This window comes from Macaca fascicularis, chromosome X (assembly GCF_037993035.2).
Source record: "Macaca fascicularis isolate 582-1 chromosome X, T2T-MFA8v1.1".
Classification (NCBI taxonomy): Eukaryota; Metazoa; Chordata; class Mammalia; order Primates; family Cercopithecidae; genus Macaca; species Macaca fascicularis.
In genome coordinates, this window is record NC_088395.1 from 38,765,993 (window position 1) to 39,054,350 (window position 288,358).

The window sequence follows — 288,358 nt, forward strand, 5'->3', positions numbered from 1 at the left end:
GCTAACACGGTGAAACCCCGTCTCTACTAAAAAATACAAAAAACTAGCCGGGCGAGGTGGCGGGCGCCTGTAGTCCCAGCTACTCGGGAGGCTGAGGCAGGAGAATAGCGTAAACCCGGGAGGCGGAGCTTGCAGTGAGCTGAGATCCGGCCACTGCACTCCAGCCTGGGCGACAGAGCCAGACTCCGTCTCAAAAAAAAAAAAAAAAAAAAAAAAGAAAACTAGCCTTCTGTTGACATTTTTTTTTATTTTTAAATGAAGTTTATTGGCATTTGCATATGCCTCGTCATTTCCCCCTTATTTTTAGTTGCTGAGCAAAAATCATTTGAAAAATAGTGTCTCCCCTGTCTCCCTCTTTCTCCCTCTTTGTCTCTCTCCCTCCCCCAGTCCCTTCCTCCCTCTGTTCTGCATTGCCAATGGTTCTCAGATGTTTGCAAATTGGACACAGTTCTGGTGGATTCAGAGCTCAAATCTCATGCAATGTACCTTTTTTCCCAAAGTTATTTATCTTTTGACGGTACATCTAGTACATTTTTACCAATCATTGCATCTTTCTTTTATTTATTTTGAAGAGTTTTGGATACAATAATGACAGAAGGAATGTTTTCTTTTAAAGTTTTGGAGATAATGCTTTGCTCCCAACTAATAAAAAAAACTTGATTGCAAGTTTTTGAAAACTCTAAAGATGTAGCATATTGGATTTGTTTCTTAACATTAATTACTAGTCTTTTTAAGGTTGAAAAGTTTATGTGGCTTCTAATCAAGGCTAAATTGCTTTAATTATTAAGATAATTTAAACTTAAAATTATTTATTTTTTCTTTTAAGTCAGGCATAGTCTTTTTTTTTTTTTTTAAATAACTCAAGGAAATGTAAAGATTGTTCTTGAGTCTCTTCGAACACTTTCACTAGGCCTCTAGCTAGTTTACTTGGAGCTGTGTAGAACTTTCTGATAGGTGGTGGACATGATGATAATGTATTACCAACAACTATTTTCGTCTCTGAAAACTAGTATTATCTTTTGACTCATGCAAATCTCATGCCCAGGACTCTCCACTATACAAGACCCCAACTCTGACTGTCATAAGGCCTTGCCACTCTCCATGGGGCAAAGAATCCTCAGAGCCAAAGGAATGCCCAGAACTGTGTCCCTACTTCTAGACCACACTCTGGGCACTTGGATACCCAGAGTTCCCTGTCCAAATGGCTCTGAGCCCATTCCAGGGATTTCATAGGTATCTGTTCTGGGTGTATTCTCCAGTGGCAGATGAGCTGCTGACCGTGCACCCCTAGGCCTGGGGCTTGGTGGGGAGCTGTGGATGGAGCTTGGACATGCAGACTGGGCAGTCCATATTTGTGCACACAAGGCCTTTTGTGGTGCAGAATGGAGTTTGGGTAAGAAAATAAGGAGATGGAGCAGAGGCTGGAGATTCCTGTTTGTTCTCTTGCCCTTTCTCCCTGAGTTTCAGGATGAACAAAGGGGTTGAAGACTGCAGAAAGGAAACAAGAGGTGAAAGCAGCTCAAGCTTTAAGGTCTTTTTTGGTTTCAACAAAAGAGGATTCTGTGCTTTTTCTCCCTAATACCCACATACCTCAGGAGTCACCTTGCTCCATTGAAGAAACATATTTAATTAATGAAATGTTGACTGAGGAAAAGAAAACCCATATCTGTACACAGAACTCTTCCAGCTGCTATTCAGTACTTGAATAGTGGTGATTGCAGCAAAGGTAGCTATTCCAGACTCAGATACATATTCCCTACAACCACAAGGATTTCAGCTCCCCAAATAGTCTTTCATCTTTTTTTCTTTTTTTCTTGGTTGAGTTAGCTGTTTTGTTTTTCGTGTTAAAAGTCTTGGTCAAGTTAAGGCAGAAAATGGAGAGTTGTGAATCTGTCTAAAGAAGTCCCCTAAAACCACGAGTATCTTATCAATCCTTCCTGTTTTGGCATTCTGTACTTTAAAGAGAAACTTTTTTTTTTTTTTTGTAACTTTCAATGCTTTTTGTTATATTTTATTACTTCTTTGTCTATTCTTTCAGAATGCTTTGCCCAGCAGCTTTCAAAACATATCTGCCAAGGTGCCCAATTTGAATAATCCCAAACTGGTAAGAATTTGGGTTGTAGAATATCCTCACCACCTAGTTAAGAACAGGGCTGCACATGAGAACTTTCTGACCTTGGACTGTCTAGAGAACACTTTCTCCACTGTGGTTACACACACGGTAGATAATAAAGACTAGGAAATTACTAGCAAAGCATAGAAACCAGTTCTTTATTTTACCTAGCTCAATAAACAATGTTGGAGGTGGGGCATTTTCTAAAATCTATTTTACTTTTCAATATCAATATTACTAGTGTGGATATGTGCACTTTTATCAATGAGCATTCAGTTGAAACTGGACATGATTCATTTGATGTTGTCAAAGATAGAAACTAACTTTGTAGGGTTATTTTTTTCCCCCTTTTGAATACCACACTGCTGAGGTAGCTTGTGGGCGAGCTCAATAGGGCCAATTAAAACCTGACTACTCTTCCACCATGTTGAAATACCAGACAGAACTTGCTGTGCCCTTGGATAATGGCCTTGTTTCTCCCGTCTTAGATATCTAATTGAGGAGATTTCCTGTTTGGTAGTCAAGGAAAGATGAAAATGAAAGTACCGCATTGCTAGTTCTGACCAAGGTATTTAAAATTGTCCAGTTGTTCACAATGCAATATTAATTTTAAGGCCTGATTTTAAAAATGAAATGTAGACATTGTGAAAGAACGCATACATGTTCTATAATAGCCAAAATATGTGCAGAATGCAGGGAGTGTGGTTAGTGCAGTTTAGTTATTCAAAAGAAGGTGTAGTATTTTATAACATCTAATTGATATTGCAGCTTATAACTCACAGATGCTTTGAGGATATAATTTTGTTTCTGTTGTGATAAGTACTTGTTGATAATTTCTTCATAGCTTAAATGTTTTGGGGGAAGTGCCAATTTAAGTGGTTAACTCTTGGGTTGGGGTCTGGGAGGAATCTCAGGAACCCGCAGCCCTTTTCTTCTAGTGGATATGGGAGCAGAAGAAAATGCCTGCTCCCTGCAGCCATATTGGCTCCATGTGGAAAAACGGAGGCACCAAGCCAAGCCTGTTTAATATAGTCTTTCCAGATTTTCCAGATGTTATTCCCCACTCCCCGATCCTGGGTCAGTGTGAGTAACAGGAGTGATGGAGAAAGGCAAAATATGTTTCAGGACATTCCTGGCCATTGGAAACCTGAGGAGTGGGAAGAAATTGTTCTCTTCTGATAGCCAGCTTTGACACCTTTTTCTCTGACTCGAACGGCAACAAATATTAAGTAGAAGCATATGAAATTGCCATTTTTGTTCATCAACCAACATGGTCATTTTGTTGGTCAACCAAAATGGTTGAATGCTCCCTGATTTCAGCAGTTACATACCTCTCTTGTGGGTGTGCTATAGTATTTTCCCATCACTTTATGAAACTATTTTTCACCAACTCAGAGTTGGCCTGATATTGAGGTAGAAGGGGTAGGGGGCAAAAGGAGATGGGGGTGGGGTGGGGAGGATATTATATAGAGGAGACAAATAGAATGGAAGAAACAGGAGGATATATAGATAAAACGAGGGAATGAAAAAGTGGCAGAGAGTCTGTGGCAAATTGTATTTTCTAAAACTGGATGCAGAGTTATTTCCAACCCTGCATGTACTTCTACAACCTTGCCACTTTCCTTCAAGAGGTAGAATCTCTGTCTCCTCCAATCGAATTTAGGTGGGGCTTTGTGAGCTGCCTTGACAAAATGAATGTGGCTGTCACTTCCAAGGCCAGGCCATAAAAGGTGGTAATATGTGACTCAATATTGAGATGCTGGCTCTTGGAACCCAGCTGCCATGCTGGGAGGAAGCCCAAGCCACACAGAGAGGCCACCTGTAGGTGCTCCAGCTGACGGCACCACTGAAGTCCCAGCCAACAGGCACCATCAACTGCAAAACATGTGAAGATGCCTTCAAATGATTCTAGCCCCCAGCTTTCAAGCCACCCCAGTTGATGCCAAGTAGAGCAGAGACAAGCTGTCTCCGTTGAACCCTGCCCAGATTTCAGACTTATGTGCAAAATATTTTTATTCTTTAAACCACTAGTGGTTTGCTATACAGCAATGGATAACTGGAACAGAGATTTTTTTTCCAAATTTCAGGATAGTGTAGAACTAAGTGGAAACAATTGAAAGTAGAATGTAATCTGTGGAGCAGGATCTGTTCTATCTCATTTACCTGAGTAGCTGCTTATAATAAACCTGGAACCTTTGGAAACATTCATCTGATGGCTGGCATAGAGAACAGAAGGATTTGAAGTGATGGTTGATGAGAGAGGTGCTCAAAGTTACATTTTACAATGCTGTGAAAACTCAGCATGGTAGGCAGAATAATGGCCCCCCACAGATGTCCACATTCCATTCACTGGAACCTGTAAGTATGTTACCTTGCATGGCAAGGGATAATTGAGGCTGCAGATGTGATTAAGGTTGTTAATCACCTGACCTTCAGATGGGGCGATCATCCTGGATTATGGCCTTGTATGGGTCCTTGATGGATCCAGTGTAATCACAAAGTCCTTTAAAAGATGGAAGTTGGAGGTAGAAAAGTCAAAATCAGAGGGATGTTGCACGAGAAAGACTCTATTTGCCACTTCTGGCTGTGAAGATGGAAGAAGGGGCCATGAGCCAAGAAATGCAGGCAGCCTCTAGAAGCTGGAGAAGGCAAGAAAACATTCTCCTCAAAGCCTTGAGAAGGTGTGCAGCCCTGCCAACACCTTGATTTTAGCCCAGTGAGACGCATTCTAGACTTCTGACCTCCAGAACTGTTAGATAATAATCTTGTGTTGTTTTAAGCCACCGTGTAAGTGAGCATTTCCTGCAGAAGCAATAAGAAACTTATTTTAGTTTTCTATTGGTATCTAGCATATGGCCAGGAAACAAAAAGGTTATATATTCTTGGCACCTAATCCATTTGTTGCCTTTTGGATGGTTAAAATAGAATTTCTAGCACAACAACCTGTTGAAACAGTACTAAAAGGTCCTTTTCATCTTGTTTTGTGAAGGAAACTTGATTTTTCTTTTAAGCTCTAATCTTGGTGACAGTGGCTCTGCATAAAAAGATACTACTTATGGTGCTGTCATTGTATTACTAAAACGCCTTGCTTCAAATATAGCAGCACTATTTATTATGTATTTGTGATTAAGATCTTAGACCCAACTTCTCTTTCTTCGTGCACCATTCTTACTTCTTTCCTTTCAAAACATTTTGTGATTCTTTTGTGTAGCATTTATTATTTTTGTTTTTTATTGCCATATAATTGCATGTAATAAATGCACAGATATTACATATATAGTTTGTTAAGTTTTGATAAATGCATACAGCCATGACTAACACCTCAAAGTACAGAACATAACCTTCACTTTAAAAAACGTTACTGCTTCTTTATTTCTCTCTTTCTTTCCTTCCTTCCTTCCTTCCTCCCTCCCTCCCTCCCTCCCTCCCTGCCTCCCTCCCTCCCTCCCTCCCTCCCTCCCTCCCTCCCTCCCTCCCTCCCTCCTTTCTTTCTTTCTTTCTTTCTTTCTTTCTTTCTTTCTTTCTTTCTTTCTTTCTTTCTTTCTTTCTTTCTTTCTTTCTTTCTTTCTTTCTTTCTTTCTTTCTTCTTTCTCTCTCTCTCTCTCTTTCTTTTTACTTCTTCTTTTCTTTTTTCTTTTTTTTTTTGCGAAATAGAGTCTCCCTCTGTCACCCAGGCTGGAGTGCGGTGGCACGATCCCTGCTCACTGCAACCTCCTCCTCCCAGATTTAAACAATTCTACTGCCTCAGCCTCCCGAGTAGCTGGGATTGCAGGCATGCACCGCCACACCCAGCTAATTTTTGTATTTTTAGTAGAGATGGGTTTCACCATGTTGGCCAGGCTGGTCTTGAACTCCTGGTCACATGATCCACCTGCCTCGGCCTCCCAAAGTGCTGGGATTACAGGCGTGAGCCACTGCGCCCTGCCTTTTTTTCCTCTTTTTTTTTTTTTTTGAGACAGAGTCTTGTTCTGTCACCCAGGCTGGGATACAGTGGCATTACCTTGGCTCATTGCAACCTCTGCCTCCCAGGTTCAAGTGATTCTCCTGCCTCAGCTCCCCAAGTAGCTGGGATTGCAGTTGCCTGCCACCACACCCTGCTATTTTTTTGTATTTTTAGTAGAGACAGGGTTTCACCATGTTGGCCAGGCTGGTCTTGAACTCCTGACCTCAGTCAGGGTGATCCACCTGCCTCGGCCTCCCAAATCACTAGGATTTCAGGCATGAGCCACTGCACCCGGCCCCCGCATGTTCCTTTCTGATCAATCATCCTCCTCACCCCATCTCCCACACAACCACTGTTCTGATTTTTATCCCCATATAATTAGTTTTGGCTGTTCTTGAACTTCATATTAAGAGAGTTGTACAGTATGTTCTCTTTGATGTCTTGCTTCTTTCACTGAACATAATATTTTTGAGATTTACCTATGTTCTTGCATAAGTCAGTCGATCATTCCTTTTTATTGCTGAGTAGTTTTCCATTTTATAAGTGTCCATGACATGTTTATTCATTCTTTTGTTGATGGACATTGAAGCTGTTTTCATTTTATTTCTTTTAGCTATCATGCACAAAGCTGTAAATATTCTAGTGCAAGGCTTTCTTTTTTGTTTTTGATAAATGCATAGAAGTGAGATTGCTAGTTCAAAAGATAGGTATAGATTTAACTTTATAAGAAACTTCTATTAAATGAAAAACCTTACACAAATTAAATTTAGCAGAGTTTAATTGAGCAGAGAATGATTTGTGAATCAGGCAGCCCTGAACCAGAATAGGTTTATTCAGAGAGACCGGTGTGCTGCCGAGTGGTTGAAGATTTGTAGACAGAAAAAGGAAAGTGATGTTCAGAAAATGGAAGTGAGGTACAGAAACAGCTGGATTGTTTACAGCTCGGTGTTTGCCTTATTTGAACACAGTTTGAACAGTTGGCCACCTCTGATTGGCCAAAACTCAGTGATTGGCAGGAGAGTAGATTGCAGTCAGTTTACACATCCAGTTAGGTTACCGTTCACTATGTAAAATCTTTCGCCTGAACTTAAAATGTGTCAGGAAGCAGCTTTAGGCTAAACCTAATTTAACACTGCTAAGGAGTTTCCCACAGCTGTTATAATATTTACCCTCTCACCAGCAATATTTGAAAGATGCAGTTGTGCAGCCCCTTTGTTGATTAGTGGCTCCTCACCATTGATTCCTTACCATTGGGACCTAGTACTCCTGGCTCTCATTGAATGGTGATGAGTTAGTCTGGAATGCAGCATAAAAGCTTTTCAAAGGAGAGAAGCATATTAGATATTGTCTCGGTGAACATAAGGATCATAATAAGAGAAGTGGTGTTTGCTAGTTGTTAATTAAATATGAGGGCCCGGGAAGGGAGAAAAAAGAAACCCTTGAGGAAGGAGCTTCTTTTCTTTCACCTGATTTGTTCTTTAAGGCTTTATAAGACACTGCAACTAATTTCTGGATTGCTCTGACTGGTTATTTAATCTGTAGATTTTCCAGGCCTTTTTTTCTCCTCTTTTTTCTACCTTCATTTACTTCACTGCTTGTTAGTATATGCACTGATGAAAACTCACACTAGAAGCTTTAGATTCTTGTTGATAACATTCATAAAGACTTGTAAAGACCATAAACTCAAACTCAAAGCAATCATTCCTGAACTGGGCCCTGCAGGGATTGGGAGGGAGGCTAAAGGAACTGGACTGGCTCCCATCCCCCTCCCCTCCCCACTGTGATTCTGGGAGGCAGAGTAAACAGGAAGTGGGGTATGAGGGGAAGGAGTAGCTGAGAGAGACGCCCCAGAACAGTCTGCACATGCTCGAGGCAAACTCAGAAGGAACAGAGTTTTAAAACAAAAGCCCAATCCCTCCCTCTCTCCCTTCTCTCCTTCCTTCCCTCCTCAGTCTATTAAGGTGCAGTGGAATCAAATGCAAGAACTCAGATGTGGTTCCAGGAATTTTCCAGTTCACTGCAAAGACGGAGTGTACACAATTTAGCAATACCATGAGAGAGATAATGGAATTATGCTGGGCTCTGGGAACATGCAGGAGGAAGCTTGCAAGGTCAAGGAGTCTTCACAGCAGTGATACTTCATTCAGGAACGATTTATTTAGCACCTACTTACTATATGCCAGGCATTGGCCTATGTGCTGGCAATGATAGTGAACATTACACAGTCTGTACCTTAAAATGCTTATTGTCCAGAAGAGGTTACAAACAAGCAAAGAGGTAGTTACAATGCAGCCTAATAAGTGCTATGATGGCTGGGTGCTGGATACTCAGGAGGGGCCCCAAATGAGGGCTAGGGTTTGAGGAACCATCTCTTGGCAAGTGACCCCTATGCTGAGATCTGGGGGAACAGTGTGGATTAACTAAGTGACAATGAGGTTGGAATGGATTCTCTGGGGCTATGTCTAAGAGCCTGGGAGCAGCGATGGGCAGAGGGTGAGAGGGGAGGGCAAAACATGAGCACAGGCAACATTATGAAGACGGTTTAAAAATGTGTGAAAGACCCGCTTCCTGATAGTATGTGCTGAGAAGGACACATCACTTCTGCCAAACATGCATAACCTAAATTTAATCGCGAGGAAACATCAGGCAGATTCGAACTGAGGGGAATTCTACAAAGTATCTGACCTATTCTCTTCCAGAGTGTCAAGATCATGAAAGGTAAAGACAGAGGAACTGTTCTAGGAGAAATAGAGGCTTAAAGAGATAGGAAAATGGAATGCAGTATGTAATCCTGGATTAGATCTTGGACCAGAAACATCAACATCTATATGTATATTTGCACCTCTTTTGCTGTAAAAGACATAATTTACTTAATTGAAAAACATGAGTAAAGTCTGTATTAAATAATTATATTGTAGCAATGCTAATGTTCTGATTATGATTATTGTACTGCAATTGTAAAGGTTATTTTTGTCATTTAGAGGAAGATATACACTGAAGTATTTAGGGGTACAGGGCATTGTGTTTGCCATTTATTCTCAAATGATTCACCAAGAAAGACATGAGAGGGAGAGAAGTAAAATTAGATATTTGGGTGAGGAGTATTGGAAAGTTTTTGGCACAGTTCCTGCAACTTTTCTGTAAGCCAGAAATTATTTCAAAACCAAAAGTTTTAACAAACTGTGCTCAGTGCCTTATCCAAGGACAATAGGAAGTGGTGAGCCATTGGAGGGAGTTCGCTTAGAAAGATGTCTCATGTTGCAAGGTTCAATCCAGGGAAGACTCATCACCAATTTGGAGGCTGTTATAATAATGCAAGTGAGAAATGATGCTGACCTCAAACAAAGTGGTGGCTGTGGACAAAGAAGTGGGTAGATAAATGTGATAGTTAGGAAGTAGAAATCAAAGCACATGATGGGACTTTATGGAGATTTTAGAGAGAGAAGAGTCAAGGGTGGCCTTTGGGATTTTTCCTGGGTGACTGTGTAGGTCTATGTCGAATGTGTGAGATAGCACTAAACAAAAGAGTAGATTTTAGAGGGAAGGATGGTTTTAGTTTTAGACATTACCCCCAAGCTAGCTCTGGTTGCAGTCTTTCCTATCTAAGTTGATGACAACTCCATCCTTCCAGTTGCTCAGGCTTAAAACTTTGGAGACACCCTTGATTCCTCTCTTTCTCACAATCCACGTTCAATTTGTCAGGAAATTTTGTTGGCTCTGCCTGCAGAAAATATCAAACATCTGACACTTCTCACCAACTCCACTGATACTATGCTAGTTCAAACCACCATGATATTTCACCTGATCTCTTTGTATCTATGCTTTTCCACTACAGTGACCAGATGGATGTCACTAAAATAGAAGTGATATGTCACTCCTCTGATCCAAACCCTGCACTGATGCCTCATATCTTTCAGTGCAAAAGCCTTCCAAAGGCCTTCCAGACCCTTCGCAGAATGGCTTCAGTACTGCTCTGATCTTATCTCACACTCTTCCTCTTGTTTCCTCTGTTTCAGCCACACTGATGCCCCATGCTCCAGCCCTTGAGCCCTTGCTCTTGCTGCTCTCTTTTCTGGAACATTCTTTTCTCAGTTATCAATGTAACAGAAAACCCCCAAATAACAAATACTTAAACAAGATATAATTATTTCTCACTCTTGGATAAAGAAAATGTGAAGTTAAGTTATCTGGGAGTGCTATTGTGGCCCTGTGGTGTGCCATCCAGCCCTGGGCTCAGACATTTATGCTTCCATAGCCTCAGTACCCCTCCTTAAGGATATTTCATGGCGCAAGATAGATGCTGGAGTTTAAGATATTACATCTATGTTTCAAGCTGCCAGCAGGAAAACAGGTAGAAAGAAACAGAGGAGTACTAAGTAGTTGCTTTCAATTGAGTCAGTTCCATCATAAGCAGCAACTTACTCACAACTTACAATTTGAAGGCCTTTGGAAGGAATTTGGCTTTTACATTGAGAAACTGTATTTAGTTGCTATGAAGGCTGGAACATGCAGTTGTTTAAACAGGTGGCAACATGCCCTGATAAAAATTAAAGTTGTGTTACTAAGGAGAAAGAGGAGAATGGATATTGGCATAGGTAGCTGGTAGTGTTTGCCACAGATCTTTTGTTTTTCATGTTGATAGTCTCACCATTCCCCTATCCCCTGACAGCATGACCACAGGGTCTGGTTCCATGTGGCCCATCTTCATTGTGGAAGATGAGTGGTAGGGAGCCTGGGTTTTGAGCCACACTGGTGAGGTAGTAGGAAGAAAGGACAGGCTAGGATAGAGGATGTGGGAAGCCTGAACATGTAGGAAATGGGAGGAGAAATAAATGCAGGAATCAGGGCTCTGCTCTTTGATTAATTTAAGCTGAAGTTTGAATCTTGCTCTTGATATTTATGCTTGTTTCTTTTTCCTCTCTAACCATAAACACTCAGGGTGGTCTCTGGGTGATTTGGCATGACGAGACCTAGTTGTTCTGCTGAGCCTGGGTGTGAAATGTGTCCATGTTCAGAGTTTCTAATATTTTTCATTCTATTTTCATTTTCATTGCAGGGAAGGACACTGATAATGCTTTCTAGCCATGTGTGAAGTTTTGCTGCAAAGAGGTAAAAAGGACTTATAATTACAGTACATTTCAATAATATATTTTCTGAGGCATAAACTTTTGTGGGACAGAAATATGTACTAAATTCATTTATTTTAATAAACTAGCAGAATTAAAGGATTGCAGGAATTAAAACAAATAAAACCCAAGAGATCATTTCCTAGAATTTGACATGTCCATAAATAACTTTTAAAGACAAGGCAAAATATACATATTACAATATATCTCATAGAAAAGACTTTAGGGATATCCAACATTCTCCAACCTCTGGTCATCTCTACCTGAGTGATAGGAGGACTCTTATTTTTTGTTGTCTCCTTTTAAAATTATTGATTTGTATAATTTTTAAATGTACATAAAGTCCCACCCTTAAACCCAAGGCAGGCCAAATAGCTAAGAGATGATGAATATTACTCAATGAAGAGACAGCCAATACATGAATGCTTTTGTGGGACACCAGCCATGCAGCCTGTGGCACTGCAGTGGTGGCACATGTGTTGGAGGTAGGGGGAGCCCCTACTTATCCCAACTCTTGAGTTACCAAAAAACTCTGTTCTAACTTGGTACAAACCAAGTTTGGGGGAAGTGTGGTGTGGTCAAATAGTTTCCTATTCTATTGTAGGGTTAATGGCTAAGCGGAGGCCCCTGTGTTTTTCTAATAAGAAACCCAGGGCACAATAATCAGACTGTAGCCAACCCAAATAATTAGTTCTAACATTTCCGACTTATCTATTTTGAGAAAGATTGGAGGAAGAATAGAGATCTTTAAGGTGAGGAACACTTGGAAATGAAGATTGTTCTAAACTTCTAAGGCAACAGTAATATGGACACCTGGCAAAACATTTAAATGTATGTTAAGTATTTAGCAAAAGATGAAGGTAAAGGGTGGGGCTTAAATACTGAACCGTGGAGAAATGGAGACAGAGAAGATGAGATAGCATGATTAGTGTAGAAGACGGCTCTCATGATGGCAATGAGACTGTGAGGAGCACAGCATAACTGGGTAGGATGAGCCTGCTGTTCGGGAAAGGGAGGGAGTCTATGCACATGGTCAGAGCCATGGTCTATGAGACTAGAGGAAGGGAGACAGTCTATCTCAACATGTTTTTCTCTGGAAGATGCTACTCAGAAAGGTAGAAATAAAGGTCTTGATGTCTGTTTTATTTTTGTTTTTTTTGTTTGTTTTTGTTTTTGTGGGTTTGTTGTTGTTGTTGTTGTTTTGTAAGATCAAACACATTCCTACCTCAGCAAACTAATTCCTTTCCCAAAGACGTGTTTGTAATTCTGTGGAAATAGCCTAATTCTATGATATAATGCCTGGTAGGAATTCTAGCCTTTTCTCCATAAAGGTCAATTTCTCACTAGCAGTTCTTCTCTCATGGAAACGGAGATCTGATGATTATTCCAAGATAAAATAATTGTCTACATTTGTTGATTTAAGCATTTTGCCAAAAGAAACCATTTCTTCTCTCAATTGAGAAAATGGTCTCATCTAAAAAAAAATCATTATTTAATATGGTAGAAATTTTCATTTCAAGATGAGACTATGATTCTGTGCATTCATGGGTACCATGTCTTGATAGGTCATGACAACATGAGCATCCATGTTTAATAAGAAAGAAGCCCTTTGATTGGACATTATTTCTTAACTCAGGTAATAATGTTACCTCGGCCAGGTGCAGTGGCTTATGCCTGTAATCCCAGCACTTTGGGAGGCTGAGGTGGGTGGATCATGAGGTCAGGAGATCAAGACCATCTGGGCTAACACAGTGAAACCCCATCTCTACTAAAAATACAAAAAATTAGCCAGGCGTGGTGGCGGGCGCCTGTAGTCCCAGCTACTCAGGAGGCTGAGACAGGAGAATGGCGTCAACCCAGGAGGTGGAGCTTGCAGTGAGCCGAGATCACGCCACTGCACTCCAGTCTGGGCAACAGTGCGAGACTCCATCTCAAAAAAAAAAAAAAAAAAAATAAATAAATAAATAAAATTTAAATAAATAAATAATGTTACCTCTATGTTAATAGTAGGACTATTTATTTATTTAGGCTGTTTTAACAATATAACTATCTTTACTTATTCTGGGCATCATGGTTTTTAAAATATGGCTTATTCAGATATGTCTGCAGGTATTATATTAAGATTTTATTCAACTTGAAAAAACAGTGCCTTTTGTTTTTAAATCATGAAAGTTAAAATTTACAAAAATAATCCACTGTGTTACTTGACTCTGATATTTTAATCACCTAAGTCGAAGAAATCAAGGTTGCTCTCTCGTGGCAAATATAATTTGCAGATGATCTTATTGTTTATTTCCATCTGTTCATAGGATAGATTAGAGGTTTTACAAAATCTTCAAACCAAGAGAGTTACTGAGGTGCATACTATTAGGTTAACATGGAAAACATCCTCATTCGTAGGTTTTTCCCCAGTTGAAAAGCAGATGAGTTTATGACTTTAAAACAATCACCAGAATAAGGGATGTATCTCACAGAGGGATATTGTGTGGAAAGAAATGTGTCAAATACTGAAAACCCGGATATAAAAAGAGTAATGTGATACATGGAGAAGAGGTAAATATGTTAATCTTGACTATATGAAAAGGAATGACCTAAGAGACCTAATGACCTATTTATCCCTTAGGAAGAGGATCGATGTGCTTTGCTAGAAGGAAGCTTGCTCCAACAATAGTTTTATCCCTTCTCAGCTTCTTATGATGGTTTCACACTAAGGTGGCATATATTTCCTGGAAATATTTCCTTCTTCCCAGAACAATTATTTCCATTTAAAAATCCAAGCTCACTTTTAAAAGTCTCCTATGAGAATTAACTTGCATATGATACTTAACAACTTAGTAAACATTAAAGTGTCATAATAATGCTGAACCTTACAACAGGGGTACATAAATCCACCTGAAGATAAAGAAGTAAAAGGGAATGCTAAATACTCATCAGATTGTAACTAAAATAATAATAACAAGACATATTGGTATTATAGTTCTTATAAGTTAAATAGTAATTCTATGTAGGAAAATAAGTTAAGAAGTGCTTCTAATCTAATATTCTCCCTCTCCAGGATTACTTTGAAGTAAGTTAAAAACCCTGATGAAAAAGTTGTTTATATAAATGTATGTAGTATATTATTTATGTGTGTATTGAAAGCCAGACAATGAAATTCATAAAAGATTAGAGCTAAAATGAACCTTAGGGATCACGTAGAATATTTTCCATCAACTAATTTGTGACGAAGGCAAGACTAGAATTTAGGTCTCTCAATTTATAGATCTTTGTTTCTTTCATTACACTGAATTCTTTGTTGTCCCTATTTAAATTATTTAATTTGCTCAGAAAATTAATAATTTTACCATATTCTTTTACAATTTTATCCTTGGAGATGAATTTCTAAAATTTTGGGGATATTAGTTACTGGTTTCTATGGGAAGGGATCATTTCATAAAGTGTATAATACAAAATTTTTAAGGCTAAGAAATAGGTTTGTTTACTTCACACATGGGCTAGGAATGCTTACTAGCAAGATAAATCTCTACTTTTCACATTGAAAAGATCTTACTTTTATTTTATGAGTTTCGTCAACTTTTTCTTCCTTGATGGTCATTTTGAACCCCTATATAAATAAAAAATTAAACTCTCAAACCTATTGTAACAGCGTAAACATCCAAAGTTTTGGTACTACAACTTTAAGGAAAATCTAAAGTCCTTTCTTCGTCGTTGTCTCATTCAGATCATAATAAATATTTCATTCCCAATTTAATGGATTTGGCTTGGAGATGCCTTACATAGCCATATTGTAATGGTCGGGTTTGGTTTGTTTTAAAAATTTATAGTAGTTCCAAGCAGAAGTTAGATCTGTTCTCACAACTGCCAATACCACAGGCCATTTTCTATAAACATCTTCTCAAAAAGAAATCAAACACACACTACCCAAAGAACCACAGACACAGCTGTTTCTAGTTCTGATCTTGAGAGACATCAACTTTTGCTTGGCACAGTGCAAGTGAGAAGGGAACTGATGAAGTCTGCGATCACCTGTTCCGAGAAGTTCTGCCTGGGAATGGAAAGAATGGAAGAGGATGTCTCTGACGTCACCTTCTTATTTAATTCAAAACTGATTTCCTAGCTGAGATGAGAAAGTAGGAGTAGTGAGAGAATCCATATAGTCCAAATAAGATAAAATGCCATTTAGTTTGTCTTTCTTTCTTTAAAAAATATAACCCCTTTGAGTTAAATGTATACTTGCCATATGACCCAGCAATTCCATTTGTAGGCGTTCATCCAAAAGAACTAAAAACATATATCCACATAAAGACTTCTACACAGTTTTCATTTTATTCCTAAAATCCCTAAACTGGAACCAATCTAAATGCCCATTAGTATAGTATAGCCATACAATGGAATATTATTCAATAAAAAAGGAACAAACTACTGATACATAACACAATACAGATGACTCCCAATATTATGCTGAGCAAAAGAAGTCAGAGATAAAAGAGGAAATAAAGTAAGATTTTATTTCGATGACGTTCAAGAACAGATGAAACTACTCTCTGGAAGAACACATAAAAATAGTAGTTTTCAAGGACAGGTAGTGGGGAAATTGAAAAGAAGCACAAGAAACTTTTGGGGTACTGCTATGTCTTGATTTGGAGTAGTGGTCATGTGAGTGTATATCAGGATTTCTTAACCTTAGCACTACTGACATTTTGGTCCAGATAATTTCTTCTTGAGGAGGGCTGTCCTATGTATTATTGGATGTTAAGCAGTGTCTCTAGCCTCTACCCCTTTTCTATTGTGACAACCAAAAATTTCTTCAGAAATTGTCCCCTGGGTGGCAAAATTACTTCCAGTCGAGAACTACTGGTGTAGTTCATCAATCCCCATCAAAGTGTACACTTAGGATGGGTGTGCTCATTTTACTGTATGTAAATTATACCTCAATAAAGTAAATAAAAATAAGCCCTTTTAGGGAAGAGCTTGTTTGGGCAATAGTAACTTTATAGTGGAGAAATCTAACAAACACCTTTGCAGCCAGGTGATCAAGGTCAACATCAATAGTGATCAGTCATGTTGACAGTGTTTACTTTGATGTGATGACGAGAAGAGAATGACATTTTATCTCTGTGGTCTCTTCCTTATAAAAATACATAACTGCAGTCTAATTATGAGAAAAACATTAGACAAATCCCAATGGAGGGACATTTTCCAAAATATATGACTAATACTCCTGAAAACTGTCAAGGCCATCATAAACAAAGGAAGTCTGTAAAACTGTCACAGCCAAGAGTAGCCTAAGGAGACATGATCACTAAATGTAATGTGGTACTCTGGATGGGGTCTTAGGACAGGAAAAGGATAGTAGGCAAGGAAACTAAGGAAACCTGAACAAAGTATGGACTTAGGTTAAAAATAATATATGGGTCAGACATGGTGGCTCACTCCTAGAATCACAGCACTTTAAAAAAAATTATTATTATTACACTTTAAGTTCTAGGGTACATGTGCACAATGTGCAGGTTTGTTACATAGGTATACATGTGGCATGTTGGTTTGCTGCACCCATCAACTTGTCATTTACATTAGGTATTTCTCCTAAGGCAATCACTCCCCCAGCCCCCCACCCCTCGGCAGGTCCTGATGTGTGATGTTCCCCCCCCGTGTCCATGTGTTCTCGTTGTTCAACTCCCACCTATGAGTGAGAACATGTGGTGTTTGGTTTTCTATCCTTGTGATAGTTTGCTTAGAATGATGGTTTCCAGCTTCATCCATGTCCCCGTGAAGGACATGAACTCATCTTTTTTTATGGCTGCATAGTATTCCATGGTGTATATGTGCCACATTTTGTTAATCCAGTCTATCATTGATGGACATTTGGATTGGTTCTAAGTCTTTGCTATTGTGGATAGTGCCACAATAAACATACGTGGGCATGTGTCTTTATAGTAGCATGATTTATAATCCTTTGGGTATACACCCAGTAATGGGATTGCCAGGTCAAATGGTATTTCTAGTTCTAGATCCTTGAGGAATGGCCACACTGTCTTCCACAATGGCTGAACTAATTTGCACTCCCACTCACAGTGTAAAAGTGTTCCTATTTCTCCACATCCTCTCCAGCATCTGTTGTTTCCTGACTGTTTGATGATCGCATTTCTAACTGGTGTGAGATGGTATCTCATGTGGTTTTGATTTGCATTTCTCTGATGACCAGTGATGATGAACATTTTTTCATTTGTCTGTTGGCTGCATAAACGTCTTCTTTTGAGAAGTGTCTGTTCATATTGTTTGCCCACTTTTTGATGGGGTTGTTTGTTTGTTTGTTTTCTTGCAAATTTGTTTAAGTTCTTTGTAGATTCTGGATATTAGCCCTTTGTCAGATGGGTAGATTGTAAAGATTTTCTCCCATTCCGTAGGTTTCATGTTCACTCTGATGATAGTTTCTTTTGCTGTGCAGAAGCTCTTTAGTTTAATTAGATCCCATTTGTCTATTTTGGCTTTTGTTGCCATTGCTTTTGGTGTTTTAGTCATGAAGTGTTTGCCCATGCCTATGTCCTGAATGGTATTGCCTAGGTTTTCTTCTAAGATTTTTATAGTGTTAGGTCTTACATTTAAGTCTTTAATCCATCTTGAGTTAATTTTTGTATACAGTGTAAGGAAGGGATCCAGTTTCAGCTTTCTACATATGGCTAGCCAGTTTTCCCAGCACCATTTATTAAATAGGGAATCCTTTCCCCATTGATTGTTTTTGTCAGGTTTGTCAAAGATCAGATGGTCGTAAATGTGTGGTGTTATTTCTGAGGCCTCTGTTCTGTTCCACTGGTCTATATATCTGTTTTGGTACCAGTACCATGCTATTTTGGTTACTGTAGCCTTGTAGTATAGTTTGAAGTCAGGTAGCATGATGCCTCCAGCTTTGTTCTTTTTGCATAGGATTGTCTTGGCTATGTGGGCTCCTTTTTGGTTCCATATGAACTTTAAAGTGTTTTTTTTCCAATTCGAATCACAGCACTTTGAAAAACCGAAGTGGGAGGATCACTTGAGTCCAGGTGTTGGAGACCAGCCTGGGCAACATAGTGAGACTCCCATCTCTACAAAAAATTAAAAAGGAATAATGTATCAATATTGATCCTTAAATCCCAGCAAAGGTACCACACTAACGTAAGATGTTAATAGGAGAAACTGTGTGGAATATATGGGAACACTGTACTTTCTATGCAATTTATCTGTAAATCTAAAGTTATTCCTTTTTATTGAATCAAATTAAGTCCTATTCAGCCCTAACGTGTCCAGAGCAGGTTTTAAGATCACTTATGAGATCAAAGGACTAGGTGTAGATGACAATGACTTAATAAAATGCTGTTTTCATGTTTGTGGTTTGCAGTATTATAAACAAACAAAAACAACAAACTTACCAAAAAGCACAATCTGTAGATTTCAGAATGCTATATAAGCTTAGTGTCAATTCTAAAAGGGTTTCTTTATACAAAAAATTTCATGTTAAAAATTAAACCCCTTGATAGGTCATTGGATGGGAAGAAAGAAAAAAAATAAAAAATAAGCGCTTTTAGAATTGACATTGAGTTTATATAGCATTTAGAAATCTACAGACTTGTATGAAAAACTACATGCCAACAAATTGGAAATCTAGAAGAAATTGTTAAATTCCTTAAGACATACAACCTTCCAAGATTGAATCATGGGGAAATAGAAAACTTGAACAGTCTTCAACAAAATAAAGGCCGTATATGACAAACCCACAGCTAACATCACACTGAATGTGGAAAAACTGAAAGCTTTTCATCTGAGGTCTGGAGCTAGACAAGGATGCCCAGTCTCACCATTTATATTTAACATTGTGCTGGAAGTTCTAGCTAGAGCAATTAGGCAAGAGAAAGAAATCAAAGTCATCCAAATTGGAAAGGAAGAAGCTGAATTGTCCTTCTTTGCAGATGATATGATATTATATAGAAAAAATCCTAAAGCCTCCACCAAAACACTAATAGGACTAATATTTGAATTCAGCAAAGTTGCAGGATACAAAATTAACATATAAAAATCAGTAGTGTTTCTATAAGCCAACAGTGAACTATCTGAAAAAGAAATTTTAAAAAAATCCTGTTTGCAACATGTACAAAAAAAAACCCTTAGGAATAATTTTAACCAAGGAAGTGAAAGTTCTCTCCAATGGAAACTATAAAACATTAATGAAAGAAATTCAAGAAAACACAAATAAATGAAAAAAAATCCCATGTTTATAGATTGCAAGTATTAATATCATCAAAATGTCCTAACAACGCAAAGCAATATACAGATTCAGTGAAATTCCTATAAAATACCAATGACATTCTTTATAAAAATAAAAGAAATCCTAAAATTTGTATGGAACCACATAAGACCCTGAATAGCCAAAGTAATCGTGAGCAAAAGGAACAAAGTTGTAGGCATCTTATTACTTAACTTCAAATTATACTACAAAGCTATAATAACCAAAACACTATGGTCCTGGCACAAAAACAGACACTGACCAGTGGAATAGAATAGAGAACCCAGAAATACATTCATGCACCTACAGCTAACTGAATTTTGACAAAAACACCATAAACACCCATTGGGGAAATGACAGTCTTTTTCAATAAATGGTGCTGGGAAAACTGAATATCCACATGCTGAAGAATGAAACTAGACTCCTATCTCTTACCGTATACAAAAAAATCAACTAAAAATGCATTAAAGGCTTAAATATAAAACCCAAAGTTATGAAACTGCTAGAAGAAAACACATGGGAGGCTGGGTGAAGTGACTCACACCTGTAATCCCAGCACTTTGGGAAGTCGAGGCAGGTGGATTGCTTGAGCCCAGGAGCTCAAGACCAGCCTGGGCAACATGGAGAAACCCCGTCTCTACTAAAAATACAAAAGCTATCCAGGCATGGTGACGGGTGCCTGTAATCCCAGCTACTTGGGAGGCTGAGGCATGAGAATCACTTAAACTCGGGAGGCGGAGGTTGCAGTGAGCTGAGATTGTGCCACCGCACTCCAGCCTGGGTGACACAGCAAGACTTTGTCTCAAAAAAAAAAAAAAAAAAAAGAAAAAGAAAAAAAAAGAAAAGAAAAGAAAGAAGGAAAGAAAAGCAAAGAAAAGATAACACATGGGAAACAATTCATGACATTGATTTTTTTGGGATAGAACCTGAAATGCACGGGCAACAAAAAGCAAGAATAGACAAATGAGATTACATCAAACTAAAAAAGCTTCTACACTGGAAAGGAAACAATCAATGAATGAAGACAATCTGCAGAATAGGAGAAAATATTTGCAAACTATGCATCTTGACAAGGTGTTAATATCCAGATATATAAGGAACTCAAATAACTCAATAACAAAAAAAAACAAATAATCTGGTTTAAAAATAGGCAAAAGACCTGCTCAAAAGAAGACACAAATGGCCAACAGGTATATGAAAAAATGCTCAGTATCACTAATCAACAGGGAAATGCACATCAAAACCACAATTAGGTATTACCTCTCCAGTTAGAATGTATATTATCAAACAGACGAAATAATAACAAATGCTGGACAGGATGTGGAGAAAGGGGAGCTCTTACACACTGTTGATGGGAATGTAAATTAGTAGAGACATGATGGAAAACAGTGTGAACTTTCAAAAATAAAAATAAAAATAGAGTTACTGCTGGGTACAGTGGCTCACGCCTGTAATCCCAGCACTTTGGGAGGCTGAGGCAGACGGATCACCTGAGATCAGGAGTTCAAGGCCAGCCTGGCCAACGTGGTGAAACTTTGTCTCTACTAAAACTACAATACTTAGCCAGGTGTGGTGGTGGGCACCTGTAATCTCAGCTACTTGGGAGGCTGAGGCAGGAGAATGGCTTGAACCTGGGAGGCAGAGGTTTCAGTGAGCCGAGATCACAGCACTGCACTCCAGCCTGGGCGACAGAGTGAGACTCTGTCTCGAAAAAGAAAAAAAAAATACAATAAGATAAAAATAGAAATATAACTACCATATGATCCAGAAATCTCGCTACTGGGTACATATCCAAAATATATAAAATCAGTATGTTGAAGATATATCTGTGCTCCCTTGTTTATTGCAGAACTATTCACGATAGCCAAGATATGGAACCAACCTAAGTTTACATCAATGGATGAATGGATAAAAATATATGGTACATATACACAATGTAATAATACTCAGTCATGAAAAACAAGATCCTGCCATTTGTGACAACATGGGCAAAGCCAGAGGACATTATTTTAAGTGAAATAAGCCAAGCACAGAAGGACAACTATAGCATGATCTTACCCATATGTGGAAGCTTAAAATGTTGAAGTCATAGAAGTAGAGTAGAATAGTGGTTACCAGAGGCTGGGGAGGATAAAGGGGAAGCTGTGAAGGGGAAAGGCTGCTCAACAGGTACAAAATTACAGTTAAACAGGAGGAATAAGTTCTGGTACTCTATTGCACAGTAGGGTGACCATAGTTAACTATAATGTATTGTATATTTTCAAAAAGCTAGAAGAAAGGATTTGGGGTATTTTGTTGGCTTTTAATTGACAAATCAGAAGAATCATTCGGAAGTACATTTATTTTATTATTATTATTTTTGAGACCGAGTCTCACTCTGCCACACAGGCTGGAGTGCAGTGGTGTGATCTGGGTTCACTGCAACCTCTGCCTCCCAGGCTCATGCAATTCTTGTGCCTCAGCCTCCTAAGTAGCTGGGACTACAGGCATGTGCCACTGCACGGAGCTAATTTTTGTTTTTTGTTTTTGTTTTTTTTTTTAGTAGAGGTGGGGTTTCATCATGTTGGCCAAGCTGGTCTTGAACTCCTTGCCTCAAGTGATCTGCCCGCCTTGGCCTCCCAAAATGCTGGGATTGCAAGCATCAGCCACCCTGCCCAACTAGAGAAGAATTTTGAATGTTTTCACCATAAAGAAATGGTAGATATTTGAGGTGATGGATATGCTAACAACCCTGATTTGATCATTACATATGTATCAAAACATCACACTCTACCTCATAAATATTACAATTATTATGTGTCAATTAAAAACAAAATAAAACTAAAAAGAAAAAACAAAAAGAAAAATCTACAGACTTTTTGCTGTTTTTTGATTTTGTCTTTGTTTTTAATACTGCTAACCACAAACATGACAAAGGTTTTTATTAAGCCATCGTCATCTGCTGCTAGACCTTTGATCTTGTAAATGACCTTAAAACCTGTTTTATATATGTTAGGGTCAAATAAGATTTAAAGCAATTCAATAAAAATTTATTGAGCACTTACTATATGCTGAGCACCAAACTAGTTATTAGGAATGTGAAGGTGGATGAGATCTGATCCCTTGGCCCCTGCTTCCGGGGAACTCAGAGTATTAAAGGAGGGCATTACCTAGCGTAATGGTAAGTTATTTATTACAGGAATATCAAGGTGAAAAATATGGTTGTGTAATGAGAGAGCCTTTTTGTCTCCCCCAAAACAGATTGCAGTGATTCTGCCCTAGAGAGAGTGCAAGCTTAGATTCTGGGGGCCAAGGACTATTTTGAAAAAGAGAAATACAGGTCAACGGGAAGGAGGAATCTTTCTTCAGCCTGCTCCCATTGCTCTCGTTGCTCTTTCCATGTTGGCTTGTGGGAGCAGTTCAGGGAGTTTTGTGAACCATAACACTTGCTTCCTGTATTAACAGCCAAAGAACAATTGTATTCTGCCAGGTAGGCTTTCCTGCCCTATTGACCTCTGAGTCTCACTGTGGCCAACACTTACGCTTACATCTGCACAGAGCTGTGGAAGGTTTAACCAGATGGGCAAATCACGGAAACTCCCTGTATCTCCATTTTCTTATCTACAAAGAAAGGAAAACCCAAAACCTCATAAGACAGTTGGGGTAGACAAAAACTCCTTATAAATGGTTAAGTGTTTGGCAGACATTGGTCATTTTTACTATCCAGGCCTCTTTCTTGACCTGAGATTTACATGGAGACTTTTATCCTGTGCTTCTTTGCAGTTTTAGAAAGTTACCTACCATACGGGAATTGGTATGGCATGGTGATTAAGAACATACACTTTAAAATCAGAGAGACCCTGGGTTTAAATCTCAGCTTGACTATTTTCCAGCTGTGTGGGAAGAAACAGTGCTTCCCTTGGAGGTTCCTGTGAGGATGAGATGAAATGATGTACAGTTAAGTGCCAAGCATAGTGCCTGGTGGGCAGCAAACACTTGATAATGAAAGTTGTTCTTTTATCCCATTTCTTCATTTGTGTTCCACTACACTGTAAGCTCCAAGAAGACAGGATTTTTAAAAATTTCACTCAGATATATTTCAAGTACCTGAAATAGTGGATAGCATATGGGAGTGCTTATTAAATATTTGTCAAATGACTGAATGAACATGTGGGCTTCACTCCAGGCTCTATCTGTCACACAGCACAGAAGACACTCTGGTGGAGACAGAAAACTCAGAGGCTCAAGGATATCTGTGCCAGTTTCTGGTATTTTAATGGTTCCATGGCCTCAGGTGGGCAGGTATTCCATTTACGATCCCCAGTTCTGGTGGACGAAAGATGGCCACACTTTTTTTTACTGTCTTTTCTTAGAAACATGGGGGTCTATGACCCCTCCCCTTGAAACATAACAGTCTTTGTGACTGCTTTGACTAACAGAATATAATAAAAATTAAATCATGCCAGTTTTCAGGCCCAGGTATTAACAGAATGATAGTCTCCATTTCCTGTCTCTTGGATGCCAGCCACTATTAAAGAAGTGTGACTACCCTGGGACCACCTTGCTGTAAGAAGCTCAAGCAACATGCAGAGACCTTGACGAGTGGTGCGCTATGTGAAGAGAATAGACAACTGGAACACTGGCTATAGAGAAAGAAACTACAAACTGTGTGGAAACTGACATTGGTTTCAGAGTGGTTAGTTACTTATTTTCATCATCCCTCTTCACTTTGTTCCCAGAAATAAAATTGATGACCTGCCCACTTTGAGCAGAGGAGAGAAAGTGGGAACTGGCCCCATCAATGAATCAAAAAAATTCCTCTTTGGGGTGAGATTATAAAACAAGTGGGCCCATGAATTACCATAATTCCTTTGATGGCCACTGTGGCAACCAACCACCATGGCACCCCACTGATTCTCTCCTCCTGGTATCCACATCCTTGTGTAGTCCTTTCTCAAATAGGACATAGGAATAAGGCTGACCCGGGTCTCCAGCAGGGAGGGTGGTTTCTGAGGAGTGTGATTTCTGAGTGTAAGTCATGAAAGATTGCAGCTTTCACCTTGCTTCTCTTGAATCACTTGCTCTGAAGGAAGAGAGATGCCATATTGTGAGGACAATCAGGCAGCTCTATGGGGAGATCTACGTGGTGAGGAACTGAGTGAGGTATCCTGACAACAGCAAGCACTAATGTGCCAATTGTATGACGAAGCCACATTGGCAGTGGATCCTCCAGTCTCAATCAGGCCTTCAGATGAATGCAGCCCTGGCTCTGACATGCTGGCTGCAACTCAATGAAAAACCATGACCCAGAAACACCCAACCAAGCTGTTTCTAGATTCCTGATCCACAGAAACTGTATAAGGTAATAAATGTTAATTTAGAGTTTTAGGGTAATATGTTACATAGCAATACATAACAAATATAGTCACTATCTGCATCCATATGGTATTTGTTTTTGTTTCTTTGCTATTTTGTTGCTATGTTCACTCAAGTGTAGCTTATATTTGGAGCTCAGAGCTTTAACAACAAAATTGTTTTCTAGCTCTATGGTGTCTCAGGAAACTAGCTTCTGTTTTATGGATCATCTGTACTTCCTTTGATGGTAGGTAGACCCCGCCTTGTCACACGTCTTATAAAAGGCACACTCTTAGAGGTGGTGACACTCATAAGCCAGCCCAAAGTTGCCTAACGGACCCATGTTATCTGAAACATTGCTAGTATTTCTATTTCAACCATATGCAAGTATAATTTTTTAAAAAATTATCTGTATATGGAAATCCATGCTGAGGCCCAACTAGGCCATGACTGCAGGACATGAGTCTTCCAAGCGTGTGTATACACAGACCTAAAAGGCAAGGAATGGCAGGACAGTGAGAAAATTAAGAGACTCCTATCCTTAGTAACTAACAGCAGAAACTCTTAACATTGTGACTTGGACCCTGATTTCCCTGACTTCTTCCAAAACAAAGTTTTGGCAGTGCCATCAGGAGCTTCTTGCCTTGGTTTGCTTAGGAGAAGTTACTTCTCTAGATGAGTGATTTTCCAAGTATTCAGAATTAATCCAGAGCAGGGGCAGTTATCTATCTGTTAATGAGGAGTCTTTTAACATGGACTTCCTCACTCCCCATCTATCCATCTGGCTGTGCTTTCAAAAGTTGAGGACTGCTTTATAATATATAAAGGAGTCAGAAGAAGATAGAGAAGAGTTCTAGAAAGTTCTGCTCCATGCTTATGGAAAGACAAGAAAGAGTAGACTTTGATAAGGCAGGGGATAATTTCATCAAATATAAGGACATCTTGTCAGCTGGGGCCAAAGAACCCAAGCGTGGATTTCTGAACTAGGAGTGTGTTATCATTACAGAAGAATTTTAAGAGGAGAATCAGAATGATCTCACCGGAATGGCTTACACATCTTGTCCTATAAGTAGGACACTGGATCATATGACCTCAAAAATTCATGATCCAACCCTAAGATTCCATGAAGAGTCCACCTAGTATATTTGTTCTCTTCTCCATGTAACATACTGCTTTCCCATTTTTATGAGAACCTAGGTACTTTAATAACTGCCATCTTTATTTATGCTGTCTTTTGTGGATGCTATTATAGTAATGCAAGTTGATTCTGTTTTTCTACATCTTCTTTCTCTTCCTACAATTTCATAAAGCAGGTTTATGCCCAACTTGAATATATCATGAATAAGTATGGAAAAAAGCAGTTAACTATGTTTGTATCAAAATAAGTTCAATAAGACTGAGCAGGAGCAGCAACAGAGATTAAGAGTAACTCCAATTCATGGACTAGGAATGGGATGAGAAGCGAGATAATTTGTAACCAACTGGCAGCTGGAAGGGTGGTGAATGGATAAGGTCAGAGTCACAGATCTTTAACTGATGGCTTTACCGTCTGTATAGAAACCATGTGAAAATAAGAATGAATGGTTTGGGCACAGAGCTCAGCGTGTCTGTGCAACCAAGTCACAGAAAAAGAGATGGCAAAAAAAAAAAAAAAAAAAAAAAATTAATCCCCAGAGTTTATGTTGCTCGGTCTCCAACTAGTTGAGAATGTTTTCTCTGCCATGTCTTAATGAATGCCTTATCTGTATGACTCAAGTGGAGAAGCTTCCACAACAACATGGTAACAACAGGACCACAAACCTCTACCTAACAATTATCCTTTGCTGGCATGTTCAGGTCAACTCTCTGAAGGAAGCAAGAAAACAATCATAAAAATGATCTGTATGCATTTGTATGGACTTGGCCTCTGCCATGTGTCCACATTTCTTCAGCTCAGGCTGTAGTCAGGGTGCAGGTGCCAAAGGCCTTGTATTTTCAGGTGTTTCCCATGTGGCAGGTCTGCAGTGATTCAGATTGAGAATTATGATCTGCTTAATTTGGCCCTGTTGTTAAGATCACCACATGGATCTCTGACATGTGATGATTGGAGAAGGTTGAGCAGCTTCACAAGCACCAGAAGGTGTGTGACACCTGCTAGTTAGAAGGAATGGAGAGGAGGCATCTGGTCTCCTCTCACAATGCCTGCAGTAAAAAGCAGGATTATATTACAAAATCCACCTTGATCCATCCACATGATGCTGTGCTCATAGATGAAGACATAAAAATGAAAACCAAGAAATACACATTACTTTGAGATCCCTAGCAAAGCAAGTATGGCGGTGCTCCCAGGGCCAGACTCCATAGCAAGTGAAGGGTCTTTACTGTTGTATAGGTCTATGTTTACCTCTATGGGACCTGGATGCCTCTCAAAGGTCATATTCATTTTTTTCATTTCAGCCATGTTATCAGCAAACCTTAGTTTTTCTCAACAACATTTTTGTTTTCCTCTTTATAAAGGCCATATATTGATCATAGTAGAAAATTAGAAAAAGTACTTAAATTATAAAATAGAAAATAGCAGTTCTCCATAGAACAACTCCTCAGAAATAACCACAGTTAATATTTGATGCATTTCATGAAAACTTTTCCTCTGTGTGTGTGTGTGCACATATTACAATATTCAGATTAAATACATACAATTTTCTATCATGTCTTCCTTCAACATTAATTTTTTTCTATCACTGAAAGTTAATTTTAATGCATAGTATTTTATAGTATAGAGGTACTGTGTGAGTAAGTGCTACGGAGTCAAACAGATCCTAATTCCAGTCATGATTCCTCTAGTTTTCAGCTCTCTGAATGGGCAAATGACTTCCATTTTAGCATCTATAAAATAGGCATAATATAAATTACTTCATATGGTTTCTGTAAGGGTTAAATGAAACAATATCTTACACAGTTCCCATAGATAATAAATGTGAAATATATATTAGCCAGTGCTGAATTGTTCAGTTGTTGGACATGGATCCTGTTTCCAATATTTTTGCTGTTTATAATGTTATTATGTTTGGCTATATTTAAAGTTACTTCCTTAGGATAAATTCCTAACAGTGGGATAAAGGGCATAAAGCTTGATTCCAGTGCCTTTCTAGCCTGGTTGTAACCATTTGCACTCCCACTAATGTTGCATAAGAGTGGTCATCTGGCTCCACCCTTGAGAGCATTATGTATTATCTTTTGTAACTGTGCTAACATAATTGGCAAAAAATGATATCTCATTTAAATATAAATGTTGCTGGTTACCTAGTGACATTGAATAGTTTTTCATACATTTGTCTTCTTTTGTGAATAGTCTGCTAATCAATCAACATGTATCAATCATCAGGTGCCACTTTTGTGCCAGACACTCTACTAGATATATGATAGGAACGCTTTGGGGTCTAGGCAGACATGATCCAAGATCTGGTAACACACCATTTATTGGGGTTGCTTCTCCTGTCAGTCACTGGACCAAATGCCTAACTTGAATGTTAAACATTTTCGGTTTTCTGGCTAATAATTAGCCTCCTTTGGGTAATCTGAAGCCTGTTTTGTGAACTTCCTTATTTTGGCCACATTCTTCAGAGTTGAGGATGCTGTTTATACACTCTGGATAAGTAAACTGTTATGTATGAATTTAAATTTCATATACATACATGAAACGAAGATGGGTGGATGGACTCATTACAAAAGGTATAGAGAAGAGAAGGATAGCGATGAATTAATAGTATTGAGGGGGGGCAGAAGAAGCTGAAGAATATATAAACCAAACTAAACAATTTTAGTATGTGTGAAGCTGGGGCATTTGATCGAAATTAAGATTGTATTGTTTGAATTCTCAGGTTGAAAAGCCTGTCCTACATTTGGCAACTCAAGTGGAAGCATCTTTTCATAGCTACCCGCCCATCTATATACTCATTGTCCAGTTATGTCATAGATTAAAAGATCAACTTTGCTTTGGTAACTGGAGAGTACCAGCTTTGTCACCTGTGTAGGTGAAATAGAACAGTCCAAAGACATGTAGAGGTGAAAAAGTTTCTGTTTGCTTCCAATACTAAGTGTAAGATTCCCCAACATCTTACAAAAGTTTCAAGGAGTTGCCATTCACTCCTTGCCATTCAAGGAGTGTTCACGTGCCCTTCTGGCATATTGACACCCTCTGATTTAGCAGATATTATTTATGATCCTCTGCAAAGATGTCACATAGGAGGGAGGAGAGGCTAGCTCCTGGTTATTCTGAGAGAGGGTATTGCTCTGTTGCCCAAGCTGGAGTGCAGTGGTGCAATCATAACTCACTCAGCCTAGAACTCCTGGGCTCAACTGATCCTCCTGCCTCAGCCTCCAGAGTAGCTGAGACTATAGGCAGTACATGCCACCATGGCCGGCTAATTTTAAAACAGATTTTTCTTTTTTTTTGGTAGCGATGGGGTCTCACTGTTTTGCCCAGGCTGGTCTCAAACTCCTGTGCTCAAATCATCTTCCCATCTAAGCTTCCCAAACACTGGGATTACAGGTGTGAGCCACTGTGCCTGGCCCCCATTTCATATTTTTATTGCAATTCATGACATTCAACAATTTTTCATGCATATTATTACAGTGATTCTAAGAGGTGTCAAAAGCTGGTTCCCCAAATATCACCAATACAACCTCTTGTTAAGACAAAACTGAGATTCTTCCTTCTGCAGTGTCTTAGAGAGGGACACTACCCTCAGAGAGGGGAAGGTAAGGTCAGAGTTTCTTGAGAATTGGAAGTTTGTTTTAAGGTGGATATTTCCATGCAGGGGGATTTGATTAAGACCTCCCACATGACAGTCCAGGATTGGTTAAGATAAAAAAAGATGTTGAAATGAGAGATATTAGGGCATATGTGGTCTCCTGATGCTTTCCACTGAAGTGGTGATGAGTCCTCCAGCAATGTCCTATAATAAAAAATCAAACCATTTACCTAGTCATGACAGTCCCGAAAAAGTAGTCATACTAATAAAGCCAGTGGAATAGCAAAGTCACGTCAGTGTAGCTGGTAAGGTGTGATTTCGGCTAACTGTTGGGAAGATGGTCTTGGTTTTCAGAAGAAACATGGTCACATATCCATTTTACAGATGAGGAAAATGAAGCTCAGGAAGATTAAATGGCTTGCCAAGGTCAAATATCTAATTAGTTCTAGAGAGAGAACTAGCGCTGAGCTCCTTTCCATTTTGTTCACTAGGAACTTTCCCTCCTATACTGTTCTTGCCCTTGTCTCAAATCTCTCTGGGCATTGATGAGTTGCTAGAGCAAAAGGTATCTTCAAATTGATTTTAAAATATAAGCCGCACAGTCTTACTTGAACAGATGATAAAATGCTTTACTGAGAATGGGTTTGTCCAATGAGTCTAAGTGCCTTCCACTCTATGTTTCAAAGATAATCTGTGGATGAGGAAAAGGGAATTATGTCCTTACTAGAGGTTTGATGTGACAGATTAATCATTAACAAGGCACTGGCTGCTATATCAATGGTATGCAGGGGACAGAAATCCTTTACTGTTTTTTTCTCTAAGTTTTCTCATAGGGATGTTTTTAAGTGGAAGAAGGAGCCAGGGAGAAAGGGAGAGAAAGCTGGAAAAATGGAGAGAAAAGGTCTGTCTGTCTGTCTCTCTCTCTCTCGCTCGCTCGCTCGCTCGCTCTCTGTCTCTCTTACACACACTCTCTCATTTGTGCTGTGTACATTTGGATTTTCTTTAGTTCTTTTTCACCTCCCTCACTCTTCTGTCCTTCTAATTCCCTCTCCACCTCACTCTCACGTCTTATGTGCTACATCTGTGGGTATAATTCATGAAGGTAAAATATACCCAAAACAAAATGGCTATAAAGAAAAATATGGTGCCAAAGAACTGTGAAAAAGTTTATCAGTGCGAGCCCAAGTCTTAGTGTGTTAAGTGTGATACAGATTATGTTTTTTATAAGTCTACTACTAAGAGCACATAGCAGGTGCTCCTAAGTATTTGTTAAAAGAACAAATGAACAAACTGGTGGACACCAGTTACCATTTTGCTTTTGAGGTCAACTCAAGATGCCATTTTGTTTTCGTAACTTTGTTCCCAGATGTGCTGATCAGAGCCTGTCCTAATGTCAGCAGTGTGTGAATCAGGTGCAAGTAGGCAAATATTGACAGGAGTTGGTGGTGTCTCTACCCTGCCACTGCTGCTGAGAGTGCCAAGTCCTTCTCCAAGTTTGGGTGGAGATGGGGTGAGGGAGACAAACGCTTGGAGAAGACAAAGCCTGGATGAGCACTGGAATAAATAACAGAGGCTGGATGGATGGACAAGCATAAAGAGGTGGGGTGACATTCGTGAAGCAGAACTAGTTTGATTGAAAATTGAATAGATTTTTGGCAGGTTAAGTGGTTCTAAGCTTTTCTATGAATTTCTCTAATATTGTTCTCCAAGAAATGTCTTAAAATTAGTCACTATAATCTCGTATGAGAGACTCAGGCACCAAGACTCACTTGTAAACATAGCATGACTGAAGTTTCTTGTTTTAAAAACTCATCTAAAGATACTTGCAGAAATGTTACAGATTTTATTAAAAATTATTATCCTCTGAAGTGATCTAACAAATGTTTTAACATTCTGACAGTAGAATATTATATATTTTGATATATATGTCTCAATAGGCTTACCTCTGTGTATGCTGTACTAAAGGCAATTGCACTCGATATCAGTTGCATGGAAGAGCAATTTTCCTGTTGATTGTACTTCTATTTATTTATCTATTTAATAATTAGCTCTCAGATCTAATTATTAATTTAAGGGCACATCACTCAGTGTTAGTAAGTAAAAGTGTCTGTTGAGTCTAGTTAATTTTATAACAGTTATGGGGCACCAAATTAAATATGAAATGCAAATATATACAAAATGCAAATACATGAACAAACTGATAAAATTGCTAATTGCTCTGCCTTAAAAAAAAAAAAAAGCTTCTGTGTGGCAAATGTACATAACAAAATATTGCTACTAGTTATAAAATTTCTTTGTTCCAAGCTTGATGCAAGCAGATTAGGGATATAATCTGTCACATATACACAAGAAAAGGTGGATTCTTGGAGACAATGGCTGTGAGGAGTATTTTCATTAGCTTGTCACTGTGGCATTGTACTTGTGTATAATTGAAAAGTGAACTATTTTCATTTCCTTTTTAAAAATAGAGTCCCGAGACAGACAGGATACTGGAGTGGCCAGTGGAATAGCTTGATTTAAACCACTATTTGTTAGTCATGATGTCTTTGTGGGCAGCTTAGAAAAGTAACATCCAAATAATTCTACTGTTGTGAAGTTTCATGGCTACTTGAACATTTTTAAAAAATTAGATTCTTGTCAGCTTAGGATGAGGTTTTTGGTAGTGGGTTCCAGACCTCTAACTTTGGCCTTTTCTTTTTTTACTTTCTTCAACGCTTTGAATGAAGACCCCAAAGATTCATGAATCAAATTTAGAAATGAACTAAAGCTGAAAGAGATTGTTAGACTGGGAGTGCTGGAAAATAAGTCAGAGAGCAAAATAAATATTCGAAGATAATGTCATAGATTGGAGCTAGGAAACAAAGGCAGCAAAATTTAACCTAACAGAGATAAGTGCAAATTCCTCATTAAGGGTTCATGATTTAATCATCCTAGTGTAAGTTGGAAGGAGATCTCAGGACTTCTTATTAAAATGAGCTAGGAGATTTAATTGGTTCCAACTTTAATACAAACCACTAAGTCTACAAAGCTATCCAAAAGCTATGATTCCCTTGCCTATAAGTTACTCTAGGAAGAAGAGCCTGTTTTTCCTTCTCCCTTCAATCTATTTCCGAGGAGGAGTGTTTTTTTTGGATTCAAATCTGGGACATGATTATGCTATGTTTGCCAGTAGGCACAGTCAATGTGTGTTAACAGGTCAGCACTTGGGTGTGACTATTTTGCTGTTCTCGGAAATACTACTGAAGTGGAAGGGTCAGGGCCTACTTTCTATTACAGACTCTCTTCCTCTCTCTTCTTTCTCTGCCATCCATATGCCAGAAATGATAAGCCAATTCAGGGCCTAGTCTCCTGGAGCATATCCAGCCAACTAACTTTTCTTTTTTCTTGGCATGGGACTGGAGTATGGTTAGATCTAAAATTTGGGGGCAGGTAAAAACATTCACAGGCCTCACTCACAGCCTGCTTTGGGCTGAAGACATTTACCCTAAATACCTTAGGAAAAAGGTTATGCTACACGTGGCCCAGCCCAAATATTACAATATCTTTTTTTGGAAGCTTGGGATCTAAATTCAGAAATCAATAAGGATTTGTTTCATTTTTCCTATTTCATTTTTTTTGGTGTGTGTTTGTGTCTCTTTCAAGAACCTCTCCCTCTCAAGGGAGGATGGCAGTGTCTAGAGTGGGCTATACATATTCCTGTATTCTTGGGACATTTTACCATTCAGAAGCACAGCACCCTATCCTCTACTACTTCTAATAGCCGGACTAAGAGGACAACATAAGAGTTAACATCCCTTTATACTCCAGACATATGTTTTTGACTCTATTGTACATCCCTATTTGTGTGTCCCATATGCAACTCAAAAATTTATTTTCAAAATTTAACCTCTTTGTAACCTTTTCCCCTGACTCTCCACCCCTACTACTCACTCACAAATGCACTTCTGCAGCTGTTTGAGTATTCTCTGTTCATTAAAGACATCATCATATTCCTTGTTGCTTGGCTCCTTTGGCCCTCCGTATGTTGTTTGACACCAAATTCTGTCATCAATAATAGAAAAAAAAGGTTGTTGGAACATACCTACTCCTGTCTTCACACAGTTTGCCATCACTGTATATCAGTTGGATTATTTTCAGTCATGGCCTATGTTTCCATTCCTGCTACAATGCTTAGCACATAGTTTCTGACTGACTATGGAAAATATAGCTTTTATGTCTGCCTTCAAATGTTTAATGGAACATGATGTTTGAGAGGCAATAAATTTATTCTTTGGCTGCTTCAGATATCAAGAAGGCCAATTTTCATTAATGTAAGATAGAACTTAAGACAGATTGACTCCAACTATGGACTAAACCATTTCATAAATCTTTGAGCTCTTTATCATTGGGACTATTCAAGGAGAGACTGGATAGACCTCTGGGAGAAGTGCTGTCAAAAGGATGCTGGCTTTAGTAAAATGTCAGACCATATGACTTTTAGGGTCTCTTTCAACCACAAGATTTGATGATTTATATATTAATTTTCAAAGATTGATTGAAATTAATTAATTCAATTCTGTTCTGACTGGTAGAATTAGAGATGTGTAATTTTTTCTTATTTCTTTCCAAAATTTTTAAGTTTTCCAAATAGAAGTGTATTACTCTCATAATGAGAAAAATTTCATCTTGAGTAAACTCAAAGACTTTGCTTTTGAACATTTTAATCTCCTTTGAATATGAGCATACCTTTCATTATATGTATCAAAGAAACATTTTTGTTATTGTGTATATGCCAACTGTTAGTTTGATGTAGGTTTGGCTCCATATAATGGAAAAGAAAAAGTAACAGTTGCTTAAAGAAGCTGGAATTCTAGTTCTCTGTTTTTATGTAAAAGAAGTTTGGATGTAGGTAGCCAGAAGTGGTATGGTGACTTCACCATGTCAGGCACCAACACTTCTTTATCTTGTTCAGCTGTATGTGGCTTCAATTCTTAAGGTCACTTCATGGTCCAAAACAGCCAATGAATACTAGCATTACATATGTGTTCTGAACAGCAGGAAAGAGGAAGGAGAAAATGGACCTGCCTCCTTCATTTTAAAGTTCTTCCCAGAAATACCAGACAACACTTTTTAATAAATTTCACTGGTGAGAATTTGGCCATAAAGTCATATCTAGCCGCAAGGAATTCAGCGGGGAAAATCAGGGCTTCGTTTCTAATGAGGAAGAAGGGAATGGATATTGGGAAGCTAATAGCTGTCTCTCTTACACCTGTTGACTAAGGGTAAGCATAATACAGAATCATTAAGGAAATGTCACTGACCACAGCTTTTTTGCTAATAGTTTTAGGAACTTTCTATTGGGCTCCATTTATTTAGATCAGTCAACAATTATTTACTAAAAACCTGCTATTTGCATCATTTTTTTTTCTTTTGTAGGATGAAGCTGTACCTTCCCAATGGGGTTGTAGTGAGCATTAAATGAGATAATAATGTAGAACACTTGGACGAGCATCTGATATATATTAAGCACTCAATACATGTCAGTCATTACTCTGATTAATATTACTATTTGTGAAAGAATAAAAGTGAGATTTAAAACACAGTACATTTAAAGGCTAAAAACGTCCCTATAAGGGTGTGTGTGTGTGTGTGTGTGTGTGTGTGTGTGTGTGTGTCTGAGAGAGAGAGAGAGAGAGAGAGAGACAGAGAGAAAGAGAGAGAGAGAGGGAGAGATAGAGAAGTATCATGGAATATTTAATGAAGACCTAAGGCTTTAGGTTTTATGATGACATCTTAATTTTGTCTGGTCACATAATTTGGTTTCCTCTCCCAGAGAGGCTAACCACTGGTCTATATCATCTCAGGCTGGTAAGGATCTTTCAGTTTCTTAAAAGTTCCAAGGGAGAGGCCACAGACTCCCAAATTTTTCTCTTATGTTTATTTGTGATACTGTAAGTATTAGCTTTTTTAGGGCAAAACTCATGAATTAAAGTAAAAAATTTTTTGTAGTTTAAGAATATAACACCAACCTAAAATTGTATCAATTGAATGAACAACATCACTGGTATGGGAGAGAATGAATAACCTATTAGAACAGATATTGCCTGCTATTTTTTTTTTTTTTTTTGAGAAGTAAAGTCTTTCCTAGCATTACATTCTATTTTATGCAGTACATTTGCTAAGAGAATTCAAAAGAAGAGATCGGGCCCATTGTCCTTCATTCCAGCAGTATTGAAGGCCCAATTTCATCTTTTGAGGCCCTTAAGGAGCATACTACATAAAAAGGAATGGACTGCTTGCTATTCAACCAGAGCTGGAATAGCAATACCAATCTTTATACTGTTATCTATTTGAAAAATGTGGATTTTACTTGGAGATGGTATTTATTGAAGCCTGCAAGAAATCAGTTTTCTGTCTACCTGGCAAGAGCAATTTGAAATGGTAAATTCAAGCTCAGAAATCCAGTTGAAATTTGACCTTCTCTATATTGCCATGAATGTTGGTATGATGATATATGCAGGGGTGGGGGTTAGGGGTGTCCACTGGCTTCTAATCCTGTGCTGTGTTTGTCTCCTGCTGCACAATAGGGCAATCGAAGGGAAACCTTCTCCAGCTTTATTAAAATGGGGAGGGCGTGGGATGCTGGGGCTGATGCACTTAAAATGCGCTCTGAAGCATCATGAAAATTTTGCAAAAGACTTTTTATGTAGCAACAATTCTATTGATAGAGTCAATGAGAGTTTTGTCTGTGCAAGAACTGCAGGATGGGACCCCAAGTCACATGCTTTCAAAATTATTCTCCCTTTGTTGGATATCACAAAGGATATTTTCCCATGAAAACAAGATCTTTTGTTTCTCATGAATTCATTCTAATTTTGAAGCGGGCTGATAGGGTTACTGCATGTTCTTCTCTCGCACTGGCAGGTGGCCTGAGGGAGCTGATGAAATGGGCTCAGTTATCTATTAAGGTTTTTCTGGTCTTAGTGTCATTTACTTATCATCTAAAACCATAGTCCTTGATGTTCATCTCCAAAGGAGATAACAGTGATGTCACAGACACTGATTTGTTCCTATTTGGCTTTAAAAGACAACAGGCAAAATATTCCTGCCTTTCTGGTTTCCTTGCCTTTTTGCAAATGTGTATGACTAACAAAGAGAAACACACAGGAAATATAGACAGGTAGGGAAAGTTGAGACAAGTTACAGCATCAGTTTTCAAAAGAACTTGTTAAATACTTCATTGCATGTGCTAGGTTCTGTGCAGAAAATAAAATAGGTACAATTTCCTCTTTATGAGGACTTACAATTTACCAGCCACTGTGCTGTGATGAAAACATTTAGCAGCAATTTGGCAAGCATTTGCATAAATGCTCTGTAGAAGACCTGTGCTAAATACTGAGGATTTAAGACAGGTGAGGCCTAGGCTTGTCCCTCAAGAAACTCATGCAGAAATGCTATGTAGTGATGTGGCAGTGCTGCAGCAAATAAAAAAAATGAACTTAAAAGTGCAATAGGAACCAGATGAAAGACAATTCAGTACGTAAACATGAAAGACTACAGCCAAAAGCCCACAATGTATTAATGAAGGATAGGAAAAAATTTAAAAATTTTTAAAAAATTTCCTGTGTGAGCTATTGTGGAAAGCTTTGGCCAGATCTTTTGCACGGAAATCTTTAGCGAATCCAATGATACAGTAACAAGTGAGAGGGTGCAGGTTGTGCTGCGTTACAGGATGGAGGCTGGGGCTGTGAACCTCTCTAAATAATAATTGTAATCTGTGGACTGTGGACTGTGGACTTGTGCATGCACACACAACCACATGATCACCAGACTTCTAGAGAGCATCTGTATGGAGCAAAGGAAGGTGAGATGAAGGAGCTTCATTCACTTTTTTTGTATCTTTGATCTTGAGGGCATCTATTGTACTTTTTGTTCGCTGGTTCCCCACCCAGCATGAGTTATCATTTCATCCGTCTTAGAAACTGGACTGACCTTTGAGGTCTAGCACGGCTCATCTAGGTGGGTGGGTTTTGGGGACAAGGTAGGCAAGATGTGGTTGGAGGCAGAGATGACTAGAGAATATCAGACATGGACAAAACATGGTGTCACCTTTAGATAAAGAAAGGAGGACTTTGTGGTGAGTGGGATGTGAGTTGCTTCCTTAATTGGACAAGGGTAGTAGATTTCCCCCCTTTCTGGTTGAAGTAAGGAGGAAAACCCTGGTTAACAGGGATGAATGGGGCAAAGGAGATGTTCTTGACCCAAGCATAGGGATCAGGTGCAGCATAGGCCTAAGGGCAATGGAAACATTTGGGCATCATTGAGCCTGGTTTGAGTGCAGGTTATTCAAGGGCAGGGATGCACCATTGTGAAGGGAGGCGGAAAGTGCTGATCTGGGACCTGATACAATGGTATAATGACCATAGTCTTACATTAGAAACAAAGGACACATGATCCAATGAGAGACTGTATCTGAAGATTAATAGAAAAGAGACAGGCAACACAGGCAGGGCATGTGATATTAGTAATCACAGTGATAAAATAACCAGAGAGGGATTGTATTAAAAATGGGGCTTCTAGTGAAGTCTAGCTTGTAGGTGGAGAAAAAAATATATTGTTTTTTATCAATCAAACAACATCTACAGATGTTCAAGCTCTCCGGATTGCATTGGCTGCTTATTATACTGCTTTATCAGATTTCCAAAGGTCCTGGTTGCACATTAACCTACAAATACACAAAAGCCAAATTCGGTAGCTGGTATGGTGAAAAGAAGATTTTCTTTTTCATGTGTTGTCTTGGCGAGAGTCTTAAGGAGCTCAAATGATTCTCACATGCAGTCCTGCAATATAAAGGGACTTCCACCTGAAGTAGGATCTTTAAGTATTTTCCTCCCTTATTCCCATCCTCTCTTTTATTCTGACCCTAACTCTAAACATCTTTAAGAAAAGCACTTAGAAAAATATAAAATAAAAGCAGCTGGCGGGGTGGAGGGGGAGTATGCTTTGGATGTTCTTTGTCAAAGCTGCAGGCATTAAGTGAGCCAAGGCCTCACAGAAAGAGCTCTGTCTTGCTCAAGTGTCTGCGGATTTTGCTCTGCACCATTTCTTTGAAAATCTCCTTGACATAACCGTGATATTTCTTCTTTCTCTTGCCTGACTGCAGCTGTACCTGACTCTTATTTTGTCACTTGCCAGAGGCAGGAGCTAGCAGATACATTTTACTAATTTCAGCTGTTTGGATTAGTATCACCATAAGTGGATTAATGTGGATTTCATAAAAGAACTCTACAGACTCAATCAAGGCCAAAAACTTCAGTCGGCCAAATCTACAATTCCTTATGCAACCCCCACTGATAATAAGGCTGCACCCTCCATTGCATGACCACCACATAGACAAAGGATGGCAGACTTTTCGTAAATACATATATCTAGCAATGGCCAGCACAGTGGTCCTCAATGTTCAACTGACTGGAGTGCCAAAAGTAAGAAAATGCTTAAAAAAAAAAAAAATCTATTGATGGGAATATGTCAAAGGGACACAGGGGCTTACTGAAAAAGCTCCCAGTGGCTAAAGCTGGAAAAACGTGAGCAACAACATGAAGTAATATTGATTTAAAACCAAAAGTATGAAATAAAGAAAAAAAAGGCCGGGCGCGGTGGCTCAAGCCTGTAATCCCAGCACTTTGGGAGGCCGAGACGGGTGGATCACGAGCTCAGGAGATCGAGACCATCCTGGCTAACATGGTGCACGGTGAAACCCCGTCTCTACTAAAAAATACAAAAAACTAGCCGGGCGAGGTGGCGGGCGCCTGTAGTCCCAGCTACTCGGGAGGCTGAAGCAGGAGAATGGCGTAAACCCGGGAGGCGGAGCTTGCAGTGAGCTGAGATCTGGCCACTGCACCCCAGCCTGGGTGACAGAGCGAGACTCCGTCTCAAAAAAAAAAAAAAAAAAAAAAAAGAAATAAAGAAAAAAAAAAGAGAGAGAAAAAAGAGAAAATAAATAAATAAAACCAAAAGTATAAAATAAATATCCACGAGTCATACTGATATAAATAAGTACTTGAATAAATAAATAAATGGTAGACAAAGACACAAGTTTCCTGTGCAGATAAATTCCAAATAATTTATGTAGGTTCTCTGCCTTCAAGGAGGTGGGATATAACTTCCCACTCCTGATGTGTTGGCTACAGGGACTTTCTTTCAAGCATACAATATAGAAAAAGTTGGGGGGAGAGTAACTTTACAGTGGGGAAACCTGATAAATGCTACCTCAGCCAGCTGATCAGGAGGCAACATCAACAGCAGTCAGTCATGTTGATGGTGTGTACCCTTGAAGTGATGTGATGAAAATGGCACTTCACTTAGGTGGTTCTTTCTTCTAAAAACACACAATCGCAGTCCCATTATGAGAAAAACATCAGACAAATTCCAACTGAAGGACATTGTAAAATATATATGACAAGTACTTCTAAAACTGTCAAGGTCATGAAAGACAAGGGAAGTTTGAGAAACTGTCACAGCCAAGAGGAACCTAAGAAGTCATGACGACTAAATGTCATGTGGTGTCCTTAATGGGATTCTGGAACAGAAAAAAGAAATCTGAATAAAGTATGGTCTCTAGTTAATAATAATATATCAACGTTGATTCATTAATTGTAACTATACAAATATACCACACTAATAATGCAAGATGCTAACAATAGGGGAAGCTGAGTGTGGGATGCACGGGAACTCTCTGTACTATCTGTAACTCAATAGCTACAGTTTTTTTTTTAAAAAAATAAATCTGAAACAGTTTTAAAAAATAAAGTCTTTTCAATAAAACAAAGCCCACAGATAGAGATTGCTGACAGCCGGTCTGGGCTCACAGAGGGAAGCATGACTAAGATGTGGGCATCTGCACCACCTATTATCTGCAGATGTGAATTACTAGAGGAGTCCCAGGCACCCTTCTGGGGCATTTTGAAAGTTCCCCTCTCTCGCTGTGGTCTTCTCTTGGAGAATTTGCAATGGACACTTCAAATCTGTCAGCAGAGACTGGGCTCTGATTAGCGCCTGCACAGCGGCCTCAAGACGGGTAGGAGTCCCATCAGACCACCAAGGCTATCTGAGGCAGAGACGGGGGCACCTGCCTGTACCGGACTCTACTGACTAAGTAGGCAGAGCAGTCCACCAGTGTGTGTGGGCCTATCCTTGTTCTTGGGAAACATAACAATGCTACCCCCTTCTCTGGGCTATTTTCTTGGGGCTTCACAGGGATCCGATTTGGATGAGCCAAGAAGCTCTGCTTTGAGGGTTTCAATGAAATCTCCCCATTCTATCCAACGTAATCTGGCAGTTGTAGCTGAGAAAGTCCCCAAACTACAGAACTGAGGAAGGCATCTAGGCTCCGCAGACCCTCACCAGGCTGCGGCTGCTATTTGTAAAATTTGAATATCTAAACAAAAGCAGATGGTGGCTATGCCTTTTGTTTCTGGGCAAATCATGAACAATAGTTTGGGTCTGAATTCCATAGATGGCCAGGAGCATAGACTTCTCTGCTCATGAATGGTGTGTTTTTGTCAAGACTGACTGAACAGTTTTCTAACCATGATTCCCAGGAAAGAAGCTGATTAATTTCAACCCGGGCAGCATGCCTTAAAGCAGCCGTGTTAAGCACAAGGGATAGTTTATGTTCCGTGGTACTGGCCACATATGGTCACTAACCAGTACATTTGAGAGTGGCATATACTTCCTGATTTTTCTAATTTCCACTTTGAATTTTAAAATTAGGGGCCTGTTGTCTCATGGCCAGAAGACAAAGTGTTAGATGGCAATTAATGTAGGCCAAAGGTTCCATCCCTTTTCCACATTAATTTTGGGAAAAAATGCTTTTATGTTACATGGTGACCCTGTATCAGACTAGCATAAAACTAGAATAATTATGATGTAGGCCAGGCGCAGTAGCTCGCGCCTGTAATCCCAGCACTTTGGGAGGCCGAGGCTGGTGGATCACCTGAGGTTTGGGAGCTCGAGACTAGCCTGACTAACATTGAGAAACCCCGTCTCTACTAAATATACAAAATTAGCTGGACATGGTGGCGCATGCCTGTAATCCCAGCCACTTGGGAGGCTGAGGCGGGAGAATCGCTTGAACCTGGGAGTCGGAGGTTGCGGTGAGCTGAGATCACGCCCCTGCACTCTAGCCTGAGTAACAAGAGCAAACCCCATCTAAAAAAAAAAAAAAAAAAAAAAGTAAGATGTAAGCACAAAGCATTAACAAAGAACATTGGTACTTCCTGTCTTGCCCAACAGAGAGTCCCCTTACTAACAGAACTGAAAAAAGGAGGCCTTGAAATAAAGGTATTATCTCTTTTTGTCTAGTCCATCGTGATAAGCAGATATCATCAATGAAACTTAATTCCTAACTGACTTTGTTCTGGGCTTTCGTATATGTACAAGTTAGCAGAGAAGAAGTGTTGATAAGGGATGCCAGGCTCTGTACCTATTGATCTACGATTGGGATTTACTGCTGCCTGGAAAGTTCTACCCAATTTCAGCTTCTGCAGTGTACCCAGCAGAGAGAATGATAAATACCACTGTGCCACTGGGGCTGTCACTTTAGAGAGTGACATGAATGATGATAAAAGACAAACACAAATTTCAGAAAAACTTGGATTGGCTTTCCTGTCAACACGACTGAAATGGGAGATGGGAGACTATTGATAGAAAGCACTGAGTGTTCCTGATGCAATGTTATATAACAATGACTGTGCTGTGCAAAGGTACATTTTACTGTCTCTGGAAAACAGGAATACATTCTCCTGGGGAACCGGCTTTTAGAAAAGCTTCTTGTATTTTCCTTCTAAGGGAAATGAAAGCAGAGAGAGAATGGAATTTGAAAAGCATCAGAGACAGTTTAGAACACCATCAGCGACTACAAGATGATGTTGGAGAAATCCTCTGACTACTCTATCCTCCTCACTGCTTGAAAGAGATGACATCATTCGGGCTTTGGAAAGATGGCTTGGGCTATTTTGACCCATCTGATGGGTGACGTGATTACTTGCTTTCCCTGTTGCCTGATGCAGTCAGCAATATGAAATCGTCTTTAGAACAGCTAACGGGTTATGTAAATAACAAAGCCAAAGGCACTTTAAGACGTGTTACTAAAGCATGCTCTTTATTAAGTTAACTAATATATGTAAAGAGTTTAGAACAGTATCTGGAATATAGTAAGTGCTCAATAAATGGTGGCTATTATAGCAGGCACTATTTTTAAAATTTTAATTTTAAGTTCTGGGGTACATGTGCAGAATGTGCAGGTTTGTTGCATAGGTAAATGTGTACCATGGTGGTTTGCTGTACCTATCAACCCACCACCTAGGTATTAAGCCCAGCTTGCATTAGCTATTTTTCCTAATGCTCTCTGTCCCCCCACCCCACCCCCCGACAGATCCCAGTGTGTGTTGTTCCCCTCCCTGTGTCCATGTGTTCTCATTGTTCAGCTCCCACTTACAAGTGAGAACATGCAGTGTTTGGCTTTCTGCTCCTGTGTTAGTTTGCTGAGGATAATGGCTTTCAGCTCCATCCACGTCCCTGCAACGGACAGGATCTTATTCTTTTTTATGCCTGTATAGTATTCAGTGGTGTATATGGGCCCTATATTCTTTATCCAGTCTATCATTGATGGGCATTTGGGTTGATTTTATGTCTTTTATAGCAGACACTATTAATGTCCTGACCCATATTCCTTGGCCTTCCTCTGAGTTTGCCTGCATGTACCACCTAGTTCCTGTGCACATCAACAGTTGCCTATTTTGAGTGCTGAGCTTCCTTGGTTTCTCTGCCCAAGGGCCTCCTTGGGTAACGGTGGAGCTTGTACACTTCTTTGCAGGAGAGGCTAGAAATGCTGGGGCATTTAAGGGTCCCAGGAGCAACCGTCAACCCATGAGAAATGGGACCTGATGAATAAGTAACCCAGCTTCCATGTTCTTAGGTGGGAAAATTCTGAGGAGTGTTCTACAAGCTTCCTAAGAGGATCCTCTTCAGGATTGAACTCTAGTTGCCCACAGCAGAAGCCTACTCATTAAAGCACCCTTTTCTTGTCCTTTCACTATTTCTTATCTCACTTTATCCACTCTATCAATTATGCTTCCTGGGATCACCTCCCATATAAACTGCCCAAACCTAAGTTGTTTTTCAGGGTCTATTTTTTGGATGATCAGAACTGAGAAAGTATGATTGGCATTAACTGCTGCTAAACATGGGGGCCATAAAAGGTCATGGCAGAAAAGTTCATTACAGTATTATGTAATACGGCTACAAAGACCAATAGATGTGTGCTGATTTTTGGATTTATAGAAAATGACCAAAAATTATTCAAGTAATAAGAAATAGGCTTTTGGAATAGTAGCTATAGCTGGAATTTCCCTCCCTCAAAAAGCTCATGTTTACCAAAATGTAGAAAGAAGTAGTGGCTATGTGGTAACATTTACAGCAACTCTTGTGCTCATAGTTCATCATCTTTATTGTGTTCCAACATGGACAGCAAGACATGTGCAGTATGCATACACAGTGGCCTGCACAATTGTATTTGCTTCATGAAAAAAATAAGCAAAAAAACTGTTTAAGGCTTTTAGTTCAGTATAAATTCATTCCTCTAAAGGAAAATGCCATCCTAAACATTTTTTACTTGCAAAACAATCTTCAAGCTATAGAACAATTTATTTCACGTGACATTTACAGAAAATCAACAGAAGTTGCTTTTATAACGTGTGAATCCACAAATCACATTTCCTTGCTATGGTTATGCATTGAAATCTCTTGAGGTCTCTTCTGGTGCTGCCCCTGGGAGAAGGCCTTTACAGATGATTGTTTCTATTCACGTAAGTATCCTTTTCTCAATGGAAAATTTATATTATTCCCTACTGGGGTACCACTGCTTTCTCCACTCCCAGGCCCTCAAAGACAGTATTTGATGAAGATTGCTACCTTCTGCCTTAATACCTTCATAGTCTCCAACATTTCATATGGTGCTTTACTTGAAACAAACAAGCAAAAATTGAAAAATGAAATAACAAACAGGAAAACTGAAGTAGATTCAACATTAATGGTATGTAATTTAACTGACATAAAAATAATTTGAACATGACAAAGTGGGTGAGTTCAATGAGTATAATTATAACAGAATCTTGAGATTTCATAACAACATTAGCATCCAGCCTTAGCACACTGTTATTCCAAATGACCTTTTCCCCCTTCCCATTCACTCCCTTCAGTACTTGGAGGATGGGTTTCATAATATCAGCTGAGCTAAGGGGTACTGTGGGCTCTCACACAGTGATGCTTAATCACAGCATCACTTCTCCAGCCTGGGACATTGCTGTTTACCTTTTAATGCTGGTCAACTGAAGACAGATGGTAAGCAATCGCTTTCTAATGACATGTTCGGAAATTATTACATTTAAAATGTTAATATATTAACCTTTTTGTTTTGTTCCAACTGAGCCCAGATCTTTGATCTGAAGGATTTATAGGTTATGAACAGGGACACAATGGTTACCAAAAGGAGGATAAATTAAAATAAGTTTTCAAATGAGTAAGATGGTGTTGAAAGGGCAGAGGATGTGCTGTCAATGAAATGTAGGTAAACACAGAGTTTAGTTGTGATGAATATATTTTGTCTACAGTAAGCAAGGTGTCCAGAAAATGGTCTACAAGAAAGTAACTCCCAAAGAAAGATTTTTGAGTGTCCACTGGCCCAAAGAAGGCAAGGATCTTGCCAGATCTTCCCACATCAGCTAACCTTTCTGGTATTGTTAATAGCCTTAAACACACAAAGCCACCTTGTGCAAGTGAACCGAGACTGCAAAGATTCTTTCAAAAAAATCTTTTTTATTTTTTAATAAGTAGAGACAGGATATCACTATTGTTGCTCAGGCTGGTCTTGAACTCCTGGCCTCAAGCGATCCTCCTACCATGGCCTCCCAGAGTGGTGGGATTACAGGTAAGAGCCACAGCATCTGGCTCAGATTCCTTTTGAAGAGTATGACCACAAGAATTATGCAGAGGCCAGGCACAGTGGCTCATGCGTGTTAACGCCAGCACTTTGGGAGGCCAATGCAGGTGCATCACTTGAGCTCAGGAGCTTGAGACCAGCCTGCCAACATCATGAAACCCCATCTCTACTAAAAACACAAAAAATTAGCCGGTTGTGGTCACATGTGCCTGTAGTACCAGCTACTTGAGAGGTTCAGGTGGGAGGATCACTTGAGCCCAGGAGCTCAGGGCTGCAGTGAGCTGTGAGCTGTGATCATGCCACTGTACTTCAGCCTCGGTGACACAGTGAGACTCTGCATCAAAAAAAAAAAAAATAAAAAAAAAATAAAAAAATAAAAAAAAAAAGAGAGAGAGAGAATTATGCAGAGACTTTCAAACTTACAGGGGGAAAAACGATTCTTGGTAGCCACAATGGCCTTCTTAGGACAGTAGGTCTCATTAAATCGGGGCTTTTTATTGTGATAGAATTCATATAAAAATTTTACCACTTTAAATCAGGGCTTCGTACTCTTTTCTTATGCCATCGACCCCATTGGCAATTTGGCAAAATCTGTGGACTCCCTTCTCAGAATCATGTTTTTAAATGTATAAAATAAAATGCACAGAATTTCATAGGAAAGCAATTACTTTGAAACTTTGTTGTCAAAGAATTTTAAGAGTCAAATATGTGAAACTGATATATGTGCTTCTTAATTAATCTATTAATAGCAATATCTAGCAGGCAAGACTAATAACTAGCATAATTTTAAAGTGGTGATGAACAAAGAGGATATTCTGATTCAGCTGCAACAATTATGAGGTGAAAATATCTGTGACTTCTCCTGGTGGTAAGGGTCTCAGGTACAGATGATACTGCTGTAGGTTGTTGATTAGATTCATAATAGAAGCAAACACTAAGTTTTAGTTAGAGGTTAGTGTAATAAAGTAACATTTTTCTATCCAAGTTTATGAAACCCCTGAACTCTTAATACCAGATTAGGAACCCCTGCATGAAATGCAAGTCCCGCTGCCTCTGCCCAGGTTTTGGTTATTTAAGTTTGGAAGCAGATAATAGAGGGAGGGTAAAACAGTTGGAGCCAAGAGGGACTCAGCCAGGAATCGACAAGGTGAGGCCAGTACAACCATAGTGGCAAGGTAACCATGGGGCACTTTTAACTCAGTGATGCCTACTCTAACTCAAAAAGTCGTTTTTTTATCACGTAGTGTCAACCATTTCTATGTTTCCCTCTGAACGCTTCAGTAAAGTCAGGTATATTCCAGAATGTATTTTGGGAGTGGCCTTTCCATGGCCCTTGAGGAAGGGTCTGATTTACACACTTGAGAGGCAAAGGCCACTGATCACCCAGGCAGATGCAGGAATTCTCAAGGATCACCAAAGTTCTGTGGAGGGCTTTGGACTTCTGTTGCATATAGAGCTGGGGGCTTGGGTTGACCTAGACCTCCAAAAAACAGAGAGTCCAGATGATATCCGTTTGTACTTGGTTTATATGGAATAAGTATTAATAGAACTACAGGAGGTGTGGGACAGATCCAGTGAGACGAGCTGCCTTCCCCTGCTCTTCAGCTAATCTCTGCAGTCTGGAGTATCTATTTCCCAGTAGAGTCAAGCGGTGTAAATTAGGATTCTAGCTAAATGAAGAGCATCATTTTGCCTCCTCTGACCTTACACAGAAGTCGTTGCTTGCCTTTGCACTTGGATTGCTCCAACCATCATTTGCTTACTCTTCCCAGTCATCTTATCTCAGATGTGAAAGATGGTGACACCACAAGCAGAGCTCTGTCATGGATTCCAGGGCCTGAGTGAGGTGGTGAGGTGTAGTGGTCTACACCTCACACTTTGGATCTGATCCGAGTTTGAATCCTGGCTCTGCTACTTGCCTTGTGCAAGTTTCTTCACTTTTGCAAGCAACAATTCTCTCCTGTGTAAATTGAGGAAAACAATTACACTTGATTCATAGGACTTTTGTGAGTATTAAACCCAATAACGTGGGTAGCACCTTTAGCGTGGTTTGTGGTACATAGCAGGTGTTTAATAATATAGCTATGGCTAGGTGCGGTGGCTCACATCTGTAATCCCAGCACTTTGAGAGGCCGAGGCGGGTGGATCACCTGAGGTCAGGAGTTCAAGACCAGCCTAGCTAACATGGCGAAACCCCGTCTCTACTAAAAATACAAAAAAACAAATTAGCCGGGCGTGGTGGCGGGCGCCTATAATCCCAGCTACTCGGGAGGCTGAGGCAGGAGAATTGCTTGAACCCAGGGGGCAGAGGTTGCAGTGAGCCAAGGGCAGGCCACTTCACTCCAGCCTGGGCAAAAAAGCAAAACTCCGTCTCAAAAAAAAAAAAAAAAAAAAAAAAAGTAGCTATGTTTGTTGCTATTAGTATTATTATCATTATATCACACCTCACCATATGAGAGGTTAGCGCTATTTTTTTTTAAGGTTAGCAAAAAGCATAGAAAATCTTTCCATAAAAATCTTAAATGTTCACAAGAATACCTCCTCTCTACTCCAGTTCCTACCCATATACACCCCCACCATATACACCCCCACCATATACACCCCCACCATATACACCCCCACCATATACACCCCCAACATATACACCCCCACCATATACACCCCCACCATTTCACTTCCTCATCCCCTTTGTCCTCTTTGCCTTTCTTTGGAATGACAAATGTTAACGTTTTTTCAAAAGAAACAGGTTTTTTGAGAACCTGTTCTCATCCTCTGCCTCCTTATTAGCTGCTACTGTAAACGCATGCATGTATACACACACGGCATGCACATACATGCACATGCACACACACACACTCTCTCTCTCACACACATGCACACATATTCCTCTCTCCCTGCAGCAAAAGAATCAAATCCAGGCCTCCTGCCTGGAACTGCAGAACATTACCATCAGGCTGGTCCATTAAATATCATTTGAAAGTCAATTTTATCCCAGAGTGGTAAGTAGTATGCGTGCTTATGTCTTCATCTACCTTAATTAGGAAAAGCAATTTGCTGCACATTTCTTAAAAAAAGAAAAAAAAAACTGATCAAATTTGAGTTCCTGATAGATTGAAACACAGCGTATGTTGTGGTGGTGATACAAAGATGTGAAACCACTTCCCACATCTAAATTATGGCTTGGTCTAAAAACAGTCCAGCCTTATGACTCTCGTGTTTTCTAAGTAACTTGTGCAATTGCCCATAATTATGGAAATAGGGGCCATCTCCTGAAAGCTAGCCCCTCCTCATTTTGTTTCCCAAACCGAGAATAGAAAACTCCATTTTGAGTCTATCATTGGAGATCTTTCCATTCCATCATATTTTCTGTGATTCGATACCATTAACAATCTCAAGACCGTTTTTGCACATCTACTTATGCCAAAATGGTTAGAGCAGCTGAGAAGCTACAGCTCTGTTGAAGGCGGGTCTCTGCTTTGCTCATTTGTTTCTTTTAACTAGGCCAGGCCAATTTTAACTCACATGGATACCTCTGACTTGAGTCTTCCTGGTATATGAGGAGGGTGCCAGTGGCAACTTAGCTGGTACTCCAACGGCCTTGGAGTGTCTGGAGGGCTGCAGGGACAAGCCCATTGGAAGACTTTGTGCTTGAGGAACTAAGGAGTATCCTAAGAGGGAACAACCCCTCAGAGAAGGATGAACCAGGCATGAAGCAGCCAGGCCTAAGGAGCGTGGCCTGGTAAGACAGCTTTGGACTTTAGAAGGGAGGTGTAATTATGAGTACACGCCCTGTGGTCATTGGCATGCTAAACTGACCCCTATGCAGCGTCTGAGCTCCTGTTTGGGTCCTGGTGAGAAATGAACTGTCATTCTTGCACCACTCTCTATATTCCATTTGCCAGGAAGCAGCCAGATAACTACTTCCAAATCATAAATCAGATCACTCCTCTGCTTAAAAACCTTCTATGGCTTTCCACTCCACTTAGCAGTAAATAAAACTCCCCTTCTAAGAGCCTACAGAAAACTGACCTAAGCAGATTCTGCTGGCTTCTCCCACCTCATTTTCACCCCTTTGCCCTGAGTTTTCAACCACACGGTCTTCTTTGTCTTCCTTAGCCAGGCCCATTCTCACTCTACTGCCTACATATTTGCTATTTCTTCTGTCCTTATTACTTTGCCCTGGAGGATCTCTCCATATCCTCCAGATCTCAATTTAAATATCACCTCCTTAATGAGTCATTTTTCTGAGCCCTCTGTCTAAAGTGGCTGCTGTCTCATGCCCTCTCATGCACCAGTAACTCTCACGTACCATTCCCTTTTGTTTTACTCCTAGTCCTTATCACCGGCAAACATGATATTGCTTGCTTACTGATTTGTTTGTCTCTTACCTCTTGAGTATGGGGTCTGCCTTAGTTAGCTTCCCTCTCAGAAGCAGAGCCTGAGACAAGGGTTTGGTGCAGGTTCTCTATCTTAGAAGATAGAGCCCCTCTAAGTATAATATTACATAAATAAAGGGGTTTGATGTAGGAATCAGAGCTTACGCAAATATGGAAGGATGCAGGGGAGTGAAGATGAAAGAGACTGAAGCTGGAAGGTCAGAGAAATGGCCCCTGATGACCTCAGCCTGCAGCAAAGCACTGAAATGGTTGGCTCTCAGAAGTTCTCTGGGAAATTATGTCACATCTGTCTTCTACAACTTTCTGAAAATATTAGCCTCTTGGCCTCTCCTAACTTCTGCCTTTCCAGTCTCACTTAGGTTCCTCTCATTGGCAAAGTGTCTTGAAGTGTGTCTGGAACTGTTCACTGTAGCCATGCTGGGATCAGAAATGAGGCTGAACGGATATGAGGTGCCTGATGCAGAGATACTGCCTGTCTTTTCATTTCTCTGCCCCAGACCCTGAAATAGCGCCCGGTGCACCATAGATATTCAATAAGTGCTTGCTGAGTGACTGATTCACAAAAGGTCTGTAAGTAAAAACTCACAGAGTTGTGTCATTCAATTTGGGAACCCAGCAGCATCCAAGCCACCTTGCTATGGGACCCCTTTAATAGAGGGTACCTCAAAAATCTAAGAGGCATTTGCTATCTATTGTTCCAGACAGTTGGGCTCTGCCAGTGCCTCAAGGTTCCAGGCTTTAATGACTGTGCTCAGTGGATAGTAATAGAACAAATACGGCTAACAGCAAGGGGTGGTGTATAGACATAGAGATATCTGAGCAAACTTGTTCTTGAGCACGTGTGAAACACCCCTGGGACCTCCTAGAACTACTATTGATAGGGGGAGGGATGACTAAAATGTCTGCTATTATTTGTAATATAGGTCCATCAGGACCATTGGCTTGGCCAGGAAAAACTCAAGTAATAACAATATCTATGAGAAAATGTGTCATGAACATAGCACTCAAGGATGGGGCACATTGCTTAAAAGTTCAGAAACTCTTAGAATAGGAACTACCCATGGGATTCCATTAAGCAGTACAAAATTGTACTGGCTAGGAAGAGGGAGGAGGCTATGAGTTTAACAGTGTTGTTCCTGCATCTGTTGATAATGTGGCCATGGAAGACAGCATGAGTCCAGAGGCCTAGGGCCTGAAAGAAATCAAGTGGTGGAAAGTTGCATTAGAATTTAAATCAAACAGGGAGACCAAAGCATGAGTCATGTACAGGGCAGAGCATTAAAAAGCCCTGTACCTCTGTGTAGTAAGCATGAGCCTGCTGAGGTCTGGGGATTAGTTGATGAGATATATGAGTGCTGTTCCATGAATTCCATAATGGAAATATATGCTGTTCCAGAAGTTATTCAGATAAGATGTTTATAAACATCTATGCAGGGTACAGCTACTTTAATTCTCAGCTTTTACTTGAATCCTCCTGGGCGTGAAGATGGCTCTTCGTCATTTGGAATATGCTATTTCTATGTTCACTCATTCAACAAATATTCATTGAGACCCTACTATGTGCCAAGCAATTAGTTAAGCACTAAGGATGCACTGGTGAACAAAACAGTGCTTATATTAACATATTTATCCAAAAGAAATAAAAGCATACATTCATACAAAGACCTATAGACATACGATCAAAGCAGCTTTATTTGTAACAGATGAAAACAGACTATCAACTGGAGAATAGATCAACTAGCTGTGGTACATCCATAAGACAGAATGACTCAGCAATAAAAGGAAACAAATTATTGGTAAATGCAATCACATGGATGAATCTCAAAAGGTATGCTAAGAAAGAAGCCAGGCACAAATGACTACACACTGCAATTTCATTGATATGACACCATTCTGAAATAGGCAATATTATAAGAACAGAAAGTAGATCAGTGGTTGCCAGTGGCAATAGAGGATTGACTGCAAATGGGCAGAAAGTAACTTTTGGGGTGTTGGAAGTGTTTTATATCTTGATTGTGGTGGCAGTTTTATGACCAAATACACTTATCGAACTCATTGAACTTTACTCTTCAATGTGGACTGAATGCTCAAAAGGCTGCGTATTACTGTATATAAATTGTACCTTAATAAACATGACTTAAAAAAAACCACGATAGCCTATATTCTAGCAGGGGAGCAGACACTTATGACTTAATATATAAGGTGCAGCAGATCCACTTGTGCCCCACAACGCTTCTTGTCAGCCCACCTCTTATTTCACCTGCTTCTCCAGGGGACAGTCTCCTGCAAACTTGTGCTTGCCTCACATTCACAGCATCTCTCCTCAAGCATGCACTTTATGCATTTTTACTTTCAGTTCTGGGGCTTCTCCAACACCTTGGGAATTTTTGGCCTGCAGCCTGGATGTGGGGTGCATTAACTACCAGGGGTGAGCTCAGCACTTCAGACTGAAATTTCTAGGAGGCATTCTGTATACTTTTCAGGAGGTCTCAATGGAACTGAGCCCTCATGGCCCAAGTGGCAACCTCATGAAAGCACCCTTACATTGGCCATTGGCTTTTCCTCCTTCCCCATCTCACTTTCCCCATTTCCTCAATCCTGCTTCATGGGATAACCTCCCCTAATAAACTACCTGCACTGGAGCCCTTCTCTCAGGCTCTGTTTATTTATTTGTGATTTCAGGGACCGAAACTAAGACATATTATAATCTCAGATGATAGAAAGAAAAAGCAAATAGAGGAGGTAGAGAGATAGTAATGCTACCACAGATAAGGTGAGGAAAGATTACTATGAAGTGAGGACTTCTGAGCAGAAACCTGAACTCAGCAAAGGAATGAGCAATGTGGCTTTTTAGGGGAAGAAAATTTGGGGCTGAGGAAGCAGTAAGCCTAAATATGGAACATTCTAGAAATGTCAAAGAGTTCGCTGTAGCCGTAGCTCAATGAGAAAATGATTAGGGCCTAGAGCTAGTAGGGCAAGTCATGTAGGGTTTCATAGGCTACAGAGGGGATTCTGGACTTCATCCTGAATGATTTAGAAACCAGTGGAGGGTTTTGAGCAGAGGAATAAAATGATCTAAGTGTTCAAAAAGACAATTCTGACCGTTGTGTTATGATGAAATTGTAGGGGTTATTGGTGGAAGCAGGGAGAACAGCCAGAAGTCTGTTGCAATAGTACTGATAAAAAATGATGGTAGATGAAACCTTGGTGGTCATGGTAGTTTCTGCTGAAAAGTGATGATCCTGGATAACTTTGCAATTATAACTGATAGAATTTGCTGATGGATTGAATGTAGAATATAAGAATAGGGAGAAGATTCAGGATCCATAGCCAGATGTTTGTTTTGAGGTATTTAAAGAATGGTATCATCTGTTGCACTGGTTTGGGTAAGGGGAATAAAGATCCTGGTTCAAGCCATGTTAAGTTTGAGGAGCATAATCTAAGTACAGATTGTTGAGGAATCAATTGAACATACAAGCTAGCAGGTCAGGACAGTTGCCAAGGCTAAATAAATAAATTTGGGAACTGTCAGCAAATGGCTAATATTTAAGGCCCTGAGATTCAGGATGAGATCACCCAGACATCAAGAGTAGACAGAGAAGCGAAGAGGTCCGAGGACTGAATGCTCTGTCATTTAGAGGTCAGGAAGATGAGGAGTAACCAGCAAAGGAGACTGATATGGTTGGCTCTGTGTCCCCACCCAAACTGCATCTTGAATTGTACTCTCCAGGTGTTAAGTGAGAAACCTGGTGGGAGGTGATTGGATCATGAGGGTGGCTTCCTCCATGCTGTTCTTGTGATAGTGAGTGAGTTCTCACAAGATCTGATGGTATAAATGGTAGTTTTCCCTGCACTCTCACACACTCACACTCGCTCCTGCTGCCTTGTGAAGAAGGTGCCTGCGTCCCTTTCTGCCATGGTTGTAAGTTTCCTGAGGCCTCCCCAGCCATGCAGAACTGTGAGTCAATTAAACCTCCTTTGTTTATAAATTACCCAGTCTCCCGTGTTATCTTTATAGTAGTGTGAGAACGGACTAATACAGAGACTAAGAAGAGAAATCAATGAAAATAGGAGGAGATCCAAGAAGGGATGGTGTCTGGAAGGCCAAGAGAAGAAAACATTTCCAGAAGGAGAAATGATGCTGATGGGTCAAGTCAGGGAGAAGTCTGAAAATTAGTCTTGGACTTAATTGTAGGGACCATTGGTGATACTAAAAGTTTCAATGGGACAGTGAGGATGAAAGCCTTGTTAGAGTGAATACAAGAAAGAAAAAAGGAGGAAGTAGAGCAAGTAGAAATAACTTTTGAGTTTTGCTGTAGAGGAAGCAGAGGAACAAGGCAGTAAGTGGAGGGAGATATGGGGTCAAAGAATATTTTTATTTCTGTTTTTGTTGTGTTTTAGATTCATAATATAAGAGTGAGTTTGTGTGCTTGTGGGCGTGTTTTAGCAGGATGGGCTAACTTCATGATGCAGCAGCAGGCAGGAGGGAAGTCTCAGTAGGCTGGGAGGGTATGGGATCTGATTAACATATGGATTGCTTTGGCTTTAGAAAGGGGCATGGATAGTTCGTCTACTATGACAGAAGAGAAGATGAAGTATATGATCACAGAGGCAGAGAGACTGGGATATATGGTGGAGGATATGGAATTTCTCTTCTGATTACTTTCGTTAGTGAAATAGGCAAGATCATCAACTAAAAGTGAAAATGAGAAAGGGAGTATTGAAGATTGGAGGAGAGAAGAAAAAGGGTGATAGAGTTGTTTTAGAGACTGAAAGAATAGACTGACTAGGGAAGTGTAATAGGCAGCATTACAGACCTACTTGAAGTTTCTGGTCATGAATTTAAAGTGAGACCAGTAATCATAGAGCTGCCTCAACTCCTTGCATGCCGGTGCCAAGGAAGTGGAAAGGTGGATTTAAACAGCACAGGGATGTGAAGGTAGGAGAAGAGGTGAGGGAACTGAGGTAGTTGAAGTGGTAGGAAAGGGAGTGGGTGTTATCGTGGGATCAAAACCAGGTAAGAAGGGGAGCAAGGTTACTAAAGGGGTTAAGGGGAGTGAAAAGCTGGTAGGATCAGTGGATAAGAACTCCCAACGAGATTCAGGAATCATTGGATTTGGGAGATGAGAGAGTAATATGGAAAGCTCGAAAGTGGTAACTGGAAAGTGGGAAACTTGAAACTGAGATATGTTGGGAATACAGTCATTGGTAATGACAGGTCTAGAGTGTGACCTGCTGAGTGGCTGAGGCAGGGCAGAGACACAATTGTTGGAGGAGAAAAGGTCAAAGATCTGCGAAGCTGGAGATTTGAAAGGATCAACTCTATTGGAGTTGTGGTCATGAATTTGAGAATTTGACCACAAGAATTATGATAGCGCCAGCGGTAGAGGAGGTCATGAACCAGGTGCTTAAATATTTAAGAAACGAGGAGAAAGGGGTGACTGGGAGATGTATGATAGCAGCAAGACATTTTGCATACTCTACCTGTGATGTTCATTCTTTTCGTTTGTGGATTTTTTGTTCAACCCCTTCCCACCCTTTTCCCAACTAATTATGCTGTGAGCTCATGGAAGGAAGAAACTATGTTGTTATCTTCTTTTTGGCAGCTAAGCTAGTGCTTAGACCAGAGGTATTGGTTACTTGATTGGCAGAGGGAGCAGGACCTTCTTTCCTCAGTCCTTTTTCTAGAAATTCTAAAATACCAGACATCTGTCCAGATGCATTTCAGCCCTTGTAGCAACTGCCCTTGTAGCAACCACATTTCTAAAGATAGCACAGCCAACTTAACTCCACATTACCAGTTATTTTTAGGGCGCAGTCAATGCCAAGCCTTGAAGTTGAGGAAATAATTTCTTCAAATCTACATAATTGTGGCCAAAGGTTAGGCCTTAGTAAAGCTGTGAAGCAGTCAATGTTGTTTCAGATGCTTTTTAATCTCACTGTATGCAAACTGTAGCACCCGGTTCCCCACTCCTTTACTTCCCCTAATCAGAGCTTTTCAAGAATGACCTGTTAATTCCTGGTCTTCGCCCTGACGAATTAAACCAGCATCATCGGGACAAGGCCCAGGAATCAGCATATTCAATGCTTGTCAGGCATTTCAGTGGGCCGTTTGAGAAGCCCTGAACTAAAATAGTGAGTGGTAAGGTTGGACCTCTCCCAAGTGTTTTCATATTTTAACAGTGACCTCTTTAAGGAGACAACACTGTCAAGTCCAAAGGAGCCCATTTTGGCTGGGTGTGGTGGCTCATGCCTGTAATCTCAGCACTTTGGGAGGCCAAGGCAGACAGATCACTTGAGGCCAGGAGTCTGAGACCAGGCTGGCCAATATGGTGAAACCCCATCTCTACTAAAAATACAAAAGCTGGGCGTTGGTGGCATGCACCTGTCATCTCAGCTACTTGGGTGCTTGAAGCACAAGAATCACTTGAACCTGGTTGCAGTGAGCCAAGATCATGCCACTGCACTCCAGCCTGGGAGACAGGACTCTGTCTCAAAAAAAAAAAAAAAAAAAAAAGAGCCAATCTCTAATGGAACTTGGGGCACCTGTCAGGATACTATTAAGCAGCAGAGGACTGGTCTGAAGCTGTTACATTTTTTAAGTCAAGATTAAGGTGGAGCAAGAGATACTACCAGGTGTAGTCAGACTTTAATGATTTAATGATTCTCGGTATGTGGTCCCTGAAGCAGCAGCAGCAGCAGTTTCACCTAGGAACTAGTTAGAGATGCAGATTCTTGGGTCCCACTCCAGACCTGCTGAACCAAAAATTCTGGGGGTGGGGCCTAACCATCTGGATTTTCATGAACTGTGATTCTTTTTTTTTTTTTTTTTTTGAGATGGAGTCTCATTCCTGTTGCCCAGACTGGAGTGCAATGGTGCTATCTTGGCTCACTGCAACCTTTGTCTCCTGGATTCAAGTGATTCTCCTGCCTCAGCCTCTCAAGTAGCTGGGATTACAGATGTCTGCCACCGTGACCGGCTAATTTTTGTATTTTTTAGTAGAGACAGGGTTTCACCATGTTGGCCAGGCTGGTCTCGAACTCCTGACTCAGGTGATCCACCCACCTCTGCCTCCCAAAGTGCTGGGATTACAGGCATGAGCCACCATGCCTGGCCCTCATGAACTGTGATTCTGATGCTCACTCAAGTTTGAGAACCACTGCTCTTCCAACTTGTGAGTCTGAGCCATGGGGGGCCCCTTCCCATGTGACTGAGCTTAATGTAGGTTGATCTCACTCACTGTGTGGATGTACAGTGCTCCCTATGCATGGTAATCTGGGATATGGGAGTGGTTCCTTGCTCTGATTACTGTGCCAGGCTGCGTGGCTGCAATGGTGTCTATCTTTTCTGACACCACTCTGATAGGTAATGGGACAAAGATTTTTGCATAGACAATAGCTCTTCCTCTCACTCCAACATCCGAAAGTCTCCTCTATGAGTGGTCACCCCACGTTTACTCTCAAAGCAGGTCTAGGGTAATACACTCTGATGTGTTTATACAGCAAACCATTTGTTCTGACAAGGGAGGGTTGCCTCCTGATGAGCTTCATGAACATTCACCTGTTGGTGTGGATTTCAATGCTAAAAGCTATAGGCTAACACCTCCCAGGTATTGCCAGGGCTATCCCACTACAGCATTAAAGAATGTCACTAATTTAAACAGACACTTAAGTAACATCAAAGTAGCAGTGTCCATCTTATGCAAAGTCACATACAAATGATTTGGAATTACTTCCCTCTCTGCCTCTTTCATTAGTCCAGAAAACAGGGGTTTGATTGAATTATACAGGAGTCTTACATTGGCTGTTGATTATTTTTCAACTTGTTCTATTATTTAAAAGTAATAGAGATTGCACAGTTTTATATGATCTGATTTTTATTCAGATTTGTAAGTCATTCACATCAAATTAAAATTCCTATGGGCCCTTTAAAATACCTTGAATTAAAGTTTATGATTTAATAACTAAAGGGTACAGAGGGAATGTGAACTTACTTTCTTAATCTTCAGTGAAATGGAAATTTCCAGAAGCTTCACAGCTTCTCCAAATTAACATTTCCTCTGTTTAGCAGACAGGGTGGTGATGGGGGGAGGATCCAGGTCTGTGAACCAAAATACCTGCATTTCAGCAGGCTTTACTGAAAGTGAGTTAGTACAAAGAAAAGAACTAGAATACTTGGTCACTGGCCTTAAAGGACTTAGAAAACCAGAGGACAGACAGAAGGGAAAAGGGGGAAAAATTAAATGTGTAAAAGGCTGGTAGTTTTAAGAAAGTCACAGTGAATACAAACTCCTGTACCAGCACAATGTCCAATTCTAGGGAAAAGATCTTCTTCTGTCCTTTCCCTCCTCCTTGTTTCCTTCCTTCCCTCCTCCTCCTTTCTCTCTTTATTCTCCCCCTCCCCAACATCCCTTTATCAATGAATCTATATTACTGAGCAGGCATTCATTAAACTTCTCTTGGTCCCAGAAGTGTGGGAAGTGCCATCTCTTCTTAGACCAGAGCTACAGGGACCTCTGCCTGGGGCCTGGGGGGGTTCAGACCCTTGCTACTGAAAGTGTGGTCCATGGACCAGCAGCATCAGCATCACCTGGGAGCTTTTTAGAAATGCGGACCTTGAGCACCACCCCAGATTCAACGCATCAGAATCTTCATTGTAACAAGCTCCCTGGGTGATTCGTGCGCACATTAAAGTTTGAAAAGCGCAGTCAGTAAGTCTTCCCTGGACCTCATGGATTGATTTTTGGAAACTGTGACTTTAAGTGAAATGACGTACAATGAAACCAATTTTTCCACAGGCTAATTGATATCAATGAGAGTTAAGAGACCTCCTATGGCAAGTCACAAAAACATCACCAAATTTGTAAATGAAGACCAAAACATTGAAATAAATGTAAGCCATACATACATTTAAGAGCGATTAATTAAAACACGTAGGATAATTATTTACCTACTTATTCCAGTTCAGGGTCGTGGGTGGCTAGTGCCTATGCTGGCAGCTCAGGGCGCCAGGTGGGAACCTACTCTTGACAGGATGCCATCCCATTGCAGGGTGCACTCACACATCCACAACTCACTCACTAGGACCATTTAGACACCGCAGTTCGCCAAACGTACACAGCTTAGGGATGTGGGAGGAAATCAGAGTGCCCGAGGAAGACCCAAGCAGACATGGGAATAATGTCCACACAGATAGTGGCCCTGGCCAGGAAATTTTTTTTTCTTCTCACTAACACTACGAAAAAAGGACATTGAATGAAACAATCTTTTAAAACATTTATTATTTTTGAAACAGGGTCTCACTCTTGTCTCCCAGGCTGGAACGCAGTGGCGCAATCACGGCTCACTACAGCCTTGACCACCCCTGCTCAAGCAATCCTCCTGCCTCAGCGTCCCGAGTAGCTGGGACTACACCCTCAGTCTCACGAGTAGCCTGGGACTACAGGTGCATGCACCATGCCTGGCTAATTTTCATATATATTTGAAAATTATTATATATATGTGTGTGTGTATATATTTGTGTATGCATATATGTGTGTGTGTGTGTGTGTGTGTGTGTGTGTGTGTATATATATATATATATATATATATATTTTTTTTTTTTTTGGAGAGATGGGGTTTCACCATGTTGGCCAGGCTGGTCTCGAATTCTTGGGCTCAAGCCATCCTCCTACCTCAGCCTCCCAAAGTGCTGGCATTATAGGCGTGAGCCACCATGCCCAGCCCAACAAAACAACATTATCTAAGGACTTGCTCTACTATATTAGAAGCCCTTTCTCCAACTGCACCACTCTCTGCCAGGCAAGATTCTGAAAAGTCAAGGGATGTGCCCACCTTTGATAACGCCCTCTGGGTTCCTGGACCCCTAAATTTCTTGCCTACAAGTCCTGAGTCTGCTTGCGGGGCCTACAATGAACTGACTGTACAGCCAGTTCCCCTCGACCTGCAGGGTGGGTGTGTCTGTTTAGACGGCAGAACAGGGAGGTCTGTGGAAGGAACTTGGTGAGGCAGCTGAGATAGCCACATACATGGGCCGCCAGGCTCACTCAGTGCAGGATGGACCTGCAGGGGGTGAAAGGTGAAAGGGAATGGCTGAATGTCAGCGTGCTCTCTGTCTCTCTCTCTTTCTCTTTCTCTCCCTCTCTCTCTCTCTCTCTCTCTCTCTGTGTCCCTTTGCTCCTCCAAATGCCGGTGTGAGACTCCAAAGAGCCTCCAAACTCTAAATGCACACTTGGCCTTCCAAATTGTTATGACAGATTACTAGTCAAGATAGAAGGAAATAACTTTTTTTTTTTGTTTTAAATTTAAGCATTTGTTAGCTTGATACATAACTTTTAAACATTCATACATATGGTATGTAGGCCTCTGTTTGTACTCTTGGCTCAGTCCTGCAGATGTTAAGGGCGAGCCTGCTCCTGGTGAGATGTAAAGACATCTGAGGCTTTCATGTTTTCCAAGACAGCTTGCCCCTCTTTGTCTTCCGGAGAATCAAAGCTAGAGTGGCTGTGCCGCGTCTTGCCTGCCTAGCTCTCTCCCTAAAGCTGCATTCCTTTGTGTGCTTGAAGACTCTTTCTAAACCTCATGGCCTTCTGTTTAGATTGCCTTTAGGATTTCCTTATAGGAACTATTTGTCCAGCCCTTAACAAATCTTCCTCTGGCTTCTCTTTGATTGCTCCATATCGCTGTTTTGGGGTTCAAGCTTGTAATAGAAGTAGCATTCTAGCATAAGCACCTGCCCAATGCAGGGTATAGAACCCGGGACCTCCAACTCAGCACCCAGCATCTTGGGCCTGATGCCCAAAATTATGATTTGCTGAAGTCAAGGCCCAGGGGTTTGCATTTTTAGCAAACGCCCTGGTGACTTTGAGGCTGCTGGTTGGCGGGCCACACTTGGAGAAATCTTAGTATGGAGGGAGGGTGACCTCACTGTCCCTGTGTTGCCTAGTTCCATTTATATCCGAGGTCCTGACTGCCAATTAGCTGTACAGACACTGGTGACTCACAAGTGGCTAGGAGCTCATGAAATCCCCTGCACTGAACTGAACTAATATTTATTAGGCATCAGCTCTACATGGAGGAATGTAATAAGCACTGGGAACCCACTAAAGAATGAGTCATGGCTCCAGTCATGAGGAGCTTGGACTCCTTTTCTGTCTATTTACACTAAGTCAGGACTGTCACTAATATAATTTAGGAGTATCTATTTTGTTTTGTGAGTAGTCCTAGGTTGGAGAGGAAAGAGGCACAAGACAATACAGAGGAATGATGCAATATCTAATGGTGAAAGAGGATGTACTGACTGTATGTATCTATAGTTACAAAATAAAACATTCTAACGATCCCAACTGCAGTTATAATAAATCTGTCTTATCAAAAACCATCCATTAAAAAAAAAAAAACAAAAACAAGCCACCAAAGGTGGAACTTTTGAGTTCACGTGAAAGAATTTTAAAAAGACTTTCAAGGAGCTATTACTAAGTCTGTACAGCCACACAATTATGTGATACATGGGAAAATATCTATTTTGATTTATTATCTGAATAAGAGGAAAATTTTTTTGTTTCTTTTTAGCCTGGAATTACCCAACTTGATTATCTGTGTTGTTCCCAAAACTCAAGGTAATCATTTGGCCCCAGCCTTTGATATAGCTGGGGTGTGGAATTAGAGAGACCAACAGTATTCTTTTTGTTAAATTCCATGCATAGCTTCTGAAGCCTAGCACAGTGGCAGGCATCCCTAGACAGAGCACAGAAACCCACCTGGACACTGTTGTCAATGTTTCTCTCACACAGTTCACGGAGGAAGTTAAGAGCCTCTGAGGGAGTTTGTTAACTAAATGCCTTTTAGTCATGAGGCTTATTAAGACTGCTTTTAGGATATATTTGGGGAATTCATGAAATATCTATTTTTTTTAACACCCTCCAGGCCTACCACACCTATCAGTCCCTGACTTCTGTCTCAGAAAAAACAAAGCTGTGTTTATGATTTATTATCAGGCCAGAGCTAATGATTACAAACCCCTCCCAGGCTGCATCTGGGGAGTAGGGATTCTGTCTGTGCTCACTAGGCGCTTGTGGGGAGGATACATTTCTCACAGAAATGCACCTCAACTGTGGGAGATCCTCTGCCCTTGTCTGAGAACGACCCAACTGCTTGGTTCTCCACTTACTACCCACTCCTTCCCACTGCCTTTCTTTATTCAATATGCGGAAGATACCCGAGTGGTCTTAGGTTAAAATTCTGAGCCCCCAAAGCAGATTTCAGAAAGGAACATCATCATGCTTTTGGGATTGTGAAATAAAGCCACACTGGACCTCTACGCAGAGGGCTCCTCTTTTGAACTCTGTAGGCGATCCACACAGTTCATCGCACCAATCATATTCCCTGGCATTTCAAGTGTGGGACCACTCAAAGCGGCCCCAAGCCTGGTATTTCTCTATTTTGTCCTCCATTGGAGAGCATGGTTGTGCCAAGGCTCTCTAGCCGGGACAGCCCATCCTCAGGCCACCCAGCTCTGTGAGTGAGTTCCCTGCACAACCTGTGACTGACTCACGGATGCAGTGGGGCTGATCTTCACACGGCCCCCCAAGCAGCCTTTTCCAGTTCACATCTGCCAACAAGGCAGCCAAGAGGGTGGTTTAGGAAGTAGAGAAAAGGTGAAAAGGCAGCGGAGTGAGCCAGTTGTCCTGTCTCTCCTCTTTTTCCTGCCCCCGATGACTTGCATTTTCTCTGAGACAGCTGTCATTCTGGTCTCCCAGCCATTCTTAGGAAGAGACATGCCTGGCTCCGGGAAGGGGCAACTTCTCTGGTAAGGGGAATCATGTGACAAGTAGATGGGGGAAGAGTGGGAGTTAAGGGTGGGAGAGGGCCCAATCTAAAGTCAACAAAAATCCTATTTTTCTTCCCTTAACTTTACACTCTCTTGTTTTCCCAGGCTGTATATTATCTGCACACACACACACACACACACACACACACAGACACACAAACAAAGCACGAATTCTCTCCACGTTGCCCTTTGTTGATGGCTATCCGGACACCTGCCTTAACTGCTTCCAATGATGAGGCTCACTCTCTTCTGAGGCTGCCCTTTAAAGTCCGCTATACAAATATCCCAGATACCCACTTGTATGCGACAGGTTCAATGTTGCGAACTCAGCCAGACCAGGCCCTCTGAGGACCACAGGCTTAGATCAAAAAGGTTTTGGCCTTTAAAATGAAATCATGAACTCAGTTGCCTTCTGGGTCCACCACTCCCTGGCTTTGGACAGCTGTTAATTCTCAAGGAGCCTCTTGCTGGGTCTTTGTATGTTTAATGTAAACAACACTGTTCTGTTTCAAATTCTGTTACAACTACCTTTGCTTCCTGTATTTGCTGAAAGTGGTGTTCTTGTTTATGTTTTTAGTGGGAGTAGGAAGTCCAACTAGCCTAGGCGTAAAGTCTCTAAGTAACTCTGAATAAAGAGGTGCAATTTTCAAATGAAATGAAGACAGATGGAAGTTGGAATCATACAAAGGACATTGGATTTGAATTTGCCCTGAGATACTTAGAGACTGGAATACCTTTTCACTATGTTTTATGTTTAATTTTCTTCTGGTGTTTGTTTTGCTCCATTCTCCTGGAGGCGATTCAGCTGTTTTTTACTAATGGTTCTGAGGACATTTCTGTTGCAAAAATTTATCAGCTAAGACCCTTTGCAAGTATTTAAAAACCCAACTCCAACTGTTTTAAGGGGCAGTTAGAGAAAGTGCTGGTTTGCATAATCAAGAAGTTCAGGGTAGATGCCGGCTTTAGGTAAGGCTTGATCCAGGGGCTCTGGTGCTGTCACCAAGACCCATTTCTGTCCATCTGGAGGTTGAGCCTGACTCTTCTCCTTCCATTGGCTTTCTTCTCAGACTTCACAAGGCAACAGGGCACTGGCAATAACTCCTCATTATTTTCTCATTTTAAATTCTGCTAGTCCAATCAGAGGGAAGCTACCAGACATGAGCTACCAGAAAATAACTCCCTTTCTCTTTCTCTTTTTTACACCCTGATATGAGAGGTGGAGCCCTGCCTAGATCATTTGGACTTAAGATCAAGGGAAGAATCTGTGTCCAGATAAAAATCTGGGTGGTTGTTGGGAGAGAGGGTAACGGGTACTGAGAGACAAACAGAGAATGTCCATAAGAGAGACAGCCATCAGTTTTCTTCTTGGATGCTGTCACCCCCTCAGTAGGACGCATATGTAAATATACATAGGAAACAGCCAGTATTGGCAGCTACAGCTTCCAACAAAACAGCGACAAATCAGGAGCTTTTTTGGAATGGAACACCAAGAGGAGTTTCAAAATCAGTGACAAAACTAAGAGGGTGATGGAGGAAATTCCACTCTGGGTGGTGGGAAGAGGAGAAAAATGAGGAGAATCAGAGAACACAGTTCAAGTTGTTTGGCCATAGTATCCTCTAATACTATATAATAATATGAATAGCAATACTTTGCAATAATGTGTATTATGACTTCAGAAACTACCTAGGTACTTTACATGTATTAATGCATTTAATTCTCACAATAACCCTATGAAGGGAAAACAATTAATATTGTAATCATCCGCATTTTACAGATAAGGAAATCAAGGCCCAGAGAAGTTACACAACTTGCCCAAGATCACAGAGCCAATAAGTGGCAGTGCTGAGATTTAAATCTTGGTGGCTCTTAACCCCCCGTATTACAGTGTCTCCAGTGTATGAAATGAATGCACAGAAATGGCAATACTCTGGTGGCCCTAGGGACAGAAATATGGCTAAGAGAGTGCTTGAGTCATTCTCTAAAACTGGCAGCCTCAAGGACATAGAAGGATGAGGAACAAGGGAAGGAAAGTTCACTCCTTCATGACAGAAGTAAAAAAGGGGATAATTATGTTCCACACAGCACAATAAAGTATCAAGACTACAGATTATGGTAGAGTAGGTGAAATGTAGGGTGTGGATTAGCAATCAGAGGCCCTGGGTTCTTTGCCAGGTCAACCACTAACTCGTAGTGCAACTGTGGACAGGTCACTTAACCTCTCTGTGCCTCAGTTTTCTCTTCTGTGAATAAGGATGACTGTTGTCTTGCCTCTCTTCTTGTATCATTATGGAGATTAGACAAGATAATGTGAGATGAAACACTTTGTATAGAGAACTCATAGTCATAATTATGCTTTCTATAGCCACTTAAAAGCTTATTTGCAGTAATTTATGACATTGCCACTGAGGTACTTTTATTTTTAAAAAGCCTGTTTTTCTAAAGGATATTATACAGCATCTTCTAGAAATAACTTACGTTTTTAAAATTATGTATTCTGTGTAGATAATTTTAAAAACAAAGATGAATACAAAGAAGAAAACAATGAAGTCACCCAGAAAAAATCTACTCAACATTATTTTTTCAATTGATTTTCTATGCCTGTCTATGCTTTTTTTAAAAAGCAAATAATGTTTCAACCTAATATTTTTTCTTACATACATACACTCTTTATTTTTTGCTATCTACTTTTTTCCATTTAACGCATTATGAATATATTTCCTTGTCATTAATCTTTTGCAACAGTGATTTCCAAATTTTCTGACCATGATCTGTAATAGAAAAATTTGTATTATATTGCTACCCAGTAGCCACACATACATAAACACACATTTGCCCAATAGTTATCCTCATAATATATTGTGTATTCTGATATTTTCTATTCTATTTTATAATGAATTAGTATATAAGATAATACACTATGTCATGATTCACTACTTGATTACATGAGCCACAGACAGATCATATTTTGTAGTTTGAAAAATATTAACCCACAACATCAATTTTGTTGGTTAGATGGTAGCCCATTGTAGAGATTTACCATAATTATTGAACAAATCTCCAATTGTTGGACTTTCTTGTTATTTCCAATATTTCGGCATTCATTCTCTTGTTTATTAAATCGTTAAACCAATATGTATCGAGTGTTTACTACATGCCAGGCACTATTCTAGTTGCTGAGGACACAGAGGTGAACCAGACATATTTGGCCCCTACTGTTAATGCACTTGTATTCTATGGAGGACGGGGAGACAGACAATACACACATCTAGAGACCAGGAAATCCCAGGAGACTGTGATAAGAATGGATGGAGCACGGTTACTTTAAGTGATGGTTGGGAGCTCTCTGAGAGCCACTCTCTGGGGACTCTCTTAAATGTCAGCTCTCTGAGGGTTGGCATTTAAGCTGATACTATAGTAACAATAAGATATTGTTGAACTAATTCTTGAGAAAATCCGGGGTAAGAGAATCTGGGCTGGGAGAACAGCTAGCAGAAAGGTCCTAAGGTCGTTGAGAGCTTGGCACATTTGAGGATCAGAAGGATGGCCTGTGTGACTTGAGAACAGTGAAGAAGGGGGAGTGGCTATAAGAGATTAGTTTGGAGAGGTTGTTAGAGGGTAGATCATCCAGAACTTTCTATTACAAACATACTCCATCTTTGCTTACATCCGCAGTTAAGTAATGAAGAAAAAGCTCAAGAAGTGTCCTGAACAGCAGCAGCTGTGGGTGGGGAATGTTGAATGTCTGGGAGACTGAGAGCTGGCCCAAGTTTTTGAATGAAGACTTCTGTGTTAAAGAGGATCTAAGGTTTGTTGGAGGAGCATGGCCCTGGTACAACACTTTGTCCTTTCCCAAGTAGGTCCTTCACAGAGGATTTAAGCAATAGAGTATTTTGTTTTAAATTCTGAGCTAATTTATTTTTTCAAATTTGTATTTCAGTAGCTTTAGGGGTACAAGTGGCTTTTGGTTACATGGATGAATTGTGTACTGTGAAGTCTGGGCTTTAGGTGTATCCATCACCCAAATAGTGTACATTGTACCCAATAGATAATCTTTCATCCCTCATGCCCCATCTAGCCTCCCCCATTCTGAGTCTTCAACATCCATTATATTATGTATGCCTTTGCATACCCATAGATTAGCTCCCACTTATAAGTGAGAACATGCAGTATTTGGTTTTCCATTCTCGAGTTGCTTCTTGCTGCAAAAGACATTATTTTGTTCTTTTTTAAGGCTGAGTAGTATTCCATGGTGTGTGTGTGCGTGTGTATGTGAATACATATATATGGATATATATATGAATATATATGGATATATATGAATATATATGGATATATGTGGATATATATGAATATATATGGATATATATGAATATATATATGAAACTGGATCCCTATGTATATACCACACGTTCTTTATCCACTCATTGTTTGATGGTCACTGAGGTTGATTTCATATCTTTGAAATTGTGAGTTGTGCTGTGATAAACAAGTGTGCAGGCGTCTTTTTCATAGAATTGACTTCTTTTCCTTTGGGTAGACATCCAATAGTGAGATTACTGGATCTAACGGTAGACAAACTTTTAGTTCTTTGAGAAATCTCCATGCTGTTTTCCATAAAGGTTGTACTAATTTACATTCCCACCACCAGTGTATAAGCGTGCCATTTTCACTGCATTCACACCAACATCTACTGCTTTTTTGCTTTTGAATAATAGCCATTCTTACTGGGGTAAGGTGGTATCTCATTGTGGTTTTAATTTGCATTTCCCTGATGACTAGTGATACTGAGCATTTTTTTCACATGTCTGTTGGTCATTTGTATATCTTCTCTGAGAAATGTCTGTTCATGTCATTTGCCTAGTTTTTTTTTTTTTTTTTTTTTGAGACGGAGTCTTGCTCTGTCACCCAGGCTGGAGTGCAGTGGCGCAATCTCGGCTCACTGCAAGCTCCGCCTTCCGGGTTCATGCCATTCTCCTGCCTCAGCCTCCCGAGTAGCTGGGACTACAGGCGCCCGCCACCATGCCCGGCTAATTTTTTGTATTTTTAGTAGAGAGGGGGTTTCACCGTGTTAGCCAGGATGGTCTCGATCTCGTGACCTCGTGATCTGCCCGCCTCGGCCTCCCAAAGTGCTGGGATTACAGGCTTGAGCCACCGCGCCTGGCCATTTGCCTGCTTTTTAATAGAATCATTTGTTTTTTTCTTGCAGATTTGTTTGAGTTTTTTGCAGATTGTGGATATCAATCCTTTGTCAGATATACAGTTTGCAAGTATTTTATCTCATTCTGCAGATTTTGTATTTACTCTGTTTATTATTTATTTTGCTGTGCAGCAGCTTTTTAGTTTAATTAAGTACTATTTATTTATTTTTGTTTTGTTTCATTTGCTTTTGGGATCTTAGTCATAAATTCTTTATCTAGGCCGATATCTACGATTTTTCCCTATGTCATCTTACAAAATTTGTATGGTTTTGAGACTTAAGATTAAAGTGTTTATTTCATCTTGAGTTAATTTTTGTATACAGTGAAAGATAGGGATCGTTTCATTCTTCTACATGTGGCTATGCAATTTTTCCATCTCCATTTATTGAATAGGGTGTCCTGTCCCCACTTTATGTTTTTGTCGGCTTTGTCAAAAATCAGTTGGTTGTAAGTATTTGACTTTATTTCTGGGTTCTCTATTCTGTTCCATTGCTCTATATGTCTCCTTTTATATCAGTATTGTGCTGTTTTGCTTACTATAGCTTTATAGTATAATGTGAAATTGGGTAATGTGATGCCTCCAGATTTGTTCTTTTTGCTTAGGATTGCTTTGGCTATTTGGGCTCTTTTTGGTTCCATATGAATTTTAGGATTGTTTTTTCTATTCTGTGAAAAACAGTGTTTGTATTTTGATAGAAATTACATTGATCTATCAATTGATTTGGGCAGTACAATTATATTCACAATATTGATTCTTCCAACCCACGAGCATGGGGTGTATTTCCATTTGTTTGTTTCATCTATGATTATTTTCATTAGTGTTTTGTAGTTCTTCTTGTAAAGATCTTCCAACTCTTGGTTAATTATGCTCTTAGGTAGTTTATTTTTTTGCTGCTATTGTAAATGGGATTGAGTTCTTGATTTGATTCTCAGCTTGGTAATTATTGGTGTGTGGCAGTGCTACAGATTTGTGTACATTGACTTTGTAACCTGAGACTTGCAGTAAGGTTTTTGCTAATTTACGGCCTGGTGCTCAACACCTATGGCAAGGCTTGACACACAGTAGGTGTTCAATAAATGTTTGTGAAGCAAACAAATGAATACATGAACATCCCCCAGGCCTAAAGGCAAAGAACGGTGGTAATTTCTGACAAATCATTATTGCACATTCAAGTTTTTTCGAATGTGACTGTCCATTCTCATGCTAACAGAGAAAAAAGGACTTTCATGTGATGAAGAAGAAGAGAGCATTTCTTTCAGCCCCTCTACGGTAAAGTCACAAATAATCTCTCAAAAGCCACTATGTATTTATTTGGTTTTTTTTTTTTTTTTTTTGTAATGAAATGCCATGACGCTTCACCAGCTGGTTTTTGCAATGAAAAAAGATAACACATTGGGATTACCAGGAACAGATGTTGAAGAGGCCTAGAAATCTGATTTTTCCACATCAGGGACCCTGTTGTGTACTGAAATAAATTGACAGGGTTATTGGAAGTTAGATTGTTGGTTTCTTTGAGATTGCTTATTGCCTTGAAGAAGGGAGGGTGGGGAATGCCATCAGAATGGACAGTGCTGGAGGAGCCTCCAAAGGAAGCCTTTGCCTGCCGGGGTCTCCCTGCTGCTTTGGCACTAGCTCCATGTGACACAGCTTTCCCCTACTCTGCGTGCTCATCCTCATCATAAACCCACACCCTAGGTAAACATGAATGGGGCAAGACAGACACATTTTATTCTGGTGCTTAATGAATGCCTCTCTTGACTGTTTTTCATCTTCTGAGTAAATGGCCTAGGCCTGGTGCTTTGGGATACAAAAACCATTTCAGTAATCCGTGTAGGGCAAAACATGTGGAATAAGGAGAGATCTCTGAGAGATCAACCAAATACCTCCCTAAGGAATTTGAACTCACAAGTGTGGTCACCGGGTAAGAAAACTGCTTTGATCTTCATTGAAATAATTTTCCTGGCTGGGCGCGGTGGCTCAAGCCTGTAATCCCTGCACTTTGGGAGGCCGAGACGGGCGGATCACAGGGTCAGGAGATCGAGACCATCCTGGCTAACATGGTGAAACCCCGTCTCTACTAAAAAATACAAAAAACTAGCCGGGCGCGGTGGCGGGCGCCTGTAGTCCCGGCTACTCGGGAGGCTGAGGCAGGAGAATGGTGTAAACCTGGGAGGCGGAGCTTGCAGTGAGCTGAGATCCGGCCACTGCACTCCAGCCTGGGTGACAGAGTGAGACTCCGTCTCAAAAAAAAAAAATAATAATAATAATAATAATTTTCCTTGTGGAAAGAAAGAGACATCCTGTCTATGTGGGAAGGTTTTCTTTCCCTTTTTAACAAGATCGTTCTCTGTCATTTCTTCAACTTCTAATTGAAGCATAATGTCCATACTGGAAGTGCACAAATCATAACCATATAATTTGATAGATTCACATAAAGCCAACACAGCCACGGAACTACTACCTAGATCATCAGAGTGAATGTGACCGGCACTCTGGTCCTTTCCCCTCATGCCCCTTTCCAGTCACCTCCCCCATGAAGGGTGGCCACTATCTTGTCTTCTAATACAATAGATGAGTTTTGTCTAGTTTTGAACTTAATGTGAGTGGAATCATGTAGCATACACTTTTTTGTGTGTTTCAGCTTCTTTCATTCAACACGTTTGTGAAATTCATTTATATTGTTATGTATCATTGTAGTTCAGTTATTCTCAATGGCATAGAGTCATACGTTGGATGCATACACCACAGTTTATCCTTCTTACTTTTGATGGGTATTTGGGTAGTTTCTAGTTTCTTTTACAGTTATAGCTAATGCTGCTTTAAACATTTCTTTCCGTGAGCCTATGTACCCATTTCTATTGGGTATATTCCTAGGAGAGAAATTGCTGGGTCATAGGTTTGTGTATATCCCACTTTAGTAGATGCTACCAAACAGTTCTCCAAAGTGGTTGCACCAATTCACACTCCCACTGGCAGTGCACAAGCGCTCTGGGCTTCATTGTTTTGCTGTTGTATCGTCCTCCCCTATGCCTCTATCTTGGGTAACTTTCAGCCACTGCCACTGTGAATATCTGAGTGTGTCTTGGCAGGATTTCACTTGAAAAAGGCTGTTCTCTGGAACTGTCTTTCCTACTTTCTCTTAAGTACTTTCTGTAGCCACAGAAGTACAGACCGCTTAGCATCTGCTCAAGTACAAAACTGATCTTTACATAATGCTGGCTGGGATTGGGGGAAGTGCAACTGGAAGAAACCATTCTAGTCATTGAGCTTTGTTTTTCAGAATTATAGTCTTAAAATGTCCCTGATTCCCTGGATGTTAATGCTTGCAGAAGGAATAAGTGAGAGTTAAACTTTCCTTCTGAAAAAGAACATAAGTAGGGATTAAAAGAGAGTTATAAGAATCAGTAAGAATCACAGTTAAGGGTTGGACTGCCTGGGTTCAAATCGTGGCTCCATCACTTACCGTGTGACATTAGGCAAATTACTTGAAATCTCTGCTTCAGTTGCCTCAGCTGCCAAGCAGAGAGAATAGTAACATCTACGTCATAGAGGTAGATTTGTGAGGACTAAATGGATTAATACAGGTGTAGCTCTTGAAAGAATGCCTGTCATGTGGTAAGTGCTATGTGAGTGTTAGCTGTATGAAGTGCCTATCTTAAATCTTGAACCCTAGAAGTAGTTCCTGTGATGCCACAGAGTCATACATTGGGTACATATACCTACACTGCAGCTAATAGAAGTGTGAATTGGTGCACCCACTTTGGAGAACTGTTTGGCAGCATTTACTAAAGTGGGATATATACAAATCTATGACCCAGCAATTTCATTCCTAGGAATATACCAAACAAAAATGGGTACATAGGCACATGGAAAGAAATGTTTAAAGCAGCATTAGCTATAACTGTAAAAGAAACTAGAAACTACCCAAATGCCCATCAAAAGTCAGAAGAATAAACGGTCTTGTTCAAGTTCAATTGAAAGAGTATTCTCAGGAGGGGGAAGGCAGGAAGCAGGACAGGGCATAGGAAGGAGCTAAGGATGTGGTTGAGCTGGAGCCCAGCTTTAACCTGATTCCAGGGTGGTTCTTGGAGCATAAATGACACCAGAGTTATCTTACCATGAAGCAAGGGGGTTGACATTTTATACTCTTATGTTGGTCAGTCATTGGCTATGAGATGCCAGGGCTGGGGCACTTTGGACTGGGGACTCAGTTCCTGTTAGCTGAGGACAGTCCTCCAGAGAAGACTGCAGCTGTAAGCTCTCAGCAGTCAACCGCTCACAGCACCTGGAAGCTGGGTGCACCTGCCAAAAAGGGGATCTTGGCAGGGCAACAACACTGTTTATTTTTCATTGCCAGGCTTTTATTGTAGTGACAGCAGAAGAACTGCAAGGCCAATGATAAAGAAAGTCTTTTAGAGGTAAGACACATACCTTCCTCGGCATTCTTTTTCAGGAACAGGACTGTCCACATGTGCTCATGAGCCTGAGAAGTCTGTACCTGCAGATGAGTGATGAGCTTGTGAGTGTACCTGCTCCTCCAACAGCGGTTGCCTCTGTATAAGCTTAAAGCATTAAGGCTCCCCTTGTCATCATGTTCCTTCCACTCAAGCAGCCCCTCCCTTAGCCTTGCTTCTTGGGATACTTACCTTTCTAGACCAATACTTTTAATCTAAGTTTTTCTCTGCCTTCTGACCATCTCTATTCCTGTGAGGGAAGTGAAAAGAAATGTACAAAAGACATCATCATTTATTGGAGGCTCACTGGCTCCTTGATCTGTTTGCTTGGCAGTGAAATGTCACCACACCAAGAGCTCATGACTTAATCAGCATTTATATAATCTGCCCCTCTCTTTGGGAGATGAAGCCAGTGAGCTCTGCTAGATGCATGTTTGATTTCTAGGAGGTATTTCTGCTGGCCGTGACTCTCTCAGTATCCAGCTCTCCACTTGCACAGAACAAGGCAACATTAAAGCAAGCTGAGTCACTCTGTAGACAAATAGGAAGGCGCTTACTTCCCTGTCTCTGCTCCTGGGGAATGCTGGGAGAGCCTGTGAACACCCCGGCACTAGTGGAGCCCGGAGTTTTAAAGTACTACATGAAAAAATCAGACTCACACTAACATACAGGTTTCCTAATTTCAATTCAACAAAGTGGGAGAGGTGCACCTCAGCCTACCTGGGAGGTAAAATCTGGGAAAGGAAACTAGAATGTACAGTGGCACTAAGTTGAAGTCTGCAACATGTGCCATTTCCAAGCATTGGTTTGTTAGATAGTAAGTAGTTCGTTTGCTCATGCATTCATTCAACTGATTGGTATTCAGCAACTATCCTCTATGCGTCAGTTTCTGTGCTCCATGCTGGACCTATCAAGGAAATTAACCACAAAACAAATAATTGTAATTGTAATAAGTATTATAAAGGGCCAAACCCAGTAGGAATTGGGAGCTCTAGCATATTGCTTACTACTACCAGGAGAGAATTTAGGAAGATTTTTAGCATAGGGACTACTATTTCTGACACACATGAAACCTTGTAGGTTCATCAGAAGGCCAAAACCAAAAAGGTTAAAAAATAAATTCCTGGATTCCAGTGCTTTGCATGCAATGAATGACTGCACAGATGCCTGCCAGTTCATTCACACAATCATGTGACAGACATCTGAACACTTCCAGGACACACCAACTGGACGGACTCATTTTTGATTCCTCAAGTATAGTCATGTGCCACATCATGACATTTCAGTCAAGACAGATTGCATACACAACAGTGGTCCCATAAAAGTATAATGGAGCTATATGATGGAGTAGGCTATACCATCTAGGTTTGTGTGTGTAAACTCTATGATGTTCACACAACGACGAAATCACCTAATGATGCATTTCTCAGAGTGTGTTCCCACCCTTAAGCGATGAATATCTGATGCCCTTTCTTCTATCTTCCCTGTGCTACTCTGCTCAGATATACCTGAAGATCAGCTGGGTAGGTTAGAATTTAAAAGAAAACCCTGATGGAAGAAGAAAATGATTCCATCAAAAAAAAATTGCTAATCGTGTTTTCTAGACCTTTTCCCCAAGGAGGTTTTCAAGCAAACGGTGAATTTTCATGTGCAAAACAGGAGAGCTTGTTTATGTCTTTAACCTTGATGAACAACAGGAGAGCTGGCCAATGTCCGTGTGATTGTTGGTCACTATGTGACTCAGTGGTCAAAACAAAACCCATGGGACCTGACTCCTGAGGCCCGTGCTTCACTATCAGCCGTAACTTCCTCATTTCTTTTTATGGCTGGTGAATTTAGCCTTTTAGATAGCATTGCATGAAGCTAGCACAATCATCAGTTCAGCATTTGAGCTAAATGGAGGCAGCATAGGCCAGATAGGTAATGTAGTATAGTAGCACAGCGGCAGCAAGAGCAGCAGTAGTAATAGTGATAGCAGGAGTAGGAGTAGTAATCAAATTGTGTGTGTTGTGCCCTGTACTTAGTGCTTGTCCGCATTATCTTGTTTAATTCTCTCAGTGGTCTCAGGATATATGTACAGTTGACCATCCACATCCATAGTTCCACATCTGCGGATTCAACCAAACTTGGATAGAAAATATTTTTTAAAATAACAATACAAAGATAAAAATAATACAAATTTTAAAAACCAGTACAGTGTAACAATCACTTTGGGAAACTGAGGTGGGAGGATCATTTGAGGCCAGTAGTTTGAGACCAGCCTGGTCAACATAGTGAGATAGCATTTACACTGTATTAGGTATTATAAATAATCTAGAAATGACTTCAAGTATGCAGGAGGATATGCATAGGTTACATGCAAACACTAAGCAATTGTATATAGATTTTGGTATCCATGGGAGGTTCCGAAACCAACCCTCCACAGACACCAAGGGACAACTGTGTTGGTATTATTGTTCAACAGAGGTCAGCTAACTTGCCCAGGGTTACAATGGTTTAAGCGGCAGACTCAGAACTGGAATCAAGATCTTTCTGACCACAAGATTTATTTTCTTATTTCAATTCATCATCTCTCAAGAAAGTGAGCTTTGGCATAAAAGAAAAATAAAACTGCCAGTTAAAACTCTGTGACCATGGTGAGGATATTCAAACATTTTGTCCTTTGGTTTTCTTCTCTGCAAAATGAAAATAGCTCAGAAGGGTTGTGAAAACTATATGGATTAATTAATTTAAAATCTCTGGCACATAGTAGGCACTTAATAAATGTTAGTTTCCTTCCTTTTTGAGAAAGCCACTTGGATTCCTTTGCAAGATGGGAATCAAGGAGGCATTAGCTCAAATTGAAGCTTTTTAGAGATCTGAAACTAATACTGCCTGAGTTTTTCCAACTCCGGAAGGAGGCTAGTGAAATAGCACAGCCCTCAGCCAGGTGGCCTGTTACTGAGTAAACCCTGATGGGAAATGGTGGCGGGGGACTACTTCTGTTAAACACGGTAGCTGATATGCAAATATAAGCCATTGTATTGCCATATAAATATTCAGTTTGTGTGATACTATAGTTACTTTGAGAGAAGAGAACTAAAAAAACTCAAGCTGTAATTGTTCATTTTTGGTAAAAGAGATTCTGGCAGTTCGAGACTCCATCCATGATTGATTGTTGAAGCTTCCAGAGAGTAAGTCCAATGACTCTGCATCTCCTGTACTATGATTTGGCACTGAGTCACACTCCCAACCCCACCCTGGCCCTCTATGGCACTCCCCAACTGGCATTCCTGCAAGCTTTCCAAACCAGGACACAGTCATACTTCCCACAAACCTGCTTAGGGCTTCCTGTGACAGCGGACACTTGAGGAGCGCTTGGTCAAGGCTTAGGTTTAAGTCATGGTTTTGCCTCAAGGGAAATGAAACTCCTATCAGTCTTGCTCATAAGTCTTTTTGAAGAACCAACTTTTTTTTTTTTAAGTTCAGGGGTACATGTGCAGGTTTGTTATATAGGTAAACTTGTGTCATGGGGTTTTGTTGTACAGATTATTTTGTCACCCAGATATTAAGCCTAGTGTACCAATAGTTATATTTCCTGATGCTCCCCCTCCTCCCACCCTCTTTCCTCTGATAGGCCCCAGTGTCGGTTAGAACCAACTTTTCACTTCTTGAGTTTCTCTATTGTCCGTTTATGTTCTTCTGCTTATCTTTATTATTTCCTTCCTTATGCTTTCTCTGAATGTAATCTGTTGTATTTCTCTTCTTGGAATAAATAATGACATTGCTAACTTTTAGCTTTATTTCCTAATTTATGAATTTGAAGCTATAAATTTCCCTGTAAGCATAGCTTCGACTGCACCACACAAGTTTTGCTATGCTATATTTTCATTATTACTCAGTTCAAAGTTTTTTTTCTAATCTTTATTGGGATTTTTTTTTTTAACCTAGGAGTTATTTAGAAGTATAATACTTAAGTTCCAAATATTTGGGGATTTCCAGTTATATATCCTTAAATTGCTTTTTAGTTTAATCTAGCTGTGGTCAGGGAACATACTCTAAGTGATCTCAATTGTTCAAAATTTATTCTGATGTGCTTTATGGACCAAGTACACATAATTTTGGCAAATGTTTCAAGCACACTGGATTTATATATATATATACACACACATATATATAATGTATATTATATATATTATATATAGTATGTAATATTAAATATATGCACAAAATATATCAATTAAATCAAGTTTATTTGTGTGATTCAAATCTTCCTTATTGTTCTAATTTTGTGCCTGTTGTTTTTTCCTTTCTCTATCAGTTGTGGAGGGAAATAACTAACAAGGCAGAAATTATAACAATGATCCAGGTCTCAGAATGAAGCACATATACCTACATTTTGCATTCCTTGGAATTCTTTTTCAATAACTTCCTGCTAACCAGAAAGATGTGAATTTGGGAAAGGTGGTCCAAAGGTTTTCTGGTGGGCTTGTATTTTCAAATGTAAGGGAGTTGCCTTCCAATTCCTCACCGTGATTGTGAATTCGTCTGTTTCCTCTTTATTTCGGTCAATTTTTGCTTTATATTTTAAAGCTACGTTATTACATACATATAAGATTGTTTTATCTTCCTGGCAGACTGTGACCCATTTAATAAAACGTCCATCTTTTTTCTTGAGATAGGGTTTCACTTTGTCACCCAGGCTGGAGTGCGTGATCTTGGCTCACTGCAGCCTCCATCTTCCGGGCTCAAGCGATCCTCCCACCTCACTCTCCCGAGTAGCTGGGACTACAGGAGCACGCCACCATGCCTGGCTAATTCTTGTGTTTTTTGTAGAGACGAGGTTTTGCTATGCTGTCCAGGCTGGTTTCAAACTCCTGGACTCCAGAGATCCACCCACCTCGGCCTCCCAAAGTGCTGGGATTACAGGCGTGAGCCACTGCTCTTGTGAATGGAAGTTTACTTCTTCTGGGAACTTTGATTGTTACTATTGTTGGATTTATCACTTTTTAGTGAAACAAGTTACTTCCTCATGGTGGTAAGAAGTCCCAGAGCACGATTCCAAACACTTTCCCCAAAGGCTCACTCTTGAAAACACAAGACCATCAACAAGCCATTGGACCATCCTTTTTCAAATACACATCTTTCTGGCAAACAGGGGATTCTTCTAAAATAATTTGAAGGAATGAAAAATACCAGCTTATGTGCTTCACTCTGAGATCATTTCTGTCCTGCTAGGTGCAATCTTAGGGTTTATCCCTGACTTTTCCCCCTGAGCAAGTCTTACTCAGCTCAGGTGATAAAGACAGTTGCACAACTTATTGGTCTTTTTTGAGTAAATATTTGCTTGAGCTTCAGTTCTTTTTTTTTTTAATTTTAAAATTTTAATTTTTAATTTTTGTGGGTATACAACAGGTGTAAATATGTGTGGGTTACATGAGGTATTTTGATACAGGCATGCAGTGCATAATAATCACATCAGAGTAAATGTATCCACCACCTCAAGCATTTATCCTTTGTGTTACAAACAATCCAATTATACTCTTCTAGTTATTTTTAAATGTATAATTATTTTTGACTATAGTTACACTGTTATGCTAACAAATACTAGATCTTATTCATTCTTTTTATTTTTTTGTACCCATTAACCATCCCGACCTCCCCCCCACCTACCCCACTACCCTTTGCAGCCTCTGGTAACCATCCTTATACTCTCTATGAGTTTAATTATTTTAATTTTTACCTCCCACAATTCAGTGGGAACTTGCAAAGTTTGTCTTTCTGTTCCTGGCTTATTTCATTTAACATAATGACCTCCAGTTCCAACCATGTTGTTGCAAATAACAGGATCTCATTCTTTCTCTTGGTGGAATGGTACTCCATTATGATTAACTGCCAATTTTCTTTATTCATCTGTTGATGGACACTTAGGTTGCTTCCAAATCTTGGCTATTGTGAACACTGCTGCAATAAACATGGAAGTACAGATAACTCTTTGATATACTAATTTCCTTCCCTTGGGGTATATACCTAGCAGTATTCCATGGTGTATATGTGCCACATTTTCTTAATCCAGTCTGTCACTGATGGACATTTGGGTTGATTCCAAGTCTTTGCTATTGTGAATAGTGCCGCAATAAACGCATGTGTGCATGTGTCTTTACAGCAGCATGACTTATAATCCTTTGGGTATATACTCAGTAATGGGATGGTTGGGTCAAATGGTATTTCTAGTTCTAGATCCTTGAGGAATCGCCACACTGTTTTCCACAATGGTTGAACTAGTTTAAAGTCCCACCAACAGTGTAAAAGTGTTCCTATTTCTCCACATCCTCTCCAGCACCAGTTGTTTCCTAATTTTTTAATGATTGCCATTCTAACTGGTGTGAGATGGTATCTCATTGTGGTTTGGATTTGCATTTCTCTGATGGCCAGTGATGATGAGCATTTTTTCATGTGTCTGTTGGCTGTATGAATGTCTTCTTTTGAGAAGTGTCTGTTCATACCCATTGCCTACTTCTTGATGGGGTTGTTTGTTTTTTTCTTGTAAATTTGATTGAGTTCTTTATAGGTTCTGGATATTAGCCCTTTGTCAGATGAGTAGATTGCAAAAATTTTCTCCCATTCTGTAGGTTGCCTGTTCACTCTGATGGTAGTTTCTTTTGCTGTGCAGAAGCTCTTTAGTTTAATTAGATCCCATTTGTCAATTTTGGCTTTTGTTGCCATTGCTTTTGGTATTTGAGACATGAAGTCCTTGCCCATGCCTATGTCCTGAATGGTATTACCTCGGTTTTCTTCCAGGGTTTTTATGGTTTTAGGTCTAACATTTAAGTCTCTAATCCATCTTGAATTAATTTTTGTCTAAGGAGTAAGGAATGGATCCAGTTTCAGCTTTCTACTTATGGCTAGCCAATTTTCCCAGCACCATTTATTAAATAGGGAATCCTTTCCCCATTTCTTGTTTCTCTCAGGTTTGTCAAAGATCAGATGGCTGTAGATGTGTGGTATTATTTCTGAGGGCTCTGTTCTGTTCCATTGGTCTATATCTCTGTTTTGATACCAGTACCATGCTGTTTTGGTTACTGTAGCCTTGTAGTATAGTTTGAAGTCAGGTAGCATGATGCCTCCAGCTTTGTTCTTTTGGCTTAGGATTGTCTTGGCAATGCAGGGTCTTTTTTCGTTCCATATGAACTTTAAAGCAGTTTTTTCCAATTCTGTGAAGAAAGTCATTGGTAGCTTAATGGGGATGGCATTGAATCTATAAATTACCTTGGGCAGTATGGCCATTTTCACGATATTGATTCTTCCTATCCATGAGCATGGTATGTTCTTCCATTTGTTTGTGTCCTCTTTTATTTCACTGAGCAGTGATTTGTAGTTCTCCTTGAAGAGGTCCTTTACATCCCTTGTAAGCTGGATTCCTAGGTATTTTATTCTCTTTGAAGCAATTGTGAATGGGAGTTCATTCATGATTTGGCTCTCTGTTTGTCTGTTACTGGTGTATAAGAATGCTTGTGATTTTTGCACATTAATTTTGTATCCTGAGACTTTGCTGAAGTTGCTTATCAGCTTAAGGAGACTTTGGGCTGAGACAATGGGGTTTTCTAAATATACAATCATGTCATCTGCAATGAGGGACAATTTGACTTCTTTTCCTAACTGAATACCCTTGATTTCTTTCTCTTGCCTGATTGCCCTAGCCAGAACTTCCAACACTATGTTGAATAGGAGGGGTGAGAGACGGCATCCCTGTCTTGTGCCAGTTTTCAAAGGGAATGCTTTCATTTTTAACCATTCTGTATGATGTTGGCTGTGAGTTTGTCATAAATAGCTCTTATTATTTTGAGATACGTTCCATCAATACCAAATTAATTGAGAGTTTTTAGCATGAAGGGCAGTTGAATTTTGTCAAAGGCCATTTCTGCATCTATTGAGATAATCATGTGGTTTTTGTCTTTGGTTCTGTTTATATGCTGGATTACGTTTATTGATTTGCATATGTTGAGCCAGCCTTGCATCCCAGGGATGAAGCCCACTTGATCATGGTGGATAAGCTTTTTGATGTGCTGCTGGATTTGGTTTGCCAGTATTTTCTTGAGGATTTTTGCATCGATGTTCATCAGGGATATTGGTCTAAAATTCTCTTTTTTTGTTGTATCTCTGTCAGGCTTTGGTATCAGGATGATGTTGGCCTCATAAAATGAGTTAGGGAGGATTCTCTCTTTTTCTATTGATTGGAATACTTTCAGAAGGAATGGTACCAACTCCTCCTTGTACCTCTGGTAGAATTCGGCTGTGTATCCATCTGGTCCTGGCTATTTTTTGGTTGGTAGGCTATTAATTATTGCCTCAATTTCAGAGCCTGCTATTGGTCTATTCAGGGATTCAACTTCTTCCTGGTTTAGTCTTGGGAGAGTGTAAGTGTCCAGGAAATTATCCATTTCTTCTAGGTTTTCTAGTTTATTTGCATAGAGGTGTTTATAGTATTCTCTGATAGTAGTTTGTATTTCTGTGAGGTCGGTGGTGATATTCCCTTTATCATTTTTTATTGCATCTATTTGATTCTTCTCTCTTTTCTTCCTTATTAGTCTTGCTAGCGATCTATCAATTTTGTTGATCTTTTCAAAAACCAGCTCCTGGATTCATTGATTTTTTGGAGGGTTTTTTGTGTCTCTATCTCCTTCAGTTCTGCTCTGATCTTAGTTATTTCTTGCCTTCTGCTAACTTTTGAATGTGTTTGCTCTTGCATCTCTAGTTCTTTTAATTGTGATGTTAGAGTGTCAATTTTAGATCTTTCCTGCTTGCTCTTGTGGGCATTTAGTGCTATAAATTTCCCTCTACACACTGCTTTAAATGTGTTCCAGAGATTCTGGTATGTTGTATCTTTGTTCTCATTGGTTTCAAAGAACATCTTTATTTCTGCCTTCATTTCGTTATGTACCCAGTAGTCATTCAGGAGCAGGTTGTTCAGTTTTCATGTAGTTGAGTGGTTTTGATTGAGTTTCTTAGTCCTGAGTTCTAGTTTGATTGCACTGTGGTCTGAGAGACAGTTTGTTATAATTTCTGTTCTTTTACATTTGCTGAGGAGTTCTTTACTTCCAACTATGTGGTCAATTTTGGAATATGTGTGATGTGGTGCTGAGAAGAATGTATATTCTGTTGATTTGGGGTGGAGAGTTCTGTAGATGTCTATTAGGTCTGCTTGGTGCACAGTTGTGTTCAATTCCTGGATATCCTGTTAACTTTCTGTCTTGTTGATCTGTCTAATGTTGACAGTGGGGGTGTTAAAGTCTCCCATTATTATTGTGTGGTAGTCTAAGTCTCTTTGTAAGTCTCTAAGCACTTGCTTTATGAATCTGGGTGCTCCTATATTGGGTGCATATATATTTAGGATAGTTAGCTCTTCCTGATGAATTGATCCCTTTACCATTATGTAATGGCCTTCTTTGTCTCTTTTGATCTTTGATGGTTTAAAGTCTGTTTTATCAGAGACTAGGATTGCAACCCCTGGTTTTATTTGTTTTCCATTTGCTTGGTAGATCTTCCTCCATCACTTTATTTTGAGCCTATGTGTGTCTCTGCGTGTGAGATGGGTCTCTTGAATACAGCAAATTGATGGGTCTTGACTCTTTATCCAATTTGCCAATCTGTGTCTTTTAATTGGACCATTTAGTCCATTTACATTTAAGTTAATGTCGTTATGTGTGAACTTGATCCTGTCATTATGATATTAGCTGGTTATTTTGCTCGTTAGTTGATGCAGTTTCTTCCTAGCATCAATGGACTTTACATTTTGACATGTTTTTGCAATGGCTGGTACCTGTTGTTCCTTTCCATGTTTAGTGCTTCCTTCAGGATCTCTTGTAGGGCAGGCCTGGTGGTGACAAAATCTCTAAGCATTCACTTGTCTGTAAAGGATTTTATTTCTCCTTCACTGATGAAACTTAGTTTGGCTGGATATGAAATTCTGGGTTGAAAATTCTTTTCTTTTTTTTTTTTTTTTTGAGACGGAGTCTCACGCTGTTGCCCAGGCTGGAGTGCAGTGGCGCGATCTCGGCTCACTGCAAGCTCCGCCTCCCGGGTTCCCGCCATTCTCCTGCCTCAGCCTCCTGAGTAGCTGGGACTACAGGCGCCCGCCACCGCGCCTGGCTAATTTTTTGTATTTTTTAGTAGAGACGGGGTTTCACCGTGGTCTCGATCTCCTGACCTTGTGATCCGCCCGCCTCGGCCTCCCAAAGTGCTGGGATTACAGGCTTGAGCCACCGCGCCCGGCCAGTTCTTTTCTTTAAGAATGTTGAATATTGGCCCCCACTCTCTTCTGGCTTGAAGAGTTTCTGCCGAGAGATTTGCTGTTAGTCTGATGGGCTTCCCTTTGTGTGTAACCCGACCTTTCTCTCTGGCTGCCCTTAACATTTTTTCCTTTGTTTCAACTTTGGTGAATCTGACAATTATGTGTCTTGGAGTTGCTCTTCTCGAGGAGTATCTTTGTGGCATTCTCTGTATTTCCTGAATTTGAATGTTGGCCTGCCCTACTAGGTTGGGGAAGTTCTCCTGGATGATATCCTGCAGAGTGTTTTCCAACTTGGTTCCATTTTCCCCGTCACTTTCAGGCACCCCAATCAGACGTAGATTTGGTCTTTTCACATAATCCCATATTTCTTGGAGGCTTTGTTCATTTCTTTTTACTCTTTTTTCTCTACATTTCTCTTCTTGGTTCATTTCATTCATTTGATCTTCAATCACTGATACTCTTTCTTCCAGTTGATCGAGTCAGTTGCTGAAGCTTGTGCATTTGTCACGTAGTTCTCATGTTATGGTTTTCATCTCTATCAGTTCTTTTAAGGTCTTCTCTGCATTGATTATTCTAATTATCCATTCATCCATTCTTTTTTCAAGGTTTTTAGTTTCTTTGCACTGGTTACGTAGTTCCTCCTTTAGCTCTGAGAAGTTTGATGGACTGAAGCCTTCCTCTCTCAACTCGTCAAAGTCATTCTCGGTCCAGCTTTGTTCCATTGCTGGCGATGAGCTGCGTTCCTTTGGAAGGGGAGATGCGCTCTGATTTTTTGAATTTCCAGCTTTTCTGCCCTGCTTTTTCCCCATCTTTGTGGTTTTATCTGCCTTTGGTCTTTGATGATGGTAACGTACTGATGGGGTTTTGGTGTGGGTGTTCTTTCTGTTTGTTAGTTTTCCTTCTAACAGTCAGGACCCTCAGCTGTAGGTCTGTTGGAGTTTGCTTGAGGTCCACTCTAGACCCTGATTGCCTGGGTATCAGCAGCAGAGGCTGCAGAAGATAGAATATTGCTGAACAGCGAGTGTTGCTATCTGATTCTTGCTCTGGAAGCTTAGTCTCATGGGTGTACCCTGCTGTGTGAGGTGTGAGGTGTTGGTCTGCACTTAGTGGGGGATGTCTCCCAATTAGGCTACTCAGGGGTCAGGGACCCACTTGAGCAGGCAGTCTGTCCATTCTCAGATCTCAACCTCCGTGCTAAGAGATCCACTGCTCTCTTCAAAGCTGTCAGACAGGGGCATTTACCTCTGCCGAGGTTTCTGTGGCTTTTTGTTTAGTTATGCCCTGTCCCCAGAGGAGGAGTCTACAGAGGCAGGCCGACCTCCTTGAGCTGTGGTGGGTTCTACCCAATTTGAGCTTCCTGGTGGCTTTGTTTACCTACTTAAGCCTCAGCAATGGTGGGCACCCCTCCCTGAGCCTTGCTGCTGCCTTGCAGTTAGATCTCAGACTGCTGTGCTAGCAATGAGGGAGGCTCCATGGGCGTGGGACCCTCTGAGCCAGGTATGGGATATAATCTCCTAGTGTGCTGTTTGCTAAGACCCTTGTAAAGTGCAGTATTAGGGTGGGAGTTACCCGATTTTCCAGGTGTTGTGTGTCTCAATTTCCTTTGGCTAGTAAAAGGAATTCCCATCCCCCTTGTGCTCCCCAGGTGAGGTGATGCCTTGCCCTGCTGTAGCTCTTGCTGGTCGGGCTGCACCCGTAGACCAGCACCAACTGTCCAACTGCCCCAGTGAGATGAACCCGGTACCTCAGTTGAAAATGCAGAAATCACCCATCTTCTGTGTTGCTCATGCTGGGAGCTGGAGGCTGGAGCTGTTCCTATTTGGCCATCTTGGGCGCCAAGCTTCTGTTCTTTTTATCACTGTCCTGACAGTTCTACATTTACCCACAAGTTGTAGAACTCTCTGGCTTTTTCTCCCTGTGCAAGATCAGCACCATCCTTGTAACACAAAGATGCATTTGTCCATCACTTGAGTGATCTTTTTGAGAGACCACTTTACCTCTTCCCTACTGAGTAGTGGATGATAAGACCTACTTCTAGTCCATTCCACCTGACATTTGAAATATCACCTTTTTACACCCATTATCATGTCCACTATTTAAGGAATCTCAGCATCCTGATGTCTTTTTGTCTATAGGAAACCTAGTCTGACTCAAATCTGCCATTAAAGTCTGCAGATGCAGCCACTGATCAGGCCTCAAACAGGCTTGACTTGCACATCTTATCTCAGAGGATATCAATGTGATTCAGGGTTACCCACTAAAACCTGAGCTCCAACTAGCCTTTTGAATTGGCTAACAAGCTCCTTGTCTGCCCTGATGGAACAGAACACTAGACACTATGCGGGGGGGGGAAGTGACAGGGAAAGTTCTGACTCTAAAGCCATGGTTTTCATTTGGGAGTTATGGGTAGTAGGGAAAACACTTCTAAAATGCAAATTCCAGATTACACCTTTGGCTTACTAAATCAGAACCCAGGGTGGAGGCAACCCTTCCCCTTCTTTCTCCTTTCCCTATCCAAAGAAAAGCTATGGTAGCAAGGCACAGAGGAGGTTGAGGTGCCTGTGTGCCAGGGTCAAGAGAGCACTGGCATCTAACAGTGGTAGGTTTGCCACCATTTTGACTGTGCCAGGGCTCAATAGATAGTCAAGAATAAAATTACTGGACAGCAAAATTCCTAGGTACAGGAGATATAGTGCAGCTATACTATTTATTCACTCTGCATCTCGAAGTAATTGATTCAATCTCTTAAACAGCAATTTCTTAGATAGGAAGTGGGCTAACGAGATAGGTGTTTGGTAAAAGTTTAGTGCTTGACAAGTTGGTTTTTGTTGTTGATGCTATCAACAGCATTCTTTAAATGATGAAGAATTAGATGTTATCATCTTCAGTGCCTTTCAAGATTCCAAATGAAAATTGGCTGACTCAAGGTTGATTTATACTAAACACTTCCTCATTATGCTAAGCAGACATCTCATGGCCAAGTTGGTTTCCCCTTTCTTCATTATCAATATTTTAGGAATGCATGTTTACAATTTTTTAACTCTCTTGGAAAGAAGTTTGGTAACATGTATTAACAGGCTTTAAATGTCTCTTCCTCAGACCAAGTAAATTTTTAGATAGCTATTTTATTTATTTATTTATTTAATTTTTTGGAGAGATTATCACTTTTACTGCTTTATCCATACCATCTTACATATGACCAATAAGAGAATTTCTATTCCCTAATAGTGAGAGCTGGTTTATCTCACATTCTAACAGTAGGAAACTCTATCTATGATATTTCCAAATTTGCTAGAGTCTGTGTCCATAATGATAGCTTCATGGCTTAGAAAATTCTGATGTGCCTGATTCTGAACAGAATTTCCTACCTACAGTGTATCTTGTTGCAATCGTGTTATTCTTTGTGAATTGGCCGTACATTTTGGTATAAAAAGAATGAGAACCCCATTCCCTGATCATTCAAGATAACTGAGTTCACCACCTTATGGAGCAAAAACAATCCCAAATGGATTAAATTTTCAGCACTAGTTGATAACTATTTTAATATGAATTGGTTCTTCGTCAGCTCTCATTTCTTTCTGCTAAAAGATTCTAAGGAAGATGGAAAGCCAAGCTTGGGTACACAGAATACAATACCTTTGTTTTACTTGGGGTGATTTTACTTGGGGTGTTTTACCTTTGTTGTTTCAGGTGGTACATTCCCAAAATATAACCATGAACCCCGGATTAGATGTTGATGACCACTCAGTCCTTCTTAATAGCAATGAATGGAAATGGGTTTTACCAAGAGATTTCAACATTTTCTTGCTTCCACATAAACCTTTTGATGTATTTTCTAACATTTCACAACTAGATTAAAATGTAACACGTAAGGGGTCTATTACCCCTCCCAAGCCCATCTCCATTAAGAAACAACAGACACACACAAAAGAAACATCAGGCTGCACAATAAAGGGGTCACCTTACACGATGCACAAAGCTGTGCATGTTGCCTTGTCTCACATACTCATGGTAGCTAATGCTCTGCACACAAGAGGGGCTCTAGAAAAGTGGTCAAATGACAAAAATAGTAGGTTGTATAACAAAAGCAGCAGACACTAAAATGATAATTCTCATATTCACAAAAGCAGAGGCAGGCCTTTTCTTGTGACTATTAGAAGTTCTGTATGGATGAATGCTAGGTCAATATCAGAATTGTTTTCCCATCTATTTTGCCACCCACTCCCTGCTATTGGTTTAGCATGTTTTCAATACCTCAGTAACTCAAAGGTCAAATGTTTCCTTCCCAGGTGTATTTCCAGCCTCTGTAGTAAAGATTTTAAGCTCTCATGTCTCATGAGGAGTCTAATAAATTCATTGTTTTGCTTAGTCTGATGATCTTAGCCAGAAGCAGCTAGAGAGCTATATTAGTATTTGGTTTATTTCAAAATTGGTGAGCATGCTTTGCATTTTGAAAATCTCTAGTGATAACTCTTAGGAAGAGCCCTTCTGGCCACTCAGAGGCTTATCTGCAAATGGGTGGGTGTTTTACTTAAATGTAAAACCCAAAACCATAAAAATCCTGGAAGAAACCTAGGCAATACCTTTCAGGACATAGGCATGGGCAAAGACTTCATGACAAAAATGCCAAAAGCAATTGCAACAAAAGCCAAAATTGACAAATGGGGTCTAATTAAGCTAAAGAGCTTCTGCACAGCAAAAGAAACTATCATCAGAGGGAACAGGCAACCTAGAGAATGGAAGAAAGTTTTTGCAATCTACCCATCTGACAAAAGTCTAATATCCAGAACTTACAAGTAACTTAAACAATTTACAAAAAAAAAAAAATCCCATTAAAAAGTGGGCAAAGGATATGAACAAACACTTCTCAAAAGAAGACATTTATGCGGCCAAGAAACATATGAAAAAAAAGCTCAACATCACTGATCATCAGAGAAATGCAAATCAAAACCACAATGAGATACCATCTCACACCAGTCAGAATGGGGATTATTAAAAAGTCAGGAAACAATAGATGCTGGCGAGACTGTGAAGAAATAGGCACGCTTTTACAATGTTAGTGGGAATGTAAATTAGTTCAACCACTGTGGAAGACAGCATGGAGATTCCTCAAGGATCTAGAACCAGAAATACCATTTGAGCAATCCCATTACTGGGTATATACCCAAAGGAGTATAAATCATTCTACTATAAAGACACATACACACGTATGTTTACTGCAGCACTATTTACAATAGTAAAGAGTTGGAACCAACCCAAATACCCATCAATGATAGACTGGATTAAAAAAATGTGGTACATATACACCACGGAATACTATGCAGCCATGAAAAGGAATGAGATCATGTACTTTGCAGGGACATGGATGAAGCTGGAAGCCATCATCCTCGGCAAACTAACACAGGAACAGAAAACCAAATATCGCATGTTCTCACTCATGTGGTATTGAACAATGGGGGTTGAACAATGGGGGTTGAACAATGAGAACACATGGAGACAGAGAGGGAAACAACACACGCCAGGACTTGTTGGGAGGTGAGGAGTGGGGGGAGGCAACTTGGAGGATGGGTCAGTAGGTGCGGCAAACCACCATGGGACATGTATTCCTATGTAACAAACCTGCACGTTCTGCACATGTATCCCATTTTTTAAGAAGAAATTAAAAAAAGATAGCTATTTTAAAGAAATAGACAAGCTCATAAAATTGTTTTCATATCTTCAATAAAGTATTGCTTGTCAACACTAAAATATTATTTGGAAGAAGTCAGGAGTTCTTTTTTCTTCACTAGTAAATTCTTAGGACCCTGTCACCCAGAATGTGCTTAATAAATATTTGTTAGATAAATGGATGGATAATTACATTTTACCTACTTGTCTCTGCATAAGTCGTTAAATTGATTAGCTTTCAATTTTCTTTCCTATAAAATGGGACTAATAATATTTAACTCTGGAGTATTTAGAAGAAAATAGCTGTAGTGGATGCTGTGACTGGCCATCCGGATCCCCTTTAAAGAATGACACACTCATTCCTCCAGTTGTTGGGACTGCTGGCAGCTGACAACACTCAGCTGAGTCCAACTTTGCAATTTGCTTCAGCTGCAGACAGCTACCTTGCCCCAAATCATGCTCCATTTTCAGGGCATCCCACATCCAGTGACTGTCTGGCACAATATATAAAGGCTTAGCCTCCCTTGTCCCAACTGAGGACAACTCTGATCAGCCACTTTTATCTCTTGAGCTCTCTATAAGGTCAACTGAGGCATTCATTGCTACCCATTTTTTCCATCTGTCCACTCCTGCTTTCTGTTCCTCCCTTCCCCAGGTGTTGATACCAAGAGAACACTAATAATTCTCCTACCTACTAATCTGTCTCTCAGAGTCAGCTTCCCAAAGAATCTAAATAGAGATAGCAGAACATAGTATATGTTAAATAAAACGTTTATTGGGTCTGGCAGTCAGAGAGAAGCAAGAGTCCACAAGAACACATGACTGTTTTGTGAGCTCTAACGGTCCTAATAGAAGTGTTTTCTGTTAAGCCTTTGCGGATAAATGTCGGGGAAGGAGTTGCAGTCAGAGCCTACAGACCTATATCTGTTCTAATCAATACTGTGTCATAGTTAAACAGGTGGACTTTGGAATCAGACAGCTCTGAGTACATATGCCAACGCTGCCATTCACCAGTTATATGACCTTTGACAGGTTATCTCTCTTGGCCTGTTTCCTCATCTACAAAATGAGGATTATAGGAAACCTACCTAGGCCGGGTGTGATGGCTCACACCTGTAATCACAGCATTTGAGGAGGCTGAGGAGGGTGGATCATCTGAGGTCAGGAGTTTGAGACCAGCCTGGCCAACATGGTGAAACCCTGTCTACTAAAAAACACAAACATTAGCCGGGTGTGGTGGTGCATGCCTGTAATCCCAGCTACTTGGGAGGCAGAGGCAGGAGAATCGCTTAAACCCAGGAGGTGGACGTTGCAGTGAGCCAAGACCACGCCACTGCATTCCAGCCTGGGGAACAGAGAAAGACTGTCAAAAAAAAAAAAAAAAAAAAAAAAAAAGAAAAGAAAAGAACAGAAAAGAAAAAAGAAAAGAAGAAAAGAAGAAAAAAGAAAAGAAACCTACCTCAAGGTTGTTATGAGAATTAAATGAGATAAAGTAGGTACAGCTCACAGCAGGGGTCTAACCAGTGCTTATAGGAGCTGTTGTTATGCTGTGGTCAAAAAAGACTTATAACTTAATCTGGGCTAGGAAATGACTAGAGATCTAGAGATGCAGACAGTTGGGCTGTGATCAGGTAGGCAATTGTGAGTATCTCTGCTGTAGACACAGAGATGCATGGCTCAGATCTGCCTCCAAGGGAAAGATGTTGTACACCAGCTGTCAGCTCTGTCAGGGTTTGCCTCAGCTGCAGGAAGTGAGCTCAGCTTTAGAGTATGCCCTTGCCCTTGCAATGATGAATGAAAGGGTGGGTGGGGGATAAAGGTCTAACCACTTTAGCCCAACACAGGACCATTCCAAAGCCCCTCAGGGAAGGGAGAGCTAGCTGAGAGTTTGTTCAGCATGTGTCGCAGCTCAACTTCTTCCTGTACCCAATTCTGCTTTCCCCTCCTCCCTGCCATAGGTGTTGATCCCTCATAAACAGCCTTCACCTCAACTCCATTTCAGAGTCAGTTTCAAAGAATTTAGCCTGTGAGAAAGTCTGAAAGCACAGCTAGAGGGTAACTCCTCAGACCCTACCCCCATCCTCCCCCACTTCCTTTGTTCATCCTTTTATCTTTCAATCTTATCCCTTTGTCTGTGTTTTGTACTTTCAATATTCAGAGCATTGAGTTTTAATGGCCTGTTGTACACAGCTTGTCCACGAGCTGTCAGGTCGAGGCAAAAGCCTATTTAGACAAGTTGTCAGGTTGAACGGGAGAGGGAAAAAAAATCCTAAATCAATGTGTTTTCGCATGCAATCACACATGGGCTAATTTATCTGCAGCCACGTTCTACCCTGCCAGTTTGGCATAGGAGTCCTCAGTCAAGGGGGCTGCAAGTTGGCTGATTAACAGAGCGATTTTTATTGGGAGAAGGATAACACAATTGTTTTATGGTAATTATCACCATTTGAACCTGTGCACACGCTCATAGGGAAGATGAAAGAAAAGGCTCTGTATGGATGATGAAGTAGCTAGAAACATGCACAGGCCAGAAGGCTAGAACTATTTAGAATATTAACATTCTACACCTTGTGAAAAACCCCTGGAAGGCGACAGATTGGCTACCTTTTTAAATAGCCCTTGTGCCTTATCTGTGGGCCTGAATGCAAGTACGTTCTGTTTTTAGAGTTGGGAAAACAGGAGGGTAGATTACTAGGGTGACTTGCTTAAAGATAACAGCCAAGTCCATTTCAAGGCTGAGAACAGAGCCAACCATTCTGAAAGTGCTGAACTAGGCCATTAAACATTCTCCCTTACATTTCACAAAAACAACTAAACAGAAACAAAACACCAGAAATATAACCCTCAAAACAAATAACACACACACACACACATGCTTGCACACACACACAGGAGATAGATTTTAGAGCTTTGTTGCTGTGATAGTTTTAAATTTGAAATACACTGAAAACTACAAAATACGTCCCAGGTGAATTGAAGACTTCAGCTGGGAAAACACAGACTTTGGTATTTTCCCCTTTGATATTTGATAATTCTCTTTGCATCTTTGTCCATTCCCGCTGTCATAGCTGAGTTTAGGACAAGGACAGAATGAGATGAGTCTGTCACCACAAGGTAAAAAAGACAAGTGGAGAGTGTAAAAATGGTTTGCAGACTGGAAATGTCTGTTTTAAAGGTTTGTGGTGTATGATTAACTTTAAAAAATCTTGCTTAAATTGTTAAGAACAAACTCCTCCAGGTCTGCAGCTGTATCTGTGGCTAGAATTAGAAACACGTAGTAATGGGGGCTATGACTTTTGAAGATCTTCCCACTTCTATTACTTTCTCTGCTTTTTATTTTTATTCCCTTTACAAGTAAGGATCATTAAATGATACCTCTCTCCTCATGGCTGGAGCAGAAGAGGGGAAGGGCACAGAGCAAGAGCATTTCTGACAATCATTTTGTTAAGAAAACCCAGGCTTAGAAATCAAAACAGCTTTCTTTCCCCAAAACCAAGAAGACAGATAAAAGTCTAGGCATTCGGGAACTCCCACCCAATTGAGAAATGCTTGCCCCAGAATGGAACATTAGGAAGCTGAGCTGCTGAGAACGCTTAAAACAGATCCCACAGGCAAGGATTCTACTGTGCTTCCACTTGTAGAATGTCTTAGAAAGACAGATTTTATAATTGAAAATAAAAACATTTGATATGTGAATGTAAAATTTTATTTTCCCCTTTGTAAGGCCACCACAAAGTTTTGCTAAGGGAGGAAAGATCAATTCTCCATTAAAAAAGATATGCAAATTAAGCAAAGCATCATGATTTATTTCGTCGTGATGGACTTGGAAGGATGAAATTGGCAATGGAGTATGGAACCAGGTATCTCTCAGCCATAGCTTCACATATGAACTCTTTTTTGGTTGTTTGTTTTTAAATCATCAGCTGGTTTCTCTCAATTTGCTAGAATTTTCTAGAAAACAAGTTTTAGTCTCCATTTGATGTTTCTCTCAAAATCACAAATTTTTTTTCTTTTTTTTTTTTGAGACAGTGTCTCACTCTGTCGTCCAGGCTGGAGTGCAGTTGCACAATCTTGGCTCACTGCAACCTCTGCCTCCTGGGCTCAAGCAATCCTCCCATCTCAGACTCCCGTAGCTGGGGCATGCACTACCACCCCCAGCTAATTTTTGTATTTTTTGTAGAGACAGGGTTTCACCATGTTGACCAGGCTGGTCTTGAATTCCTGAGCTCAACTGATCTGCCCGCCTCAGCCTCCTAAAGTGCTAAGATTACAGGCATGAGCCACTGTGCCCAGCCAGATTTTTTTATTCAATAACCTATATGGTGTAGCCAGCCTGTGTCAGGCCACTGTGCTAGGCATAGGAAACACAGGGCTAAAAGACACAACCTCTGCTCTCAAATTGCATGGAGTCTAACAAAGGAGTAGGATAAAACGATAATAACAGGACAGTGTGGGGGTAATGAGAGCAAACACTCAGAGATTACTTTCTTTCAGGCACTAGTCTAAGTGCTTACAGGTGTAACATCATTTAATCCTCACCACAACTCTATGAGGTACGTGAGTACAGATACAGAAATGTTAACTTATTTGCCAAAGGTCACACCGCTAGTAATTGACAGAGTCAGAATTCAAACGTAGGCAATCTGGTTTAAAGTGTGTGTTCTTCACCTCAACACTGGAGATGTGGCATCCCCCTTGGGTTGGGTGGGATTCAGGTGGGCTTGGGGTGGGAAATCTCAAGGAAAGCTCTCTAGAAGAGATGACACAACAGCATTAGAAATACTTCCATTGGCCATGTTAAGATGAATGTGCATGATCACCCAACCAGTGTGCAGATTAGAAAGCTGAGAGTGAGCAGAGAAAGAGAAAGAGAGAGAGAGAGAATCTTCTAGGACTTTCAATACATGACTACATGGAAAAAGGGTCCACACTGCTTGAGAATAGTGGTGCTGTAGGGCAGTATTTCCATAGCTGTTGTCTTGGAACCTTAATGCTCCCTGAGGTAATAATAGGCAGTCTACAAAATAGGCTTCCAGGATCAATGCTGGGGTTCAACAGAGGTGAATAGGTTTCTTTACCTCTGAACTTGCAAGAGTCTTTAACATACTAATGTACACCATGAAACTCCGAGAGGTGAACAGAATTTGGCCACAAATCATCCCTTAACAGAAAGCTCTATGAAGCTCTTGTTCATAGAACAAGAGTCTCAGAAATAGTCTGGGAAATGCTGTCTTCCAGGAGGCACATAAGGGCTCAACCTGTCCTGAATTCTGAGGACTACTCTGCTCCTTAGCTGTATAGTAACAGAAGCCCTGTGTTGGGTGGTGTGCAGTGGGTAGTGGGTGGAGGATTTGGTGTTTAGTGTCTTCTTTTCTGTCAGTGCCCCAACTCCTGCCCAATTACTTAGACACTTTTCCTGGTTCCCTGACCTTTTGATCCCCAGTTTTTTCCTAATGGCTGTAGACTCTTTCTTTGGTTCGCCTGCCAGGACCTGTGAAGCCAACTAGGAGCCAATTTTTCTAGACTTGACCTTTGAACATGAGGAACCTGTTAGCCTAAACCTTCAAACTGGCTTAGCTTCTCCTGACTGCACCTGCCCTGGCCCTTCCACTCCCTCCCTTCTACCTTTTTCTCCCTCCCTTCCTACCTTCCTTCCTTCAACATTTATGATTTGCATTCTGTGGGAGCCACAGAGTTATAGGGTTTAGCATGGTCATTTGCAACTTACAGTTCATGTCAAAGTTCTGCAGTAGCTGGCCAAACTCAAGTCATGTGCCTGCTCCCTAGCTAGTAGCCTGAGGGGACATAATTATTGTAAGAAGTATGTGAGAGAGGCCTCATGAAAGGCTAGATTTGTAAAATATTCTTCAGATATGTTTTTCAAATGCATGTAGATCCTATTGCGATTAATGAAACACTGTGTGTAGATACTATTAGGATTCATACAATAGATCTTTATGTATACTGAATTAGCATTGCTTTTGTCATTATGTATTTAAAAATCAATACATACTTTAAATACTATTGTCTTGTTGCTATCTATGAGTTTTTTGATATTGAAAGGGGGTTCTTTACACCATCCAAACCTCAGGCTTTGGAGTCAGCCAGACTTGGGTTCAAATCCCACTTCTGTCATAGATTAGCTGAGTGACTTTGGGCAAGTTGCTTAATTTTTAAAGCCTTAATTTCTTTACCTGGAAATGGAAATTATCATACCTGCTTCATGAGTTTATGTGGCAGTTAAAGAAAACAGTGAATGTAAATCATCTACCAAATTGCATGGTTGCTCAATGATTGATTATTAACATTGTGGAAAAATAGTGGAAAAAGGAGGAGGGTTACAAAAGAGCATTAGCATGAGCTAGCTGAAAATCACAGGGGCTGGAGGTACCAAGGGAGATTAAAAACAGTCATATCTGTCATTACACATGTCCCACATCTTTGGTTCTTCTGGGGTTTTGCATAAACCCCTTAGCTGAATGAACAACCAATGTGAGGAGACACTTGTTATATTTTGCCTATCCCACGTCTGAGGCCCCTTCTTGGGTTCCTGAGTGGGGCTTGGTGAGAGACAAGGAGGTAGGCGGTATCTCTTGTTTAGCAGTGACCATCCCAGTGGCAGTGGTAGTGTTCAGAGGTTGCCGTGCCTGGCACCATAACCAGACTGGTCTTGCAGCATGACCTTATCTGTGCTCATGTTCTCCAGCTTCTTTTGGTTATCTCATTCTCTTGCTTTTTGTCAAGTCTGTGAGCTAACCAATAACCTACCAACAAATTCATCTTCAACTTTTGAATGACCTAGGAACAATTTCTGGTGTTTGCAACCAAGAGAACTACCTAGCACACCCAGGATGTCCACCAATCTCATCTGGCTTATCTTAGACATGTAGGCTCCAGATCTGATGGCCAATGCCAGACCCTTTCTGCACAGCTCTATTCACATTGCAGAGACTTTGTGGACGACATTCTGTCTTGGTTCCATAGTCTGTCTGCCAGGGTGGTTGGTGGCAGAAAACTCATCACTCCATATTTCTTCTCTGTCCCTCCATGTTTGACTGTTTCCAGTTGTCACACCAGAAGTACACTGGGGGAGCAACTGTGAAGGTTGCCTGGGGTAATGCACAGCCAGGTCCTGACTGCTAACCCTGATGCACTGCAGAATCATGTTTGCAGGGCCACTTCATCTCAGTGAAGGTGAGAGCAACTAGACCCATGCATAGTGGAGGATAATGCTGACTTTTGCCTACACTGCCATCTTCTTCCTCCTCACCCATATTGTATTCCAGGGATCAGGCCTCTAGGGTTTACACTGGCTCTCTGTGACCTATGAATGTCCTGGCCCCAGTTTACACTGTTTGTTGTGAGAAAGGACAAGGTAAGGGTGAGTGCTGCTCTAAAATCCCAGGCTCCCTGAAAGTGCTCTACAGATCCCAAACGTGTACAAAGCACTCTCGTTTTCTTTTCAAATTTCAGATGTTAATTATAAGGAAGAGAATTAGGCATATAAAACAAATTACATTGGCAGCGTTTGCTTTACTCGTGCACCACGGGGCCCAGGCTCCCCTAATGAGATGTGACTACAGATCATCGTGCTTCCTGCAAACAGCCAATTGCTTCTAATGTGACAGAGTCTTCCTTGTATTGCCAGAGAATTAGCCACAGGTGTAGCATTTGACTTTGGAGAGCATCACCCTCCCAAGGAATGCGGTTAGGGATGCAGTTAAGTCAAAGGCAGAGAGAAGGAGAAAGGGAGAGACAGATACCCAAGGTTTTAGAGCTTCCTCATAATTCCCGTTAGCTGCCCCTCCTCCAACCACCACAGCCACTCCAAACAAATGCTTAATGCGGGAAAAAACAGTGTATTTATGTCCCTTTCTGTAGAAAGCAATTCCGTAGCTGCCACAGGATGCAGGCAACAAATGCTGTCTTTTATCAGTGTTTAATAATATTAATGTCCCCAGCAAAGAACAAACATCCACTCTACCATGGGTCGAAAACTGTTTATGGGCTAATTGGAAAACATTACTTAATGTTTTTCTTAATTAGAATTAATTACCAGACCCTAGTGAAGAAATAAGTCCATATGTGAGATGCTAAGACCTCACACTGTGATGTTAAATTTCCCTAGGAGAGCTGGTCCCTATTCTATCACACCCTCTAACCTGAAAGAGCTTGCTCCATTAGAAGTACCTATGTTTACCTAAATATTTCTGTGTTCTTTGTAAGCATGAATGCTCCAACAGCACTGAGATCAGCACGAGTAAAACTGGCTTATTGGTAAACAAAAAGGAGAAACATGATATTAGGTCTAAGGGGCATAGAGGAGGGGGTCTGATTTCTTGGGCTGACCAGTCACTAAATGATTATGGAATTTTGAGGCTCCTGTTCTCTTATCTGTAAATTAAAGGGGCGGGAATAGAGTTTTCTAAAGTTTTTTAAGCTCAAACAGTCTCACGCTCTCATTTTCCCAAAAAGCTAGCTTTTTGAGATAAATAATGAACAGTCCAGAGAAATTATTTTGATTAAATTTTTAACTTTGTTTAGGGATAGTCAATGTATCTATCTACAGAAATGGATTTTTTTTTTTAGAGGAGCAACAAAGGAACTATTGAGCTAAGTCAAATGTGCAATTGCTTTGAAAATAACAAGTTAGCATCTCATGAGAAAATATTAGTTTGAATGAATCAAGCTATATTCTGTAAAAACAGATGTTTGTTTGCAAGTAGACTCGACCATTACTTGCTGTAAGAATTTCCCAAACCATGTTCTGAGGAATAGAAGTGTTTTCTAATCTGTAAGTATTGGTACAGTGGAAAAGAGAGGAAGTCTGTGCTTAAATAAGCTTTGGAAATGCTGAATCAAATAGTTAGATAAGGTCTCTTCACAATGAGATCCTTAGGGCATTTATCATGCTGAGGGGCTTTGTGACTGTCCTGTGACGTATAGTTTGCAGTGTTCGATCTTATTTGACATTGGAAACCTTTTTATTGACATGTCAACAATTTGTGAAATACCAGTGAGCTACAAAATTAGTATAAGAAATAATATGCTGCTAGGGTCTGAATGTTTGTGTCCCCTCAAAATTCATATGTTGAAACCTAATCCCCAAAGTGATGTTATTAGAGACGGAGCCTTTGGGAAGTCATTAGGCCATGAGGGCTCCACTCTCATGAATAGGATTAGTGCCCTTATTAAAGAGGTCCCAGAGAGCCCCTTTTGCCCATTCACCATATAAGGACACATAGAAGGTGCCATCTAGGAGGAACAGGCCTTCCCCAGACATTGAATCTTCTAGCACCTTGATCTTGGACTTCCCAGCCTCCATATTTGTGAGTAATAAACTTCTGTTGTTTATAAATTACCTGGTGTAACATTTTTTTTGTAGTAGCCCAAACAGACTAAAATAGAAATTGGTACTGAGAAGTGGGGTGTTGCTATAACTAATGCCTAAAAATGTAGAAGAAGCTTTCGAACTGGGTTATGGGTAGAGGCTAGAAGAGTTTTGAAGTGCATTGCTGTGAATGTAGCCTTAATGGTGATTTTGGTGGGGGCTCAGAAAAAGAAGAGAGCTGTAGAGAAAGCCTCATTCTTCTTAGAGATTATCCAAGTGGTTGTGATCACACTGTTGGTGGAAGTATAGATGGCAAAAGCCATTCAGATGAGGTATCAAAAAAAAAAAAATGAAGAACATGTTATTGGAAACTAGAGGAAAGGCCATTGTTGTTATAAAGTGGCAAATAATTGTGTTTATATCCTAGTGTTTTATGGAAGGTAGAACTTATTAATGATGAAAAGGAACTGCCACAGGGGCGAGACCACCACAGAGAGCCCCCACTAGGGCAATGCCTAGTGGAGCTGTGAGGGCAGGGCCACCGCAGAGCAACCCCACTAGATAAATGCCTGGTGGAGACACAGAATGGGTCTGCCTCCAAGACTCCAGAATGTACCAGTGTGCAAAACCAGCCTTGGGAGAGCCACAGGCATGTGACACCAACCCACGAGAACAAAGAGCATGGGCTAGGCACAGCAAAGCCATGGGGGTGGGGCTGCCTGGAACCTTAGGGACCTAACTCCCACCCTAGTGTATCCAGAAGGTACAATAGGAAATCAAAGATTATTCTCCAGCCTTGAGTTTTTGTTTGTTTGTTTGTTTTTGTTTTTTTTGAGACAAGAGTCTTGCACTGTTGCCAGTAGTGTTATCTCAGCTCACTGCAACCTCTACCTCCCAGGTTCAAGTGATTCTCATGCCTCAACTTCCTGAGTAGGTGGAACTACAGGTGCCCGCCATCATGCCCAGCTAATTTTTGTATTCATAGTAGAGACAGGGTTTCACCATGTTGGCTAGGCTGGTCTCAACCTCCTGACTTCAAGTGATTCATCTGCCTTGGCCTCCCAAAGTACTGGGATTACAGGGGTGAGCCACTGTGCCTGGCCAGCCTTTAGATTTAATATTGTTTGCCTTGTTGAATTTCGGATTTATTTGGGACCAGTTACCCTTTTCTTCCTTCCTGTTTGTCCCTTTTCAAATGGGAACATCTACCTTGTAACTGTCTCAGTGTTGAATTTTGAAAGCGCATAATTTTTTTTTTCTTTTCACAGGCTCACAGCTAGAGAGCAATTTGCTTCAGGATTAATCATACCTTGAGTCTCACCCATATCTGGAATAAGTTGATATTATATTTAGATGAGTCTTTGACTTCGATTTTAAAGTTAATGCTGGTATGAGTTGAGGCTATTGTGATGGAATGAGTGAATTTTGCATGTAAGAAGGATACGAATTTGGGGTGGAGGGCAGGGGTAGAATACTATGATCTGAATGTTTGTGTTCCCCACTTCCAAATTCGTATGTTCAAACCTAATTCCCAAGGTGATGGCATTAGGAAGTGGGGCCTTTGGGAGGTGATTAGGTTATGAGGGCTCCACGCTTGTGAATGGGATTAGTGACCTTATAAAAGAGGCCCCAGATTGCCCCTTTTGCCCTTCAGTCATATGAGGTTACATAGAAGGTGCCATGCTGGTGCCTTGATCTTGGACTTTCTAGCCTCCAAAACAGTGAGTAATACATTTCTGTTGTTTATAAATAACCCAGTATGTAAGGTGTTTTGTTACAGCAGCTCAAATGGACTAAGACATACACTCTACAATTAGAAGAGTTTATTTCACTATGTCAGCTGGAAGCCCAAGCAAAACAAGCTTAGAATAAAGAATAAACTAGAAAAATCCTGCAAATGTGGACTTTGATCAATTTCCTTCCTGATAAGATTCAGATAATTATATGAAAGAGTTTGCCATTAAGAATCAGAATAATTAAGTTTGATTAAGTATAATCAAATGATTTCTTATAAGTGGCAAGTGCAAGACCCATTGATACGTAAAATAAATTTTATTTCTTGAAAAGAGTACAATTTTATTTGCTCTTAGAAGATTTTCATGTTGTATGATTTAGAAGACTATACAAAAGATAGAAGATGGTGTATACCAATTTTATTTTTCTAATTTAATAGTTATTAAATCAAACTCTATTAATCTAAACAAGGAATCCTATTTTCTTTGTGTGAAGAAAAAACCAGCAGATAAATTTCTAAGTGTCACAAAAAGAATTGTGGGTGTAAAGTTCTTGTTATTATTAATACGAGTTAGGTGTAAAATAGCCAAAGAAAATCTGCTTAAAAATCACCATTATATAAGACTTACTCTAGAGAATAAAGATGACCCCTGGAATGTACTTAGCAAGACAATAAATAAAGGTGTAAGCATCAGGCGTTCTCTGAATAGGGATATTTCTTAATTGGGTGGTATATTATTTTCCTCCAGTCATGAGATATATATGTCTGTCCACAGAATAGATGCCTTAGGGATAAATCTTAAGGTGAGTAAATGATTTCATTCTGAGCATAAAGAGTTTTTGTACTTGTTTATTAGAAATACCATCTAAAACTCAGATTATTATTTTTGATTTAGGTTAACAATAATGTCTTGGTTCCTGTTTCTTTTTCTCTTTCTCATGTTGCTTAGCACCCATTATCAGTGATGTCAAAAGATGGCAGGAGGGAAAAAAAGGATTAAAAAATACCACAAAATAATTGATCAGAAAGAGTACTTCTTGAATGCACTGTAATTTTGCTCTCAAGTAGGAATTTTAAACCTCTGCGGAGTGAATCTTTGTCTCATGGGAAAAGGATATTTCCCTTTCTGGATTGGTCAGAGCTCCCATCTGCCTCCCGCCATGACCATCCCTCATCATAACTGTGACTGTTATGCTTCTAGTTGAAAAGACACTGGATTTATGCTGTACAGCATGCACAAATGGGACACTGGCCTGTAATGTTTGATTGATCGGATTCGCAGGAGGCCGTCTGAATACCATATGAGGCGTGAGGCTGGTGTTCCCCAGTCCCTACAGTGAGCTGTAGTGTTGGAGATAGGCTGGGCCACGTTGGGCGGGCTACACTTTTCAAACTCACTCGGTTCAGCTGTGGTGACACAGGCCGGGGGCATCTCAAGCTGTTTGGGGCTTGCACTAACCACGTGTGACAGACACCTTTGCTCCTGCTTCCCAGCAGTAGGATCTCAACTAGAAACAGTGGGCAAATCGCTCTTCTACTTGAGAGCAGACTACAGAGGTGAAGACTGACTTGTATTTCATATTAAAATGAAAGGATGCTTACACGCCAGCAGGATATTAAAACCATAAATATTATAAAAGATGAGTTTGCAAACACTGTTTCCTCAGAGAAATCGTTTCTTATGCCCCAGACTAGGTGAGGGAACTCTGTTATATACTACCCTGAATTCCTTTTTTTGTGGCACTCACTGGCATTGTCGTGAATCAATCCATTATTTGAGGAATTATTTGTTTCTTATTGGTTCTCAAATATTTAATGTTAATTCCATAAGTGTAAAGAATTACATCTTTTTCTATCATTCTCCCCAGCACCCAGGGCAAAATGCGATTAAGCTCTTCCTTTCCCTTCTTTTCCCTTTTCTTCATGAATAATTTAATCCGAAAGACATTAGGTGGGACAGAACAAGATAGGTGTCCGTGGTGGAAAGGGGAGGGGGTGTGGAGGCCTAGACTTGGATGTCAGAGCCCTAGCAGAGTAAGCAGGGTATCTGCATCCTCATACAACCAAGGGATGGGCTCATTTAACTCCTGTCCCATAGCAGACACTCTTGGTGTACTCAGCCACTTTGGAGAGGGGGGAGAGAGCCATCACATTATAAATGCAATTAGAAAAAACATCTGTTAGATTGATTTTTCATTGTTTCAACCAGTTCTTGTGGCATTGTAGAGACAGATCACTAGTTAATTTCATTTGATGGGCAGTAGTATCTGTGCTAATTGAATTTTTGACTGGATGGTTGGGAGTCATAAAAACATATTTGTATTTGTGTGTGTGTGTGTGTGTGTGTGTGTATGTGTGTCTGTATGTGTGTGTGAGAGAAGGAGACGAGAGAGAGAGAGAGAGAAAGAGAGAGAGAGGAAACCACAACCTTTGAAATCAGGCAGATTCTGATTCAAGCCTTGGTTGCCTCATTCATAAAATGGGGTTGATAATAAATTTGCTTGTGGAATTGTGGTAATCATATTAAATGAGCTGTCCATATTTATTCATTATGAAATCTTGACATAGATGCTCAAAGATGGGGTGCTTCAAAAAAATTTTTGTGCTATGGACCGCCTTGGAAGTCTGGTGAAGGCAGTGAATTCCTTTTTGAAAGAGTGTTTTTCAAATACATAAAAAATAAATAGAGCTAAAAGGGAGCCAATTGTATTGAAATATAGTTGTCAAAATATTAGTAAGCACATTTGTGATACAGTAATTTATGTGTTTTATTGATATATTCAACAAGATCTAGTGACAGAGCTAATAACCGCCATAATTTTGAAGCAGAGATGAGCATAAATGATGTGTTAATACCAAGGTATTCTGAACAACTGTAATGTCATACAAATGAATCTGTGACATTTATTGGTGACGAAGATACAAGTCTTACTAGTAAAACTGTTGTCTGTTTGCTATATTCATAGACAAAGACAATGTTAAATGTTAGTTAGAAGTTGTGATAAAAATACCATTCTCTCCTCTTCTGAGTTCACAGACCTCTGAATTCTAGTCTCGAATTCCTCAGTGCAGCCTAGGTTAAAACTCCTACTTTAAGATCACATTGACTTACACAAATTTTTCTACTCCTGTCACCTTCTCCAAAGGTAAGTAAATAGAGTCTGTGATGATAGCTGTGGAACTTTCTGCCCTCCAGCTGCCATTACGAGCTTGTCCTCAGTCTGGGATTCTGGAAGCTGTGCCTACAGCGTTCCCCTCCATCTTTTTTTTTTTTTTTTTCCCTTGAGATAGAGTCTCACTCTGTCGCCCAGGCGGAAGTGCAGTGGTGCGATCTCGGCTCACTGCAACCTGCGCCTCCAGGGTTTAAGCAATTCTCCCGCCTCAGCCTCTTGAGTAGCTGGGATTACAGGCACCCGTGATCATGCCTGGCTAATTTTGGGATTTTTTAGTAAAGACGGGGTTTCACCATGTTGGCCAGGCTAGTCTCGATCTCCTGACCTTAAGTGATCCACCCGCCTCAGCCTCCCACAGTGCTGGGATTACAGGCGTGAGCCACCGCACCCGGCCCCCTCCATCTTATGTTTGATGTTTCAGGGCATGAACTAGAGGAGCCTGTGTGTGCTTAGACATGGAGAAATCCTTACAATGTCCCAAATACATTTCCTCTGCTTGCCTATGGAGAATATGTGTGTGTCCAGCATCCTTTAGGCTTTCCAGTTTTCATCACTGGCCATGCTGGGTGGGCTTGCTTCTGAGAAAACACTAATATAGCCATAGTCATTTGTGTTAAAAAATGATTTCCCTTGCCTCCAGCAAGCTATTTGTCCTCTGAACTTTATTTATAAACACCCCCACAGTTAAGGCATCTGTTTCTTCATGTTAATTTCGCCGGCACCAGTCTTCCTAGCCGGGAAGGAGGGTTTCAGCCTGTGGGTAGGCCAAGAGAGAGAAGCAGGTAGCATGAGTGTTAGGCTGGGAAAGAAAAGCTCACCACAGGCCCTGCGGAACAGGCAGATGGAAATACAGAGGGAAGCACCATTTCATTCCTAACCTCCCCTGGAGGTTTAGGGAAAAGGAAAGCTGTGAAGCCCTGAAATGAGCTCAGGCTGTAGAAACAAATGAGCTGGAGAAATGAAGAATCCAGGAAGAAAATAAAAGCCCAGTTTTTAAGTGGGTAAAAATTAAGCTGAAAAAGTTGAAGTAAAATGTCTTCTTACTTTTCTAATTAAAAAAGATAAATGATATGTGTGACTTTCCCTGCTTGGAAGCTGGCCTCTTGTGTCAGTTCAGAAGAAATCATTAAGAAACAACACTGACCTTGGAACTCTGGGATTACTGTTGCTACTCTGGCTACTTCTGTATCCACTGGCTGGGCTCTTTACAGACTCCTTTATGCCTCTTTTGGGGGTGAGGTGTGGAGAAAACTAGGTCGCTTGGAGATGAAAACAAAGGAAGGAGCAAAGAGTAGATGTAGTTTCGTGCTGGCTTTTGAGGCAAGCTGAAAATCACCAACGAGATGCCTGAGCACAGCCTCCCTGAGGTGGCTCCTTGATGTATCACGTTAACAGTTGAAATTGTCCACTAAGAGAGCAGAGAGGGCTGTTTGCGGGTAGAAGAGGCAGAGGATGGTGTGCTATACAGCTGCCGTATCTGTCTGAGGAAAGGATTTCCTCTCTAAGGCACCAAGAACTAGTAGCAGTGTGAGGTCCCTGGTTAGAAAAGGGTAGAAGGATGAGAGAATGATTAATTAAAAACCTAGGTTGGCCCTGAGCAGATCAAATGAGTAATAATGAAATCCATCAGCATCCTTGGCAGAAAAAGAATTTTCCTAAATGCTTAGAACCAGCATGAAGGCCCTATGGAGCTAGTTTCGTGTTTCTTTAAATCATGTCCTTTTCTGTGGATAAAAGTCCTACATCCTTAAGGCCGGGTGCGATGGCTCATGCCTGTAATCCTAGCACTTTGGGAGGCTGAGGCCAGAGGATGGCTTGAGCTCAGGAGTTTGAGAGCAGCCTGGGCAACATACTAAGACCCTGTCTCTATTGTTTTTAAAAGTTCTACACCTTCACTGTAGGAGCTTAACTACATAAAGAGAGATGAAAAGTAACCTATAACATTACCACCCAGAACAGCCCATGGTTAACAGTTTACCTTCTTTATTTCTTCTGTTTCCTTGGTTTCGATTTCCTCCGTAAAATGATAGAATGGACTATATTTATTTAAGAGCTATTTGTTACAGGGGAGGGAAGCTGGCAGAGGCCAGGCTCTGGGCCTCATGTTGCTCACTGTTTAATGTAGTACACAGTTTTGTCAGCTGGTTGCTTGCCTGTCCTTTCTCTTTGGACGGTGAGTTACTCAATTGCCCCCAGCAGTTAGACCATCCTCCTCAGTGCCCCAGACCATCCTCCTCAGTGCCCCCTTGCCATCTTGTATGACCCTCTCTTGTCATAGTGTGAGTTCCTTAAGTTGAACCCTCAGTACTATTTTTTTCAATGATTATTTTTTTTTAACAGGCAATCTTGAATGCCTACTTTGGGTCAGGTCCAATGGCAGGTGCTTACACATACCTTTAATTCATTTAATTCTTCATTTAATTCTACCAGTTTTCCTATTCCTAGGGCCAGGCCAGTATCTGGCATGCAGAAGGTTCAGTAGGAAGGCATTTTGGAAAGAATGTGAGCACTGAAGTTAGACTGGGTTTGGATCCCAACCCTTCTGGTCAGCTGTGTGACCTTGGGACAGCAATTTAACCTCTCTAAACTTCAACGTCCTCATTTGTAAAATGGATATAATAAGATCTTCAATAGGGGCTTCTGATTAATGTTAAATGACATGATATGTGCAAAATTCTCGTGCATACTATGTGTTCCATATGTATAAAATGAATGAATGAATGAAGAAATGAAGAAAGAACAAGTGATCAATTAGAGTCCAAGGAAGCAATTCAAAGACTACTGTGGGTATTCAGGTAGAAAAGGAGAATGAACTCAACCTTCATGCCCCCAAGGCCTTCATTCTGTCCCTCCAAATCTGGTCTCAGAAGAAGTCTTAACATGAGGCATTGAACTTTAGGTGAACATGTAAGTTGACATGCTCCCTCTCTGAAAAATATTTGCATTTTAAGGCAAATTTCCAATAATCTGGTTTAGGTAATATTTTGTAGAATTCCAGAGGGCTCACAGTTTCCTCTGAAGCCCATCTATGAACCCTGGGCCACCCATTAAGAACCTCTTATGTCTCCACAAGTATTAATGGGGGGGGTCACAGATAAATTGTTAAGAGACTTTTCTGGTAAGATACATTTTGATTGGAAGCAAGTCAGGATACGATTTTAGTAATTGAGGCATGAAGGACTATACTCCAGTGGTGCCAGTATGATTGGACAAAAAAACTAGAGTCCAGAGACTTTAAATGTTGAGAACTGAAAATCGTGAGGCCCAACCGGATGCTGTCTTTCAGAGAGAGAAATAAAGAACAATTCAGATAAGGCTCCATGTTTTGAACCTGAGCAGCCAAGGTAATGACACCATAAGGTAGTATAGAAGGGAGTTGGTTCTCTGGAGAACGGATGATAAATTTGATTTTAGCCATAGTGAATTTGGGGTGATTAGGAAGCAGCCAGCTGTCGGGGGCAGCAGTTGGGGAAGTAGGGTATTGACGACACAGTTGGAGGTGTAAAGTCCTGAAGGAAAACCATTTCTTCCAGCACCAACATCGTGATTCTGTGATGACTGGGAATAAAAATTGGGGCTAGAGCTTCAACTGGGGGATCTTCATCTTAGATGTAAAGGTGAGGGTGCCAGGAAGGTGGATTAAAGGCCTGAGAGAAACAATGTAAAGAAAAATAATAAAGGACCAAGTACTAGATCTTGAAATTAGCCCACATTTAGGGGTGAGGGAAAGAAGTGACCTGAACAAAGGAGTTAAAAGTGGCTGGAGAGAGAAAGAAAGAGAAAGAGAGAGAGAGAGAGAGAGAGAAGATACAGTGCCACATAGGAGGACCTCTCAGTAGAGAATGGACAACCCAGCCAGACAAAGAATGAGGACATAGGCACATCTCAAAAGACTTAGACAGATGGCAACCAAGAGGGAGGCACCTCTTCCTACTGATACTGAGACAGCATTTGGGTAAGACACAAGCTGAGCTCCAGCTCAGGAGAGGGAGAGAGGGCAGCACAGGGAATTTTGAGTTTGTTTGAGCTTCAATCTGGATGACAGAGAAAATCACTGAAGTGTCTGACAGCCTATTAGTGATCAGACTATGTTTTCTGCATTAGACAGATGGAAGCACCGGGTAGAATTTAAGTCCAGTTTAGAGGGAAATATTTAAAAGTTACAATTTTGTGTACTTGAATTTGTGACTATAATATTTATACTGCCCAAACCATAAGAATTTGAACACACGAAGGCATTTATTGTCTTCTTTCTTGACAGGTGTATCAACAAGGCACTTTACATTCTTCAAAGCTCTTTCCCACTCAACTATCTCCTTTCATTCTTTTCATCTGGCAGGTAACGCAGGCATCATAGTTCCCATTTTACAGAAAAAGAAACTGAAGCTTGAAGAGATATGAGAATATTCCCAAAGTCCCAGGGGCCAAGCAAGAACCTCAATCCAAGGACTTTGAACTCCTGATTCTGTATTTCTTCCATGCCAGAACTTCTGAGGATAGGTTCAGAAGTTCTTACCATCCCCTTGGAAGTCTGTTTGGGTTTATATCTTCCAAGTTGTATAACACAAATTATAGAGTCTAATGGATCATTTGGGTAAATGTGTCACCAGTTCTGCTTATTGACTGTAGTGAAATAGGAATGTCCTCTGTGTGTGTGCGTGCGTGTGTGTATTGCATGTATGTGCACCTGTGTGCATACAATGGAGGAGGGACAATTCAAATATCATTTTGAAGAATGGGCCTTTTAGCATCCCTCAAAACGCAGGATAACATAATGGCCAAAAGCATTTGCTCATTGTAAGATTTTGGACAAGTTTCCTCCCTTCCCATTGCCTCAATTTCTTACCTATAAAATGAGGATGACAGTATCTATTTTGTATGGAGTCTGAGAGGATTAAATGGGGTCTCCTGTGTAAATTACCCGGCTCTCTGATTTTCTGTTGTAAGTACACAAAACATGGTGGCCATTGTCAACAACACAAGCAGTACTCTGTGGAGGGTGGCCCACGATGGCTGCTCTACTTCTAAGTTCCAGGTAGTGTCAGGGACACTTGAACTGCTCATGTGCAATCAGCTGTGACCTGAAGTTTGACTTGTAGACCTTTCTGCAGCCTTGAGGAAAAGCTAGTCAGGGCAAAGTGGGGAGGGATGAGTACAAAGACAGACTCTGGAAAGTTATCTGGGTATGATCTAGTGGTGGGACCTGCTTTACAAAAGAAGGACTGTTCTTGAAAAATCTGTTACTATCTCCTAAGAAAGAAAGTAAACAGTTAGGGCTGTAAACTCCAGCCCATTAGACTGGCCCTTTCTAAATAGTGGCTACAATTTACTCACATAGTGAGTTTCCAAGGGCAGAGAGCACAGGCAGACCCACAAAGAGGTAAAGAAGGAACCTAGATTCTGACAGCCAGGCCAATGGGCAGGGAGCTGCTCCAGCCCTACAGAGATAGGCCAGGCTCTGGAGGGCCCTCTAGGAACTTTGGGGATTCAGAAAAGAAGCTGGAAGGGAGAGATGTGTGGGACGAGGGATGAGCAGATGGAGCAGTATCAGAGGCAGAGAGAAGTGATAGTATTTTCAGCAGCTTCAGATAAAATACAACAGATTTTCCTACATGGCCCTAAATCTGAGTCTGGGAGGCAGTTTTCAAAAGATGGGCTTGAAAAACAGTTTGAATAAGGTTGGGAGTGGGAGAGCATATTTTCTAAGGAGATACATGCAGGAAGGGGTCAGTTCCTAAACTTCTGTCAAGCTGTTTTCATTATTACATCCTGGTTGATTGCAGCGGCTCAATAAATAATTGTTGATTGAATCAATGAATTAGACACACACCTTACACTGGCCATTAGCACATAAAACCTTGCTTTGGTTCTCAAGTGGAAGTAAAGGCCTGGCCAGCCCTGCCACTTCTACTTGGGCTGAATGAAACCTCATGCCCCAAGAAAGAAGTGACTTAGAAAAATGTAGACCATTACCATGACATTAATATTGCAACTCTTTGAGTGAATTAATTATCCCAGCCAACATGATCTCCACTGGGGGTGAGGACCAGCAGAGCCTTTGCATGTTAAACATTTGTAACAGGCTTTGAGGGGTGGAGCTTAGAGCATGGTCGTGCCCTTCTCCTATTAAAACCTTCTTTACGGAAAAGCTAAGCTCTTCTGATCAAACATTTTATCGTCAATTAATATGTGTGCTTCTTCTGGAGGTGTTTGCATTTTAAGCATGTTTTGTGTCCCCTACTAAGCAGATTTCTGACATTAAGGAGCATGTTGGAAAGGCTCCTGGAGTCTTGGAAGATGAGTTACTGCTGTCTACTGTGTCCTCATTACAGCAGGGCCTCGTTAGCACCCCTATGATGTTCCCTAGGCCCTAGCAGCCCTGGATACATCATGTAGCTCTTTCTGTCACCAGCTTTGGACAGAGAAGGCAATTCATCTGCTGCCTTTGAACTGGTTAGCTGGGCAGTAATAACCAACTAGAATGTAATTCAGAAGGGGCCGATTCCTTTAAATGCAAAAGTCTTGAGGTGGGAGCAGGTTAGCAGATTTAAGGACCATCAAGAAGGCCACAACATCTGGAGCCTAGTAGTGGCCAGGAAAGTGGTAGGAGAGCAAGTCCCAGAGGAAGCCAGTGTAGGCTCATGTAGGGCTTTACAAGTAGGTCTAGGTATAAAAGTCTTGGACTGGATGAGCTTACCTCGGTAAGTGTGTGTACAGTAGACAGGAGACTCAAGGTGTGTTCTAGTGCATTCCAAAATTTAGGATAGGGAGAAAGGAGGAAGATTCAAAAAGGAAATAGAGAACTAGTGGTCAATGAGGTGGGAAGTATGGAAGTATGTCACGTGCTGCTGAGACACTGAGCCCAATGAGATGGAGCACGGGTCATTGTGTTTGACAACATGGAAGCTGCTGGTGACCTAGAAGAGGATAATTTCAGTGGAGTGCATGAGGCTGGAAGCCTGATTGGAAAGAGATCTGGAAAGACTAGGAGAAGAGAGAGTATGGAGACAGCAAGCCTAGACATATAGTTATGCATCCTTTAATGACATGGATTCGTTCTGAGAGATGCTTCATTAGGCAATTTTGTCATTATGCAAACATCATAGAGTGTACTGACACAAATCTAGATGGTACAGCCTATTACACACCTAGGCCATATGGTATAGCCTATGGCTCCTAAGCTCCAAATTTGTACAACATGTGACTGTACTGAATACTGTGGGCAATTGTAACACAATGGTAAGTATTTGTGTATCTACACGTATCTAAACATGGAAAAAGTAATGTGTTGCACTATGCCATTATAACGGCTACTATGTCATGACAGCTGTGATGTCACTAGGCTATAGAAATTTTTTAGCTCCATTATAAGCTTATGGGACTACCATTGTACATGTGGTCCCTCACTGACCAAAATATTGTTATGCGGCACATGACTGTAATTTATTTTAGTTTAATTATAGAATGGAGTAGGGAAATGGAGTGGTAGCTGGAGGCAACGATGGGGTTAAGAGTGATTGTTAAAGGTGAGCGACAGTTTGGGATGTTTCTATGCAGATGATACTTCCCAGTTGAAAGGGAAAAATTAATGATGGGAGGAGGGGTATCTTTGAGGAAATGAGAGCTGATGGGATTTCAGGGTGCAAGAGAGAGGCCTTAGACAGCCAACTCTTTCTGTGGGAGGGTCTGTGCAAGGGAGGGTAGAGATATAGAGAGGTGAGGATAGTTGGAGGTGGGCTTATATGGGGTTTCATTTCTGATGACTTCAATCATCTTAGTGAATGAGAAGTAAGGCTGTGAGCTGAAAGTGAGGAAGGAAGTTTTCTACCTTATTCTACTTTATTGAACAGTCAAGAATTTTAATTTAAAAGTTGTCCTTGGACGGGCGTGGTGACTCACGCCTGTAATCTCAGCACTTTGGGAGGCCGAGGCAGGCAGATCACTTGAGGTCAGGAGTTCCAGACCAGCCTGTCCAACATGGTGAAACCCTGTCTCTACTAAAAATACAAAAATTAGCTGGGGGTGGTGGTAGGCACCTGTAATCCCAGCTACTTGTGAGGCTGAGGCAGGAGAATTGCTTGAACTGGGGAGGCAGAGGTTGCAGTGAGCCAAGATCACGCTATTGCACTCTAGCCTGGGCGACAGAGTGAATTGTGTTTCAAAAAACAAAAACAAAAACAAACAACAACAAAATAAAACAAAAATAAAAGTTGTCCTTGCAGATTTTTCTTTTAGAAACATCAGTAAACAGTACAACATATGTACATGACTTTTCAAGCACAACTTTTAGGGGGACTCAGCAATTTCAGGCATGCATGGTCTTTAGGGACGTTCTCTTCGTAATCAAAACACCATGCACTGGCCCCAACTGACTACAGACAGTTTTCAAACTGAAAATCTACCCCTCACCCCCAAGGGAAACATCAAACAGGGTCTTGTTTACATTGCAACATTAATTTAAAAATTCTTGTTTGTTCTCTGGTCTATGACTATTTTGCTTTTTTGGATATTTATGGCATGCATTTCATTCATTTCAATTTCATTTCAGAAACCGTAATATGAGAAGTGACTATGAATGCCAATATTTGTGTCCCATTCTCTTACATATTTAAAAAATTCTCCTTCAATGGACTCTTCAGTGGATATCCTTGACTTGTTTTTCTGAATATAGTGGTTGTCAAACTTGAACGTGCGTCAGAATCCCCTAGAGGATTATTAAAACCCAGGGTGCCAGGCCCCCACTCCCAAAGCATCTGAATCTGTAGGTCTGGGATGGAGCCTGAGAAATTGCATTTCCACCAAGTTCCCAGATGACACTGATGCTGCTGGTCTGGGGACCGCACTTTGAGAACACTGCCTTAATCCATTCTATAATTTCCTCTTTTCTAGTAGTTTTTGAGGGAGGGCCATGTGGCTGCAAGGCTTCTCTCTGGACCCGCAGGACTGATGGGGAGGGTGATATAGAGGAGAATGGCTCACAAGCTTGCTCTACCCCTCTCTCCTCCCCATAGAAGCTCTTTAGCTACCCCTTACAGAGGAGACCCTGGGCTGGGTGGACCTTTGGTTTTCCCTGCAGAGCATCTCTGCTAATTCTTGTGTCTGTCCTTGTCCGAAAGCAGTCATGACTGCAGCTGCCCCAGGGTGCTTTCATCTTTCAAGTCCTGATCTCTTGTGCCCCTTACCACCTCCTCTCACCCAAATTGCCTTTCCCTGCTCAGATCCCTGATCTCTGGCTTTCCCCCGTCTGCTGCCAGTTGCTCCCAGCAAGCTCTTGGTACCGGATGGATGGGCCTTCATAATAACCCTGGCAGGCAGCTGTGGGCCAGGGCCTCCCCTTTGAGGCGGGTGTGTCTTTGATTTCTAGATAGATTAGCAGCACACAGAAGCAAAGCCCATGTAAAAGGCTGGAGTAAAAGGACCAGCTCTCCACATGACACATGCCTGTAGTACACCGTGACTGGCAGGTAAGGGGAAAATCTATTTGCAGTGCCCAGCAAGCTAGACGCTTGTTCTGAAGAGCCTGTGAGACCTAAAAATACCACAAAGGGTGGGAGGGAGAGAAAGGAAACTTTAGCATGGAATATTTTCAAAAAATTAAAAATAGAAAGGCCTTTGGTAAATGAGAGTCACCAGTTGCTGTTCTGCTCACCACCTATGGGGCTTTTAGGATTCCTAGCAGACAGCCAGTAGCTGGCGTGGCAGGAACAGTGACATTATTTTGAGAAACAGAGTCAAGCCACCAATAGATAGATGGTAGAGGCAAGTGTGGAGAGATGAAATTGCCACGTGGTGGGCTAAATTGATTGGGATTGACAATAAACCGGCCTGGGAATTAATGAGATCCAATAGACGTGGGGTTCTTCTCTGATTTGATGAACCATTTTGTCAGGCTTGCTTAACCTTGGTCTCAAATCAGTGAGATTGTGTAGTTTGCAACAGGACCCTGATTATGCTCCTCTTTTTATTAGGGTGCTGAAGTGCTGCCCCAAATCTCTTGTACAGCCTCCTCCTCCCTCTCCCTACCTCCTCCCCCCTGCAGCCTTTTCATTCATTCTAAGCTCTGGCAGGTGTTTGGTTTGGTTTCATTTTTATTGCCTTTCTTAAAAAATGCCTGGATTAGTGAAATAAACAAATGTCTTCCATATGGATGAGCTTTCCCAATCAAGGACCTCATATATAAATAGATTGGGCCCAGCACTAGCCAAATCTTGGGATGAGGGAAGCTGCGATATGTTAACAGAGTCTAGAAGGTTTACCTTGTATCTCTATCCAGGTCTGGAAGAAAAATGGTACCTGAAAAAGGATGAGGCTTATGCAGAGGAGGAAACTGGATTTCTGCTCTCTAAGGGGTTCAACAACTCAACTCATCAGCGTAGGCACAATTGGGAAGGGTTTAGAACAGGGGCACGTGTTCTCAAAAAGACAATTCCCAGGGGAACCCAAGGTAGAAATGTAGGCTGCAGGCTCTGGAGGCAATCTGATTTATTTTCCAGTTCCCCCATAACAGATGAAGCAGAGAAGACCCTCAATAAATGTTTTCAAATGAATAAATGGGTGGTGGACTAGGTTGGCATTCATGCCAAATGATGGGACTTACCCTCAAGACTGGGGATTTTTCAGTGAGGAGTGCAGCAAACCGTCTTAGGGTACTTCAAGGACTGGCTGGTTATCACCTGAACTGTGCCCAGATTACACATTCCCAGCTGTCAAGTTACCAACTGTGTGCCAGAGGTCAGTGCCACCTCCACCCAAAGAGACAGCTGGCAGGGCCATTGTGTCAGTAATGTCACATACCTGAGCATGACCTTAAGCTGCCCTCACAGTCTGGCCCTGTCCTGTTCAGCTCATGAGCAAGATCAGGTCTGTCCATGGTTGAAAATTCCTCCTCCTATAGACAAACTAGGTTGATAAATATTGTATGTTGCTGAATTTCCATGGCACTCTCTGAGGACTTCAGGCGCTCCATATCACGGATAGTCTTGATGTAAAATGTTGTATCATATAAGATGCATCAAAAACTCCTAGGGGTATATGGAAGTGCTTAGATAAACAGACAATCTGGGCAAAAAAATAACTCCAACTGAGTTGACTTTGGAGATAGAAGACTTGGGAGGAATTTCTAGCATTTTTAAAACAGCTTTGTTGTTGGGAATTCAGAAATATAGTATCTTGGGTATAGGTTTTATTTTTACTTTATTTTTGTTGAGACAGAGTCTCACTCTGTCACCCAGGCTGGGGTGCAGTGGTGCGGTCTCAGCTCACTGAAACCTCCACCTGCTGGGTTCAAGCAATTCTTGTGCCTCAGCCCCATGAGTAGCTGGGATTACAGGCATGTACCAACACACTCAGCTAATGTTTTGTAGTTTTAGTAGAGACAAGGTTCCGCTATGTTGGTCAGGCTGGTCTCAAACTCCTGTCCTCAAGTGATTTACCTGCCTCAGCCTCCTAAAGTGCTGGGATTACAGGCGTGAGCCTCCGCGTCCAGCCGGGTATAGGCTTTAAAATGTACACTAAAGATCACAAGGTATTTAATTTAATATATTCAATATATAAGGTTCAGAGAGGTTAAGTGACTCTTCATGGCTTATCACCAGTTTAAAGCCTCACAATGTTAAAATCAGCTACCTGGGCTTAGAATGGAAGACAATTTCATCAGTCTTTCCATGATACCATTTTGCATTTCCTTTTCATGGTGGTTCCTTTTTCATCCATGATTTCAAAAGCACGGATGGTTAAGAACATTAGGGAAGAGAACATTATCGAGTGTATTTTGTGTGCCTCACATATACTAGGTACTTCATATACACGAGCATATATGATCCTAAAAATACTCCTTTTAAGTTGGTAGTAAAAGCTAGATTTTGCAGTTAAGGAAACCAAGGTTGAAAGAAGTGGCTAGACTAGCACACCAATTTTAGGCATGTTAATTTGACTACAAAAGCCATGCTTGATTTACATTACCACACGCACACCAGACTGCCAACCAGATTAGCCCAGAGGGCTGAGTAAGATCAGATCTTACTCTTGTCAACTGCTAGAGTATAAGGACACTGAGTTAAGACAAGAGAGATGTCAATGCGGCCTTAACACATAATAGAAGCCTGCACACCCATTTTCTTTGATAATCAGTGAAGCCATAGCAAAATTAAAATTAGGAAAGTTGCTAGTAAAGAATAACAACGTATAAAACCAAGACGTGAAACACTGTTTCCTCTCCCTAAGTCCTTAGCTGCTGCTTTGGACTTTAAACTCATCTATCAGGTGAGGACAGCTTTTTCCAGTATTGAAAGAGCTCCTATAATGTTTGTGGAATGATTGAACGAAAAAACAAACTTATTTTCAGAAGTCCCAGGTGCAAAACAAGGACCAATAGTTAGAAATTTAAAAAAGGCAGCTTTAAGCGAAAAGGAAAGAAGGACTTTCTAGCAAGTGGATTTGGGTGACTGTGGTTGCTTCAGGATGAGCTAAGTTCTTTTTCTCAGACATGCTTAAACAGAGATTTGGAACTACTTTGCGAGTTGGCATTGAATAAATGTTGGGCTGGATGATCTCCAGGGGTCTGAAACATCTGAGAGTCCATATTTTGTGGCACCAACAGTAAGACAATCAATAGTTGACTGGACTCTGACTTTTCTAACCTGTCATTGTGCAACACCTCTGCTTAGTTTGCTCATCATTTCCGTCAATACTAATGGAAGGTGCAGTGAGCCCAAATACATCTTCAGTTGGAAACAGATTTAGCTCTTATCTGAGTCAAATCTGGTCTACTACTCAATGCCAAAGAATGATTTTGTGGGGTGAGACACAAGGCAAATGAGTATGTATGGGTCTACCTGAGACACGGACAATTTAAAGAGAAGAGTGGGTGGGAGCCACAAGGAGGCAGGACTGAGTCCTCTGGAGGTGGTGACTTCTGCCTGAGAAAGTGGCTCAGCTCAGGTAAACTATGGATGGAGCTGTGAAAGGACACAGATGTTATTCAGAAGGTCAGGCCATTACCTCTTTAAGGTCCCTTACAATCAAAGACTCTGGTTTTTAATGAGGAGCCATTTGGGAACAGGAGACCTGTTCCCTGCCACTTTTTTTAGGTTAGGGACTTTCTTCCAAGTAATGCATCTATTAAAGTGAAACATATGCCAATCCTATGACCAGCAATCCACTTCTGGGTGTGTACCCAATAGAAATGGGAGTTTTATATCCTCCAAAGGCATGTTTAAGAATATTCATGGTAGTTTTATTCATAATAGCTCCAAACTGGAAACAACCTATTATGTCAGTAAACAGTAGAATGTTAACCTGAATTGTGGGGTATTCATACCACGTGGTGATGGAAAAGTAGTGACTACTAATATATAAAATAAAATTGATATGTCTTATAGACATAATATTGAGTAAAAGAATTAGATGCCAAAAAATATATGTACGATTCCATTTATATGCAGTCCCCAAATTGGCAAAATATTCTGTGGTGAGAGAAGTGTGAACAGTGGTTTTCTTTTGAGGAGGGACTATTGACTGAGATGGGGCATGAAGACAATTTTGGCATTACTAGAAATGTTCCATATCTTTATCTGATGGTGAATAAATATAAAAATTTATGAATCTGTGATTTATTTTTCATTTTAGTATGTGGAAGTTATATTTCGATTTTAAAAAGCTAAAAAAATTAAAAGACATAGTAGTTACTTTCCCATAAAGACTGGGTTATAGTCTAGATTCTGCCAGAATTCTATGTTAAGGGAAAATATTTTATCCTATTGCTTTGATAAACTGGTCCATCTACAAAAGAAATTATTGGACAGGGACTAGTATAACCACTAATTACAGAAGATACTCAATAAAACATATTATTATAGAGATTTCAAAATGTCCTGAATCAAATTTTGGTTTCCAGACCTAGGTGCTACTTCCAGTTCCACCACTAATTAGTTGTGTGTACTTGATGATTTCATTTTTTGGGGGAGGGGGCTTCAATTTTCTCATGAATAAAATGGCGAGCCGTTCATTCATTCATTCAATCAACAAATATTTATTGAGTGCCTGCTATGTGCAAGGCATTGAGCTAGATGTTTGTGGGAAACAAAATCAAACAGCTTCTTACAGAGTTGAGAGGTTTGACTGAGATAATACATGTAAAATCTCATCATAACAGGAAAGGCTGCAGTATTGCAAGAATTTGTTATTAGGACATGACCATTACAGTCAATGTCTTATTTAGTGCAACAAGGTAATTCTTTACCCCAGGAAATTAATACTTTTGCTAAAATATTATTCTCAGTATTCTGTATATAAACATTTGCATCTAGTTGGAAAATTTACTCTGTACTGAGATTTTCAATGTTAAAGGCCCCTTTAGAGGTTAATGTGTTATGAATTGAGAAAGATTTAACATACAGTGTGTTGGATATAATACAGTTGTTCAACATTTGGAAACCAAATGTGTTTTGTGCCTGGTTACTTTTCCATGTGCTAGAAAACTACAAAATTAGTAAAAATAAAAGTCATAAATGCAAAAAGTAAGTACAGTATGATACCATTTTAAAAGGGTTATAAAACATGAAAAAGAATACTATTATTGTTTCTGGATATATGCAAGCACATCAGTGACAAAAGTATCAAACCATGCCTGCCTATAAGCAGTATAAAATTCTAGGAGAGCATGTCTTAGATTGGGTGTCCCCATAGCCAATCCTGAGAACAGGACTTGAATGCTCAGTGTTTATCAGAGGGTGATCCCACGGAGCAGGGAAAGGGAGAAAAAGAAGGGAAAAGGCCAAGAAAGAGTGCGTTGTTGACTTTACTGCTGTGCGCAAAAGGGCTGGACTCCAATGGGACTTCTGAGATTTGTCTATTCAAAGAGCTTTTACATATGCACTAGCTCTGTCCCAATTGGTTGATGTTTCTCCTTGGGTTGTTAATTCCTCCATACTTCCTTGATGTGCCTGTGAGGATCGAGTGTGTTCTTGAGGGCTTTGAGGAAAAGTCTTTGCGTAAAGAAATGGAGACTTCAGGCGGGCCCTGAAGTGGGGTACTGCCAACGTGGCTGAACCCAGAGATGTGCTGAGGACATGTGACACAGAGCACCAATCATATCTATTCAAGTTCTTATCCCTAGGAAAACAGGAAAAGAATGGGATGAGGAAGGAATATACAGGGAGCTTCCACTGGACTTCTAGTGTGTTAATAGCTTAAGAACATGGGTGAAGAAAATATGGCCAAATGTGACTCTTCAGCAAAGCTAGAGGGTAGGTGTATGAGTGTTCGTTATATTATTCCTGAAACTTTTCTGTATTCTTGAACTATTTCAAATTAAGAAAAAATAGGTTGCATCAACATTAATTTGTTTCAGGGGAGCTCTGACTGAATAATTATGCAGAGCAGTTATGTGTCAAATAGTAATATAATTTGCCACTAGTTCTTAAATTAAGTTAATGTACCTAAGTATAATTTCGATGGAATTTGACTAACAAAATATTGAGTTTTATCCCAAATGTCATGGTTTAATTTTTATTCTAGTTGAGAGATCTCACTTGATAAACTTTTGATTATATTTCCAGTTGTCTTATCAGAGCACTTTGTAAACGGGGTGATTTATCCATTTTCTGGTTGGGAAAACTGTAACTCGGAAGAATTTAGTAATTCATTTGAGATCACTCAGCAGTAGAAAGGCAAGAGAACAATGCAGGAGCTCTGCCCTTGTGTTTTAATCTGTGATCTTCTCCCTGTTTTAACCAAATCTTCACAAAACGATTAGCAGAACAACCTAAGGTATAATCTGGAGGACACTTGCTTGTGATTGGATCTACATAGGGGAGTGAGGTAGGGGACCATGGGATTTATAATCTCCACACTCAAGTGCTTTATAATCTTATGAAAATATAAATAAACATATCAGCCATATCAGCCCATCCGTCCCTCCCAAGTGTGAGGAAATGGTCACAGTGGGTTTTGCCTACAGAATATCAGCAGCAACAGCCGCCACTACGCAACTATTTACTGAGCGGCCACTGTGGGAAGGTACTGCTGTTAGCATTGCTCATTTCCAGACCATCCCAAGGTTACTGAGTTCCTCTTAACCTTTCCTTAGATGTGTGTGCATTGTGCTTTGTCCCCTGAGGTGGACAACTCCTTGTCCAAGGGCAATTTGTTTGTAGCGGGAGGTGTTTTGAGGAGCGAGCAAACTCAAACCTGATGACCACATAACAACCACAAAAACCAACACAGCCACTTGAGGAAATCCCCCTTTGCAAGGACACTTTTGAGACCTCATGGCTCCACTCAGGTCAAACATTTCAAGTGGTTGAACTTGGAACTTGGACTCAGAACTTTGTTTTCCGGAAGGAAATTGATTGGCTGTTTACATGGTCAATGGGTAAATATTGCAGAATAACAGCTGCAGCTCTCTGGGCTTTTGACACTTACGACTGATGGAAAATGCCATTTGTACCCCTTGATTTACATGTAAAAAACCCGGTGCAAAATGACAGCCAGAGGGTTTGTTTTGCTTTCTGCCTCTTCTAGCTGAATGGCATTTGAATCGAGGAGTTCCTGTGGCATAAAGGAAAGTGGCCTGGTCTCCTCTATACACCTTCCAGACCTATCACTGCACCCATGAAGTATTAAATATTCCTTTTGATCTTGGCCCCCTGAGAGCTGCATCCTAATTCCTCAAACTGCTCTCTAACAATTGGCCACCTCAACTTCCTATTTGTTCTTTGAGTTGTCAAAGCAGGCAGTATCAGAACTGGGGAGCTCAGAGTTTCTACGGGAAAACTAGGCTCACTGACAGCAGTCAGTTCCTCAGTGGCTCCAGTGGGAACCCATTTGGAGGAAGCTGTGTATCTTAGATGTCTGTGTGTCTTGACTACTTACCATTGGTCTAGTTTTTTTTCTTACTTCTCTGGCCATACCTTCTGCCATCTTGGTGTTCCTCAGTGTTCTTTGGCAGAAATTCTTAACCAGGAATCTGTGAGCTCTGTGGCAGATGTTGGTGTTGCCACATTCATGTCTCCTGGGCTCTCACCTTTAGGGATAATCTGATGGCTTCTTACTGCAAATACCTGTAACCGTCTGTCTACGAGTGTTCTCTGGCTACTGGGCCATGTTGTTCTTGGGCCTGCAGGGATAAGGGCTGGGTAGGGCCTGTGTCCTAGGTGAACAAAAGGGCCAGAGAATGAATGCCCCCAGGGGTGCCCTTCAACCAATGAGGGATGGTAAACAGCAGACAAATGCCTCAGTTTTCTTGTACCTAGGTGAGATTCTTCTAGGGCATGTTCCACAGGTTTCTCAGAGGGGCCCCAGAAGAATTGAGCCCCAGTTGCCCACCTGTTCATTGATGCACCTTTATTGGCTTTTCTCCTTTCCCTTGTCATTTGCTCATTTCTCTACTCACTCTCCATGTTTTCTGAGATCACCTCCCAAACAAATTTCTCACAGTCAAATCTTTGTCCTAGAGTCAGCTTTTGGAGGAAACAAAACTAAGGCTTCTGAAATGCCATGCAAAGTTATGTTTAAACTTGTGAATATGGAGAGCCTTCATCAACTTTTCAAAAGGGTCTGTGACCCCCAAAGAGGTCAATAACCAGTACCTAACTCCTTCTTCCCAGGTCTTCTCACCCACTCCTGAGATTCAGACACAGGGAGCATGTGCCTTCCAGATGTTACCCACTGGAAGTCTCACAAACATCTCACATTCCAGTCTGTTGTGGCTACTGTGCTGTGCCAACCAGAATCCCTATTACGATGGAAGGCCCCCCTCCATCAGCTACTGAGAAGGTTGTCAGCTTATGTCTCAGCTACTAGCCTTTTCCAGGAATTGCCATCAGCTGAAGGGAAACATATCACCCAAGGTTGGTGCATCCAATGGCTTGTTTATGGGAGTGAGTGGAGGCCTGGCTCCCTTGCCTTGACTCAAGGCAACTCTTCAGGGCTCTCCTGGCTCCAGAACTCCCTGTGAGTCTGGCTGAGGCCTTCCTGTGACTGTATCTTAGGCCACCTCCTCCTCCTGTCCCATCTTGCTTCCTTCCCCTTCTCCCAACAAGGGTCAATCCTGAGAGCACTTCCCAATAAACTTCCTGCATGCCAATCTCCAAATAAGAGTCTGCTTCCTAAAGAACTATACCTGTGACAGCATCTGGGAATCATTTCTGCCTTCTCTCTTTTCTTACCCACCACCCCTGTATAATGAGTCACTCAATCAATCAAAACTTGAGTCTTGTTGACTATGATTTAGGAGCATCTCTTGAGTCCTTCCACGGTCTCCTACTCCACTCTTATAATCTCTTCAGTTATTTTCCAGACGTCTGTGACAGCCTCCTAACTGCTCTCAGACTTCTGTTTTGTTCCTCTCAAATATGTTCTTCCATTGCAAAACAGAGTGATCTTTCAAAAGAGCAAATCTGGTTGCTACGTTGTGTATGATCGTCCAATGACTTGCTATTGCCCTGAAGATAAAGTTCTTGATTACGACTCAGACCTTCGTAACCTCCATTCTTTATAGACCCCTCCAGCCTCATGTCTCCCCACTTCCTGCTGTGTGTGCTGGGCTCCAGCTAAACTGGCCAACTTGCTGTCTCAAATTTCCCACAGTCTGGGGCCTCGGTGCCTGCTTCTCCCTCTGCTGATGGTTTTGCTCTTCCACCTTCACCCAACACACACACACACGTACACACATGTACACACACACACACGTTTGCACACACTGTTGCTCCTTTTTAGGTTTCTCAGACCCCAGTGCCCCTCCCAGTTGCCTCCACAGCTCCACTTTGGTGTTCCACAGTTGGAGCATTTTTAGGTTGGGTTTCTCAGAAGTAGACCCTGAAATGAGGATTCCTGGGGAAGTGATTTCTAGGAAGTGTTTCCAGGAATAGCAGTAGGGGAGTAGGGAAGCAGGAGACAGAAGGGGAGGAAACCAAACCGGGGTGGGTTGGTTTCCTCCCACCATAATGGCAGGAAACCAAGCCATTATTAAGCCAGCTCCTCTAGAGGGTAGGTGTTACAGCTTTGTCTCAGTCCCAGAGGCTGAGCTCTGCAGGCAGTGAAGGCCACACCGCAGTACTGTTCCTAACAGGGCAAGGGAGCTAGAGTATTTACACATGTATTAGTCATTGGTTAAGAGAAGGGGAAAGGAAAGTCCCCAGGTACTTCTGGTTTTCTTTGATGCAGGCAAAGCAGGCTCTAGCAGCCTGAGGGCCACCCTTTGACAAAGACACTGGGGTGATCTCTGTGGGACGAAAGCACCTTGAGGGCAGGCAAGGTTCCAGGGAGGCATGCTCCAGGGCTCTTACCACACCTGGCTGTAATGGCCTGTCAACTGCCTGTGGCCCCCTGCCCCTCCTTGTCCTATGAGGCAGTGAGATCTTGGCTGGCAGCATGAGTATTCACCATGGTAAACCTAGCACTGAGTAGGGGCTCAAATATGTTTGTCAGATGAATGAATGAGTAGATGAACAGATGCATCACCAAATAGGTGGCTGAATAAATCCACCTTCTAACAGCAGCCTTCAAAACAGAGATCTTCTACAATGAGAACACTAGCAGACAGGTGCAACTTTCCTACATTTGAAAATACTTTGTCCTTTTTGGGAGAGAAGCATGCATACATTCATGGAAAAGAGGATCCTTTTCTTTTGCAGGGACCCATGAGGAGGCGGGTTTATATGCTTAATGCAGAGCACGTGTTACATAGAAGTCTCACTTTCCCAGTTAGAGAGGTCTGGTGCCGGCAGGCAGCAGGAATGTCAGGCCTCGCGATGAAAAAGCAATAGATAGCTCTGGATGCCTTCAAGTCTGAGGGCAGCCAGGAGCCATGGACTCTTAGCCCTAGAAATGACTGTGGAAAATAAATCCACCACCCTCATTGTTGCATTTCACACTGAGTGTGAAAGGAGTTAACTTCCTTGCTCAAAGCCATAGATCTGCTGCAGCTCTCAGAGTGACAAATGGCAGAGCCAGGTTATCAGCCAGAACTGGAAGCTCTCATCCTTTTCCCCTTCCCCTACTCTGATCTCATCACTTACTACAGCCCATTCACCTAATCTTCCTCCTTGTTGTTTCAATTCCTGCCCTTTCACAAAACAGTTTCCAAAATCAGCTTTACTGAGGTATGATTGACATAAAGTAAATGTGTCCATTTTAAACATCCAGTTCTAAGAGTTTCATCAAATTTATATACCCATATGTAGTATGTGTAACCACCAGAATCAAGATATAGAACAGTTCTATTGTCCTCCTAATTTTTCTTGTTCCATGTTTCATTTGCAGCCAACCCCACTCCAACCCCTGGCCCTAGGCAACCACTGATCTGCTTTCTGTCACTGTTGATTAGTTTTGTGTGTACTCAAATGTCACATAAATGAAATCCTACCATGTGTACATTTTTATGTTGTCTGGTTTCCTTCATTCAGCATAAATATTTTGAGATTCATTCGTGCCATGGTGTTACCTGCCTCAGTAGTTTGTTCCTTTTTATTGCTGAGTAGGGTTTCATCGTATGGATGTACAAATGTCTGTTCATTTGTTCTCCTGTGGATAGATGTTTGGGTTGTTATTAGTTTTTTGCTATTATGAGTAAAGCTGCTATGGATATTCTTGTACAAGTCTTTATATGGACATATATTTTTGTTTCTTGTGGGTAAATATCTAGAAGTGGAATGAATGGGTCATATGGTGGGTGTATGTTTAACTTTATAAGAAACTGCCAAACTGGTTTCTAAAGTAGCTGTGCCACTTCACAGTCTCACTAGCAATGTAAGCAAGTTCTACTTGTTCCACATCCTTGTCAGCTCTTGATATTGTCAGACTTTTTACTTATAGCCACTCTAGTGGATATGCAGGAATATCTTGATTTGCATTTCAACTAATGATGACGAGCCACATTTTCATGAGTTTGTTGGTCATTTGTATTTTTCTTTTAAGAAAGTGTCTGTTAAAATATTTGCCCATTTTTTTTGTGGAAAACAGACATAAACAGACACCTCTCAAAAGAAGACATACAAGTGACCAATAAACATATAAAAAATGTTCAATATCACTAATTATCAGAGAAAGGCAAATCAAAACCACAATGAGATACCACCTCACACCAGTCAGAATGGCTATTATTAAAAAGCCAAAAAAAAATGACAGATGCTGGAGAGGCTGTGGAGAAAAAAGAATGCTTTTACACTGCTCATGGGAATGTAAATTAGTTCAACCACTGTGGAAAGCAGTTTGGAGATTTCTCCAGGAACTTAACACAGAACTACTGTTCAACTCAGCAATCTCACTACTGGGTATATAGCCAAAAGAATATATACTACCTTTTTGTTCCAAAAGAATATATACCACTTTTTGGTGTCATTTCACCAAAAAGACACATGTGCTTTCATGTTCACTATTCACAATAGCAAAAACGTGTAATCAACCAGGCACCCATCAACGGTGGATTGGATAAAGAAAATGTGGTATGCATACACCATAGAATACTATGTAGCTGTAAAAAAGAACAAGATCATGTCCTTTACAGGGGATATAGGTGGAGTTGGAGGCCATTATCCTAAGTGAATTAATGCAGGGACAGAAAACCAAATACTACATGTTCTCACTTATAAGTGGGAGCTAAGCATTGAGTACTCATGGACATAAAGGTGGCAACAATAGACACTGGGGACTACTAGAGGTGTGAAGAAAGGGAGGGGAACAAGGATTGAAAAAAACTACCTATTGGGTACTATGCTCAGTACTGGGGTGACAGGATCAACTGGACCCCAAACCTCAGCATCATGCAATATACCCATGTAGTAAACTTGCACATATATTCCCTGAATCTAAAATACAAATTAAAATTATTTAAAAAATTAAAATCAAATATAGTATCTGCCCATTTTTAATGGACTTGTTTGTGTTATTATTGAGTTGTAAGAGTGCTATATTCTGGATACAAGTCCTTTGCCAAATATAGGTATTGTAAGTATTTTCTCACCGTTTGTGGCTTGGCTTTTTCGTTTTCTTAAAGGTATTTTTGAAAAGCCTAATATTTACATTTTGATATAGACCAATTTGTCTATTTTTTCTTTTATAGTCCATGCCTTTGGTTGTTATGACTTAGGAATCTTTGTCTACCCTAATGTCACAAATATTTTCTCACTTTTTTTCTAGAAATTTCATGAAGTTCGCTTTTATATTGGGGTCTGTGCTCCATTCTTGAAGCCCTTTAGTCTCCACAAACTCAAAGAGGATTTCCGTGCTGATGCCTGAGGGACTGATTCCATAGACTGAGGGGTGCAGGGGCAACAGTTTGCCAATAGGATTTGTCTCCTTTTTAGGTCCTCAGTGCACCTAGGATCAACCTCCAGTAGCACAAGTGTCACATCTCCGGAAATTGGAACTGCAGAGTAACATTTAACGCAGAGCTCCCAGAAGCTGTGGAGATCACTGCCTGTGTGACTGCAAGGGTAGTGGCTTGACCTTCCTGAGGCTGTTCTTTTGTCTGTAAAATGGGGATAACAAACCATCTCCTGCAGGACTGCTGCCAGGATGAAACCAGAGAGTGTATTATAAGAATGTTTAGCAGGTTTTACCCAGAGGAGGCCCTCACCAAATAGCAACTTCTCTTCCTGCCACTGCTGTTGCTGCTGTGCTGTCTCAGCATTATTTGAAGGCTACACAGATGGCCTGGCCTGAGTTTTCATAAAATTGTGTTGATGGCATGACTTGCTGGCTCTCTGCAAGCTCATTTGAACCTTTTTAAAAATAGGGCCCATGCTATATTAGGCAGGTCACTGCTTTGGTATGAAGGGACTTTTAGGGCCATGCTGATGAAGCATGGCTCAGGAGAGGCCACCAGTCAGCCATGAGTCAGGACCTCTTTGGCATGCTTCTTGCAAGTGTTTTAAAAATGAGTCCACGTGGGAACTTTCTGTTTATTCTCAGGAACAGGAACAGATGGGAATTATGGGAAGGCCTTACTCTTTGCTGTGACACCTTATGTGGTCACATCATCTCCTCTTCAGCCTTCCCCAAAGTCAGAGCCTGAACTTTACATGAACTTCAACAGGGGAAATGGGAACAGAAGTGCTTAGGGATATATTTTAAGGCTTGTAGTTTTATGCTTTGGGCTTACTTTCCTCTTAAACTTTATCTGTGCGGCTGAATACACTTTCTTTCCAGAACTGCTTCTGAAAAACAATATTCTAATGCCAGGAATTCTGACTGGGAGTGTGGTTGAGTTGGTCCTGTGTACACAATGACAGCACACAAACCCATTAGTCAAGTGATATCACCCTCTATGCCTCAGTTTTCTCACCTGTAAAGTGGGAAAAGTAATAATATTATCTCATATTATTGGTTGTGAGGGTTGTATTGGTTACTACAAATAAAGTGTTTTGAAGAGTGCCAGCTACACGGTAATAAATCCTGTGTTATATTATTATTATTATTATTGGATTCTGTTTGAAATTGCCTTGTTTTTCCCTCTATGTGTGTATGCGTACACACTCCACTGGGCAGCTGGCTGAGTGTTTTGGAGGGGCTTATGTACACTTAACATTTTTCCTTTGATCAAATGAGTGTCTGTTTTCAAAGCCCTTGAGTAGCAGCTGATTAGCAATTAACAATAACCAGGATTCTTCTTAACCTTTATTTAATGTACTGAAATTCTCTTTGCTTCAGTGACATTTTGTGAGTCTTCCCCTCCCACAGCCTCCACAACTGTCCCTGGTCCCCAGACAATTTCTCCAGAGCTTCAGAAAGTTTTGGTTGAGCGTACCATAGGAACGTTAATTCCCGGGACTTGCACAGAGGTGAAAAGAACCTCTCCAGCATTCTCAGCAGTATTTGTTCTCCACCTCTGTGCTCCCCTTCCTCCCCTGCCCCATTCACCAGATCTGTTACTCAAACCTAGCCCTCCTCCTCTTTATCCTTGAAAATGTTGTGCAAGCCAACATCCAGTCAAAGCAGTTGGAGAAGTGGAAAAAGTTTAAGTCTGTGTTGGGGGTGGGGCAGGAGAGGGAAGGCGTTGTTGATTTAGTCTCACAGTGTGGTAGAAAAGTAAGAATGGACAAGCTCCGATGGAGAGAGTTGAGGTGTTAGCACTCTCACCCCATGCTGTATTCGGGAAAACATCCTCCGTGTGAAGAGAACAAGGGCTAAGGGTTGTGTTCCAGACTCAATTAGGATTCTCTAACCTAGGGTGGTAAAGCCAAAGGCTACCATTTTGCCCTGCTTCAGAAGTCACAGATCTCTCACCAAATATAAAGATGCCCAGTAGGGCTGGCTTCATGACCTTGCTAGTAGTGCTGTAGTAGCTCAGGGCTCCATATTCAGAAAGGCCTCATGTGTGGGGTTTAATGCCCTGCATTTGCCATCTTGAAAGCCATCTTGAAAATCTTAATAATCTTTTTTTTTTTTTTTTTTTTTTTTTTTTTTGAGACGGAGTCTCGCTCTTTCGCACAGGCTGGAGTGCAGTGGCCGGATCTCAGCTCACTGCAAGCTCCGCCTCCCGGGTTGACGCCATTCTCCCGCCTCAGCCTCCGAGTAGCTGGGACTACAGGCGCCCACCACCACGCCCGGCTAGTTTTTTGTATTTTTTAGTAGAGACGGGGTTTCACCGTGTTAGCCAGGATGGTCTCGATCTCCTTACCTCATGATCCGCCCGTCTCGGCCTCCCAAAGTGCTGGGATTACAGGCTTGAGCCACCGCGCCCGGCCAATAATCTTGTAAGTAGAGTTCAATGGCACTGTGGAACACAATAGCACTTGGGGTTTGGAGCATCAGTTTACCTGTGGTCCTGCCTTCTGCTGCCTCCCTGCTTCTCCAGAATGGATTCTTGGCCCATTGCTGTTCTGTCCCCATCCTGAGGCCCCACTTCTGTCCTCTGTTCTTGTAGGGGGCCTGGGTACAGGTGCAGGAAGTTTGGGTCTGGGAGCATGCATCCTGCCCGTCTTGCTGTGGGGCACAGCTGCAGCCACCTCTGCCCTGGGCTTGCAGTGCATGCCACATTTTGTGGGAGACTTGGCTGGGGTTGGCTATGGGTTGGTATGACAAGTTTATGGAAAGAGGAGCTGCCTGGCCCAACTTCCCTGTCCCTGGCTGGGGCATCGTATGTTGGTCCGGCATCTGGCGGGAGGGTGAACTTGGCAGCCAGTGGGCTGTGAATGTATGCATGCATGCACTAAGTCACAAGGTGGAGGTCCCCACAGCTCCTCCATGCCCAAGAGAGTGTGCTATTAAATAACAAATGAAAAACACCAAGATAGGTCAAAAGAAAGACTGCAGAAGAAAGCATGAAGCTTTGTACTCAGGCGTTTTAGTGGCATGGTTTTTTTTTCTCTGTTTTTGTGTGAGGAGTCCTGCATTTTCATTTTGCACTGGGTTTAACAAATTATGTAGCTAGTTCTGGTGCCCATGTCTAAATGGTGTCCAGCTGGTTTTGGCTCATTCTTTCCCCAGGTTCCAGCTGGTGGCGAGGGAGAGGAAAGCATGGATGAGGCTCTCATACTGTCATAAATTGCCAGCTGGGGAGGGATGCACATCAGTTCCTCTCATACGTCATTGGCCAGAACCCAGTCTCACGGCCACATTTAAGTGCAAAGAACAAAAGAATATATAGTCTAGTGGAGTTCAGGAGGAAGAGGTGAATGCCAACATGGGTGAGCACTGGCTGTCTCTGCTGCATCCTCAATCCTGGTTCTCTTTTTGGTAATGACACTATCATCTGTTTAATCATGGAGGCCAGTCTTCTCACGTGTCCTTATCCTTCATCTCTTTATGGCCAAGGTCTCCTCAGGCCTTCACAGTTTGATCTTTGCTTGTTTCTTTAATTTGTCCACTTCTATCCATCCCCACCTCCAACATCTTAGTCGAAGCTCCCACAGTCCTTCAGCAATTTCTAAACATTTTGATCATGCACCACTATCATTAACACATTTTGAGCACAGACCCCAAATATACATAGTTTGTTTAGAAATAGCATCTATTTGCACCATTGTTTTTCTGAAGTTTAGATATTAACAAAGATTTTCTTTTTTTCCTTTTTCTTTAGAATAATATATTTTTACATTTTTCTTCATACTGCCACAGATGCCTATCTCATGCATTTTCTGGAATATGAGCCTCTCATGCTGGCCCCTCATGCTGATGATTATTAGCCTAGAAATCTACAATAGACTTTGAGTTGTCCTTTTGCTTTTGCTCTTATCCTCATCTAATTTCCTTCTTGTATCCAGGCATGCATTCATATGCAAATAGTCACTAGGAGACCAGTGTGTGCCAGGCACTATCTTTGGCAATGGAATATACAAGACTGATGAAGTTCCTGCCCACATGGAGCTTACTCTGGTGGAGGTGGTTGGGACACAAATAAATGAAATATGTCAGGTACTAGTGAGTGCTCTGGAAAAAAAAATAATGCAAGGAAAAGGGAAAGAGAGTTGATAGAGATAGAAGTGGCAAGGTGCTCTTTTAGAGAAGACCTTGCTGATGAGGTGACATTTGAATCCTAGGTAAATGGAGGTTGAGGGCCACACATCATTCTGGGAAAGGATAATTGCATGCAGAGGGAACACTAACTGCAAATACCCTGCAGTGGGAACATGCTTAGCTTGGACATGGGACAGCAAGGAGGGGAGGCCAGTGGGCTGGAGCAGAGTGAGCGAGAGAGAAGTGTTAGGAGAGAGGCTTAGGGAGCCAGGCAGAGGCCATCTACCACAAGACCTTGTAGACTACAGTACAGACTTTGTGTCGTTTTCTGAGGATGACGGGAAGACACTGAAGTGTCTTGAGCAGAAAGAGGACATGATCAATTTTACACTTTAGAAGAATGACTGGCTGCTGTATGGAAAACAGACTGTGGAGGCAGGGGCTAGAGAATCAGTAGGAATGTCACTTGGGAAGTGGTTTCAGAGATCAGATGATGTGGACATCAATGATGGTGGGTTGAGCTAGGCTGGTGGCAGTGGGGGTGGGGGAAGTAGTCAGATTAAGTTGTATTTTAAGGGTAGGGTCAATTTGGATAATTTCTTCCTTATGCCCAAAACACCTTGTGATGGCTTTCTTTATTACCTTTCTCAAGTAATAAAGTCCAAAATCCTTAACAGGACTTACAGGGCCCCAGGGCCCCCCATGGCCCAGCCCCTTCCTACCTCTCTACCCAGCACAGTGTTCCTTCTTGGGTTCTGTATTCCAGCCCCTCTTTCTTTTGCTCAACCCACATAGTTCAATCTGCTGGAAATATTCTTCTCCTTCCCCTGGTCAACGCTGACTCTTTTTAAGATCTCATCGTAATCATCAGTTTCTCTGAGGACAACTCTTTGATCTCCCTTCTGCTGGATGGCACCTCTCTAACCTTCCTATTGCTGCTCTCCCAGTGCCACATCCTCTCGCATTCTTCTTAGCTCTCCTTTACATTCCTTTGTGCAATTATGTGACTCTCTGTCTCCCCTAATAAACTGCAAACTTCCAGAGGGCTGCCACTCTATTGTTTTGGTGATTGTTCCTCCTGCCCCAGTGTAGTGCTAAGAGCATAGTAAGCTCAATCAGTATTGTTGCATGAAGATGCAAATGAGAAAGTGTGGCTGGAAGAAACAGAGAAGCTTCTTCAGGAGCACTGTGAATCAGTGTCATGGAGAACACCCTAAAATAGCTTGAGGGGAGAACGCTTTCAAGAGTACCGACTCTAATGATTGAATTGGCGCAGGCTTGTGCCCTAATATCGAGTATAAGGTAGTGCTGTAATCTTAGTTGAAGTCACAAGCTAACAAAGGACTGAAGCATACATTATAATTGGTGTTTTACTTATACTTCCACTTGTGTGGGGCTGTGAGAAGAAAATAATTCATTCTTCCATCTATTGCCTTATCAAACACAATTTCTCAGATCTAGATGAGATCTAGATCTCACTCCTAGATGAAATCTCAGGCTGGTCCCATAGGTTTCAATCCCCATCAATCTCCAGTGCAATCTAGTTTCAGTAAATAAAATGTCCCATCCAGTCTAACCTGAAAACTTCAATCTTTTATTTAATTTCAGGCACCTTCTTTCCCCATGCCCCACGTCAGCCAACCTCTGATTGGGATGTATGCAGGGGAGAGGAGAGAATGGCCACAATTGATGTCCTTTGTCTCTTTTTCTCCTTTCAGTGCCTGTTTCAGTTTCTAGCTACAATTTTCAGCCTGTCCATAGTTGATGTATAGGAAAGCTGAGTAGCCAGGGCAGGGAATCCCTCTCTAGATTGGTGCAGTTATTACTGGCAAGGGAACATGCCGGTTCAAAGCTAACTCTTGTTTTGGTAGCTGTCATGGTCCCTCAGGGACTTTGCATTCCTGGGACTTTCTCACTAGTAGGCCTCTGATGAGGTTAAGCATCCTCTGGTTGGCTTCTCCAAGTCCTGGCTATGGGACAACTCATCCCTTGATGGGGTCAATTGCCCTACAAGTGGCCACTTTGGCAGAGCCCTCTTGGGATGAGTTGGTCTAGATCCCTTCCAAGGTCCACATCTGACTCAAGGGAAATGTGCATGCACTCTTGACCCTCCAGCACTGGAAGTGCTGGTGGTTCCCAGAACATTACCCCTCTTTATGCTGCTTCTGGGGCAGCTGGGCAGTCACAGGCTAACACCTTCATATTTGCCCAGGAGGCAGTTCAATGGCTGCCTTTATGTCCTTCAAGCTTCAGGGAGCATAGGTCAGATTCTCATGTGTTCTCTTAAAGCCCTTGTCACCTAATTTAGGTGAAGAGGAAATACCCTATTTTCCTCGGTCGCAGCAGTGGTGAACACCAGCACTCTAATCCCTCTCTCCCTTTAACTTCAAATGAATATTTGGCTTCTCTTATATAGCAAGGAACTGGGTAAAAGACATAGTTTCCTTATAATTTATCATCCAAAAAAGTCACTTTTTTGGATTGTAGTTATTTTTTCACCTTATATAAACTTTTTAATGAAGTGTGATATTCATACAGCCAAGTGGACAAATCACAAGTGTACCGCTTGATGAAGGCTCACAAAATGAGCATGTGTGTGTAATCAACACTTAGATCAAAAAAGCAGAACATTCTCAGCACCCCAAAAGCCCCCTTGTAGTCCTGCCAGTCACTTCCCTTCTCTCAAGTGGAACCACTATCCCAACTTCTTCAGACTACAGATTTATTTTGAAAACTAGAAACATTTTGAGAGTGAAAGGGGACTTGTGGGTACTTGCCCCTCAAAATGGCCACCATCAATCCCTTCTCTTCCTATAAACATATGCTATGGTTCCATTAAGATATGGTAACCATTCTTACATCCCATTGAATGTGGGCTGGACTCTGACTGCTTTGACCTATAGAATATTGCAGTATGATGCCTTTCCAGTTGTGGTCCAGCCTTGACCCATAGTCTTCATGCAGAAAGTCAAGGCTACTCTGCAGAAGAGAGGGGCCATGTGAAAGGAACACTGGGCTCCAGATATGTGAGTGAAGAAGCCAATCTTGAATGTTCAGCCCTGTGAAGTCGTCAGATGACTCCTGCCCCAGCTTCCATCTGACTACAAATGCTGAGATTCTCACTCTTGGATCTTTTATTTTAACTGACTGTATTGGTTTTCAATCCAGAAAGGTCAATAAAGAAAATTCCTTTTGGCAGGTACAAATCAAAAGAAAGGTATAAAAAAAGAATCATGAAAGATTTAAGCATTAAAATATATATTTTTGCATAGTTTAATCTTTTTCTGTTGGACTTCTGTCCCACATACTCAATCGCAGTGTGTGTGAGTAGAATAAACTATGATCTGAATAATTTACAAATGTTCTTAATTCTAAAAAGTTAAGAATACCACTATCATTGATGATAAATTAGCTTAGCATTTTCAAAGCAATGCATTTTACACTTATGTACTTATTTTAAATGATTTTAGAATTGACTTAAAAATAAAGGGAAATTTGTCACCCTTAGATCTTTAAGCAGAAAGTGGCTTTGGTCCCCAGCTCCTAGAACCCATTCACGTGCAGGCAATGTAACCACCTACCACGGAATTACTCACTAACTCTTTTATTCTTTTCCCCAGATGTTTTCTCTCTCCTGAAATAAGCCTTGACTCTATTTGATCTGCAGAGCCTTGGCATGAATAATATTTTATGTTTCTTCTGTGAAGTAAAAAGGCAAGTCTTGTTGACTGATGGTGATTAACCATAATAAAGATGCCTCAGTCATAACATGAACATTGAATATAGGATATCATCTGCATAGAAGCAGACCAAAGTCATCCAAATGACAGACTGTGATATGAAACTCAGTGATGCCAGGCTTCTGTGTGAAGACTCAGATGCTCAAAAAGTAACAGAGAAGCTCTAAAAAGGTTATTTGTGCCTCCATTATGGAAACCTCTTCTGAGCTTGGGGTAATGTTATGGGAGAAATGCAAAGAGCGCCTGCAGTCTCTGTTCTGGCTCTTTCTACTTCCCCTCTGTCTTCCCAAGGTAAATAGCTGATGGGCTGCCAGACAAATACTTTCAGAGTACTCAAGGACAGAGCAGACTAAGAAAGGCTTAGCCAAAGCTGGACAGGGACCAATAATAGAATCATTTCTACTCATCCTTTGGAGAAGAGCCATTTCTCCTTTCTGCAAACTAAGAGTGGGTCTTTCGTTTGTTGGTCTTGACATGAGGTGGTAATATCTCTAGGTCTGACTCCCAATTTTTCTCTTGGAATTGAGCCTTCTTTTATATAACTATTTTATTCAAAACAATATAAGAAATGCAGATTAATTAGAGGAGAAATAGGCAAAATAGAGACATGATATCAGCAATTATGGGATCTGTCCTTCCATATTGTCAAGTGTGAGATGCAATATCAATCTTTATTCACTTTTACTATTGGCATTTTGAATTCATGACCATATAACTTGGAACTTTCTTTTATTTGAACTTCAGGACTTATCATTTACCAATATTTACATGCCTACAAAATGTGACTGTAACAGGTCATATCCCAGGAAAGGAGCAATTTACATCCAAAGTTCATTTGGCATTTTATCATTGGTTACACTTTCTAGAGGGCAGATAAATACTTTGCCCACACTGCATCAATGATTTGAAGTATTGTGATTCCTCAGGGTGCCTGTTGGATCATGTATATTTATACTCTATGACATGTTTCACCTATTTTCCTCTAATCCCTTATAAGTAATTCCTTCTGAGAGGAGGGAATATGTTCTGGAAGACGTTCCAGAAATGTGAAGAACATGGAAGAAAGGATAAAGAAATTAATAAAATATGTTTCAATTGTCTATTGCTATATAATAAACCACAATGAAACTTAATCGCTCAAAACAACAATGATTTATTATATTTCATGATTCTGTGGGTTAGTTGGACTTAGCTGGGCAGTTCTTCTGCTCTTTGTGGTATTAGTTGAAGTCACTCATGTAACTGTAGTCAGGTAATGATAGGGCTGGAGATGTCAGTTTAGAAGCTTTGGCTCTTTTCCACATGACCTCTTTGCGTTGTTAGCTTGGACTTCCTTATAGCATAGTGGTCTCAGGGTTCTAAGAACATGAAAATAGAAGGTGCCAAATTCCTTAAGGGCTAGGCCAAATACTGCAGAATTAAACCACATCAATTTTACAGCATGTTATTAGTTGAAACAAGTCACAAGGCCATCATAGATTCAACAGCAGGAGAAATAGATTCCACTTAAGTGAAAGCAAGATCATGTACATTCAGTATCAGATGAATAAATAATTGACAGACATCTTTAGTGACAATTTACCAACAATGAGAAATTATAAACATAAAGAAATGGCAAAGAAACTTTAAAAACAACAACACAGACATTGAAGAAATTCCAAGAATATAATAAGAATATTCTTCAAATATTCATTTGTGTGTGCATCCTCAACATTTAGCATAGTGTCTGGCATATAGAAGATTCTTAGTTAATGATTGTTAAATGCATGAATTTGATAAAGCTACTGTGGCAGAAACTGGCTATTAACCAAACTGATTCTTATTTTTTCTGGGCACATAGAGAGATTATCCTTCCCATCCTCCCTTGTGGTTATGAATGGCCTGTAATTTCTAGTTGATGGAACTGAATGGAAGCACTATGTCCAGGTCTGACTCATAGAATCCTATCACATGTTATTCTTCATTTCTTCATGTTCTTTTCCCCTTATGGATTCCTGGAATGGAAACAACCTCCAGGGTGACCTTGGAAGCCACTTTGAATATAGTTGAGCAACAAGATAGAAGGAGCCCGGATCCCTGAATCACCACTTGGAGGAATCCCACCTGAATAGGAAAACCCATACTGCATGGTTATATTAGCAACGAATAACCTCATTTGTGTGCAGCCAGTGAAATCTGGGCTTTTTTGTTGTTATAGCAGCCAGTGTCATCTAAAACAACACATCTCTATTTCTCAACCATCCTACAGTTTCAAGGACTACAATAAAGTTCAAATTTATTAGAACTGATATTGTAGTAACATATATAGGTAGTAACACCTCTAGGTTTGATTCCCAATTTTTCTCTTGGAATTGATTCTTCTTGTATAGTTATCATTTTTTCAAAATAGCATAAGAAATGCAGATTAACTGTAGGAGAAACAGGCAAAATAGAGACAGGATATCAGCAGTTATAGGATCTATCCTTCCATATTGTCAAATATGAGATGTTATACCAATCCTTGTTCACTTTTACTATTGGCATTCTGAATCCTTGACCATACCACTTAGAAGTTTCTCTTATAAGAACTACAGAACTTATAATTTATCAATAGTTGACAAGTAATAACTTATCATTTATCACTCTAGTTGATACAGTGAAACATATGCTTAGAACCACACTGTGGTAGACAGACTTCTAAATGGCTCCTATTGATTCTCACTCCTTGGAATTCACATCCATGTATAATCCTCTTACCTTGAGTGTTAACTGGATCCAATGACTATTTTCTATCCAGTAGAATATGGCAAAGATGATGAGAGGTCAATTCCATGATTATGCTACAGAAGGTTGTGACTTTCCTTTTGCTAGCAGACTCTCTTTCTAGCTGGCCTTGATGAAGGTGTCATGTTGGAAAGGCCTGTGTGGCAAGAAATTGAGGATGACCTCTGAGCAACAGCCAGGGAGGAACTGAGGCCCTCAGTTCAACAGCCCTTAAGGAATTGGAGTCTGCCAGCAAATATATATATATATATATATATGAGTTTGGAAACGGATCCTTCTCCAGTTGAACCTTGAGATGAGACTATAGCCTTGGCCAATACCTTGATGATAGACTCATGAGAGACTCTAAAATAGAGGACCCAACTAAGTTGTGCCCAGATTTCTGATCTATGAAAATGGTGAGATAATAAATGTGTCGTTTTAAGCTTCTAAAATTTGGGGCAATTTATAATGCAACAATAGGCAACTAATACACCCGCAAACCTGGATTTTAATCTGGGGTTTACCTGTAATCTATCGACACTGGCAACCTTCTAGTTTCAAGTAGATAATCTTAGAGATAAATGCATGTTGAACTGTTTCTGGCAGCCATGTGCATTTTTAAACCATGAACTTCTGGAAAAACTGCCCTATCTTACCTTCTGGTTACCTAATCCATTATTCAGTGTGATGAAACCACTACATGTTTGTTTAAAATCTTATTGATATTTGAAATTGCTTCTGAAAAAGGAAAAAAAAACAGGGAGAGGCAGACAGAACTAAAACAGGAGTGTCGTGTTCCAGATTACCATGGCTGGAGAAACCTGGAACTTTCTCCATTCACATGAAAAACAGAAAAAAACAACAGATGCTCAAAGAGTAATAGAGAATCTCATCTCTAGAAAAGTTATTTGTGCCTTCATCACAATCAGTTGCCCAGTTTCAGGAGATGAGTTAGGGTGAGTATAAAGAACATAAAGCAGCCTGTTAATGAAAGAGAGGATAAGAGAAGTAAACACATTTGGAAGGTCTGACGGCAATGGATTCACAGCCCTTCAAGCCAACTGTTGATGAAAGCTGAAGAGAAGCTGAACCTTCAGGATAGAGCTTGAACAATTAGTTGTTCAATTAACTACCTACTGACCCCCAATGCTGAAGCCATGTCACTCACCATCTCTCATAGTGCTTATAATTACTGATTCTTTTCCCTGTAATTAGAAATATTATTTTGTTTCCATGTCTCCATTGAAAGCCTTACCTGTGTGTGGGTGGGCATGTGGAGGGAGCTAGAACACAAGGACCACATGATTTCAAGGAACACAAGGACCACATGATTTCAAGAAACACAAGGTGGGGGCATATTTCATAGTGGAAGTGGAAAATTGGGTGTTTAAAAAGCAAATTCAAGTCCTGTTGCACTCATTGATGTTAGCTACCTGGTCCCAGAAGGCATTTTACCAGGACCCCTGATTTAACCTCTCTGCATAATTTAAATATCTTCATCTCAATAAAAAAATTAAGATAGTTGAAGCCTAAGGTCTATGCTGCCCTAATGTTTTGACTCAGTGATTCTGACAGTGGAAATTCAGGCCAGAAGAAAAACCTATTTAGAAACTTTCCTTAAAAGAAGAGAGATGGCTGATTGGAGAAAAAAAATTATAATTAACTTGAATGATGTTGCTGTAGGGTAAGTTAAAAATATGCTAGATGATGAAGATTCACTTTAACTGTGCCCTTAATGTAACCCTGATATCATTCTTGTTTGGCTGAGCAAAACAGAACTTTCCCAGTTCTGACAGCTGAACCTAGTTCTAAGAAAAGATCAACTGGAATCAACTTTTTTCCCCAGTGACTTGTCATTTCTCAAGTGCTGAGTCACTTGGAAGAGACTGAGGGTGCTGAAAATATCCAATACACCAGGCTAAGTCCTTTCTTAATTTGACACTCATCTATGAGCAGATCCCAACATGAGCTGTATTTCCAAAAATACTTTGTTGAAGTGCGTTATGGATCTCTTTATATTGCAACTTTACCCATGTGCCTTAAAAAAAGATTCATGGTCATACTATTGTATTTTTCTCTCAGTTTTGATTTCTACTTCTCCAAACAGCCCATTTTCACCTGATATTTAGACATATGAATGTCTTTTAGTGTTTATATTCAGGTGGTCAACAAGTATTGAACTATTGATGCTCCTCAAGGGACCCATTCTTGTTTCTCTTCTCTCTACATTCAGCGTACATTCCATGACTTATTTTATCCCATGGTTTCATTGACAATCTATGTGCAGATATCTTCTACAGGTATACCTTGTTTTATTGAGCTTTACTTTATTGTGCTTCACAGATATTGCATATTTTACAAATTAAAGTTTGTGGCAGCTCTGCCTCAAACAATCTACTGGCACTATTTTGCCAACATCATGTGTTCACCTCATGTCTCTGTGTCACATTTTGGCAATTCTCACAATATTTTAAACTCTTTTATTATTATTATATCTGTTAAGATGTTCTGTGATCAGTGATCCTTAATGTTACCATTATAATTGTTTTGGTATGCCATGAACCATGCCCATATAAGATAGTGAACTTAATTGATCAATGTTATGTATATTCTCACTGTTCCACTGACCTGTCATTCTCTGGTCTCTCTCCTTTTCCTCAGGCCTCCCTATTCTCAGAGACATACTAATATTAAAATTAGGTCAATTAGTAACTCCACAATGGCCTCTAAATGTTCAAGTGAAAAGTCACACATCTCTCACTAAATCAAAAGCTAGAAATTATTAAGCTTAGTGAGGAAGGCATGTCAAAAGCTGAGATGGGTTGAAAGCTAGATCTTTTGTACCAAACAGTTAGCTGAGTTGTGAATGCAAAGGAAAAGTTCTTGAAGGAAGTTAAAATTGCCACTCCAGTGAATACACGAATGATGAGAAAGCCAAATTGCTGATATGAAGAAAGTTTTAGTGGTCTGGATAGAAGGTCAAATTAGTCACAACATTCCCTTAAGCCAAAGTCTAATCCAGAGCAAGGCCCTAACTCTCTCTTCAATTCTATGAAGGCTGAGAGAGGTGAAGAAGCTGCAGGGGAAACGTTTGAAGCTACCAGATGTTGGTTCATGAGGTTTAAGGAAAGGAGTCATCTCCATAATATAAAAGTGCAAGGTGAGGCAGCAGGTGCTGATGTGGAAGCTGCAGCAAGTTATCCAGAAGATTTAGCTAAGATCATTGATGAGGGTGGCTACATTAAACAACAGGTTTTCAATGTAAACAAAATAGCCTTCTTTTCTAAGATGACATCATCCAGGACTTTCATAGCTAGGAAGGAAAAGTCAATTCCTGGCTTCAAAGCTTAAAAGGACAAATTCTCTTGTTAGCAGCTAATGCAGCTGGTGACTTTAAAGTTAAAGTCATTGCTCATTTAGCCTTAAGGATTAGGCTAAATCTACTCTGCCTGAAAAATTTTAGCCCACTGTTGAGACCTACTGCTCAGAAAAAAATATTTATTTTAAAATATTACTGCTTTTTGATGATTCTCCTGCTCACCCAAGGGCTCTGATGGAAATGTACCAGGAGATTAATGTTGCTTTCATGCCTGCTAACTTAACCTCCATTCTGCAGCCCATGGATCAAGGAGGAATTTTGACTATCAAGCCTTATTATTTAAAAAACACATATAGTAAGGTTATAGCTACCATACATAGTGATTCCTCTGACAAATCTGGTTAAAGTAAATTGAAAACCTTCTGGAAAAGATCCACCATTCTAGATGCTATTAAGAAAACTTATGATTCATGGGAGGAGGTCAATCATAATAGTAATGTCAAAAGGAGGTTAAAAGAAGTTTATTCCAACCCTCATGGATGGCTTTGAGGGGTTCGAAACTCCAGTGGAGGAAGTAACTGTAGATGTGGTGGAAATAGCAAGAGAACCAAAATTAGAAGTGGAGCCTGAAGGTGTGACTGAATTGCTACAATCTTATGATAAAACTAACAGATGAGGAGTTGTTTCTTATCAATGAGCAAAGAAAGCAGTTTCTTGGGATGAAATTTACTCCTGGTGGGGATGCTGTGAACACTTCTGACATGACAACAAGGGATTTAGAATATTTTCTAAACTTAGTTAACAAAGCAGCAGCAGGATTTTAGAGAATTGACTCCAATTTTAAAAGAATTTCTACCGTGGGTAAAATGCTATCAAACAGCATTGCATGCTACAGAGAAATATTTCATGAAATGAAAAGTCAGATGATCCAGCAAACTTCAGTGCTGTTTTAAGAAATTGTCATAGCCACCCAATCTTCAGCAACCACCATTGTGATCAGTCAGCAGTCATCAACATCGAGGCAAGACTCTCTACCAGCAAAAAGATTAGGATTTCCCAAAGGTTGAGATGATTGTTAGCATTTCTTTTAGCAATAAAGTGTTTTAAATTAAGGTATATACATCACTTTTTAGGCATAATGCTATTGCACATTTAATAGACTACTCTGTAAGGTAAACATAACTTTTATATGCACTGTGAAGCCAAAAAAATTCATGTAACCTGCTTTATTGTGGTGGCCTGGAATGGAACCCGCAATATCTCTGAGGTATGACCATAGATGTATCTCTCCTCTTACATATGTTAAAATGTACCTCCACTTTAATGTACCTTCTCCAGGTCCCTTGAACTTGATATGCCCCAAAGCAGAATTCATCATCTGTCCATTCAACCTCCCTTTCCTGACTTCTCTATTTTGGTTAATGGCACCATCTTTGGCCAGGTTGTCACCCAAGACTCTTCCTTTTCCCTTATTCTTTACACCCATTTCCCACACTCTGGCAGTTTTTCTTTTAATCATTTCCTGATTATGTCATCTCCTCCACTCTTGTTTATTTGTTCCAACCCTTATCACCTCTGACCTGCATTATTTCTTGTTTTTTTTTTTTTTTAGTTTTTTATTTCCATAGGTTTTTGGGGAACAGGGGGCATTTGGTCACATGAGTCAGTTCTTTAGTGGTGATTTATGCGATTTTGGTGCACCCATCACCAGAGCAGTATACACTGAACCCAATTTGTAGTCTTTTATTCCTCACCCCCTTCCCACCCTTTCCCCCGAGTACCCAAAGTCCATTGTGTCATTCTTTATTCTTATGTCTTTGCATCCTCATAGCTTAGCTCCCATTTATGAGTGAGAACATACAATGTTTGGTTTTCCATTCCTGAGTTACTTCACTTAGAATAATAGTCTCCAATCCCAACCAGCTTGCAGCAAATGCCATTAATTCATTCCTTTTTATGACTGAGTAGTATTCCATTATATATATATATGTATATGTATCACTTTGTCTGCTAATTGATTGATGGGCATTTGGGTTGGTTCCACATTTTTGCGATTGTGAATTGTGCTGCTGTAAACTTGTGTGTGCAAGTATCTTTTTCATATAATGACTTATTTTCCCCTGGGTGGATACCCAGTAGTGGGATTGCTGGATTAAATGGTAGTATTACTTTTAGTTCTTTAAGAAATTGCCACACTGCTTTTCCATAGTGGTTGGACTAGTTTACATTCCCACCAGCAATGCAGAAGCGTTCCTTTTTCACCGCATCCATGCCAACATCTATTGTTTTTTGATGTTTTGATTAAGGCCATTCTTGCAGGAGTAAGGTGGTATTGCATTGTGGTTTTCATTTGCATTTCTCTGATCATTAGTGATGTTGAGGATTTTTTCAAATGTTTGTTGGCCATTTGTATATCTTCTTTTGAGAATTGTCTATTCGTGTCCTTAGCCCACTTTTTGATGGGATAGTTTGTTTTCTTCTTACGAATTTGTTTGAGTTCGTTGTAGATTCTGGATATTAGTCCTTTGTCAGATGTATAGATTGTGAAGATTTTCTCCCACTCTGTGGGTTGTCTATTTACTGTGCTGACTGTAGAGTTTTGCCATGCAAAAACTCTTTAGTTTAATTAAGTCCCACCTATGTTACTTTTATTGCATTTGCTTTTGGGTTTTTGACCTGTATTATTTCAGTGAACTCTTAGGCTTGCCCAGACCACATACTTCAGACTGAGGGTAAAAATCAGGGCTAGAATATCTGTCACAAAACTGCCTTTATCTTGCTCTGTCCCAAACTTTCTGCTAGAATTCCAGATCAGCTCAATGGGTTCATATGATGTTGACATTCTTCAGAGAGCATTTCACATGCAACTGAAGACCTTCTTCGCTTCTTCTTCTTGGTTTCTACACAAGAATTGTGTAGTCTTCTTTGCCACTACACAAAAGTTGTCATTTTCCTATTTCTGTGCTTTGGCTTGCTCTAGTGATAATGCATTGTCATTGTTGTTAAAAAAAACAAAAAAACAAAAACAAAAACAAAAACAACCCAACCCAGCAGATACCTCACTGCTGGTGATATCGACAAATGCTGAAGTCCTAGCCCACTAAGCCTATTGAAGTGTGGCCATTGCTCCTGATGCCAGAACCAAGGGCATTGCTCACCATCTTTGTGGAGATTCTGGACACTAATGCTGCTGAAGGCCAAGTTCTTGCTGCCCCATGAGTATTTTAGTGAACCAGATCCTTTTTAAGACTTTACATTTTCCTTAATGTAGCCCTCTAACCTTCAGACTTGGGTATGACTCTATGGAGTCTGAGACAGAAAGCAATCAAGAAACAGACTGATCTTTCCTTATAATCATTATCCTCCCCTTACAATTTTGTCCTATTTCTATTTAATAAACTTGGCACATCTATTCTTTTTTAAAATTTTTTCCTTAAGGGTAGGTGTTTCCCAGGATGCACTTCAATCCCTCAAAGGTATCCTAGGTCAAATAGTCCCAACCCCTTCTACAGTCCTCCAAGAAAGCAGACCTGAACAATGGAATAACATAGTCTATGCTCAATCAGGGAAGCTTGGGAACACCCCATCACTCTCCACAGTGTTGAGAGTCATTGTTCTAAAGATCAAAACAGCCCATATTTTTTTATGTCCCTGATTAAAAGTATATCCAAATTAAAATCCTCAGTGGCTTCTCAATGCCTAAAGAACAGTGTAAAGTCTTCAAAAAAGCATATAAAACTCTTCAGAATCCAGTTGTAGCCTTCTTATCCAGCATTGCTCATGAAACCAGAAAAAGTTCCCAGCACAAAAGGTGCCTTGATCATTGTGCGTTTGTCCGTGAACTACCTGTAATATCACAAAGAGATTAAGAGTGTGAGCTATTGGCTCAAACAGGTCAAGATTCAAGTCCTGCCTCTGCCTTTACTACCTGTGCGATTTTAAGAAAGTTACTTAACCTCTCTGAGCCTTAATTTACGTATCTGTAAAATGAGGATAATAATATTCCCTATTATGTGGGGAATACATGAAATTTATTCATTTATTTATTGCCATGAGGAATAAGTGAAATTGAAATAAATGCATATAAGGGCAATTCCTGATGCATGAAAATCACCATAACACAATAAATAATAACTAGTGTGATTACCTGAAATACTCTACTACTTTTCATCTTCTTTAACTGCTGAGCAATTATTTATTCTTCATGATCCAATGGAACAGACTTATCACAATAGTCAAAATATGGAAACAACCTGAGAGTAAACAAAATATGGCATATCCATATGATGGAATATTACTCACTCATAAAAAGGAATGAGGTATTGACACATGCTACAACATGAAAGACCTTGAAAACATTAAGCTAACTTAAAGGACCCAGACACAAAGGCCACATATTTAATGATTCCATTTATATGAAATGTCCAGAAAAGGCGAATCCATAAAGACAGAATGTAAATTAGTGGTTACCAGAGCCTGCGGTGAGAGAGAAATGGGAAATGACTGCTAATGAGCACGGGATTTGTTTGGGGATGTTCGAAATGTTCTGGAATTATTACAGAATTATCTATAATATGTAGAGGTGATGGTTGTACAATTTGGTGAATATACTAAAAACCACTATATTGAGTAGCATTTTAAAAGGATACATTTATGGAATGTAAATTTTATCTTAATTTTTAAAAACAAACAAATAGACTCAATTGAAATACCACTTCCTTTTTGAAGCCCTACCCAGACATAGTCACTCTATATTCTGTGTCCCCAAGGATCTTGATACTCACCCTTTCACAGCATTAATCCAGTAATTACTTGGCTTACATGACTATTGCCCTCATTAAACTTTAAGCTCCCTAAGGGCAGAGGTGCTACATGTCTGGAATTTGTCTGCTTAACATATTTTGTTTTGAGAACTGTCCCTTCCCTGCCTGTCTGGCTGCCAATTATAATGTCCCATTTCTTTCAACGGCTTGACACAAGATCTTGCCTAGCCTACTTGACTTCTCTATCCCACTGGCCGTAGTAATTGGTTTAGGGATGAACATGTGACCCAAACCAGGCCAATTATTGTTCAGCACTTTCATTGGAATTGTAAACTGTAAGAGCCATGTAAGTAGACAGTAAAAGTGCCTACCTTTGATAGGCAGTCATCGATATAGCTGTGTTAGAATGAAGCCAGGGTAAAGGAATACAGGGCTGAGTTGAGCAGCTGTGACAGGTATTCTACCCCCAGACTTTTTGGCCACCTAAGACAGTTGATTCCCATTTTTACTTAAAATAGTTTGAGTTGAGATTCAGCTACTTGTAACGGAAGGAGTTTCAATACAAGAAAGTTATATATAATAGGTACTGTGCCTTAGTGTTCAACATAGCTACCTTAGTGCCTGTAAGGAGTAGGATCTCAAACATCATTTTCAGATGAGTATAGGATGCTGTTCTCAAACCCCTCTTTCCTTTCTACTCACTGTAAGAAGAATGGGGAAATTTTTAGTAGCAATCATAGTTTCTGTCTTTCATTTTCTTTTGTCCATGCACCACACTCCCTGACTTGGGAGAAGTAGAGGAAGACAGTGCAATATTTCTTAAAGTTTTAGCATTATTTAAAGGCTTTCAATGTGAGAAATCAGAGGAGCATGCTTCCTTTTCTCTCCTCATTGCAAATACTTCCCTTTGCTCTCCCTCTTCTAACCCCTTCTCTCTTCTGCTCAACCCCATCTGTGGTTATAGAGATAGGAATTTTGCTTCTCTTGAAGGAGGTGAACAGGAAAAAGTTGTCCACAGTCTGGAATTCTTCATTCTCACAATTTCTTAATATTCTGCTTATACGCTGTCATCTTTCTACAGGGACCATCTTGCCTCCTGTGATGGATAATACATTCTGGTGTCCTCCACATTCTACCAGCATCTACACAGGACAGTTTGGTAATGCCCTCCCAAAAATAGGCCTACAAATCCCACTCACTAAGTAGAATTTCTAGGGACCACAAATCATCTACTATTTCTCCACAAGTTCTACTCTCCAATACTGCCATTATCTCATGTCACAAGTAGAAGAAATAATATTTAATTATGGATACTTTCAATTGCCTTCTCTGTGCCTCCTGGGGGGAAGACTCCATTGCTTTCTTGATTCTGGGGCCTCTGCCAGCTACTTAGGTAAGGAGGGGTGGAAAGAAGAACAACAGCACTATTTGTGAGTACAGATGAGGTAGGATGAGAGCAGGGTAAGGGAGAGAGTAAGACAAACCAGCATAAGGAAAAGGGATAGAATGGGGAGGGGTGGTAAGAGAAAAAGACAGATTTTGGAAGAGCAGTGTGTAAATTAGATATTAATTAGTCTTTCTATATGTTTCCTGATGTAATTCCCCGATCACCACCATCTCAAGAGATCGCCAGTGCTTTTAAAGGCTTTGGCAATTACATTTTTGTTTATTTTGGATATATCACAGTGCTGAGACAAAGACAGGCCTCAAGGCAGTCCAATTCTATTTGGGTTACACTTAAAACAATCAGGTTACCGCAGGCTACAGGGTAAATGACCAGTTCCTCTCCAGGGGAGCCAAATTGTGATTGAGATGAATATAATTTACATAATTTTCTCATTTAACAATTTTGATAGTTGTCTTTATCGTTTAATTTAAGAATTCAGAAAAAAAAAATCAGGGTTAGAGCCAAACTACCTGTGTTCAAATGCTCATTTTCCACTTAGTAATTGTGAAAGGTTGAGCAAAGTATTCAAACTCTCCAAGCCTCAATTTCTTCATACAGAAAACTGAAAAATAGTTTATCTCACCAAGGGCTGTTGTGGGAATTAAATGAGTTAAAATATGTAAAGAGCTTCGAACATTTCTTGGCACATAGTAAGAACTCTATAAAAATTAGCTATCATAGTGCTTTTAGCTAGCTTCCAAAATAGATAACTCAGTTCAATGCATACAAAAGGCATTGAAAGTCGCACACACAATATATATACATGGATATGGTGTGTATACACATCTCTGTGCACACTATATATGTATACATACATATATGTGTGCATACTATATATACTGTATACATACTCTATATTTGTGTATGTATACACAGTATGAGCTTTGGTGTGAAACAGGCCTCAAAAATTGGTTGATCCCCACAAAAAGTACCTATACGCATCTCTATGTATATGCATATATATATATATACACACACACACACAGAGGGAGAGGTGTGATACTTTAGTAATTACCCTCAAGAGATAGCTCCAATATTTATTTATTCATTCATTCATCCAAGTTATTTGTAGAACAACTACCATGATCCTATCTACAATGGCAAGACTGTAAGTACCAGCATACCAAGCGTTGCAATTGCTGAGGTCAGCACCATCTCAGAACTTAGAAAACACTTCATGATGTTATCAGAAACACAAAGGATGATGAAGTGAGATGATTTGCCCAGAGCCATATGTTTCACCTGCACAATTTTGAATACAGCAGGTCAATTTGCTAGCCCTTTATTCTCTCTGCTTTTCCACCTGTGCAATGGAAATGATCTCAGCAGCTTCATAAAGGGATTCTGAAGATTTGTGAGTTAAATATGAACTCTTGCTGGCTCAAGGATCATCCTCTACATTCCCTAAAATAACCTTGATTTTAAGGTAGAGGGATAATGACAGAGGGCACATTTTCTATGTGCCTTGCATAGGTGTTACAGTCACGTCCTGTTTTCTATTAGCACTTGTTTTGGAGTGCCCTTGGAACTCACCTGCTTGTTCTGTAGTTGAGGTGGATTCTTCTGGGGACTGGAAAGCTACAATGAAAACTCAAGGGTGAGCACAGGAAAACAGGAATGAGAATTCTGCAAACTATCGATGTGCTGAAGGCCACTTTAATAATGTATGTGTGGAAGAAAACCAATCATATACTCCTCTGGCACATGAACTCTTTGTTTATCACCATTCTGTCTCTTGAAGTGTTTGCAAAAATATATGTGAAGGCCTTGTGTACTCAAAATTTTTGCTTCTGCCTGGTTAGATCCAGGGCAGCTGCCAGCCCCGGTTTATTCAGAATTAGACTTAAACCTATGATAGTGAAGGTGGGGAATGAAAAATAAGAATTATCTTTATAAAATCTTGACTGCAGCATCCTCCTGAAAAGATTATATCTGGGAGAGCACAACCAATGCTGCTTTTGCAATTTCACACCTGTATTGGATATTTTGTATGGGAAAGGGTGGTATCTATGGTGAAACAAACGCGTGGTCTCTTTCTGCTTTCAAACAATCCTCCTGCTGTTGCCTCTTGTCTTCCCAAAAGGACATCTCATCTGTGTTATTGCCTTGCATACAAAACCTTCGATGGCCCCCTTTTCCTTTTGGAATTAGTATTTCTTCATACTGTGTAACACATTCTACCTTTCCAGCATCACCTCCTGTTGTGCCCCTCGCACACTCAATGATCCAACCAGCCAGGACCACTTGGGAATTAAATGAGGGAGTCCCCATGGTATCTCAGATTGTAGGTTTGGAAATCAGACTCTCTTGGCTTCAATCCAGGATCTCACTAGTTGTATAGCCTCCGACAAGTTATTCACCTCTCTGCGCTTCAGTTTCTTCATCTATGGAATGGGGGAAATGATATTATCATAAGGCTACTGTGGCGAGTAAATGAGTTAATACAAATTAAATGTTTAGGAAAGTACATGCCTGACACATGGCAAGCATCATAAAAGATAAGATAGCATTAATATTATTTACTATTACCTGAATATGGCAATCTTTTTGACACCTCTGAGCCTTTAACATGTAGTTACCATAGCCTGTAACACCCTCTCCCTCCTCTATACCTAAAGTCCAACTCATTTTCAACACCTCTTTCAAATATCAATTTCTTTGCCTCCCTTTGCCCATCTTATCATATGGCACTTATCACAGCAGATTATTGCAGCTTTTCAAAAACACGTCTTTCTTCCCCGATATTGTGACTTTCTTGAGAGCAATAACCACCTTCATTTTTGCATCTCTAGGTGTCAGAAGCTTTGGTGTGAAACAGGCCTCAAAAATTGGTTGATCTCCACAAAAAATGTACAGAAATGTTGATAGCAGCATTACTTATAATGGTTAAAAAGTGGAAACAACCCAAATGACCACCAATAAGCAAGTAAATAAAGAACATGTGGTATATCCATACAATGGAATATTACTTGCCTGTAGATAAAAATGAAGTACTGATACGTGCTACAACATAGATGAGACTTGAAGACATTATGCTGAGAGAAGCCAGTCAGAAAAGACCACATATTATATGAAATTTCCAGAATTTGTAAATCTAGAGAGACAGAAAATGGATTCATGGTTGCTTAGAGCTGGGGGAGGGGATGGAGAGATTTAGGGTAGATAGCTAAAGAGTATAAAATTTTTCTGGGGAGGTGATGAAAATATTCCAAAATCGTAGTGATGACTGTACAACTCTGAATCATGAAAAAAATCACTGAATTGTATAACTTAAATGGGTGGATTGTATGGTATGTGAATTATATTTTAATAAAGCTGTTTCTAAAGAAAAAAATATATTGATTGAGTAAATGAGCAAATGAGTGAAAGTTGTTTTGAGTTTGTGTTGAGTGTAAACACTTCCAAGAGGCAAATCAAAAGCTGCTGCTTCCTTGAGTAGGGACTAGTGCTCAGCAAGCTCCTGGCCTTCCTGTTGCTGCTTCCCCTTTCCTGAAGACTTGCTTCCCTGTTGGCGCTCCTGAATCCTTGCTTTCTTCCAGTTTCTTTTCCTCCTTTGTATACAGCCCTTCAGTACAGTTTGTATGAGACCATTGTATGAGATTCTTTGGGAATCTGGAACATGAAAGCCCAAAGAGACCCTGGCAACATCTTTTCAGAGGAACACTTTAAAAAGAAGATAAAGAAATGGAGGCTCAGAAGGGTCAAGGAAATGTCTTAACCTTTCACACGTTGAGTTGGTGTCAGAACTGAATTTAGAATACAGGTCTTTTATTCACCTGTCCAGTACAATTTCTACCACACTCCCTGCCTTCCTCACCTCCCCACGTACCCACCTCCAGGCTGGAATGACTTGGATGCCAAAACAAGTGGAACTAATGAGGATCCCAAACCATATATTGAATGGGTCATTTCATATTAGGTACTTTCTATTCATTCTCTTCCCACGAATATTGCAGATGCCAATAACATCCCATCACATTGAATTCCAAGAAGTTTTTAAATTTTTCTTTTTTTGCATTTTAGTTTTATTAGTACAGAACACATGATATAGTAGAGAAAACACAGGATTGGGAGTTTAAAGATCTAGACTCCACTTTCCACTCTGTAATTAACTAGCTGTGTGATTTATGTAAAACATTTAACCACTCAGGGCCTTACTCTTGCATTATAAAATTAGGGTCTGGATTAGATTACTTCTTTGCTTCCTCCCTCCTCTCTCTACAGTTCCATAATTTGATAACTATAGGTTGACATAAAGATACTATCAGCTAAGATGTACAGCTCTTTTCAATGTAGAGATTTTCTTTCAGAGATACTTGCGGTAATTGATTCTGATCAGTAAAAACAGTTCTTCAGCAGCACAGCATATGAACACAGGAATAATTGAAGGAACGCTTTTTTGTTCAATCTGTGTATCAATACTCTATTTTGGGACATGACCACGATGATAATAAGGGAATTAATACCAAGACACACTGAAATGAAGGTAACGGGTGTATATGGCAGGCACCTTCATTTTCCATTTAACTCCCACAACAATCTTATAAGGAGAGGAGTGTTCACCCACTGCACAGATATGAAAAGTGAGGCTTGGAAGATAACCTAACTTGTCCAGAGTCACAGTAAACTGTGGATGCCACAAGGATATGGCACCAGCTCCGTCTGACTTTATTGAATTAGGATTTCCGGCCTCTCAGAACAGCAACTTTCTAAATAAAGGGTCAAGGTTGGAGAAGACCTCTATTTTGAAGTATGGATCTCTGCTACTCTCATTGCTTCTAATGCTTTAGTCTTTCTGATAAGATCCTTAGTTGATTAGGTATGTTCCTTGGTCCCAGCTAATTTTTAATTTGAGATAACCTTTCTGTGGCATTGATTGACCTAGTTTGGCCAGGCAGAGTTTGTAGTTTAAATGGGAGTCAGAAGAAGCCCACCTGATCTAATCATGAATTAGCATCTGTAATCCTTTGTGCCACTTGAATCTGTTGGTCTGGTAGCAATTTTAGGCCTCATTAGAGAACTGCTGGTGGGAGACAGATAATCTTAAGAAACAGAGACCCTTTCCTAGGGAATTTTCTAAAATTCTTTCTGACAGTGCCCAAAATCACAACCCACATAATTTGAGTCCTTCCTGGTATCTGGTAGCTTAACCTGGGACCCACAGAGGGACTTCCAATGACTTGTGAGGCTCTTGAAATGATATTCACTATTTTGTGCATTTGAGTTTGTTTCTGAGAGGATCCATGGTTTTCATGGGACTCTTAAAAGGCTTCGTCAGCCAAGAAAGGCTAGAAACCCCTGGCTAGTGTCATGAAGCCTTCCATACTCCCTTGTCTTTTAGAGCCCTTCCTCTTACAGAGTGTGTGGCTTCCTTCCTCTCTGGTGGGGAAAACCTGGGTCTGCATCATCCAGGGTCCTCCCAGTGGCAGTCTGGTGAAGGGAGTTTGAAGTCAGGCAGATGTACTCTCCAATCCCCATCGCACTCTTTCTTTTGTGTCTGTAGGCAAGTTGCTTAGCTCAGGGCCAACAGTCAGCAGATAAACATGGGTCCAGTCTTCCTGGCTGATAAAATATTGAAGTACTTAGGATCTGATTGTACAATGCTGCTTTTTTATCCTCCTGGGCTACCTTGGCTCCTCCCAGGACCCGATCCTAGTCCAGTAATTAAGAGGTTTCTGTAATTCAAACCTGACTCTAAGTGTGGTCCAAAAGAACATACTGATGGGCTAGACAAGTGGACGTTTCCATCATCAGTTTCTAACTAAATGTAACTCTTTTTTCATTGACACATGAATTTAATTATGTACTATACCACACACAGTGTTGGTGGCTGGCCTATGTCCCCTGAGCACTCACTGTCCTATACACCCAATGACATCTTACTGTTGGAAACAAAAGTCCTCTACCCAAAGGTTTTGTCTTGGGCCTTGCTCATGAAGCATATTGGAAGTGCTGGGAAGTTAACACCCCTGGAAACATCCCTCAGCCAACACTGGATGAGAGCTCATTGAAAGTACTCTGGCTTCCTTTCAGACAGGGAAATTGTCTACACCATCTCCCAGAGGTTCCAAGCAGGACTGAGCCCAGGTTTGCAACTGTGGCAATGAATGAGCCCTGTATTGGCTTCTTTCCCTTCCCTGTGTCACTTCCCCACTTCCCAACCAGTGGGCCAGTACTTCCTGGGATCACATCCCAAATAAGCTACCTGCACCCAAATCCTTGTCTCAGGGTTGGCTTCTGGAGGAAGCTGGCTTAAGACACATTTAAAAATAAATATTATATAAATGATAGGAGAAAAATGTTCATATACAACTTCCTCCTCAACATCAATAAAAAGGAAAATTGAGAAATGTGAGATTTAATATTCCGCAGTGGACTGTCAGCAATTTCAAAGCCCAAAGATGTCTGATAAAACATGTAATTTATTCAACCTCATTTCCTATGATCCTCCAATATTTGCTTAACTGTATTAATACTGTGGGACTCATCTGCCTTAGTTGGAAATCCTCTCCTTAAATTCCTTTTTTAAAATTAACTAACAAAAACCTCTGCTTCTGAAATGTATATCATCTTATATTATTCTATGCTCTGGAAGGAATAGTCACATATTCCTTTATAGCATGAGATAGATTTTTCTTACCACTTTTCTCACCACTCTGCCTGCCCTTTATGAACTCTCCCCAGCCTTTCCTCAGCAGCTCTCTACTTGTTAGGAGACATATGTAAGTTAACATTTTTCATCCATGACTTAAGTTCCGCATGACTCATGGTTGTAGGATACTTTTCAAAATTTGGCCATAGTCACAGAAACCAGCTTATCCCTCCTGGGAAATCCATCTCCAGCTTTTTTTGGTTGATGGGGCCGCTATGACTGTATTAGAGTCAGCACCATGCATGTACCTTTTTCTGAAGGGGTCATCAATTTTAATAAAGAGCAACAATAAAGGGATAAGTAGATTGGATGAGGTTTGGGATTCTATTCCTCATTCTTTTTACTCTGGAGATATCCATGAAAGGTTAATATATGCGCCCTGCATTACCCCAACGTAATCCAAACAAAAGTCTTATTTATAGGATTGGCAATGGCAAGAATTCCTGCAACTCTTCTTTGGAGTATGTGCTTGTGTGTTTAGTGGAGGGTGTGTGGGAAGAAAATGCTGTCAGAGAAGAGCCACACTAAAGCACTATCCCTGTCCATCCCTGTCATATCCACCACGGCCTATCTCAGACAGCTATTGCCATGATGCTGCATAACAAAACACCCCAAAACACAGTGGCTTAAAACAATCAGTTATTTCTTGCTTAAGCGTATGTGAGTTGGCTAGTGGTTAGCTAATGCAGGCTGAGTTCAGCTGGATTTGGTTCCCAGCTGTTGGTTGGATCTGAATCTGCTCCTCTAATTTCTCAACCTGCTTGGACCTGTGGAAGATACTCAGTATGTTCTTTGCATAGCAATGAGAAGTACAAGAGTGTAAGCTCATTTCAAGCCTCTGCTAACATCACATCTATTCATCATTGGCCCAAGTCATTTATATGGCTAAGCCCAAAGTCTAGGGGCAGGAAGGTACCCCACTCACAGAGAGGCCATGGCAAGGTTGTACATGTAGGTGTTTGATAAGAGTAGTGAATAATTGGGGCCAAAAATTCAGTCTACCGAATGTCTTCTTCTGGGCACCCAAACACTTTAGACAGGTCATCTAATGCACTATCACAGTGTCTTAGCACTATGTGTCCACATCTCTGAATCAACTACTAAACTGAAAGGCCAGGGCTGGGCTTTTTAAATCTTTGATCTCCAGGACTTAGCAAAGTGCTTAGCACATAGGACCAAAGCAGTTTAATGTGAGCACATGGATGTTCAATGAATGGGGTCTTCAGCAGATAATAGAATTGAATTGAAACAACCTGAGGAAAGCTCTACAAAATGTGTCTTTTATCTACCCATTAGACATTTCCTCCTTAATACAGTATGCATGAAATACCTACATGTTTCATTTGAATCTTCTTACATTCACAGTAAGATGCAATTTTAAATCATCTATCAACTAATCTTTCTTTTAAACATGAGATATTTGAATGGCAATATAAAAGAGTAGTTGTGAATGTTGACTTTCCCAGTCTAATCTCATTGTTCAATTTGACCCCCAATTCTCTTTTTATTCCCCTTTGGTTACAACTATCATTTTTCACTCCTTAATAGTAAAAATTCAACAGTTTATCATTTTTTTCTTATAGTTATTTTATTATGTCAAATTTGTTTTAAAACATGCACTATTATGTCTATCCCAGAATGCTTTGGTACCTAGTACATACAATGATTACATGGAATTTGTCCACTCCCATCTATATTGGTTTGCATAATCCATATAGTCTTAACACTGTAATGGCTACATTTAATGAGAACTGATTATGTGCCAGGCACTGAGCTCCGTCATGTGCATGATTTCGTTTTGTGAAGAAAGGCTGATAATGGATTATGCCAGGTGCCTCCCCCAGCCAGTGAGCAATGGTTTCAGCCTTTTAAAGCTGTCTGATTGTAAGCCCATATGCTTAACTACTACCTGATACTGCCTCTAGCTCTTTGATCTTCAGGGTGTTGGCGAGAGCAGGGTCCATGAGGCAGGAGACCTTAGCTCAATTTCTCCTTTTCTGATTCCCTTTGTGACCAAGGGAAAAACATTTGACCTTTGAGAGCTTAAGTTTCTTCTTTTGTGAATGGGAGCTCATTTACTGTCAACAAAAAGAGTCAAACTGTAAAATATCTGAAGAGATTTATTCTCAGCTGCATATGAGTGACCATGGCCCAGGACACGGCCCCAAGAGATCCTGAAAACATATGGTCAAGGTGGTCGAGGTACAGCTTGATTTTATATATTTTAGGGAGGGATAAGCCATCAGTCAATATATTTAAGGTGTACATTGGTTGGGTCTGGAAAGGTAAGGCAACTCGAAGTGGGGATTTCCAGGTCATAGAGGGATTTAAAGGTTTCCTGATTGGCAATTAGTTGAAAGAGTTAAGTTATTATCTAAAGACCAGGAATCAATAGATGGGGATGTCTGGGTTAAAATCAGAGGTTGTGGTGACCAAATTCTTTTTTTGTTTTTGTTTTTTTTGTGTGTTTTTTTTTTTTTTTTTTTTTTTTTTTTTTGAGACAAGGCCTCAATCTGTCACCCAGGTAGGAGTGCAGTGGCAAGATCATAGCTCACTGTAGCCTTGAACTCCTTGGACTTGGGTGATCCTCCCACCTCAGCCTCCCAAGTAGATGGTTCTACGGGTGCATGCCACCATGCCTTGCTAATTTTTTTTTTTTTTTTTTTTTGTAGAGGTGAGATTTTGCCATGTTACCCAGGCTGGTCTTGAACTCTTGGACTTGGCCACTCAAAGTGATGAGATTACAGATGTGAGCCACCACCTCCAGGTAGCAGGCTTCAGAGAGAATAGCTTATGAATGTTTCTTATCAGACTTTAGAAAGTGCCAGACTGTTACTTAATTCTCTCCTGGATCAGGAAAAAGACCTGGGAAGGAAAGGGGACTCTCTACAGAATGTAGATTTTCCCCACAAGACACAGCGCTGCAGGGCCATTTCAAAATATGTCAAAAATGTATTTTTAGGTAAAATACTTCAATTTCTTCCAGAGCCTGCTATCTGTAATGTTGGTATTTTACTGCTACAAAGAGTCTGCTTTGTCAGTGTTAAAGTCTCTGTTTTAATGTTAGTGCTGGTCAGTTGTGCCTGAATTCCAAAGGGAGGAGGGTATAATGAGGCATGTCTGAACCCTCCCCCCCGCTTCCCATCATCGCCTGAACTAGTTTTTCAGGTTAACTTTGGAATGCTTTTGGCTGAGAAAGGGGATCCATTCAGTTGGTTGGGGGTACTTAGAATGTTAGTTTTGTTTTATATTACCTTATTTACCATACAAGAGAATTGTATGTGGAAATACTTTGGAAATATAACATCTTACTCAAATTCTGAGGGATCTTTATTGTATTCTCTTCAAGTGTCCCCTAAACTCCTGTGCTGACCATCCTTCCCTCATAAATGGTTTTTGCTTCTTTGTTTTTGCTCCACGTTTGCTGACAAGGCCCATCTGGTCTTCTGTCTTGAGAAATTTCATTTCCCTTGAGCCTTCCTATTTGTTTGTTGAACAAACCACACATCACTAGCAATGTCATATTCCCAGGCTTTCTCAATATTTCTTGATTAATTTCCCCCTTGTCCTTGCAGCTTCACTGTTTTCCCAGGCTCTCCCCTCAGAAGGGCTGCAGACTGTGTCTGATTGTGTCTACACTTGCCAAAGGCCAAATGGGAATTCAAGAGCTTTGGTTTTCTTTCCTGAAGTTGTTATTTTGTCTAATTAGCCCCAAATATTTAATTATTTTGAAATGACAATAGACTCATTTTTAAAAATTGACCTAAGTGTTCAGCCTCGTAATTTCTATTTGAGGCCTTCATCCCTCTCTCCATCCTTCCCTGCCTGGGAATATTAGGGTGAGATCAAACAAACACATTCCCTGTACCCCATTTTACATTTACACTCTCCGTGTGTGTGTGTGTGTGTGTGTGTGTGTGTGTGTGTGTTCATCATTGAATTGATGCTAAGTCATTCTATTTAACTTGTCTTGGCCTAATAAGAAAATCACAAAGGCAGACCTTATATGTAAATGAAGCATTTGCACTGAATGCGCATTTCTTGAGCCAAGGTTTCCTAGTAATTTGAAAATAATTTGCAAAGTACTAGGAAAATTAAGCCATTGTTTGACCTGTGGCTGTGTAGGCATAATGTCCTCTCTCATACTCTCAGTGCCAGTTTAGTTTAGTTTCAGCAAAACAATATTACCCATTATTTCAAACCAATGTTGTTAATTGGAATTGTACTAGTGTTACAGTTCTATTTATATTAATTTGTAAACATTTAAGGGCTTCAAGGATGTAGACGATTGATAATATAAGAATTCTGTGGTCTTAAGTTTGCATGTAACAAGCAATATTTTAACTAAATGCTATTATTCAATAATGCACATCCAAGAGAAAAAAAATTCCCTCAGAAAGGACTGTGCATTACTCAAATTTGAAAAACACGAAAGTTTCAGATTTTTCTCTGAATCATCATCAGCAGCAGATAACAGTGAAGCTATATTCCCCACTCCCACCCCTGCTATCATCTTGGTAGGTCTGGGAAATGGCCTGAGTGCAAAGTTGACCTATCTTTGAATGGCTTTATCTTTCAGCTATTTTGCAAAGTTCTACTTTGTAACATACAATGGAATCATATCATACACTCATTTAAATTACTTGAGTTTGACTACATGTATTAGTCATCGCCACCTGTAAAAGGAGGAGATACACAAACACAAAAATACATAGGCAGGTACAGAGAGACTACCATTTGAATAAATGTGGATGATTTCAGAACATCTCCTGTGCATTAACTCAAATTCCCACCACCTTTTGATGTCTCTGGTGCTTATTGTTTCCATCTTTACATCTATGTGTACCCAGTGTTTAGCTCTCACTTTTCATTGAGAATATCTGGAATTTGGTTTTCTATTTCTGCATTAATTCACTTAGGATAATGACCTCCAACTCCATCGATATCCCTGCGAAGACATGATTTCATCCCTTTTTATGGCTACATAGTATTTCAAGGTATATATGTACCACATTTTCTTTATCCATTCCACCACCGATGGGCACCTAGGTTGATTCTATGTCTTTGTAGTTGTGAATAGTACTGTGATAAACATATGAGTGTATGTGCCTTTTTGATAGAATGATCCATTTTCCTTTGGGTATTTATTCAGTAATAGAATTGCTGGGTTGAATGGTAGCTCTATTTTTAGGTTATTTGAGAAATCTCCAAACTGCTTTCCGTAGTGGCTGAACTCATTTTCATTTCCACCAATAGTGTATAAGCATTCCTTTTTCTCTGCAACCTCACTAACACCTGTTATTTTTGACTTTTTAATAATAGCTATTCTGACTGGTGTCAGATGGTATCTCATTGTGGTTTTGATTTGCATCTCTCTGGTTAGTAATGTTGAATACTTTTTCATATGGGTGTTGGCTGCTTCTATATCTTCTTTTGAGAACTGTCTGTTCATGTCCTTTGACCATTTTTTAATGGGATTGTTTTTTCTTTCATTTGTTTGAGTTCCTTATGGATTCTGGATATTAATCCTTTGTCAGATGCATAGTTTGCAAACATTGAGAACAGATTTTCCAAAGTCTCATCTGAGACAAGACAAGTCTCTTCCACCTATAAGCCTGTAAAATCAAAAGCAAGTTAGTTACTTTTTAGATAAGATGGGGGTACAGGTATTTGGTAAATACACCCATTCCAAATGGGAGAAATTGGCCAAAACAAAGGGACTACAGGCCTCATGCAAGTCTGAAATCCAATAGGGCAGTCATTAAACCTTTAAGTTACAAATGATCTCCTCTGACTCCATTTCTCACATCCAGGTCATGCTGATGCAAGAGGTGGGTCCCCATGTCCTTGGGCAGCTCCGCCACTGTGGCTTTGCAGTCTACAGCCCCTCTCCCAGCTGCTTTCATGAGCTGGTGTTGAGTGTCTGTGGCTCTTCCAGGCACACAGTGCAAACTCTCAGTGGATCTACCATTCTGGGGTCTGGAGGATGGTGGTCCTCTCCTCACAGTTCCACTAGGCAGTGCCCCATGGGGACTCTGTGTGGGAGGTCCAAACCCACATTTCTCTTCCACACTGCCCTAGCAGATGTTCTCCTCAAGGGCTGCACTCCTGCAGCAAACTTCTGCCTGGACATCCTGGTGTTTCCATACATCCTCTGAAATCTAGGTGTAGGTTCCCAAACTTCAGTTCTTGACTTCTGTGTACCTACAAGGCCAACACCACATTTAAACCACCAAGGCTTGGGGCTTGCACCATCTGAAGCAACAGACTGAACTGTACCTTGACCCCTTTTAGCCACAGCTGGGACTCAAGCAGCTGGGATGTAGGACACCATGTCCCAAGGCTGCACAGAGCAGGGGGACCCTGGGCCCAGCCCAGGAAACCATTTTTCCCTCCTAGACCTCTGGGCTTGTGAAGGGAGGGACTGCTGTGAAGGTCTCTGACATGCCCTGGAGATATTTTCCCAATTGTCCTGGTAATTGACATTCAGCTCCTCATTACTTATGCAAATTTCTGCAGTGGGCTTGCATTTCTTCACAGAAAATGGGCTTTTATTTTATTTTTATTTTTATTATACTTTATGTTCTAGGGTACATGTGCACAATGTGCAGGTTTGTCACATATGTATACATGTGTCATGTTGGTGTGCTGCACCCATTAACTCATCATTTACATTAGGTATATCTCCTAATGCTATTCCTCCTGTCTCCCCTCACCCCACAACAGGCCCCAGTGTGTGATGTTCCCCTTCCAGTGTCCAAGTGATCTCATTGTTCAATTCTCACCTATGAGTGAGAACATGCGGTGCTTGGTTTTCTGTTCTTGAGATAGTTTGCTGAGAATGATGGTTTCTAGTTGCATCCATGTCCCTACAAAGGACATGAGCTCATCCTTTTTTATGGCTGCATAGTATTCCATGGTGTATATGTGCCACATTTTCTTAATCCAGTCTGTCATTGATGGATATTTGGGTTGGTTCCAAGTCTTTGCTATTGTGAATAGTGCCACAGTAAACATGTGTGCATGTGTCTTTATAGCAGCATGATTTATAATCCTTTAGGTATATACCCAGTAATGGGATGGCTGGGTCAAATGGCGTTTCTAGTTCTAGATCCTTGAGGAATTGCCACACTGTCTTCCAAATGGTTGAACTAGTTTACAGTCCCACCAACAGTGTAAAAGTGTTCCTATTTCTCCACATCCTCTCCAGCACCTGTTGTTTCCTGACTTTTTAGTGATCGCCATTCTAACTCGTGTGAGATGGTATCTCATTGTGGTTTTGATTTGCATTTCTCTGAAGGCTAGTGATGATGAGCATTTTTTCATGTCTCTGTTGGCTGCATAAATTTCTTCTTTTGAGAAGTGTCTGTTCATATCCTTTGCCCACTTTTTGATGGGATTGTTTGTTTTTTTCTTGTAAATTTGTCTGAGTTCTTTGTAGGTTCTGGATATTAGCCCTTTGTCAGATGAGTAGATTGCAAAAATTTTCTCCCATTTTGTAGGTTGCCTGTTCACTCTGATGGTAGTTTCTTTTGCTGTGCAGAAGCTCTTTAGTTTAATTAGACCCCATTTGTCAATTTTGGTTTTTGTTGCCATTGCTTTTGGTGTTTTAGACATGAAGTCCTTGCCCATGCCTATGTCCTGAATGGTATTGCCTAGGTTTTCTTCTAGGGTTTTATGGTTTTAGGTCTAACACCTAAGTCTGTAATCCATCTTGAATTAATTTTTGCATAAGGTATAAGGAAGGGATCCAGTTTCAGCTTTCTACTTATGGCTAGCCAGTTTTCCCAACACCATTTATTAAATAGGGAATCCTTTCCCTATTTCTTGTTTTTGTCAGGTTTGTCAAAGAGCAGATGGTTGTAGATGTGTGGTATTATTTCTGAGGGCTCTGTTCTGTTCCATTGGTCTATATCTCCGTTTTGGTACCAGTACCATGCTGTTTTAGTTACTGTAGCCTTGTAGTATAGTTTGAAGTCAGGTAGTGTGATGCCTCCAGCTTTGTTCTTTTTGCTTGGGATTGTCTTGGCAATGAGGGTTCTTTTTTGGTTCCATATGAACTTTTAAGTAGTTTTTTTCCCAATTCTGCGAAGAAAGTCATTGGTAGCTTAATGGAGATGGCACTGAATCTATAGATTGCCTTGGGCGGTAAGGACATTTTCACGACATTGATTCTTCCTATCCATGAGCATGGAATGTTGTTCCATTTGTTTGTGTCCTCTTTTATTTTATTGAGCAGTGGTTTGCAGTTGTCCTTGAAGAGGTCCTTCACATCCCTTGTAAGTTGGATTCCTAAGTATTTTATTCTCTTTGAAGCAATTGTGAATGGGAGTTCATTCATGATTTGGCTCTCTGTTTGTCTGTTATTGGTGTTTAAGAATTTTTGTGATTTTTGCACATTGATTTTGTATCCTGAGACTTTGCTGAGTTTGCTTATCAGCTTAAGGAGATTTTGGGCTGAGACGATGGGGTTTTCTAAATATAAAATCATGTAATCTGCAAACAGGGAAAATTTGACTTCCTCTTTTCCTAATTGAATACCGTTTATTTATTTCTCTTGCCTGATTGCCGTAGCCAGAACTTCCAACACTATGTTGAATAGGAGTGGTGAGAGAGGGCATCCCTGTCTTGTGCCAGTTTTCAAGGGGAATGCTTCCAGTTTTTGCCCATTCAGTATCATATTGGCTGTGGGTTTGTCATAAATAGCTCTTATTATTTTGAGATATGTTCCATCAATACCAAATTTATTGAGAGTTTTTAGCATGAAGGGCTGTTGAATTTTGTCAAAGGCCTTTTCTGCATCTATTGAGATAATTATGTGGATTTTGGCTTTGGTTCTGTTTATATGCTGGATTACGTTTATTGATTTGTGTATATTGAACCAGCCTTGCATCTCAGAGATGAAGCCAACTTGATCATGGTGGATAAGCTTTTTGATGTGCTGTTGAATTTGGTTTGCCAGTATTTTCTTGAGGATTTTTGCATCAATGTTCATCAGGGATATTGGTCTAAAATTCTCTTTTTTGTGGTTGTGTCTCTGTCAGGCTTTGATATCAGGATGATGTTGGCCTCATAAAATGAGTTAGGGAGGATTCCTTCTTTTTCTATTGATTGGAATAGTTTCAGAAGGAATGGTGCCAGCTCTTCCTTGTATTTATGGTAGAATTTGGCTGTGAATCCGTCTGGTCCTGGACTTTTTTTGGTTGGTAGGCTATTAATTATTGCCTCAATTTCAGAGCCTGTTATTGGTCTATTCAGGGATTCAACTTTTTCCTGGTTTAGTCTTGGGAGAGTGTATGTTTCCAGGAATTTATTCATTTCTTCTAGGTTTTCTAGTTTATTTGCATAGAGGTGTTTATATTATTCTCTGATAGTAGTTTGTATTTCTGTGGGGTCAGTGGTGATATCCCCTTTATCATTTTTTATTGCATCTACTTGATTCTTCTCTCCTTTCTTCTTTATTAGTCTTGCTAGCGGTCTATCAATTTTGTTGATCTTTTCAAAAAACCAGCTCCTGGATTCATTGATTTTTTTGGAGGGTTTTTTGTGTCTCTGTCTCCTTCAGTTCTGCTCTGATCTTAGTTATTTCTTGCCTTCTGCTAACTTTTGAATGTGTTTGCTCTTGCATCTCTAGTTCTTTTAATTGTGATGTTAGGGTGTCAATTTTAGATCTTTCCTGCTTGCTCTTGTGGGCATTTAGTGCTATAAATTTCCCTCTACACACTGCTTTAAATGTGTTCCAGAGATTCTGGTATATTGTATCTTTGTTCTCATTGGTTTCAAAGAACATCTTTATTTCTGCCTTCATTTTGTTATGTACCCAGTAGTCATTCAGGAGCAGGTTGTTCAGTTTCCATGTAGTTGAGCAGTTTTTATTGAGTTACTTAATCCTGAGTTCTAGTTTGATTGCACTGTGGTCTGAGAGACAGTTTGTTATAATTTCTGTTCTTTTACATTTCCTGAGGAGTGCTTTACTTCCAACGATGTGGTCAATTTTGGAATAAGTGAGATATGGTGCTGAGAAGAATGTATATTCCGTTGCACTGGGGTGGAGAGTTCTGTAGATGTCTATTAGGTCTGCTTGGTGCAGAGTTGAGTTCAATTCCTGGATATCCTTGTTAACTTTCTGTCTCGTTGATCTGTCTAATGTTGACAGTGGGGTGTTAAAGTCTCCCATTATTATTGTGTGGGAGTCTAAGTCTCTTTGTAGGTCTCTAAGTACTTGCTTTATGAATCTGGGTGCTTTTGTATTGGATGCATATACATTTAGGATAGTTAGCTCTTCTTGTTGAATTGATCAGAAAACAGGCTTTTATTTTCTATTGCATCTCCAGGCTGCAAATTTTCCAAATTTTTATTCTTTGCTTCTTCTTGGACACTTTGTCACTTCGCAGTTTCTTCCACCAGATACCCTAAATCTTGTCTCTTAAGTTCAAAGTTCCACAGATCTCTCAGTCAGGGTCAAAAAGCCTCCAGTCTTTTTCCTAAGGAATAGCAAGAGTGACCTTTACTCCAGTTCCTAACAAGTTTTTCATCTTCATCTGAGTCCACCTCAGCCTGAACTTCATTGTCCATATCACTATCACCATTTTGGGCAAAGCCATTCAACAAATCTCTAGAAAGTTCCAAACTTTCCCACATTTTCCTGTCTTCCTCTGAACCCTCCAAACTATTCCTACTTCTGCCTGTTACCCAGTTCCAAAGTTGCTTCTATATTTTCATGTATCTTTATAGCAGTGCCCTACTTCCTTGGTACCAATTTACTGTATTAGTTCACTCTCATGTTGTTATGAAGAAATAACCACAGTCTGGATAATTTATAAAGAAAAGAGGTTTAATTAACTTAGAGTACTGCATGGCTGGGGAGGCCTCAGGAAACTTACAGTCATGGCAGAAGGCACCTCTTTACAGGGTGGCAGGAGAGAGAGTGAGTGCAAGTAGGGAAATGCCAGATGCTTAGCAGATCTTGTGAAACTCACTCATTATCATGAGAATAGCATGGGGGAAACCACTCCCATGATTCAGTTACCTCCACCTGGTCCTGCCATTGACACGTGGGGATTATGGGAATTATAATTCAAGATGAGATTTTGGGCGAGGACATAGCCAAATCACATCAGTTATCTATTACTATGAATAATATACAGGTACACTTGCATATTTTTGAATGTGCAATATGCATGCATACCCACAGCACAGTGCTGCAAGCTCCTAAACATGCATATGGTGCTTTGGTGAATTCCTTAAGAGATTTTCCATAGGAAATTGAATATTGTTCACATACTGGATGTAGAATCCCTGTATATGATGGTGCTCAACTCCATTTGCATTTAATGTAAGTCATGGGTAGTGGGAGTATAAAATGATAGAACCACTTTGAAAAACATTTTAGCTGTTTTCAATAAAATTAAACATAGACGTATATTAAGACTCAGTTATCTTGCTCCCTGATATTTACCCAAGAGAAATGAAACATGTCCACATACAAACTTGTACACAAATATTCTAGGAGCCTTATTCCTAACAGCCCAAACTTGAAACGACCTGAATTTTTATCAACATGAGAAATGGTTTGCAAAAATTCTGCGATGTTCTTGCAGTGGAATACTACCTAGCAATAAAAAAGAAAGAACTGATACACAAAACAGCATGGATGAGTCTCAAAACTTATGGTGAAGAAAAGAAGTCAGATGCAAAGGAGCACATTGAGGAGGTATTAACCGTGAACAAGCAGAAGGAAATTTTGGAGGATGATGAGGAAATTTTCCATGTTTTGATTGTGGTGGTGTTTGTATGGGTATTTACATTTGCTAAAACTCATGTAATTTTGTTTTTTCTATCTCACAGAGTCGATTTTCAAATTAAAAAGAAGCATAATTTAAAGCTATCAAGATTGATGCTTTTGCAAGATGTGCTATGCTTATCCCTGGGGTACATGTCCATCTGACATTTCACTGTCTTCCCTTGCTTCAGAAGCATGGGCTTGGTGCTTATCTGTTTTTTCTCAAGCAACAAAACCAGTGACCAAGGTCAGTCTAGGACCCCTGCCACTTTGCTTCCAGCCTTGTTTATGGATTTCTCAGCGTCGTCTTTGTAAGTGGTTTCCCTGCTTTCTCGACTAATATAGCAAGACGCAGCTTCACTCATTGCCCTTAATACTAAAGTTGAAGTGTTTCCCATTTCAATTCAGAGCCAGCATCCAAAGGGTGCTTTTGTATATCTATATATTTCCTGCATCATATTTTAGGGCAATTTAGTTCCTAGATATATCTATATTTCAAAACCCAGATTTTCATCAGATTAATCAGGATGAATCTTAATCAATTTCTTAAATTTGCCATTCTATACCAGCCATATTTTGCAGGAGTCCTTAAACCCAGGGTAACTGCTCCAGTGTTCCTTGCTGCTGGGTTTGTCAGTGAGCCCAGCCCCACTGGAAGCTGTTCTGATGTTCCTGTCCCTCGGCATGGGAAGGTAAACTGCTTGGTACGCGTAGTGTGCAATCCTTTCCCTTGCTTGCTGTCGTCTTAAGCAGGGAGGACTGCTGACAGCTAAGCCAGCTGCCTCATTAGAATTCACTGGATGAACTGATTCTCCATTTAACTGATGAGGGAATTCTTGCACCAAAGGGGCGGGGGAGAGGTTCATTCTCTCAGAAAGCTGCTTTCTTCCTGCTTTGCTGTTAGGAGGAAGGGATGCCTGGTATACAATCTAAAATGGCTTATACAGGAAGCACTAGGAAACCCCAAACAACTCCACCAGGAAACATTGAAAATTATTTCCAAGATCTACTTATTTCAGGATGTCACACATACATCATATTCCTTTTGAAAAATAGTGAGTACACTTTATCTCCCTCAGAATACAAAGTCAATGCCAAGTTGACATTCCTCTCCTCCTAAAACCTTCGGACCTTCACTAAAGGGGATGGAGGAAGGAGAAAATGTGCTTGTAGGTTGTGCTGAAGCATTTGCGTTCTGCCTGTGACCACATTATTGAAACTTCTTCCCGCCGTTGATTTGTCTGACATGTCGCAAAACAAGACCTGGGCTTCTGCTTTAGCTGTAAGCATTAAACTTCGCGACTACAAGAGGTCTTCAAGGCCATCAAGACAAACTTCTTTGTTTTATGAAGGCAGAAGCCAAGGAGTGACATGAAAAATCTCCCAGATGTAGAACAGAAGACTCCCTGAGATCTCTTCTGATCCCAAATCCTAAAGACCACATTCCCTAATTGGAAAGGTTGACCCTCTCCAAAGCTGCACCATGATGATTTCAGGTTCTAGACTCTAAAGCAATTGCCCCCCTTTGCCTTTAGCTAGATTCTAGTCAAATCAGTTTATGAACGATGGTGTTTGAAAATGGGTGTGGGGACACATGCAGAATGATTTATCAATCCGGAACGAGATTGAGTTATTGTCTCAGAATCTCTGAAGGGCTTTGCCCTGTGCTTGTAGCTGTTTGCAACAGGATCTATTTTCTGTGAGATGACAGGAGGCATCAACTGGTGGTTTTCTTCAGAAGAGGAAACTGAATCGCCCATGACAATCCACGTTAACTAGAGTAGGCGAAGGTTGTTGGCGAGGCTAGTGATACGGCTAGAGTGCAGGAGAGATCTCCTCTCCTTTTCTAAAAAGACTTTCTTCTGTTTTACATTTTCCTTTCGGTTTTCTCCTTTTATTTTCAAGCTAAAAGAGAAACATGGGTTGGCTGCAAAAAATTCAGACAATAAAGAAATGTATTTTCTACCAGTTATGTATTGTTATGTGACAAACCACCCCAAAAGTTAGTGGCATAAAGAAGCAACATATATTTTGTTTTGAATCTGCAATTTAGGCAGTGCTCAGCAGGGAAAACCTGACTCTGCTCCTTGCGATGTCTGTGACCCTAGCTGGCAATGATCGGAAGTCATGGGGGCTGGCCCGCCACTTCTCTCTCCTTTTACATGTAGTCTTAAGGCACATGTCTCAGTACCACATGGTCACTTTATGTGTCCTCTCCAGCATGGTAGCCTCTGGGTAGTCAGACTCCTTACGTGACAACTGGCTTCCTCCATAGCAAGCATCCTAGGAGAGCCTTGCAGAAGCAGCAAGGCTTCTCATGACTTAGCTTGGAAAGTCCCAGAACATAATTTTCACTGCATGCTGTTGATCAAGCAAGTCAGTAAGGTGGGCCAGGACACAAACTGGACATTAGACTCCACCTCTTTATGGTATGAGTAGCAAAGAGTTTTGCACCATCTTTAATCTACAAGATCATATTCACCAATGCTTCATCACAAACTTGAGAGGTGACTTCTGTTAACACTTTGCTGTGCATTTTTATGTGTGCATTCTCTGAAAGTGTAGATACCACGAGCCTACATGTGGAAATCTATGCATTGGGATATGGGCTGAATTTTGTTTTTGTTTTGATGGGTTGTAGTAACGGGTGATGAAGGGGATATGCTGTAAATTCTCCAATTCTGCTGGGGGCTTTTTATTCACCAACCCTAAAATTCTGTTTCAAGATTATGGTTCCCTCAGGAGTTTTATCCATAGCAGAGCACTAAAAAATCCATGACGAGTGTTCTCAGTGGTCTTCATGGTGCTCTGAGTAACTCAGAGAACTATAATCACACACATCATCTCATTTTGTCTACCCAGCTGTTCTATGAGGTCAGTACAGTAGAATGGCATCCTACCCATTTAGGCAAATTCAACTGATAATATTCTTATTCCTATTTTCCAGATGAGTTCAGAGAGGCTAGGTAACTCACCAAAGTCACTTAACTATTCAATAAAACACCCAACTTCAATTCCTCGACAGCCTGGTAACCAAACCTATGCCCTGAACCTCTCCCATTCATCTTAATTTTCTAGATGAAAAAAATTAAAGGTCAGAAAGCCATCTGGTATGTTTCATTTCCCAGAGTGGTTACAACAGGCACAGAAACATTTATCTGATTCCCATATTCTGGAGTGTTAACCTCTCATGAAGAGTGTTTTGTGTTGCCCATAGCAACAAAGTTTACTGCTGCTTCCACTTGCGGGAACTACTTCCACAGGCTTAACATCTTGAGTAATCTAAGAACGGTGGGAACATTAGAGTGGAGAGGGTTGGAGAAAATCCAGTGGATTTTCTAGCAAACTAAAAGATAAACTGAGAACAACTGGATCCTAAATTTGAAGCATGATTTCAAGCCATCATGACAGGGTGGTTTTTTGGATTAATTGATACTTCCCTTTCATTAGAGAGATGAAGAAGCTACAGATGCATCATCATTGGGCTGATTCTGGAATAGGTCCGCTTTATCTTTTATCATCTGTTTCTGTGTTTGGCTTTGATTTGATTCAACATTCATATGCCACCAGTCTCATCCAAATAGAAGCTGGACTGGCCACATCCCTCGTGACAAGTCAAGTCATTGATATCAGGCAGCTTTCTGGCCCTCTGTTAGCAACTGTGAAACATTCAAAGCAGAGACCTTCTGCTTTGTCCTACATGGACTTCTCTAACTGTGTTTCTGTTGTCCTAGCTCTTTCTGTTCCCAGGCACTCTTGCTTAAATCCATACAGGGCTGGAGTGTAGCTCTCAGTACAGCCACAATTTACAAAGATAATGAACTCAGCTGGGGCCTTCTGCAAAATACTTTATTTTTTAAAAAAGTATACTGCCCCTGGATGTCTATAAATGGCCTTGACTCATGAATGACTGTCATTGCTAAGGTGGAATGAGTTTTGGTGGATATCTTGGTTTTCACGAGAGAAAAGAAAAACTTTAATCCAGAATGTTGCCTGAAAGACTTTCCTCCATTATTCATTAATCCTTTTACCTATAGCTTGTTCTTTTGTTACTGCATTCATTCAATAAGCACTTTTTGAAGTCTTCTGCTATGACAGGGACTGACTGGACATGCAAGAACATGCAAGGTCAAGTAGAAAATGATCCCAGGACCTACTCTCTGGGAGCATACAGCACAGTGGTGAGGCTTCTATAGTCATTTCAGGTGTTTTTTTGTTCCTTTCCCTTTTTCTGTCCTAGCTCCTTCCTGCTGCCCATTTCTACAGAAGTTGCCTCACTTAGATTTTGTTGTTAAATTATTAAAGTCACTCTAAATTTTAATTACGGTTCTTACAAGTTATTATTATTTTTACAAGTTTATCATTACTATTACATTATAATATCTATTTATTCCTTTATCTCTTTCATAACTTTCAGGATCTTTATTTTATATGTTCTTGCAGATTTTTCTACTATTTCCAGTGGTCAGGCTGTATTTTTTCTCTTTGTTGCATCTGCTAACTATCCCTTATGGTATTTACTTTCCTTGTGTAGCTAGTAATTTTTTTTTTAAATTTTGAGCTTATCTGTAGCTTTTGTTTACCTATGTGAGAGTCCCTGTGTTCTTCAGATTTCACGTTAATTTGACAAAAACCCTAGGGTTTCCCAGGCCTTGGGCCTGTTTTTATGTTAATTACTCCACTTGAATTTTCTATACCCACAGGTAGTATTAACTAAAACTTATATCTTCAAGGAATAGAGGCCTGGGTTGTTTATTTTGCATAGATGTCTTTTTAAAAAAAATTATCTACTTAAGGCCCAGACACACAGCAAGTATCCTTATTGCCCCCACTGAGCCAGTGGATAGAGAGAGTAATTCTGTACCCTTCTAATGGACAGGGTATTTCTGCGGTTCCAAGTTCTATGCAGGTGGCTCAGTTTGAGCTGTCACTTTGCATGAGCCTGAGGCCACAGTTTCTGTATGTGTCAGGTTATTAAAGCCCCTTAGTCCCTGGAGCCTATATCTGGGCTGAAGTTCTTATGGGACAGCATGGTACCAGTATGTATTTATTGCTCTGGCTTTCATTTTCCTCTTCTCATCTAATACTTGGATGTTTCTCTTTCTTTCAAGCCAAGCTTTGTGCTTTTCCTAAAATTTGGGGAGGATATTTTATCCAGACTTTCCATGTGTTGTAGCAGGACAGTTTCTTTTTATTTAGTTCTTAGTATTTTAAAAACATATTTTGAGTACTTATAATATTTCAGGCACTGTTCCCACTCAAATTGTCATCACTTGGAGCCTTTACAATTTTTCCAACATGTTTTCTTAGAAAAAACAAATTAAAAGGTAGCAAGACCAGTGATGCTGCAGATGGGTACAATGACACCAGCAAATATAGCTCATGACTGAAAACAACAAAGAGATGAAAAAAAAGTTACTAAACACAAACAAAACACTAAAAACCCATGATGTTCTGCCACCAAATAATGTGAACAAACCAACTGACATGACTGTATCACATAATAACTTCATCTTACTATATCACAATAATATAATAGCTGATATTCATGATGATGTCTCTGTTGAGGAATCTTTCTGTAATAAAAACTGTATCTGTTGTTGTCATCATATGTTTAAAGCATTTTGATATTCTATGGCAGCCACCTGAGGACTGTGAGACCTCACACAACTAGGCGTATGGGAATGGAAACTGTGTGTGGCAGTGGTGACTTGAATGAGTCACCAGGTAGAATATGGATGAGATATGATCAGTTGATGATCACATTGAGTTGTGTCAGTCATATCTGTTCTAAAAATGAACTGAGAATTAGATGGCTCCAATGACCAGGAAACTAGAATTGAGTGGGAGGCCCAATGGGAGCATTGGTTTTAAAATGGGAAGAATGGAATGGGAGGTGAGTACGAGTAGTGTTGTTAAAAGGATCTGAGAGCCTCATGGACTCTAGGAAACATGGCAAAGCTACCATTAATGTCCCACGCTGCCAGAAAGCCTGGGCGGGTAGCTTAAAATAATAGGCAAGAAGCCCAACTTCACCTGAGGCCAGAAGCCTGCTTGGAAGTTTGCAAGTGAACTTTCTTCAGGGGACTGGAACAAGACAAACGGAAGGGATCAAGAGGGAAGGGAAGATTCCAGAGGCCAGAGGCCAGAGGATTATTGACCTCTGGAGAGCAGAGATGATTCCTGCCAAGGAATTGGCAGCCTATTAAGACAGTGCCTTTCTCAGTTGGGGCAAGCATCAGAGAAGGATATTACAGTTCCAGGCTGCTGCAGAAGACATGAGTGGTGCTGTTCTGAGACTAAAAGAAATCTGAGGAAAGTGTCAAGCCCCTCACTGACAGAGAAGTGGAGAGAAAACAGCCCTGAGTCCTGAGTTAGTGACCAGGCTGGGTTGGCTCTAAGTGAATTTTTAAAGAGGGTGAAAATAGTTTCTAGAAACTTCCTTTTCTGCACCTCCTTCTGCCTCTTAGGGTGCTCTCTTCCTGTCCTTAGCTCAGTTTCCTCTGTTTCTTTCTGGCCATATTAAAACTTTGCCCCAGCTGCACCACTTCACGAAACTGTCCTCTTTAACATCACCAATGGATGTTAAATCCAGTGGAAACTTCTCAGTGCTCATCTTGTTTAATATTGGTAGTGGGTCTGTGAAGCACTGAGGAGAGAATGGGTGATAAGGGTATAGAGATGATGAAGGTATTTTATGTATTTTTGAGATGACAGAAGAGGTTTCTTCTACTAGCAATTGGAGAATTGGAACCTTATGAACAGTAGGGTCTTGAGTTTAGCTTGGCTTTAGGTGGGGCGGCTTCCTTCCCTAAAACCTGACCCAGACCTAGTGAAAAAAATGAGAAATACAGCAGTGGATAACTCTTTGTCCTGGTGAGCACAGAACTCGGAGACCACAAAAATGTGTATTCCCCTCTCTCTGGTCCCAGGTGACATTAAAGAGTAATAGCTTTCGTTTATATAAATTACTTCTATTTTTGTATCTTACCTTATGAGGCAATAAAATTGACATATATATGCTCAATGAACGGGAGTCAGATTAAGTTGAAGATTGTTTTGGATTTCATCACTTAACAATGTCAGCCACTTGAGAAGGTTCACCATGTGATAGGGGGAAGTAGAATGTACGAGTGGATAGGTCTATTCCACTTATACCTGTGGACCTATTATCTATTTCCATCAATCCAAAATTATTCTTGGTAGCCAAAAACTCCCTGGAAACAACCAAAATATCCATCAATAGGTGACTGGATAAACAAATTGTGATCATTCATATGATGGAATACTATATTTTTTGAGACAGGGTCTTGCCCTGTTTCCCAGGTTAGAGTGCAGTGGTTCATTACAGCCTCGACCTCCTGGGCAATCAAGCTGTGGAATATTATGTAGCAATAAGAAGAAATGAGGTACTGATATACACAACAACATGGATAAATTGTAAGCACATTATGTTGAGTGATAGAAACTTTGCACAAGAGTGAATACAGTATGAGTCTATGTACTTGACTTTCTAGAATCCACAAAACTAATCTATGGTGGAAAAAAATCAAAACAATGATGTCTGCAACTCACTTCAAAATACATCCCCAAATAAGATAGGCAGAGAGATGAATAAAGATATGGATATGTGATAAAGCAATCATAGCGAAGTGTTAATTATAGAGTCTAGTGTTGAGTATATGGGTTTCACTATAAAATGTCTTCAACTTTTTTGTGTTTAAATTTTTTAATATTAAAGGGAGAAACATAAACCAAATCAAAATGAGCCTCATTCAGGAATTCTGAATTCCTCCTGACTGAGTTACCATCATGGCTAGACTCAGTGCTTGTGAGGTAGGAGAACAGGGTCTGGAGGCAGGGAACTTAAGGCCCATCCACACTGACTTCTTAGAACTAAATCAAAAGGAAAACCCCAACTTTCCACACCTAAGTAACAAAAGGACTGAAGGCTACTCCCTTCACAACACCCCACCAAACACACCGCACCTTTTCTGCATGGCAGATAGAAAATTGAAAGTATCTCTGATACATTTGTGTAGGAGTCTAACTTTGTAACTTCACTTCAGCCTCTGATTGGTTGCTTTCCACAAAAAGTCGGACTGATTGCAGGCCAAGTCTTCCTTTGCATAGAAGTGCAACTTTGTAACTTTACTTTAGCCCCGGATTGGTTGCTTTCCACAACCAATCACATTCTTGCTTAGGGTGTAAACTTTGTAAAATTTCACTTTAGTCTCTGATTGTGGGCCACTACTTCATTTACATAGGGTGTACACCAAGTAACCAATGGGAAACTTCTAGAGGGTATTTAAACTCCAGGAAATTCTGTAAGGGGGCTCTTGAGACCCTATGCTGTGCCCCCTCCCACCCTGTGGAGGGTACTTTCATTTTTTAATAAACCTCTGCTTTTGTTGCTTCATTCTTTCCTTGCTTTGTTTGTGTGCTTTGTCCAATTCTTTGTTCAAAATGCCAAGAACCTGGATACTCTCCACCGGTAACACTTATGTGCATCATCTGCCTCCTCTTCCTTTCTGTTATCCTTATAGCCCAGGTGATTCTTTTCAACCACCTAGGCAACCTCTTTAAGCGGATTTTTAATAATCAGGCCTGCCTGGGGGTGGGGGGGGAGGCGGTCATCTGTCCTGCTTATCCTTCTTCCAGTGAAGCTATACATAATTTAAAAATGTACAATTGTTGAATGAAACTTATTGAGAAGCTACCTATGATTACAAATATTTCCTTGGAAACTACAAAAGGGAAAAGATTTCATGATGAAGACACTAAAAATAATTGGAACAAAAGCAAAAATTGACAAATGGGATCTAGTTAAACTAAAGAGCTTCTGCACAGCAAAAGAAACTACCAAGAGAGTAAACAGACAATCTACAGAATGGGAGAAAAATTTTGCAATCTATGCATCTAACAAAGGTTTAACATCCAGCATCTGTAAGGAACTTAAACCAATTTACAGGAAGAAGACAAAACAAAATAAAACAAAACACCAAAGAACTCCATTAAAAAGTGGGCAAAGGACATGAACAGACACTTTTCAAAATAAGACATATATGTGGCCAACAAGCATATGAAAAAAGCTCAACATCACTGACCATTAGAAAAATGCAAATCAAAACCATGATGAGATAACATCTCACACCAGTTGGAATGGATATTATTAAAAAGTCAAAAAATAACAGATGCTGGTAAGGTTGCAGAGAAAAAGAAACCCTTCTACACTGTTGGCGGGAGTCTAAATTAGTTCAACCATTGTAGTAGACAGTGTGGTGATTCCTCAAAGACATGAAAACAGAAATACCATTCAACCCAGGAATCCCATTACTGGGTATATACCCAAAGGAATATAAATCATTCTATTATAAAGACACATGCATGCGTATGTTCATTGCAGCACTATTCACAATATCAAAGACATGGAATCAACCTAAATGCTCATCAATGATAGACTGGATAAAGAAAATGTGGTACATACACACTATGGAATACTATGCAGCTATAAAAAAGAATGAGAACATGTGCTTTGCAGGAACATGGATGGAGCTAGAGCTCATTATCCTTAGCAAACTAATGTAGGAACAGAAAACCAGATACAGCATGTTCTCACTTACAAGTGGGAGCTGAATGATAAGAAAACATGAGCACATAGAGGGGAATAACACACACTGGGGCCTATCAGAGGGAGGAGGGTGGGAGGAGGGAGAGGATCAGGAAAAATTACCAGTGAGTACTAGGCTTAATACCTGGGTGACAAAATAATCTGTACAACCAATCCCAGTGACACAAGTTTACCTATATAACAAACCTGCATATGTACCTTGAACTTAAAAGTTAAAAACAAACAAATTAACAGAAAAAAATATTTCCTTGGAAACTACCTGTGACTACTCTTGATTGCACAAAGAGAGAAATGCAGGGACTTAGAGCTGGTAAATTGGCATAGGCTACTCCCACTTCCCTCCTTCCTTGTCCCCTCCCTGAACTCTATTGAATTTGTAATGATAGGATCTGTCACCTCCCCAAATTGTATTGTAAAATCAGAAAACATACATTCTCTGGAATTGACATTCCCATCTCATGACCTTATCTGGCCAGAGGCTCAGCTGCCATTTGCCTGGAGGCTCACATCCCTTGTGTGGGCTGGGCTGACACCACATGACCTTCCCACCATTGCAATCTCTTGCACATGTACATTACACAGAATGCGAAGTGTAGGTCAAAAGAGGCTGCCAGGAATTTTTTTTTTTAAAGCTCCGTTCTTCTCCATGCTTGTTAGCTTGAAAACAGAATACTGCATTTGATATTTTTCTGTTGCTGCCTTAAAACGTCTGTGCAGGGAGCTGAAGCATAAATAAATGAACACACAAGTAAACCCTTTATTTGGAGGCAGGGAATTGTAAGTTAACTCTTGCCATAACATACAAAGTTTTTTCTACCAAACAATTTAGTTGAGATGGAGGACACCAATTTATTTGATCTCATCTAGGCCAAAGCCACTTGAAGAGAAAGCTAATGGCCTACAATCTCTGTTTCTAAGGTAATTAGGAAGCGTTTATGCTGACAGTTAAGATGTAGCCTGGAGTGCCTCTCTTTCCGAGGGTCAGAGTTGGTCTTCAAAGGAAAGCCAGGTTTCATCAAGGAGGGCCAAATGCATTTGTATTGTTTAAGATCTGAGAATAGACATGAAACTCCGTTTCTGTGGTTGAACTGCTTTATAGTCATCCATTCAACAAATATTTATTGAGCACCTACTATATGCCAAGTATTGTTCTTGAACTCTCAGGTCCCTGCATGTGGTCCCTTATGTTGTGGTGCCTTATATGGCTCTGTTATTTCTGCGTAGTTCGACTCTTCTATCGGGCGGTAGCACTTTTTGTTGTGTTTTGCTTTATTCACTCCAGCAGTTTTTTCACCTCTGTTATCTCACTGGATGAGTTTTCAGGCCCCTCATGATTGGTTAAATGTAGATGTTCTGTGATTGTGTGATTGTGACTTGAGCATAGAAATGGCCTGACCAACAGACCCTGAGTTGGTGGAAGGAGCAGCAGCTGTGAGCTTGGGCTCCTGCTAGCTGACAGCTGCCAACTCCCCCTTAAAAAGCCAAGCAGGGCATGGTGGTGCCAATCCAAGAGACAACAGGCTCTGGGGAGAGATGAACTTTCTTTGCTGTAACCTTGGATTTTGAATAACTACCTATGGTTGGCCAGTCAGCTGGCATCTCCATGCACATATATTGCTGGCTTACTCGGGTAGTGGGTGGTGTCCTTTATGCCTGCTAGCCTGAGTGAAATGTCTCAAGTTGACTTGTTGACAGCAGTTGGCGGAGACTATGAGACTGGTCCTGTGTTCATGCCTGGGGTCTGAGAATGGCCAGACTCCCCAGGTGAGAAATGTTTACTCCTCCTTATGGTTTTGCCATATCCTTTCTTTCCTTACCCACTCCAGATTTCCCCACAAAACCAGTCGCCAGTGATGCAAGGGACAGCCATTAGCTGGCTGCAACCTAAAACCAGAGCAATACTTGAAATATTTCTTCAAGGACCTACCTAGCTCCTCTTTAAGCCAGCTTCAGGTGCTTAAACAGAATTTTATAAAAGCTGGCGTTCTTTGTTTATCCTGAGTTTAAGTCAAAGGATGCATATGCATCTGTGTACATTGGTGTACATTCTAGTGTGTGCATATGTTTGCATGAGGAATGACTTTTTAAGGTTAAGTGTGAAAAAGAAGGGTAGTTTAGCATAAAATAATGATAAACATGGAACATTAAGCACTGATGGTGCAATGATGCTGCTTATATCAATTAGCTCTTTGTGTGTAACAAATCAACCCCAAATTTAGTGGCTTAAAGCAACAATCATTTGTTTGCTGAAGATTCTGTGGCTTCTGCTCTAAGCTGGCTTGACTGGGACTGGATGGTCTAGAATGGCCTCACTCAAACGTCTGGAGCTTCAGTGGGGATGCTTGGGACACTTGGAGCCCCTTTTCCTACACAGACTCTCATTTTCCAGTAGGCCATACTGGACTTCTTCACATGGTAGTGGAAGTGTTTCCAGCAGCAAGAAAGAGCAAGCCCTAATGTGCAAACTATTTTTCAAGCCTCTTCTTACATCATATTTACCAATCATCATATTTCGTATCATACTTATCCTACTTCTTACATCATACTTGCCAAAGCAAGTCACATGGCCAAGCTTGGGATTCAGTGGGTAAAGAAAAAGACTCAACCTCTTGGTGGGGGGAGGTGCAATGAATTTGTGGCGATTTCTTTATACCCTACCACACTGTGGATGATGTCACAGGGAATAAGCACAGGTTTAGAGATGGGAAGTAAAATAAAATTACAGCTCATCTGCTTAATAGCCAAATGATCTTAGACAATCACCTACCTCTTCTGAATCTCAATTTTCTCATCTGGACATGGGAAAACCACATCCACCACAGTGGTTGAAATGAGATGTTTCATTTATCTCTTTTTTAATAGGCATGTGCTAAGCCTATGTGTCAGGCTCAGGCTATGTCAATCATGGGATACAGCAGTGAATATTGTGATCTCATCCTTATGGAGATGCCAATATGGATATTATTTGTGGAAGTGTTTTGAAAACAACAAATCATGGTACAAATTATTAGTAATATGTGTCATGTGTTGATGGGTTATCTTCCTTTCCCCCTTTTTTCCTTTGTAACATTTATTCTGCCACCAATCCTGGCACACTATGGAACCATAAAGTCCCACTTGCCTGAGCAAACAGTTGGCCTTTGTTACAGAATTGTGGACAGAGTGTGAACTGGCCCCACACAGCTTTTGTGAGTTGATTCATCCGTCGTAATTGTATAGGGGAGGTAACCACTGTGTCAAGCCTGACAGGGAAGAACACCATAGATATTGAAAGTTGAAGAGATGCCAGAGATTATCTAGTCCAATTTGTTCATTTTATAGGTGAGGAAACTTAGGCCTCAAGGGAGAATATGACTTATACAAGGTCACACAACTACTTGGTGCCAACAACAAGTTCCTAGTGATAGTCGTCTCAGTGGCTTTATGTTTGTTTCTGTGTCTCCCTCTTACACTTTTAGCCTCATTTTGTTCCAAATCATTACACACATACATATGCCCACCCCCCAAACACACACATAAACACACAATTGGGCTTTTAATGGAAAAGAATAATAAATGGAGCCTGTCCTCTTTATCTTCCATGTGAGTAAAAAAAAAAAATAACTCTTCAGTTATCGCTCCACATCTGACCAAAAAAAGGTAAAATAAATATTAGTTGACCAAAACTTATATATATCTTTAGCTTAGAACTTATGGATTACTTTCATTTATTTTTCACCACAAGGGAGGACAGTGAGGGAGTTGGGCCACATATTTAAAACCCTATTTTAGAGATGTGGAAGCCAAGGTCCAGAAAAGTTGAGTGAGTTGCATGAGGTTGCAGAATTAGTGGTAGTAGCAGCAGGCCCAGGACTGTGTTCTTTCCACATTATGGGGCCACTGGAGGATAGCTGGCCACCACAAATCTGTATATCGTGAATGAGTTTTCCTAGGGGCCAAATGAACAAGACTTTATTTACTTATGTATGTATGTATGTATGTATTTATTTATTTATTTATTTATTTATTTATTTATTTGAGACAGTCTCACTCTGTCTCCCAGGCTGGAGTGCAGTGGTGCAATGTCTGCTCACTGCAACCTCTGCCTCCTGGGTTGAAGCAATCCTCTCGCCTCAGCCTCCCTAGTAGCTGGGGCTACAGGTGAGTACCACCACACCTGGCCAATTTTTGTGTTTTTAGTAGAGAAGGGGTTTCACCATGTTGGCCAGGCTGATCTTGAACTCCTGACCTTAGGCGATCCATCGCCTTGGCCTCCCACAGTACTGGGATTACAGGCATGAGCCACACGGTGCCCAGCCCAAATGAACAAAAATTTGTTTAAAAATCATACTGCTTAGGTGAAATAATTCTGGAATGGGTGTATGTGATCTACTGTTGACACATACCCAGATAAATGAAAATTATTCTAGTTACAGTAGTATATATAACTATTAACAGAAAAGAAAATGTATTTAGTGTCACTGATAACTCTTTTTGTTTCTATTTGCTACACATGCTGGATCTGTGTCCTCTTTTATCCGAATTTATCACTGACATATGCATTCTGAAAAAACACCAAATACACCTGATATTTTATAAAATTTAAAAAAAAAATTCTGTGCAAAATAATTGAATCTACCAACTTCAAGAGTTACACTTGAGAAAAGACAATGAAACAATACAGAGGAACACAATTCAAATCAATTCTGAATAATCTGGAAAGCAGAACTGCTTCTAGAATCCTCTTCCAACATGAAGATATTTGTTTTTCAGTATTTGGTTACTCATTTTCGCAACATAGTTTTCCAACCTGGGGGAAAATGGGGCCTCTAACTTCAACTGCTTTTTAACAACTATTACACCAATTGGCGATTCTGTCTTGAGATTTAGTAACACAACAAATTCCAAGAGAGCTAGGAAAGTTTCAGAGTTACAATTGTAAGCCCAAACTAAAACTATCTATAACCACTCCCCATAATAGTTAAGATTTACTGGGGTGAGTACTAACTATGTGTTCAGCATAGCACTGAGTATTTTACATGAATTACCTTATTTTGTCCTCATGCCATCCCTATAGGCTGCCCTATTTTGCACACATCACCATTTGATGCATGAAGAAATGGAGGCTTGGAGGGCTAACGACCTGTCTCACTAAGTGGGCAATCTGAGATATGGGGTAGAAGAAGTCTGACTGCTTTTGGAGTCCCATTCTCAACTACTGCTGCTGTAGGGACTTGGGAGAGAGAAAGTAGAAACCAAGGAAATATTTCTACATACCAAATTCAAAAGGTCTTCTGTTTTGGAAACATAACTTTTCCGTGATAGCAAATGCTGACCACACCAGCCTGACACTGCATCTTTGGAAATGGCAAATACCACTTTTGCTGCATATAGAAGGGAATTTAGCTTGCCAGATGCCTAACCTCATTGAAAATAGGCAATAATCTCTTGACAAAAGGACCACTGATGATCTGGGCTGAATAAGACATTGTGGTACCCCTCTTCCCCCAGAATTAGGGGATTCTGATGTGCACACACATCCCCTGGAGACCTTGTTAAAATAGAGACCCTGATTCAATGGGTCCGAGGAGGGTCCACCGTTCTGCATCTCTAACAAACTTCCAACTGATACTGATGATTCTGGTTAGTGGGCCACACTTTGGGTAGGAAGGTGTTAATAAACCTCCACATGCTTCAGTTTATCTTACCCATGCCTCAGTTTCCTCCTCTGTAAAGTGGAGTTAATAATAACATCACCCTCAAAGGATTGTAATGTATTTAAACAGGTAAAGTACTTAAAACAGAGGTTGGCATATGGTAAGTGCTCAATAAATGCTAGTTATCACTGTTATTATTCTTTTATGCCCTCACTTTTGTTTTTTTGAATTCTATACCAGCTTATACCCACAGGCCATATATTAACAGTAGCTTAGCTTTCAAACTGCATTATCCTGGCCCTTCCCCTCTGCTGTTGGAACATCTGTGCAGCAGTGAATCAAGGCAGCTCTCAGACTTCCATACATGCTCCTTACATGTGCAGCAGGCCTTGCCACACTGCCCACAATTCCTGCTGCTCCCACTTCACTGTAGCTCTGCCCTACTTGTTCATGGGTTTGTAGGACCTTGGACTTGGGGTGGGTTTAGGTGGTCAGTTAGTCCTACTTAATAGGAAGAGTCTCATGCCATACTAGCCACCTAAGTCAAGGACCTGGGCACAGGGAGATATGGACAGGATAAAGTCCCTTGCCAGAAGAGTTGGAATGATTCAAAGCAAGCCCACCTGCTCTCTGCCCATTTCTGTTTGCTGTGCTGAGACATCTCTGGAAAACCCTTGTGCCCCAGGAAATTTTCCTTTTCACACAGAAAACTGCCTCCTCTCTGGTCAGCTCTCTAAGCTATGGAACAGGGGTCTTCAGAATGGGGCATAAAATGCCAGGGGGGCCAGGCGTGGTGGTGTGAGTGCCTGTAATCCCAGCTACTTGGGAGGCTGAGACAGGAGGATCACTTCAGTCCAGGAATTTGAGACCAGCCTGAGCAATGTAATGAGACTCCATCTAAATAAATAAATAAATAAATAAATAAATAAATAAATAAATAAAAGTCCAGGGAGTAATGAGACAATCTATTGGGGGAGAAGCAGGAAAAAATTAAACTTATTTTATATTTACTTCTATACCTAAAAGATAAAGAAATCAAGCACAACCAAATACATGATACCTAAATTGGCTTAAGTGAATGCATATGCTTTCTATATAAATGCATATCTATTGAAATATGGGCCTAAAATGTTTTGCCATTAGGTGTGAACAATCTAAAATGATTTAGAGATCATGTCTAGAAACTATAATGTTCACCTCTTCGTGGATGGGAAGATAAAATGTCTCTGTGGCAGAGACAATTCTGGTGTCCACCACCCTTTCATTTTCTTCCTGGGAACTCAAGAAGGAAGAGTTCTTTCCCAGCTCCTTTGCATTGATGTGGGGTCATATAATTAGTTCTGGCGAATGGAAAATGGGGGGAAGTGCTTCACTCAGCTCTCAGGCTTGGGTCCCCTCAAATAACTTGTGAGATCCTCCACTTGGTCTGAGTCTTCTCCAGTCAGCTGGTGGGATGCAGATGGTCTCAAAAGCTGCCAGCAGAGGGTGGAGCCATCAGTGGAAGGTACCTGGGTTTGATCTAGGTGAGAGAAGTGCTCCCCAGAAAAGCAACTCACCTAGGAGTACCTGTGATGGACTTTGCGTGAGGAGGCAATGAGCATTCATTGGTCTAAGACACTGAGATTTCAGGAGTTTCTTGTTGCTGCAACACAACCTAGCGTATTCTGACTAACACATTTCCTCTGTAACTCACCTTCCTCCCTCAATTCCGTTGCCTGGGAGTCTCATTGGCACCAGCCAAAGACCTTCTAGATCCTGGACATTTAACTTCTTAAGGTCTTTAGCACTAGGGAGGTTGTAGCACAGAGTAGAAGTCAGAAGTCTGAAGTCAGACTACCTGGGTTCAAATCCCAGCGATACCACTTATTAACAGTGTGATGTTTTGAAAAGTCACTTAGCCTCATTCTCACTTTATTTCCTCATCCAAAATAAAAGATGACATTAATGATTTTATAGGACTGTTAGAAGAATTAAAAGAGAAAATCTTCGCAAGGCAAATTAACATATGTTATCTATATGCCTGACAATTACTATATGCCTGACATATAGTCATTGTTTAATAACTGCTAACCTTGGTAGTGGTATTATCGCAACTGCAAAGTTCCCTGCCTTCTCCAGCTACAAAGCCCTTCTCACATTAAAATGACAAGTATCAGTGCCCTCCTCCTGCCTGTGTCACTGCCTCCTAACCATCTTCCCCCAAACCCCAGCCCTCAGAAGGACCCTCTAGTCCCTAATTCCACATATCAGAAATCATTGGGGAATTCCTGAAGGGCTTTAGCTACTCCAGTCTCTGCCTCTAGGCATAAAGGCATAAAGACCCAACAGAATCCTGATGATAGGTTACACTGCCTCTTCTGGAACCTGTTGAGTTGCAGGAAATTTAGTGGACAGCCTCTTTACTATGATCTGAATGTTTGTGTCTCCCCAAAATTTATATTTTGAAATACTAACCCCTGAGGTGATGCCTTTGGGAGATTAGGCTCTGAGGGTAGAGCCCAAATGAATGGGATTAATGCCCTTATAAAAGAGACCCTGGGGAGTTCCCTTGCTCCTTCTGACACGTGTGGACACAGCAAGAGTACACTATTTATGACCCAGAAAGCTGGCCCTCACCAGACATCAAATCTGCTGGCACCTTGATCTTGGACTTCCCAGCCTCCAGAACTGTGAAAAAAATAAAGTTCTGTTGTCTAGTCTATAAGCCACCCAGTCTATGGTATTTTCTTACAGCAGCCTGAATGGAGTAAGACACTCTGCCATTATTGCAATAGACTCATTCAGAAATTTTTTGTACATTAAATGGAAAATTGTCTCCTTCTTAACTGAGAATGAGCTTACCAATTAGCCCAATGCTTCTCAAATTTTAGTGAACATTACAATCTCCTGAAGAGTTTCTGAAAACAGAGTGCTGGCTCCCACTCTAGAGTTTCTGATTTCATAGGTCTAGGGTGGACACACAAATTAGTATGTCTAACAAGTTCACAATGATACGATGCTGCTGGCCTGCGGACCATGCTTTGAGTAATTCTGTGTTACTCTATTTGACAGCCTTTAAACTATTTAAAGACAGTGAGTGTATCCTCCACCGCTTTCCCCAGTCACTTCTTTTCCAGATTAAAACATGTTAGGGCCTTCAGTTTTCATTATCCTGCATCAAACTCTATTCTTATTACTGAGTATCCAAAGACGAAAAGTACTTAGACTTTGTCCTCAGAGAGCTTAAAATTATGTGGAAAAATAGAGAGAAAAGGAATCCTGTATACTGTGACCACAATAAATATTTACTCTGCGACTACTATGTGTCGTGATTGTCCCCAGAGTCTGGTGATTCCACAGTGAGAAAGATGTCATAGTCCTTCTTCATGGAGCCCTCAATCCAGTGGCAGAAACTGATCAGTGAACAGGAGATTATAGTCCAACATGATAATGGTGTGGAGAGGAAAAGCCAGGGAGCTCTGGGAGCACAGAAGGGAGATCTCAAACCCCAGCATATGACTGGAGAGTCAGGGCAGGTTTCCCGGTGGAGGTGATGGCTAGGATTGGACATGGAAGATAAACAGGCATTAAGCAGGTAAGGGATAGGGTGGAAGTTTTAGGCAAAGTGCTGAGGTGCACAGGACCCTGCTGAAATTTAGGCTCAGTGGGAAGTGCTATGTGGCTGAAAAGAGAGTACAGACAGGTCCTATGGGATAGGGAGGAGCTGGAAGGCTGGTAAGAAGTGCGGGAGAACAGGAGAGACTACCACTTCCCAGGTGGATGTTAGTGAGCCTGCGATCAGCTGAAATTACAGATCCATACCCCACGCCCAGTCCACTCTCCATTTGAAGGATGGAGGGCAGTTTTGCCCCTGTGTTATCTAGACACTTGGAGGCATGACTTGCGGTGAAGGAGAGCTGGCCCAGGGTTAAACATTGTCCAGAGCCCAAACAGGACGTGTCTGACAGGGGGACTTCCTTCCTGCAACAGGGCCAAGGGCATTGCCTTGGGTCATGAGTGTGCTACAGTGTGTAAGTGGGTGGGGTGGCGGGACAGTTAGAAAGAGCTCAAGGGGAATTTAATGGGCAAAGTCACAGTGGAGTAGAAAAGATGAAGCAAATGCAGAATTCAAAGTATCCCACGATGCTCTACTCTAACTGAGAGGTTGAAGAGCCTGGGTGTCTGTGGGGGGCAGGGGGCAGGATGTGGGGTGTGGATAGAAGGAGGAGTGAGGAGGGAGAGAAAGAAGAAAGTGGAGAGTAGGGGGAGGGAGAGAGGAAGAAGGAGAGGGAGAAAGAGAGAGTGAGCAAAGGATGGAGGGAGAGAGGAAAAAGGAGGGAGGTTAGGGAGAGAGGGAAGAAAAGACAGAGACAAGGAGACAAAAGAGGAAAGGGGAGAAAAGGAGTAAGGGTGGGGAAGAGAGAGTGAACAGAAGAAGAAGGAGGAAAGAAAGGGAGAGGAGGAGGAGAGTGAAGCAGGGAGGAGGGAACAGAGAAAAGCAGTCTTCCTAGAGGCAGGGCTAAAGATTTGACATTATTGGTTAGGCAAAGGAACACTTTAGCAGGATTTTGAACACAACTGTTTTTAAAGGAAGTGATCCCACAGGTTGGGGGAACCTGGTAGAGGGAAAGGAAGGAAAACACAGCCTCTACATGCAAACAGGCTTAGGTTTGAGTTCTATCTCTAGCACTGACTAGCTGTGTGACCTTGGGCAAGTTGTTTAAATTCTCCGTATCTCAGAATCCTTATCTGTGAGAGGAAATAACAAAAGTCAACTCTAAGGGTTGTTGGGAGATTTAAAGGAGGTTCAGATGTGTGGCTCCTGGCACTTAGTTGGCATCCAGAAAATGTATGCTTCTGTGCTATGTATGTCCTCTCTTGGAATCCAGAGAACTCATCCATGACCCCCATTAAGCTGAGAAGAACTGAAATTCCAAGGCTGAAAAAGTTGATGGAGGGAACTGTCTCTTGCTTTGACCCTCTGCGAAACTGAATGTGTAAATGTTCAGTTGTTCTGTGAGCTGACTGTGTGCCTTGGCTCAAAGTGGCAGGCGGCCTGGGAATGCTGGGAGAGAAGGAAGTCTGGTGCTCAGAGAAATGAACTTGGATAGAGAAAGTGTCCCCCTTTTCAGAGCAAAGAACAAAGCTAAGATTCACTAGTAGGAAGACAGGACCCTGGGCCTTGTACTCAGCAAGAATGTAAAAAGCTTTCTATTGCCATTTTATAGATTATACTGTAAAGGTGAGTGTGTTTCTGACATATCATAGACTGGGGATAATGATTTGAGCATCATTTTATAGTTTGAGGTAACTTTCACTGACATCTTTTGTTTAGCCATTCAACGAACATTTACAGAGGGCCTAGGTCGACCCACGCACTCATTGTTTTGGGTATTCACCAATAGCACTTTTAATTTGACTCTCCTTTGGGGATTCTCCTGGCCTTCTGTTGATGGGAATAGTTAGGAATGACCCTAATTTCTTTCCCATTTCAGCTAGGCCTGAGGAAACTTCCATTTGCATTCCTTCCCCTTTGGTGATGCCTGAGTGGTTAGCTGGCTGTGGATAGTCAATCCTGTTGGTTAATGAGCTGAGCAAAGAGGTTAAGGTCACAGTTTTGATCCCTGGGGGCTGATTTACCTTCTCCACTTGCGTGCACTGTCCTTCTTTCTCTACCCCCACCAGGTATGCTTCCTCCCACCTCAAGGCCTTTGACAAGTTTTTTACTCTGCCAGAAGTTGTCTTGCTTCAGCTACTAATTATTGATATTCAGTGCCATTTTCCCCATCCAAGCCTTATTCGCTCCCTAGACCTAGTCAGTTGCATCAGTTTATATCCCATGGTGTCTTGTATTTCTCTAGCATGGCATTTATTCGTGTTTATAATTATCCTTTCATTTTTATTATTATTTGATTAATGTGACCTATTATTAGCATAGAAAGCTAACAGGAAACAAATATTGAGTGAGTATTTAAATCTTATCTCTGTATTCTCCAGCCACATGACCTTGGGCACGTTACTTAATTTATCTGGGGCCAGTCTTCTCATCTGTGAAACAGGTATGATGATATTTGAACTTACTTCCCAGTAAGTCCTTGTGTCATGTAAGGTAGTGTTCACCTGCAAATAATAGGAAACTTGGCTGATTGTTCTTTAAACATATGGAGTTTATTTAACTCCTATACGAACATAGGCAGTCCAACACAGGTCTAGTGGCTTGATGATGCCATATAGAGCTCAGATTCATTTTCATTCTTTCTCTACTTTGTATAGCAAGTACATTTAATCCTCATGTTTACAAGATGACTGCTGCTATTCCAGGCACAGCATCTGTATTCCAGTCAGAGTGAAGGAGAAAGAGGAAAAGTGAGCATCAATTGATACTGTTAATATCTTATTGGCCAGAACTAGTTCACAAGGCCACTCCTAACAGCAAAGGAGTTCAAAAGTTGTTTTTTTTGTTTGTTTGTTTTTGGGTTTTTTTTGTTTTGTTTTTGTTTTTTTTTTTTTTTTTTTTTTTTTTTTAGCTTTTACAACCTATAGGGTAGAGGCAAGTCATAGAGAAATGGTAAGCCAACTAAAGACGACTATATGCCCTAACCAAACTTCAATATCTAAGATGGAAGGAACCATGCTCCTTTTGTTCACCATCATAGGTTCACCTTGAACAATGTCTGTCTCACTGTAGGCACCCTTAGATGAACTCCTGCAGAGACCATCTCCCAGTTAGGTTTTAAGAGGTACTAGACAAGGATAGATGAATCACTGCCATCTTAACATCACAGGTAGGAAGAATTTAAAATAGACACCACCATCACCATCAGAGGCCCCACTAGCCTTTACATTGCCTCTGCATGAATTACAAAAGGGCACCCACCCCTTCCTTAAGACACATTACTGCCATCTACTGGAAAATTTTCTTAATAAAATTATAAGTCTACCGTATCTAAGATGTGAATGGTGGCCCCTTAGATGCAGAGAGGTCATTCACCAAAAAATCTACACAGACCTTGCAGGAAATTTAAACACATCTCACCAGTAGGGTGGATGTAGCCAATGAAGGAGCCATCACATCTGTCTCTTGAAACCTAGAAGGTGGAGCAGGGGGGTGTATTTTCATGGAGTGGTCTGAAGATTTTAACACGGCTCATAGGAACTTGCCTTAGGTAAAGACTTATTCTGACAAAGCAGGGGTTTGGTGAGAAGAACAAACGGTGTATTTGACTCTTGCTTTTTACTTTCTGCCTCTATAATACTAGAAAAATCACTTAATTCCTCTAAATTTTTGTTTCCTCATCTCTTAATTGGAGACAAGAACACCTGCCCCAAGAGATGCGTTGAGTATCCAACAAGGTAATATACATGAAAGGGTTGGGAATCTGCTCTTGATTAGAAAATGTAAGCTATTGTTAGCATGGAGAGCTAACAGGAAACAAATATTGAGTGAGTGTTCAAATCTTATCTCTGGCCGGGCGCGGTGGCTCACGCCTGTAATCCCAGCACTTTGGGAGGCCGAGGCGGGCGGATCACGAGGTCAGGAGATCGAGACCATCCTGGCTAACACGGTGAAACCCCGTCTCTACTAAAAATGCAAAAAATTAGCCGGGCGAGGCGGCGGGCGCCTGTAGTCCCAGCTACTCGGGAGGCTGAGGCAGGAGAATGGCGTGAACCCGGGAGGCGGAGCTTGCAGTGAGCCGAGATCGCGCCATTGCACTCCAGCCTGGGCGACTAAGCGAGACTCTGTCTCAAAAAAAAAAAATAAATAAATAAATAAAAATAAAAAATAAAATAAATCTTATCTCTACCACTCACCAACCACGTGACATTTGGCATGTTACTGAATTTTTCTGGGGCCAGTCTTCTCATCTTTAAAATTGAATTAGAATTAATACTGGCCAAGAAAGTTGTGAGGATTAAAGGCAGTAAGTGTTCAATAAATGTTAAGCATGAACTTTAAGGCAGTTGTGCCTTGCATTATGCTCTGCATTTTGCATTCAGTATTACATTGAAATACTTTTAAATTACCCTTGACTTTTTAAAAAGAGGGAAAAAAGTAAAATGAAATGAAACAAAAGGGCTCCTAGGCCGTTTTGTGAAGAGAGTTGAGACTGTGGGAAAAGAAGGATTCAGTACATTTCTTGAACTCTGGATCTGTTGTGATGTCTCCGAGGAAGCCTTTCTCTTCCCCTCCCCACTTCACGCCACCTCCAAACACTTTTTGGCCAAATATAGAGCTGGTCGTGCTAGATTATGGCTGGAATTTCTCATGAAGTAGTCATTGGGATTGATTTCATGAACACTTCATGATTTATAGAGCAAATAGAGCAGAAAGGAACCAAGGGGAAGAAAAGGCCAGCCAGGTAGGCAGGGAGAGTGGGGCAGATCAGGCAAGCAGAATATTGGTTCCCATGTGTTCTGGTTCTCCCTTCTGCTACCCTCCTCCCTGCAGCCCGTCTGGTGATGGGACCCTGTGACTGCTGAGAAAATCCGTTCAGACTATAGTGCAGTGAAATAGGAGGGCAGAGGCGTTTGAAGCAGAAAGCAAGTAACAAAGTTGTTAATTCAATCTAATGGCCGACTTTCTCATGCACAGTCTCCCCAACCCTGATCAGCGTAACCTTCTAGTGACTATATTTTATCTTCTTCGCCACCACCCACATCACTCCCCCTAATCTCTTCAGGGGGTAGGGATATGGAGGAAACAAGATATTGTTCCTTCATTTCTCGAGTCACATTTCAGTGAAGTAAACAGCACCTTCTTTCCCTTCCTTCTGTTCCATGAAAGCTATTTTAGAGAAACTATGTTGAGCACCAGAAGTTCATGGGTTTGGTTGCTATGTGGCCTGAAGCTGACATCTTTTGTGTGTGTGTGTCATGGTTTATGGTAGAGTGGTTAAAAATCAGTTCCCATTCTGGCGACTAAATTTTATTGACTTTTCCAGGGCCTGTGGTGGGACTGTCATGTCCCCTATTTAATTACTTCCTTCTTCTTGACAGCAGATTGAGTTAACCAGAGGACATGCAGGTGGCTCCGGGGACAGGGAGCTTGGAGTGGCCATGGCTTGGCAGCTGAGAGGGGCCGGGGCGAGCACAGGCCTGGGGATGTAACAACCTGCTGGCAGTTGTGAACTGTGGGTTTTATGACTGCACTGGGGGCAATAACTGAACAGTGGGGCTTTTGGGCTAATTTGAAGAATACTTTGCATAAATCCCAGCTGCTAGCCATATGTTCAACCCTTGTAGAGGGGAGGGCGTGTTTCCCTGAGCTCTTGTTTCTTTTCCTGGAAGTCAAGACTAACCAAACCTTTAAATGCCCAGCTGGAGTCTTTGGGGGAGGAAGATGGGTCACAAAAGCTTGAACTGATTTAATCACAATATAAATTTATATTATATTTTACCAGATTTTCTCTTCCGATGATGTTGTGTCATTTTGTCCTCACAAACTCCCAAAATATAGGCCAGGTAGAAATCCTCCATTTACCCACAAGAAGACTGAGACCCCGGGAGGCTGAGACCAATAATAAAAGCAGCCATTTTGGAGCTCACTATGTGTTAGACACTTTTCTAAATTCTTGATAGGTGTTCACTCATTTCATACTGACATCAGTCCTACAAGGCAGGTACCATTATTATCCCTATTCCTTGATGAAGGAGATGAGCCCAGAGAGGTTACTTAACTTGCCCAGGGTCACACAGATAGTTAGTAGTGGAGCTGGGATTCAAACCTAGGCAGTCTGGCTCCAGAGTCTGTATTTAAAACACTATACATGCTGCCAGCTAGCTTGGCATTGATGTGGCTGGAATTCATATGCACGTACTCAACTCCAAGTTCAGGTTTTCCCTAATGCCACACCACTCTTCTGAAATTTGCTCCTTAAAGATCTCTTATTCCTGCAAGCATTAGCCACAGCAATTTAGACTTGGACTCTTTTCATCTGGTATTGCAAAGTCTTTCACTTAAATTTATTTAATTAGTCCCTCCATACCTACTTACTATGGAGTCAGAGGCATACCCAGTCTAAAGGAGTTGTAATACATTAGGAAATTACTCCCAGACTAAGACTTTGGAAAAATACAGGTATGTAGGTGTTGGGAGTTGCTAAAACCTGGCAGCTTCATACCTGGAACAAATATTTTCTCTCTCCCTGTTTCCTGGGAAGAATGGGTGTGGTTCTCACAGCGCTCTCTGCTTTTGTGAGCGTGCACACAGAGTTGGCCTCTCCCTTTGGGAAAAGGTAATTCCAGCCCCGACTCTTCTGACAATTATGGGCCTCTTAGCCTGTGGTAAGTTTGAACAAATCAGGTGAAAGGGAGGGAGTTGTTTTAATGTGATAATATCTCTAGCTGCCCATGCTGACTTTCTCACAGAGGAAAAACCAGTAAGTTTTGCTCTGCATTCACTGGTGCCCCAAAGAAAACCTTGGGGAAAGGCCGGGCACGGTGGCTCACACCTGTAGTCCCAGCACTTTGGGAGGCCAAGGCAGGTGGATCATTGGAGGTCAGGAATTTGAGACCAGCCTGGCCAACACGATGAAACCCTGTCTCTACTAAAAATACAAAAATTAGCCAGGCGGTAGTGGGGCACACCTGTAATCCCAGCTACTGGGGAGGCTGAGGCAGGAGAATCGTTTGAGCCTTGGAGACAGAGGTTGCGGTGAGCTGAGATCATGCCACTGCACTCCAGTCTGGGTGACAGAGTGAGATCCTGTCTCAAAAAACAAAACAGAACAAAACCAAACAAACAAAACACTTGGGGGAACCTCCAGATTTTTATATGTCATAGCCAAAACCAATGTAGACCAAACCCCAATTCAAATTTGTGATGATGACTGAAAAGCAAGAGTATGACTCTCGTTTGCAGATCTGAATAGCTGTTTTCTTTCTTCATTTGCAGACAAACTCTGTAGGCAGGCATTGGGTAACATGAAACAAGGAACATGACATAAGTTTGGCTGAGAAACCATCATAGGAGAGTACTAGAAGGGGAGGACAAAATAGTTTGGGTTGTAGTGATAATTTGTCATTATTTACTTAATTTATTTGGCGACTATTTCTCTAAGTTGGATTTCCCCCAGATGCAGATCCTGCCACAAGAATTTGGATGCAAGTTTTTTATTTGGGAAGTGATTCCAGGAAGCATCTTTAGGAAGTGGAGAAGTGAGACAGGGAAGAGAAAAAAAAAAAAAAAAAACTTGGAGTGTCAAAATAGGTTATCACTGTGGGCAGCTGAGACTCAGTCCTGCTGGGGACCTCAGGTAGATGGTGTGGAACATGCCTTAAAGTCTCACCTGAGTGGCAAGGAGGCTGAGGTATTTATCCAGTCTCCTGTTGGTTATTGCTCCTATGTGTGTTGATTCATTAGCACTGTGGCCTCTCTCACCTGAGAATATCTCATTTGCTTACAGTAAGAAGGCATCAGGCTACATGGGGACAGTGAGTGCCAAAATAATATGGGCAGGGCACTGATGCTGTCTACTTAAGAAACAAACCAGTTTGTGGAGGAGGAGGATATGAGGGCAGACATATTGTAATTAAGGTTATTTCAGTTGCAAGTGATAAAATCCCAACTCAAACTAGCTTGAGAAAAAAAAAGCAATGCATGTGAGTTACATCACTGAAAAGTTCAGGGGTAAGTAGTCTCAGGCATAGCATACCTAGCTTTTACCCATCAATGGTTTAGGGTTTCTCTTATGTGTGTTAACTCACTAGCACTCTGGCCTCTTCCACCTACGGGTATAATAGGTGCACAAGCAATGCCATCAGGGCTCTGTCTTCTGTACATCTCTTGTTCTGCTTTCTTCTGTGTTGGCTTTATTATCTGGCTGACTGAGAAGAGGGTGGAAAAGATGGTACCTGTAGGCTTATATGATCCTTATTCCTCCTGACCCTAGAGGAGAAGAGCATTTTTTTTTTTTTCTAATAGCACTGGTTAAAATCTTGGGGAACAAAGGTAATGAAATGAGCAAATCGAAGAGATGTCTATATACCCATGTTCATTGCTATTTATGATAGCCACGATATGAAATCAACCTAAGTGTCCACCAATGGATGAATGGATAAAGAAAATGTGGTATACATGTACGCAATAGAATATTATTCAGCCTTGAAAATGAAGGAAATCCTGTCATTTGCAACAACACGGATGAACTTGGAGGACATTACATTAAGTAAAATGTGCTAGTAAAGAGAAAAAACACTGCATGACATCACTTATATATAGAATCTGAAAAAGCTGAATTCAGAAGCAGTGAGTAGAGTGGTGATTCCCAGGAGCTGGGAGAGGAGGAGGGTTGGGAACATGTTGGTCAAAGGATACAAAATTTCAGTTAGACTGGGAAGAAAAAGTTCAAGAGATCTGTTGTGCCACATGGTGACTGTAGTTAATAATAATGTATTCTTGAAAACTGCTGAGTGAATTTTAAGCATTACCACAAATAAATGATAAGCACATGAGGTAATGCATATGTTAATTACCTCAATTTAGCCATTCTACAATGTATACATACTTCAAAACATGTTGTACATGATAAATACGTATAATTTTTATTTGTCACTTAAAATCTGTCTACATATATGTGTGTGTATATATATGTGTGTGTGTGTACATATATATACATATATATATACACACACACACACACACACACACACACACACACATGTAAATCCTGGAGAAGGCTCTGATTGGCCTATTGTGGTTCCTGCGTCTATTCCTGCACCAATTGATGTGGCCAAGAGGATAGCGCACTCTGATCAGCCAGACTCAGGTCATGTGTTGGGTTGGAGAGGATGGTATCATCTTACCCAAATAAGTAGAATTTCTGGGACCTGAGGAAGGAGTGGCTCTAGTAGTGTCCTGATAAACAAGCTTGTAAAGAAATAAACAAAGCCCCTGATTTGTAGCTGATTTCCACCGTATAGATATTCCCACCTTGGCTAATTTGAAGCTATCAACATGATGTCACTAAATATGGAATTGAGAAAAGTTGCACACAATTGGCCTTGAGTCAGCATGAGCTGGCACCAGCACACCACTTTGTGATTCCCCATGAAGAGCAATCATGGGCAAACAGTGTGACCACTACAACTATAAACAAGAAGGCCAGTGTCTCTCTTGTGGAGCCTTGGTAGCCACAAAGATAAAAACTGATAGGACAGCTTGCTTTATTTGGCATGTACAATGCTTAGGATGAACTGGTGTATTAAAGCAAGTGGTCTTCTTCCCCCACACTCCTTATTTTGCAACTACCTTCAGGAAACACTTAGCTAACAGTTTGATGACTTCAAAATAACATTCAGCAACATTTATTCCAGTACTGTGTGAGTTTCACGAGGGCAGGGATTTTGCCTGGTTTGTTCAGTGCTATGTCCCCAGGGTCTAGAAGAGAGCTCAGGAAAACACATAAACACTCAATATTTGTTAGATGACTGCATGAATGACTGGACAGCCCACAGAGTTAGATGCTTTTCCCAACAACACAAGCATACCCACCTCGTGAGTAACCATCACCTCACTTTGCATCTCACAGATGCCATCCGGGTCCTCCAGACTTTCTCGTCCTAATCCTGGGAGGGCCACACTACTTCCTGGTGTGAGGAAAATGCAACTTTGGTCCTTTCTCCTGTAATGGACACTTTGTTCTCCTTTTTCTTTGATTTCATTTACTTGGTGGTTCTTGTTGTTTTAGGTCAGGAGGGGTGGCTCTCCCTTTCTGCCTTGGGGCTCAACTCTTCCCAGGCAGGGGCAGACCAAGATGGCATCTCCTTATTAAGACATGAGAGCATGCTGAGGCTTGTCTGATTAGAGTCTCCTTACACATTGGTACAGAGAACTTTCTGCCTTTGCAATTCTTTTGTTTCAAAATGAAAAAAAGGATAGCCAGGAAGCTGCAAGATTGGAAAGTTGTTACACACACACACACACACACTCACACTGAACCAGATTTGCTGATAAAAGGAGAATAGGAAGGCCTGAAGCTGAGGGAGCATTTCAAGGTCACAGGCAAGGAGGGGCCTGCAGTGGAGGTGATGGAATAGATGAATAGACAACAGTTGAATGCATTATTTAGTGTGTTCCACATCGCAAAGCCAAGAATGGTTCCTTCGCACCAGAAGATTTGATGTATCAGGCTGGCTGTCTCCTCAGAGGACACCCCCCGGTCTCCTCTTGAGTTCATGGAGACATGGTTGTCTAGGTGACAACTGTCGGGCAAGAAGCTGCAAGCTGAAGAATAAAATCGCCTTAGCTAATAGAGCGGCGTGCTATTATGTACCTGAAGGTTTAACTGCTATATTACCCTGAAAGAATCATTTGGTGGGAAGGAAGGAGCTCACTTTTCCCTGGGCTACATCAGTGAATTCAATTTCTATTGAAGAGAGACTAGCATTTTAAAAACCACTGTGTGTGGAGCTTCGAGTCCTTTTCTTCTTTCGGTGAGAAATGATTTAATAATGAACTTACAACTGCAGGGCCTCCAGTCAGCCCCATGGAGCCCTGGAAGAGGGAAGAGGCAGTGTGCAGGGGCCAGGGGCTGGCAGGCTCCATCCTGTTCTGTCCCTGCTCAGGCCCAGGCTCTGTGACTGAGGTTACCCCAGAGCAACTTGGTTCAGAAGCATGTAGAGTCTGAGCGATAATTTTCCTCCCTCACAAGATTGCCGGGTGCCTCTAATTAACGGTTGTGAATTCCTTAGATGGGGTTGTTATCAGATGGAAAGGGGCTAATTGTACTGGTCACAATAGTTAACCTCTTCCAGAAGGAAGTGTGTGTGTGTGTGTGTGTGTGCGTGCGCGCATGTGTATGAGAGAGAGAGAGAGAGAGAGAGAAAATCCTGGTCCTGGTTCGTTCTGCAAATGAGGCAGAAAAGCTTGAGAATCATTGAAATTCTTTGACATCAAGACACCAGAAAATGAAAGATTGTATTCACTGAGACTTTTTTTTTTGCCAAGCCAAGAGTGGCCAACATTTACTGGGCTTTTTCTAGCACTAAGTGCTTTACCAACTCGATTACATTTAACCCTCAGCATTCCCGAGTCTTAAATGTGATGGTTATTATCTTCAGTCTACAGATGGGGAAACCAAGGTTTAGTGAGTTAAGGAGATTTGTCAAAGGCTTGACCCACACCAGCAAAAAATGAAGGCCTTTTAGATTCAGAAGATCCTGCCAAAGACTGAGAGTTGAGCAGGAAAACTTGAGCTCCCTGCATTAAAAGGCAAGTAGGACCTCTCATGCAATGAGCTGGGACAACTTTGCCAGGGCACCCTCTGGGCATCAGGGCAACCTCCTGCCTCACCTTCTGCCCCAGTTATCAGCTCTGCTGTGTGTTTTCTTTGGCTCCTTTCTTGCACTACAAACAGTATCTCTAGTCTATTTCCCTGTGACTCAAGTATCTGGCCTTTAAATTGCCTACACTCCTTCAGAGACAATTCTAGTAAGACATGCCTATTGATCTCCTACTACGTGCTGGGCTGTGCTGGGTAGCTGGAGAGAAAAAAATAAGTGGCATCAATACATTGCTTTGAGGAAGTTCATTCTGGAGAGGGAATGAGATATAAAACTACACAATCAACACAGTATGATCAGTTCAGTGATAGTAATGAAAATAACAACAAGAGCTATTTTGGGAGTACTTCCTATGTCCCGGGTCTTGTGCTGAACACATAAAACAAGCCCATAAGGTAGATACTATTATTATTTCTACTCTAGAAATGAGAAAATGAAAGCATAGAGAAGTTAGATCACTTGTCCAAGGTCATACAAGTAGTAAATGGCAGAGCAGGAATTTGAACTAAGAAACCCTATCTCCAAAGCTGATCCTGTTAACCACTATGCTGTATTGCACATACATAGACCAGCATAGAAGCATATATATATTATATAGGAAGCCCAAATGAAGAGATATAAATTCTCTTCTAAGTAGAATGGCTCACAGGAAGAGAGAAAAAAGCTGTAAATAAGAAAGGGAGAATGGTTGTGTGTCCAGAATATTAAAGACACAGCCCAGACACTGGGCTTGTGCTTTTGATCTCATGGCCTGTATCTAAGGTTGCATAACAAATTAAATTTACTGCATTACAATATCCATAATTGTGCATTATCTTTCATGGCTTCTGTGGGTCTGGGATTCAGGAGTGGCTCAGTTCGGTGGTTTTTGACCCAGGTTCTCTCATGAGGTTGCACTTACATAACAACTTGGGCTGCAGCAATCCAATATGGCTCACTCACATGGCTTGTAAATTGGTGCTGGTCTAAGTTCTTAACATGAACCTCATTCCACAGGGCTGCTTGAGTGTCCTCATGACATGGCAGCTGGCTTCCCCAGAGCAAGAGATCCAGCAGACGAAAGTAGAAGCTGTAATGCCTTTATAACTTATATAGAGGTTACACACTGTCACATCTGCCATGTTTTATTGGCCATTCACACCAGCTCTGCTTTTATATGGGAGAGAACTACAAAGGGATATAAATACTAGGAGCAAGAGATCATTGGGGACTCTCTTATAGTTCATCAACCTGGAATTAAAGTTCCAATATTTTGAAAGCAAAAGCCTATACAGTCCCCCCAACTCGCCTTAGGTTTGCTGTTCCAAGCTGTAGACTTTTAGGATCAAGAAGCCCAGTACTTTACGAGGAGATGGCATGTTTGAGATCTTAGAGACCCTGTGGCTCTGGACAAAATGGTGGCTTTGATGAGGACAGTGGAGATGAACTCAAGACTTATAGGGAAGCTGGGAAGAGAGGCCAGAACTGGGGACAGCTGTAGGCCTTTTGGTAACTAAGCCCAGGTGCCAAGCACTCTGGAGATTTACTATCATTTAGACCATTGGACAGGAATATGTTCTGGTCCATGAATACTCTGGAAACAAAAATCTATCCAACCAGAGTCTCCTGCTTCCAGACTGGAAGTCTATCTGTTCATTACATGCAGAAGGAAGCCACCAGCATTTTCTGTACAAGAATTTGGATCTTGCTTTCTTCCTTCTACTTCAGTGCTTTGCACAGACCTGGGGTATGTGTATATAGCAGCATTAAAGCCATTGCTGAATAAATGGCTATTTACTTGTAAGTTAAAATATTTCATGGGAATATATTAAACACGGATTTAATAGACTTAATATTTTATGTTATCCTAATATGTGCTGGGCTAGACACCATACTAGATGCTGGAGGAAAGCAGTGAACAAAAAAGACATAATCCCTGTTCTTATGATGCTTATGAGAGAGATATTAATCAAATAACAATACAAATAAATATGTAATTATGAACTCAGAGAGGCACCTTGAAGGAAAGAAAGTGACTTCAGGAGATTAAAAACAGAAAACACTGAGGACGTGGTGCTTGAGCTGAGATGTGACAGATGAATAGGTTAAAAAGGGAGGAAGAACATTTCAAGTAGAGAGAAAAGCATGCGCAAAATGTGTTTGTGGAACTGAAAGGACTCTTGTGTGGCTGAAGCAGAGGAAACGAAGAAGAAGTATGGTATAAGATGAGGGTAGAGAGCTTGTCAGGGACCCAGATCATGCGGGACTTTATAGACATGTTTAAGGATGTTGGTCATTATCTTAAACGATGGGTAACCATTAAAAGGCTTCAAAGCAATACAGTGGCATCATCAGATTTGTGCTTTGAAAATATCCATGTTTGTTATATGGAGACTGGATTAGAGAGGCAAGACTGGAGGCAGGGAGACCAGCTAGAAGGCTGTGTCCAGGAGAGTGATGTTGGTAGTGGAGATAGTGAGAAGAGAGTGGAACTGAAATATTCCACAGATAATTTAGTGTAACCTGTAAGGTAAAAACAGGCATCAAATATCAGGGGCCAGGTGACAATGTAGGGGATGGGGAAATGGGAAATCAGAATGGAGTTTCTAAGAGGTAGGAAGAAGAAGGTGATATGTGCAAGACAGATAGGACTTCGTCTGTAGAAGAAGGACTGTGTAGTTTCTGGTGTGTTTGAGTAGTGGTCTTTGTTGCTAAGAGGCATTGGTTATTCCTGTGTATGGTTCTGGTACATAAGTACCTGTGGTGCTGTAAGCAGCACATTTATAATGATCAATGTTACTGTTCTATTAAACAGCAGCCATGTCACGGCACCAAGTGCTCCCTGGAGGCCTTCATTGACTAGAGCAATTCTACTTTAAAAAAAACTATATATATATATATACACACACATACATATACATATATATACACATACACACACACACACACACACACACACACATATGGTTTGTAAAACAGAACAGGTAGTCTCAAGAGTGGGTTTCCAGATGGGGGCTTTAAGAGTGGCCAGTCTTTGAGCGTGACTTTAGACTGCACATCTGAAATAACTGAATTTAATTTAAAAATATAGGCAGATGTTTTAGTCAGCTCAAGCTGTTATAACACAATACCATAAACTGGGTGGCATAAATAACAACAATTTCTTTCTCAGAACTCTGGAGGCTAGGAAGTCAGAGATCAAGTGCCAGCAAGTTCTGTTCTTGGTGAGGGCCCTCTTCCTGGCTTGCAGACACTCATAATCTCTCTGTGTGTTCACATAACTTCTTTGTGCACATGCTGAGAGAGAAAGTTCTGGTGTCTCTTGCTTTACTTATAAAGACACGCATCCTATTATGAAGACTCCACCCACATGACCTCATCTTAACCTAATTAACCTCCCAAAGGCCCTGCCACTTTGGGGGTTGGGGCTTCAACGTATAATTTTTTCTTTTTTTGAGATGAAGTATTGTTCTGTCACCCAGGCTGGACTACAGTGGCGCGATCTTGGCTCACTGAAGCCTCTGCCTCCTGGGTTCAAGCAATTCTCCTGCCTCAGCCTCCCAAGTAGCTGGGATTACAGGCACATACCACCATGCCTGGCTAATTTTTGTATTTTTTGTAGAGACAAGATTTCACCATGTTGGCCAGGCTGGTCTCCAACTCCTGACCTCAAGTGATCCATCCACCTTGGCCTCCCAAAGTGCTGGGATTACAGGTATGGGTCACCGCACCCAGCCCAATATATGAATTTGAAGGGGATGTAAACATTCAGTCCACAGCAGTCAGTGTTCAAATAAGAAGACACATGAACAATGTGATGGATTAGGAAGTCTAGAGATGGAACCAAATAGATACAGGAACTTGGATGTAAAGGTGGAATCTTTTATTAGTATGGGAAAAGACGGACTGATTAAAAAATAGTGTTGGGACAACTGGTTAACCATCTGGATAAAATATAAATGAATCTAGTCCTCATATAATATAACAGGAAAAAAAAATTATCCCAGATTCAAACGCAAAAAGATGAACTCTTAAAAACTATTAGAGGAAAACATGGGGGAATTTTTGTATAACGTTGGAGTGAGCAAGGTCTTTCTGAGTTGAAATGAAGAACCCATAAAAGAAAAGGGTGATAAATTTAACTACATAAAAATCAGACTAAAGTCTCTACATGGAAAAATGTACAATAAACAAAATAACACTTTGGAAGGCTAGAGCAAGAGGATTGCTTGAAGCCAGGGGTTCAAGACCAACCTGAGCAACATAGTGAGACCCCCATCTCCACAAAATACAAAAAAAAAAAAAAAACCTGAAAAACTAGCTGGGTGTGGTCGTATGTGCCTGTGGGCCCAGCTACTTGGGAGGCTAAGGCGGGAAGATTGCTTGAGCCCAGGAGGTCAAGGCTGAAGTGAGCTATGATCATGCCATTGTGCTCTAGCCTGGGTGACAGAGCAGAAACCCATCTCTAAAAACAAAACAAAAACAAAAAATCCCAACTAACACAACAGCAACAATAAACAAATGACAAACTAGAAGAAAAGTTGTCAGCGGCATCACAATGCACAAATCTCCTTGGAAAAATCAATAAGAAAGAATAATAACATAATATAAAAATGGACAAATGATGTAAACAAGATAGTTCACAAAAAAGGAAATATAAATAGCTTCAGAAGTTATGAAAAGATGCTCAAACACACTCATAACTATACTAATATACTATTTATTTTTACCTCTCAGATTTAAAAACAACAACAGACTACTCACTGTCTATTGACAAAGCTACAGGGAGCAGGCACGCTCATACCTTAATTGTCGAGGGTAGATTTGGTGCTCCCCTGCGGCAGAAAACTTGTCAATATTCATCAAAATTGTGACTGCCTACTCTACGTTGCCTAGCTATTCAATTTTAAGATTTTATCCTATAGAAACACTTGCTCTCTTGTGAAATGATGGGCACACCAGGCTATTCACTGAAGCATTATTTGAAATAGCACAAGATTGGGCACAACCCAAATGTACAACAGGAGAGGATTGGTGAAATAAATTATATCATGTACATTCAATAGATGTAAAAATAAATGTGGCAGATCTCCATCTACTGATATGGTAAGATCTCCAGGATATACTTTAAAGTGAAAAAAGTACTGAGTAGACTATTGTGTACTCATTGCTATCTTTAGCATGTAGAACTGACAATGTATACTCATATTTGTTTGTATATACATAAAGAATTAGGGAATGACTCCATGATATACATTTTTCACATTTTAACATCTGTGAAATTGAAATGTCTTCCATTATGTGTCATTTTAGAATTACAATTAGCCATATTATTTTCTTTCTTAGTGGTACATAAAATAACGATGCATCTTAAAATGGATGACATCTTAGATTTGTTGAAATACAGTAATAACTGTAGTTACCTATGGTGAGGGGAGACTGGGAAAGGGATGAGGAGGAGCCTCTTCATTTATATGCCTTGTAATGGTTTTTATTTGAGCCATGTGAGTTTATGCCTACTCAGAAATTGAATAAATAATAGTCATAAAAATAAGGTAATAGAAACTAATATGTAAGTGGACAATAGATTATTTCCTGGGGTCTGTGTCCTCCTGCAATAGTGGTCTAAGTAAGAGATTCAGTTCTAAGATATTAAAATGTGCCACAAAGTGCCCAACACCTAGTATGTGCTAGTCAATGAGACACAACAGCTGTGTGCTGTGTTGACCTGGGTCCTCCTGGGAAGCTATTTACTCCTTGGCATCACACCTGGTTTGACCAGTAGGCAGAACATATTATTTCTGCAGATGAGACTAATGCAACTTTAGTTTGGGAACCCGAAAGACATTGTGTCATCATAAAGCCTTATGAGAAGTGGGGACACACCATTTAGGCATCTACTGTGACCTAGTAGACATTTTCAGAGCTCTCAGACAAAAATCAATGCTTGGGCAAACACGGAACTGAACCAAGATCTTGCTTTGACTTTTTTCTGCCTTGAGAAGACTACATAAGCTCCATGTTAGAAATATTTTTCTTTTTGGTATGTATTTTAGTAGTAAGGATAATTGCTCCTCTTTCCCTCTTCCCTACTTCCACAAACCTTTTCAGCCTCTTCTGGGTTAAATGTATTTTCTGGGTAAGATGTTGGCAAAAAGCAGGGTAATAAATGCCACAGGAAGGGCCAGGTGGATAGTATTCTGACTTGTGTTCCAAATACTTTGTAATGAAAAATAGAACCGGGAGAAATCCCAGCAGATCTTTCTTTTTGTGAAAGAAAAGGTTCGTAGCTTTATGGAATGCCTAGTTTAGGTTCAAGAAACCAGGATTTTAGTTTCCGGTTCTTCAGTAAACAGCTGCATGATTTCTGGGTATTGTTTTAGTGGTTCTTTTGCTCAGTTTCCTTATCTGAAAAATGAATGTGCTAGTACTTTTTCTGCTTTTCTTAAAGGACCATAGAGAGAATATATGTCATAGTGGTTGGGAAGACATTTAAAGATAAGTTTATCAAAGTGCTACAGGTAGAGGTAAGGTTCTATTTTTGCCATAATTTTAAGGGGATTTGTGTTGAGCAGCCATTTGATGGAGATTGGTCATGTCTCAGCTAGAGAGGCCTCTTTCCCAACTGCGCTGTGTGACAGTTAGGAAATATCTCTGAACAATGACAACTGGGAGCAGGGAGGGGCTAAGCCTGTCACCATCTGAGGCAGTAACAACAACGGCCAAATGTTCTTTACAAAGTACTTTCTCACCTTTTATACCACATCATCCTCTCAATAGCCCTTTGAGGTAGGTATTAGCACTATCATTCCTGTATTGCAAATAAAGAAACTGAAACTGGGAGCTGAGCTGGAATTTGGGCCTATGCTTCTGTAGCTCAAAAGCATGTGTTCTTTTCACAACACTGTTCTGTCACCTGTGTCCTCTACTCTAAACTAATCTCAGCAACTTGTTGCAGAAACCACAGAAAGCTGGAGCCTGAACTACTCTGGGACCAGGAATAGAAACAGGGAAAGGAAGAGGGCATGGAAACTTTTTCTACTTGTAACACAGGCTATTAGCACACATGTGCTAGGACAAATGGTAACCATCTGGAACTGAAGCCACAATAGTCATTGCTGAAATTCAGTCTAACAACAATGTACTCAGGTTAGATAGCATTGTATTGCCTAAAATTCTGCCTTTGGGGAGAATGACTTTGGCAAATGGTGATTAAAAGTAGCAGTATATCTGTTGACACACAGAATAAAATGTTAGTTGACATATGGGGCCATGGTACTAGCTGACCTTAAGGTCAACATTTAATGCCTTCAGGCAGATTGTGTCCTAATCTTATAATACATGGCATCCTTAATAATCTGGCCATGCAGGATTATGCGAACAAAAGGGACACCCACAAAAGGAATCAACTCAGTTCCACAAATCAGTTGTCCCTAATGAAGAACCAGATAACCAGTTCCAGCTGGTGGTGGTTAGAACTAGATTGAGGATAGACAACCTACAGTCCTTGGGCAAAATCTGTCCTCTGGCTTATTTTTGTAAATAAAGTTTCATTGGAACACAGCCATACTTATTCGTCATACATTGTTTGCTTTTATGCTACAATGGCAATGTTGAGTGATTCTGACAGAGGCTATATGGTCTGCGAAGCTGAAAATATTTTTGATTTAATCCTTTACAAAAAAAATTTGCCAAACTTTATTCTGTACAATGAATGTACAGGTGATCTTGAACTTGTGAGCATAGCCAAAAGCCTTGGGCATGTCCTCTGCTGGTGAGACACCAGAAAAGAAAGAGAAGGATAATGGAAATCTCTAGATAACCATATCCAGAGAAATGCTCCAAGAGGCCTGGTTCCAGGGGATAGGGGGCAACAATCCTATGGATTCAAACATCAGGGAGCCCAAACCATGTGCATATGGTATTTCCATTTTAGTTAGGTCTTAAGAGCCTCAGAGACCCAGCTAACCACTCAGTTGGCTGCCCTCTCTACTATCTTTATAATGCTTGAATAAAACTTGAATAAAAATGACCTTGTTAGCAGGTCATTGTGAGTGATGTCCCTGGAGGCCTTCAGGCCTCTCTTGGATAGTTAAGTGGTTCTCAAAGCCCTGGAGGAACCTCTTGAACCAGGAACCCAAACTAGTAGATCTTGAGGGAACCTCAGAGATCATCTAGGCCAAAAGGATGGAATGGCTTATACAGAGGCTCACTATGAGTTAAGTGATGAAGTCTTCCAAATCCCATTCAGGTGCATCCCATCATGCCCTGCAACCTAACATCAATCCATGGCACACTGTCTCAAATACCCAGTGGGCCAATGAAGTGTTTATAAGTTCAGTATGACTTATTCTTTATGATCCTGACCTGCTAGTTAGAGATGGCTGTTTGAGGGAAGCCATAAGCCTGCAGTTATTCCTGGAGCTCAGTTTCTTATAAGAGGTTCATTAATCAGTTCTCACACTGCTAATAAAGACATACTGGAGACTGGGTAATTTATAAAGGAAAGGTATTTAATGGACTCATGGTTCCACATGGCTGGGGAGGCCTCACAATCATGGCAGAAGATGAAGGAAGAGCAAAGGACATCTTACATGGTGTCAGGCAAGAGAACGTGTGCAGGGAAACTACTCTTTATAAACCATAAAATCTTGTGAGACTTATTCAGTACCCATAAGAAGGGTATGGGGAAAACTGCCCCAGTGATGCAATTATCTCCACTTGCCCCCGCCCTTGACATGTGGGGGTTATTACAATTAAAGGTGAGATTTGGATGGGGACACAGCCAAACCATATCAAGAGTTAAGGGCATAAGGAGAGTTGTGAGAAAGCCTTTGTGGACAAATGAAAGAAGAATGAAGAAGCTATCTGTGGTGATTGGTGTATGGCTCTTTCATGAATGACTAGAACAGTAAACTTGGGTCAGATCCAGTGGTGCAGAAGCCAGGACAAGTAGCCAAGACAAGGGGGAAGAAAAGAAGCACATCCCAAGAAAGCTACCAGGGTCTACACCCATGCATAAGAAATCTTCCAGATTAGCATCAGCATCTCAAGTCAGGGTCACTAAGTAGAAATAAGGACAACCCAGGAAAGGGAAGACGTTCCATTATAAATGCTGGGACAGGATTGAAAGGCTAAGGTAATGACAACAATGTGAGGCATGTTGGATTAGAAATTCCACGTGTTGATAACATACCAACTCTCCTATAATAATGATCATAGTGCAGGCTCATAGGATTCCAGAATGCCAGTGTTTTTTTGAAAGAGACACTGTAAAAGTCTGGAAGAAATATGTGTAACATTGGTTTACATAAAGACTACTATTGCTATAAATATGTAGAAGGATAACCAATTGTAAACACAGACTCTCCAGTCAAGGAGTTTCAAGGTAGCTACAGAACTGCCTAGGAGTTGTGAGGGGTAAATGATTGAGTGCCACATTTCGTTCAGTGATAATCTAGGCACCCACAAACAAACACAAGGTCAGGTCAGTAGAAGACCTCAGCTGCATGGTGAACCAAAAGACAAAAAAGCGGACTAAGGAAGACCTTGAGAATAGGGTTTGAAGGTGCCCCACTGAATGTGGAGCTAACCTTAGCTTTCCTCACCATAGGTCAATTTGAAAATCTGGCCACCCCTCTAGATCATGGGTCTTTGAGTAAACGAGAGAGAATTTGTGTTCTCAGAAATAAAATCCTGAATAACTTTTATGTTAAAAGTCAGTCTAGCTTGTCTTCGGCATTTGTTCTAAAGCAGTTGAACAAATTTTATTGCCTGCCTTTGGGCACTGTACTTTGTGATAGATACTAGGTGTATGAAGATTAATCAACAGTCACTTTCCTCTAGGGGTTCCTTGCTTAATAAAGGAAACCAACACATAAACAGACAATTTTAATATAATTTAGTAAGATCCAGAGAGTTAAGGGAGCAGAGGTGAGCTACATGGTTCAGGATAGGATGTTATAGAAGCTTCTGAAAGGAGAGGATACTTGATTCCTCAGTGTGGTCAGTAATGAAACAGTGGGGCAGGAGGAAAACCAGGGACATGGAAACCAAGATAATGGAGAGATTCAAGAAGCAGTGAAAATACAACAGTGTCAAATACAGCAGATAAGGACAAAAAGGTGCTTTGTTGGATTTGGAAATGAAGAGGTCATTGACGATCTTAAAGATAGCATGTTTCAGTGAAACAAGAGTGGATTCCAAGAGCCAGTAATGAGGACTGAATGGAATTGAGGAAGAAGAAACAGGCAGCATAGACTAACTTCTGAAGGATTGTGACTGGGAAGGGAAAGAGAGTGATGAAGTGATTGACAATGGTCAAAGGAAATTAAAGGGAGGACTGGTGTGTGTGTGTGTGTGTGTGTGTGTGTGTCTGGATTAGAGGGATATTTATCATGTCTATGGTCTGAGGAGAAAGTGAATAGAAAGAATGCAGTGTCAGAAAAAAGAAGTGGGGTGAGTGACAGAGCTGTTAGGGAGTAACTGGCCTTGAACAAAAGGCTAACCTCATTCTCTGAGATCAGAGGTGGGACTGAGGAGGGGTGGGTGCCATGCAGTTAAGCCAGTAGATGAGAAAGGGTGGTGGTGGGTGCAAACCTCCATGGCTTCAAGTTTTATCAATTTGTAGAGGCACTGACATCTTCAGCGAGTCCAGGCTGTGGAGGCTGGGCCGGAGGCCCGAGAAAAGCAACATAGGCCTGAAATGTCCCTGAGAGGAATGAGAACAATGCTAAGCAGGGACCAGCTATGTGAAAGTCAGAGCTTTCCGGGGTCCCCAGGCACTGTGGTGTGGTGATGGCACTGCTTTGCATGTTTCCTTCTCTGTCAGGGTCACCCCATGATGTATAGCTCTGCTGTTTGTGATTATGCACTTGACTTTGCAATCATTGGTTCTGTGTCTCCTTGGGGAAAGAGAGCATCCCTAAGATTTTAGAATAACCGGGAGGCTAGCCAGTAGGGCAGAAGGTGGAGTTGGAGAGATATCCTGACTCCCTACAATCAAGGTTGGGCACCTAATTAATCCTGCCATTCTTCAGAATGGCTCTGCCCTTACTTTACAAAGGTTTGTTCCAGGCCATGTAGCAAGCCAGAGTGAGAGTCCTGTATAGAGTAGAAACCTCTACTACAGCCTTTGTCCCCTACAATGGCTCAGTTGCACCCACTCCTTCCCAGTTTAACAGCCCAGCTGAACTGTCTGCCATATTTCCTGGCCATCCCTGAATGCTGTGAAGCTGTCCATGCATGGTTCAGTCCCACCCACCCTCTTCATGACCTCAGGCTCACAGACATCTTGACTGTTCCCACTGCAAACTCCATTCCTGTCCTAATGCACTTCACTTGAATTCAGTGCAATCACTATAAGTTTTATTTTTTACCCTCTCTTGACATTTATTATCTACTGCTTTTCATTTCTAGTTTTTCATGTTAGTTTATCTTATCCCCCTCTCCACCCAACAAAACAGTGACCCCGAAGGCATGAGGGAATCTTGCACGTTTTGTTTTGGCATTCCCCAGCACCAACCCAGAGTTGCTGCTAAATAATTACTGGTTTATTTGGCTGAACTGATGGATAAAGGAGGTATGAAATGTGCTTTGCCTTGGAGTAAGCTGGTTCTTTTCTGATCCCGGGATATCAGAGTTTTGAGAGCAACCTCCCTCTTGGGTAGAGCCAGGGAAAAAGTTACCAATAAACATGACTTTCTTATTGAAAAATGTGTTACTGGTGATTAACAGCTGCTGGTTAGTATTTCCTGATTGTCTGAGACACGGTGCAGGAGGGCATTTGGAGAAGGATGTGGGATGGAAATCTGTACCTCTGTAGCTCTCAGGTCTCCTGCATACCCCTCAGCCACCCACTCCTCCTGAATCTTGTCCTTGCTTCCAGACACTCATTGTTGCAGATTATGAGGGCTGCCAGTCACTTAAGTGGCCCCACAAAGCAGAGAGCATGGTGACCCAGCACACTGTCTGCTTGCACATGAAGTGTCCTGCTACAATGGCAAAAAAAAAAGATTTTACTTTTTTCCTTCTGATTTATGGAGCAGGATAAAAGATCATGTAAGTAAGAATTACAGAGATAACTAGTATTCCTTCTTGGGTTTTATTGGAGACTTTTCAAGATTTGTGCTTTGTGAACTTTGGCTTCGCCTGCTGAATTAGTTGCACCTGGTTATAGGGCCGAACCATGGAGATTGGGAGGCTGAACTCTTTAAATGTTGATCTAAAGAAAGCGCTTCCTGGGATTTTCAGTGGTGGAACATTACTGGATGAGTAATGGTCGTGAGCATTCTTGTTTGATGACGTAAGATGTTTAGTCTTAAAACCGGGACAAATCAAAAGGCCATTTCATTGCCTCTTGTGGGTGAGATGTGAATTAAAATCATGGATTTTCTAATTCACTTAAGGCCAGACTATCCTTCATTTTAAGCCTTGATGTGCTTGCATTTATCTTGGTTTCTTAGGTTGTTTCTCACACTACAAAAAAACAATGTAACACTTGGGCAGTGCGAAAAAGGTTTCAAGGCATTTTTGTTGTAAAATCTAAAATTCTGTTTGTTTGTCCTAGCTCCATTCCAGGCCACATGCCAGGTACCCTTTACATTATACTAGACAGGTCTCTTATGCCAGCCCTTCCAAAATACCACCAAATGCCACCAGTGTTAGAGCACGGGGTCATGTATTTTAAATAATGAGAGGCCACCTAAAGGGTAGGAATGGCAATATGCTCACTTTCACCACCCTAAGGGCTCTATCTCCTAACATTGAATTTGTGGATTCCAGAGCAGTGGTTTAGTTCTGTGATGGTTTAGTTCTCACTTAACCTATCCTCTTAGATGCCATCTGGTTCTGAGATTCACATTCTCTTTACTTGAGACTAGACCCAACTTCTTGATTCTGCATGGAATCACTTGAGTAGCAACTGCTGGTCTTTCTGTAACCACAGGAACCTCTTTTGGACTATTTTGCAGGCGGGACGGTCTTCATGCCAAAGATCCTGTACTATTATCTTCACAAATATGTTCATACTTATCAGGTCATGTGTCTCATATTTAAATTGCAATATATGGCCATTGAAAGCACAAGACAGCAACAAAGCCACATTTTTTTCAACTCTAATGTACAACAGTGATTCTCAAATGTGAAGACATCTGCAAACCACCTGGGCAAAATGCAGATTCTGGCTCAGTAGGTCTGGGAAAGGGCCTGAGACTGTATTTTTAACAAGCACCCAAGGGGTACCACACATAGATTCAGTCTCCCTGAAGTTAAGTACGTGTTTAAAACCAGACCCTAAATATGTATTTTAAATTTGGCAGGACAAAACTATCTGGTAGTATTTGGCTTCTGATCTAGCCTCACAGCTCCTTCTTAACTCTCAGTTCATCCACTTCTGACCCTACAGGACTTGAGTTATTTGGCTTTTAATTTCAGGAGACAGGAACCTTTGGGATCTGCTTATTATTAGTGCTTGATGAATGCTGTTTGTTAGTACTGGACCTGATTATGATAACCCTTTGAATATTAGGTTCTAAATCTGTCTTTCAAACATAACAACAACTAACTAATTTCTGTCCTGTCTCACCTCCATTCTCTCGGGCCCCCCAAGGCCTTTCATCAGGCCACACCATTTACTTGGTTTTAGATTTAGCTAGTATCTGTACATGTTAAGACCTTCTTCTGTAATTCACCTGCTTCCCAAGTTTGGGCTGTTCCCACTTAATCCAACGTGGAATCATAGCAAGTCAAGAACAAAAGGGACATTGGAAGCCAGAACCCTTGTACATCATTTTGGAGCTTCCTTTGGATTTCTTCAGATGACCTGGAGTGCTCTTGTCTCATGAAGCAGCCTGTTCCATGGTTGTGATGCTCTGATTGAGAGAGATTTCTTTAGTATTTTCAGCCACACGTTACCTCTCTGTAATTTTTGCTGTGGTTTTGCCTTCTAGAATTAACCCCTCTTTTACAATATGGTTCTTTTATGGTTCTTCAACCCATTAAAAGCTACTATTGTGACTCTCTGTTTCTTTTCTCTAGGTACAAGTGTCCCATTTATTCATCTATTTATCGTATATCGAAATTTCCTGACCTCTTACTCTCCTGGTCACTAGGCTCTGACATGCTCCAGTTTGACAATGTCATCCTTTCCCTAGTTTCTCTGCTGTGATCTGGCCAAGTCTGGTTCTGAACATCTATGTTGGCAGCCATGCTTTGCTGTTGACTCATATCAAGCCAAGAAATCCCCTGGAGCTTTTTAAAAGGGAGTTGAGTCTCCTCAACTTGTGCTGTTGTCTATTTGAATCCAGCACAGATGTTTACACTTATCAAGGATTTTACCTTGTTTCTTTCAACAATTCCTCCCATTCATTTAAGATCTTGAGTCCTGATTCTATCACTTGTTATATTAGGGCTTCCTCCCAGCTTTGCCATCCACACATATGCTAGGTACATCCTTTATAACTTCATCATTGGAGATAAAAATTGACTGAATGCTGGTCCCTATGGCCTTTCACTCAAACTATTTGCCACTTCTAAACTCTCATCCATGATAGTCAACTTGTCAACAGGAGACTCACATTCTACTGTGCCTTTCTGATCCTACCTGTCACCTGCCAGGCCAGCCTCTCATTCTTCTAGCACCTGCTTTCCTTATAAAGTGAGAACTAAGGCCCTAGAATTTGGAAGTGAAAGGTCTGGAGACTGAGTATAAACATGCAGTAGGCTCTACAGTGAGGATTAGAAAGGGAAGGGGAAAGAAAGGAAGAGAGAAAGAGAAGGTGGCTGGGAAAGAAAGGGGAAAGAACTCCCATGCAGAGGTGGCTGAGAGGGGACCCTTTGACTTCTTGGCTGGTTGGATGTGGTTGAATGTATGTGAGAGGTGAATGAGTATAAATCAGGACATGCTTGCATAACCAGTATGTAGACAAGCATAGCCTCTGACGTGAACAAAGCAAAACTTGATTGTTTGACTCTCTTCAGGGAGGGTAATCTTCCCCAAAATCAAATGCAACCTGAGCAAGTCTTATTTCTACTCATTGTTAGGTAATAGAAAGTCACAACTGAGTAATTAGAATGTTCCATTCAACATGTGATAAGTCACAACTCCAAGCTTGGCTTGCCATTAAGTCTTCTCTGCCTGGTTCAGGTCTCTTTTAATCTGAAAGACAGCCGTGAGGAGGTAGAGTAGAGGAGAGGAGAACTTCTCTCTGCCTGTTCACCTCTTCCTCTATTTGTTAGCTGTCATTTTGTTGCAGCCACTAATGAAGCTTGGAGAGGGAGAAGAGGCCAGGAAGCAGATAGCTCTGACTCGGCAGTGACATTGCTCTTTTGGGGCCTCATTTTCAGATGATTAAAGCTGGGACCCTGGTTGTGGGCATGGAAGATGGATGAAGCCAACTTTTTCCCTCCTGAGGTGCACTACTGGCCCTTTCAGAGGTTCCCATGGCCGTAGATCTCTCTCCTATGGTTCTCTTGACCTCTGACTGATATGTCTCCATAAGGTGTAGTGGCTTGGGACTACTCTTCAGCTAGATATCTGGCAGAACACCTCCAGTCTCTTTATGATGAGATGCCCTTGCACTACTGGTCAGGACTGAAGTCTGCTTCACATCAGCGCTCTCTCTTCTATAGCCACTTCTGACCTGTGAACCATACTCTCACATCTCTTGTCCCAACATACTCTGGGAATCCAGGGTCACCCCAAAGCAGCAGCCTCCACTGACTTGGCTGCCAAAGCATGTAATGGTCCCTCTCTCTCACCTAGATGACCCCAGGCAAGAGGCAAACTCTAACCCACAGTGTGCTTTAGCTTTTGTGGGTGTAAGTGAGGTCCCTTGTGATTACTAACCATAGCGAATATACTGCAAAGCACCTTGAAGGTCCCTCACTGGTCTTGGGGTTAAAGAGTAACACCCCAACCTCTGTTTTAAAAGCAAGAGAAGAGGGCATTCACTGCAGAGCTATGACTCAGTTCCAGTCTCCTCACATACAAGCCTCTCTTCCCACACTCTGACCATTTCTTGTATTTTCTAAATGGGAGATGGGGTTCAAGAGTTCTCAAGAATAGCCATTTAAGAAAGCAGTTTGATATTACCTCCTAAAGTCGAGCATTCACACATCTAGGTTTATTCCTAAGAGTAACCCTGGCATATTCAGTAGGAGACACGTACAGGAATGTTCATAGCAGCTCAGTTCCCAACCTAGGGTTGTCAGATAAAACACAGGATCCCAGTTAAAATTGAATTTCAGACAAACAACAAATCGGGTTGTTTTTTCTGTCTGGTCTAAGTATGTCCCAAAGATTTCATAGGCTATAGTTTAAAATTTTCATGTTTTAAGTTCAAATTTAATTCAATGTTCTTCATTTTTATTTGCTAAATCTGGCAACCCTATCCTAAACCAAATGCCTGTCAAAGGGTGAATGGAAGAAAAATTGTGGTATTTACACACACTGGACACATGCGGGAGTCTAAATAAATGAAAAACAACTACACAGAAAAATACAAATGAATTTCAGCAACATGAAATCTGAAAAAATAAGGCTCCAAAATATTACATACGGTATGGTTTTTTGTTGAAATTGGAAACAACTAAAATAAAATATTTCTATATTTTTAAAGGAATCTATCTAGTTGCAATAAAACTACATAAAAAGGAAAGGGAATGATGAATACATATATGATTCAAGATGATGATACATTTTCTCAAATGGGGAGAAAAGGGTATAAATTGATGGCGTGATGAAGTGTAGGCTATTAGCAAGGTTCCAAGATGCTAGCTTTTGTTTTGGGTAGTGGCTTTCCTAGTACTTAAGAGGTATGCATAGACCAATGATGAGAGTATTTCATTAGCCGATGCTTACAAGTAATCCAATAATCTGCACCTGATATCCAAAAAGAAAATAAAAATTTAAAGAGAAATAAAAAGAAGAAACAACTGAGGTTGGGAGAATTCTATTATAGAAACATACAGTGTTTGTCTAGGCGGGAAGGAAAGCGATATTGGCAAGGAAGCTGCCTCCAAGGAGGTAACAGCTGAATTGGCCCTTGAAGTATGAATAGAAATTCACTAGATGGGGAAGGAGGGCAAAACATTCTAGGAACAGCATGTCAGAAAGCAAAGCAGCACAACAGAACCTTGCCTTCTCAGAGAACAGGCTCAGGATGGTCACAGTCAGAAGTAGGTGACAGTGGCAAGTACAGAAGTCAGAGAGGTGGGGAGAAGGATAGGGTGTGGAAGACCTTATGTCCCCTGTCAAGGGGTGTGGAACTTATTATTGGGCCTCAGGGTGGGAAAACAGCAAAAGGATTATGCAGGAGGTTGTTATTGTGGATCCCCAGAACATTATTATACCAAAATGGGAAGTCTCTTGGCTTCACATATGCAAACTATTGATAAAACTGTTGCATATGGTGGAGGGTAGAGAGGGCAATGAGGCAGGTGCTAAAAAATCATAGCCTCATGGGCTTCATGGATGCTGAGTAAAAAATAGGCAAGGGATGGATTATAATTATGGTTCAAAATCATAGATACAGAATGGTTGACAGCTCTGAGAATAAAGATGGTTATCGATTTGGTGGGAAAGTGGGGATAGCAGGAAAGGTTGGATAATTCTCCAAAGGGCAGTTCCAAGAAAAATTAAAAACCATTAATAAAGAAATATTAGTAGATTCCCTTTATGGCACCTCTGGATTTCTTGTGTATTGTCTGCATCAGCCACTCCTCTTCTCCCAAACCCTTAGAATTTGTTCTCTCAATTCATTCTGTTCCATGTAGCAAAGTGTACTGTGCAACTACTACTGAACGTCAGGTAGAATGTTGGATGCTGGAAACACCAAGAGAGATAAAATACAGTTCATCTCCTTATTGGGATTACATCTGAGCAGGAACACAAACCATCAGCAAGTATCTATAATATATTTGAAAAGTACTAGAATAGATATGAGTTACTACACGAATATAGAAGGGAGAGCAATTGGTGCCACCTGCAGTGGGAGTGTCAGAGATAAGGTGGCATTTGAGTTGCATGAGCAAAAGTTCAAGGTTGAGCAAAAGTTGGACAAGCAGATAGGAGAGGCATGCAAAGCAGAGAGAACTGCAAATGCAAAGGCCTGGAGGTGAGGCTGCCGGGAGGCTGCAGCCAGATTGGGACAGGCTTTCTAGATCTTGCTGAGATGTTCAAACTTTGTTCTACATGCTGTGGCTCTTAAGCAAGGTGGGGTCAGGAGCAGATCTGGGTCTTTGGAACAAGCCTGCTGGCCATGTGTGGAGGATGGAATGAAGGGGTTTGAGGTTGAGGTCACAGAGAACAGTCAGGAGACAGCTGCAGGACTTGCCATGAGTCACAATGAGCCTATAGAAGGACTGTGGAGGTGGAGAGCCAGTGAGGTCGGGACCAGAAAAGGCCTTGGTTGTGGGGTAGGTTGCTACCCTCCCTGCCATCCACATGGGTGGGCTGTGTGAGATGGACAGCAGCCTGAGAAGAGGCCAGGAGTGGGAGTGGATTTGGGAAGGGCCTCAGTGACAGGAAGGGTGTTTCCACTGTGCAGCTGCCAAAAGAAACCTGTGACTCAGTGGATGGCATGTCTGATACCCAGAAACTTTATAGTCCGAGTTAGCCTTGCTCCTATCTACTTCCGTAAGTCAACACTGCCTCACAGTTGGGATGGCAGCCAATGGGTGGGGTCCATAATGTCTTTTCTCAAATTTAAATAGTGTCTACACCAACCGCAAGCCTATTACAGGGGAGTGCCTTTGTAGGAGGCACATGCCATGGGAAGATTGATAAAGAGCAGGAAAAACATCTTTTTTTAAGGCCTGCAATTCTCACACCCAATTAGAGTGATCTTGCTTGTGTAAGAATTGAGTTGTATCAGTCATTAATAATATCAAGGCAACTGCTGTTTAGAGAGGACCCACTATGTGCTAGAAGCTAGGTGATATACTCTTCCTCACTATCTGATTTATTCTCCACAGTAACCACACAAGGTAGTCATTTCTTGCTCCATTTTACAGGTGGAGAAGTAAGGCTGAGAGAGTCCTAATGGGTTGGTCATCAGACGGAGTTTAGAAATATTGTCCCTATTCCGACTGGTGATGGCATTGCTTGGCATCTCACCAGTATATAGTTTTCTTTGTTAATGGCCAGGGCACTGATAGCAGTCATGCTATATGTAAAACATTCCCTTCCTCCCACACTGCGAAGTCCTTCTCTACAGCACAATCATTCCAAGAACGAGGTTTAATTGCAAGGTCTTTTTAAAACCTAGCCACCATGGGAATTGCATTCCTGAAAGACTAGGGCTGTGATGGTTTTCAACAATGCCTGGTGTTCTGTTTGCCTCGGCTCATGCTTAACAGTCCAGCAGTTAGAAGATGGAAAATAATTATTCAGTCTAGCCGGGAGATGGGGTGATAAAAGGAAACTTTGGGCTGCTGATTAAATTGTTTATTTATGCACAAGCTTGGCTATGTCTTCAGCATAATGTGCTGTAGGAAGAAGATAGGGATCTGTCCTCATGGAGAGACACTGACAGGGGTGACTGAAATCCCCACCTCTGCTCACTCCCACAGCTCCCTCTCTGCAGTGCCCTGCATCTTCGTTTCCTGCTTGGCTCTGGATTTTGAGGACTTTGTGAGGCTGGAATTAGGCAGAGTAACAGAATAGTAGAGCTATTTGTCTAAGCTCTGCATTTTGCAAAAGAGAAAGCTGAGGTGAGAGAGAGGTTGTGATGGTGCTGGGCAGGGCAGAGAACGTCCTGGAGTCTGGGTTCCTTGATTTCTGGTCCTGTGTTCTTTACATTATTGCATGCTCACCCAAGTGTGTGTGCACCACCTTTACAAAACATATTTTGCCTTTTACCCCTCGTGGTCCTTTTCTGCATTCTTCTCCCTCTGGCTTTTGAAACAAAATCAGCTGTCTTTAATCTCTTTTTTGTGCACTGTTTCTCTTTATTTTCTTCCTCCTTCCCTGCATTAGAGCATGTACAAATTGTACATAATGCATAATTTAAACCCTCAGTTTGCCTATATTTTGAGCGCATGCAAACTCAACTTTCTAGGGAAATACTAGACCAGTAGTCAGCAAACTACGGCCCACAGGCCAAATCTAGCCTGTGCCTGTTTTGGTAAATAAAGTTTTATTGGAACCTGGTCACTCTCATTTATGTATTGACTATGGCTGCTTTCATGTAACAGTGGCAGAGTTGAGTAGTTGCAACAGAGACTGTAGGGCCTACAAAACCTGATATATTTAGTATCTGACCCTTTACAGAAACAGTTTGCCAAGCCCCTGCACTAGAAAAAGATATTGCGACTAAATTCTAATTTAGGGCATTCCTGCCTTCAGAGAGCCCAGGCCTAACTTTTATGCCTGCAGAACAACAAAGACACAAGCTGTGTTTAAATTGAACCATTGAGAGCGTGAGGATTCAGCAAGAATATTGTGATTCACTAAGCTAGGATTTTGTTTCTGAACTTTAATTTTTGATACTTTGAATGCTGAGGAAACTCAAATTTAGTTCCCTCTCCCACTTTTAAGCCTTTGATGACTCCTTCTGAGTTCCATATCCCAGACCCTCGCATCCAGGCTGGCCCTTCCTGCTGGTCCCGCTCTGCAACTTGAGGACTCCTGGCTTGGAACTGAACCACTTTGCTCCAGTTGAACCATACCTTTGCTCCAGTCATACATCTTGCAGGACAAAAGTTCAGAGGGCAGAATTTCCAGATCACAGTCTCCTATAGTGTTGCCTCAACTCGTCTCACAATAAACGATAGTTCTTTCCAAGAAGTGCTATGAATTAAGACATTCCTTCTGGCATTTTCTTTCCTTCCTTTCTTTGCATTTTGCTTATGCTGATGTGGGTTCCTTTAGCTCGATTTAGATTTTGTCGATGCTCTCCTAAGCTCATGGAATTTTGGAGGAGATCATCAAGTCTAGCCCCTTTTCCACCACGAGGAAGCTGAGGCCCATGGTATGGTAGTCTTTAAAAGATACTTTCTTTTCATGCTTCATTTCTTTGGTTGTAAATGAATGTTTTTCTTTTCTTTTTAAGTAATTTAATTTTTTTCCAGTTCCTTTTCTGAATTTACATCTGTCTTTATTGTATACGGTCTTTACTTCTCTTTCCCCTCCAGGTGCCTAAAAGTAGAGCCTGCAAAGGTTATATTTTGCGGAAAGCTCCCCACAGATCATAGTGCTCACATTTATTTGCTCAGAAAAATTCTCCTTAGGTTTTATTAGAGTTTTCTGGAATCACCTAGAAGGTGAATTCCTAGTGAAATGTTTGGGTTCAGATTGTTAATTGAATTGTGGGCAGCCTAAAGGTCTTTCTGCAATCTCCTGGAATTTCTCAGCCTGAATGTTAAAGATGGAGCATGGATCTTTGCCACCTGCAACTACCACTTAACCAGGTGACTGGTGCCAGTCCAGCAGCATGCTGGATCTGAGGTTTACCACCTGGGAAGACAGATGATAATGCTTCTCTCCTCCTGGCCTGGATAAGGGGGGGAAATGGCACAAGGTGCATGTGCTCAGAACATGGAGTTCCTCTTAGGATTAGGGCTAAGATGCTGGAGTCGTTCCAGCCAATGGAGACTCCCAAAGCTGCAATAGTATTGGAGCTCTCTTGGCACCTCAGCACACAATGCGGGTAGACCTGGTACAGCATGCTTTCCTAGCTGGTTTTCAGATGAGTGAGAAAATAAGCTGCTCCTCGTATGGTGGATACCCCAAACAGTTTTCTTTAGGCCAACCCCTAGATGTTACAGGCAAGGAAACTGAGGCTTGATGTCAAAGTCACTGTGGTGGCTTTGTACTGTAGTAGCTAAGCTGGAACTGTGTTTCCCAGAATTCCTTTCTTTTTTTCTCTCTGGTTGGAGTTGGTCAGAAGAGAAGTTTGTGTGTAATTTGTAGGTGGAAGTGAAGCAGCAGTCATGCCTATGCTCTGACTGTCAGGAGAAGGGCTAGTGGGCACTGTTGCAGCTCACAGGTGTCATCACTGATCTGAAGGCTTACTTTGCTGATGTGGGTGACAGCCAGGCCTGCAACCTCTCCAGTCCCATCCAGGCCTCCTCCCTTGGCCTTCTGGGGTCCCAAGACTGGGCGTGTGTGCAACTATGTTGGTAAAGGGCACTGGCCTAGCCTGCAGGTCACCTGCATCAGTAAAGTTGAAGATGGTGAGAAACTGATGGGGTTTTCGTCTGTCCAGGGTGGGTTCTAGTTTGTCCATGTTCTCCCCGATTTCATGTGCGTGTCTCCTTCCTGACAGCAAACTCTACTGTGTTCAGGCTCAAAGCTAGATGCAGAGCAACAGACCTACATAGACTGCTTAATCAGATTCGACACCTGTGGAAGGTCCAGTCCCTATCATAAAGCCCTTATTCTAGACCCTCATGGTGGTTCTGCTTCTCTGACTGAACCTTAACTGATACAGTCACACAGCCTTGCAGTGGAGCCCAGGTCCCCCAGGATTCCAGGAGAACAGGCTTCCTGCTTCCAGTGTCGCCTCTGCTTAGAGGCTCTGTTGGCATGGCACATTGCTGGTGTTGATAAATGCTGGAAAGCAAATGAGGAGGTCCTGGCCAAAGAAATCTTCTGGGCGCTCAGCCACAAACTTGTCATCAAAATGCCTGGGTCACCCCCTCAAGCCCCATCTCACATTGAGCAGGGTAGACACTGCTTGCATTACTCTTTGTGCCAGGGCATTTGAGTACGTAAGTATGACAGAGACCGAATCAATCTTAGATGCTTGAGCCAGAGATTCTGAGCAAAATCAGATGAGTCCAAGATGCAGTTCATTTTCGCCATTGGTTACTCCACTTTCTTGTGGGAAAAGGTGGTGGGGGAGGGTCAGGCAAACTTTCATTCGATCACTCTGTGTATGGTGAGATAGGAGAAGAAAGAGGGTGTTGTCTCTGCAGTAAGCCTGGGGGAGTTGGTGAGGGACACCTTAAGTCACCCTCTCTCTTTCTACGTGTCTCCATCTCCAAGACACACTATGAGGAGCCCTGCTCAGATGACGGTGGCAGGGAATTATGTGGGAGACCCCATGGCCTTAGGTCCCCAGCACTTCAAAGCAGGGAGAATTCAGCATCTCTCAGTCCTCTCACAGCATTCCAAGATTGCTGCTTGAGGTCTGAAGCCTGACTTGTCTTTACAGCCACCCTCATTGAAATGCAGGTGAGCTAGGGACTCAGAGGGGTGGGGCATTACTCCTAGTTGGTTATTAATTAAACGGGACTATATCCGAGACTAGGTGTTAGTTAATGGAGAACTAAGGAGTCCTGTGAACCCTGTGAGGTGGCTACTGAGATCCCAGCCTGGCAGAGCAGGCTGATGGAGCAGTGAGGGCACCAGCGATAATGTTCTGTGATTCTCTACTGCACTCAGGACCTGCAGAGACACACTCAGCCTCTCCACTTGAGCTCCACTGGCTCCCATGGTGCACTTTGGCTCTACCAGGCATGCTCTTGCCTTAAGACATTTGTGCTCACTGTCCTCTCTACCTGGATCCCTCTTACCCTAGAGAGCCTTCTGACAGGTTTCACTCTCTCATTTCTTCACATCTTTGCTCTAAAGTAACTTCATCTTCATGAACTTTTCCCTGACCACCCTACTATAAATTGCAACCCTCCCCACTCTTCATGCTAATATAGTCTTACTATGGCGGCCATTGCCGTCTACCTTCCTACGTAACTTACTAATGAGAAGGTAAGTGTCACTGGGGCAGAGATTTGCTTTATATGTGCTCTGGTGTATCCAAGTGGTGGCACCTAGTGGGCACTCATTGTGGCCTTTGTCTTTCTTCACTCCACAGGACACCATTGGCACTGCATTCCCCATTGAATGATGCCCCCTGGAACACAGCTTTATAGACTTCAATGTGAATACTGCCCCCTAGAATTGTGCAATTTGGCAGTACAGAGCCTAATATTTGTTGAAAAGAGGCCACAGGCGATCCACTCTGTCTGTTCATCTTCCTGAGCCAGTGGCCTCTGAAATCCTTCTGGCGACTTCTAATTGTAAACCTTCTCATACTTGAAACCTTCCCTGTGTCAGGATGAGGAAGCTGGTATGACGAGTGGGCTGATTCCGTTTGTTTGCAGTTTATTATCAAACTTGGACATCTTATTTCAGAGAGCTATAAGAAAGGCACTTGATAAGCTGTCTGCAGCAGTTTCTCCTGAGGGGTCTGCCAAAAACGGCGTGGGATTTCAGGGTCTGGTTTTCTTTGCCTTCTCCAGGTAAGCTTGTTTATAAAGAGGAAACATTTGTGCCGCTCAGCAGATTTGAGAGACCCAGTGGGAATTGCTGTTTATTTGTCTTTTGATCACAAAGCCTGGAGTTTGGCTCCAAGGCTGAAGGTCTCAAGGCCTCTTTATCTCCTCCCCTTGAGACTTTAATCTCTCCTCTGACATTCCTTTGGCCCATGAGGTGGCTGGGGAGTTGAAGGAGGGGGAGTACTTGCAGGTGTACAAAGATTCCCTGGCCTGTCAGAGTATCTGTCCTTAGTCTGACCTCCCACCAGGGACTGTGATTCTTTTTGAGATGGACTCTGGAGCCTAACCTCCCCCTCCCCTTTGTCCTACAAACAACCAAAAGGAAGAAACGACAAAGCCACCCACCCTCCCCCAACCCCCAGGCAACATTTATTTTGGGGAGCGAATCTTTTGTATTTGAAGCCACATCTTAGTATTTGCCTTTTGTGGAATCCAAGAAGCGAAGTGAGGTGAAGGGTCGCGGCATTCAATTCGCTGGTTTTATAGATGATGACACAGCAGTCCTCAGGGCTTCTGGGGCCTGCCCAGATCACGCAGCCTCTCCATAAAGGTGGCTGGGCCAGTCCCCTGGTTGTGTGGCCTCCCCAGGTGGTTTTCAGGGCGCCTCTCAGCTCTGTGTAATGTGAGCTGCCCATGACTAGCCTTAAACCCCTGTGAGCAGAGACAATTTTCTTTGAATCAGCATGCACACCACGCAGCGTTCCCCGCAGGGGGACATATTGAGAAAATGAAATTCAAATCACCCCTCTGGTGCGCTTTTCACTCCCTTTTCTGATAACACACAGAGAGAAGCCGAATCTGTGGGTGATCAGCTGGGTTTTCACAGGGCCAGCCAGTAAGACCTATGAAGGCCACCCAGGCAGGCCCTTCTCCTGTCCCTAGGTGCTTCTGACAGGAGCCACAGAGAGCAGCCTAAGGCTGGGGACACAGACAAGCCTTCAGCCAGGACTTTGCTCCCTGACTCAGGGCTCACTTCCCCAAGTAGCTGAATAACATTTTAGGGTATATGGCTGCACCCATGTCCCACTCTCTTACTTGGCACTAGGCTGAATGAACACCTGGTGTTCAGTGACCTCGAGACACTGTGAACCTACTTTGAACTTACTTCGTAAAGCCATTCAGCTACAGAGTAGATTGCATGCAGTCTGTCTTTTAAAAATAAATAAAAAGTCCTTAGTTTGGTGAAGTCATTTTACTCGCGCAGAAAAAAATGTAAAGGTAACCATGAAATTACAAGAACAAACCTTTGTGCTCTCTGGGTCTCTTGGAAAAAGAGGGCAGGCAGGGCTTGTGTGCACAAGGCAGGAGTTGCTTGTGCAGAAATGGAAATGCTCCCCCATCTTTCCTTCCACACTAAGTCGCTTCATTATATTTTCAGGCGAGCAAGTCATGGGTTCCTGGTGCGCGGTGCTGTCTTTTTCAATTAATGCTTTTCACAGAAGTTCAGGTTTTAAACATCTCCCCCTCTCTTCCCAGGTCTGTTACATTTCCCAGAATGGTTCCCAGTGCTGGAGATAATTCCTTTTCGGAGAACCTACATTTCTCACCTGCTGATTGCAATTAGCCACTACCAGCTGGGGCCTGGTGTGCAGCTGAAAAGCTAACAAGAAGTGGAGACCACGCGGAACCCAGACAGGGCATAGGATGTGCATAAATAAGCAACGGTGCCTGTGTTTATGAGATGCTCCTGTGAATTCAAGGCTTCCCCACCCTCTGCATAACTCTCCCTCTTCTGGCTTTGTGCTGCACACCCCTCCCCTAACTATATTTTTTGTCTCTGGTTTCGTAGCCTACACTTAACATCACAGTCACGAATTTACCACTAAGTACATTTTGTTAGGCAATAAACAGCCTTGGAAGAAAAATGAAATCCGACTAGGACTTCTGTTCTAATAATGTTTGTGAGCTGTGGTGGATTCAGGCAGGCCCCACATGCAGGTCTTAGAGCTAACCTTGGCTGTGGGGGCTGGCAGGGCTGGGAGAGGGCTCAGGGACCCCCAACTCAACTCCCTTATTTTATGAGGGAGGATACTGAATCCCAGAATGGGAGCATGGCCTGTCCAAAGTCTTAAAAGGAAGTCACAGGACTGGATGAAGCCCATGTCTCCCGACCCCCAGCTTAGGGCTTTAAACACTGCTTTGCTTTCAAACATCACGGGCAGCAGATTGGTAGTTTGTGAGGAAAGCACCAAGGAGACTCCTGAGTGCTAGAAGGCAGTTTCTGTTGAACAATGTGGTCTCCAACCCTAGGCGATCTTTCTTTCCTTCCTCACGGACCAGGCATGTCCCCTGTGCCAACGTTGCACCCTTTTCATTCAGAGTTGATACCCATGTTTCCGTAGCTCACAGCTGCTGAACCCAAATCCCTACTTGCTGCCTAAGGGGAATGCTGTCCACCTTTAGAGCTGTCTTGGGTTTGTGCTGCAGGGAACAGCAGAGAACAGACACGCAAGCCGGGGGAACTTAGCAGCTGTCCCTGCGTGGTAGCTCTGCGGTGTAAATGGAGGGAGGCCAGCCTCGTGAGGTCTGTGGCTTCTGGTGCAATCATATCTACTGGCTGGGGATGAGCTGGATTTTTTCCAGCCCTCTCCACTCAGAGGATCAGCCATTCTATACCCAACTCAGCTTCCACCAGGAGAGGCCATCTTGAAGGATTTAGAGTCGGGGAGTTAGACTGGCTTCCAGGTAGCAAGCAGTAAAGAAATGTACCGGGACTTTGGACTCCAATTCTGGCTTTGTTCTGCGGTGGGCATGCCTCTCGGCCTCTGATTCCTTGTACGTAACATGGAGACTCATAATGCATAGTTCAATGGGCTTTTCTGAGAGGGTAAGGGAAGGAGTCAAAAATAGGTTTGCTATAAGTGTTCACTTTACTTCCCTCTAGTACTAATTTGTGTTTTACTGATAAGGAAAACTGAGGCCAAGGGAAGTAGAAATACTCTCCCAAGGCCACAGGCTTTTCTATTGTCTCCAGCCACCTGTTAGTCTCTGTCAGGCACTCGGGGAAAAAAAAACTGCAATGAACTTCACTAACACAAAATCCTTTCTCCAAAAATAAGTGGTTCTACATGCTGGTAAATATTTAACAATTAGCTGGGGGTTTGGAGGAGGAAAGGCAGGAGAAAGCTCTGCTTTGTAGGCTTGTTGATTTTTATTTTAAGAGAACTGTAGATTCACATGCTGTTGTAAGAACTGTTAATGAGAGATGGCCTGAACCCTTCATGCAGTTACCTCCAATGGTAACATCTTCAAAACTATAATAGTGTTACAACCAGAATATTGACATGATATAATCCACGAATCTTTATATTTTCCCAGTTTTACTTGTACTCATTTGTGTGTATATGTGTGTGTATTTAGTTCTATACAGTTTTATCACATGTGTAGGTTCCTATGACCACTACCTGTAAATTCAGTCAAGATACAAAATAATTCCGTCACCGCAAGAACCTCTCTGTTACAATCTTTACCTCCCTGCTGCTCTAACTCACCTTGTCATTGAACCCTGACAACCTCTAATCTGTCCTCCACTTATTTAAAAAATTTCATCAATTCAAAATGTTATATAAATGGAGTCACACATATGGAATCTTTGGCAGTTGTTTTTTCACTCAGCATAATTCTGTCAAATTTCATCCAACGTGTGTGTATCAATAGTTAATTCCCTTTTATCGTTAAGTAATATTCTATGGTATGAATGTGCCACAGGTTGTCTAACCATTCACCTGCTGAGGGATACCAAGGTTGTTTACAGATTTTGGCTCTTGTGTATAAAGTTACTGTGAATATTCATGTATAGGTTTTTATGTGCACAAAAATTTCCATTTATTTAGAGACTTGGCATTCTATCCAATAAGTGATTGCTGGATCTCACAGTGGTTACATGTTTAGTTTTGTCTTTAAAATGCTAAATTGTTTTCCAGAGTGACTGTACCATTTTATATTCTCTCCAGTGATGTACAAATGATCCAGATTCCCCACATCTTCACCAGCATTTGATATTGTCAGTATGCTTTATTTTAGCCATTCTGATAGATGTGTAGTGATATCTCATTATAGCTTTAGTTCGCATTTCTCTAATAGCTAATGAAACTGAACATCTTTTCATGTGCTTGTCACCTGTTTATCCTCTGATGAAATGTCTCTTTACTTTTTTTTTTGGCAAATTGTCTAATTGGACTGTTTGTTTTTGACTATTGAGTTCTGAGAGTTCTTTATATATTTTAAATGCTAGTCCTTTGTGTGAAATGCATGGTTTGCAAATATTTCCTTTCACTCTAGCTTGGCTTTTCATCCTCTTATGGGGTACTTCACAGAGCAAAAGTTACTCATATTGATGAGGTCCAATTTACTAATTTTTAAAATTTTATTGAGTGTGCTTTTTCTGTTATTTTTAAGAATTCATTGCCTCTCTCTAGTTCACAGAGATTTTTCTCTTTTTTTTTTCTAAATGTTTCATAGTCTTATGCTTTACATTTAACTCCATGATCCATTTTGAGTTAATTTTTCCATAAGTTGTGAGGTTTAGGTCAAGGCTATTTTGTGTGTGTGTGTGGTTGTTACTCATGTGTGTCCAATTGCTCTGGCATTATTCATTGAAAGGCTGATATTTCTCCATTGGATTACTTTTACATCTTAGTAAAAATTTAGTTGGGCATATTCGTGTGGGGCTATTTCTGGGTTTTCTGTTCTGTTCTATTAATTTATATGTGTATTTTTGCACCAAGTCCACACTCCTGATTATTGTGGCCAATAATAAGCTTTAATATAATTGCTTTTCGTTTCTCACCATAGAAAATATAACAAAACAATTCTCATAAGGGAGGCAATTAAAGAGAAAGCAATTAAAAACTGTAGGGAGAATGTATTATAGAAGTGTGTCAGGAAGTTAATTAATATAAATATTGGATTTAAAAAATTTTTGTGATGATTATGGTATTTTCAACCTTTTAGAATTTATTATTTATTGCAATTCCTTCTCATGCTAAATAAATGTTCATTTTCATACTTGAAAATAATAATAAGCTTTAATACTGCAGAAGGTGATTCCTTATACTTTATTCTTCCACTTCAAAATTGTCTTACCTATTTTAGGGCTTGTGACTTACCATATAAATTTTAGAATAAGTTTGTCTATCTCTACAGAAAATCTTGATGGGAAGTTGATTGGAATTGCATTAAACCTGTTTATCAATGTGGGAGAATTGACATCTTTACTACGTTGAGTCTTCTAATCCACTTACTGGAATGTCTCTCCATTTATTAGATCTTCTTTGATTTTTTTATCATCATTTTGTAATTTTCAGTGTACAGATCCTATAAATATTTTAAGTGTATATCTAAGTATTTCTTACACTGTGCAGCTCTTGTAAATGTTTTGTTAAGAGCATACCTAAGGTTGTAAGTATTTGCAATCACATTGGAGTTATTGTAAATGGTATTGTGTTTTAAATTTCTGTTTCCACAGTTCATTAGTAGTATATAAAATATGTTGATCTTACATCCTGCAACCTTGCTGAACTTACCTCTTAGCTCCAGGAATGTGGTTTTTTTGTTTGTTTGTTTGTTTGTTTTTAGATTCCTTGAAATTTTCTGCATAGACAACCATGTTATCTGAAAATGGGGACAATTTCATTTCCTCCTTCTAATTTTTATGATTTTTATTTCTATTTCTTGACTATTGCACTAGCTAGACCTTCCTATACGCTGGTGAATAGGAGTGGTGAGAGTGAACATCTTTACTTTGTTCCCAATCTTAAGGGGAGAACAAACAGTTTTCACCAGTGAGTATGATGTTAGCTGTATGTTTTTTGTAAAAGTTTTTTATCAATGTAGTTCCCTTCTATTTGTAACTTACTGAGAGTTTTCAACATGAAGAGTTCTGGATTTACAATTTTTTTTTATTTCTATTGATATGATTTTTCTCTTTTGCCTTGTTGATACGATGGATAACCAGCCTTGCATACTTAGAATAAATTCCACTTGATCATGACATGTAATTATTTGTACACATCACTAAATTGAATTTGGTAATATTTTGTTGAATTTTTTTGTTTCAAAGTTTATAAATTTATATTGGTATGTAGTTTGCTGTTTTTATGCAGTCTTTTTCTGCTTTTGGTATCAGTGTAATACTGGCCTCGTGAAGTGGGTTCTAAAGTGTTCTTTCAACTTTTATTTTCTGGAAGAGATGGGTAAAATTGATGTTAATTCTTTAAATTTTTGGGAAAATAATCCCTGTGAATTCATCTTTCCTTTTCTCTGCCGAGCCTCTGCTAGCTACTATTCTACTCTCTATTTCTGAGACACACTTTTTAGATTCCACATATTAGTGAAATCATGCAGCATTTGCCTCTCTGTGCCTGGCTTATTTCACTTAATACTGTGTTCTCCAGATTCATCCATATTGCTACAAATGACAGGATTTCATTATTTTTTACAGCTGAATTGTATTTCATTGTGTATATGTATGACATTTTCTTTATTGATTCACTTGTTGGACACTTAAATGGATTCCATCTCTTGGCTATTGTGAACGGTGTTGTAATGAACATGATTGCAAATATCTCTTTGATAAACTGATTGATTTTCCTATGGATAAATACCCAGTAGGATTCCTCTATCAAGTGATAATTCTATTTTTGTTTTTTTTCAGTAATGTCCATATTGTTTTCCATAATGGCTGTACTAGTTTACATTCCCACCAACAGTGTATACGAGTTTCCCTTTCTCCACATTCTTGACAGAATTTGTTATTTTTTGCCTTCTTAATAACAGTCATTCTAATTGGAGTGAGGTGATATCTCATCGTGGTTTTGATTTGCCTTTCCCTAATGATTAGTGATGCTAAGCATTTTGTCATATACCTGCTGAACATTTGTGTGTCTTTTTTTGAGAAATGTCTATTCAGATCTTTTGCCCATTTTAAAATCAGATTATTTGTTTTGTTTCCTATCGCATTGAGTTTCTTGTATATTCTGGTTATTAACCACTTGTCAAATGCATAGTATGTAAATATTTTCTCCCATTCTGTAGGTTGTCCCTTCACTCACTGATTATTTCCTTTGTTGTTCAGAAGTCTTTTAGTTTGATGTAATGCCATTTGTCAATTTCTGCTTTTGTTGCCTGTGCTTTTGAGCTTCTATCCAAAAAGCCCTTGCCCAAACCAACGTCAGGAAGCATTTTCCTTATGTTTTCTTGTAGTAATTTTATAGATTTCAGTCTTAAATTTAAGTCTTTAATTCATTTTGATTTGTTTTTTGTGCAAAGTCAAAGATAAATATCTAGTTTTATTGTTCTGCATGTGGATATCCACTATTCCCAGCAGCATTTATTGAAGATACATTTTCCCCCACAATGTGCATTCTTGGCACTTTTTTGTTAAAAATCGGTTGACTGTAAATGTGTGCATTTATTTCTGGGCTCTCTATTCTGTTCCATTGGTCTGTGCATCTGTTTTTATGCCAATAACAATGCTGTTTTAGTTACTATAGCTTTGTAGTATGTTTTGAAGCCAAATATTGTGATGCCTTCAGCTGTGTTCCATTTTCTCAAAATTGCTTTGGCTGTATGGGGTCTTTTGTAGTTCCATGCAAAATTTAGGATCGTTTTTTCTATTTATGTAAAGAAAATTATTGTTTCTTTTTTAATGAAGATTGCATTGAATCAGTAGATCTCTTTGGGCAGTGTGGACATTTAAATGATATTAATTCTTTTAATTCATGAGCATATCTTTCTATTTGTGTCCTCTTAACTTTCTTTCATCATTGTTTTACAGTATTTTAGTGTAGAGATCTTTCACCTTCTTGGTTAAGTTTATTCATAGGTATCATTTTTTGTAGCTATTGTAAATGGAATTGTTTTCTTTGTTTCTTTTTTGATGGTTTGCTACTTGCATATACAAATGCTACTGATTTTTTGTATGTTGATATTGTGTCCTACAACTTTATTGAATTCATTTATTGCTCTAATAGTGTTTTTGTGAAGTCTTTGGGATTTTCTGTATATATAATTATGTCATCTGCAAACAGGAACAATCTGACTTCCTCCTTTCCAATTTTGATGCCCTTTATTTCTTTCTATTGCTCTATTGTTCTGTCTAGGACTTCCAGTACTATGTTACATAAAAGTGGTGAAAGTGGACATTCTTGTCTTATTCCAGATCTTAAAGGACAAATTTTGAACTTTTCCCCATTCATTATGATATTAGTTGTGAGTTTGTCATATATGGCCTTTATTGTGTTGAGGTATGCTCCTTCTATACCTAATTTGTTGAGTGTTTTTATCATGATGAAATGTTGAATTTTGTTGAACACTTTTTTGCATCTATGGAAATGATCATATGGTTTTTGTTCTTGATTCTATTAATGTGATGTATTATGTTTATTGATTTGTATATGCTAAACCATCCTTGCATCCCTGGGATAAATACCACTTGATCATGGTGAATGATCTTTTTGGTGTGTTGTTGAATTTGGTTTGACAGTATTTTGTTGAGGACTTTTGCATCTATGTTCCTTAGGGATATTGGCCTGTAGTTTTATTGTTGTTGCTGTTGTGTCCTTGTCTGGTTTTGATATCAGGGTAATGCTGGCTTTGTAAAATTAGTTTGGAAGTATGCCCTCCTCTTCATTTCCTGATAAAGTTTGAGAAGAATTGGTATTTGTTCTTCTTAAAATGTTTGGTTGAAATCAGCAGGGAAGCCATCAGGTCGTGGGTTTTTCTTTGATGTGAGAGCCTTCATTATTGCTTCACTCTCGTTACTCATTATTGGCCTGTTCAGGTTTTCTACTTCATGATGATTCAGTTTTGGTAGTTTGTATGTGTCCAGGAATTCATTTCTTTTAGATTTTTTGATTTGTTGGTGTATAGTTGTTCATAATAGTCTCTTAAGAGCCTTTGTGTTCTGTGGTATTAGCTGTAATATCTCCTTTGTTGTCTCTTATTTTATTTGTTTGAGTCTTCTTTTTTTCTTAGTCTAGATAAAAGTGTGTTGATTTTGTCAATCTTTTCAAAAAACCCAACTTTTTGTTTCCTTTATCTTCTGTATTGTTGTTTTAATCTATTTCATTTATTTCCACTTTGATCTTTGTAATTTTTTAATTCTACTAATTCTGAGTTTAGTTTGTTCTTGTTTTACTGGTTCCTTGATATATCACGTTAGGTTGTTTATTTGTAATCTTTCTACTTTTTTGATGTAGGCATTTGTTATTATAAAATTCTTTCTTAGCACAGCTTTTGCTGTATCCCACAGGTTTTGGTATGTTGTGTTTCCATTTTCATTTGTCTCAAGGAATTTTTAAATTTGCTTTTTAATTTCTTCATTGACTCATTCGTTATTTGGGAGCATGTTGCTTAACTTCCATGAATTTGTACAGTTTCCAATATTCCTTTTGTTATTGATTTCTAGTTTTATTCCATTGTGGTCATAGAAAATACTTGATTTGATTTTGATTTTTAAAAATTGGGTAATTTCATGTGTTCTGTCTTAAAGCTCACTGACTATCTTCTCTAATCAAGTCTGCTGCTAAAGCTTTCTAATGAGTTTTTCAATTCAGTTATTGTATTCTTTATTTCTAGTATATCTATATAATTTTAAAAAATTATTTCTATATTTTGTCAAATTTCTCATTTTATTCCTGAATTGTTTTCCAGACTTCATTTCAGCCCTGCCAGTTTTTGCTTTATGCATCTTAAAACTCTGTTGTTTGGTACATGCACATTTAGATTCACTACTTCTTATGGTATTGATCAATGTAATTACATGATGCTACTCTTTTTCCTTCTTTGCTGTGAAGTATACATTCTCTAATATTAATATAACTAGTTCCATTTTTTAAAAAGTTAATATAAGCATGATATACCTTTTACATTTATTTACTTTTGACATACCTATGTCATTGTGTTTGAAGTGAGTTAATGTTAGTAAACATATATTGAGTCATTACATTTTATCCACTGTGATAATCTTTTAATTGGTGTATTTAAACCATTTACATTTAAAGTAACTATTAATCCATTAGCTTTAAGTCTGCCCTTTTATTATGTGTTTCTGTTGGTTTCTTGTTTCTTTTTTCTGTTTTCTTGTCTTCCTGTGGATTACTTGAACTTTTAAAAAAATTCCATCTTATTGCATTTATACTAGTTTTTAGTATAGCACTTGTATAATTCTCTTAGTGATTGCTCTAGGTGCTACAATATACATACATAACTTATTACAGGTATCAGTGTTTGATTGCTTCTAGCAAAAAATTGAAGTCTTCTATTAATGTCCCATTACCATCCTCCCTTGGAAAATATAATCATTTCATGTATTTTCTCTACATTTTAAGCACCACAACAGATATTGTTATATTTTTTGCTTCAACCATCAAATATAACTAAAGATTCTCATGAGAATAATTTATTTTTTGCCCTTATTTTTACCCATTTTATTATTTTTCTTTCCAAAGTTTCAATTCTTCTTTTGTATCTTTTATAATTTTATTTCCATTCAGAAAGCTACTTTTAGCTATTCTTTAAGGGTATGTTTGCTAGCAATACATTCTTTTAGTTTTCCTTTGTCTAAGAATGTCTTTATTTTTTCTTCATTCCTAAAAGATAATTTCAACAGATATAGAATTCATGGTTAACAGCAGTTGGTTTTTTTTGTTTGTTTGTTTTTAGCACTTGGAAAATGTTGTTCCACTTCCTTTTGGCCTCCATGTTTTTTAATGAGAAATTTGTTGTCATTCGAATTCCTGTTTCCTCTAGGCAATGCATTGTTTCTCTCTGGTTGCTTTTAATATTTTTTTTCTTTGTTTTTAGTTTTCAGGTGTTTATTATTTTTCTTGGTATGAATTTCTTTGGGTTTATTTATCTGGGTTTTATTCAGCTCCTCAAATCTGTATACTTAGATCTTATGCCAAATTTGATAAGTTTTCAGCAATTATTTCTTCAAATACCATTTCAGTCCCATGTTCTTTGTTTTCTCCTTCTGGGATTCTGATGATATAAATTTATATCTTTTTTGGTGTTCTAAAAATCCCTGAGACTCTGTTCTTTTTTTCCATCTATTTATTTGTTGTTCAGCTTGAGTAAATTTTCTTGCTCATTTATCATGTTCACTGACTCTTCCTTTTGTCATCTCTACTACGAGCCCATCTAGTGAGTTTTTTATTTTGATTATTGTATTTTTAAGTTCTATAATTTCCATTTGGTACCTTTGAAATAACTTTTATTCCTTTGCTATGTTTTTTAAACTTTTAATTTGTTTAAAATAATTCATAATTATTTGTTGAAGCGATTTTATGGTGGATGCTGAAAAATCTTTGTCAGATATTTTGAAATCTAATTCATCTTGTCATTGGTATCAGTTGATTACCTTTCTTGTTCAAATTGTGATCTTCCTGGTTCTTAGTATGGTGAGTAATTTTTTAATTGTATTTTGGACATTTTGGATCTTATTTAGGAGACTATTTAAATCTTCTCTTATAGCAGGTTTTTGCACTATTTAGGCTTAGCTTATGGGTTCTCTCCTACTTTTGTGACCTGTAGTTTCAATGATAATTTAGTTTTCTGAAACTTTGTGATAATATTCTGGTCTACTTAATCATCTAACTCTACTTGAGCTTCCACTAGACACCTGCTGGTGCCACTTGCAGAAGTGGAAGGTGCTTCTCTGGTTCTCTTAGTATTATTATATGGTGAGTAGGGTATTCCAAACCTACAAGTAGGAGAGCATTTCACCTAGCCTGTTCACTGGTCACTTGGCACCATTTCGCTTCCTACTCTTACTTATTCAGGTGCCTCTGAAGGAGTGAATAGCCTACCTGGCTGCCTTCTGCCACTGAGTAAAGGATCAGGAAGCACAGGGTCTGGACAGTTCTCTGCCATTAAGTGGAGGGTTTGGAGACACTCACCTTGGGTCATTTTCTGCTACCAAATCAATGACTGGGAACCATAGAACCTGCTGGCCCCACTGATGATATTGCTGGCTGCTGTAGAGTGTGGGTGGATTGTCCAACTCAGGACCCACTATTGCTCCTGCTATTAATACATTGGGTTTGCTGCTATTGTTTGGTGTGGGGCAGGAGTTGGATTGAGCTCTAATGCTACAACCGTTGTGAATAGATTGGCCTGCCACTGCCACTGGGTATGGGTCTCTGTGCTACGTCATTGCTAGATTTCTCTCTTCCTTGTAAAAGGGCGGGGGCGGGGGGGAAGAAAACCCAGAGAACTCACTGCAGTGTTGTTCTTCAAGTCCTGAGGTCCCTAGTCAGTCCATTTTTTTCTATCCAGCATTTAGAATGAATCCTTTTTATCATTTTCTGTTGATTTATTTCTAGGATATTTCATTATATTTAGAGGGTAAGAGCAGGAAAATTTGAGTCTATGTTGTCTTGTCCCAGAACTGGAAGCCTGGAAGGAGCTTTCCTTAAAAGCCAAAATTATTGCTCAGAATAGTAGTCTCTTCTGGGTGATGGATATACAAATGTTCATATTACATTGTTTTTATACATTCCTGTGAATTTGAAATAGCAAAAAAAAAATGGCTGAATGTAAGGTTATGCCAGATATAAGATAATCTCCTGTTGCCATTACACTGTCTTTCTTATTTTGGTTTACTTTATCTATTTTGATTAACAAAATACTTGTTTGGTCAAGACACAGTAGCCAGAAATTATTTCAATCAATGCAATTGGAGGATCATCTGACAGAATAGATTTAAAATTAATCAAATAAATTTAATGCATATTTATCATTATACATCGGGGCATGACCTCACAGTTGCAAGAGTTAGATGTTGATGTAAGCAAGTCATTTAAGAATTGCTTAAAAAGTAATGCAGTAAGTGGATACCTTTGGAAATAGTAAATATAAACCCACAGGACAAATTTATTTTAAAATTTTCCTAATATGAGGGTAAGAACTTGAAGCTTCAGATATTTCCAGTGACAGCTTCATACATGGAATAAAGGGTACTATATCTCACCTTTGAGGAAAATGAAGATAATACGAACAGGAGAACTGTGTTAGATGGCTCAAACATATCCCCATAATTACTAAGAAAGTTACTGATGTCAAAGATGCATGATTAGTTTAAATACGATTGTTTAATAAGGAAAAAGGATATTTCCAAATTAATATTTTTATATAAAATATGGTTTTAAGTATGTATATATAACTTTATTAGAAAATTAAATATTCTGAGTAGATCTCTCACTATTCTGTCTGTTTCCTTAGAAGTTTATGAATTCAAAATGACCAAAAGCTGTTCTTAAAGTTTTTTTTCATTTGGATAATTGGAGGTTATGTTATATTTGATATGGACTTAGGTATAGTTATTTTGGTACTTCAGATGCCCAGAAAGTGACAATTGTGAACACATCACTCAGATTTATAAAATATTAGGCTCTTGTCACATTTACCATACACTTCTTAAAAGAAATAGAGTGCACAGTGAAAGTCTTTTGTGTACCTCACTTCCATCCCATTCTCTCTTTCCTTCCCCTAGATACGGGTTATGTATCATTTCCATGTTCGTCTAATGAGATTACCAGGTAGATATATACCTGAAAACAATACATGGAATTAATTGCTCTATGAGTTTTTAAACATTACATAAATGGTACCATGCTATACATGTAATTTTGCATTACTGATATATTTGGACTAATTTTTATCAGCTTATTTCCTGTTTTCTGCTTTTGTTATCCTTCCAACCTTCTGATGGATTGGAAAATAATTCCCTTTTGTTTCCTCCCACTGCTAGTTTAGAAGATATATGTTGCATTTCTATCTTGTTTTACTAATTATTCTTACATTTTCAACATGAAAATTTAATTATAAATGTTTTATCAAAGTCTAAAAGTACTTAATATCTTTATTCTTCTCCCCCAAACCTTTAGCTACCACCTGATAGCCTTCCCATGTTACTTGTTATCTTGTCTAGAATTTTAGTTCCATCCTTTTTTAACCACACAATTTATAGCTCTTACTTTTTAAGTGGTCACTAGTTAATTTTATCAACCTATATTATTATTATGTTTTTCTTTGCTCATAATGATTTCCGGTAGCCCACTCCTCTCTGAATTCACTTTTTTACTTACTGAAACATATACTTTAATTGTTCATTTAGTGAATATCAATGGGTCTTTTATATTTGAAAATACCTTTATTTGTCTTCATCTGTAAGTGATATTTTAGCTGAAAATGAAGATCTAGGTTGACAACGATTTTCCCTTAGCAGTTTGAAGATTTCACTGTCTCTGGCATCTATTGTAGATTAGAAACCTGCTTTAAGTTTAATACTGTTCTTTTGAAGATAATTTATCTTTTTCATTCTAGTAGCTTTTAAAATTTTCTCTTTATCCGTAATGTTCTAAAATTTCAATACAATTTGTCTAAAGTTTGGATTTATTTTTATTCATACCCTTTAGAGTTGGTGCGTCTTTTAATCTGAGTACTTACTAACCTTATGTAATTGCCATAATTCTGGAAAATTCTGTTCCTTTGTTTTAAACTCCAATTAGATGTATGTTGAAGTCTTCTCTCACTCTTGCTTTTAACTGGTCTTTCATTGTATAACTAGGAATACAACGTACTCTTTGTACTCTTTTACAAATTCCACAAGACTATCTTCCAATTCATTAATTTTCTCTTTAAGTCCAATCTAGAACTGACTTATTTATTGATTTGTTGATTGATTTGCTTTCATAATTATATTTTTATTTCTAAGATTGCTAAATGGTTCTTCTTCATTTCCACTTATTCCAGTGTCATTTTAGCCACTCTGCCTACTTGCATTTCATAATTTTCTATTTTTTCTCTCTCTGTGTCATAGTCTTTCTTTTGTCTTTTTAAGGATCCTAGATATACTAATATTAAAGTTATTCTCATATTACTATCTTAATTTCCCTTTATCTAAAGAAAATTTATTTCCTAACTGTTGATTTCATCAACTGTCATTCTTAATGTTCATTTCTTCATGTGTTTGGAAATTTGGTTTTCAGGCTTATTTTGAGTGGGAGTTTGATGTCAGTATTTTTCTTTCTTTCTTTATGTGGTCACTTCTTTCTGTCTAGCAGTTTTGGAGTTGCTTCCACATGATCCACTGGGACCCCAGGTTTTATGTTGCTTGCTCAAAGCTCCCATTTCATGACGACATTGGGATGTTACCAACCCAGTCACAGAGCCATGAGTAGCTTCAACCAGGTCTTAGTTATAGGATACTCTTACTCCCAGTTTAACCTGTAATTACTGAACACCACGTCCTTCCATCGACTTAAACCTGATTCTTGATTCTGATTTATTGCCAAAGAGGCTCTTAGCTTTTTTTAAATTGCTGCTTTAAGTTTCTGCTTTATTTATATTTCCCAGAGATTATTTTGTAATTTTTGACCTTGGCTAGGTTTTTAAAATTTTATCTTAAAATGTTTGATCTGTCATCCCTGTTGATCTATTGGAAAAAAAATAAGTATAATCTTAATTTTATTTTATTTCCTTGCCTTTATTTTCCCTTGTCCTATTTTCTACATCTATTTAAACAAATTATTATATCAAATGAGTTTATTCAAAGTACCTCCACTCTTCCCTGGTTTGAAGAGGAGTACAAACAAATAAATATAGAAAGATAAATAAATAATACATTATATTCCACCTACAGATTTTTTTTAAGAAAATCAAAAGGAAAATAATATATATTTATTATTCATTAAGTGCAAGTGAATCATAATAAATGTCTTTTATCTTCATCATCTTCACATCAAGTAGGCTGAGAAGGAGGAGGAAGAGGAGGGGTTAGTCTTGCTGTCTCAGAGGTGACAGAGGCAGAAGAAAATGTGTGTATGAGTGGACCATGCTGTTCAAGCCTGTGTTGTTCAAGAGTCAATGTAGTCTGGAATCATTATGTACTGAAAGGAACTTGAGTTATAATGTTCATTAAATCCACATAATATTTTTTGAACAGATATTTTCCTAGTTTTTATGGTCTTGAATGTGTTCCAACTTCTACCTTATTCTCCAGTTTAATACCTCTAATTTATGTAGACTGAATGAAGATAATTCATTTTCCTTCTTGAATCATCAGAAATTATTCTAGGGAGTATAAATTTGAGCATGATAAGCTGAACCCTTTCTATCTCACTCACCTCTAAAGCAGCCTCCCAATCCCTCACATCCCTTATGGTAGGCTAATATTTCAGGGTACTGCTTTTAAATTAGTTTTGTGTTTTTATTTTTTATTTATTTTTTATTTTTAATTTATTTATTATTATTATACTTTAAGTTGTAGGGTACATGTGCATAACGTGCAGGTTTGTTACATATGTATACTTGTGCCATGTTGGTGTGCTGCACCCATCAACTTGTCATTTACATCAGGTATAACTCCCAGTGCAATCCCTCCCCCCTCCCCCCTCCCCATGACAGGCCCCTGTGTGAGATGTTCCCCTTCCTGAGTCCAAGTGATCTCATTGTTCAGTTCCCACCTATGAGTGAGAACATGCGGTGTTTGGTTTTCTGTTCTTGTGATAGATTGCTAAGAATGATGGTTTCCAGCTGCATCCATGTCCCTACAAAGGACACAAACTCATCCTTTTTTATGGCTGCATAGTATTCCATGGTGTATAGGTGCCACATTTTCTTAATCCAATCTGTCACTGATGGACATTTAGGTTGATTCCAAGTCTTTGCTATTGTGAGTAGTGCTGCAATAAACATACGAGTGCATGTGTCTTTATAGCAGCATAATTTATAATCCTTTGGGTATATACCCAGTAATGGGATGGCTGGGTCATATGGTACATCTAGTTCTAGATCCTTGAGGAATCGCCATACTGTTTTCCATAATGGTTGAACTAGTTTACAATCCCACCAACAGTGTAAAAGTGTTCCTATTTCTCCACATCCTCTCCAGCACCTGTTGTTTCCTGACTTTTTAATGATCGCCATTCTAACTGGTGTGAGATGGTATCTCATTGTGGTTTGGATTTGCATTTCTCTGATGGCCAGTGATGATGAGCATTTTTTCACGTGTCTGTTGGCTGTATGAATGTCTTCTTTTGAGAAATGTCTGTTCATATCCTTTGCCCACTTTTTGATGGGGTTGTTTGTTTTTTTCTTGTAAATTTGTTTGAGTTCTTTGTAGGTTCTGGATATTAGCCCTTTGTCAGATGAGTAGATTGCAAAAATGTTCTCCCATTCTGTAGGTTGCCTGTTCACTCTGATGGTAGTTTCTTTTGCTGTGCAGAAGCTCTTTAGTTTAATGAGATCCCATTTGTCAATTTTGGCTTTTGCTGCCGTTGCTTTTGGTGTTTTAGACATGAAGTCTTTGCCCATGCCTATGTCCCGAATGGTACTACCTAGGTTTTCCTCTAGGATTTTTATGGTATTAGGTCGAACATTTAAGTCTCTAATCCATCTTGAATTAATTTTCGTATAAGGAGTAAGGAAAGGATCCAGTTTCAGCTTTCTACTTATGGCTAGCCAATTTTCCCAGCACCATTTATTAAATAGGGAATCCTTTCCCCATTTCTTGTTTCTCTCAGGTCTGTCAAAGATCAGATGGCTGTAGATGTGTGGTATTATTTCTGAGGACTCTGTTCTGTTCCATTGGTCTATATCTCTGTTTTGGTGCCAGTACCATGCTGTTTTGGTTACTGTAGCCTTGTAGTATAGTTTGAAGTCAGGTAGCGTGATGCCTCCAGCTTTGTTCTTTTGACTTAGGATTGTCTTGGAGATGCGGGCTCTTTTTTGGTTCCATATGAACTTTAAAGCAGTTTTTTCCAATTCTGTGAAGAAACTCATTGGTAGCTTGATGGGGATGGCATTGAATCTATAAATTACCTTGGGCAGTATGGCATTTTCACGATATTGATTCTTCTTATCCATGAGCATGGTATCTTCTTCCATTTGTTTGTGTCCTCTTTTATTTCACTGAGCAGTGGTTTGTAGTTCTCCTTGAAGAGGTCCTTTACATCCCTTGTAAGTTGGATTCCTAGGTATTTGATTCTCTTTGAAGCAATTGTGAATGGAAGTTCATTCCTGATTTGGCTCTCTGTTTGTCTGTTACTGATGTATAAGAATGCCTGTGATTTTTGCACATTAATTTTGTATCCTGAGACTTTGCTGAAGTTGCTTATCAGCTTAAGGAGATTTTGGGCTGAGACAATGGGGTTTTCTAAATATACAATCATGTCATCTGCAAACAGGGACAGTTTGACTTCTTCTTTTCCTAACTGAATACCCTTGATTTCTTTCTCTTGCCTAATTGCCCTAGCCAGAACTTCCAACACTATGTTGAATAGGAGTGGTGAGAGAGGGCATCCCTGTCTTGTGCCAGTTTTCAAAGGGAATTTTTCCAGTTTTTGCCCATTCAGTATGATATTGGCTGTGGGTTTGTCATAAATAGCTCTTATTATTTTGAGGTACGTTCCATCAATACCGAATTTATTGAGCGTTTTTAGCATGAAGGGCTGTTGAATTTTGTCAAAAGCCTTTTCTGCATCTATTGAGATAATCATGTGGTTCTTGTCTTTGGTTCTGTTTATATGCTGGATTATGTTTATTGATTTGCGAATGTTGAACCAGCCTTGCATCCCAGGGATGAAGCCCACTTGATCATGGTGGATAAGCTTTTTGATGTGTTGCTGAATCCGGTTTGCCAGTATTTTATTGAGGATTTTTGCATCGATGTTCATCAGGGATATTGGTCTAAAATTCTCTTTTTTTTGTTGTATCTCTGTCAGGCTTTGGTATCAGGATGATGTTGGCCTCATAAAATGAGTTAGGGAGGATTCCCTCTTTTTCTATTGATTGGAATAGTTTCAGAAGGAATGGTACCAACTCCTCCTTGTACCTCTGGTAGAATTCAGCTGTGAATCCATCTGGTCCTGGACTTTTTTTGGTTGGTAGGCTATTAATTATTGCCTCAATTTCAGAGCCTGCTATTGGTCTATTCAGGGATTCAACTTCTTCCTGGTTTAGTCTTGGAAGAGTGTAAGTGTCCAGGAAATTATCCATTTCTTCTAGATTTTCCAGTTTATTTGCGTAGAGGTGTTTATAGTATTCTCTGATGGTAATTTGTATTTCTGTGGGGTCGGTGGTGATATCCCCTTTATCATTTTTAATTGTGTCGATTTGATTCTTCTCTCTTTTCTTCTTTATTAGTCTTGCTAGTGGTCTGTCAATTTTGTTCCACCTACAGATTTTTGTGGTTGGTAAGACATCAAATCTCCCTCACTTGAACCCTGTATTTTTGCTTATCAGAACCAGATCTTCAGATAACCTTTCAAAAGTGATTCTGATTACCCTACCTCCTAGGTCCAGTCCTGCAGTTTGCTGTGGCTGCAGAACCTGTAGCTATCATTTCATTCCCATGATACAAATATAATCACTATGGCTTTTGATCTTACCATTTTGACTGTATAAAAAGAAAAAAATGATCATTCTTTCAACAGACTTTTGTGGGTAATTTATTATGCGTCAGGCATTATGGTAGGCACTGTATTTATACAGATGAATGAGATAGATTTCTACCTTTGATGCAACCCATGTCTAGACAGAAAAAAAGGCAAATTAGCAAACAATTCTACATGGCATCATAAGTATTATGACAAAACCATGGTGTTCTCTAAGTATTGAGCGGTGCTACTTCGAAATAAAAAAAAGCAACCTTAGGTAAAGGCTACCAAACAAAACCTTGCAGGCCAGGTAAAATTTTTTTCCAGGTGAATAAAGAGGTGGAAGTACGTGTCTGGTAAAGAGAACAACTGTACAAAGTAGAGTAAGAACTACTGTGTCTGTTAGTAGCTGAAGAAGAGGCATAAGGAGATCTAAGGAGAGGGTGAGAGATTAAATGAGAGAGGTGGGAAGAAATTAGATCCTGAAGGGTCTTGTGCACTCTGTTCTTGAGTGTGATTTTTTTTTCCTGAAAGTATTATAGTGGGCAGTCATTTAGCAATTGTAAGCAAAGGAATGATATCCTTAGGTTTGGGTCCTAGAAATATCACTCCAGATTGTAGGAACTTGCAGCTAGATACAGTAAACAATGAACATATGGGTTCTGGCAATGAGTAGAGGGGTTGGAGAAGATGGGGTGAATTCAAGAGATGCTTAGAAGGCAGATATGACTAAGCCTGGTGACAGAGAGGCTGAGGGGTCTGAGAAAAAGCAGAAGTCAAGGACCACTCACAAGTCTGTGGATTTTATAATTGGGTAGACAAAATATTCTCACTATAAATAAAAAGGAGGAACATGTTTGTAGGGTGGATATGGGAGTGATAGAGAATCAGGGTTGGGACATGTTAAATTTGAGGAGCTTTTGAATCTTCCAGATGAAGATGTGTAGTAATTGGTAGTCATGAAGATCTGAAAGTCACAAGAGAGCTATTAGAGACATAGAATTGAAAGTAATAGTTAACATCAATGGCCAAAGTCATAAATGTTGGTGAGCCTTCAAGAGAGAGCATAAAAAAGACAGGAGGAGAAAGTTTTTGATACTGCTGGTTCTTTGAATATACATAAATTGTTAGCATCACCTCAGTGATAGAGGTGATTTTTCTGTTTTCCACATATCATCATTCTCACAAAGACTCTAGAATTCCCAAAATCACTGATAAATGAAAGTGATAGTACCTGGAATCATTGTTCCAAGGAAGACAAGACTTGAGACAGGCTTTCAATCTCTCTTAGTGTGTAGTGGGATTCCATTGTTATCCCATTTCTATTTACTGGTTGTATCAGGCCCTTCCTCATTCAAACTGCCATATGGAGGAACATGCTTGGCATCAGCCCAGTTAACATATAACACAGGGGTTTTACCTATTCATCAGTACTTTCCCACTTCATGAAAAAGAAAAACCATAGAGAACAGTAACCAGTGTGTTTTAGGTCCACTAAACAACAACAACAACAATATACATTGGTTAAAAAAATTAGGTTACACACAAGGAAAGCTTCCATAAGGATCTTGGCTAAGTGCAGGAATTGTTAACCCAAAGTGTCAGGGACTCTCCTTCCTCAAATGCTTCTAAGAATATAACATTCACTCTACTGGGAAAATTTTAAAGTGGCTCAGTAAAAGCAAAAAATTTTTTTAGGAGCGCTTCTATTGCCCTCAGGATGCAAAACAAGATCTTAACAGGGCTTACATAGCCCATTATAATCTCTTCCCCGTCTAACTCTCACCTCCTGCTTCCATCCACCTCCAAACCTGTTGAATTTTTGCTCTCTGCAGAGCCCCTTGCTCTCTCCCCTTAGGTCTTCTCTTCATTTGGAATCCTCTTCCTCCTGCATTATATTTCTCTTGCCTCTGATTCATCCTTCAAGTCTCACCTTAGATGCTACTTCCTGCAGGAAACCTTTCCTCATCTTCTAAATCATGGCTGTCCCTCCTATGTGCTCATATTTATTAAATAAATCATTTAATAAATGTTTTTTAAGGACCTACTATGTGTCAGGCACTGTGCTAAATTCTGAAACACATACACGCCCCATTAGAATCTACTGGAGAAGAGAGACAATAAACAAGTCAACCAACAGTATTAATTAGTGCCAAAGGTGAACCACTCTACTAAGGTATCCAGCAATAATATAGCATGAAGAACAAAGTGCTTTATTTCTATTTCATGTGAACAATTGGAGGTGAGTGTTCCAGGTCAATGGGCATCCCAGCTTCAAGCGATTGTGCAAGAATCCAGACCAAGAGTGGCTGTGTCATCTTCAATGCTCTGCTTCCAAAGTCACTGAGTTCAGTGCTGTCTAATAGAATATTCTATGATAATGGAAATGTTCTATGTATATCTGTGCCATCCAGTATGGTAATTAGCAGCCACACGTGGCTACTGAACACTTGAATTGTGGTTACTACAATCAAAGACCTGAGTTTTAAATTTTAATTAATTAGAATTTAAATAGCTACACATGGCTAGCTAGTGGCTACCATATTGGGCAATGCAACTCTCTTGCCACTCCAGCCAGTGGAATGGGAGAAAAAGTGAAATTCGAGACCCTAGGATTGCCCCTTAAGCAAGTGATGCCAAAGTTGCTTCCATGGCTTCTGCTAACATTCTATTGAACCTACTGTGTTTCATTGCATTCAAGTTGACATCAATTATAAGATGAACCATGGTTTTATATGCCACCAGAAAAGAAGAAAAATGCTCCAATTAAACTGCTGTAATGCTTTTTAAATATCACATAATCTTTTTTATTTTATAAATATTAGAAGTTGTTTTTGATGTACTAAGTACACATACATGAAAAGGAAAATATAATTGAGATAAATTCCTAAAACTTTTTTCTGTCTAGTCTAACTCTTCTGAGATGCTTTTAAGCTCAGAACTGTCAACGTTTGGCTTTCCACAGAAGATCTTTCTCTATGTCCCAAAGAACATCAGTGATGTGGAGTTTCTTACAAGAGTGCTCTACTATTGTCTCCAGGATTTTCCTCTGAGATGATGAACAGCCATTTGGCAAGTTTTGATTCTGGTGCTTTATCGTTTGACCAAATTAATAGCGTTATTTTTTCCTCAGTTGAAACAAATGTTGCTAGAAGTTGAACAGTTTATGATAAAAAGATGTTCACTGCCTTAACAATGGTCTTGTTTGACACATGAATTGGTCACATCAGCCTCTCATGGCTTTGAAATTTCTTTAGCTTGTGCTGAAGGATTTGGCAGTTTCTCTGCTTTCAATTGCATTGTTCAACATGAGATAAGGTGATCTTTTTGCTCATATGTCAGAAGCAAAATGTAACACAGCTTCATCTACTTGTAGGTGTCTTCCTTTCTTAGGTCTTGTAAAGTGCTTGGTTGTTGCTTTGCAAGAAAATATGAAATTGCTGCCATTCCTCCAATGATGAATATTTGCTTTGCTAATATCGAATTTATGCCCCATTGCTCTGTTTACATGCCTTTCTGTGTGCATGATAACCTTTTCGTTTCAATGCTAAATCATAGTATAATCTTTCTGAAGACATTTTAAACAATAATTCAATTTAGCATGTGTAGCACCAGCAATGCACAAATCTCAACTGAAGTGATGACAATGTGAATAACTATGATCAACTTTGTATATACAAGGGCAATGACAACGTTTTCATGACTGTCATCTAGCCTACAGCAATGGTAAAATGCCATTGATTTGGGAGCAGAAGTCAGTGCCAGGACAAACCACAGCCAAAGCCAAGCCAGTTATGGGTGAGCTAAGGGGATTCTGGACTGTCGGGAAGAAGAAAAACCCACATATAGGCAGAGAGAGGCAAAAGTAAAAGCCCATAATACCCAGAGTAGAGGAAGGAGGGAGTAAGAGGAAGAGGGAGGAAGGGAAGAACACTTGTTTTCTGAAGACTTCTAAGCTTTAGACCAGTTTCATATACACACATGTATAAACATACACATACACATACATATACATGCCTACATGTTTGTATGTTTTCATAAACCAATTCTTACTTGAGCTAGTTCAGTGGGGTTTCTGTGCTTGCAAACAAAGACTCAAACACAACCCTTTTAAGATCTGTTTCAGTTCAAGGACTGACCTTCAGAAAAAGTCTAAAGAAGCTCATCTGAACCACCACAAAGCAACTGCATCAGTTGGGTCAGTTTGAGGGATTCTAACTGAAGAAGAAGCATGAATTTCATGCAGCTTAATATGAACTGACACTCAAGCACATACCCTCTATAGGATTTCACCCATGACTAACAAGCCTTTTAATCATGGCACGAAGACACGGAGATTTTGCAAACATGCTTTTACAGTACCCACATTTGCTGTTCCTGACCCTGTTTTCTTGCCAGATTGTGAGAAGCACCTGCTCCTTTTCAAGCAGTTGTCAGATCAATATTTAATCAATTGCCTTTTGATATTTGGTAGCGCTGAATAAATGGGATGCCAATATTTCTGCTCAGAGCCGTTCCTCTGGTGTACCTCATTCGTTTTCTGTGAAATCCTTCAGGAACCTGTGAACACTAAGTGGCATATCCTCCGAGTTCTGTAGCATTCCTCCCTCTACTGCAGAAGGGCTCTGTGGCTCGAGGAGACGCGAGATGCTGGTGCCTGTGCTACTCTTATTAAAACGACGTCCAAACTGAGTCATGAAAGCGGGAAAGCAGAGCCGCATTTGGGACACTGGGGGGGCTTTGCCAAGTGAGGGCTATTTAATAGACCAGACACATTAAAGAAAGGCAGTGATGTAGTGAAAGGAGCCTAATGAGCAGAAGTGAGGCTACCGTATCTAAAGAGAAAAAATAATGAGCTGCGAAATATCCCCCAAGGCGAGATTGCCAGCCTTCTGGAAGGAGGTCTCAGCCTATAGGTAAAAAAGGCTCATGTGGTCCCTTACCCTTGCATGGTAAACAGAAGTTTTGTGGGCAATTAGGGACTGAGCTGAATGTGAGATTTGAAAACCGAGAACTATGTCTCCGACTCTTTGGAGATTTCCACACCGAAGACCGCAGCTTTAATTCCCAAAGGAAGCAGGGAACATACTCAACATGTGAATAGAAATGAGAAACATCGTATCATCAAAAACAACCTTCCTGTTGTCTGTGCAGCAGATGGACATCTGGAAATCTCAGTTCTAGCAAGCTCAGGGACTAGCACTACAGAATCTTTATAAAACTGTGCTTAGGGGCCATACCATAGGGCTGCCTTGAGGGCAAAACCACTTTTTAATGAGGTCCTCTTGGTCTTTCAGTAATGACCCCTCCTAGAATAAGATCCATGATCTTATATAAGATCGTGGGTAGGGGATGCTCAACTTGGATCTTATTCTAGGAGGGGTCATTATTGAAGTGTTAGGGCAGATTTTGGTACATCTAGGTAGGAAAAAACTTATTAAACTCAAAGATTTACTACATTACTAACGTGGAAAAAAATTTGGTTCCCACCCTCAAGAAATGTACAAACCTATACCACATAGACAATAAATTATTAACAGAGCACCTTTTCGGTTTCACATAGTGGAAAAGAGGATGGTGCCCATGCTTCCCAGATGGGGAAAGACACAGGAGAATAAAATACACATAAGAAAACTGTGAAAATAATACAGATTTATGATATAAATCCTTATCACTTATAAAGTGCCTTCTTTAGCATTTTCTAAATAGGTGCTTATAGCAACTTTATGACAGACAAAGTTGGTATTAGTCCCCCGTCTTACATGAAGAAAACTGAAGCTCAGAGGGGTACAGTCAGAAGTTCCTAATTTTGTAGCCACTGGGGGAGCACAAGGATGAGTAGAGTTCTCATGCATGGTACACTCCCATGGCCATACCCAAGTTTAGAAGAAATTCAAGTTTTTAGGATAAACAAATAGTACTATATACTGCTTTTTGAGGGATGAGGCAGGGGTAGGTATTGTATTCATAAAAAATTTTACAAATACATGAATAATAAAAACAATTATTTAAAAATACCAAAATATTATCAGGAAAAAAATCCAGAAAAATGTCCAATCGGTTCTCACAAAATCACTATATTAGTTTGAATTGATCAAGCAATCCATAGAGCTGTTTGTGGACCAATAATGATATTGTATGTCCCATTAAAATTACTATGCAACAAATCACACGAAAACTTAGTAGCTTGATACAATGGCAGTTTATTATCTTTCACTGTGGCTAGTGGTGATTCTGGCTTGGGATCTCCCATGGGGTTGCAATCAGATAGTGGTTGGGGCTGAAATAGCTAGGATGTCTCTCATCATGTAATTTCAGGGCTTCTCCAAGTGGTCTTGCATTTGCGCTGGGCTGGACTTCCTTACAGCATGGCACTTTGGGACTCCAGCCTGAGTATGACAGCAAGTGAAGGAGAAGTTAGATCACCTTTACTTGCTTCACCACATTCTTCGGTTACAAGTGAGTTGCTCACCCAGTTTCAAGGAGAGGGGACACAGATCTCTCCTCTCTATATGAGGAGTGTCCAGGCCATATTATTGATAAGCATGTGAGAGGAAGATATTGTTGCAGCTGCCTTTGAAAAATAAAATCTGTGGAGCATGTCTTGAACTAAGGGTTATGCTTAATTTAATTTTATGCCTCTGAGGTCCAATAAGAGGAAAAAAATGTGGTCACTCAAATTTGCTTCAGTGGAACTTATTTTTTGAAAAATGAATATTGCATTTTTTTCAGACTTTCTTTCCACAGGTAAATTTAATAAGGCACTAAGCATGCAATTGAAGAAAAAATACAAATAAATTTTATTTTATTGTTTAATATCACAAAAGACATAATTTAGAGTATTAACATCTCATAAATGTGAAGACTATTTTACAATTCCATTCATTTTATCATTTCATCTGTCTTTATTAGGAAGCTAACTTCTGTATCATGGATAGAAATGTAACTAAGACTATTTTCACTCACGTGCACTACTTTTCCTTCCCTTGTCTTTCCTTGCAGTTTTGTCATTAAAAATTTATTATTGTGTGAAATTTAAAGGAAAATGGAAGCAATTGTAGAATCACAACTCATATGCACTGTATAAATCTATAATCATTATAACTAATACTGATGGAGCATTAACTATCTGGTTTGGCTGAACATGGTTGAAGAGTTTTTACAAACTTTTCCACTTCAGGACCTATATCAGCCAAGGAGAAAGAATATATAACCCCGAATCCTTGGAGACGTAGCCCTATCAGCCTCAAGTCTATGGGCGATCTTGAAAATTCAAGGATATTTTATTTTCTCTTCCAGAAGACATCAGTTTTATTATTTTAATATTTAAAAAGATAATTTGGATACCATCCCTTAACATAAAAAAGCCATGTCTATCACATAGGCTTTAAGATCCTCTGCACATCTCCTCATATCAGTTAGAGAGGCAATTGATGGATCATACCTAGTCCCCATGATGCTGGCTATCATTTCCCTAATATGTTTTCTCTTCTTGAGAAAACACACCAGAATGCAGGTAAATAAGAATTATATGATTATTTGCATTACTTTGAATTCACTTTATGTATTTTAAATTACTGTTGAACATCAGTACTTGGCTATTATTGTTAATTACTTAAGGCATACCTCACAGTGATTATGACACTCTAGAATGTCCTTGGCACCTCTGCTAAGAGTTCCTGGGATTAGTGACTAACTCAAGGTCATGTGGTTAATTAATAACAGCGCTGGTATTCAAACCCTATCTCTGGATTCCTTATCTAGTGTTTTCTCTGCTACACTTTGGAGTTATAAAGACTACTAACAGAAATCCAATTCTTAATAAGGCTGGGGACCGGAGGTAGGTGTAAAATAACATTTTGCAAAGAAGGAAAACGTAACTTATGCTATGTTACTCACACATTCAATTACTTATTTAGTCCTGAAAAGTTTAAAGGAGAAACATATAGTACTGAAGAGTCTCTGCTTTGTAAACTGAACTAGACTTTGTGATATCTGTATTGCAAGGTTCTGCAACAGTGCCACTCTATGCTGGTCCTCATACCTTATGCCCAAGGGCTATGCAGGTACTGGTGATGATGGAGCTCCACTGAGCTTTGATATGATGAAGTAGAAATGCTATGTCATTGGCCTTGCAAAGTGAGGAGTGTGTTATGATCAGCTGAGGTGAGTATTAACATCTTATAAATGATGTTCTTCTTATCACAGCAAGGTTGCTTGAGCCGCAGGGTGTTATGGACTTTAGTGTTATAGTTACTTCAATTATCTGTGGGAAGGAGAACTTCAGTGGGGGAGAGGGATCAGGATCCTACCACTGTTGGCCATCATTTTGTAGCAGAAACCACCATTTGCCTCAGAAGCTTAGGTTCTGTAGTTAAATGGTTTTCACTTCTTTCTTTATGGGGAATTATCTCTCAGGGGTTCTATTTCCCTCCATGAAATCTTGCTTCTACCAGAGACCTTGTAGATTAATAGCACATGTATTTATGTGTCTGAACCTCAATATTATTTTTTTTAGCCAGGAAACTTCTTAGCTCCTATTAAAACAGTGAAAGCAAATATGTATATATGGTGGTGGGGAGTGGGGATGTCACTTGACTGCACTCACCATTAGCATTCAAGTCCCATCTTTGTATCCTCTAATAGAGTTTGTCACACTGCTAAATGTAAAGCCTTAAGAAGACCCTTGGCAAAGAGCCCCAAAAAGAGAAAGACATTGGAAGTAAGATAGAATTGCCAAACTAGTTCGCTGCATGCACTTAAGTCCACCAAAAATACTGAACAAAAAATGTGGATCTACCATTCCACCCAGCAATCCCATTACTAGACATATACCTAGAAGAATATAAATTATTCTACCATAAAGACACATGCACACGAATATTCATTGTAGCAGTATTCACAATAGCAAAGACATCGAATCAACCTAAATGCCCATCAATGACAGATTGGATACAGAAAATGTGGTACATATATACCATGGAATACTATGCAGCTATGAAAAATAATGAGATCATATGCTTTCCTGCAATGTGGGTGAGGCTGGAAGCCATTATGGTAAGCAAATTAATGCAGTAACAGAAAACCAAATACTACATGTTCCCACTTACAATTGGGAGCTAAACATTGAGTATACATGGACACAAAGAAGGGAATAATAGATGCCAGGGCCTATAAGAGGGTGGGTAGTGTGGGGGAGGGCAAAGATCATAAAACCAACTGGGTACTATGCTTATTACCTGGGTGGTGAAATAATCTTTATACCTGACCCCTGCAATACACAATTTGCCCATGTAACAAACCTGCACATGTACCCCAGAACCTAAAATAAAAGAAAGAATAAAAAACGTGGAACACATACCACCTGGGTGTTATTGTTGTTGCTGTTGTTTTTTGCTTGCTTCTTAAAAATCATCTTTCTTTTATAAGGCTTGAGATGTTAGAAAAACCCTGGAGTCCCCTGGCCTGGGATTTAAATGCTCATTTTTCTTAACTGACCTTGCAAATCCCTCTCCTTCCTGAGCCTTAGCCCCTCATGCTTCCTGGAGGGTTAGACTAGATGATATCTCAGAGACTTTCCAGCACTGTTGTGCTACAGTTCCATGAACTTGTGCGAACTTGTGAATTCTACAAAGTGATGGTAGTTGTGAGAATTCAGCACAATTTCCTATAAGTTTCCTATAAGCTTCATAAGAATATTTAGCAAACTGGCTAATTGACTCATGTGGATAGCGCACTGGGCTCTGTGACTTTAATGGGGGCCTGTGTAGAATCCTGGAACTTGAACCTGTTGGATGCATGCCCCTTTATAAGGGTTAACAAATAAAACCAGAAAGGAATAGCTGGATATCTGCTACATTCAAAAAATCCAAACAAAGAGAATGCATGCAGGCTACCTATAGTAAGAAGGTAAGAGCTTATATTCCAGAAACAAAAGTCCCTGAAAGCAAGCATGAGTAAAGCACACACACCTGTATTGAATCCTTTGCAGAGTTTTGAACTCTCTATTTTAAACCCTCTGTTGTTTTGGACCTTCTGCAGAGTCAATAGGCTGAGTCAAATGTCTTCTTGGCATAGATTTTATTGCAACTGTCAACAGGGCAAGAGAATAATGCAGTGAGTTGTTAATAAGAAGACCTGCTCATCTTGCTTCTGGATTCCAAGTCCCCAGAGGACCCTGGCTCAACTCCAGCTTAGTGCTGGAACTCTAGCAGGTAAGGATAAGCAGGTAGAAAGGAAGGGGAAAAAGGCTCACTCTGGTCTTGAGTGATCCAGCTCTGGGTTAACAGAGCTTCAGGAGCACTCAATGGTGACAATTCGGGACCAGCTCTCTCTTCAGAAAGCCTGGGCTTTTACATCAGTAAAGGGCTTTCCAATCTCACTCAAGAAAAGATCTCAATCCCCTAACTAGCACCAAAACTATCTAAGTCTTCCAGGTCCAACATAAGAAAGATTATTATATTCAAGAACCCTTTCCTCATTCTTCTGCTTGATCACATCTAATTTACTCATCAGTACTGAGCTCAATGTCACATTCTCCTGGAATTCCCCAGATAGAAAGAGGAATTCTCTTCTATTCTCTTTTCCCAGAGCACCAAAATCTTATCACAAGCCACCCTCCTGTTAGGACAGATCATGTTATATTGTAATTATTTCCTTTTAGTTTTGTGTGTTAAGATTTTTATTTCATTTCAAGAGTCCAAAAGCAAAACAAAGCTACTGGCTTAAACCTAGATGAGAATTTATGGGTCTGTGTCACTGAAAATTCCACCTTCAGTTGCAGCTTGATTCAGCTGCCCAACAGCATCTCCAAGATCTACCTGGGTGAGCTCCAGTCTCAGGTTTCCTGTGTTCTCTGGCTTTGTATGTTGTTCTTCAGGAGCTTCAAGTTTAAATAATCTCAGAACTCTTGCCAAGAAGAGAAAGAACCTCCTTTTCCCTGAAGGTAGACACAAATCTTCTTGATCCTGATTGGCCTGGCTTGCATCATGAACCCATCTCTAACCAATCGCTGTGATCTGGAGGATGAACTTTTCTAATTGGCTTCAAAGAGGTCACATGCCCCACTCATAGAGTCCAGAAATGGAGCTGAATTGCCTAAGCCTTGGGGCCTGAGGGCAACAGTGCAGTGGTTCTTACTACAAATAAAGAAAGTGGATGTTGGATTGCAAAAAAATAAAACAGTTCAAAAAGTCCCCTGTACTGTAAGCTCCCCTGCACATAGCACTGTGTCTGACACAGAGAAGGCATGTAACAAATGACAACTGAGTTTGTGAATAAAGAAGAGAATGAATACAGCTTGGCCCCACCACCTTCCCTCCTCCCTGCTCTCATCGATTACCCACTCATGACCACTGGACACCATAGCCTTCTGGGGATTGGGGCCTAAACAGCTGACATTGTTTTACGCTTTTCTCTCTCCTACACTTCTAGCCAATAACTTTGATAGGTCATGATTAAATTGCTTTTGTTTAGAAGCCACATAAAGAAATAATTTCTTGCTAATATTCCTGAAGGATTTTGCACAAAGTGATTAGATTATTGCTAATCTAGTGACACCATATAAATAGTGTTATTAATAATGTTATGTGATTTTTTCCAGCAATCATATTGCTCACTCAATGAAAATTTTTGAAAATTTTCTTTCTGAAAAGCTTTGGATGACTAAGCTATAGATATAGTTAGTTGCATTATTCTGTAGTCATCTTATAGCATATTAAAAAAACAAACAAATAAAAACAATATTCATATCAGGGTAATGGAATTATGTGTTTTTTTCCTTTTTATGCTCATCTGTATTTTCACTCTCTCTACAGTGAGCATTCATCAATTTAGACTTTAGAAACTCTTTTTTTTTTTTTTTTTTTTGGAGAGTGGAGCTTTGTAGGAAATTCTATTCTCATCTACTTAATTATCACCTTGGGGCAGACTCCCTCCAGATTGAGATGGATTGGATTCAGGGGCTCTTTGGTGAGTCCCAGGAGTACATGCCACTAACATTTGCAAAACTAGAGTGCAAGTGTAAGTGGAAACCTGCATATCTTATATCTAGCTATTTATGATGTATAATTAAGTTAATAAATTAAGTAAAATATCTCCATCCACCTACCTTGACAATATACCTTCAAAATGATCTGGATGTTCAGCTTTGATTTTAGAATCCTTGGACTCCTCAAAGGTGGATTCCTTGGACTCTACAGTGGGTTTCTTCCTGGTGGCATCAGAGGGTGGGCCCCCGGCCCTTGGCCTATTCTCCTTCTCTTCCCATTCCTGGCTCCAGCTCCCATTGCAAGAGGCTTCACATGTATGCATGAGAACACTTGAGCCTCCTTGTCCAAGATCCATTGCCCTACTTTGGAAACAGCCATTGCTTAACCACCTCTTAGGGATAGGGGTGCACCTCAGCTATGTGATCCATCCTCAGAAGGACCTGGGGAAGAGGCCTGCATAGGCCCTAGATATATTCCCTTGCCACTATGAATTCCTCACCTGATAAAGATGAGTGTAGCCAGAGGAAGGCCAGAGAGGGATCCTCTAAAGCATAGGGCCCAGGGCAAGAGTATTTTGTGTTTGAGACCAGGAGAGGAAGTGCTCATGACTGAGCGTGCTGGGTCACACCTAAGATGGAGTGGCCTCTATCATTATGACTACAGTTCTAGGGACACTCCCCTCCACCACACACACACATAAAAGCGTGCCGTGGTCTGGGTCTTAGAAATGATCAATATAGTGAAAGATAGTGTGTTCTCAGATGGGGCCATAGTTGAATGTGGATGCTGCTTTCAGGAAGTCACATGGACATGTGTACTCTCTGGTCCTGGGGTCCTGGGTCCTTAAGGGCCCTGTTAAGGGGCCAGCTTACGGTGACCAAGACAAGTATTAATGGAGCCTTCAAAGCTGTTGTAACAGATGTTGTTGCTACCCTGCCCATATTCCCTCAACACTCATCATTGCAGTCTCTGCCAGCGATGTCATTTTATGAGCACACCAAACTCTCCACCTGAAAGATTCTCTTTGCTAGAGCATGTGTGAGCTAGAACTACTGTCAAGGGGCTGATGACTTCTGGAGCAGCACTCAGCCAATAATGGGTGGAGCTGACGGGTGAATACTCCAGCTCCCTCATTCCTCAGATAGGATCATTCTGAGGCATAAGTTTTAGCCTCTCTCCCAGAGGTGTGCAGTGGGATTGGGTCTTCGTCGTTCATGATGGTAGCCTGATCATTAATGGATCTTTTATCGGTTTCTTTTTATTTCCTGTCACACTGCTTCATCCCTCTACCCAGACTTCCTGGGATATTTTCCTTGGATGCTTCCCTAATGAACTCCATGCACCCAAATGTCTCTCACCATTTGCTCCTGGGTTACATAACCTAAGACAGTATTCTATTTCTAGTTTCACTGATTTTGATTGCTTATGGCATGCCAGGCACTGTTCTCTGTATTTTACTACTATAATCTCAATTTTACAGATGAGGAAACCAATGCTCAGTGAAATTAAATAACTTCCCTGAGTTTTCACAACTAGGAAGCAGCAAAAACAGGATTTGAATCAAGTGGTCAGACTTCTCAACCCAAACTATTGATGATTGAGCTCTAACTGCATACATATGTCACCATAATGCCCATACTTATTTTAGGCTTAGAGTCAAATAGAAGAGGAGCAAAGAGTGTTTGGAATCAGGTTCAAGTCCCCAATCTATCATTTTCTAGATATCTGACCCTCCATGCTCTTCCTTATACATTAGTGTTAATAAGAATAGCTACTTTCCAGGGTTACAGGGGAAGTTAAATAACATGATGCATTCGCAGTGCTTCACACCTTGCCAGGCATGTGGGACATTCCTTGTACATGCTAGTTGGCTTCCTGCCTCCCCGCCTCCTCCTCAACAGGTCCCTTCCCTGGTTTAACAGGAGGACAGGTAATGGCAGAAGAGAATGCAGCCTCAATAGCCTGTTGTTTCCAGAAAGTATCTGGCTAATTTATTTCAAAAGGTTTTGCTTCTATGAAGTTTAATAGAGTTGATGAGTATTAAAGGAATCATTTAATCTTCATTTGAATGTGAGCAGTAAATGTGTTTTGGAGATTATATTCATTCCCCAGTGACTCCAAGTACTTTCCTATTCCAAAGCTGATTTTCATACATCAGAGCAAAGGGTTTTCAGCTCTGTGTAGCTGGCTGAATGAAATGCAGTTCTCAAGCAAGGTGGCAGAGTCTCCTTCCGGCCACACCCATTGAGGGCCACAGTGCAGACGTTTGGCTCCTTCCTGACCCATATGTTCCTGTCTCAACCTGTTCCCGAACATGTGCAAGGCTTCCTGTCTCTGTAAAACAGGTTTCACAAACACAGGACTTAGCCACAGGGTCTGCCTCCTTCTTGCAACCCACTGGTTCTTCCACTGTGCTGCACCTAATGGAAGGTCTGCCTGTCCACCAGAGGTGAAGCTGCTAAGATCTGTCAGGGGAAGCATTTTACCAAATTAATTTTAGTAGCTTGGAATCAGGTTAAACTTGTGAAGAAGGAAAGAAAAGAAGGCTTACTTGGTATCCAATATATGATACTAAATTTTACATCCTGTAAGCACTTGGGATGTGAGTGTTGCTTTAAGGGTACGAAGAATTTTTGCTTCTCTGCTAGGAGCAATTCAGGGTTTTGATAAGTGCAGCATTATCTGAGGAAGGGCTTGGAGTTTAGGGTTTCTTTTCTGCATTAGTAAAACATTTCCAAACTAGGATAGAGCACTGATGGGCTAGTTATGTACGATAAGTGTGCATTGAGTCCAGTTGTGGAGTGTGAAGGGTAACAATCAAGGAGAAGGCAGCCAAGGGTTTCCCAGGGTGTTTAGTGGGCCCCATGCCTTCTCAGTTGGATCTCTCATTCTCTCAGGCATCTTCTGAAGTGTGCCCCTGGGTGCACACCTAGGCTTGTTTTGATAAATGGGAAGATAGAGTCAGAGAGATTTTAAAAACTGTCCCCCACTGGGATTGGAACTCAAATGTTTCTGTGACCAAAGCTTGTGTTCTTTTTTTTTTTAGGCTCGGCTCCAGCACTCATGTGGACTTGAGCAAGTCACTTACTCTGTTGGACACACAGTGCCATCTGCAAAATGGAAATAATTCTGATTTTCATGCATTATAAGACTGTCATGAGGAGCAAATGAGATAATACACATGTAAGTGCTTTAAAGGCAGTTAAGTGCTAGTCCAATATAATGCATTGTCATTTATTGATGATTGTCATGATGACAACAACGGTGGTAATCATTGTATCACCAGAGACATCCAGTAGAAGAACCTTTCAAGTAGGGACGCCCAGTAGCATGAGTCTCTTCGTGAAGAAAACCATGGGATTTAGTATTTGTGAGGCTTCCCTTGACAAACAGAAAGATGAAGCCAGATACTAGGGAATCAGAGGCAGTGTAGGTTGGGAGGAAATGCAGGCATGTTCAAGTACTCCGGTGGTGAACTCAGACGAAGGAGCAATAAATAGGGCAGTAGCTGAGGGGTCAGCAGGGTCAAAGGCCAGCAAGGCAGCAAAGGAGGGAGCAGGAGAGAAGCCGGATGAGACAGTCCTGAGCAGCAGTGAGATCTGAATGCCTTTGTTAGCTGTCAGTTTTGGGTCATATTTTTGAACAGTGAGCAAGCAGCCTTATGCCAAAACCATCTGGGCCAGCTCTGGGACAAGCCTCCAGCTACAAGAGTACATGGAGGTGGAATCTTACAATATTTATGGACTTCAGATGCATGGCCTCTGGAGCTCCAGGAGGCGAAAGCACATTCCACATGCATATAGGCTGAGTTTAGTGTGGGAGACACCACAGGAGTCTCTGGTTATGAAGGTCTCACCTGAGGCTGGGTTGCTGCAGATAGAGGCGAGGAGTCCGGGAGCCTCAGGGCAAGCAGGTTTCAGGGTGAGCGGACTCTGAACTCCTCATGTTGCTTTTTGGAGAAATATCACAGAGAGACCCTTACCCACGGGATTTCTTTAAGGCAACCATGTTAGTGTTCTCTTGTGGGAGTGAGTGTAGTGAGCGTAGCTAGCAGTTCTTCCTCCCCCATTAAAAGTTGCACTCCTCTGAGTAAGAAAAAATAGGTCACCCTTGTTTCCGATGGAGCTAGAACTAATTCCAGCACTTCATGGGTGTTTATACAAGAGGTGGCTTGTTCCCAGTGGCTGGGGTGACTCCAGTGCCTTTGGCCCTACAGCTTGGTCTCAAGCCTTTGGTCAGAGAAAGTTCACAAAGAAGTGACTGTAAGAAAGTATAAAAGGCCACAGTCTGCTGAAGGTCAAGGGGTAAAGAAGGGGAACATTTGTCTTGTCTGAACCACCTGAGGCTTCTCAGGTGTGACTTTGATCTGTCCATGACTCTGATAAGGTGTCCCTTCTCCAGACACATTATCTGTATCACCTTTCCTCACCAACCCTTCAGCAGCTGGAAGATGGCAGGGGCCCTGTGGAGGCTGTGAGGGAGGGAAATGCCAGGGGAAGAGAAACTGGGCATTTTATGATTTAAGCCAACCTCAGTTTCCGGTGGGTAAAATGGAGATGAAAATAAGACATTTGGGTGGCGAGTTCACCACAACTGAGGTTCCTCCTCACCTCAGAAGGAAAGAAACATCCCAGGCAGCCCTTCCCAGTGAGAAGGGAGGATGGGATGGATCTCTGGAAATGTGAGGACAGACTTTGCCAATAAACTCATGATATTTGGAGCTCTCCATGGAAGGCCTCTTATGCCAGGAAGAGAGGAGGCCCCAAAGAAACAAATGATACTATGAAACCTCAACACTAAAAATATTTTCCTGCAACCACAGGAGAAGGTCTCACCAATGGTGATCTCATGGGCTCCTGAGAGTCACTGAGCTCAACATTTGTGTTTGACCAACTTTGAGAATGGGGAGCAGAGACCCCATTCCAGCTTCTGGAACCCCAGCCATCTTTCCATTGCTCCCATGCATGCGCTCTACTTTTCAGGGTGTTTTTGAGGGAAACTATACAGCAGCCATAACTCCAATGTGTAACAACCCTTTTAGTTGAATTCATCCAATAGCAGTGACTTTGTCACTCTTCCTCAGCAGAACCCTTGACGATGTTCTGCTGGTTAAGTCCAGTCCGTGCATATTTCTCCCTCTCAGGGTCTGTTGCTCAGCTCCTATAGTGTGCAATATGGAGCATCCTTCTAGTAAATTGCTCTTCATGCCAGAGTTGAGTTTTGGTGCTTCTAATTGAAGAACTCTAACTGATATTCCTATTCATGTTGCATTCATTCATTAAATCATCATTTATTCAGCACCACCATCTGCCAGGCACAGGTATCATTACGGAAAAAGCATAGCCCTTGCCTTCAAGGGCCTCAGAGTCTAATGGGGAAAAGATACAAGTATGAAGGGCCACAATAGAGTTATTAGGTAGGTGCCAGAGAAGCAGAGGAGGTGCAAGCAGCTTAGACTCGGTGGAGTCAGGGAAGGCTTCCAGAGGAGAGGATGCTTAAGTTTTGATGAATGGGTAGAGGTGGTCCAAACAGAGGAAGGAGGAAAGATGCATTCTCTTTAGGCAGAAAACCATTGTGTGAAGGTTTGAAGATATGCAGAAGCTGGATAAATCTGAGGCACTGCTAACAGATTAGCTGGGATATAGGGCAGGCATGAAAATGAAGCAGAAGGGGCAGTTTAAAGAGGTTGGCAGGAAGGTGCCAGACCAAGATATATACTAATGATGAGCCAAGGAGGCTAAACATTCTCCCAGAGGAGTCACTGAAAAGTTTTAAGCAGGGAATGCTTTGGTCATGCTTATGTCTTAGAAAAGTCATTGTATCCCCAACTACAGAGTGATTTGGGAGAACCCTTGGTCAAGGAAGGGAGACCAGTCATCCAGAGGGCAAGGATGGGGGGGGATGAACCAAGTTACTTTGACACAGGAATCAGAATGCCAAGGTTAAGATCAAGGAGAGGGGCATTTAGAAGGTAGACTAGAATATACCCATCTAGACAGGAGATGAGAACAAAGAAAAAGCCAGAAGCTGAAGTCACACTGTGGTCTTTACTCCCACCTCCTACATCTAATTAGATCATGTCATTTTTCTGGTTAAAATATTTCTGGTTTCCCTTTGCTTTCAGGGAAAAGTTCAAACTCACAGGGTAATCAAACAAAGCTTTTTCTAATGTGGTCCTTGATGATGTTTGTTTTGGCAGGAACAGGAGCAAAGTCTGTTTGCTTGTTTTCCCATATTTCAGTATGAAAAATTTCAAAGCTTAAGAAAAATTGGAAAATAGCACAACGAATAACTGTATGCTTTGCCTAGATGCACCAATTGTTACTATTTTGGTGCGTCTGCTTTATTTCTCTCTTTCCCTCAATTTCTCCCTCTCTTTCTGTCTTTTCCAATGTGTGCACATTCACACACATTTATATTTTTTAACCGGGCCATTTTGGACCATTTGTAAGTTGCAGACATCATGACACCTCAATCTCTAGATACATCAGTGTGCATCTCCTAAGAGCAAGAACATTGTCCTGGAAAACACCAATATCCAAGACATTAAGCGTTGATTCAGTAATATCATGGAATATACAGTCCACACATAAATTTCCCAGCTGTCCTCAAATATATGCTTAATGGCTTTTTTAAAAGTCTAAAATCCAAGGATCATGAATTGCATGACTCTGTTCTGTCTTTAGCATGCCCTAGCTTTCATTGGAGGCCCTTTCCTGTCCTACTGCAATGTCACCCTATTCTGGGGCATACAGTGATGTCTGTTTATGCTGTTTGGGTTTGCAAAAGTCCCCTCTCACTTTCTCTCTTTCATGACGTGATCTTTCCTAAGAGTCCAGGCCAGTTGCCTTGTAGCATGAACCACAATCTGAGTATGGTGGATTGTTTCCTCACGGTTAGATTCAGGTTTCACATTTTGGGTGATAATTCTGCATAAGTGACGTTATATCTGCCCTGTTGTGTCACATCAAGAGACACATAATAGCCGTTTTATCGCATTATTAATGATGCCAAGTTTGATCTCTCCACAACAGAGGCACCTTTCCCCTCACTGTGATTAATCAGTAATTTGGGAGGTAATACTACGTGACTGTGTAAATATCTTGTTCTAAATGATGTTTCACCCATTATTATCCATTAATGATTTTGCCCAAATGAATTATCCTATAGTTGGTTGTAAAATATTGATTTCCTAAAACCCGTCATTTCTTATACATTTATTAGCTAGCATTCATTTGGAAAGAAGAGCTTTCCCTCCCTACTTCCACACTTTCTTAACACTTTTTTCAAAAGTGTTACTGTGGACTCCTGGATTCTGTTTTTTTATATACACAATGTTATAATTTATTACTGCCATCATTCTTTTCGATGTCGTGATTGTCCCAAATTTGGCCAGTAAGATTCCCTTTGAGCAAAATTTTGTCCTTCCAGCATATCCACAGTTGCCTTTAAGCACTTCCTTGCTTTTGGACATAATATTATTTTCCAGCATCATCTGTTACTTTCCTGAAAGGCAGAGTTTTGGGGGAGAAATGGTGTTTAGCTTTGAATGTTTAGCTTTGAATGGTGCTGCATTTGAATTTGGTATACCTTTTTGATATCTCGTGTCTAGCAAACAGTTGCACATTCACGCGCGTGCGCGCGCGCACACACACACACACACACACACTTATATACATCTCCAGCTTTGTTTACAATGTATTTGAATGGTGGTCTTTCGTCTTGACAAGGTAGGCAGCTCCCTTCCAGCTATGCTGCAACTGTGGAAGGGGAAACATGAACTGCTGGCTGTGTCTGCCATAGGGAGTCATCAGTTTGTCAATCAGTAGTCTCCAAGAAGGATGTGAGCAAGATGATCCATTAAGAGGGAAAAGAAAGGACTGGAACTTCTATCTAGATTTATTTTTACCTAATTGTTCACATTTCTATAATATACAGGTTTTATAATATAATGAGTAAATAAGTACAGTAACAAATGTATGTCACCTTGTAAATAAACAACCATACACACAGAGGGGACTATGCTCAATTTAAAAAATGAAAACATGAACAAAAATATTTGGGGAACCCTAGCATAATTGCAGTGGAAGCCATGGGTTGAAAGGAGTCATCTGGGAGGTGTTCATAGAAAGAGAAGAGTAGAGGGTATAGAATGGAAGCACAGGGAAACCCCAACCCTTTGGAAATGAGAAAAAGACTAGAGTAGACACCAAGAAAGGAGAGGAAGAGAAAGCTAGGCAAGAAGCAACAGAAAGATCTGGAAGAGTGCTGTCACAGACACACAGAGAATGATGGAAGTGTTTCATATGACCAAAAATGGTTGAGGAAGAGAGGCCAGAAATGTGCCCACTGGATATGGCAATATGGTGGCCATCATATTGCTGACTGATCACAGTGGCCTAAGGAAGGAATGCCAGGAGGTATGTAGAAAGTGAGGATGAGTCAACAACTGTGGCTATAAAGGGGAAAGAGATCAGACAGACCCTGGAAGCGTGTGTGGGACCAGCTAGAACAATAGTCATTTTAGCTGCTGTAACAAATTCAACACAGCTGGGAAGTGAGAATCATAATAGAATATGATGTGGAGTTTTGAGAGACCTGTGAAATACTCTGAGGCTCCGAGAGGAAGGGGCTGCAGAAGTCTGCCTTGATGTGATTGAAAGCAGACAGTAGCACAAGGCACTTTGGGGCATGTGTTTTAACAGCACGATGTCAAGCACAATCCATATTTGCCGAATAACAATGACCTTCAACTCTCCTCCACCAAGGCTGGGCCCAGTCTGAGGTGGCCCAGTGTTACCCCTTACATAGCCTGAATTTTTCTGGCTGAAACCTGTGACAGACTCTGTTCTGTCTTTAGCACTGCCTGTCTTCCATTTGGAGTCCTTCCCTGTCCTATTGAAGCATCACGCCATTCCAAGGCACATAGTCATGTTCTGTGCCCCACCTGGCCCTTTCTGTGACTCTTCACGGGAGCAGAGCTTTTACTTTGGACCTCTTCCCTACGCTTGTACTCTAGAAGCATTGGCTGCTCTCAGGAGCCTTATTCACTGCTGGATGATACATAGAAAATAACCTGTGCTAAAAGATGAGCTTGCTAATGTGCTTGCAGAGAAAGAACTTGGCCCTGCTTTGGGTGAGAAGTCATGGAAAGGGCCCAGGTGTGCAGGTCAAAGAGGCTTTCAGTTCTCTGGGCTCTTCTACTTTCCACATTTAAGGCCTGGGGCAAGGGCTTAAGCCTGCCAGGCCCAGTTTCCTCACCCTGAAAATGGGGACAATGATGATAATAATATCTAACTCGCAGGTCATCATGAGAATGAAATTAAGTCATCTTCAGAAAGTCCTCAATATATAACAGTAAGTATGTTAACAAATTCATTCATTCACTAAAGATGTACTGTGCATGTATTTTAGACCAGACACTGTCCAGGCACTGGGGATGTGAGAGTGCAAAGAATTAAAAAGAAAAGAACAAATGCTTGCCCTCATGGAGCTTGAATTCCACTGAGGGAGGGGAAAAGTAAGCAAATAAATGCATAATACATTATCAGACAATAATAAGTTCCTTGAAGAAAAATAAAGGAGGATAGGGCCTAAGGAATGAATGGGAGGTAAGCTGAGAAACGTGCCGTGAAGACCTCCCTGAGAAGGTGACTATGAGTAGAAATCTAAGTGAAGTGAGGCTGTGAGCCGCCTAATGATGGGAGCAAGAGCATTTCAGGCAGATGGAACCGCACATTCAAGGGGGACAGTAGGGAAGCACCGTGAGTGTATGTGGGGCTGGTGTGGGGAGAGCAAAAGGAGATGAGGTCAGAGAGGTCGGCAGATGTCAGATCATTTGAGTCTTGTAGGCCACTGGAATCTTTTGGGTTAGATTTTATTCTAAACATGTTAGGTAACATTGGAATGTGAGGGCAGAGAAAGATGATATGATTTATTTATTTTTTCATTATTCTTCTGGCTGCTGTGCGAGAGACAGATTGTAGGTAGGGGCAGGAATGGAGTGATGAAACCAACTAGAAGGCTCTTCCAGGCATCCAGGCAGGAGATACTGGTGGCTTGAACCAGGACAGAAATAGTGGGCATGGTCAGAAGTGGTCATATTTGGGATATGTTTTAAAGTTAGAGCCCACAGCATTTGCTGATAAACTGAGAGTGGGACGGGAAAGAGCTGAATCAAGGATGATGTCAAGGCTTTTGGCCTGAGTACCTAGGAAAATGGTAGGGTCTTTTAAAAAAATATTGGATATATTAGAGATTATCAGCAGTAGCAGCATCTTGACATTCAACCCTATTTAATGACTATTTGGAACAGTATCGAGAAGATAAGAGTTCCAAGGTCATTACCAGGCTTAGTAGAAAAGTGGGAGTTGACTGGTTAGCTCTTTCTGCCATGAGCACAGGAGCAGAGTTTGGTGTTTTATGTCCAGAATAGTTATCAACCTGGGCCTATAGCAGTGTTTCTCAAAGCGTGGCCCAGCAGTGTCAGCATCACCTGGCAACTTGTCAGAAACGCACATTCTCAGGCCCCACCCCAGACCTGCCGAATCAGAAACTCTGGGAGGGAAGTGGGCCCAGAACTCTGTTTTAACAAGCCTTCCAGGTGATTCTGATGCATGCTCAAGTGTGAGAATCACTAGCCTAAGGTGTTTCTATGCTGATGGGCAACTGCAGAATGCTGCAGTGTTTCCCAGGGATGGGTCATCACAATGTGTGTTCTTGTGTCTGTGTGACAAGAGACCTCTGCTTGGGAAGGGAAGGGAAAGGAAAGAAAGTGGGGGAAAACCTAGGAATCTAGAAAATATATTGTTTAGGGCATTAGAGTCCTGAAAAATGGTCCCATGAGCCAAGTGAAGAATCAGCTAGAATAGAATCAGAATCCTTTACTTGATAAACATGACTTGCTTAATATTTGTGTGAGGGGTAGGGTGGGGGAGTGGGGGATTGTATTCATTTTCCTTTGTTTGTTCCTAGAATTTTAGAGAGATTTTATTTTGAAAATTCATAACTTTCACAGCAGCCTGCATGGTTAAAAGGAAAGGATCATTTATCTATGCTAGGGCCAGAGTTTTAAAGGCAGAAGCCCCCAAGACTAGCCACTAAGGTCATGAATGGCAGCTATGGGAGCCAAAGGACACTAAAGGAATGATGAAACTTAAGTTGGGGATTCCTCCCTGACCTGACAACCTATTCTAAAGACAGTCCTTTTGGAAGGTTATCTGCTCTCAAACCTAGGAAGTGTTGAGGCTTTGTTTTTATAATGGCCTCTTCTTAACCTCAATAACCTAAAAAAAAAAAAACTAACAAAAAAGTCACCTTCCTTAAAGATCAGACTTTTAAAATGGACCAGATTGGGCTGGGTGCAGTGTCTCATGCCTATAATCTCACCACGTTGGGAGGCCGAGGTGGGAGGATTGCTTGAGGCCAGGAGTTTTTTGTCATGAACCTGTAGTCCCAGCTACTCGAGAGGCTGAGGCAGGAGGATCACTTGAGCTCAGGAGAGCAAGGCTGCAGGGAGCCATGATCATGCCACTGCATTTCAGCCTGGGTGACAGAGCAAGACCCTGTCTCAAAAAAATACAGTAAGATAAAAAATAAAATGGGCCAGGCCATCTTTCCAATGTGGCCTGCTTCTCTTCACTCTAACTGCCAGTTGCCAGGAGCAGCCTGCTCTGCCCGGGAGTGAGGCTGACCCTCTGATCCTTCTCTTTCCTCAGTGGCCAGCTGCAGGACTTCCAATTGGCTGACCCCATTAGTTCTAGTTTCTTTGAGTAAACAGAACACTTGCTCACATTGGCACAGGACTCTTTCGGTGCCGCTTCACCAGCCAGAAATCTCCATGGTTGGCAGCACCTCTGTCTGAACTTCACTTGGATCCACTGGACTCGATCTTCCCACTCTGCCCAGCAGATCATGCTACCAGCCTGGACCCCATGCCCAACATGGCTCTGCACTCAGCCTGTAGCTGGTCTAGGCATGCTATGACCGGTTTCCACCTTTGGTGCCATCTGGATGAGGGGGATGCAGTGGCATCCAAAAAAACTGAAGATGCCAGCAACTACAGAGCCTTAAAGGGGTGTCACCTCCTCTGGGATGTCTTCCCTGATCTCCCCACTCCCAGCCCAAGACTGGAGTAGGTATCCTTGCTTTGGGATCTCACTGTACTGTTATTGCCTCCTTATTTGCCTGGATTCCACTCCAGCCATATCTGTGTGTTTGGTTCATCTTATTCACCATAATAGTTTACACTTATCAGAGAGTCTGGCACATAGGGACACAGAATGAAGAAGCCAGAGAACTTATTTTCCAGCACACCTTTAGACTAGGTGAGGGACTGGTCTGAGGCTTAGAGTAAGGTGGGTTCATAGGCAGATCCTCAGTGCAGGGCCAGCAGCAGTTCTTTCTCCCAATGGGCTTCCTCTTTGTGCCCTGTCTGGCATCAATATAGGGAGGGCAGAAGACCCAGCAAGAATTCCAGGCATACCTGCAAGCTCCTTTCATCTGGGTAGATGACCCTTGCAAGCTAGTGGACTATAAATCAGTGCCCATCACCTAGCACATTGTAAATGAACATACATTGATGAAAAATGTTCCTATTTGGCTCGGTCATCTTGGGTGAAGTACGAAAATGGCACCTGTTTCCAAATCTTTATCTAGGGAGACTAGAACCTCCTTGTATTCTCCCAGCCAGCAGGTTACACACTCCTATTATGGCATTTGTCACACTGGTTTATCATTATTTCTTTATGTTTCTGTCACTTTGGGAGCTCTTCGAAGGCAGGAACAGATTTTACTTATCTTTTGGGCCTCAGCTGGTGGCATGGAGCCTGGCAAAGACTAGGAGAACACAAGAGTTTGCTGAACAAATATCCCAGGTATATACTGTTTTGCTACTGGATATAAGCCAGGAGTGGTAGTGATGAATTACTGCCACAGCCCCTTTCTGATTCCAGGAGCCCTGGCCAGCATTATCTCAGTATTGTGTATAGGAAAGATGCTACAGGCTCCTTTGAAGTGATGCTGGTGCCACTACATATGTAATAACAGGTCATGAGGCAATATGATGAGGTCAAAGTGTGATGCAAGGGCCTCCTTGCAACACCCAGCAAGGAGGAAGTGACATGAGAGGAGAACAGGATTGACGCCTCTGGACCAGGTCCAGAGCTTTAAGAGCTTGTGCTTCAGGGAGTGTATCTGGGTGATGCTGCCTCTGTGAATTTCACAAACCTGTGTGTCCTGTCAGGAAGGGAACTGAAAGCCTGGGCCACCCACCCTTTCCACAGTATTGGGGCAGATGTAAAACGGGACCCAAAGAATTGTCTTTTTGCTCTGCTAGACGGTAACTGTATAAGCGATGTGAATTCAGGGAGGAAACTGCTCCAAAACATGCCCCCACCCACTGAGCCACATCCCTTTACCCAAGGATGCAGTCTTTCTTCCCTCTCTTTCACCCTGGAAGGAAATGAGGTGTCTTAGGTTGCGTTTCCTGGAAAACCCAATTTGAGTCAGTAATTGACGTGCAGGAAGTTTATTGGGAATGCCCTGGGGAGCAACACCTATTAGGGAGGGAGAGGGCAGGGGGGCAAGAGGGAGAAGTTGAACTGCAGTGCCAATGTGCTTGCCACAGAGGCCTCAGTTCATCCCTCAAGGGCCTCCAGAGCCGGGGTGGCCTTGTGGAATTGGCCCAAATTGAAGCAAAGGGGCTGGGCCTTTGTATTGCCCCCACCTCGGAAAGAGGGGGTGACCTTGGACAAAAAAAGCTCTTATCAGCTGAGAGCAGTTCCCAGAGGAGGACTTACCAGCCAACAGTCATGGTGGCTGAGGGAGGAAGTGCCTGGGAAAGAGCACCTGGACATCACAGCATCTGCCACAGGAGGCTGAAAATGCAAATATACCTGAGAAAAGCAACAGATGGTTTTCAATGGATACCAAGAAGTAAATGACTGATCCAGAGCCCTTTTGGATAAGAATCATGGAAGTGGATTTGAGATCGAAATGAACAAGACCAAGATCAGGGAAGAGAGGAAGAGGATGTGCAGAGTGTCAAGGAAGGAGAATCTGGGTTCAGACTGTGGAGACCTGCCCTGGGGCTTCCTGCTGTGGAATTCTGCTAGCAGCACAGGAGTCGAGTTGAGTTGTCCAGGACCTGGAACTGCGCCTTACCTCTGAGACACCTTGAGTGGAAGTTCTCTATTTCAGCTCTCCCACTTGGCAAATGAGGACTGGTGATGCCAACCTCATCTAGGGACTTCAGTCTTTAGGGGGAAAAGATATAACACACCACATCTATATTTGCAGCAAGGGACACACAGATAAAAACAAACTTTGTTAATATGAAATAAGATATAAATCGTTATCAGAATGACAGAAGCTGGGATGGGTAAGTTATCCACTCATTTTACCAATGAGGAAATAGATTCAGGGAGCAGAAGTGACTTCCCCAAGGTCTCCCAGCAGCTCCTTAGCCAAAAATAGGCCCAAAGTTCCTAACGCCTGGTTCAGGGCTCATTTATAACACCCAGCTTCTAGAAATCTTTATGGGGTTGCCTGTTTTTCTTTTCTTTTTTTCTTTTTCTTTTTCTTTTTTTTTTTTTTTTTTTTGAGACAAAGTCTCGCTCTGTCGCCCAGGCTGGAGTGCAATGGCGCTATCTTGGCTCACTGCAACCTCCACCTCCTGGGTTCAGGCAATTCTCATGCCTCAGCCTCCCAAGTAGCTAGGATTACAAGTGCCCACCACCATGCCTGGCTAATTTCTGTATTTTTAGTAGAGAAGAGGTTTCACCATGTTGGCCAGACTAGTCTTAAACTCCTGACCTCAGGTGATCCACCCGCCTCGGCCTCCCAAAGTGCTGGGATTACAGGTGTGAGCCACCACGCCCGGCTGCCTATCTTCTTAAAAGCAACTTCAAACTCAGGCAGACTCCACATTTTCTAATGCAATTTTGTCTTAAGTACCCCTCTCTGTCGGAAGCTCCTGTCCTTAGCAGAATTCTGTCGCTGCCACTGCTCGCCAGTGCCAGTGAAAGACGTGCCAGCCAGAGAGGCCTTGGAGACATTTGCATTTGGGTGAAAGGAGCTGATGGTCTTGGACTCACAGCTGAAGGTTTTCTGGGGTGGAAATTAAAGTGGCAGCAGGAAGCAGAATGCGACCTAATTAGCAGTTTGGTCTCTGAGGCTGACCTCCTTTCGGGAAAGCTGGCACTCATAGGAGCATAAAGCAGCTGTCGCCTCTTCCCTGCCTGGCCAGGTGGGCTCAGAGCAGTGCCAGCCCAGCCGTCACCCCATGGCAGATGCCCTCCTGGAAAGAAGTCTTGCCTCACCCCTCAGCTCTCCATCTATGGCTCCAAACGAGGAGTACTCCCAGCATGAAACTCCTTAAAAATGAGGGAAGGAAGAGAGAAGACAAAAGCCTTTCATATCTCTGGCGGGGAGGGGGAGGCTTAATGACTTGAATGGGGCTCAGGAGGTGGAGGGACGGGTAGCAGAGGGCTGCGCTGTGGGCAGTTGATGTGTTCACCAGCGTCTCGCACCTGTTGTCTTCTGCGACCACACGTGCAGGCAACCCTGGGAGCTCCAGCTAAACAGGCGAGGAGTGTAATTAATCCATTGTTTAGCATTATTGGAGCTCACTGCTGTGCGGATTCTTCCTGGCAGTTCTCCCAGCCTGATGGTGGCGGTGGAGACAGCAGCTCAGCGAGCAAGGAGGGGGTTTGGACGGATTGAGATGTCAGGTCTGGGGAAGGGTAACTACTTATTAAAGAAGGTTCATGCCTGAGGGTGAGGGTAGGACCATGCCCAGCTCTCTTCCCTGGTAGTTCACTTCCCACTGCTAGGAAATAGTGTCTATCTGTTTGACTCCCGCTGAGAAAGCCCATTTTCCTCCTTGTTCCTGGGAGGCTGGCTGAGCTGTGAGCATAGTGTGGAGGATGTTTGCCTAGAGGCCTGGGCCCGGTCTCTGTCTCAAACTGGGCTGCTTCCTACTACCTGGCCTCTTGTCTGGTGTGGTTGATGGCTTTCACCTGCCGTAATGATCCAGCATCAGCCTACATAGGGGTCTTAGTAGCCTCCCAAGGGTAAGAGCCAACACTTTAACAGCTTTTACTAAGTGCCAGACATCGTTCTAAACACTGGGCATGTATTACTGCATTGAATTTTCACAACAACACTATGAGATAGGTGCTATTCTTATCCCTACTTTACAGATTAGGTGAAGGAGGCACAGAGAGGCTAAGTAACTTACCCAAAGTAGCACAGCTAATAGGAGGTAGAGATGTGATCCAAACAGAGTCTGATTCCAGACCTTGTGTGCTCAGCTGTTGCACTGTACAACCTCTTCAGCTCACACTCCTAGCACCAGTGGGACATAAAGAACATTTTTCTGGTATTTCAATCACCATATCTACCTGCCAGGGGACATTTCTATTTCTGCCCCACCAGTCCAGATTATCCAGTGGAGGAGCTTTGCTGGCTCCTTTTTAATAAGCATTAGGCATATCTTTCATGATTTGGTCTATTTGAGAAATCCTGGAGATAGGGAGTTACCTCAGCTCATTGATTCTCAAACTTAGGTGTCAGGAACAAACACTCTGGAGGCTATTGACAATACCAGTTCCTAGACCCCTTGGACCGCACCCCCACCCCTAGATTTCTGGTTTTAGACCCACTGGTTGGGTTGCGTCACTCTTTGTCTGTAGCAGATATGATAGGACTATTCTTTATTCCTCTTCACTCTGTTCTCATACCTGCAGCCAGGAAGTCCAGGGTAGCCCTGAGCATCTTGATTGTGCAGCACTGGTCTGAGGCAGCCTTGTAGGGCTCTTGTTTTCAGAGGCATGGAGAGGAGAAAGGCAGGCTGAAGAACTGGCTGAGGGATCACGAAGCAACCTCAGTGATGCTGCTACTTAATTGGGTGGTTATTGGATTGCCAAGGCTGGGCCTTGTTGGCTCCTTACTTAAAAGCATGCAGAAGCCCGATCTGAGACAGCAAGAATGGCTTTTTGCTTCACTGGACTAATGTGGACAGTGGTTAGTGCTTTTCCTTTCTCTCCCATTTCCTGGGAACACATTCGTGGAACTTGGCATTATCAAAGAATAAAATAAGACCATCCAAGCTGATATATATATATATATATATATATATATATATATATATATAAAGCCGAGTCTATTAGCTTTCTAGGCATGGGAGCATAGACCTGTGAGTGGTTCTCTGAGGGGACGGGTCAGGAGTTTTTATTTTTTCTAAATGGAAAAGCACTTGATGTTTATGCTAATTAAGAATAAAAAGCTAGCGTTGAGGATAGGACGAGAGAGTATAAAGCTTTACACACAGTTGGTTAAAAGCAAGTCCAGTTTTAGCTTAGGAAAGTGTCTTCAGTTAGGCTGAGTGAGGACTGGCATCTTGGGTTCTTTGACCACACAGCATTCAGTTATGATACCTCCTAGGCAAGTGGTGCTGTGAATAAAAAATTATCCTTTTACAACTTGCCGGGGCTGTAGCTGTGAGCAGGTCCAGAAAGACCCAGGTTGGTTCCTTGAGGTCATTTTGAGCCCCTTCTGGGTGGAATTACAGCTGTTTCCAGTCTCCTACGGCCCAGGCTGGTGATCCTTCCCTTCAAGGGTAGAGCAAAGCAAGCAAGGTATCTGGGGACAGTATTTAAGGAGGTACATACTTTCATGTTTGTGCAAGTGCAGAGTTGACCCTTGAGAGTGAGCACCTCCTTAAATATTGAGTTAGTGTCAGCCTACTGCTGCTGTCTTCCAAGATGTAAGGGAAAATGCTTTTAGTGTTGGTCTTGCTATAAAACATTCTCTTTGGATGAACTATGATTGCCTTTGCTCCAGATACATAATATTTCCACTTGCTCTTGTTTCCCCGAGACTAGAAATGAATAGCGTGTGGACCAGGAAGGTAGAATGAGAAGGAATGAATCTGAGGATGCGTCAACTCTTGATCATGTTCTCTGTAATTTCAAGGATTTTGCTCATATGACCAGATCACAGTGGCACAGACAGTCTGTCCCATTATAGAGCTGTGCTTAGTGTTCTCCCTCCATTGCCTCAGGCCAGAAACATTTTGTTTCAGGAGATATTTATTTGAAGTTTCAGGCCACACGGAAGTTACTCATATCAGATCTTATCCATGGAATTCTTTTTGCCTGGCTGTTATAAAACATCATCTGCAAAAAAGTTCAGAATGGCTCCCTGATTCTAGTTCCCTTAGTGTGGCTCCTCCTACAGTTTTCTAGAAAGGCATTGAATCCAATTCAAGGTATCCTGATTTGCAAATAAACAGGGCCTCTGGGAGCCTCCACATGCAGCTGAATTATCCATGCCCCTGACTCTGGGTTGAATTGGGCCTCAATAGTCCTGAGCAGATCAAACTCTGTTCTATTTTTTTTAAATTATTATAATTTAAGTTCTAGGGTACATGTGCACAACGTGCAGGTTTGTTACATAGGTATACATGTACTATGTTGGTTTGCTGCACCCATCAACTCGTCATTTACATTAGGTATTTCTCCTAATGCTATTCCTCCCCAGCCCCCTACCCCCAACAGGCCCCGGTGTGTGATGTTCCCCTCCCTGTGTCCATGTGTTACCATTGTTCATCTCCCACTTATGAGTGAGAACATGCAGCATTTGGTTTTCTGTCTTTGTGATATTTTGCTAAGAATAATGGTTTCCAGTTTCATCCATGTCCCTGCAAAGGACATATCCTTTTTGATGACTGCATAGTATTCCATGTTCTATTTTTAATGGCCTCTCATGAAGGCAAGCTGTGGTCTATGGCAGTCCTGATTTCAGGGGCTACCCCCTCTCTCAGCCTCAAGACTGTCTCATGATAGCATTGTTATGTTGATACAAATAGTCAAACTCTGTAAAATATTTGAAGAGGTTTATTCTAAGCCAAATATAAGTGACCAATGGCCAGTGACACAACTCTCAGGAGACCCTGAGAACTTGTGCCCAAGGTGATCAGGGTGCAGCTTGGTTTTTACATTTTAGGAAGACATGAGACATCAATAAATACATGTACTAGGCTGGTGCAAAAATAATGGTGGTTTTCACCATTAAAAGTAACGGCAAATACTGCCATTAGTTTTGCACCAACCTTGTAAGATATACATTGGTTTGGTACAGAAGGGCAGGACAACTTGAAGCAGGGGGTGGAGGGGGCTTCCAGGTCTTAGGTAGATTCAAAAGTGTTCTGATTGGCTATTGTTTGAAAGAGTTATTATCAGTAGAAAGGAATGTCTGGGTTACTATAAAGGTGATATGATTTGGATCTGTGTCCCATCCAAATCTCACATCAAATTGTAATCCCCAATATTAGAGGTGGGGCCTGGTAGGAGGCCCTTTGGTGCTGTTCTCATACTAGAGTTCTCACAAGATCTGGTCACTTAAAAGTGTGTAACATATCCCCCCAACCTTCTTTTCTTCCTGCTCCAGTCATGTTAAGACATGCCTGCTTCCACTTCGCCTTCTGCCATGATTGTAAGTGTCATGAGGCCTCCTCGGAAGCTGAGCAGACGCAGGTACCATGCTTCCTGCAGAGCCTACAGAACCCTAAGCCACCTGAACATTTTTCCTTTATAAATTACCCAATCTCACGTATTTCTTTATAGCAATGCAAGAACAAACTAATATAAAGAGGTTGTAGAGACCAAGGTTTTATCATGCAGATGAAGCCTCTAGGTAGCAGGTTTCAGAGAGAACAGATTGTAAATGTTTCTTATCAGACCTAAGGTCTGTGTTGATGTTAAATGCTGGTGGGATTTTCCTGAATTCCAAAAGGGAGGAGGGCATAATGAGGTAATGAGGCATGTCTGACCCCAATCCCCTTTTGCATCATGGCTTGAACTAGTCTTTGGGTTAACTCTGGAATACCCTTGGCTGAGAAGAGGGGTCTATTCAGATGGTTGGGGGGCCTTAAGATTTTATTTTTGGTTTCCAGTTGTCTCTGGAAGAATCTGTCTTTTCTGTGTGATTTAAATTGTTCCAGTTAGTTTACCTCCTCTTGCAGCTATTTCAGCTGTTTCTTCTTGTTCTGTCCTTCAAAGATATAGGGAGGAGCCAGCCACCAACTGCTCAGTAATAATCCTTCATGTGCAGCATGTAAGAGACACATAAGAAAATGCAGGGTTAATTCGAGAGCCACATTGCAATTCATTCATGCAGGGACCTCAGGAAGTTTTCTTGTTGCATCCCCCTCCCTCCCAGTCCCAACATCAAGTAAGCATAATGAAGTCAGTTCGGGATGGGCTTTAAGCCAAAATTCACTTGCTTTGGGATTTGTCACTCAGGCTCCTATATTAAATTCACCTTGGGGTCTATGGTAAATTTTATGAAATGTTACTTTCCTCTTTATGACTAGTATAAACATTTATTATACATCCTGTGATATATGTTTCCAGGAAGTAAGGAAATGCTGTTGTGGAAAGATATGATTCCCAACTGATTTGAAATATAGACAAATAGCATGTTTTAGAAAGGGGCCAGGACTTTAATGGAAAAAAAAAAAGTAGTTATCAGATTTTTTTTTCTTGTCTTGCTCTGCCTTCTCTTCTGGCACCAGTTAAAGGAACGTTTCTCATGCTTTCTCCCCTTGCACACAAAAGATGATACCTGATATGAAATGCTGTCAAATCCTGCTTCATTAAAGCCCACAAAAGCTAATGCACAGCTCTCCTTGCACTGCCCTAAAATGGGAACAAAGAAGCAGAATAATGTCAAAATAGAACACAAAGGAAAAGAGTTTGTCCTCTGGGCCCGAGAGATGAAAGATATCAGGAGTCATCTGTGAATGTTGGGCTGGGCCAATGTTTCTAGGGCTTGTTTCATAGATGATGGGGGATTGCCAGATAGGGCAACTCATGCAAACACAGCCAGAGTACAGTGAGGATCCTCCAACGAGGACCCAGCCAATGCTTCTGTCATTGACTCAGTCACAGGAAGCAAGGAAGATTGTTTGCCTCAGCACAGGGACAGCTAAATAGTCATGGAATATGGCTTTCCCATTCACTTCCTGTGCAGAAGAATACACCTTGAAGAGGAAAGAGGTCTGGGGACATGAGTTTCGTTGGAGGACCCTGGTTGGGGAACCCAGGAAACAGGCAGTTGTAAAAGATGTGCTGGATTCTTCATAGGAGGTAGCTGTAAGAAAACACAAGTCATATAACAAGCTTTATCACTCCTGGTAACATGAACCACCATGAGCACCAAGCCCCTTGGCTTTGTGGTTTAACAGATTTTATTAATAAATCACAGATTGGGGGCAAATCTATTCTGCCAAATCAGAGTATGACCCCTGGAAATGTGAGACGGCAAATTCAGAGCAACCTAGGTGGCATCACTGGGAATGGCAGACTCTCGTTAAAATTAGGGCTGAAGTCAAAATCTAGCACTATGGGATTCAATGATGTGATTCAGTCAGTCAAAGCAGGGATAGAACATAGTCCAGTCCCTTCCCATCATCCCACACTACCTCCTCATTTAATCTCCTGGCCTCACCTTCATCTGTGTTCACTCTTCTGTCATCCACAGCTAAAGCCAGCTGCTGTCACTGGGCCGTGGGAAAAGAGAAACAGTGAGGGTTGGACAGCCACTAGGAGCACACAGTTTGGCAAGTGAGGTTATTTCTTACTTGAGTTATCCCAAAGCAGAGCCTGAAACAAGTATTCGAGAACAGGTAGTTTGTTTGGAAGGGCATTCCAAAGAGCAGGAGTGAGGGAGTGGGGCGTATGAGGTACGGATATAGAGAAAGTCAATACAAGCATGAATTGTTGGAGAACCGTTCTGCCAGAATTCCCTAGGAAGCATGCGGAAGACTTCCCAAAAATGTCCATCTTAAAGATGGGAGGCAGGAGCTGGCTCCCATCCTTCATTGGCTGAGGGCTGCCCCTGTATGTGTTGACATTCCTGAAATTCCCAGCTGGGCATGTAGTATCCTGGCCTCATAAGTGCCTTGGGGCAGAGAGCAAAGGTGTGGTGCTCACTCATGGTGAGACAGGTGAGTCTAAGCTCACACAGAGCTTTCCACCCCAGTCAGCTCTGGAATTAGAAGTATGACCGATAGGATGTGTGACAGGGCACCAGACATATGTACTACAGGATGTAAGTCTGCCAAAGGGTAAGAGAATAAAAAGATACCATACTATCACTGGGGAGCCAAAAACGAAGGGAACTTGGACAAAAGTCCTCAGGAAATAAGTTGGCATATAATTATTCAAACTGACAAAAGTGAGGAGGCTTAAAAGAAGCGTTGAGGAGGATTACGGGGAGTTGGATGGGATACTGTCAGAAAAAAAGGGAAGAAATCTTTCTGGATAGCCAGCGTCCTGAGCATTAGAATGCCCTTGATACCTGAACCAGCAGAGATCTCAACATGGGGTGATAAAGGAGGTGAGACTACACTGTAATGAGATCATCTGGATCCAACTTTAATAAACCTTTGTGGGCAGGGACAAGAATGCCTTACATAGTATTGATTTCAAAGCTATACCAAAGTCATGCTTTTGTGAGAGCGTTTGGAAAGCTTAGAGTGCTTGAAAACAGGGGAGGCTGGAGCTGGAATCTTGATTAGACTTTTGGAGCTATATGCCCTACAGAGCCAGAGTCTAGACCTTGTCATTGCCACTTCTACCTGCAGCAAAACACCTTGGGAGTAGTCAAGGATCTCTGAGGCACTGCAAGCTCAAACCTTCCTTGACAAGAAAGGAAAGCCCCTCTGTGGCATTCATATTGTAAATACTTCTAGAAAGAGCCTGAAGATTACAAGCTTCGCAGATTAGTAAGATGAAGTCTGTGAGGTTGAACTAATTAAGTATATGAAAGGATAATAGAAGATATGTATAGAAAAGACCTACTAAGTGACCCATTAGAAATACACTGATGCCTCCCAGTACCACAGTCTTAAAAGTTAATAGTGAACTTTATACAAAGTTATAGTAAACATATATTATTAATCTTCTCAGTGTTCCCTCCTCTGGAGAATTGAATCACTTCCATTTTATGTGGTTTTGGTGGTATATTAATCACAGTGCCTTACTCCGTGCTCACCTCCAGCACCACCATCACATATTCCAGACATAGGGGTGATCATGAAAGAATCAGCCATCAAATACCTCCATTCCTCAGGTCACAGTGATTAATTCAAGAACGAATGTGTGACTTAAAGAGGAATAATCAAAGTCTTCACTAAAGTTCAATATATTGATGCTGGCAGATAAAGAATGGTGAACCTTCTTAAGAATAAAGCAGTACCTGGAAGAAAGAAAAGCTGGAGAGACTGAAAGATATTGTTGGGTCCCTGGATCTAGCCATGTCCTATACTACAAGTACCTTCAGACTTGCCAGTTTTGGGACTAATAAACTCTCTTTTTGCTCAAGCTAGTTTGACTCGAATTTATATGATTTGCAATGGAGAAAATGTCTAATGCAGTATTTACTGAGCACATAATGTTGGTTATGCTAGGTGTAATGGGTTGAAGGTTGGCTCCCAAAAAGACATAGCCGCAACCCAGACGCTATATTTGAAAAAGGGATCTTTTCCAGTTAAGTTCAAAATCTCAACATGAGATCATATGACTATCTGGATGGGCCCTAAATCCAATGATGAGTGTTGTTTTGAGACACACAGATTAAAACAGACAGAAGAGGAGAAGGCACAGACACACAGAAGAGGAGATCGTGTGAAGATGGTGGCAGAAGTTGGAATGATAGAGTCACAAGGAATGCCAGCTGCCACCAGAAACTGGAAGAGGCAAAGAAGGATACTCCCCTAGAGTCTCCAGGGGGACAGCAATTCTGCTGACATCTTGGTTTCAGACTTCTGGCCTCCAGAACTGTGAGATAATACATTACTGTTGTTTCAAGCCACCCAGTTTGTGATAACTGGTTATGGCAGCCCTGGGGAACTTGTGTATTATGTTAGTGATTTAAATTTGAAGAGAAGGAATTACTGCTCTGCAGATAGTGGCATAAAATATTATTTATTATTTATTTTAAAAATAATTGTTATACAGTAATTGCTTTAATGGAGGGGCATGTAAAGTGATGTAGGAGTGAAGAAGAATGGCTCATACAATGATGTCACATAATAGAAACAGAACTATGTAACAGTTAGAAGAACTGCCTAGATTCAAATCCTAGCCCACTACTTACTTCACTGTAAACAGCTGTGCATCCTTGGGTAAGTTGACTAGACCCTCTGGGCCTCAGTTTCCAAAACTGTAATACAGGGTTGGCAATAAGGATTTTTTAAATCGGATTTTTGTAAGTTAAATAGAACAATATATGTAAAGTGCTTAGAATAGAGCCTACTAGGCAGGTATGCAGTAAATGCTATTCAGGAGGAACTGCCCTGTAATGAGGTACTCTGTATCAGAGCTTCCCCACCAGCATGCTGCAAATGGATTATGGATATGTCTGGTTAGAGCACTAAAAGGAGAGAGCCAGAGAAATTGGAAAAAACTGGGGATACCACAGTAAAGGAGAAGCTTGCGAAAGAGACAAGTTGTTACGAATTTCTGGGGTTATTCCAGATCTGCATATGCATGGACGTGATCCTAAACACAAATGAGGAGATAGACCAATGTACAAGTCCAAGACTGGCCACTTCCTTGTGCACACATGAGAGAGAGCTGAACTATGTTGCAAAGGCTTTAAAAACAGGACCGATATTGACAACACAACTCACAGAAGGCTAATCAGAACTTGCAGCCTGAACATACAAGTTGACTGCCTGCTAAAGCAAACAACAAAAATAGCAACATTCTCCACAGGATTTAAATAAGATCCAGGATCTAATAACATCATATGCAAACATTTAGGATGCAATCCAAAATTACTCAGTATACAAAGAACCAAGATATAATACTGAGATAACACATATGCTAAAATTTTGAGACTAAGACTTTTAAACGGCTACTATTAAAAACTCTAAGAAGTAAAGATAAACACGCTTAAAATGAATGGAAATGTAGAAAGCTTCAACAGCAACAACAAAAAGGAAACAAAGAAGCAGTGGAAGTTTTAGAACTAAAAAATACAGTAACTGAAATTTTACAAAAACCTCACTGGATGGGCTTAACAACAGAATAATTAGGAATTAAGCAATCTGCATAATAGACAAAAGATTTAAAACAAAATGAACAGAGCCTCAGGAACCTACGTGACAATACCAAATTGTCTAATAATTATGTCTTCAGAGTCCCCAAAGAAGAGAAGAAAGAATTCTATGTTGAAAATTGTTTGAATAAATACTGGCTAAAAATTCCCCCAGTTTGATAAAATACATAAATTTATAAATTCAAGAGATGAATGAACTCCAAATAAAATAAATCAAAAGAAATCCATAGACAATGACAGTATAATGGAACTGCTGAAAAATAAAAACAAAGAAAAAAATCTTAAGAAAGAAACCCCTCAAAAGTGGAAAAGCAGTACTTTACTTAAAGGGGAACAGTGATTTCAATGACTGTGGATTTCTCCTAAGAAATCATGGAGACAAGAAGGAAATGACAGTATTTTCAAGTACTTGGAAAACAAACAAACAAACAAACGGTAAACCCAGAATTCTATATCAAGTGAAAGTATCAGGAATGAAAGTGAGCTAAAGATATACTCAGATGAAGGGAAACTTCATTGCTAGAAGAATGATTCTAAAATAATTGCTAAAGAAATTTCCTTAAATAGAAAGGAAATAAAATCAAAAGAAAATTTGGAACATTAGGAGAGAGGGAGGGAGAACCAGAAATGGTACAGTAAATAACACATGCTTATTTATTAATACTAAAAATATTTATTTGCTGAGAAATAAAATTGACTATTTCTCTCCTATTGAGTTTTTAAAATATGTTTGACAGTTGAAAGCAAAAAGTGTAACATTGATAGAGACTTCCATGTTTTTATTGCAAAATATGAGACAATTACAACATAAATGTGAATGGGTACAGGACCCTATATAGTACTAAGTTTCTATATTCCATTTAAAGTGACAAGATATTGGTTCTAAGTAGACTGGGAAAAGTTAAACGTGTACATTCTAATACCTAGAACATCCAGCATATACAGAGATATGGTCAGAAACAGAATAAATGTATTAAAATGTTTCTGAAAATATACAAATAAATAAAAGAACATAAGCCAGGAGAAATGAGAATGGAAAACAGAGGAAATAAGCAGAAAATAATGAAGTGGTAGAAATCAAAACTTAACAATGATTACATTAAATGAAAATGGTCTAAACACAGCAATTGAGAGATCAAAATTTTCAGAATTGATTTTCTAAAATTTTCAAACTATATGTTGTTCACAAGAAACTCACCTCAAACATATCGCTATGTTCAAAGTAAAATAATAGAAAAGTGTATACACTAATCAAAAGAAAGCTGGACTGAATATACTAACATCAGGTAGACCTCAGAGCTAAGAAAATGACCAGATATCAAGAGAGAAATTACATAATGATGAAAGAGCCAATTGCTGAGAGAACATAACAATACTAAATATGTACGTATATGCATCTAAAAGTAGAACAACAAAACACATGAAGGAAAAACTGACTAACTTGAAATGACAAATAGACAAGTCCACAATTGTAGTTGAAGACATCAACACTCCCTTCTCAGTAATTTATAGACCTAGTTCACAGAAAATGAGCAAGAATATAGGAGGACTCAACAACACCATCGACCAATTGGATCTAATTGACATTTTTAGAACATTTTACCTAAAAACAGCAGTATATACATTATTTTCAAGTAAATATGGAATATTCACCAACGTAGACCATATCTTAGGTTATAAAACAGATTTTTATAAATTTAAAATGTTTGAAATCATACAAAGTATGTTCTCTGATCACAATGGAATTCAACTATAACTCAATAACAGTAAGATAAAAGAAAGCTTTTCAAACACTTGAAAATTAACCACACACTCCTAAATAATCTATCAGTCAAAAAAATGTCCCAAGGAAAATTAGAAAATATTTTAAACTAAGCATAGATAAAAATACAATATTCAAAATATGTGGGATACAGCTAGAGCAGTGCTAATAGGTAAATTTATAGCATTAAATGCTTATATCTGACAAGAATAAAGGTCTAAATTAATCAAGCTTACACCATAACATTCTAGAAAAAGAAGTACATAACTAAGGCAATGCAAGCAGAGGGAAGTAAATAAAGATAAGACAGAATCCATGAAATTGAGAGCAGTAAACCAAAAGCTGTTCTTTGAAAAGACTTATGGAATTGATAAATCTCTACCAATATTTACAAAGAAGTAAAGAAATAACCCAAATTGACAATGTTAGTAACGAATGAAGGGACAATACAAAAAAAATCCTATTGGCATTAAGAAGATAATAAATGAATACTATGAAGAACAACCCTACCCACATGGATTTTACAATGTAGAAGATATGGACCACTTCCTTGCAAACCGTGAACGACCGATATTCACCCAAGATGAAATAAATAACTTGTATAAGAAGTAACACCAATGATATACAATCTCTTCTAGAATATGGAAGCATATGAACACTTCCAAATTTATTTTGTGAGGCCAACATTGTTACACTGATATCAAAACCAGAAAAAGGCAGTACAAGAATAGAAAAAAGCAGACAAATATTTTCATGAAGACACGAACATCCTCAAACGGTATCAGAAAATCAAATCTAGTAATATATAAAAAGAACACACTACAATCAAGTGGGTTTTAAATTGGGAATGCAAACCTGGTCCAATATTCAAAAGTCACTCAATGGAATCCACCACATAGATAGTCAAAAGAAAAGAAATCATATGATTTTATCAATTGATGCATAAAAGGCATTTGATGTAAATGACAAGTTGATGGGTGCAGCAAACCAACATGGCACATATATACCTATGTAACAAACCTGCATGTTGTGCACACATACCCTAGAACTTAAAGTGTAATAATAAAATATAAAATAAAATAAAATAAAATAAAAGGCATTTGACACAATTTAAAATTCACTCATGATAAAAACCTTTCCACAAACTAGAAACATTAGGTTGGTGCAAATGTAATTGTGGCTTTTGCCTTTAAAAGTAACAGCAATTGCATTTGCACCAACCTGATAGAAGGAAACTCACTCAACCTGATAAAGGGCATCTACAGAAAACCTATAGATACTATACTTTTTAAAAACTTTTATTCGGCCAGGCATGATATGGCTCATGCCTGTAATGCCAGCACTTTGGGAGGCCAAGGCGGGGGTGGTGGGGGGGCGGATCACTTGAGATCAGGAGTTCGAGACCAGCCTGGCCAACATGGTGAAACACTATCTGTACTAAAAATACAAAAATTAGCTGGGCATGGTGGCACATGCCTATAATCCCAGCTATTCGGGAGGCTGAGGCAGGAGAATCGCTTGAACCTGGGAGGCAGGGGTTGCAGTGAGCCGAGATCGTGCCACTGCACTCTAGCTTGGGCGACAGAGCAAGACTCCATCTCAAAAAACAAACAAAACAAAACAAAACAAAAACACCTTTTAAGTTCAGGGGTAAAAATTCAGGTTTGTAACACAGGTAAACGCGTGTCATGGGAGTTTGTTCTACACATTATTTTGTACGTTATTTCACCCAGGTGTTAAGCCTAGTACCCATTAGTTGTTTTTCTTGACCCTCTTCCTCCTCCCACCCTCCACCCTCTGATAGGGCCCAGTGTGTATAGTTCACCTCTAATGTGTCCATGTGTTCTCATCATTTAGCTTCCACTTACAAGGGACAACATGCGGTATTTGGTTTTCTGTTCCTGCGTTAGTATGCTAAGGATAATGGGCTCCAGCTCCATCCATGTCCCTGCAAAGGACAAGATCTTGTTAATTTTTATGGCTGCACAGTATTCCATGGTGTATATGTGCCACATTTTCTTTATCCAGTCTGTCATTGATGGGGATTTAGGATGATTGCATGTATTGTGAATAGTGCTCCAATGAACATACATGTGCATGTGTCTTTATAATAGAATGATTTTTATTCCTTTATTCTTTTATTCCCAATAATGGGATTGCTAGGATGAATAGTATTTCTGTCTTTAGGTCTTTGAGGAACTGCCACACTGTCTTCCACAACGGCTGAACTAATTTACACTCCCACCAACAGTGTTTAAGCATTCCTTTTTCTCCACAACCTTGCCAGCATCTGTTATCTTTTGACTTTTTAGTAATAGACATTCTGACTGGTGTGAGATGCTATCTCATTGTGGTTTTGACTTGCATTTCTCTAATGATCAGTGATGTTGAGCTTTTTAAAATATGCTTATGGGCTGCATGTATGTTCTTTTTAAAAAACTGTGTCATTTGCGCACGATTTTATGGGTTTTTATTCTTGTAAATTTGTTTAAGTTCCTCATAGATGCTGGATATTAGACATTTATCAGATTTATAGTATGCACAAATTTTCTCCCATTGTGTAGATTGTCGGTTTATTCTGTTGATAGTTTCTTTTGCTCTGCAGAAGCTCTTTAATTAGACCCACGTTGTCAATTTTTGCTTTTGCTGCAATTGCTTTTGGCGTCTTTGTCATGAAATCTTTGCCTGTGCCTATGTCCTAAATGGTATTGCCTAGGTAGTCTTCCAAGGTTTTTATACTTTTGGGTTTTACGTTTAAGTCCTTAATCCATCTTGAGTTAATTTTTGTATATGATGTAAGGAAGGGGTTTGGTTTCAATCTCCTGCACTGCCTAGCCAGTTATCCTGGCACCACTTATTGAATAGGGAATCCTTTCCCCATTGCTTGTTTTGTCAGGTTTGGAGAAGATCAGATAGTTGTAAGTGTGCAGTCATATTTCTGGGTTCTCTATTCTGTTCCATTAGTGTATGTGTCTGTTTTTGTACCAATACCATGCTGTTTTGGTTATTGTAGCCCTACAGAATAGTTTAAAGTTGGGTAGCGTGATACCTCTAGCTTTGTTCTTTTCACTTAGGATTGCCTTGGCTGTTCAGGCTTTTTGATTCCATATGAATTGTAAAGTAGTTTTCTCTAGTTCTGTGAAGAATGTCAATGGTAGTTTAATAGGAATAGTATTGAATGCATGAATTGTTTTGGTCAATAGACCCATTTAAACCACGTTGATTCTTCCTATCCATGAGCATGAAAAGGTTTTCCAGTTGTTTGTACCATCTCTGATTTCTTTAGCAGTGATTTGTAGTTCCTGTAGAGCTCTTTCACCTTCCTAGTTAGCTGTATTCCTAGGTATTTCATTCTTTTTTGTGGCAATTGTGAATGGGAATTCAATCCTGATTTGGCTATTGGAATGACTGTTATTGGTGTATAGGAATGCCAGTTATTTCTGGGCATTGATTTTGTATCCCGAGACTTTGCTGAAGTTTTTTATTAGCTTAAGAAGCTTTTGGGCTGAGATGATGGGGTTTTCTAGATATAGGATCATGTCATCTGCTAACAGGGATAGTTTGATTTCCTTTCTTCCCATTTGGATGCCCTTTATTTCTTCCTCTTGACTGATTGCCTTGGCCAGAACTTCCAATACTATGTTGAATAGGAATGGTGAGAGAGGGCATCTTGTGCTGGTTTTCAAGGGAAATGTTTCCAGCTTTTTTTGCCCATTTAGTATGATGTTGGCTGTGGGTTTGTCATATATGGCTCCTGCTATTTTGAGGTATGTTCCTTCAATACTTAGTTTATTGAGAGTTCATAACATGAATGGATATTGAATTTTATCAAAAGCCTTTTCTGCATCTATTGAGATAATCATGTGGTTTTTGTCTTTAGTTCTGTTTATGTGATGTATCAAATTTATTGATTTGTGTATGTTGAACCAACCTTGCATCCTGGGGATGAAGCTGACTTGATCATGGTGGATAACCTTCTTTTTGATGTGCTGCTGGATTTGGTTTGGCAGTATTTTGTTGAGGATTTTTGCATTGATGTTCATCAAGGATATTGGCCTGAAGTTTTGTTTTGTTTTGTTTTATCTCTGCAAGGTTTTGGTATCAGGATAATGCTGGCCTCATAGAATGAGTTAGAGAGGAGTCCCTCCTCCTCAATATTTTGGAATACTTTAAGTAAGAATGTTACCAACTCTTCTTTGTACATCTGATAGAATTCAGGTGTGAATACGTCTAGTCCTGGGCTGTTTTGTTTTGTTTTGTTTTGTTTGGTTGGTAAGTTATTTATTACTGCCTCAATTTCAAAACATGTTATTGGTCTGTTCAGGGATTCAATTTCTTCCTGGTTCAGTCTTAGGAGGGTATATATGTCCAGGAATTTATCAATTTCTTCTAAATTTTCTAGTTTACATGCATAGAAGTATTCGTAATATTCTCTGATGGTTGTCTATTTCTGTGGGGTTAGTGGTAATATCCCTCTTGTTTTTCTTATTATGTTTATTTGAATCTTCTGTCTTCTTTATTAGTGTAGTTAGCAGTTGATTTATTTTATTAATTTTTTCAAAAATCCATCTCCTGAATTTGTGGATCTTTTGAATGGTTTTTTAATGTCTCTATCTCCTTCAGTTCAGCTCTGATTTGGGGTAATTTTTGTCTTCTGCTAGCTTTGGGATTTGTTTGCTCTTGGTTCTCTCATTCTTTCAGTTTTGAGTTTGGTTGTTAAGCTGAGGTCTTTCTAACTTTTTGATCTGGTCATTTAGTGCTATACATTTCCATCTTAACTCTGCCTTAGCTGTGTCCTAGAGATTCTGGCACGTGGTCTCTGTGTTCTCATTAGTTTCAAAGAACTTCTTGATTTCTTCCTTAATTTCATTATTTACCCAAAAGTCATTCAGAAGCAGGTTATTAAATTTTCATCTAATTGTGTGGTTTTGAATGAATTTCTTACTTTTGATTTTGTATTTGATCGTGCTGTGGTCTGAGAGACTGTTTGTTATGATTTCAGTTCTTTTGCATTTACCAGGAAGTGTTTTGCTCCGATTATGTGATCAATTTTAGAGCAAGCGCTATTTGGTGATGAGAAGAATGTATTTTCTGTTGTTTTAGGGTGGAGAGTTCTGTAGATATCTATCATGTCTATTTTATCCAGTGCTGAGTTCAGGTCCTGAATATATTTTTAAATTTTCTGTCTCGATGATCCATGCAATGTTGTTAGTGGGGTGTTAAAGTCTTCCACTAGTATTGTCTGGGAGTCTAAGTCTCTTTGCAGGTCTCTAGAACTTCCTTTATAAATCTGGGTGCTGCTGTGTTGGGTGCATATATATTTAGGTTAGTTAAATCTTCTTGTTGAATTGAACCCTTTATCATTATATAATGCCCTTCTCTGTCTGTTTTTATCTTTGTTGGTTTGAAGTCAGTTTTTTTTCAAAAATGAGAATTGAACCTCTGCTTTTTTCTGTTTTTCATTTGTTTTGTAGATTTTCCTCCATACCTTCATTTTGAGCCTATGTGTGTCATTGCATGTGAGATGGGTCTTTTAAAGACAGCATATCAGTGGGTCTTGGATCTTTTTTTAGCTTGCCACTCTGTGTCTTTTAATTTGGGCATTTAGCCCATTTAAATTTAAGGTTAGTATTTATATGTGTGGATTTTATCCTGTCATCATGATGTTAGCTGGTTATTTTGCAGACTTGTTTATGTAGTTGCTTTATAGTGTAAAAATATGGAATATTTCACAAATTTGTGTGTCATCCTTGCACAGTAGCCATGCTAATCTTCTCCATATTGTTCTAAACTTAGTATACATGCTGCCGAAGCAAGCACTAGATAATATGCTTCATGGTGAAAGACTGAATGCTTCCCGTAAGATTGAGAACAAAGCAAGGATGTCTACTCTCACTACTATTCAGCATCATAGTGGAAATCTTAGCCAGTTCAATAAGGCAAGAAATCAAAAGAGATAAAGATTAAAAAGGAAAAAATACAACTGTTCCTATTTGCAGATGACATTGTGGTTTACATAAAAAACCTGAAAGAATAAAAAACAAAACAAAGCAATTCAGAACTCCTTAAAAAATGAGCGATTTTAGGAGAGGTTAAGAATACATTAATGAAATAGAAAGTCAATCATGTTTCTACATATTAGCAATGAACATTTGTAAGCTGAAATTTAAAAACTACCATTTCTATATACTCTAAAAAAAATGAAATACATTCCCCAAGTTACCATGATTCAACTTACAATTTTCTGACTATATTACAGGCTTGTTAGGATGTGACTCCATCATAAGTTGAGGAGCTCCTTAAAACTTATAATGGGATTATGGTTTATATTGAATGTGTATCACTTTTGCACCATCATAAAGTCAAAAGTTTGCAAGTTGAAACATCATAAATCAGGGGCAATTGTGTTCCTAACATTAAAGGCATTTTCAATTTATGATGCTTTTTACTTATGATGGGTTCATTAGGATGCAACTCCATCATAAGTCAAGAAGCAGCTGTACTTATGTGTAAATCACACAAAACCTGTACACAAATGTTTAGAACAGCTCTATTCATAATCACAAAAAACTGCAAACAACCCAAATGCCCTTTAAAAGGGATTAAAAAAACAGTGTTACAGCCATACAATGGAATATTATTCAGCAATAAAAAGGAATGCACTATTGATAAAATAAACAGCTATATGACTCTAAAAGGCTGAGTAAAAGAATCCAGTCTTAAAGGTAACAATCTATATGATTCCATTTTATATGACATCCTCTAAAAGACAAAATGATAGTGATAGAGAATAGATCAGTGGGTGCCAGGGGTTAGAGGTAGCGGCACGGAGTGGCTACAAAGAGATTTCGTGAGTGAGTCTTTTGGCTAATGTAAATGTTCTTTATCCAGATATTGGTGGTGGTCACATGAATTAAAACATGTGTTAAAAGTCATAGAAATACATGTCCCCCACAAAAAAAAAAAAAATCCATTTGACTGTATGTTAATCTAAAAAATAAAATTTGAAAAAGAAAAGATTAAGCAAGAGGATTCTGGGAAGATGACAGAGTAGAAAGCACCATAAATACGTTTCCCCAAGAAGACAATAATTGCACTAGCAAACTCTGTGTGATGTAACTATTTTGGAACTGTAGAGTTTATTGAAGGCTTTTAACTTCCAGCGGAAGGCATGGGTGGTAAACTGTGGTTAATTTCAGCTCTTAGCACAGTAGTAGCTACCCACTCTCAGCCTTGTGGCAGTCATCTGTGCATTTTCCCTGGAACAACCTGTACATAGCTTGCAGTGCCCGGGATACGCATAAGAACTCAGCCCTCCAAATACCGAGGATCTGTGCTCAGATTGCTGATTGCTATTTCTGATCATAGAAACACAAAGAGGTGGGACGCCACTGTTGTTGCACCTTCCCACATTGTTGCAAGAGCCTCCCCCCTAGCTAAAATGACTTCCAGGAGATTTGAAGTGCTGGCACCCGTTTTTTCTCCCTTCATTTTTCTCTTTTTCCTCTTTTTAGAGCCAGCCACTAAAGACTAAGATATTCAGGCCGGGTGCAGTAGCTAACACATGCAATCTCAGCATTTTGTGAGGCCATGGCAGGAGGATCACTTGATTCCAGAAGCTCAAGACCAACCTGGGCAACATAGTGAGACCCCCATCTCTACGGAAAAAAAGAGAAAGATTCACAAGCAACTATGTATATGAGAGAGATTAGAAAGTGACTGTACATGACCAGGGAAAGGTGCAGGCTCACAAAAGGCTTGGAAAGGTCTTAAGTTTACACCTCAGGCTGATCCTTGGCACAGAGACAGAATACAACAATTAACAAAGAAAAAAAAATAGCAAAAATAACGAATCCTCAGAAAGGGGGGGAATTGGATTTCCAGAATTACCACATTACTAGATTCAAATGTCTGGATTTCAACAACAAAACTGACAAAGTATACAAAAAGAGAGTAAAGTGTGACCTATTCAAAGGGGAAAAAATAAGTCAATGAAAACTGTCCCTGAAAGAGAGCAAATGACAGACTACTAGACAATTACTTTAAAATAGCTATCTTAAAGATGCTCAAAGAACTAAAGGAAGATATGGAGAAAGTCAAGAAAACAATGTGTGAATGAAATGGGAATGTCAATCAAGAGACAGAAAGCTGAAAAAGAAACCAAAAGAAATTGTGGAATGGAAAAATATAATCACTGAAATTAAAAAATTCACTAGAGGACTTCAAAGGCAAATTTCAGAAGGCAGAAGAAAGAACCAGTTAACTCGAAGATAGGGCAATGGAAATTATTCAGTCTTGAGGAACAGACAGAAAGGAGATTGAATAAGATTGCATAGAACCTAAGGGACCTGTAAGACACGATCAAATGGACCAACATATACATTGTGGGATTTCCAGGAGAAGAGAGACAAAAAAGGTAGAGAATATTTGAACAGTTAATGGAAGAAAAACTACCCAAATTTGCTGAAGGGCATGAATATAAATATCCAAGAAGCTCAACAAACTCCAAGTAAGATGACCTCAAAGACACCCTCACTGAGACACATTATAATCAAACTTTTGAAAGACAAAGACAAGAGAATCTTAAAAGCAACAAGAGAGAAGTGATTCATCAGATACAAGGAATCCTCAGTAATAATATGAGCAGATTTTTCATCAGAAACTTGGAGGCCAGAAGGAAGTGGGCTAATAGAGTCAAGGTGCTAAATGAAAAAAAAAAAAGTCAACCAAGAATCCTATATTCAGCAAAACTATCCTTCAAAAGTGAGGCTGAAAGTAAGATGGTCCCAAATAAGCAGAAACTGAGGGAGTTTGTTACCACTAGACCTGCCCTGCAAGAAATGCTCAAGAGAGTTTTGCGGGGTAAAATGAAAGAACACTAGCAGCAAGTTAATTCTCTACGAAGAAATATAGATCTCAATAAAAGTACATACATGGGCAATTATAAAAGATAATATTATGCTAACAATTTGTAATTCCACATTTTCTCTCATGATTTCGGAGATTAATACCTTTTAAAAAATAGTCTGAAAAGCGAGTGTTACTATAATTTAGCTTTATAAGTCCACAATTTATTTTCTTCACAACCTAAGACACTAAGCATTTAAAATAATTGTTTGTTTGTGTTTTGGACACAAAATGTACAAAGTTGTAATTTGTAACATCAGTAACCAAAAGAGTCAAGGATAGAGCTATTAAAGGAGTAGAAAGTCAATAAAAACATAAATTCACTTCAGAGTGTTATAACTTTAGGATACTGAATGTAATCCCCATGGTATCCACAAAGAAAATATTTATAGAATATATACAAAAGGAATTTAAACAGTTCAGTACAAAGAAGCAAATAAACACAAAAGAAGACAGTAATGCAGGAAATGAAGAGTAAGAAATTTTTGGTTTCTATAAGGCATATAGACAAAAGTATCGAAATGAAAGAAGTAAGTCCCTCCTTATCAGTAATTACTTTAAATGTGAATGGATTAAACCCTCCAATAAAAAGACAGATTAGCAGAATGAATTTTCAAAGTCCAACTATATGCTTTCCACAAAAGACTCACATTATATCCAAAAATACAAATATAATGAAAGTGAAAGGATTAAAAAATATTTTATGCAAATAAAGAAAAGAGAGCAAGGGTAACTAATACTAACATCAGACACAATCAACTTTAAATCAACAAAAGGTTATAAGAGACAGTACTACAATAGTAGTTGGATACTTTAATATTACATTCTTAATAATGTATAGAAAAACAGACAAAAGGTAAACAAGAAAACAGAGGACTTAATGCAATAAACCAAGTAGCTCTAACAGACATACAGAAGACTCTACCCAACAACAATAGCATACACATCCTTCTCAAGTGCACATGGAATATTTTCCAGGATAGGCTATATGTTAGGACACAGATTAAGTTTTATATGATTCAAATAGATAAACATCACAAAATGTAGCTTCTTGGACCACAATAAGGTAAAGTTAGAAATCAATAGCAAAAGTAAAACTGAAATAATCACAACTTTCTGGAAATTAATAATTTTCAACAACCAATGGATCAAAGAAGAAATTACAAGGGAAATGAGAAAATACTGAAAGATGAATGAAAATAAATACACACTATATCAAAACTTTTGGAACTCAGCAAAAGCAATGATCAGGAAAAAAATTTACAGATAAAAATGCTTACATTTAAAAACAAAACAGATCTCAAGTCAACAACCTAATTTCACAACTTACAGAAATACAAAAAGAGTAACAAAATAAAACTAAAGGTAGCAGAAAGAAGGAAATACTAAAGACTAGAGTAGAGATAAATGAAATAGATAATCAAAAACCAATAGAGAAAGTCAATAAAATCTTTAGCTAGATGGACCAAGAAGAAAAGAGAGAAGACTCAAAATATTAAAATCAGAAATGAAAGTTACTACCAATTCCATAAAAATAAAAAGTATTGTAAAAGAGTACTATCTTAAAAATTGGATAAGCTGGATCAAATGGGAAAACTCCTAGAAATACAAAATCTACCAAGACTAAATCATGAAGAAATATAAAATCTGAATAGACCTATAACTAGTAAAGAGATTGAATCAGTAATCAAAAATCTCCTGACAAAGAAAACTCTTGGAGCTAATGGCTTCACTGGTGAATTTTACCAAACGATTAAAAACTAACAATTATTCTCAACCTATTCCAAAAATTGAAGAGGAGGCAATACTCCCTAACTCATTCTATGAGGCCAAAATTACCCTGACATCAAAGCCAAAGATACTACAAGAAAAATACAGATCATATCTCTTATGAGCACTGATGCAAAAATCCTCAACAAAATACTAGCAAACCAAATGCAACAGCTTATTAAAAGGTTTCCACATTATAATCAAGTGTGATTTATCCCTGAAATGCAAAGATGGTTGAACATATGAAAATTAATGAATATAATACACCACATTAACCCTTTTCCCATTTGCCCTGAGAATATTCACTGGTAGGCTTGCAACTGTAGCATTTATCCCAAGACAACTTTGCCACAAAATATCTCACTTTTATTATAATTTTTATATCACTCTAATATATCAAAAGATGTCATACTATTTATAGCATTCTGTTTTTAGTAGTGATATTTCCATTTACAAAATATAATAATTCTTAATCACTGAAAACGTCAAATCCTATAAAACATAGCATTCCTATGTATGATCATTCTCGAATGTTTCTTGCCTGAAGATTCATTTGATAAATCCAATTTTTCCCAAATAATAGATGATTCTGATGATTCAGACTATTCAGATGTTATTTCTGTTTAGAGATAACTCCAGGAACAGCTTTTATATTTTGTTTTCACATTAAAAATCAGTCATATTTGCTTCAGCCTCAAAGAGAGTGTTTATGTATAATTAAACAAGTGCTGGCAGCTCACTGCACTTTTTATCTGAATGGGAAACGGGTTAACAGAATGAAAGGGAAAAGCCACACGATTGTCTCAATTGATACAGAAATAGCATTTGATGGATTTCAACACCTTTTCATGAAAAAAGGACTAAAAAAACTAGAAATAGAGATAAAACTACTTCAAAGAAATAAAAGCCATGTATGAAAAACCCACAGCAAACATTATACTCAATGGTAAAAGACTGAAAACTTTTTCTTTAAAATTAGAAGTGAGGCAAAAATGCCCACTTTTGTCTTTTCTGCTCAGCATAGTACCAGAAGTTATAGCTAAAGCAATTAGGCAAGAAAAATAAGTAAAAGACATCCAAATTGAAAAAGAAGAGGAAAAATTATCTCTGTTCACAGATGATGTAATATTATACTTTAAAAAACCTTAAAAATTCCACAAAAGACTGTTAGAACTGTTAAGTTAATTCAGAAAAGTAACAGGATAAAAAGTCAACACACAAAACCAATAGCATTTCTACATATA

The 288,358-nt window shown here is 40.5% G+C and overlaps 1 long non-coding RNA gene and 1 other non-coding gene across 3 annotated transcripts; one reads left to right on the plus strand and one right to left on the minus strand.

The window, feature by feature from the left end:
* Positions 1 to 30,882: 30,882 nt before the first annotated feature.
* On the plus strand, positions 30,883 to 220,167 carry LOC102129071 (uncharacterized). 2 transcript variants are annotated; one of them, XR_006695201.2, is made up of 3 exons: positions 30,883 to 31,105; positions 217,710 to 218,136; positions 219,649 to 220,167. It is a non-coding gene; the product is annotated as an uncharacterized lncRNA (long non-coding RNA). The 2 variants fall into 2 exon arrangements; XR_010584089.1 differs by lacking the exon at positions 30,883 to 31,105 and adding an exon at positions 217,202 to 217,603.
* Positions 220,168 to 282,150: 61,983 nt separating this feature from the next.
* Positions 282,151 to 282,257, minus strand: LOC123571429 (U6 spliceosomal RNA). The gene has a single exon (XR_006695593.1). It is a non-coding gene; the product is annotated as a U6 spliceosomal RNA (small nuclear RNA).
* Between the last annotated feature and the right edge of the window lie 6,101 nt (positions 282,258 to 288,358).